General features: G+C 41.7%; 3 protein-coding genes, 1 long non-coding RNA gene and 1 other non-coding gene across 13 annotated transcripts; 4 read left to right on the forward strand and 1 right to left on the reverse strand.

Moving 5' to 3' along the window:
* The first annotated feature begins 4723 nt into the window (after window positions 1-4723).
* LOC132540191 (uncharacterized) lies at window positions 4724-23743 on the forward strand. The gene is made up of 3 exons (XR_009551411.1): window positions 4724-4891; window positions 5878-5986; window positions 23590-23743. It is a non-coding gene; the product is annotated as an uncharacterized LOC132540191 (long non-coding RNA).
* Window positions 23744-47723: 23980 nt separating this feature from the next.
* On the forward strand, window positions 47724-102722 carry FAM20B (FAM20B glycosaminoglycan xylosylkinase). Of its 2 annotated transcripts, none has more exons than XM_007536009.3 (8): window positions 47724-47895; window positions 62792-63299; window positions 76544-76630; window positions 82611-82720; window positions 88935-89106; window positions 89610-89801; window positions 95812-95871; window positions 98017-102722. In XM_007536009.3, the coding sequence occupies exons 2-8, from the start codon at window positions 62923-62925 to the stop codon at window positions 98246-98248; spliced, it is 1230 nt and encodes a 409-aa protein (XP_007536071.1). In that variant the 5' UTR covers window positions 47724-47895; window positions 62792-62922; the 3' UTR covers window positions 98249-102722. The 2 variants fall into 2 exon arrangements, with proteins under 2 accessions (XP_007536071.1, XP_060053727.1); XM_060197744.1 differs by lacking the exon at window positions 47724-47895 and adding an exon at window positions 47974-48145.
* An 8068-nt stretch (window positions 102723-110790) lies between these two features.
* On the forward strand, window positions 110791-190996 carry TOR3A (torsin family 3 member A). Of its 3 annotated transcripts, none has more exons than XR_009551572.1 (6): window positions 110791-111201; window positions 111705-111818; window positions 112309-112574; window positions 114219-114397; window positions 123347-123632; window positions 190783-190996. XR_009551572.1 is itself a non-coding variant. In XM_060197752.1 (6 exons), exons 1-6 carry the CDS (start codon window positions 111009-111011, stop codon window positions 124502-124504), a joined length of 1131 nt encoding a protein of 376 aa, XP_060053735.1. In that variant the 5' UTR covers window positions 110835-111008; the 3' UTR covers window positions 124505-124926. The 3 variants fall into 3 exon arrangements, 2 of the variants coding, with proteins under 2 accessions (XP_060053736.1, XP_060053735.1); XM_060197752.1 differs by lacking the exons at window positions 123347-123632; window positions 190783-190996 and adding exons at window positions 123805-123929; window positions 124251-124926 and having other exon boundaries at window positions 110835-111201; XM_060197753.1 differs by lacking the exon at window positions 190783-190996 and having other exon boundaries at window positions 123347-123798.
* Window positions 133840-243406, reverse strand: ABL2 (ABL proto-oncogene 2, non-receptor tyrosine kinase). 6 transcript variants are annotated; one of them, XM_060197749.1, is made up of 13 exons: window positions 242679-243405; window positions 177793-177855; window positions 176320-176490; window positions 167127-167422; window positions 160446-160718; window positions 155610-155694; window positions 152315-152492; window positions 151544-151728; window positions 147899-148051; window positions 143513-143602; window positions 136672-136845; window positions 135912-136145; window positions 133840-135602 (listed from the first exon to the last, which is right to left on the reverse strand). In XM_060197749.1, exons 1-13 carry the CDS (start codon window positions 242833-242835, stop codon window positions 134419-134421), a joined length of 3243 nt encoding a protein of 1080 aa, XP_060053732.1. In that variant the 5' UTR covers window positions 242836-243405; the 3' UTR covers window positions 133840-134418. The 6 variants fall into 6 exon arrangements, with proteins under 6 accessions (XP_060053732.1, XP_060053733.1, XP_060053728.1 ...); XM_060197750.1 differs by lacking the exon at window positions 242679-243405 and adding an exon at window positions 182893-183145; XM_060197745.1 differs by having other exon boundaries at window positions 133840-136145; window positions 242679-243406.
* Window positions 243407-246376: 2970 nt separating this feature from the next.
* On the forward strand, window positions 246377-246476 carry LOC132540656 (small nucleolar RNA U13). The gene has a single exon (XR_009551843.1). It is a non-coding gene; the product is annotated as a small nucleolar RNA U13 (small nucleolar RNA).
* Window positions 246477-264323: the final 17847 nt, after the last annotated feature.

Here is a 264323-nt window from a genome sequence, read left to right on the forward strand (position 1 = left end):
ACCAGGTTCTGTCTCCCAACCAGAGCTTCTGCCATCCTCCCTTTCTGGATTACCCTCCAAATTTCATTATACCAACTGGTATGTCACTCATCCTTATAATGGAGTTCAGGGCTGGTATAACAGTTCACTTGAATAATGTGCTGCTTTGCCAAGTGAGTGACCCAAGTTTAAACCTGGCCCTCACAATAATGAAGGAATTTGGTGCTATGACCTCTCTCACTCCCTCTCTGCCTTTCTGTCTGTATCTAAAATAAAAGTACAGGGGGATGGGGAGCATGTGGTTGCACACCCAGTTAAGTGAACAGTGTGCTATGCACAAGGACCTGAGCAAGGATCCGGGTTCAAGCCCACCTACAGTGGAGACGCTTCAGAAGCAGTGAAGAAGGTCTGCAGGTGTCTTTCTCTCTCCCTCTTTACCTTCCCCTCCTCTCTCAATTTCTCTCTGTTCTTTCTAATAAAATGGAAGAAATGGCCACGAGGAGCAATGGATTCATAGTGCTGGCATCAAGCCCCAGCGATAACCCTGGAGGCAAAATAAAATAAAATAATAACATGGATAATATTAATGGGATGGAACTCAACCTCTATCTCATAGCAGTGAGAATCCTTCTGAGCTGTAAGTAGAGAGTGGCCCAGACCCTGCAATCCTACAACTTCTTACACTGGTGAAGCCTCAGCATAGATGTTAGAGGTGACAGCTTCACTGGACTGGATAAGAAAGTTTCCTGAGTATTTCAAGGAAAGCCAGGTAGACTTAGCCCTTTGCCTTTCTCTATCCACTGAGGAGACTTCAGCAGTTAGCCTGTTGTCACCACCCTGCCACCCAGGACTCCTTCAAGCCTGGGTTAGGTTAGGGTGTTCCTAGGAGGAACACCCGAGTTCCAGCTGCTTCCTGCTGATGAGAAGTGACAGCTTTTGTGATGCTGTGCTAAGACTTCTTGCTGGGGCTGGGGGCCAGGGTGTGAGGGGATTGGATATCTGATGGACTTGGACTTGAACCTGATGGTCTTTCATCTGTAAATGGGACACATCCTTCCTGAACCTTGGTCCTCATCTGTCAGATATGTACCTTGTAAGTGAGGATGCAATTGGATCACCTCTGTAAAGCTTTAACTAAGGATAAGGGGGGGAAGGAGTTAAAAAAAAATCAGTCCAAGGGGGTTGGGCAGTAGTGCAGCAGGTTAGGCTGACGTGGCACAAGGATCCCAGTTCGAGGCCCCGGCTCCCCACCTTTGGGAGGGGGCGGTCACTTCACAGGTGGTGAAGCACGTCTGAAGCTGTCTGTCTTTCTCTCTCTCTCTCTGTCTTCTCCTCCTCTCTTTATTTCTCTCTGTCCTATCCAGCAACAGTGACAGCAATAACAATAATAATAGTAACAACGATAACTATAAACAACAAGGGCAACAAAAGGGGAAAAAAATAGCCTCCAGGAGCAGTGGATTCGTAGTGCAGGCACCAAGCTCCAGCAAAAACCCTGGAGACAGAAAAAGAAAAAAAAATGACTATCTATTGTCTTCTTAAACCCTAAGACAGCAGGAACCTCCCACTTCCCCTATAGAGTCTATATTTCCCTCAGTCCTTGAACCTTGAGGGTGGAGCTCATTTTCCTGCATGCTTCTCCCAATTCATACCAAATGATACTGCATCTGCTGATCCCAACCTAATCAACACAACCAGTACCACCTCAGCATGCTTCACTTCAGACTGTGTCCAGAGACGTCAGGCATGGAATGCCAACCCTTCACCCTCATTACTCAGGTGAGACCTTTCCTTTCATAGGATTCTCTAATTCCATTCCAGGAGGTTCACTTCCTAACAAAGTCCCAAAATGTAGATATAGGCCAGGTCCTATGAGATAGAGAATATGTTCACATGTATCCATAAATTAGGGCAAAATATATACCTGAAAGCAAAAATACACAATAGTCTGCAGTGAGTCAGTATAAAGTTCATAATGAAATCGTATCTACTTAGACTTAGATACCCTCCTCACCTACTTCCTATTACAGTTCTCTCACTCACTTCAAAGCTAACCTCATCAAAGCAAGGACTGCAAAAGCTGAAGAAGGGCAAGAGACTGGAGTACTTTAATGATGACTCTTTAGTCACTATCAGGCCACCCCATTAGCTGGGGCCCTAACTGGGGAGTCCTGAGATTCCCAAACAGACATGATGGGCCTAGACCTCGAATAAATCCCTCTCTCCATTGTTACTGGTCATTTCTATCAGGAACAACACAATAAACCCTCTTGTGGGCCCCCATAGGACCTTGCCCTCAACTTGGATCAACAACAGTAGAGAATGTTCCATCCTCCGAAGGGAGGCTGGACAATATACTCTATGCTACACCTGAGGAAGAAAGGTCCTGATATTGGGGCAGCTTAGAACATTCCGACTTATGACCACAGGTTGTGAGCTCAGATCTACAGGGATGCAGAGGTCACATAGGCTCCTTAGCTGAATGTGAGCCCCAGATCACATCAAATCGATGGGGTTTACAATCAACAATATTTATACCCCTTTCCCATATTTGGGAGCTACTCTCTTCCCTGATGCAGCTTTCTGGTCCTTCTTCCAGCCATGACATCAACTCCCCAGACAATAATTAGGATCCACCTGCATATCAGATTTCAGGCTCAGTCAAAACACACACACACACACACACACACACACACACAATAGTTTAGCCATAGGCCCTTTGGAATATAACTAAAATATGCCTATTAGCTATCTACAAAATGGAGACCCCCCCCCCAACTTTTCATCTGCACTATTCCAGCCTTTAGGTCCATGATTGGCCAACAATTTGTTTGGCTTTGTATGTTAACTCTCTTGTCAACCACCAGGTTCCAGATGCTAGCATGATGCCAACCAGACTTCCCTGGACAGACAACCCCACCAATGTGTCCTGGAGCTCTGCTTCCCCAGAGCCCTTCCCCACTAGGAAAAGAGAGAGGCAGGCTGGGAGTATGGAGCAACCTGTCAACGCCCATGTTCAGTGGGGAAGCAATTACAGAAGCCAGACCTTCCACCTTCTGCATCCCACAATGACCTTGGGTCCATACTCCCAGAGGGATAAAGAATAGGAAAGCTATCAGGGAAGGGGATGGGATACAGAGTTCTGGTGGTGGAAACTGTATGAAGTTGTACCCCTCTTATCCTATGGTTTCGTCAGTGTTTCCTTTTTATAAATAAAACATTTTTTAAAAATCAGTCCAAGTTAGCTTTCCTGTGTTTAGAATATTCCATCCCCATGGCTTGTGTCCCCTTCCCCTCTCCAGACAGCAATAGTAGATACCATTCTGTATCTGTCAGCACCACATAAATAGATGTCAGGTTTGGCAAACACAGGCAGGGAGAGAAACAAGATTTTCTGACAGAGCTGATTCCCAGGGATTGTTTGCAAGTCTTGTGCTATCCTACCCATATAGAAGATTCTGGATGTTCAAATAGATCCACATAAAGGAAAGAGCATAGAAATAATATACAAATACGTATACATATATAATGTCATTATATAATATGAACTATATTACAACATAATATAAAACATTGTTATATATGATATCACATATAAAATAGCTCTTAAGTAAAACGATAATGCAAAAGTGCTTGTTAACACTGTGATTAGAACTAAGAAAAAATGTATTTTTTCCTCGCTAAACGTTGGGAGGAGGTACAAATGAGAACTCCTGTGTATGAGGCGTAGGACGGTGCATTAGATTCACCAGAGAGCAACCACCAGGGAGGCCACCCAGGCTCCTTGTTTATAGGGAGGGCTGGGGCTCAGGGATTTCTTTAAAGTTCCCTAATTCATCATTGCTCCAATTTGGCCTCACCTTGAATCACCTCGACCGTTTTCAGTACTGCTGTTGCTGTTCAGATGGTACTGACTCCCACCCCACACCCATGGGTCTGCCTTAGGGGAAACCCAGGAGCTGGACATTATCACAATGACCCTTGGCAAGTTTCACGGGCTGCAGATTGCATTCACCTGGAGGCAGCTCCAAGGGTGCTTTGCTTTGCACGTGTGGTTCATGCTTTGCCAGTGCTCGCTCCACTGGGCCAGATTCCATTCCTGTTCAAAGAGAGTTGGGGAAGTTCTGGTTCTGACTGCAGAGAGGCAATTTGGACACCTTCTCCCCACCTGCTCCAGCCTACTTGAGTGTGTGGCCAGACACAGGCTTCCTGGAGCTGTGATAGTCAGCCCTCCCAGCCAGCACAGAAACCCAGAGGAGAGGAGAGCCAGCTCTGAATGCAGCTGATGTTGAGACTAGGTCTGGGAATTGGTTTGAGTCCTGGGGTGGAGGTGAGTGAATGTGCTGTGTGTGGTGTGTGTGGAAGGAGGATTCCTGCATCCTTGCCGCTACTGTTTACTTTTACTAGTGCTTTCCAATATTTCTCAGGTGCTCTGCTGGGCCCTGAGAAAACACACTATTGGTGAGCACTAAGTAGAAAGGGCAGAAGAGAGCAGAGGTCAAGTTGTAAGAGGCTGGATGAGGAGGGCAGGGGCCATGGGGGCCGCCACGTCTCTTCACACTAAAGAGCAGGCTTTACCTATCTCCCTTTCCCTATCAAGGTATCTGTTTCTGAGAGCTCCCTGGAGTCCAGGGAAGGACCCCAAGTCACTATAGGTAACAGCTGGGGACAGATCTAACAATGCACTCAAGATGACAGCATCACCCCTGCCCATCTCTCTTCTTTCCAGGGCCCCTCAGAAGCCCTCAAGCCACCCCTGTTCTTCAGACAGCTGTCCCAAGTCCTCTTCTGCCCCTTTCCTTAACAGCAATTTTCCCACGGGAAGCTTCTCAGTCCTTTCCAGAAATGGACCCCAGCAGCCAGATCCTGGGACTCTCTACTTCCAGCATTGAGGAGCAACAAATATGAAAAGGTACGTCAGAGCAATGTTTCCTATTTTCTTCTGGAGAAAAAAGAAAGCTACACAATACTGTGCCACTCGTCACCAGGGCAGGTTCTTGACTTCCGACCTGTGTGTCAAGTTAGATACAGCGTTGCCTTTTAGCTACAGAACTTGCATGTGTGTTGGCCTGCATTTCCTCTTGACTCTCAGGCTAGTCTGGAAAGCAAAAGTCAGTTTGAATAAGTTCAGGCTCAGAGAGGCTGGGTGACTTACCCAAGGTTGCACAGCAGAGGCAAAGAATCACAGTCCAAGTGTTTTGACTCCCAAAAAGCTACACCCAGCTGCTGACAGCACTATTGAAACTATGAGGTGTTATGTCAGGTACTAATTGTTCTCACTCTGTCCAAGTAGAACTTGGCCAGAGGCCCAGTGCTGCCTGCACTTTCGCCTGCCACCACTGGTAGAGGGTAAAGTCATTCCTCTAGCCTCAGGGGCAAGACTCCTCCTACAAAATGGGAGACCATCTGGTATCACTGAGGGCTCTGTACCACATGGCTGTTCTGAGTCCAAGTTGGAGAATGGATCATGAGGCTCCAGGGACTGTGTCCACAGTTTGGAAAGCAAATCTCCCACCTCCTAGGTGCTGATAAAAACCACAAGGAACACATACACGCAAAAGGTACAACCTGCAGGAGTCTGGCAGGTGATAGAAGTAGGTTTGAATGCAAAAGTGACCATGGTTAAAAAAAAAATGAACATGATAAAGACAGATTTCACGAGGAGTACTTACCTGGTATGTCATCAGGAATGCCATAGAGATGATATATAAATGAAATTTGAAAACATGGGTAGATGCTTCTCAACTAAACAAAGAAACTGGGCCATTCTAGGCAGAAATCATTCAATGTCTGGACCACAAAGTCTGAGCCCAAGTCTGGTTCATAAGTTAAGCATCTTTTAGAATCCAGATATTGTGCTGGGAGTCTTTCTTCTGACACTACCCTTCCCCCACCAAGCTGCCTTCTCATTCCATGGGACTTGGGGCCAGCCAGTCTTCCTTGTGTAAGCTGCCTTCTGCTTAGCCATGCAAATCACTCATCAAATGTTCCGGCAGTCACAGTATAGGTAAGTCAAATAATTATGCTGTATGCCTTCTTTAACTATCATTAGTACAGTGCTGTAAGTTAATTCTATCTCAACAAAACTAGGGGGAGGGTGTTGAACAAGATAGGACCAGGTCTCCTGGAACATGATGGCAGAGGAGGACCTAGTGGGGGTTGAATAGTTATGTGGAAAACTTGGAAATGTTGTACATGTACAAACTATTTACTGTCAACTGTAAATCATTAATACCCCAATACAGAAATTTAAAAATTAGGACCAGGTCTGGGAGTCGTGCGGTAGCACAGCTGGTTAAGCACAGGTGGCACAAAGTGCAAGGACTTGCGTAAGGATCCCAGTTCGAGCCCCCAGCTCCTCACCTGCAGGGGAGTCACTTCACAGGCGGTGAAGCAGGTCTGCAGGTGTCTATCTTTCTCTCCCCCTCTCTGTCTTCCCCTCCTCTCTCCATTTCTCTCTGTCCTATCCAACAACTACAACAATAAAACTACAAGGGCAACAAAAGGGAATAAATGCATAAATAAAAAATAGGACCAGGTCAAAAGTCCTTTGTGTATGTCAGCATAGGTTTGACCCCTGCCACCTCATCCAGACAATCCCATTAATAGACACTCTTCAAGAACTTTTGTTGAGCCAGCTGCAGGCCCATCTGTATTAGCCAGATCAGGCTTCCTTAGCAAAATACTATAGACAGGGTGACTAACACAACAGAAGTTTTCTCTTCTCATTATTGGAGACTGGAAGTTCAAGATAGAAGTACTAGCATAGCTGGTCTGGTGAGGCCCTCTACCTGACTCCCCTTCCCACTGTTCTCATGTAGTGAAGAGACAACAGTAGTGTTTCTTTCTCTTAGGAAGGCATTCAGTTCATCACAAGCCCCACCCACTGTGGCCCATTAACTATAGTCACTCCCAAAGGCTCCATTTCCACTGCCACCGCATTGAGGATTAGGGTTTCAGCATATGAATTGGGCAGGACAAAAGATCCAGTCCCTGACATTCTCTAGCCAGGTAATTATCTGGATGATTTGTCTCCATTTGGTTTTGTGGATGTAAATGAGTCTTCATGAGAGTTCTTGTTTCAATCCAGAGTATAATCATCCACTGACCATCCTCTGGTGATTCTATCCTTAAAGGAAATGAGGCCATTTCTTCTGCTAAAAGCATACAAATCGCATGTTTAAAGGTTTCACCAAGATTCAGGTCTGTTGTTCTTAGAATCTACCTCTTTTTTCATTTCTGAGAAATTGATTCAAAGCCTGCCCATTTCTGGTACTCATGCCTGCTCCAGGATTTGTCAAAGAGGACCAAACAGAGTTCAAGAAGGCTCTATAGAGCCCTCCTACCCCCACAAGAAGGGAGGTATATGAACTCATTGAAAAGTGTCAGGCATTCCTTCCTTACAAAACAAGGTCATTCCTTCAAGGTTGTATATATATATTCTACAGAAATTGAGAGGAAGAGAAAAGATAGAGGAGAGAGAAAGACCTGCAAGACTGCTTCACTGCTCATAAAGCTTTTACCCTGCAAGTGGAGACCAGGGCTTGAACCTGAGTCCTTGCACATTGTAACATGTCTGCTCTACCAAGTGTACCACTGCCTGGCCCTTTTCTTGAGGCTTTAATGTAGGTGTTTTTTCGTCATTTAACTGTCCTTACTCCAAGATTGCTAAGAGTAACTGGCTCAATACTGTGTTTCCTTTCTCATTTGGTACAGAGACCAAAAAACAAACAAACAACAACAACAAAAAAAAAACCCTCTCAATTGGCTTTCTTCCTGGCATTGGTTGAAGATATAATATGATAATAATATGATATAATATAATAAGTATGTTTAATGGCAGCTGGAAGAGTAAGGAACAGAATTTCCTGGTAGAAAGAAAGGAGGGGGTTCTCCAATCAAAGGGGAGGAGCAGACCTGACAGCACTGAGGAAGTGGGAAGACCTGAGTAATGGCCTCAAGGGGACCCAGTTGAGGCTCAGGCACCATGGTACCCATCTTAGCAACAGTGTCCACATGTGGTGGTGAGAGAGAATCAACATCCAGGGATCCCTTTGACTTCTGACAATGAGAACATCAGCCATAGTCATCAAGGTCTAGAGCTGTACAATCTTGGGTAGTTTCCAGAATCTCTCTGGACCTTAGTTCTTCGTTTATTAATTTTTTAAAATATTTTATTTTATTTATTTTCCTTTTTGTTGCCCTTGTTGTTTTTATCATTGTTGTGGTTATTATTATTATTGTTATTGATGTTGTTGTCAGATAGGACAGAGAGAAATGGAGAAAGGTGGGGAATACAGAAAGGGGGAGAGAAAGATAGACACTTATAGACTTGCCTCACCGCTTTTGAAGCGACCCCCTGCAGGTGGGGAGCTGGGGGTCCTTATGCCAGTCTTCGAGTTTTGCGCCATGTGCGCTTAACCTGCTGCACCTACAGCCTGACCCCCAGCTCTTCATTTATAAAATGTGGACACTGTACTACTTATCTCCGGATAGTGAAGATTAAGTGAGTGCCTCTCTATAACCTCTTGGAACAGTACCTGGCTTGTACTATTTGTAATAATAATGGTGATTTACCTAAAATGTAACTCCTGATTCTGGGGAAAGGGTGCGGTGCTTGGTCATATTTTAGACTGAATTTCCTGCCAAGCTGACAGAGTTGGGATTTGGAGTTTGATTGTAGTCTATTGGATCAAAATAGAGAAATGTGGCCTTTGTTGCACACTGGCTTATTTCACTGAGTATAGGTTCATCTGATGCATGCATCAGAATTTCATTTCTTCATGTAGTAGAATAATATCCCATGGTATGAACTGAGCAGATCTTATTATCCATGCATTAGTGGAGTTGTTCTCAACCTCTGGGCCATCGCCAGAAATGCTGTTTTAAACATTCCTGGACAAGGTTTTGTTTGAGTATCTGTTTTAGATTCTTGGGGGGGGGGGTGTTGTTCACTTAGGGGTGGAATTTCTGGGACATCTGGTAATTCTATATTTAACTCTTTGGTGAACCACCAAACTGTCTTCCATGGCAGTTGCACCATGTTGAGACTCCCAGCAGCCATGGATGAGAATTTATGTTTCTCTAGAGCTTTGTCAGCACTTGTGGTTTTTCATTTTTATAATTGTAGCCATTTTCATAGGTGTGGTTTGGTAGGTATCTCACTGCAGCTTGATTTCGTATTTTCCTCATGGCAGTGAGGTTGAAGATCATTTCTTGTGCCCACTGGCCATTCAAGCATCTTTCTTAGAGATGACAAAGCCCTCCAGATTTTCCGTGCCCCCTTCCAACCTCACAACACTACTGAGAGCACAAGATGAGCCATGTTATTCATATAGATGAATGAAATTAAGTGGAAAGGTCAGATCACTCCAACTCTAATCAGTGGTAGAAACCAAGGTCTACCTGAATCTGAAATTCACAACAGACATTCAAATGCACATATACTGGTGCCATGTGGGAACTACAGTCAGAGCATTCTGGGGTGAGCACAAGACTGCAGCCCCCCCAAGGAGTCTTTGGGTGGAATGAAGAGCAAGTTCTACATGACTGGGCAGTAACAGAGATACAGGGTATAATAGAGACACTAAGGGGACCCCTCTGACCAGACCTGGCCTGCAACAGAGAAAGACACAGTGTTCAGTTGGGGTCACTGGTGTTTCCTGCTCTAGGCTCCCCATGTGTTCCAAGGGCTCTTCAGGCTTGGCCACCTTAGGTCCAGCTATGAATTCTGGGATGAACTCAGACAGGCCCAGAGTCACCCAAATGGCACATCAGTGCCCTGTCAGCTGCAGGGAACCTTGGGATGCAAGATGACATGTTTGTCCAACTATCAGCTGCGTCAGAAATCAGGGCCAGAAAATGCCTTCTGAACTCCATTCATGTCTGTATGGGCTGAGCTTGAACCACCTTTGAAAAGACTTCCTCTCCCTCTGAGAGGTGCAAAATGAGGTTTGGGGGTGGGTGGGAGGAGGGGGGTTGGAGGAGAGGGTAGGAGTCCTGAAAATGAAGGTGAAATCAGTACCAGAGACACCCTGAGAACTTGGCAGCCTACTTCAACTCTGGAAAGGATGCTGAACTCTTTTAGCCTCTCTCCTGGGGCTTCCTGTTTCCTATTTGGTCTCTGGTTTCCAGGCAATGCCTGACTATCCCCCAACTCTTGATGTGTGTGGGTCTCCAAGTGTCCCTCAGCCTCTGCTACAAACATCTGGAATGAGTTTCCCTTCAGCAAGGTCTCCTGGGGCAACCCATCAATTGGGCCTTCTCCAAAGGACAGTTGTGATTGAAGAGGCTTGTGGTTGGAGACTGTGTGTGTGTGTGTGTGTGTGTGTGTGTGTGTGTGTGTGTGTGTGTGCGTGTGCGTGCATGCGCGCGCGCGCTTCCCCTTTTGAGGTGCCTCCACTTTAATAAATCCTTCTGCAAAGTCCATTTGGCTGGCTCTGGTGTGGGGGTGGGCAGGAGATTTAGGGTTTGCTGCTTTGATTTAATAAAGCACTAGGTTTTGGCAAGAGCTCAGGAGCTGAGAGGGAAGGTAGGGAATGAATAAGCCAAGTTGGCCCCTCCGGAGAGTTGTTGGCTGGGCTGATCTCTCATGACAGAGCCACAGAGACCCCTTCTATACTGGGAACTTAGGGTTCAAAAGTATTGGGAAGCCCTTCTTTAGACTCATGGCACAATTGGTTGCCTATGCCCTGTTACAGTATAAAATGAGTGGGGGTTGGTTTTGAGCATAATGATACAGGCTACGAGATTCCCAAAGTAGCACTTCAAAAAGATAGTGGGTCTCTGGCCGCACTGTGTACCCTTCCCACCCCAACTCTGAGCCCCAAGCTGGAGGTGTCTGCTTTTATTTCCTTCAGCTACCTTTTTTGTTTGTTTTAATTGGCTCTACATTTTAAAACATCTTTCTTCATCTGGTTTTTATTTTAGACATTCTTTGTTGACTTTTATGGGCAAGATAAGAACTTACCTTTCTCATACCTCCTCCCACCTCCATTATGCTTCCCAGTGAGTAATGTGGCAGGACTTAAAGATGGGAAAGCAGGACTTGGGTTATCACTGGTGACTCTGCCCTGAGATCACCTTTTCTGCTCCCCTATCTCAACCCAGTGAAAAAGTACCTTTTAGCTGGGTTTGCTTTATCCTCCATGTATCTCCCATTCTTTTTTTTTTTTTTTCCTGCAGAGTGCTCCCTCTCACTATATAATCTGACACCAGGTGAATGATGGGTCATTCCTGTTTTCCTGTCTGAGGCCTCTTGTTTCCCCAGCCCTCCACCTCTTCTGAGTCCCCAGAGCATCAGAGCTGTGGTCCAGAGAGCATGGCCTCTGAGTTTCTTACACTCCTGCTCTTTCTTCATTTACTCCCTCACTCTGGTGGAGCTCCTGCTCCAGTAGCTTCTTGAGAAAAGGGTGCATGGGAGGTAAAAGGCTACATGACTGTGCCCCAGGGATTAAGGATTTGGCTGAAAATAGAACTGGAGTTTGGAAGGCCATTTCCCCATTATTTTGAAGTGATCCTGTCCTCATTTTCTGGGATGAACCTCAAGCCCTTGTCACAGAGATGTTTGTATGAGACTGTAATTTCTCTTCTCCACAGCAGGGTAGCATATCCACCCCCACACCCCCCCACACACACACACCCTGTTCTGACAGCTTGAGATCGGGTACCCTGGTGTGAATTTGTATTTGCTTTTCTTGCTGTTGCTCCTTTTAACCTGGATTCAAGGCTGCAATACTGAACATGTGTTTTATATTCGTTCATTGAGAATGTCTTCTCAATTTTCTCTGGTCTTTACCCACTGACAGTTCTTTAGTGTGGCATTTAACTTACTTTTTTCATCTCTGTTCTACTTCCTGAAAATTTATGTCCGTTTGAAATTATTGTGACCATCACATTTCAAATTTTCAAGAATTATATCTTATTTTCTGGGTGTGTATAGACACAGGTATAGACATATGTCATCCTCTATTTTAATGAATACCATTTCTGATTATTATAATTTTTAAAGATTTATTTATCTTTTTAAAATATTTATTTATTCTTTTTTGTTGCCCTTGTTTTATTGTTGTAGTTATTATTGTTGTTATTGATGTTGTCATTGAATAGGACAGAGAAATGGAGAGAGGAGGGGAAGACAGAGAGGGGAGAGGAAGATAGATACCTGCAGACCTGCTTCACCACCTGTGAAGTGACTCCCCTGCAGGTGGGGAGCCAGGGGCTTGAACCGGGATCCATATTCTAGTCCTTGCACTTTGCGCCACCTATCCTTAACCCACTGCGCTACCACCCGACTCCCAAGATTTATTTGTGTGTGAGAGAGAATCAAAGCACTGTAATGACTCAAACTCAGAGCTTCCCACTGACAAGTTCTGTGCTCTACTGCTGAGCCACCTCTCTAGCCATGGATCATTATTCTTTAAAATTTTTCATCTGTGTCTTATATTATATTGGCTTCCTGAGTTGCTTTTATCTTCCTTTTTGTTTTTTGTTAGCTTGTATTGAACTCCATCTTTATTAGTGGGAGGTTTCTAGTATTGTTTTAAAAAGTAATTGATAAAACCCCAAAATATAAATAATCCTTCCCTTTAGAAACAAAATATAATAAACTATATAAGCTCCTATTGGGAGCAAAAATCAATATTTTTTTTTTTAGTAAAATAATTTTACCAGGTAAAATCACTAAAATGAGTAAAATCAGATGGCATTTTGCTACACACTATATTTTCTGCTTTTAAATACTCCTGACACTCAAAGAATAAAAAGAAACTTCGAGATTCAACTTCCGGAGGCGGAGCTACGAGCAGCAGATCACTTTCTCTCCTCTCCTCTCCTCTCCTCTCCTCTCCTCTCCTCTCCTCTCCTGTCCTCTCCTGGATCAACTAGGAATACCAAAGGAGACCACCCGGGACCAAAATAAGACAGGACTAGAATGACCACAGGAACCCAGTAAATCACAGGTAAGTACAAACACGTGTGGCTGGTGACAGAGAGGAGAGAGGGGCCTAAGGAGAGATTAAGTGACTGCTAACAGTTCAGCAGTTTATCAGTTAAGACACCACCTCCAGTCTGCTCCAACAAGGGGACAGCTTAAGGGAGGAGAGGACTCCCCAGAAACTCACCAAGTGCAACTCTGAGTCTCCATTGCTACTACCCTCAGAATCTGGAGCAGCAACAGGGAGGGACACCAGGGGACAGAGATCTAACCAGGAAACTCAGGAGAAGACCTATACCTCAGTGGCATAGCTGAGTGGCTGTGAAAGTCTCTTTGCATAACCACTGGATTATCTCTGCCACACCCTGTTTTATCTCTTGGTCAGGAGTCAGTGATTAAGCTGAAGCCTATTGATAGTTTAAAAGCCCTCAGGCTCCCATAGCCTACAGGGAAGAAAAAAAAAAGAGGCTTTTAAACCACTGAGCTGCAACTCAGAGATTTAAATACTATTGAAACAACTGTTAACTTCTGCCACTGTGAAGCCTTTAATTAACTTACTTAGACACAAGTCAATCCAGGCAATAGTGATAAATAATTTGAAAAGTACTGATAAAGGGAACTCATAACATAGTATATAAAATGGTTAAAACAACAAGAAGAAATATTGGAGAATCAAACCAGGACAAGAGTCCAGCGAAAAGTCCTCCAGAGGGTGAAGCACAAAATAACGAGTTCAATATCCAAACATTAGCTAAGGAAATAATAACAGGAGTGAGTAAAGAATTTGAAAAAATTGTAATCAGAAATGCAGGAACAACAAATGAGAATATGGAAGAAAATACTAATTATCGCATGGTTATTAGAGAGCAGAAAGCTGACATCGCTGAGCTAAGAATACAACTAGCTGAACAAGCTAAAACAGTATCACAGCAGGGCAACAAAATAGATGAAATCCAGAAAACAGTAGAGGGCAGAGAGAATAGAATCTATGAGGCTGAAGACAGAATTAGCAAGATTGAGGATGAATTAGAGACAACTAAAAAAGAAGTAAGAGATGTCACAAAGAGATTAAGAGATGCTGAAAACAACAACAGAGTCCTATGGAATGACTTCAAAAGAAACAATATACACATTAATGGCATACCAGAGGAAGGAAGAGAAGGAGAGGAAGAAAGCATTCTCCAGGCCATAATAGCTGAAAATTTCTCTAGTCTAGACAACATCAAAGACATAAAGATTCAAGAAGCCCAGAGGGTCCCAAACAGAATTAACCCAGACCTAAAGACACCAAGACATATCATACTTAGAATGGAAAGGAATAAGGATAAAGAAAGGATCCTGAAGGCTGCAAGAGAAAAACAAAGAGTCACCTACAAAGGAAAACCCATAAGATTAGCAGCAGACTTCTCCATACAAACACTACAGGCCAGAAGAGAATGGCAAGATATCTATCGAGTGCTCAATGAGAAAGGCTTTCAGCCAAGAATACTATATCCTGCTAGACTGTCATTCAGACTAGATGGAGGCATCAAAACCTTCTCAGACAAGCAACAGTTGAAGGAATCAACTATCACCAAGCCTGCCCTGAAAGAAGTTCTGAAAGGTCTCCTATAAACAATCAGACCACCACAAATAGGACATATCAAAACACTCTAAAACTCTACAAGAATGGCATGAAAATATCTTCAATCTTTGATATGAATAAGTGTCAATGGCCTGAATTCACCTATTAAAAGACACAGAGTAGGAAGATGGATCAGAAAACACAACCCAACAATATGCTATCTACAGGAAACCCACCTAAACAAGACAAACACAGACTTAAAGTGAAAGGATGGAAAACTATCATACAAGCCAATGGCCCACAAAAAAGGGCAGGAACAGCAATTCTCATATCTGACATGATAGACTTTAAAAAAAGATAAGATTAAAAAAGATAGGAATGGACACTACTTAATGCTCAGAGGATCAGTCAATCAAGAGGACTTAACAATTATTAATATCTATGCACCCAATGAGAAGCCATCTAAATACATCAAACTTCTACTGAAAGAGCTACAGCAGTATATTAACAGTAACAATCATAGTAGGGGACTTCAACACCCCACTCTCTCAACTTGACAGATCATCCAGGCAGAAAATCAATAAAGACATAAGGGAGCTAAATGAAGAGATAGATAAACTAGAACTATTGGACATTTGAAGAGTCATTCATCCCAAGAAACTGGAATACACATTTTACTCAAATCCACATGGGTCATTCTCAAGGATAGACCATATATTAGGCCACAAACAGAGCATCAGCCAATTCAAGAGCATTGAAATCATCCCAAGCATCTTCTCAGACCACAGTGGAACTAAACTAACACTTAACAATCAACAAAAGATTAGTAACAGTGCCAAAATGTGGAAGCTCAACAGTACACTTCTTAACAACTTCTGTGTCAAAGAGGAAATCAAGGAAGAAATCAAAATGTTTCGAGAGTTCAATGAAAATGAAGACACAAGCTATCAAAATATTTGGGACACAGCTAAAGCAGTCCTAAGAGGGAAGTTCATAGCTATACAAGCACACATTAGGAAACAAGAAGAAGCACAAATAAACAGCCTGATTGCACATCTTAAAGACCTAGAAGAAGAACAACAAAGGAACCCTAAAGCAACCAGAAGGACAGAAATCACTAAAGTTAGGGCAGAAATAAATAACATTGAGAATAGGAAAACCATACAAAAGATCAACGAAAGTAAATGTTGGTTCTTCGAAAGAGTAAACAAATTCGACAAACCTTTAGCCAGACTCACAAAACAAAAAAGGGAGAAGACCCAAATAAATCGGATAGTAAATGAAAGAGGAGATATCACAACAGACACTGCAGAAATTCAACATATTATGCGAGGCTTCTATGAACAACTATATGCCACCAAGCTAGAGAACCTGGAAGAAATGGATGAATTTCTAGATACCTACCAACTTCCAAAACTAAGTACAGAGGAAGTGGATAACATGAACAGGCCCATCACAGCTAATGAAATTGAAACAGTTATCAAAAATCTCCCCCAAAATAAAAATTCTGGACCAGATGGTTTTACAAATGAATTCTACAAAATGTTCAAAGAAGAACTAATACCTCTACTTTTAAAAGTGTTCCAGAATATTGAAGACACTGGAATACTCCCTGCCAGCTTCTATGAAGCCAACATCACCCTGATACCAAAAGCAGACAGGGACACAACCAAAAAAGAAAACTACAGACCAATATCTCTGATGAACATAGATGCAAAAATATTGAACAAAATTCTAGCCAACCGGATACAGCAGTATATCAAAAAGATTGTTCATCATGACCAAGTGGGGTTTATCCCAGGCATGCAAGGTTGGTTTAATATATGTAAATCAATCAATGTGATCCACCACATCAACAGAAGCAAGACCAAAAACCATATGGTCACATCAGTAGATGGCAGAGAAAGCCTTTGACAAAATACAACATCCCTTTATGATCAAAACACTACAAAACATGGGAATAGATGGAAAATTCCTGAAGATAGTGGAGTCTATATATAGCAAACCTACAGCCAACATCATACTCAATGGTGAAAAACTGGCAGCATTTCCACTCAGATCAGGTACCAGACACGGATGCCCACTATCAACATTACTATTCAACATAGTGTTGGAAGTTCTTGCCATAGCAATCAGGCAGGAGCAAGGAATTAAAGGCATACAGATTGGAAGAGAAGAAGTCAAACTCTCCTTATTTGTAGATTCTTCTTCTAGCATTTGCCCTTCTTCCGTAGCCAGTCAACAGCATCAGGTTGAAAGGTGTCAGGAGCTGCTTGTAGCTGGCTTTGAAAGTGACTGGGATCCATGTGGATTCAGTCAGCTAGGAAGGATCGTCAGTTTCCCCAGTGAATGGGTACTCATGGGATGCACCACGAGAAGGTCGATCCAATGCATGATAGTATACATAAAAAAACCTAAAGAATCCAGCAAGAAGCTTTTGGAAATCATCAGGCAATACAGTAAGGTGTCAGGCTATAAAATTAACATTCAAAAGTTAGTGGCATTCTTCTATGCAAACACTAAGTTAGAAGAAATTGAAATCCAGAAATCAATCCCTTTTACTATAGCAACAAAAACAACAAAATATCTAGCCAAGGAAGTGAAAGACTTGTATACTGAAAATTATGAGTCACTACTCAAAGAAATTGAAAAAGACACAAAGAAGTGGAAAGATATTCCATGTTCATGGGTTGGAAGAATTAACATCATCAAAATGAATATATTACCTAGAGCCATCTACAAATTTAATGCTATCCCCATCAAGATCCCAAGCACATTTTTTAGGAGAATAGAAAAAAATGCTACAAATGTTTATTTGGAACCAGAAAAGACCTAGAATTGCCAAAGAATCTTGAGAAAAAAGAACAGAACCAGAGGCATCACACTCTCAGAACTCAAACTATATTATAGGGCCGCTGTCATCAAAACTGCTTGGTACTGGAACATGAATAGACACACTGACCAGTGGAATAGAATTGAGAGCCCAGAAATGAGGCCCCACACCTATGGACATCTAATCTTTGACAAAGGGGCCCAGACTATTACATGGGGAAAGCAGAGTCTCTTCAACAAATGCTGTTGAAAATAATGGGTTGAAACATGCAGAAGAATGAAACTGAATCACTGTATTTCACCAAATACAAAAGTAAATTCCAAGTGGGTCTAGGACTTGGATGTTAGACCACAAACTATCAAATACTTAGAGGAAAATATTGGCAGAACTCTTTTCCACATAAATTTTAAAGACATTTTCAATGAAACGAATCCAATTACAAAGAAGACTAAGGCAAGTATAAACCTATGGGACTACATCAAATTAAAAAGCTTCTTCACAGCAAAAGAAACCACTACCCAAACCAAGAGACCCCTCACAGAATGGGAGGAGATCTTTACATGCTGTACATCAGATAAGAGTTTAATAACCAACATATATAAGGAGCTTGCCAGACTCAACAACAAGACAACAAATAACCCCATCCAAAAATGGGGGAAGGACATGGACAGAATATTCACCACAGAAGAGATCCAAAAGGCCGAGAAACACATGAAAAAATGCTCCAAGTCTCTGATTATCAGAGAAATGCAAATAAAGACAACAATGAGATATCACTTCACTCCTGTGAGAATGTCATACATCAGAAAAGGTAACAGCAGCAAATGCTGGAGAGGCTGTGGGGTCAAAGGAACCCTCCTGCACTGCTGGTGGGAATGTCAATTGGTCCAACCTCTGTGGAGAACAGTCTGGAGAACTCTCAGAAGGCTAGAAATGGACTACCCTATGACCCTGCAATTCCTCTCCTGGGGATATATCCTAAGGAACCCAACACATCCATCCAAAAAGATCTGTGTACACATATGTTGTTGGCAGCACAATTTGTAACAGCCAAAACCTGGAAGCAACCCAAGTTGTGGTATATATACATGATGGAATACTACTCAGTTGTAAAAAATGGTGACTTCACCGTTTTCAGTCGATCTTGGATGGACCTTGAAAAAATCATGTTGAGTGAAATAAGTCAGAAACAGAAGGATGAATATGGGATGATCTCACTCTCAGGCAGAAGTTGAAAAACAAGATCAGAAAAGAAAACACATGTTGTTGTGCACGGGCCGCGGAGAAGAAAGAGAGGAGGGGTCCGGAGCGAAGAGGAAACACAAATCTTTATTTGCGCTGGCACCTCAGAGTTGGGTGCTAGAGAAGCAGGTTGGGCCACGTGGAGGTAGCGAAAATGGCCGCCTCACGCAGTAACCTTTCCTGCGTCTGAACACCAGAGTGAAGCACTGGCAAGAGAACGAGGTGCGGAAAACGAAGGGTTTTTATAGGAGTAGCTTTCACGAGAATGGGAAGGGGGAGGAGTAACCATAGCACTCCAGGATAGGATAATAACTCTCATGAGAATGGGAGGGGGGAGGAGTCACCAAAGCACTCCAAATATCGCGGGGATATAGACAATGTCTTGAGGGCATAATATGGCGTAACAGGCACTCCCAGAATGTCCCAACTCTCAAGGGAACTAGTAGCCTGAGGGGAAAACATGGCAGATGTGAATGCATCTGCACAATTTGCCAGCATCTCCCCCTTTCCTTTTATCTAATGCCCAGGGCAACAGTGTGTAAAGTCTGTGAACTACTCAAGGTCAGTCTATGAAAAACCAGCAACATGAAGGGAAGAAAGCTGCTGTAAAATTGTCTAAAGTGTCCAAAGGGTATACCAGCAAGTCCGATAAAAGTCTCAGTCCAAAGTAGGTGACTAGGGGGAGAAATGGCAGGGGATGAAATGCTGCATGAGGAAGGTCAGCCTCTGGAATTCTGCTTTTCTGTAGAAAGTGAGCTGGAACCGCCAAAACGTGACAGGTCAAAGCAGAAGCAGGAAAGGCAGACAGGCAATAAAAAGGTTCTGTCCTTGGAGTCTGTGAATCAGGTTCTTCAGATCGCGTCAGGTGACATCTAGGGTTTCGTGGAGTGTGACACTGTAGTCGTGCCATCTAGTGGGTGATGTCAGGGTGTGCAGGGGTCCAGATGGTTTTTTCTGGGATTCCTGTGGAAGAAACACAATCTGCTTCTCGTGGGTAGCAGGGCATCTGATTTGAATGTTTTATAGAAAAAGAGGTTTGGTGCCTTAGCCAACTGAGTATTGGGGGATATATCTTTCCTATTCATTTATTATTATATATTCATGGGGAAAAAGAACTTATCTTTTAACAAGACTCTAAGGTGTAGGGAAGCGGGAACTATCTTATCCCTTTTTTTTTTTTTTTGTATCTTGCCTTTTGTTGCCCTAGTTGTTTTATTGTTGTAATTATATTGTTGTTATTACTTATATTGTGGTCGTTGGATAGAACAGAGAGAAATGGAGAGAGGAGGGGAAGACAATGAGGGGGAGAGAAAGATAGACACCTGCAGACCTGCTTCACCACCTGTGAAGTGACTCCCCTGCAGGTGGGGAGCCAGGGGCTTGAACTGGGATCCTTACTCTGGTCCTTGCACTTTGCGCCACATGTACTTAACCCGCTGTGCTACCACCTGACTCCCAATACTTTTATTTTAGACTTCTAAACATTACATTACCTCCAGGCAATTATTTCTCATTCTGAGGTTATTATTATTATTTACCAGAGCACTGCTAAGCTCTGGCTTATGTTGGTGCAGGGGACTTTGGAGAGTTAGGCTTGAGAGTCTCTTTGCATAACCATTATGCTATCTACCCCTATGAGTTTTTTTTTGTTTTTTTTTTTAGTTTTCCACAGCTGGGAGGTGCTACAGTGGACAAGGCATTGGACTCAAAAGTATGAGATCCTGAGTTTTATCCCCAGCATTCAAGTAGAACCTGAAATGGAATTGGCATATTGCTCCAAAGTAAAAGACTCTGGGGTGGGTGGGTGGGGAGAATACAGGTCCATGAAGAATGATAAATGACATAGTGGGGGTTGTATTGTTAAATGGGAAACTGGGGAATATTATGCATGTACAAACTATTGTATTTACTGTTGAATGTAAAACATTAATTCCCCAATAAAGAAATAAAAAAAATTAAAAAAAAAATTCAGGGCCAGGCAGTGGCGCACCTGGTTGAGCGCACACATGACAGTGCACAAGCCCGCGTTCCAGCCCCTGGTCCTCACCTGCAAGGGGAAAGCTTTGTGAGTGGTGAAGCAGGGCTGCAGGTGTCTCTGTCTCTCTCTTCTCTATCTCTCCCTTCCCTCTCAATTTCTCTCTGTCTCTATCCAATGATAGATAAATAAAAATATTTTTTAAAAAATCTGGGGCCAGGTGGTGGTGCATCTGGTCGAGAAAAAAAAAAAGAAATTTCATTACAACTTAAAAAAAAATGGCCACTGGGCAGTAACACACCCAGTTGAGCTCACATATGATAGTGCTCAAGGACCCAGGTTCAAGGACCCAGGTTCAAACTCCTAGCCCTGGCCCCCACTTGCAAAAGCCTCACAAGCAGTGAAGCAGTGCTGCAGGTCTCTCCTTTTTCTCCCTTACTCCCCCTTCCCTCTCTGTCTCCATCCAAAATAAATACAAATCTTGGGGGTCGGGTGATAGCACACCAGGTTCAGCGCATAGTGTGAAGGGCAAGGACCTGAGCAAAATTCCAGGTTTGAGCCCCTGCTCCCCACCTGCAGGGAGGTTGCTTCACAAGCGGTGAAGCAGGTCTACAGGTGTTTATCTTTCTCTCCTCCTCTGTCTTCCCCTCCTCTCTAAATTTTTCTTTGCCCTATCCAACAACAACAGCATCAAAAACAACAACAGTGGGAAAAAGTTCACCTCTAGGAGCAGTGGATTCATGGTGAAGGAACCAAGCCCCAGTAGTAACCCTGGAAGCACACACACACAAAAAAAACACTTTTAAAAAATCCCTGTTCGGGAGTCAGGCGGTAGCGTAGCGGGTTAAGCACAGGTGGCGCAAAGCACAAGGACCGGCATAAGGATCCGGGTTCCAGCACCTAGCCCCCCACCTGCAGGGGAGTCGCTTCACAGGTGGTGAAGCAGGTCTGCAGGTGTCTATCTTTCTCTCCCCCTCTGTCTCCATTTCTCTCTGTCCTATCCAACAACAATAATAACTACAGCAATAAAACAGCAAGGACAACAAAAGGGAATGAATAAATATTTAAGAAAAAAATCTGTTTTTGAATTTGTTACGAGGCTTGTGAAACCTGACTTAAATCATTACACTAATGTAAATCTACAGCTATGGGAATAATGACTTACAGTTGTTGTAAGCCTTTTCTCATAAAAGATTGGTTTTCAAAACTCAATGCAAACTCCAAATGGTAAGAGAAATTCAATATATTCTTGAGCTGCTGCATTAAAGAGGTTGTTCTAATTAAAGTGTTTTTTGAGCATTTTCTCTAAAGCCTGAACACAAAGCAATTTTTATATTAGTTGGCTAATGACTCCCTCCCATTTGATGATCCTAAGTTGTTTGTGGGTAGTGGAGTGGGGAGAAAGTGTGAAGCCTTCTGCTTAAAAATGTAGAGATGTGTTAGGAGGCTAACATGTTATCTCCTGTCATATTTGTGGTGCTTCTCAGTTTTTTTGTTTGTTTGTTTGTTTGGTTTTGCCTGCTGAGTTATCACTGGGGCTTGGTGCCAGCACTATGAATACACTGCTCCTGGAGGCTTCCCCCCCCCCCCATTTTGTTGCCCTTGTTGTGGTTGTTATTGTTGTTATATCTTTCGTTGTTGTTGGATAGGAGAGAGAAATTGAGAGAGGAGGAGGAAAACAGGAGGAGAGAAAGATAGATACCTGCAGACGGGCTTTACTGCTTGTGAAGCGACCTCCCCGCAGTTGGGAAGCAGCGACTCCAACCCGGATCCTTCCGCGGGTCCTTGCACTTTGTGCCATGTGAGTTTAACTCACTACTCTACTACCCAGACCCCACTTCTCAGCTTTTAAGAAGTGTAATTTGGGGGCTGGAGGCGATGGCGCATTTGATTGACTGCACAAGCTGCCATGCACAAGGGCCCTGGATCAAGCCACCGGTCATCACCTGTAGGGAGAAATCTTCACCACTGATGAAGCTGTGCTGCAGGTGGATCTCTCTTTCTGTATCTGTTTACCCCCCCTCTCAATTTCTTTCTGTACTGTTAAATATAAGAAAAATAAATAGTGGTCTGGGAGGCGGTGCAGTGGATAAAGCATTAGACACTCAAGCATAAGGTCCCAAGTTCAATCCCCGGCAGCAGGTGTACCAGAGTGATGTCTGGTTATTTCTCTCTTTCCTCCTATCTTTCTCACTAATGAATAAATTAAATCTAAAAAAAAAAGAAGAAAGAAAAATAAATTTGAAAAAAAGTATAATGTGATCTATTCTCCCGTTCTGTTTACTTTCATGCTGAGTTTTATGTGTGTAGTTTTATATTCTTTTTCTTTTCTTTTCTTTTCTTTTTTTTTTTTTGCAATATAGAGGCAGGCAATGAAAGGGAGACAAAGACCACAGCACTGAAGCTTCCTTCAATGTGGTGGGACTCCAGCTTGAACCTGGGTCATGCACATGGCAAAGCAGCACACTATCCAAATGAAGTATTTTGCCAGCCATATATATAGTTTTTCCTTTTTTACCAGAGCACTTCTCAGCTCTGGCTTATGGTAGTGTGGAGGGTTGAACCTGGGACCTTGGAGCATCAGGCATAAGAGTCTCTTTGCATAATTGTTATGCTATCTATCCCCTATATTATTATTTTCTAAAGAGATATCTAAATTATATAAACTTCAGGTTCTGAAAAGTCTGAAATTGGGCCTGGACCCTGTTTGAAGTCCAGAAGCTTATGCTGTCTACTGGACTTGGACCTCAACGTTCTCTGGAGTCCTTGTAGGGAGCAGAAGGGCAGAGAAACCAGTGAAACAAGTCTTTGCTGGTCTAGACACCAGGGATCCCTCCCCCAACCCTGTCTGGATAGGTGGTTGGTCTCCAGGTGTTGGGTGTATCCCCACCACCTGCCTGAGGCCACCTACCTTCACTGCTTAAAGCTGAACCTCCTGTGGGCATTAAAAACTGGGCTGTAAAGGTGAGTTGAAGCTGATTGGAACTCCCACATGTTCCTGGAGGGCAGGAGACCACTTTTTTCTAATCATAAATGATTCTGTCTTCCTCCTTCTCTGGTAGCTGGTACTGCCCACCAGCCCAAATGAGCCCTGTTATTGAACTGGAACCCCCAGGTGCACAGAGCCTCTGGGGAACCCCCTACCACCACCCCAGGCTCCTGGAAGTGAAACCTTGTACCTGGAGGATTAATCTGCCCTTCTTCCTCACCCATCCCTTTCAGCTAAGTGGGCTAAATTGCTCCCGGTCTGGGGGGCTCTTTCAGTATAACTGGGACTCTACAGACTGAATGGCAGGGTCCAGGCTGTTCCTGTCCCAAGTACAAAAAGATACTGGCCCCGTGTGGCCACACACGGACTTGCAAGAGAGAAAAGGAAAAGAGCCTCCATACCAGTGAAGCCCTTTGTGCTCAGCCAAGCCCCACTAAGGTCTCCTCACTGTGTTCTGCTTGATGTTGAACTCTGTGGTGTTTACTCTGGAATCTTCTGTGAAAACCCCCATGTCCCAAGAAAGATTTATTGACACTTGAGAGAAGTGATTTCAATAGTGAAGAAGACTTAGATTTAGACTTGTGGTCTCTTCAGTGTATAAGGGGGAAATGTGAGTGGTGTGTGGTTCCTAACTGTTGGAGCATAAACAGTGTAGATACAGTCATTCAGTCAGACAATATTTACTCAGCATCTGAGATTTGTCTTCTAAGTTGGAATCACCTCTTTTCCAAAGTAGCTACTTGTATGAGTTTATAGGGATGGAAGCTTGTGTTTATTGGCCAAAAGAAAGAAACAGGAGTGTTTTACTAGAGGAATGAGCTATTTTAGGCTAGAAATCTAAAAAGAAAGAGTGGGTCAGTGATTGGAATGGTGGAGTATAAATATTCTTCCCAGATGGGTCAGAGGTTAAAGAACAGACTTTGGAGGCCCCTGGACTGTGTTCCTGCAGCTACAGACCACTTTGTTTTCTTTAATTTTGGTTTTTTTTTTTGTCTTTTCTTTTAGAGCACTTCTCAGCTCTGGCATAGTGTGGTGCTGGGGATAAAGTCTGGGACCTCGAAGACTTGGGCATGAAAGTCTTGCATAGCCAATGTGCTTTCTCCTTTGCCCTGAACCCACTCCACATTATTAATAATTATTATTATTATTGATTTAATAATGATCTAGGGGGGCAGGCAGTAGTGTACTGGGTTAAGCGAACATAGTACAAAGTACAAGGACCCGTGCAAGGATCCTGGTTTGAGCCCCCAGCTCCCCACCTGCAGTGGAGTTGTTTCACAAGTGGTGAAACAGGTCTGCAGGTGTCTATCTTTTTCTCCCCCTCTATATATCCCCCTCCTCTCTCAATTTCTACCTGTTCTATCCTATGATGACAACAACAGCAACAACAAAATGGAATAAATAGCCTCTAGGAGCAGTGGGTTTGTAGTGCAGGCACCAAACCCCAGCAATAATCCTGGAGGCAAAACATAATAATAATGATTGACAAGATTTTGGGATAAGAGGGGTATAATTCCATACAATTCCCACCACCAGACTTCTGTATCCCATCCTTTCCATTGGAAGATTCCCTATTCTTTATTCCTCTGGGAGTATGGACCAAAGATCTTTATAGAGTTGTTGGAGAATGGGGCCCACTGTCCCAGGAAGTCCAGGCTATTGTTTCCATGTGGTCCAAGCGGGCTGACTCCCAACTCTCCCTTCAGGTCCAGAGAGGGCAGGTTCCCCTGACCTCCTGAACTAATGATGGATGGCTTCTCTGGAATGAGAGCTACCTTTCTGCATATGACTCTCCACTCCCCTTAAAACAAAGACGATGAATTATTGTACATTGTATTTGGTCTAACTTGAAAAGCCACCACATATGTTCTTGCTCAATTGGCCCTTCCTCTTCCCCCTTCCTCTGAGGTGCCTGTAATTTACCCTGAGGTGCCTGTAATTTACCCCCAGGGAAAAATGCACTGTGAAGCTTGTAATTAAACCTTGTATGGCAATTCTTCACTTGTGATCAAATAGTTTGTAGGTCAAAATGTGGCATGCATTGTGTTGCTCTGTGCTTGGGTTAATGATTACCTTGACCTTCTACCTGAGCAGTGGGTATATGTACTTGCTTTCTCTTTCAATAAATGAGTTGCCCCACTGAGGCTCTCCCAGGGCTGACTGTTTGTCTCCCTGCATACTTCACCCTCAACACGCTGAGCTACCCCAGGACCCCCCAGGGGTTGCTTTGACCACCCTCCCAATGGCCAGGGGAGACAGGCGGACCCAGAGTGGCCTGCATGGGGTGAGAGGTCTGGTTTCTGTAATTGCTTCTCTGCTGTACTTAGGTGTTTACAGGTTAGTCCATACCTCCAGTCTGTTTCTGTCTTCCCTAGTGGGGTAGAACTCTAGGGAGGTGAAATTGCACGACACACTGGTGAGGTCATCTGCCCAAGGAAGTCAGGTTGGCATTTTGGTCACATCTGCAACTTGGTGTCTAAAACGCATTAAGATATAAAGCAGAGGTAGTTGGGCAGTAGCGCAGTGGGTTAAGTGCATGTGGCACAAAGCACAAGGACTGGCGGAAGGACCCCGGTTCGAGCCCCCGGCTCCCCACCTGTAGGGGAGTCACTTCACAGGCGGTGAAGCAGGTCTGCAGGTGTCTTATCTTTCTCTTCCCCTCTCTGTCTTCCTCTCCTCTCTTCATTTCTCTCTGTCCTATCCAACAACAATGACATCAATAACAATACTAACTACAATAATAAAAAACAAGGGCAACAAAAGGAAATAAATAAATGCTTTGAAAAAAATTTTTTAAAAAGATATAAAGCAGAACAAATTGTTTAATAATCAGGAACCTAAAGATAATAATATAGCAGATGAGATTTGGAGTTTTCATGTTGGAAATTTATTTTAGCTATATACCAAGGGGCCTATCACTTTACTAATTTTTGCCTGAGCCTGACAGCTAACATGCAGGTAGGCTAAAAGTATTGTCTGAGAAGATGGTGTCAGAGTTGGAAACAGGACTAAAAAGCTGGATCAGGGCAGAGAGTAGCTCCCAAATATAGGAAAAGTATATAAATACCATTAACTTGTAAACTCCACCGATCTGACCAAGGGTCCATGTATTCATATTTAGCACAGGAGCCGGTATAACCTCTGCATTCCTGTCAGTCTGAGTGCATATTCCATGGCCACAGCTAGGAACATTCTAGATTGAACTCATTTCAGAACCAGTTTTCCTCAAGTGACAGAGTATGTTGACCCAGCCTCCCTTCAGAGAGTGCAGCAGTCCCTACCATTGTTGATCCACACTGAGGGCAAAGTCTTATAAAGGCCCACAAGAGGGTTTATGATGTTCCTGATGGTGATGACCAGTGATGGTTGAGAGAGGAATCTGTTAGAGGTCTAGGCCCATCATATCTGTATGGGAATCCCAAATTCCCTGACTAGGGCCTCAGATGATGGAGTGGACTGGGAGTGGCCAAAAGGGCCATCATTAAAGTGTGCTGGTCCCTTGCTCTAGTCCAGCTTTTGTAGTTCTTACTTTATCTAACAAGGTTAAACTTAGAGTGATTGAGGGACATGAAACAGGAGGGTATCTAGGTCTAAGTAGAAAATATTTGATTAAGTACTTTATGGTGTCTTTTTTAGGTCTTTCTACTTGCTGCACTTACTGAGTCACAGCAGACTGTTGCATACTTTTACTTTAAGGTATGTATTTCCCCCTAACTTATGGACACATGTGTACATGTGCCCTATCCCATGGTCTTTGGTTCTGTAACTTTGTTAGGAAGTGTGCCACCGGAAATGGAACTAAGGAATCCTATAAGCTAGGGAAGGTCTCACCAGGGCAATGGAGCTAGATGGTTGACATCCCAGACCTGGGGTCTCTGGATAGAGTCTAAAGGTGAAACATGTTGAGGTGGTACTGGTTGCACTGATTTGGTTGAGATTATCAGATGCAATATCAAATGGTATGGATCAGAGAAGCATGAAGAAAGATGAGCAGAGCCCCTGATTAGGATTTACTGTACCATACAAGACCTTACCATGATTTATGTCATCCAATACTACTTACAAACAACTATATCTTATATAGTGACAAGACTGGTTGCTTCTGGTCTAAGATTATAGGTGATTTAATATTTTTAAAAAGTTATTATTATAAATGCATTGACAATTTAAATCCAGGGGGCAGGGCAGTAGTGCAGTGGGTTAAGCACACATGACATGAAGTACAAGGACCAGCATAGGGATCCCTGTTCGAGCCCCTGGCTCCCCACCTGCAGGAGGGTCGCTTCACAATCGGTAAAGCAGGGCTGCTGGTGTCGTTCTCTCCCCCTCTCTTTCTTCCCCTCCTCTCTCAATTTTTCTCCAACAATAATAACAAGGGCAACAAAAATGAGAAAATATGGCCTCCAGGAGCAGTGGGTTTGTAGTGCAGGCACTGAGCCCCAACAATAACCCTGGAGGAAAAAAAAAAAGAAGAAGAAAGAAAAGAAAAGAAAGAGAAAAACAATTTAAGCCCAGTGTTAAAATTCAATCAGTTTGCTAATTTGAAACCTTAAGTCCTTACATTGAAGGGATATATACTCAGAATTGAAGTCAATGCATTAAAAAGCTTGAGACATTCAGACTATTTTTTCCTCTCTCATATTGATTAAGTAGTGATTTATAAGACTATAAGTTAACAGGAGTATATATTAACACCAAATGTCTGTGTACCTACAGTGGAGCTGAAAATCTACCCTCCTCCCCAGAGTTTTTTTCTTTAGTGCAATACTCCAAACTTAGTCAAATTCTGCTTTGCAGTTCTCTTTCTGTTCTTCTTTCTCAATGTCTGTTTATTCCCACTCCACTTTCTACCTCTCTTTGCGAAGACCCATTGCTTCCATGACACCAAGGGCTTATGGAGACCACCAGCATTGGTCTTTTGACTGGAGCATTGGAGTGGTTGGGTATGTCATTCAAACACATGAGAATACAGTGAGGACAACAAATATGAAGGGAACATGCTAGGTTCATATAAAGAAATTTCAGCAGAGGCTCCCCCCAGAATGTGTGGGAGAGATAGGAGTTGACAAGTTGAAAGAGGGGCTCACCGGTTTCCTCCCACAGGGAGCAAGCTTCTGGGACTTCTTACCCTAATATGCAGGGTCAGAGGTTGATACTCCAAACAGACTTACAGATGAAAAATGGTTAAGAGTCCGGAAAGACAGAGCATAGAGGAGCTAGGAGGCACCATGATAAGTTCCAGAGTGGACAGAAACATAACAGAGGTAGTTTAGAGCCTTTTTTGGTTGCCTTATTTATTTGTTTTAAATTTACAGAGAGAGGGAGAGGGAGAAGGCAGAGAAACCAGAGATCCACTCTGGTACATGTTGCACAGGGAATTTCAGGCATGCAAGTCCAGTGCTTTACCAGTTATTTCTCCAACTACATACAGAGGTCTTTATTATTTTGTTGGGGGGGTGTCTTTTTTACTTCTTTTTTCTCTCTCTGATAGAGACAGAAGCTGAGAATGAACAGAGAGAGAGAGAGATGCAGTCCTGTTGTACCACTCATGTAGCTTCCCTCCTACAGGTAGGAGCTGGGGTCTTGAACCCAAATCCTTGCACATGCTAATGAGTGTGCTCTACGAGGTGCACCATCACTTGGTCCTCAGAGGTTTTTTGAAATTTTTAAAAATATTTAATTATTTATTCCCTTTTGTTTCCCTTGTTATTTTATTGTTGTGGTTATTATTATTATTGATGTCATCGTTCTTGGATAGGACAGAGAGGAATGGAGAGAGGAGGGAAAGAGAAAGATAGACACCTGCAGACTCGCTTCACCGCCTGTGAAACGACCCCCCCCCTTTCAGGTGGGGAGCCGGGTGCTGGAACCAGGATCCTTATGCCAGTCCTTGCACTTTGCGCCACGTGCACTTAACCCAATGCTGCTGCTGCTGCTGCTGTTGAATAGGACACAGAAAAATTGAGAGAGGAGGGGAAGACAGAGGAAGAGAGAAAGACAGACACCTGCACACCTGCTTCACCACTTGTGAAGTGACCACCCTGTAGGTGTGCCGGGCTAGCGTAGGGGTGCCTCTTCCAGGGCACATACTCTTTGGATTGGAGAGAGTGTGACCGGAGCCAGCCTGGGCTGCTACTCACTCAGCAACGTGAGAGAGATGACTCAGGAACAGACTCGTGGTGGTGAGGCAATTTGATTCTTTATTGATCAGGGAGCCCAGGCTTTTAAAAAGGCAGACCCAGAAGTGGCAAGTCAGAAATGGAAATGGTTAGGAAAACGGCGGAGAAAGGAAAAAGGGAGCTGGAAATGGTAGGAACTTCCTTAGCAACTGTTGTGAGGGTTTAGAATTAATAATACCCTGTAGGCAGGGAGGGTCTTGAGGGTAGAAAGAAAATAGATCAAAGGAATGGAATGGGTGGGTATCTTTCAGGCAAAACAATGATTATGTAGATAATAAGGGAGCAGGCCATAGTATCGGGAATTCAGGGTGCTTTGTGAGGCAGGGAATCTGATAAGACAAGAGGATGGGTGTCTCCTCAAGTCAAGCCCTGCCAAGCTCAACCACATCCTCACAATTTCCCGACATAGGTGGGGAGCCAGGGGCTCAAACCAAATTCCTTGCACTTCACACTATGTACATTTAACCCAGTGCACTACTGCCGGCCCCTGATATTTAATTTTATTATTATTTTTTTTTTCTCAGAGCACTGCTCAGCAATGGCTTACAGTGGTATAGGGAATTTTTTAAATATTTATTTATTTACTCCCTTTTGTTGCCCTTGTTGTTTTATTGTTGTAATTATTATTGTTGTCATCGTTCCTGGATAGGAGACAGAGAAGTGGAGAGAGGAGAGGAAGACCAAGGGAGAGAAAAAGACACCTGCATACCTGCTCCACCACCTGTGAAGTGACTCCCCTGCAGGTGGGGAGCCAGGGGCTTGAACCAGGATCCTTACACAGGTCCTCGCGCTTTGTGCCACGTGCGCTTAACCTGCTGCACTACCACCCAACTCCCGATATTTTATTTTTTAATGAGAGAGAGAAAGAGACAGAGACAAGAACACTGGTAATGGTGGTACTGGGTGTTGTACCTGCAACCTTAGAGCCTCAGACATTAAAATCTTTTTATTATTATTTTTTTAATTTCTTTATTGGGTAATTAATGTTTTATATTCGACAGCAAATACAACAGTTTGTACATGCATAACATTTCCCAGTTTTCCATATAACAATACAACCCCACTAGTATCTCTGCCATCCTTTTTGGACCTGTATTCTCCCACACACCCACCCCAGAGTCTTTTACTTTGGTGCAATACGCCAAATCCAGTTCAGGTTCTACTTGTGTTTTCTCTTCTGATCTTGTTTTTCAACTTCTGCCTGAGAGTGAGATCATTCCATATTCATCCTTCTGTTTCTGACTTACTTCACTCAACATGATTTCTTCAAGCTCCATCCAAGATCAGCTGAAAATGGTGAAGTCACCATTTTTTATAGCTGAGTAGTATTCCATTATGTATATATACCACGACTTGCTCAGCCACTCATCTGTTGTTGGACACCTGGGTTGCTTCCAGGTTTTAGCTATTACAAATTGTGCTGCCAAGAACATATGTGTACACAGATCTTTTTGGATGGGTGTGTTGGGTTCCTTAGGATATATCCCCAGGAGAGGAATTGCAGGGTCATAGGGTAGGTCCATTTCTAGCCTTCTGAGAGTTCTCCAGACTGTTCTCCACAGAGGTTGGACCAATTGACATTCCCACCAGCAGTGCAGGAGGGTTCCTTTGACCCCACAGCCTCTCCAGCATTTACTGCTGTTACCTTTTTTGATGTATGACATTCTCACAGGAATGAAGTGGTATCTCATTGTTGTCTTTATTTGCATTTCTCTGACAGTCAGAGACTTGGAGCATTTTTTTCATGTGTTTCTCAGCCTTTTGGATCTCTTCTGTGGTGAATATTCTGTCCACAGACATTAAAATCTTTTGCATAATCATTATGCTATCTCTCCAGCCCTCCCTGCCACATTTAATATTCTCTCCTTATCTCTGATCTTTGCCATTTTAATTATGTGTCTTGGTGATCTTGGGTTTGGATCTATTTTTCTTGGCTCTCTTACAGCTACAAGAATATGAAAATTCACCTCCTTCATTGGGGGGGGATTTTCAACCAATATTTCTTCAAATAAGTTCTAGTCTTTTCTCCTCCCCCTGTAATATGAATGTTCCTCCTTTTTATATTTACCCATAGTTCATTTATATTGTCCTGATATGTCCTCCTTTCTCCCTCCCTCTCTTCTTTTCTTTCTTTCTCTTTATTTTTCTTTTATGCCTTCCTCTAATTTATCTTCCTGTTCACCACTTTGACATCTGAATTCTGTCTTCTGGTAGGCCCCTCTCCTATATTTTCAACTTCACTGACTGAATTCTTTCTGCTATCATTTTATTCATATTTTCTCTCACATATTCTTTCATACTTTCTTTTTATTGGATTTTTCTTCCACTGAATTTTTCATTTCAGTGAGCATCATTAGGATCATAGATTTGAAAATTTCTTTTTGAGGCTTAAGTAGCTTTTTTGGATTTGGAGTTTTCTTCAAGCTGCTGTCTTGGTCCATCAGTGCAGGTAATTTTCTGTTCTCTCATTACTTTTTTTATTGTTGTAGTTATTGTTGTTGATATTGATGTCATCATTGTTGGATAGGACAGAGAGAAATGGACAGAGGAGGGGAAGACAGAGGGGGAGAGAAAGATAGACATCTGCAGACCTGCTTCACTGCCTAAGAAGTGACTCCCTTGCAGGTGGAGAGCTGGGGCCTTGAACTGGGATCCTTACAGCGGTCCTTGCACTCTGTGCCATGTGTGCTTAACCCGTTGCACTCTCATTATTTTTTTTTTATACTTTGTGAAGTCCAGGGCCAGTGGTCTGTGTTGCTCTGTCACATTGGAAATTTGATATTGCCGGTGTATCACAGACTGGTAGCACAGGCTTGCTGGCTATGCACAGTCAGTACAGGGCCTCTTCATAGCTCCACCCCCAACTTCCATTGTTATGAGACTGGGTTTCAATACGACTGCTTTCAGGCTAAAAGGATCCCATCAAAGGCTGTCTCAAGCCCCAAGCAGCTCTCAGCCTCTAATTTCTCTTTCACATTGTTATAAAGTTGTGGGAACAAAGTTGTAATAGTGTTGCAGTGACTGGCATGACATAGGACCTGAAAGCATGTGATGGGACCTTGGTAGCAGGCAGATTCTGTCTGGGGGCCAGAAGGTAGAGGGCCCCAGTGGGTAGAGGCAGTGAGCCTCTTGGAGCTGGGGTGCAGCAAGCTATGCTAACATCTTAATAATTTCTATACAACAAGCCCTCACACAGTGTCTAGCTCAAAGTAGGAGCTGAGTCACTGTTTAAAAATAAATGAATGAAGTGAATACACTTGAAGTGGTGTTGATTTTTGCTCTGCCTGGAAGCTAGAATGATTGAGTTCACTCTATTCCTTCTTATCCTCATCATCTTGGTGACTGTGTTTATATAGCATTTAATAACTCCCTTATTCTCAAACTTAGGGGGAATTGAAGCTTTGGTAATGAGGAGAGCTTTCGTCTGATTGTTTTCTGCAGGAAGTCACCTTCAGCTTCCATCTGGTGGCCTCCATGAAATACTCATTGCTAATGGGGTTTTGTATTTTCCTTCTGCCTGCTAGATCCAGACTTAAGAGAAATGACCCGCCTGCTCTGCCATTAAAAATTTTCAGTCCTATCTGGATAGAGGCTGTCTGGTTAGAGCAAGGATAGGGAATGTCCAGCCTCTGAGTAATATACAACCTGTGAAATAATTTGGTCTGACTTTGCCAAGGCAACCACAGGCAGGACTTGAATTTTAATAAATGTAGGAGCTTTGCTCATCACATTGAATGCTTAGTTTAAGTTCATAATTTTGTGTGACCTATATATGGTATTATACATATCAAAATGTAATATTATACATATTGTACATATAAAAAAAAAAAGATTCCCCACCCCTGGGTTAGATCCTAGTTTTTAGGTTGGCAGAGCTGACCTCAGCAAAATGAGCAGAGCAGAGCAGAGAGGTTCTTACTGTGTGGGTTAGGTTGCCCCCAGAGAGAGGAGACTCAAGCATAAGGAGGAAGGGTGAATATTCAATTTAAACTTCTCTTTGGAGACCTATCTGCAGCCTATCAGACATGGTGAGATGTCTGCTTCCCCTGCTACTTGCTCACGCACCTGCTCCCTCCAGAGTGCTCAGTTTCTTGTTGCTACCATTCTCCTACTGATTTGCCACTGTGGACACCACTAGCCCCAGTCTCTTGGCTTCCGCTCCATATCTTGGTCTACTGGCTTCAGTTTTTGGAACAGTGTCAGACTGGAGGCCCATTCAGCTGCGCTTCTATATTCCATAGACATACAATGAACCAGTAATCAGTATCAGACACTGCTCTGGGCATCGGGACTATAGCTGCAAACAGTACATATGTACTTCCTGACCTCATGCATACCTTCTCTGAGAGATAGTTAGATAGATAGATAGATAGATAGATAGATAGATAGATAGATAGATAGATAGAACTACATTATTACTGCTTGCATGCATATGCCCATGACTTTCTGAGAGAGCATTAGTTACCAACCTCTAAAGATCCAACAACAGATCTGTTTGGACCCCTGTAATAACGACCATCACTACAGTGGCTAAAAATGTGGATGGGCTTTCTGTGTGCCTTGCACTGGGGCAAGATTTTCATGTCTACTACCATCATCCTCATTGCAGTCCTGGGACACAGTCACTAGTGTTACATCTTCACAGAGAAGGCAATGGGCTCCATGAGATTGAACAGCATAGTTTGTACATACTTACCTAGGCAGGATTTAGCAGAGCTGAGATTTGAACACAAACATTTAGCAAGCAGCTCTAATGTACATGTTGTTATTCTGCTACACCCATGAGTAACAGAAAAGGCAAAACCATCTCAAGAGCTCCTTCGCAGGGCTGAGTCATGGGTGGTGCTGGTGGTGATGAGACAACCCTCTCTGCTCTGATCTTACACCTCCACAATTCCCCTGCCCCCACATGGCCCCTTTAACTCCCCCTCAGTGGGGTAGCACACCAGAACTTTTGCTGTTTTCCCCCCTCCCCCTCCCTTGCTAGACCCCCACAGGCCTAGGAAACATAACCACCTGCACCTCTCTTCCCCCATATCTGCTCACACTGATCCCTCTATCTTCCCAAAAAATTTCTCATTTTCTCTGAGACCTTAGTCCATACCACCTTCTCCATGAAGCCTGCTGTGACCACCAAGTAAACCATCCTCCCATCTGCACAGAGACACAAGTTTCCTGCACCCCTAAGTTGGGAGTTGACACAATGAGCAGGATGGGGTGAAGCCCCTGCTCTGGAAAGCTTCCAGTCTTCTGGGGTAACTGGTGACAAACCCTAATGTGCATCCTATCATTTCAGAGTAACAGGCAGGTTAGGGAGTGCTGTGGGGACTGGACTAGAAGCCTCCAGAGATGCCACTTGAGGAGGAAATGTCCTTGTTTTTGTCCTGTGTGTTTCTGAGCACTGGGGTTTCATATGGTCTGGACGGGGGAAGGCTGCAGATCAATCAAAATATTGCATGGACACATTTATGCTAAGGGCTTGTTCTTTTTCTGAAATCCAAATTAAATGTGGCATCTACTTTTTAAAAATTTATTTATTTATTTTCCTTTTTGTTGCCATTGTTGTTTTTCATTGTTATTGTAGTTATTGATGTCGTTCGTTGTTGGATAGGACAGAGAGAAATGGAGAAAGGAGGGGAAGACAGAGAGGAGGAGAGAAAGATAGACACCTGCAGCCCTACTTCATTGCTTGCGAAGCGACCTCCTGCAGGTAGGGAGCCGGGTGCTCGAACCGGGATCCTTACGCCAGCCCTTGCACTTTATGCCATGTGTGCTTAACCCGCTGCGCTACCGCCAGACTCCTAGGCATCTGCTTTTTTTAAAAAAATTATTATTTATAAAAAGGAAACAATGACAAAACCACAGGATAAGAAGGGTACAACTCCATACAATTCCCACCACCAGAACTCCATATCCCATCCCTTCCCGATAGCTTTTCTATTCTTTAACCCTCTGAGAGTATGGACCAAGGAACATTATGGGGTGCAGAAGGTAGAAGGTCTGGCTTCTGTAATGGCTCCTCCACTGAACATGGGAGTTAGCAGATCAATCCATACTCCCAGCCTGTCTCTCTCTTTCCCTAGTGGGGCAGGGCTCTGGGGAAGCAGGGCTCCAGGACACATTGGTGGGGTCATCTGCCCAGGGAAGTCCGGTTGGCATCATGGTAGCATCTGGAACCTGAAAACAGTTAACATATAAAACCAAACAAATTGTTCACTAATCATGAACCTAAAGGCTGGAATATAGCAGATGAAGATTTGGGGTCTCCATTTTGAAGATAGCTAGTAGGTCTATTTTAGTTATATTCCAAAGGGCCCATGACTATACTAGTTTTTTCCTGAGCCTGACCTCTGATATGCAGGTAGACCCAAGTTATTGTCTGAGAAGGTGATGTCATGACTGGAAAAAGGGTTAGAAAACTGGATCAGGGAAGAGAGTAGCTTCCAAATATGGGAAAGGTGTATAAATATTGTTGACTGTAAATACCATTGAATTGATCTGGGGCCCATATTCAGCTTAGGAGCTTGTGTAACCCCTGCATCCCTGTAGATCTGAGCTCACATTCTGTGGTCATGTGTAGGAATGTTCCAAGCTGCCTCAATTTCAGGACCCATCTTCCTCAGGTGGTAAATGGAATATGTTATCCAGCCTCCCTTCAGAGGATGGAACATTCTTTACTGTTGTTGATCCACATTGAGGGCAGGGTCCTATGGGGGCCCACAAAAGGGTCCATTGTGTTGTTCCTGATGGAGATGACCAGTGAAAATGGAGAGAGGGATGGATCTATTCAAGGTCTAGGCCCATCATGTCTGTCTGGGAATCTCAGGACTCCCCAACTAGGGCCCCAGCTGATGGGGTGACCTGACAGTGACTGAAGAGTCATTATTAAAGTATGCCAGTCTCTTGCCTTTATTCAGCTTTTGTAGTCCTTACTTTGATACGGTTAGCTTTAGAGTGACTGAGGGAAGTATAATAGCAAGTAGGTAAGGATGGTATCTAGGTCTAAGTAGAAACTATTTCATTAGGAACTTTAAGGTGTCTTTTTGGGTCTTTCTACTTGCTTGCTTCATTTATTGACTCACTGCAGACTATTATGCACTTTTGCTTTCAGGTATATATTTTGCCCTAATTTATGGATGCATGTGAACAACATATGCCCTATCTCATGGGACCTGGTCTATATCTAGGTTTTGGGGCTTTGTTAGGAAGTGAACCACCTGAAATGGAATTAGAGATCCCTATGAGAAAGGAAAGTTCTCACCTGAGTAATGAGGCTGAAGGGTTAACATTCCACGCCTGATGTCTCTGGACACAATCTGAAATGAAGCATGCCAAGGTGGTATGCGTTGCATTGATTAGGTTGGGATCAGCAGATGCAATATCATTTGGTATGAATTGAGAGAGGCATGCAGGAAAGTGAGCCCCACCCTAGAGGTTCCAGGACTGGGGAAAATATGGGCTTTATAGAGGAAGCAGGAGGTTCCTGCTAGCTTAGGGTTTAAGAGGGCAATAGATCATTTTTGCTGTAATCAAATTATTTGGCAATTGGGTTAACTTTGAAAATCCCATTGTTAGGATTTGCTGTATCATAGAAGACTTCACCATAATTTATATCCTTTGACATTATTTGTATATAGCTGTGTCTTATAAAGTAATGCCACCAGTTGCTTCTGTTCTCCCTGGTCTAAGCTTTTAGGAGAGTCAACATTTCAAAGAACAAGTCATTATTAGAAATATATTAACAGTGGGGAGTTGGGCGGTAGTGCAGCAGGCTAAGCGCACATGGCATGAAGCGCAAGGACAGGCGTAAGGATCCTGGTTCAAGCCCCCGGCTCCCCACCTGCAGGGAGGCCATTTCACAAGCGGTGAAGCAGGTTGCAGGTGTCTTTCTCTCCCCCTCTCTGTCTTCCCCTCCTCTCTCCATTTCTCTCTGTCCTATCCAACAAAGATGACATCAAGAACAACAATAATCACTACAATAAAGCAAGGGCAACAAAAGGGAAAATAAATAAGTATTTTTAAAACGTAGTCTATCTGGGGTGGGGGTGGGGGGGTGGGGAGAATACAGGTCCAAGAAGGATGACAGAGGACCTAGTGGGGGTTGTATTGTTATGTGGAAAACTGGGAAATGTTATGCATGTACAAACTATTGTATTTACTGTTGAATGTATAACATTAATTCCCCAATAAAGAAATTTAAAAAAAAAAAAGAAAAAAAATGTAGTCTCAGAAAAAAGGAATCAGCAGAGGAACTCGTGAGCAGAGCTACTTAGCCTGTGTGGTATTTTCTGTTTGCAACACCTGGTCTAGGTGTTGGGTGCCAACTTTGTGCCCAACTAACCTGTAGCCTAGTGACCAGCCTAAGAGTGACTGTGTGGTAGGGGGAGTTCAGCTACCTCCAGAGATTCTTGTGAATCTCTCCTTAATAAGCAAATAAGAAAAGCATTTATAGGGCAGGGGTAGATAGCATAATGGTCATGCCTGAGGCTCCAAAGTCCCAGGTTCAATAAACTGCCCCGCCATAAGCCAGAGCTGAGCAGTACTCTGGTAAAATACAAAAGAGAAGGCAGTCGGGTGGTAGCGCATGGGTTAAGCGCACGTGGCGCAAAGCGCAAGGACTGGTTTAAGGATGCTGCCCGGTTCAAGCCCCCGCTCCCCTCTTGCAGAGGAGTCGCTTCACAAGCGGTGAAGCAGGTCTGCAGATGTCTTTCTCTCCCCCTCTGTCTTCCCCGCCTCTCTCTATTTCTCTCTGTCCTATCCAACAACGATATCAATAACAACAACAATAATAACTACAACAAGGGCAACAAAAGGGAATAAATAAATAAATATTTTTAAAAGAATGAAAGGGATTCAGGCTGTAGCGCAGCGGGTTAAGCGCATGTGGCACAAAGCGCAAGGACTAGTGTAAGGATCCCGGTTCCAGCAAGGGGAGTCGCTTCACAAGTGGTGAAGCAGGTCTGCAAGTGTCTATCTTTCTCTTCCCCTCTCTGTCTTCCCCTCCTCTCTCCATTTCTCGCTGTCCTATCCAACAACGACGACAACAGTAATAACTACAACAATAAAACAACAAGGGCAACAAAGGGAATAAATAAATAAATATTAAAAAAAGAATGAAAAAATTTTAAAAATACAAAAGAGAAAAGAAAAGGGAAAAAAAGGGAAGGAAAGAAAATCACTTATGAATACAGTAAAATATTAGATAGATAAATGTGACTTTGGGAAAGTTTGCCATATTTATTTGTGCATGATGTATGATCTAAGAAAAAAAATTCCCTTTAGTCCCTGACTACTGATCCAAATGCCCTAAACCTCTGTGAAACTGAGGCTGTCAGAGCTAGCAGAAAGGTGTTTGCTCTGCAAGTGAATCACAGAAGGCTGCCCTTTGTCCTGTGAAGGCTAGAACAGGGTCTTCAGAGGTAAAATGCATGGAGTATTTGCAGATTTTTTTTTATATTTATACATGTATATTCGGTTTTCAAATAACAGTGAACTTTTCACAAACCCCTTACAAACCTGTAAAAGAACAATAACAAGAAATACAGGACTGTAAAAAAGCAGAGAACTGGTGCACTGCACCAAAGTAAAATCATCTGGGGGTGAAGGGTAAGGTAAGAGAGAGAGTTCAGGACCTGAAACATGATGGCAGAGAAGGACCTAGTGGGTGTTGTATTGTTATGTGGAAAACTGGGAAATGTTAAGCATGTACAAGCTATTGTATTTTACTCTCACAGTATTTGCAGATTTTGATTTAGACTGATGCACAATTGAAACTTACATCTTAGCATAATTTAACACTACTTCATTAAAAGATGACTAAAATCATTAAGTACTGGGGAGGGGAACAGGTGATTCTGAGTATATATGTCTGCCCCCTGACTTATACCAGAAAGATGCCCAGTTCCTTCCTAGACCCCCCCTATACAATTGGTACTAGTTCAGGGGAATTGTGGGTTCAAAGTATCACAGTCAGCAGTTCACACTTGACATTAAAGCTGCCACACAGGAAGACCACTTCACAGGAGGACCCCAGATTGCCCTCTGAGTTCAGAGAATCCCTCAAGGCAGCAGCAGCAACGGCAGTGGCAGCTAGAGAAGGAATACTGGAAGCCCCAGAAAGTTCCCTGAATAAGCCCAGTGTTCACAAAAGGGGCCCTGCCCCAGGGTGGCCACAGCCCCTATGGGTTTCCACTCAGAAGGAGAATGTTGTTGCTTGAGCCTCTTCTGAGTTTTATAAAAAGGACAAGGAAAGGCACTGTATATAATGTTTTTACTTCTGACCCTTCCCCCCCACCCTTCTTCATTACTCCAAATTGTTGGCTGTTGAAATCTTGCCTGGACCTGTGAATTGCCCATCTGTGCTCATGTGTAGGGGAGGGGAAGACTGAGGGTCACAGAGATTTTCACATTCCTTGTGTGCTTCCTCAGAACATTACCGTCCTTGAGCATCCCTCTTTTATTTCTGTGTGATGATGGTGTCCTTTTGGGTGCACTTTTGAATTGGGAGATGCTGACCATTGACTTCCCACACTGTGCCGAGGTGACAGGAGCCAAGCCAGCAGCTGCTTACCAGTCTCTAGAAGTCACAAAGGGCCTGGTTCTGCTACTGGGAAGTTTTATATGAGTTCTTGGCATTGCTGTGAGAAGGAATTTATGAGCATGCCAGAAGATTTAGCAAAGGGGTCAAAACTTGTGTAGACAGGGGAAGGGAACATACATATGTACACACACACACACACACCACACCACACCACACACACATACACATACACATACACACACACACACACACACACACACACACACACACAAGCACACACACACACACACACACACACACACACAGTAAGAGCTTCACCATGAGCTAGAAAGCACTCCAGCTGCATACTCACTTGTATGGAGCTGGGTTTGGAGAGAGGAATACTTAAGTGCAGATTGGGAAAACAAAAGAGATAAGAATTGATCTTTAGAGACAGAAATTAGGCACTTCAGTTGTTCCATCCTGGAAATAAACACTAGTAAATTCAGGGAGCAAAGAATTTATGTTCAAATTAGAGAAATAATGTGTTATGAGATGGCAACCTGTGGGCAGATATATGGAGAAGAGAGGAGATTACTTGCATGTGAACTTTAATAGGGAGGGAGACAGCTCACTCAGTAGGGCACATGCCTTGCCCCAGTTCTTCACGGGAGTGCCACTACATTAGGGGGAGTTCTGGAGCTCTGGTGTTTCTTTATGTGAAATAAAAAGAATGAAAAAGTTATCCTAGTTACCATGCATAAGGACCTGGGTTTGAGTGCTCACTCCCTTCCTGCAGGGTGAAAGCTTCACGAGTAGTGAAGCAAGTACTGCAGGTGCCTCTCTTTCTTTCTTCCTCTCTAACACCCCTTCCCTCTCATATTCTTTCTATTTTATCAAATAAAGAAAAAATAAGTGGAAAAGTTGCCACCAAGAGCATCATGCAAGAACCCAATGATAACCTTGGTGGCAATAGGGCCTGGTGGTGGTACACCTGGTTGAATGCACAAGGACCCAGGTTCGAGCCCCTGGCCCCCCACCTGCAGGGGGAAAGCTACATACGTGGTGAAGGAAGGCTGCAGGTGTCTTGTCTCTCTCCCTTTCGATTTCTGTCTGTATCTATCCAACAAAGATAATAAATAAATAAATAGTTGACCTGGAAGCAGTGAAATCATGCATATGTGAGATCCCACTATCTGACAAAAAATAATGGAGAAGTAGTAGTTTGCTTATGTGTCCTGTGTGCACTCAAAACAACATAGTTCTAGCATTCAGGATATAACATTACTTGAAACTAGTTACTTGAGAAAGAGCTTTGTAAAAAACCTAAACCAAGCCCAACAATTATTAGTTATTGGGTCTTCTCTCAGAAATGTGACCCCAAGGCACTGGTGGAGTTTTTTCAGGAATGAAAATGGGGAGGGTCCAAGATGCTTAGGTGGCATTTAAAACATTTAAAAATTGATTTTATTTTCCCAGCGGGGTGTTAGGGCTTCATGCCTGCATGGTTGTCACAGCTGGAAGACTCTATTTTTCTTTTTTCCAAATAGGGGGTGAGAAACAGGGAGAGAGGAGAGAGATACCATAGCACTACTCCACTGATTATGAATTTTCCCTCTTATGTGATGCTCCCACTCCAACCTGGGTCCTTGCTCATGGTAAACTGTATTCTTTGGGATGAGCTATCTCCCAGCACCCAGGAGACTATTTTTAAAAATTATTATTATTTATTATTGGATAGAGACAGAAATTTAGAAGGGAGGGGGGAGATAGAGAGGGAGAAAGACAGAGACATCTGTAACTCTGCTTCACCACTCATGAAACTCCCCCACTCTCTTGGTGGTGGCTTGAACCTGGGTCCTTGTACACTGTAATGTGGGCACTTAACCAGGTATATCACCACCTGGCCCTGGGGCAATTTTTTAAGTACAGATCTTTCTTTCAATTTCTTCTAAATTGTTCTGGTGATTTCTTTTTTTTTTTTTTTTTAATTTTCTTTATTGTTTAGAGAGATGCAGAGAGAGAGAGAGAGAGAGAGAGAGGGACACAGGGAGAAACAGCAGAGTACTGCTCAGCCCTGGCTTATGGTAGTGCAGGGGACTGAACCTAGGACTTTGGAGCCTCAGGCATGAGAGTCTGTTTGCATAATCATTATGCTATCACCCCCACCCATGATTTATTTTTCACAACAGGATAGTAATGCAGGCATTTTCCACAATTTCCATTCTTTCCAACTAGCCTGCCTCCGTTTACCCATGGAGGATGCTCCTGGATGAGCACACAGCCTAGATAAAGGACCAGAGACATTTCAGGGAACTGTGTCCAGGACAAACTCAATGGCATCAAATTAGTGATCAGTATGCTCTTTACTTGGATGCAAACGAAACCTATAGTAAATAAATCTCACATATCAAAGACAGATTTAGGAGTTAAATGAAAAGTGGATAAGGGAGGTGAAAGTACGATAATGCACTGGGCTTTTCCTTAGGTAAGCTGCTGGCTCAGGAGGCAGTGGAGGGGCTCTGTCCTTAGCAACTGGAGGGTCAGCAAAGAGAACTCCCATTGTTTATATGTTCTGCAGAGCCCCTGGGAGAAGGATATGACAGACAGCCACAGAGTTATGTCTCTGAGGGGCCTGGGTGAGCCCCTCCATCTCCATTATCAACTCTTATTTAAAAATCTCAATAGCAAAACTGAATGTCCCATAGAAGAAAGCCTGCAAACAACATTACAAGATGTCCTCACCATAGAATATCAATGATTTGCAATTGCTGTAGTGATTTAAGAAAATGTGGTAGCAAAATAATATGTAACAATGAAGGGGGTTGTTCATGTTAAAATTAAAAAGATTTCAAAGCAATGCTCTGGGTGGAACCAGATTTGAAGTTATAAAGAAAGATTTCTCAAAGGAGCTGAAATTGCTAGAATAACTCATATGTTTGAGTTTAGAGAGAGGAAATTGAGTTAACTGGCAAGGATTTTTTTGGGATTGAAATCACAGTAGAGAAAACTAAAGAAAAATAATTATTAGCTCAACAAAGTTTGTAGAGGTCTATACCCACCAGCAGGGACCAATTCAGAAATAGAAACAAGGGGAGTTGGGCGGTAGCGCAGCGGGTTAAGCACACGTGGTGCAAAGCACAAGGATCCCAGTTCGAGCCCCCAGTTCCCCACCTGCAGGGGAGTCGATTCACAGGCGGTGAAGCAGGTCTGCAGGTGTCTATCTTTCTCTCCCCCTCTCTGTCTTCCCCTCCTCTCTCCATTTCTCTCTGTCCTATTCAGCAATGATGACATCAACAAAAAACAACTACAACAATAAAAAAAATAGAAACAAGATAGTAATTTGAATAGAGAAATTTTAATACAAAAATATATATTTAGCTGTAACAATGGATTGGAGTCAAAAAGGACTGAATAGAAAGAACAGAACTCCACCTGGACTGAGATAGAGCACCACGGAAGGTCTTTGCCCTATAGGTCTAAGGCTCAGACCCTACCTGCAAAGGGTGGGGTGTGATGAGCTGAGCAGCAAGAAATGACCCTAATGCACATTAAGGGGCTTGTAAGGAAACTCTAAATCTGCTCAAACCCCACCTTCTAGGATGTCAGGGAATGCTTTTATTTGTTTACTTACTTTCTTTTATTTTTAATTTATTTTTAGCGTCCAGAGTTATCACTGGGGTTTGGTACCTGATATGAATTCACTGCTCACGGAGGCTATTTTTTCTGTTTTGTTATTATTAGTGTTGGATAGGACAGAGAGAAATAGAGAGAGATGGGGAAGACAGACAAGAGGGAAGAGAAAGATAGACTGCAGACCTGCTTCACTGCTTGTGAGGTGACCCCTCTGCAGGTGGGGAGCCGAGGGCTCAAACCAAACGAGGATCCTTTAGCCAGTCCTTGTGCTTTGCACCATGTGTGTTTAACCCACTGCACTACAGCCTGGCTCCCAGGAATACTACTTCTCGAGAGGAGTGTCACCAGAGACGTCAGGATGGTGTGCTGAGGAAGCAACCAATCTCTGTGCTCTAAAGGAACCCCACCACAGGAGAAAGGCAACCCAGAAGCCAGGACATTCACTTCCTCCAGTAGAAGCCAGGACATTCACTTCCTCTCCAGTGACCTCTACTGACGAAGCTAAGCACCGTGCACCCAGAAAAGGGGAACTTTTGAGAAAGATTCAGAGCTAGCCATCAAAGGTTGATTTGATGCTGAGAGATCATGAATCAATAGCTGGCACAAAAGTCTTAAGACTATTTTTAGATGAAAATGGGACCATATATGTGATGCCGTAAGATAAGGCTGAACAAAATGAGTTCTCAATCAGTGGTAGTTACTATACTGTGTGATTTTTTGATCACTAACAATGGGGCCTTAGGGAGCTGCATGGGTTAACAAAGAAAACAATTTTGGGGGCCAAGGGAATATCTCAGGGGTAGAGCATAGGACTTGCATGAATGACTCCTAAAAGCTTGATTCTTGGCATCACAAATGCCAGGACTGAGTAGTACTCTGATCTTTCTTTCTTTCTCTCTCTCTATATATCTCTCTCTTTCTTCCCTGCCTCCTCTCTCCTAGCCATTGACTTGGTCTTCTATTCCAAAATCTTATTTGTATTGAACTTAGTTTTTATTTTGTTTTGTTTCTTTATGTACCATATATGAGTGAAATCATACAGTATATCTTTCATCTATTTTAGTGAATATAATGCCTCCTATATTTAGCTTTATTGTTCCAAGTGGTAGATTTTCATCTTTCTCTTCAGTGTAAAAGACTTCTGAGAAATATTCCACTGTGTGTGTGTGTGTGTGGTGTGTGTGTATCAATATTGTCTTTATCAAACCATCTGCCATAGGCATTCAAGTTACCTCCAGATCTTGAATGTTGCTTTTATTTATTTATTTATTGTAGAACTGGGGTCTTGTTCATACATTATCTCACCAATTTCAACCACTTTTTCCATTTGAATGGAACCTAGGCTGCATGCATGGCAATGCAGGTGTCCTACCCAGTGAGCTATCCTCTTTAGACTCTAAAGGTGCCCTTTCTTTTCTTTCTTTCTTTGCCTCTGGGGTTATCACTGGTGCTCAGTGCCTGCACACAAATCCACTGCTCCTGGCAACTGTTGTTGTGTGTTTTTTTTTTCTATTGTTGCTGCTGCTGTTGTTATTGGATAGGACAGAAAGAAATTGAGAAAGATGGGGAAAATAGAGTGGGGGAGAGAAAGATAAACACTTGCAGACTTGCCTCACCTCTTGAGAAGCAACCACCCTGCAGGCAGGGAGCTGATGGCTCCAACTGGGATCCTTGTGTGGGTCTTAGTGCTTTGCCATACTATGTGTGCTTAACCTGATGTGCCACCACCAGGCCCCTAAAGTCGCTCTTTCAAAAGCCTGTATAACTAACTAACTAACTAATGGCTAGAGAAAAGGCTCAGTGGTAAGCACAGGGCTTGCATATGTGAAGTCCTGAGTTCTACTCCTGGCACCACCACATCTGGGAATGCTTTCAGTCTTTCATTATATATGGTAATTTTTTAAAGCACATTTAACTAGGGTAGGAATAAAATCACTGCTTTCAGAAGATCCATCCAGAATACTTGGCAGATAAACTGTGTCTGTGTTATTTTTTTTTTGGGGGGGGGGTGTATCATGCTGGCTCTGGGACATGGGAGGTTTGCTCAGACCCCAGATATTTCATGTGTACCATTATGTGAGTGCTGTGCATACAGTCACAGAGAACCGGGGGAACGAGGTGGGGGAGGTATGGGGCCGGGGGGGTGAGGGTGAGTGGGTAGAGCAATGTTTGTCAGTACAGCTCATCTTTTCTGAGGAGAGAAGAACAATAAATATATGTCTACCCTTCAGCACCTGGGTGAGAGGAAAGGACTGACAAATGTGAAATATTGAAGTGAATTGTCCAGAGAGATCATGAGTGGACCTTTGCTAAAGCTTGGGTGGGGGATAGTCTCTAGGAAGCTGAGAATGCAAGATGAGAGCTGGCTTTCTCCTGCATGGTGACTGTTGGGCAGTCCTCCACGTCCTTCTCAGGGCTGAGGGAACTCCTTTGGGGTGAAATGTCTTAGAAGGATTCTTGATTTGACCTGATTAGTGAAGGAGATGCAGGGGGATTGGCTAACTGCCGGCAGAGAAATAAAGTGTATGCTCATCACCTCCTAGCTCATTTCCTGCCAGTCATGTATCCTGAGGTTTAACACACCTTCTCCCCCACCTCCAATTTTTATTTTCCCAAAGACCTCCACTCTAGGGATTCGTTTTCTGTCTCCTGGACTAGATTGTTTGGGATAGTGGACAGGTCTCTAAGACCTGGAGAAATGATTTCTCTAGGATTTCCTGACAGGAAGAGCTCAATCAATACATACATAAAATAATAACTTACATTACATGACAGTTTGCAAGCACTGTTCCCCCCACATGTTGACTTGTCCAATAACCCTGTGAGCTAGGTGGTGAGATTAAATGCCCATTTTCCAAATAAGGAAAGAGATCCTGGGTCAGGATGGCCGAGCCAGCTAAGGAAAGAGATCCTGGGCTGCGATGTGGCACAGCCCTGCGCTACATTCTGCTCCTTTAATGAACTGTCTCCTGAAAACACTGTCAACTGTGTTTCCACCACTCTTCTCCCACCCCCCTCACATCCCTTCACTAGTCTTATCCCAGGAAGCAATGTGCGTTATATATAAGATTTCAGGGTTGGTCACATTTCTGTCCAAGCTTAGTACATGATGAATGAATGAATGAATGAATGAATGAATGAATGATACTGTAGATGCTCTGTGTGGGTCCAGTGGATAGCAGCAGGTAACTTTGGAGGGAGAATCTTTAATTCAGATTCCTAGGGATTCTACTGGGTGCCTGGCTTTGGAGACCCAGACTGCCCTGAATGGCAGCTGTGCTAAATGCTGAAGGCGGCTGGGAACTTTGGTGTCAGCACCTCCATCTTCCCTTGGTGCCTCGGAGTCCCCTCTAGCTCTGTAGTAGCCTCAGGGTCCGAAGCAACTCACTATAAGTAGGTTGGCTTCTTTGGGCCTCTGGGGATGCGATTATTTTTAAAGTATCTTTGCATGATAACATTATATAGGTTTCAGGTGTGCATCAAGAGGGGGCGTATTTAGATCGGCACGATCTCCAGGCAGAAGTGCAGGCAAATTAAAAGAGCAGTAAAAGAAGGAGGGAAATTGCTTCTCAGAGACTGCACTAGACCTAGGGGATCCCTAACTCCCACGCCTGCAGCCTCCCGGCCTACGCCAATAGAAAGGGGAGTCTGGGCCTGGGCTGCAGCGAAGACGAGAGGCAGAGCTTAGAGCACAGCGGCCGCTTTAGGACCCAAAGGGTTAAGAGGGCCGACCGCCGGCGGCGCGTGGTACCGCCCACCGGGAGTCGGGGCGTGGCTTCAAGGACTCAGCGCTCCGATTGGCCACGGGGAAGGCGTGACGCCCGGACGGTACCAACGGCCGGGGCAACTGCGGCGGGCGCGGGGCGAGCGGCCACGGGGCGAGCGGCCACGGAATGGCCGGGCGGGGGGCGGGAGCGTGCGGCGGCGGCAGGGGCGGGGGGCGCTGAGCGCGGCGGGGCAGCCCCTCCCCGAGGCGGTGGGGGCGGCCGGGCCGCGCGGCACCGCAGCGCGCGGGCGGCCATGGAGCGAGCCTAGGGCCCGGCAGGTGAGCGGTGACCCCTGTGCGGCGGGCGGCGGGCGGCCTTCTCGGATCCCGGGTGGGTCCCGTCGCCTCCGACGCCGGCGGGGGGAAGCGGCCTCACCTGGCGCCTCGCGGCGCTGGGCAGTGAGCCACTCCGGCGGCCGGACGCGGCCCTGAGGCCCCGGGGTCCGCGTCGCCTCGGCCCCCGGAGTCTCGCGGGCCGCCTCGTGAAAAGCGAGTGGCCCCCGGGCCCGGCGCGGGGCGGAGCTGCGGGGTAGGGCTCCGGGGGGTCCCCGACGGCCCTGCGTTCCCCTGGGGCCCGGGCTCCCCGCGCTGAGCATTCCCTGAAGGAGCCCCTCTGGCTCTCAGCACCCCGGGGCCCCGTGGGCGCTGCAGTCTCCTCCGGACCGGGCCCCCCAACTTGCGGACCTGCGCCGAGTGCCGGGAGGGTTTTGCGCTGGCGACGCTCATTTCCGGGTGCGCGGCCGACCGAGCCGAACGCGAGCGGCTGTCAGACGCCGCCCTTGAATCCAGACGCTGCCGAGAGTTCGGGGCTCCACCGCGGGAGAAAGGGGCGGCGGGAGAGCCGAGCCAACGGGCAGGATCGGCCCCGGGGGAATTGTCAGCTCTTTAAATGGCCACGTCCTCAGCTCTCAGCTGCATGGCCGCGGCCCGGGAGCTTCTCGTTTGGGGGCCAGAGCTGCTTGAGTTGAGGACCCGTGTGGGCATCCCTCCTGCCCGGCAGGTTTCCCCTGGAGGTGTGATTGCTCACCATGACAAGTAGTAGGAATGGAGGGGTCTTTGCACTTTACATGGTCGGGCTTTACCGTTCTGTAATTTGATGATTAAATGTCTGTTCACTGACATGCCTTTTCCTCCTTGTAAAATAATCTGTACTTTTCATTGATTCCGATTAAAAAACATGGGTTCAAGATCTCTGTGTTGTTTTTTGAGTTTACACGGGACCTTGAGATAAGCTTCAAAGCACTTGCACTTGTGTTGTTTCTCTTCAAGATACAGGTGTTGAAGATACTAGGTCTTCTTCTAGCGTTTGCCCTTCTTCCGTAGCCAGTCAACAGCGTCAGGTTGAGCCTGATGTAAAGTTTCGAGACCTCCTTTGAATCTGGAGAGGTGGCAGTCGTTGACTATGTGGGTCATAGTCTGTCTGTAGCCGCAGGGGCAGTTCGGGTCGTCTCTGGCTCCCCAGCGATGGAACATAGCGGCGCACCGGCCATGGCCTGTTATTTGGCTAGACAGAGCTAATCTAAGGTGGATTTGGAATTAGTGTTTTGTGTTAAGTTACTAACTTCTCTGAAATTTGGAAGATATTGAACTTTGGCTCCATAAATCAGTCAACAGGATGCACTTCATGATTAGAAGTGCTTATCAAAGGAGATTAAAAAGGCACAAGGAAGTAATTGAGACTCCGCTTTCTCTCAGGATAAAATGCAGTGAGGGAAATTCAGTGAGGTAAAAGTTGATCGTGAGTTCTTGGGGCTCAGCTGTAAATTGACTGTGGCTGATGAAAAATGGACAATAATTTCTTAGGTTTATCGGGAACTAGTAAAAAGACAGCTACATTTTGACCGAAGAATAGAAATGTGAACATACATGCCCTGCTTTTCTTTCTGGCTACTTTGAATTTGGGGAACAAACTTAAAAGTTGCTGTCTCCCAATCCTTTATGTCAGAGTTTTGTTATGTTGATAATTCCTTGACTTTGGGTTCACTCTCTAGTTCGTGTGCACTCTCCAGCTCTGCCACACAGCCTGAAAGTTGTGGCTTTTTGCCTCTCTCTCCCTTTTTTTTTTTCCTTTCTTCGGGGTGAATTTCAGCTGCCTACACTTTATGTGATTGTCCTTCAGTGGTGTAAATGCAGAAGCCAAGTACTTCAGCTTCTTGAATTAATATCCCTTTTAAATAACGACCACAGTGATAGTCTGTTGGTGATTACTACCACTTCATCCCAGGAGGCTGCTATTTGTATTCTGAGGCTGCACTTGTAAACAATAAAAAGGAGGCAGATTTCTAAAGTTGATGTGAGGTCACAGGACTAAGGGCCAGGTGCATTTTTACATCGGGGTGGAGGCACGCTTACGATGGGCTCTGCACAGCTTGCAGTTGTGATAATGATGTGTTGCTCTCCACACCTAACAGTGCCTGTTGCATACTAGTTGTGCAGGAAATACTGGCAATTGAATGAACAGATGAAAAGCAGTATGAGAAAAGGGAAAATATTCTATGCATACTAAATTGCTTTTTCCCTTTTTGTCTTAAGAAAGGCAACAACAGTGGTTCGGGAGGTGGCACAGTGGATAAAGCATTGGATTCTCAACCATGAGATCCTGAGTTTGATCCCCGGCAGCACATGTACCAGAGTGATGTCTGGTTCTTTCTCTCCTCCTATCTTTCTCATGAATAAATAAATAAATTCTTTAAAAAAAAAAAAAGACATCAGCATGTATTTTAGATTCTTGGTAAAAATACACTGTTAAGATGAATATCTGCAAAGATTATTACTTTCCTGTAGAGCTGCTGGAGATTGTCATATGTAATTTATTGCACTCTGGTCCAGTACAACTGCGAAAGCCATCTCTACAGAGAGCAACTGAGCAGTTGGTAGTTGATCATTTTTATATTAATTGAAGAACTAAAGCTCCTGCAAAAGGCTACACCAGTGTCGCTGACCTTGACTTTCAGTCACTTATAACATGGATGAAAGGAGTTAATCCTCCTTGAAGTGCTTCTCTAGTAACTAACTCCTGTTTTCACACTGGCATCTCTGTCTCTTTTCCTTGCTTAGCCTGGCTTCTCTCATTAGTGAATTCATTAGCACAGACCTGGAGTGCAGAGGCCTTTATTTTTATTTTTATTGAAGCCAGTTTCTGATCAATTTAGAACTTGAACATGAATGCTATAGAGCCATGGAGAAGAGAATCTAAAGCTCTCGCTTGTGATTCTGTCTTATCTAAAAGCAAAAAAGGAAAAGCCCAGTCCTGGATCTGTTGAATCTTGAGGGTACAACTGTGTATAAGCCCAGTAGGAGGCAGAAGCTGGAGGTTGATGCCTAAAAGAGGCATTGAACTTTCGGTGGGTGTGATGGGTGTTGGGCATCTGTACTGTGTGTCAGGATTGAGGCTACAACCGTCTGGTGGGGAGGAGCTACTTTGGGCACATTATGAAAGGAGGTCAAGGACTATGAAATCATGTGCAGCAGAACCAAGTGCAGGGTGGGGCAGTGCAGCCTCATCCCCTTTTCTCAGCTGCTCACTTTTGTTTTATATATATAACAAAGTCTCTAACAGTGTTAGAGAATAACGCAAAAACTGTTTTCGCTCTGCCTTTTGTGTGCCTTTTGTGTGGCTTGGGGTGGGGGGATGGACTATACTTGACTTTTAAGCATATAGCTCAGTCTTTTATTGACTTGAGGCTATATTGACAGCATCATAGACTTGGAGGAGAGGAAAGTGTGTAGGTTATTTGCCCCCTGTGCTTTTTGAGTTCCTGAATCCACTTTTTATTTTCCTTTTTGTTGCCCTTGTTGTTTTTTGTTGTGGTGGTTATTGTTATTGATGTGATCATTGTTGGACAGGAGAGAGAGAAATGGAGAGAGGAGGGGAAGACAGAGGGGGAGAGAAAGATAGACACTTGCAGACCTGCTTCACTGCCTGTGAAGTGACTCCCGCAGGTGGGCAGCTGGGGGCTTGAACCAGGATCCTTCCTGGTCCTTGTGCTTCGTGCCACATGTGCTTAACCTGCTGCACTACCACCCGACTTCCTGAATCCACTTTTAATAGCACTCTACTGTTCCTTTCAAAGGTAGAAAATTGTACTTTTGTTGTTGCTGGTGTCCCTGCTGCCCTCTTAAATTTGCAGCTTCTGCTCTGTGGAGTAGCAACCCAGATCATCTGGTCTCCTGAAACTGCATGTAAAGCAGCAAAATAACCTCAGTAAGGATCTTTCTGGCTCTTTATTAGTAGATGAACATTGTAACCACTGTTTGAATGCTCAAAGACCCTTTATTCATTCTTGTCTTGGCTGTGATGAACTTGCATTGCATAGATAGATGTGTTGATAGTCCTGTCGATTTTTTCTTTAGAGAACCAATAAGTGATAAAGAACTTAACTAGGGATAGTTCTTGGTTCAGAAAGCACTGCTAGTAATACTTGAAGATCTGGCTCCAGCCCTGTCTTCTCTCATTCTTGGGCAGGGTATTGGATCATCTCCAGTCTTCCTCTTAGCATTTCCAAACATCTTTATTCCCAGTGCCAACCAAAATTGGGAACTTCATTGGCAACAGAAGTGGCCTTGAAAAGTGGAATTAAGGTAATACAGAGCAAAGAAGCTTAAGATCAAGTGTAAAAAGCTGATATTTGCTCTGTCTACTTTTTTTCTTCATTGTACTGTACATCTAAATTCATTACAGGGCTTAGTTTCCCTATGTCTATGAAAAGGAGCCATCGTTAACCCAAAGAATTGACAGTTCAGAAGAAATTTTTATAACCACTTATTGAGTACCATTTGTGTGTTTTGTGCTCCACTTCTAGTACAAGAGAGTAAAACAATGCCTTTGTTCAAGAAACTAAAAATATACTAGTAAGATATATATCAGAAGTGTGTGTGTGTGTGTGTCTCATGGGTGGGGGTCATAATATATAAGAAATCATGCCTGGAACCACTCAACCATAATTCTGCACAGAGTTGCTTGGGATCCTGCTATTTCTGAACTGTCTGCGGCTTATCACCTTGACTTTAAATGAGATGTTATTGTTATATAAAGCGTATATACCTTTCCAAGAACTATAATAAACTGAATAGTAAGGATTAAGAATTTGAAGGAAACTTTCATATCACTTGAAATCCCATAGTTTATGTTAACTCTTAGGAATCATGACAACTGAGCAGTGAATTATCAGGAGTTTAGGAAGCTTCTTCAGGCCTGGTCCATTTAAGACAGAGTATAATGTTTAGGCATTTAAGTAGCACATGAGTGAACTTTTTTTTTTCTTTGTTTTGTTTTTAACAAATCTAACTAGCTTTATGAGCTAAAGTTTTTTTCTTTTAATTTTTTGAGGAGGGTAGTTAAGTTATCCTAAATCAAGGGCTAAATGGAGTAGGTTATAGAAACTGAGATATTTGTTGGTTTGTTTTTCCAGAAGCAATTTTCCTCCCTGCCCATTTCTTTACCCCCTCACACCAGTGAAGATGACCTTAGTGCCTCACTAAAGCCTTGTGATCCTCTTGGCGTCTTCCACAGAGTAATAGTTCCAAGAGTATTTTGAGTGAGGGGTTCTGTATTTACAGATCTGAATAAATGTCTAGATGGAAATGATAACCATGGACATCTCATATCGATTTAGACTATGTGGGGATTGTATTTTTTATACCTCTAATTTTATATTACATTGACCTTAAGTTTTATCTTAAGAGCCTTAGGACTTGCTGTCATCTTTAAAACACAGCAAATTTTCAAAACTGAAGAAGTGTTATAAAAGGACATTCTGTTTCAGGCGCTTTTTTTTTGGGGGGGGGGGGAATAGAATAAGTCCATATTTCCCATCTGTTTCAATTACATCAAATGGAAATTTAGAGAAGAGAAGCAGGTCAGATTAGTGACAGAAGCACCCAGTTTTCTGTTTCTTGTGGTACCCACCCTGAGATGCCAATTTGCTCACAGCTGTTCCTTAGACTTGGGAATGTGCTTGGTTCAGGCAGAGGATGCCTTCAACTCAGTAATGCAGTGTGTGTAGTCAGGCCCTGATGATGAGTCTAGAACACAACATAACCAGTGAAGGTTCTTTTCTTTGTCATCCTTCTTCCTCTATTGAAGTGGATTGATATGGTAATATGATCAGTCACCAACAAGTGAGTGCTGCAGGTATCCCAGGTGCTCTTTTCAGCACCACACATGTGGCAATGTCATTCATTCATCTTAAACAACTCTGAGTAAGGTAGCAGAGTTTTTTTGTTTGTTTGTTTTTATCTGAGGATACTGAATTCCAGAGAGGTCAGTGGTTAAATCACTTTCCTGAGTCCCATGGTAGGTGATAAAGCAGGTATAGGCTTTTAGCCCCTCTGCCTCCAGAGAACTTAGAATATGAATGGAAATTTAGAAGTTGTTTCTTTTATTTGTTTATTTTTTATTTCTTTATTAGGGAATTAATGTTTTACATTCAACAGTAAATACAATAGTTTGTACATGCATAACATTCCCCAGTTTCCCATATAACAATACAACACCCACTAGGTGCTCTGTCATCCTTCTTGGACCTGTATTCTCCCCACCCACCCACCCTGGAGTCTTTTACTTTGGTGCAATACGCCAATTCCATTTCAGGTTCAGAAGTTGTTTCTTAGTGGAAACTTAGCAGGGAAAGGAAAACTACATGTAGATTGGACTAATGGTATTATTTGATGTTCATTTTTGTGTTTAGTTTAATGTCTCATTTAGATGAAAATGAACTTGCTCCTTGGTGGGCAGTGTGTGGCAGAGCAGCAGTGAGCTGGTTTGCTGGAGGTACTCAAGTGGTTCAGATACCACTTAGTGCCTTTTGCATGAGAGTCTTTGACCTCCTGGATAGAAGCCCATAATGCTAAGTGGAAGGATTTCTGAATGCTCTCGATTTTGCTTTTTCATTTATAGTAAGGGTGCTGATTTTGCTATTTATGCTTTGGCTGAAGTCAAGCTTTATAAACTGGGAATATGTAATTATGTAAGTTTTTTCAATGTGTGAGATTAATCATTGTACAGAATTTTAAAAAATATTTTATTCCCTTTTATTGCCCTTGTTGTTTAATTGTTGTAGTTATTATTGTCAGTGTTGTTGGATAGGACAGAGAGAAATGGAGAGAGGAGGGGGAAGACAGACAGGGGGAGAGAAAGATAGACACCTGCAGACCTGCTTCACCACTTGTGAAGTGACTCCCCTGCAGGTGGGGAGCCAGGGCTCGAACCAGGATCCTTACGCTGGTCCTTGTGCTTTGCGCCACTTGCGCTTAACCCGCTGCGCTACAGCCCAACTCCCCATTGTACAGAATTTTATAAATAATTTTGGTAAGTGATCCATGTAGTTTAATTTTTCTTGTATTGCCTTTAGTCATGTATTTTTCTAAGCATCTGATGATGACGAAAATACAAGTGACATACTTCCATAATGAGTTTATTGCTCCATAGAAAGTAGTGCCCCTTACACATATGACCCAGCAATATATTAACTCAGTCTTTACTTACATTTAATGATTAATATTTCTCCTCTCCCTGAAAAAAATTTGTTATATAATTTATTTCCATAAGTCTTCTCTTCACTATTTTTAATGCCCCCCAAGTAGAGAGAGGGTTGTTGGAAAAGTCATAATGTATTTTTCTTTTTTTAAAACATATTTTTATTATATTTATTTATTGGATAGAGACAGTCAGATTGAAAGGAGGGGGAGAGACAGAGACACCTGCAGCCATGCTTCCCCACTTGTGAAGCTTTCCCCCTGCAGGTGGGGACCGGGGGCTCGAACCTGGGTCCTTGTGCACTGTAACATGCGCTCAACCAAGTGCACCACCACCCAGCCCCCCCATGACGTGTTTTTTATGCAAAAATGCGTCAAGACTTTTCTGACAACCCAGTAGTTGATATGGACACAATAGATGTGAACATGTTGTGTTCCATAGACCACACCGAAATGTGATGGCTCACAGTGTAAAGTCCTCCTTTTGTCTCACCTCTGAGACAGATGGCTCCTTTTTCAGTGTTCACCCCTCTCTTAGTGACTGTTTCTTATTTATTCCAATGAAATTTATAAAGCCTTAAAAAAAGAATGATGATTTATTATTTTTTAAAATAAGTATGTCACCTGATTTGTTCTCTGCACTTGATATAGGTCAAGGGCACATGTGACTCTTTTCAACTGGGATCTCAACTGTAGTCTAAATACCTTTGATAGCTTTGCTTTCATGTGTGGCACCTCCAGCTGGGTTGAGTTGAATAGCCTGGGGTTGGTCAGACATCTTTCTCCATGTAATTCTCTCATTATTCTCTAGTTTAGACTGAGCTGCTCTGTATAGAGCTGGATCCCAGGTAAAAGATGCCAGATTTTATAAGGTCTCAAACCAGCTGTCACTTTTAACAGTATTCACAAGGCATGGAACCAATCAAATTCAGGAAGAGGGAAATTAGATCCCACCTCTGCACTCAATGTCCACACTGATTATTTCCTCGTGCAGCATTATATTCACAAGGCTTGTGTGGTAATAACCTTACTTAGCCAATGATTTGAAAACACAAGAGTTACTACTGAGACTTATATATCACCACCACCACCACCATCATCATTATTGTTTAATATAGGATAAAAGGGGTACAATTGCATACAGTTCCCATCACTAGAGTTCTGTATCCTGTCCCCTCCCCTGAAAGCTTTCCTATTCCTTATTCCTCTGGGAGCATGGATCCAGGATTATTATAGGGTGCAGAAGGTGGAAGGTCTGGCTTCTGTAATTGCTTCTCTGCTGACCATGGGTGTTGACAGGTCGATCCATACTCCCAGCCTGTTTCTGTTTTTCCCTAGTGGAGCAGGGGTCTAGGGAGGTGGGGTTTCAGGGTATATTGGTGGGGTCATGGAAGTCAGGTTGGTGTCATGGTAACATCTGCAACTTGGTGGTTGAAAAAGCATTAAGATACAAGAAACTTGTACTTTTCATTGCTATGACCGAGGCTGGGATTCTTTGTAATATGAGATGTAGTATTTGTCACTTGATTAGAAGAGAGATATTATGCATTGTTACTTGAGCAAAGAGAGATTCAAGAAACTACTGCTACTACTGAGGCTTAGAGCCTTCCAAATGACTTGTGGAAGGCCCTAGGAAAGTTGTGTTAGGACTAAGTAGTTTCATAGTCCTTAGCTGCATAAGTTATTGCATAACATGACCACTTAACAGACTTCTTCCTGATTGAGGTTTCTTGGATGTTTGTTCAGGCATCAGGCAGATTCTGATAAAAAAAAAACAACTTCATATTAAGACTTTACGTGTGTGTGTGTGTGTTCAATATCATGTCACCCTAAACAGCATTGTAGTCATAAATTAGTGTTAGAAAACAATCAGACTTTCTGTGTGTATGCATGTATGTATGTGAAGAACAAAAGTAAATGAGGCCCCATGGCAAGTCCTACTGAGTGAAAATAGTGATATGAGAGTTCAGAAGGAAAATGACTTTTAAGGGCCTGCCTTCTAGATTTCCAGAAATCTAGAATTCTGGGAGCTTATGCTAGCTTTTAGTTTGAAGACTACCACTTACATTGCTTTAATTTTTAACATTTTCGGGGGGCCAGCCAATGGTGCACCCAGGTAATACGCATAGTACTAAATACAAGGACTGGTGCAAACATCTGGGTCTGAGCCCTGGCCCCTTACCTGTAGGGGGGATGCTTCACAAGCAGTGAAGCAGGTCTGCAAGTGACTTTCTCCCTCTATACTTCCCCCTCCCCTCTCAATTTCTGTCTGTTCTATCCAGTAAAATGGGAAAAAAGTGGCCACTAGAAGCATTGGCTTCATAATGCCTGCACAAAACCCCAGTGATAACCATGCAGGCTAATAATAATAAATTTAATTAAGTTATTACTGAGTTTGTCCTTTGATAGTCTGCTCCCCATAACTAACTGCACATCAGATAAATGAACATGATACAACGGGACCGTGTCACACCTTTAGAGGACACTAGGGTATGCAGTAAAGCAGGCAGACTACTTTGGGGAGCCAAAGTATGTTTGCACTCCAGCAAAGTATGTAATGCACCCCAGTTATTTCACTTTAATTTCCTTAGTTGTTGAACCAGAGTATCCTCTTCGAAACCTATTTTTCAGTATGCTTCTGTCTTAAATAAAGTTACATTTACACCTGCCCACATAGCTGTACAGGAATGAAGAAGGCCACCATTCCTCAAGTGTAAGAGGGATGCCACCTTTACAGGATATAATTAGCCCATACCATGCTTCTCAGACAGTTTTCCAGAATATGGGTCTTCCAAATTCCTAGACTTTTCCCCTCCAGTGGAAATTCTACTTCTGTGGCTGGGTAAGTGACTCAGTATGTAGAGCACAAGACTTGCATTCCTGAGGCTTCCAGCATGTCTGAGACTTAAATTTCTGCCCCCAGCAGTGCATGCTACTAGAGTGACTCTCTGAGTTGTTTCTCTCATGTGAAATTATATGAGATATATATATTTAAATCCCCCTATGTCTTTCTTTCCTTTTTGTTGCACTTGTTGTTTTATTGTTGTAGTTATTATTGTTGTTACTGCTCTCGATGTTGTTGGAGAGGACAGAGAGAAATGGACAGTGGAGGGGAAGACGGGGAGAGAAAGACAGACACTTGCAGACCTGCTTCACCGCCTGTGAAGCAATGCTTCTGCAGGTGGGGAGCCGGGGGCTCAACGGGCTCCTTACGCTAGTCCTTGCACTTTGTGCCACCTGTGTTTAACCCACTGTGCTACTACCCGAGACTCCCCTAAATCCCCCTATTTCTATATTGTCAATTTATTAAATAGCTTTGTTCTTGTCTGTAGACTGACAGAATAACAGCTTTCTAGTTAAAATATTGTCATGAACTATATTTCCTCAGAAATACCAGGTCAGCCAAGTATAGAAGTTAAACAAATCTGGAATGGGGATTGGGAGAGTGTTAAAATCTTAATCAGTGCTAGTTGATAGACATTCATTCTCTATTGAACAACAAAGAAGGGTCTACACATCAGATATTTGCAAAAACTCATCCCTGGTAATTGAGTTGAGGTGAAGAAGGCTTCTGCCCTTCACTTAATGGGTACATAGGGAATACACAGAGGAGTACACTCAGATCACTGAGGAGCCAAAATTCTGAGAAGAATTAACAACCATATCGCGTGAAGTATTAGACAAGTCAAAATATAGATAAGTACTGGTCTAGGAGAATTAATGTGGTGTGTGATGGTCTTAAAAGAGATTAGACTTTGAATGGGAGAGAGAGGGGAATGGGTAAGGGCAGAGAGAATCTTGGGGAAGTGCCAGTGTGAGAAATAACAAGGCAAAGGTCAGCTGCATATCTGCAGAGGAGCATGGTCATGATCCATCTTGATTGAAACCAAGAAGAGGGGGGGGCTGGGCAGTGGTGCACCTGGTTGAGTGCATGTTACATTGCACAAGGATCCGGGCTCAAGCCCTCAGTTTCCACCTGCAGGGGGAGCTTCACAAGTGGTGGAGCAGTGCTACAGGTGTCTCTCTGTCTCTCTCCCTCTCTATCTTTCCCTTCCCTCTTGATTTCTGGCTGTCTCTATCTAGTAAATAAAGACAATAAAAATAAATAATTGGGGGTGGGGGAAAGAAATCAAGAAGAGGAACAGTGCCTAGCAAAGTAAATTGATTGAAGCTATTGAGGGCTGATGCCTCCTTACTAGGAAATTTTTAGGAATCAAAAGTGGTTGTATGACTAGAAAAATGATTATGTTGCATCATCAAGCCAGTATAAGAGAACCTAGAGACCCAGAGCAGTGCATGCAGTGGTCCAGTGGAAGTTGGGGAGTGTTGAACTAGGTTGTGGCAGTGGGATGAAAGTGGTTATAAATAGTGACTTCACATCTCCCTCTTCCTTTCAGCTGCAGTGACTATCATTTCCTCAACTTGTTCAGCCTCTTCTTTAACATGCCCTCATTACTATTGATAATCTCTGGGCATAAATAGTGACTATAACAGGGGAACTCTTCCAGTGATCTCATATAAATGTTTATCTCAGTTAAGTAGATTAGTTGTTTGCCATTCTGAACTGATGGGGGGGTTTATTTGAGTCCTTTTTGAAGTGCAATGAGATTTCAAACTTAAAGGCACATCAACTCAAGCTTGTTAGGTTGATGATGGCTTTTGTTTGAATTCTAGAGCTGCTAGAACTTCTTGTGTATTAGTTAAATAACATTCTGAATGTTTAGATATGGTGTATTTATATAGCCTAAAGGAAACTGCTTTTCTTTTTTTTTTTTTTGCCTGCCTGCAGGGCTGTCTCTGGGGCTATGTGCTGGCACTGCTCCTAGTGGCTATTTTTCCATTTTATTGGCTAAGACAGAGAGTAATTGAGAGGGGAGGAGGAGGTAGTGAAGAAGAGGGTTAGCTTTGCCGCTTGTGAAGTGTTGTCCCCCACCCCCGCAAGTGAGGAGCCGGGGGCTCAAACTTAGATCCTTGTGTGGGGTCCTAGCACTTTGTACTATGTGCATTTAACTGTGTGTGCCACCGCTCAGCCCCTGAAGTTTTTCTTTATTTTGGGAGAAATGAGCATTGTTAGTTTTCGGGATAACTGAGCTGAAGTTATGTAGGATGTTTCTAGGAAGTGAAAGGCTGTCCAGCTTACTTCATGGCAGAATTGAGCCATGGCTGCTGTAGTTACAGCTAGAGGTGCTGAGGAAGTGATTGCTGACATGGCTTGGCTTCCCTGCTCCATGGCAGCACAAGAGGTGTACTGTTGATCAAAGGACTGAACTATGTTGGAACAAATAAAAATCTCTGAAATCTCTCTTAGCACTGCTGTTATTAGTCATCACAGGGAGCTGTTTTACTGTTTCACACCAAACTCAATACCATCTAAATTACATCTTGGATGTCCTTGAATTGTCTTTGTTTCAACTAATAGTGTTATGTGCTTCCTCAGATGATGAAACAAAATAGGTGGCTGGAGATAATGAGACTCTGAATGGAATTTTCACTTTCCATTTCTTCAGGAAAAGGCCTGGGGGAATAGTAGTTCATCACTAAGAATACATCTCATGTCTGCAGGTTCATTACAAGGGGGGGGGTGTCTGTACAACACATCATTGTTCTAGGAGGTGGTTTTGGATATGTTTACAGTCATTGACGGGAGCAGTCGCTAGTTTGGGTGTGAGTGTCCCAGCCTGAATTGTTTGCACTGTCTCTTGTATTGGTTTTATTTGACCAAGTGACGGTTCAAGTTGTTGAATGGATTGGAGATGAAGTGATGCCCAGTTATCTTTTTTTTTATTTCTTTATGGGGGAATTAATGTTTTACATTCAACAGTAAATACAATAGTTTGTACATGCATAACATTCCCCAGTTTCCCATATAACAGTACAACACCCACTAGGTCCTCTGTCATCCTTCTTGGACCTGTATTCTCCCCAGCCACCCACCCCCACCCCAGAGTCTTTTACTTTTTATTTATTTATTTTTTCTATTTTTTTCCTCCAGAGTTATTGCTGGGCTCGGTGCCTGCACCATGAATCCACCGCTCCTGGAGGCCATTTTTTCCCCCTTTTGTTGCCCTTGTTGTAGCCTCATTGTGGTTATTATTATTACCATTGTTGATGTTGTTCGTTGTTGGATACGACAGAGAGAAATGGAGAGAGGAGGGGAAGACGGGGAGAGAAAGATAGATACCTGCAGACCCGCATCACCGCCTGTGAAGCGACTCCCCTGCAGGTGGGGAGCCGGGGGCTGGAACCTGGATCCTTAATGCGGTCCTTGCGCTTTGCGCCACATTTGCTTAACCCACTGCGCCACCGCCCGACCCCAGTCTTTTACTTTGGTGCAATAACCCTGTTATCTTTTTGTCAGCCCAACACTTCATTGTCTGTAGGCACAGAATAAGCTCATACTTATATTGAAATGACCGTGTACTAAGGAAAGCATCTTGCCAGCTTATAAATGAGTCCCCATTGTAAAAATGGTGCATTTGGAATCTAGCATGAAAACTTTGCAGAGCATAGTCTGCCCCACACAGAAATAGTACTTCTTTATGCTTGTGGCTTCTGCATCTTCACTACATGCTTGACCAGCCCACAAGTAATGTTGCTATAGTACCAGGGTCATTAGTTTTCTGACAGTATTATGCACATAACCAGGTGGTCTAAATATATGTTCCCTTTAATTTATTCCAACTCAATATTTTGCAGAGATTTTAATTTTGAAAAAGAATTAGTGGAAGACTGATTAACTAGTGCTATATATCTGAGTGATGTACTTAGATTCATGGGTATCAGGCCTGACACATCCAGAGTTGTTGGTTGTTTGGATTCAGGAAATTAATACTTTCTTCTGTGCCCTCTTGGCCATTTTATTTTATTTTATTTTATTTTTTCTCCTGGCCATTTTAAGAAGTTGGTATCTTATAGTGTGCCCTTAAACTGCCATTTGGAGAAGATAAGAACTAGAAAATTACTAGATACTGGTGACTGGATATTTATTCAAAAGTCTGGCATGGACTCTGTAAGGTAGAATTAAAGTTAATGAATTATACATATCTTTTTTTTAATTATTATTTTTTTAATTTTTTAACCAGAGCACTGTTCAGCTCTGGCTTATGGTGGTGCAGGGGATTGAACCTGGGACTTTGGCGCCTCAGGCATGAGAGTCTGTTTGCATAACCATTATGCTATCTACCCTCCGCCTTTGAATTATACATATCTTAATATTAGTTTTTGTTGTACTTTGTTTCACTGTTTAGATTATTAGGAATTATAGCCATCTATTCAATAAATGACTCTGTACCCTATTAAAACAAGTATGTTTGCTTTTAAATTTTTATTGTACCCCATTATTGACTATTGGGTTCTCCCTCAGACAAGTTAATTTTAAATTAGATTTTCTTAAGATTAAAGGATGGGGCCAGATGCTAGCACACCTGATTGAACGCACAGGTTACAGTGCACAAGGACCTAGGTTTGCACCCCCAGTCCTCACCTGTAAGGGGAAAGCTTTGCAAATGGTAAAGCAGTGTTACAGGTGTCTCCATCTATTACCCCTTCCCTCTATTTCTGGCTATCTCTGTCCAATAAATAAATAAAGATAATAACATTTTTTAAGGATAAGTACTATTATTTGAGACTTACAAAAAACATTTCAAGGGTAGAAGGACAGAATTTCTGATTGGATTTTGCTTTGCACTTGGGCTTACAGGAACTGTGGGAGGAGCTTCAGTGAAGAATGGACCAATGTATACAGTGATGGGAAATTTCCGCTGACCGTCACCACTTGATCTCCTGGATAAGCAGAGTGAGTGGGTCAGAACAGAAGGAAAAGAGGCCAACATGAAGCTAAAACAGCGTGTCGTGCTGTTAGCAATTCTCCTTGTCATCTTTATCTTCACCAAAGTTTTCCTGATCGATAACTTAGATACATCAGCTACCAACCGGGAGGACCAGAGGGCCTTTCACCGGATGATGGCGGGCTTGCGGGTGGAGCTGGCCCCCAAACTGGAACACACCTTGCAGTCTCCCTGGGAGATTGCAGCCCAATGGGTAGTCCCTCGGGAAGTGTACCCTGAAGAGACACCCGAGCTGGGGGCAGTCATGCATGCCATGGCCACCAAAAAAATCATTAAAGCTGATGTGGGGTATAAAGGGACACAATTGAAAGCCTTACTGATACTTGAAGGAGGACAGAAAGTGGTCTTCAAACCTAAGCGGTAAGTCTTCATCTTGGAAGTCCTGGTGCTGGCTGGTGGGTGGGTTCATGTAATTACAGTTTCTACAAGTATTCATCCCATTCTGTTGCTGCTCCCTTTAGTAAACGAGAAGGCTTGATTAGAACTGTTCCAGAGCTGTGTGTTTATATTTGTGTTTTTTTCTCTTAACATTGTTTATTTCTTTGAGTTAGAGAAATAAGTGTATGTGCAGTACATTTGGGTTCATATAAAGTTGATTTTTTTTTTTTTTGTTAGAACCACTCTTGATTTTTATCTTCTGTGTGCCGGATGGCAGATACACAAAATGTATTATGAAATAACTGGCCACTGCAGGTTTGCAGTGTAAGTTTGGGTAACTGCCTATCAGGAATGTGGTAGCATAGGGGTTGTCCAGAACTGGAGTACATTTTGGATGGACAGTTAGAGACCTTTTAGCATCAAAGCTATGGTTCTTTCCCTATGGTATTATTTTTGTCTTAATTGATTTTTCTTTGTGAACAGTTTTAGGATGATGGAAAGATCAAGAACTACAGAGAGTTTCAACATATTCTGTTCCCCAAGTTTCCCTTATTAACTGTTGGGAAATTATACAGATGCAGTCTTTGCCCTCAGGTTTTGCCACTCCCTGCGATATCCTCACAGTTCCATTTTCAACCAATCCTGTCCGGACACGTCACTCCTCGTTGTTGCCCAATAAAGCCCTCCCATTTCCATGCTCTATCTCTCTCCCAGGTGGTGAGGTAGCGGGGGACGGCCATTTTCTCAGCTGACTCCACGTGGCCTGAGCCACCCTGTTTGATCCGTAATAAAGATTTGTGTACCCCATTTGCTCCGGATCTCCTCTCTCTCTTCTCCACGGCAGCCCAACAATTAACCATCTTCCTTTGGTGCAGTATATTTGCCCAAATTGATGAGCCAGTTTATTTATTTATTTATTTATTTAGTAGTAGTATTATTTGCCTCCAGGGTTACAGCCGGGGCTCAGTGCCTGCACTATGAATCCAATGCTCCTGGCAGCCATTTTTTCCATTTTTTCTTTTTTTTATTGGATAAGAAAGAGAAAAATTGAGAAAGATTGGGGAGATAGAGAGAGGCTGAGAAAGATAAGACACCTACAGACCTGCTTCACTGCTTGTGAAGTGACCCCCCCTACAGTTTGGGAACTAGGGGGCTCCAACTATGATTCTTGGGCGGGCCCTTGTGCTTTGTACTATGTGCACTTAGCCTGGTGCGCCACCACCAGGCCCCAGATGACTCATTTATTAACTAAAAGTCTGTAGTTAAATTAAAATCACCCTATGTTGTATGTTTTATGGATTTTAATGATAAGTATCCATAGTTACACTATCAAACAAAAGCTTCCCTGCCGTAAACATTGCCTATATTCTACCTGCTTTTCCCACCTCAGATTTTTGGTTCACCTGCCTCCCCCCCCAGCCTTTTTACTGTTTTTAATAGTGTCATATGGTGTGTAGCCTTAGATAGATTGGCTTCTCACTTAGTAATGTGCATTTAAGATTCCTCTGTCTTTTTGTGACTTAATAGCTTATTTCTATTTTAATCACTGAATAAATCCTGTTGTATGGATAGACTAGTTGTTTTTCTTTGGTTTGTTTTTGTTTATTTGTTTATTATGGCACTATTAAGCTCTGGTTTATGTTGGTGCTGGGGATTGACCTGGTGCCTCAGGCATGAAAGCCTGTTGCATCTATCTCTGTTACCACCCTCAGCCCAAGACCACATTTTATTCATTCATCTACTGAAAAACAGTTTGATTGCTTCTAAGTTTGGGTAATTATAAAGTTGCTATAAACTTCATATATAGGTTTTTGTTTGAAGGTTAGTTTTTAGCCATTTGGGTTAATTCCGAGTAGCATACTTTTGTGGCTATATGGTGAGAGTATGTTTAATTTTGCAAGCAACTGTCAGGTTTGTCTTTTCAAAGTGGACATGTCATTTTATATTACCATCAGTAGTGAATTTGTTACTCCATATCTTCACTGGCAAATGGTGTTGTGTTTTAGCTATCTCAATGTTATTTCTTTTGCCTGTTTTAAATAGAGAACTGGGCTATCTGGGTCATTTCAGTCCAACAGCTAGGTTAGAGAGTGAGATGACTTGAACTTTTGCAACCTTTAGATTTCTCTAAAGATATACAGTGACTGTTTGGCAAATAGTTTTATATATATATTTTGTATTTGAAACTGAGGTTAATGTGACACTGACTTATACTTTTTTCTTGTTTGTTTTAGGCCAGGAATTAAAAAAATTTTATAGTGTCTAAAATTTTCTGTGTACCAGATAGTTTTTTCATTTCTCAGTGAGGTTTTAAGAGAATTATAACACATATTTTTGAGTTTCTTGCCAGAATAGAAGAAATGCAAGGTAAAGATGCACAAAATGCATCTGTGACCTGCCTTGGTCACAGACTTGGTTAACCATTGATTGGTAGATTAAAGGTAGCCACAGGTTCCCAAAGTAGAAGGGATACCTGAAGCTGGGGGATGGCATCTGTGGCAGAGGTTGAAGTTAAAAAATGTAGTAGACTAGCAAGAGAAAAGTCTGAGTGGCAGGGAATGTGGGATAAGTGGATCTATTGAGCTTTGACTCTAACTTCTGCTAAATACACACCATTTCCCATACTTGATACTGAATATCTGTTACATTAATATTTTTCACCATGGTTGTGGGTATTTGCAGTTATATGTGAAATAAAAAACTAAGACTTGGCATGACTAACAGACATGGTCTCTCTGTAGCCACAAGTAGAGCTGACCTGACCTCTGGGTGTGACTGTGAGTGATAGAGACTTTGCCACACACACCCTTTTAGCCATGTCTGTGTACTGTCCTGTGAGTGTGCCCACATGGAGAGCCCACTCTCAAAATTCAAAGGTCAGTTCTGAAATGTGTTCCTTGCCCTTTGTCTGGGGTTGTAGCCTCAGAACCAGCAGCAGAAACAGAGAGGGAGGGAGTCAGGCGGTAGTGCAGAGTGTTAAGCACACGTGGCACAAAGCACAAAGACTGGCATAAGGATCCCGGTTCAAGCCCCTGGTTCCCCACCTGCAGGGGAGTCACTTCACAGGCGGTGAAGCGGGTCTGCAGGTGTCTGTCTTTCTCTCCCCTCTCTGTCTTCCCCTCCTCTCTCCATTTCTCTCTGTCCTATGTAACAATGACGACATCAATAACAACAACAATAACTATAAAAACAATAAAAAATAATAAAAAAAAGAAACAGAGGGAGAAAGAAGACAAATTGAAAACAAAAATCAGAGTCGGGGATAGTACCATCAGTAGTGCAACAGCCTGAGAGGCACCAGAGGCCTCAGGTTCAATCCCTAGCACCACCATAAATCAGACTTGGTTAGTGCTGTAATAAAAATAAATAAAATAAAATAAAATAAAAAATCAACTTTGTGTCAAAAGAGATGAGATTTAAGCGTTTTCTATTGGAATAAGAGAGTATCTTCTCCACATTCCTAGTTTGTGCACTAGAGAATTGAAGGGAGGATGTAATTTTGTAAATCAATACTGAGTTGCTAATAAAATAAAAGAGAGAATTGAAGGGAGGCAGAGTAGAAGGAAGTATTGGAAACAGCTTTTTCTTAGTTTAGATAGAGTTAATCTTGGACTAAGTACTTTGAAAGAGAACCAGAGTGTTGAGAAATGGTCTATGGAAGGAGGAGATGGCAGCCGATAAGTCATAAACCCACCTCAGTCATATTGGCACATCAACTTCTCACTACCACTCAGCCTTCCCATCAACAGCCACCTTCTTTCTTACTCAAATACTCCAATTATCACTGTTCCCAACTCAAGAAACATCCAGAATTTCCCACTGCTTCCCAGAGGAAAACCTGGCTATTCTGGGTCTTCCTTGTCAGTCATCCCCTTGTCTCCCCATCCTACAAGCTGTGGGGCTCCCTGCAGTGTTAAGAACACCCAGTCATACACCCCTGATGCTGAATACAGCTGGCTGGCTGCATTGTAGGCTTTGCAGTGGCTGTAGGTTACACTGTTCAAGTAAATGAACTCTGATCCCAAACACCCAGAAAAGTGTTACTCTGACATGGAAGCTCAGTCTATGCGGTCCTGAAGGTAAAATTAATGTCCTTGGTCAGGCTCTGCTGTTCTTCCCCAGAGAGATGGGAATGGTTTATTGGCAGTTGCCTCTGAATTTACTGCTCTGTTGGGGTCTTAGGATGGCTCAGTCTCTGCTGAGAGGAGGATCTCAATCCTTTTGCTAATTGGAGATACACACACCTTTCCTTAGCAACACTTTACTTGTTATTCATGTCCTGCTCTCTGAGACAGAAGAAATGTACAGCAGATGAAATTTATCAGAAGACAGTGCATTTGTGTGTGTGTGTGTGTGTGTGTGTGTGTTTGCATTTTACCTTAACTTGTAATATTGTCAGTGTAAGCCTATCTGTTCTGGAAGGACATTGATTTTCATAGAAACTACTTTTGTGAGGAAAGAGCAGGATAGAGGAAAAGGGAGTGTTCTCAGGAAGTGCTCAGTGAAGCATGGCAGTGGGCTAGTCTGACAATGAGATCCTCAGAGTTCTGATAATGTGTATTCATGAATTCAGAACATGAACTTATATTCAGATCTTTGGAGTCCCAGCACAGCGCTTTGATTTACTTTTACCAGCTTTTCTTTTCCTTTTTCCCTCTCCAGTCTACCCAAAAAGTTCCTGGAATTGCAAGGTTTTACATTTCACTCCCTTCCATATGTACTGAGAGGAATATCCTGGATGCCCCCACATCTTCCCTAGCTCCACTGGAGTGTGAAAGAGGTGTTCAAGGACTGTGATGGAGAGAGAAGTACTGGGATAGTGTCAGCCTGACTGTTACGCTGTGTACAAGCTGGAGCTTGTAGAGAGAGCCGGTGTAGTCCCAGATAGCCCAGATAGTGCTTTGGCACTAGAAACAAACAAACTTGAGTATGTGGGCCAGGCTGAGAAGAATCTGGTGTCCCATCCGGGGCCGATGTGTGGCTGCCTTCTAACATAAGTGTTGCCTCACTTTGTCTCCAACTGTGTTTTGTGGACTTGGTTTAACTTTTATATTTAAGCGTCACTTATGTTGAAGATCACTGCCTTATATGGCATGGCATGTTTCCCACTTTCTCCTGGTATTTTCAGCATTGAAGACCCACGTCCTCAGTGAAGCATGTTCTCTCTGCTTCAGTCTCGGTTCATTTCTAACTTGCTTTTCCCTTGTAAAGCCTGTAAGTAGGTCATTTCACTCAGGAAGTGAGGATGAGCAGTAGACATTATGGGTGACTTCTTTTTTTAACCTTTACCAATTTATCTTTTTATTTATTTATTTATTTGCTTTTTTTATTTTTAATTCTGGCACTTTTATTTTTTTATTTTTTTAAAATTTATTTCTTTATTGGGGAATTAATATTTTACATTCAACAGTAAATACAATAGTTTCTACATGCATAGCATTCCCCAGTTTCCCATTTAACAATACAACCCCCACTATGTCATTTATCATCCTTCATGGACCTGTATTCTCCCCACCCACCCACCCCAGAGTCTTTTACTTGGGGGCAATATGCCAATTCCATTTCAGGTTCTATTTGTGTTTTCTTTTCTGATCTTGTTTTTCAACTTCTGCCTGAGAGTGAGATCATCCCATATTCATCCTTCTGTTTCTGACTTATTTCACTCAACATGATTTTTTCTTTTCTTTTCTTTTTTTCATTTCATTTATTTATTTTTTTTAATTTTTTTTTTATTTAAGAAAGGATTAATTAACAAAACCATAGGGTAAGAGGGGTACAACTCCACACAGTTCCCACCACCCAATCTCCATTTCCCACCCCCTCCCCTGATAGCTTTCCCATTCTCTATCCCTCTGGGAGCATGGACCCAGGGTCATTGTGGGTTGCAGAAGGTAGAAGGTCTGGCTTCTGTAATTGCTTCCCCGCTGAACATGGGCATTGACAGGTCGGTCCATACTCCCAGTCTGCCTCTCTCTTTCCCTAGTAGGGTGGGTCTCTGGGGAAGCTGAGCTCCAGGACATATTGGTGGGGTCTTCAATCCAGGGAAGTCTGGCCAGCATCCTGATGACACCTGGAACCTGGTGACTGAAAAGAGAGTTAACATACAAAGCCAAACAAATTGTTGAGCAATCATGGGCCCAAAGCTTGGAAAAGTGGAGAGGAAGTATTAGGGAGGTACTCACTGCAAACTCTAGTGTACTTCTGCTTTCTTACTTTGGTGCCATACTCCAAACTCAGTCAATTTCTGCTTTGCGTTTCTACTTCTTTTTTTTACATGCATAACATTCCCCAGATTCCCATTTAACAATACAACCCCCACTATTTCATTCATCATTTTTCATGGACCTGTATTACTCCAGAGTCTTTTACTTTGGTGTAATACTCCAATTCCATTTCAGGTTCGACTTGTGTTTTCTTTTCTAATCTTGTTTTTCAACTTCGGCCTGAGAGTGAGATCATCCCGTATTCATCCTTCTGTTTCTGACTTATTTCACTCAACATGATTTTTTCAAGGTCCATCCAAGATCGGCTGAAAATGGTGAAGTCACCATTTTTTACAGCTGAGTAGTATTCCACTGTGTATATATACCACAACTTACTTGCTCAGCCACTCATCTGTTGTTGGACACCTGGGTTGCTTCCAGGTTTTGGCTATTACAAATTGTGCTGCCAAGAACATATGTGTACACAGATCTTTTTGGATGGATGTGTTGAGTTCCTTAGGATATATCCCCAGGAGGGGAATTGCAGGGTCATAGGGTAGGTCCATTTCTAGCCTTCTGAGAGTTCTCCAGACTGTTCTCCACAGAGGTTGGACCAATTGACATTCCCACCAGCAGTGCAGGAGGGTTCCTTTGACCCCACACCCTCTCCAGCATTTGCTGCTGTTACCTTTTCTGATGTATGACATTCTCACAGGAGTGAAGTGGTATCTCGTTGTTGTCTTTATTTGCATTTCTCTGACAGAGACTTGGAGCATTTTTTTCATGTGTTTCTTGGCCTTTTGGATCTCTTCTGTGGTGAATATTCTGTCCAAGTCCTCCCCCCATTGTTGGATGGGGTTATTTGTTGTCTTGTTGTTGAGTCTGGCAAGCTGTTTATATATGTTGGTTATTAAACTCTTATCTGATGTATGGCATGTAAAGATCTTCTCCCATTCTGTGAGGGGTCTCTTGGTTTGGGTAGTGGTTTCTTTTGCTGTGAAGAAGCTTTTTAATTTGATGTAGTCCCATAGGTTTATACTTGCCTTAGTCTTCTTTGTAATTGGATTCATTTCATTGAAAATGTCTTTAAAATTTATGCAGAAAAGAGTTCTGCCAATATTTTCCTCTAAGTATTTGATAGTTTGTGGTCTAACATCCAAGTCCTTGATTCACTTGGAATTTACTTTTGTATTTGGTGAAATACGGTGATTCAGTTTCATTCTTCTGCATGTTTCAACCCATTGTTTCCAACACCATTTGTTGAAGAGACTCTGCTTTCCCCATGTAATAGTCTGGGCCCCTTTGTCAAAGATTAGATGTTCATAGGTGTGGGGCCTCATTTCTGGGCTCTCAATTCTATTCCACTGGTCAGTGTGTCTATTCATGTTCCAGTACCAAGCAGTTTTGATGACAATGGCCCTATAATACAGTTTGAGATCTGGGAGTGTGATGCCTCCAGTTCTGTTCTTTTTTCTCAAGGTTGTTTTGGCAATTCTAGGTCTTTTCTGGTTCCAAATAAACATTTGTAGCATTTTTTCTATTCTCCTAAAAAGTGTGCTTGGGATCTTCATGGGGATAGCATTAAATTTGTAGATGGCTCTGGGTAGTATATTCATTTTGATGATGTTAATTCTTCCAACCCATGAACATGGAATATATTTCCACTTCTTTGTGTCTTTTTCAATTTCTTTGAGTAGTGACTCATAATTTTCAGTATACAAGTCTTTCACTTCTTTGGTTAGGTTTACTCCTAGATATTTTATTGTTTTTGTTGCTATAGAAAAAGGAATTGATTTCTGAATTTCAATTTCTTCTAACTTAGTGTTTGCATAGAGGAATGCCACTGACTTTTGAATGTTAATTTTGTAGCCTGACACCTTACTGTATTGCCTGATGATTTCCAAAAGCTTCTTGCTGGATTCCTTAGGTTTTTCCATGTATACTAACATGTCATCTGCAAATAAGAGAGTTTGACTTCTTCTCTTCCAATCTGTATGCCTTTAATTCCTTGCTCCTGCCTGATTGCTTTGGCAAGAACTTCCAACACTATGTTGAATAGTAATGGTGATAGTGGGCAGCCCTGATCTGAGTGGAAATGCTGCCAGTTTTTCACCATTGAGTATGATGTTGGCTGTAGGCTTGCTATATATAGACTCCACTATCTTCAGAAATTTTCCATCTATTCCCATTTTTGTAGTGTTTTGATCATAAAGGGATGTTGTATTTTGTCAAAGGCTTTCTCTGTATCTATTGACATGACCATGTGGTTTTTGGTCTTGCTTTTGTTGATGTGGTGGATCACATTGATTGATTTACGTATATTAAACTAACCTTGCATGCCTGGGATAAACCCCTACTAATCTTTTGTTGATTGTTAAGTGTCAGTTTAATTCCACTGTGGTCTGAGAAGATGCTTGGGATGATTTCAATGCTCTTGAATTGGCTGATGCTCTGTTGTGGCCTAATATATGGTGAACAATCTTTTTGATATACTGCTGTATCCGGTTGGCTAGAATTTTGTTCAGTATTTTAGCATCTATGTTCATCAGAGATATTGGTCTGTAGTTTTCATTTTTGGTTTTGTCCCTGTCTGCTTTTAATATCAGGGTGATGTTGGCTTCATAGAAGCTGGCAGGGACTATTCCAGTGTCTTCAATCTTCTGGAAGACTTTTAAAAATAGAGGTATTAGTTCTTCTTTGAACTTTTTGTAGAATTCATTTGTAAAACCATCTGGTCCAGGACTTTTTTTCGGGGGAGATTTTTGATAACTGTTTCAATTTCATTAGCTGTGATGGGCCTGTTCATGTTATCCACTTCCTCTTTACTTAGTTTTGGGAGTTGGTAGGTATCTAGGAAATCGTCCATTTCTTCCAGGTTCTTTAGCTTGGTGGCATATAGTTGTTCATAGAAGCCTCGCAAGATATGTTGAATTTCTGTGATGTCTGTTGTGATATCTCCTCTTTCATTTACTATCCGATTTATTTGGGTCTTCTCCCTTTTTTGTTTTGTGAGTCTGGCTAAAGGTTTGTCGATTTTGTTTACTCTTTCGAAGAACCAACATTTACTTTCGTTGATCTTTTGTATGGTTTTCCTATTCTCAATGTTATTTATTTCTGCCCTAACTTTAGTGATTTCTGTCCTTCTGGTTGCTTTAGGATTCCTTTGTTGTTCTTCTTCTAGGTCTTTAATCAGGCTGTTTATTTGTGCTTCTTCTTGTTTCCTAACATGTGCTTGTATAGCTATGAACTTCCCTCTTAGGACTGCGTTAGCTGTGTCCCAAATATTTTGATAGCTTGTGTCTTCATTTTCATTGAACTCTTGAAACATTTTGATTTCTTCCTTGATTTCCTCTTTGACACAGAAGTTGTTAAGAAGTGTACTGTTGAGCATCCACATTTTGGCACTGTTACTAATCTTTTGTTGATTGTTAAGTGTTAGTTTAATTCCACTGTGGTCTGAGAAGATGCTTGGGATGATTTCAATGCTCTTGAATTGGCTGATGCTCTGTTTGTGGCCTAATATATGGTCTATCCTTGAGAATGACCCATGTGGATTTGAGTAAAATGTGTATTCCATTTTCTTGGGATGAATGACTCTGAAAATGTCCAATAGTTCTAGTTTATCTATCTCTTCATTTAGCTCCCTTATGTCTTTATTGATTTTCTGCCTGGATGATCTGTCAAGTTGAGAGAGTGGGGTGTTGAAGTCCCCTACTATGATTGTTACTGTTAATATACTGCTGTAGCTCTTTCAGTAGAAGTTTGATGTATTTAGATGGCTTCTCATTGGGTGCATAGATATTAATAATTGTTAAGTCCTCTTGATTGACTGATCCTCTGAGCATTAAGTAGTGTCCATTCCTATCTTTTTAAATCTTATCTATTTTAAAGTCTATCATGTCAGATATGAGAATAGCTGCTCCTGCCCTTTTTTGTGGGACATTGGCTTGTATGATAGTTTTCCATCCTTTCACTTTAAGTCTTTGTTTGTCTTGTTGAGTTAGGTGGGTTTCCTGTAGACAACATATTGTTGGGTTGTGTGTTCTGATCCATCTTCCTACTCTGTGTCTTTTAATAGGTGAATTCAGGCCATTGACATTTATTGATATCAAAGATTGAAGATATTTTCATGCCATTCTTGTAGAGTTTTAGAGTGTTTTGATATATGTCCTATTTGTGGTGGTCTGGTTGTTTATAGGAGACCTTTCAGATCTTCTTTCAGGGCAGGCTTGGTGATAGTTGATTCCTTCAACTGTTGCTTGTCTGAGAAGGTTTTGATGCCTCCATCTAGTCTGAATGACAGTCTAGCAGGATATAGTATTCTTGGCTGAAAGCCTTTCTCATTGAGCACTTGATAGATATCTTGCCATTCTCTTCTGGCCTGTAGTGTTTGTATGGAGAAGTCTGCTGCTAATCTTATGGGTTTTCCTTTGTAGGTGACTCTTTGTTTTTTCTCTTGCAGCCTTCAGGATCCTTTCTTTATCCTTATTCCTTTCCATTCTAAGTATGACATGTCTTGGTGTCTTTAGGTCTGGGTTAATTCTGTTTGGGACCCTCTGGGCTTCTTGAATCTTTATGTCTTTGGTGTTGTCTAGACTAGAGAAGTTTTCAGCTACTCTGGCCTGGAAAATGCTTTCTTCCTGTCCTTCTCTTTCTTCCTCTGGTATGCCAATAATGCGTATATTGTTTCTTTTGAAGTCATCCCATAGGACTCTGTTGTTGTTTTCAGCAACTATTAATCTCTTTTTAAAATCTCGTACTTCTTTTTTAGTTGTCACTAATTCATCCTCAATCTTGCTAATTCAGTCTTCAGCCTCATAGATTCTATTCTCTCTGCCCTCTACTGTTTTCTGGAGTTCATCTATTTTGTTGCCCTGCTCTGATACTGTTTTAGCTTGTTCAGCTAGTTGCATTCTTAGCTCAGCGATTTCAGCTTTCAGCTCTAATAACCATGAGATAATTAGTATTTTCTTCCATATTGTCATTTGTTGTTCCTGCATTTCTGATTACAATTTTTTCAAATTCTTTACTCACTCCTGTTATTATTTCCTTAGCTAATGTTTGGATGTTGAACTCGTTATTTTGTGCTTCACCCTCTGGAGGACTTTTAGCTGGACTCTTGTCCTGGTTCGATTCTCCATAATTTTTTGTTGTTGTTTTAACCATTTTATATATTATGTTATGAGTTCCCTTTATCTGTACTTTTCAAATTGTTGATCACTATTGCCTGGATTGACTTGTGTCTAAGTAAGTTAATTAAAGGCTTCACAGTGGCGGAAGTTAACAGTTGTTTCAATAGTATTTAAATCTCTGAGTTGGAGCTCAGTGGCTTAAAAGCCCCCTTTTTTTTTCCTTCCCTGTAGGCTATGGGAGCCTGAGGGCTTTTAAACTATCAATAGGCTTCTTAGCTTAATCACTGACTCCTGACCAAGAGATAAAGCAGGGTGTGGCAGAGATAATCCAGTGGTTATGCAAAGAGACTTTCACAGCCCCTCAGCTATGCCACTGAGGTATAGGTCTTCTGAGTTTCCTGGTTAGATCTCTGTCCCCTGGTGTCCCTTCCTGTCGCTGCTCCAGATTGAGGGTAGTAGCAATGGAGACTCAGAGTTGCACTTGGTGAGTCTCTGGGGAGTCCTCTCCTCCCTTAAGCTGTCCCCTTGTTGGTGGAGCAGACTGGAGGTGGTCACTTAATCTCTCCTTAGGCTCCTCTCTCCTCTCTGTCACCAGCCACTTGTGTTTGTACTCACCAGTGATTTACTGTTTTCCTGTGGTCATTCTAGTCCTGTCTTGTTTCGGTCCCAGGTGGTCTCCTTTGGTATTCCTAGTTGATCCGGGAGAGGAGAGGAGAGGAGAGGGGAGGGGAGGGGAGGGGAGGGGAGGGGAGGGGAGGGGAGGCGAGGCGAGGCGAGGCGAGGCGAGGCGAGGCGAGGCGAGGCGAGGCGAGGAGAGGAGAGAAAGCGATCTGCTGCTCGGAAGTCCGACTCCAATTCTCAATTTATCTTTTTATAATGATTACGAGAGATAAATGTGCCTTTTTTCATTATCCTGTAAGTTGTAGGGATGATTTAGAAGTATCTAGATGAAATTTGAGATGAAAGAAGCCTTAGAAAGTGACTCTGAGTGGTCTGGGAGGTGGCACAGTGGATAAAGCAGCAGACTCTCAAGCATGAGGTCCTGAGTTCAGTCCCTGGCAGCAGATGTACCAGAGTGATGTCTGGCTCTTTCTCTCTCCTCCTATGTTTCTCATTAATAAATAAATAAAATGTTAAAAAAAAGAAAGAAAGTGCCTCAGAGTCCAGCAGTCCCTTGTATTAAAGATGAAAAGCATACAGCTAAGAGAAAGAATCTGCTCTAGATTATGGTGACAGGTAACGACAATCTGGTTTATTCTCAGCCCAGAATTCCTTCTAGAACATCATATACTCACAAAGAAAAAAAGAATGGCTAGTCAGCTTTTTGTTTAAATAATAATGTATCTTTGCCTATTAATTGGCAAATACTGAGATGTATCAGGACCAATTTTTTCCAAAGAATTAAGTCTTCCAAGCTTTACCATAGCTGATAAGCAAACATTCTCACTGTTTCAAGATCCAATACCCATCACCACCATATGTCATATTCCTTCGTTTCTTCAGTCATCTAGTGTCTGGTGTTTGCTAGATGTCTAGTAAATATCTATAAAGCACCCATGAGCTTATTAACACTGTTCAGAGATATAAAAATGGCTTCTAAAAAAATTTTTTTTTTTTTATAAAGCTCCTTGATAGTTTCAGCCAACATTGTGTTTTAGAACGATTTTTAAAAAGTTTTATCAATAGAATGATGCTGCTAGAATTCTAATTTCCTTCTCCACTTCATCCTCACCCATATACCAGTGATTTATGAAGCTTGTTCTCAGGATTGACAGAGAAGGTGTTGCTAGAGAAGAACCAGGCTTACTAAAGTGTCTGTTCTGCCTCTTGTGCTGTCATAGCTGGTGCTTCTTTAACTCATGGCCCGTGTGTGCTTCTGTTCACTCTGCAGGTATAACCGAGACTATGTGGTAGAAGGGGAACCATATGCTGGCTACGACAGACACAATGCGGAGGTGGCAGCCTTTCACTTGGACAGGTATGTGTCATCACAGTGACTCAGCTGTGCTGTTAGTTCTTTCCAAATATTGGGCTGTTGGAAAAGTCATGACACATTGTTTGCATAGAGAAATATGCCGTGTTGTCCCCACCTGCAGGAGGAAAGTTTCACAAGTAGTGAAGCAAGTGCTGTAGGTATCTCTCTGTCTCTCTCCCACTATTTCTTTCCTCTCTCAATACATCATGACTTTCCAACAGCCTAATAACTTGGAGAGAACTTGTGGACCCTTTCTTATTGTTTCTTTTTATTACCACCACGGTTATTGCTGGGGCTCAGTGCCAGCACTATGAATCTACCACTTGGTGCCTCCCACCCCACCCTTTTTTTTTTTTTGCTAGGACAGAAATTAAGAGTAGAGAGGGAGAGGGAGAAAAAGATACCTGCAGGCCCGCTTCACCACTCATGAAGCTTCCCTGCTGCAGGTGGGGAGTAGGGCTTGAACCTGTATACTCATGCATGGTAATCTGTAGTGTGTCACCACCTGGGCCCCTGTAGACCCTTTGTTAAAGATACAGTGCTAGTAACATTGACTTGCTATCTACTTTAGATAGCTAAAGATTTAATGATAGATTAGATTAATTCACTTCAGTTGTATTAGTCCCTTGTAATCATGGTTGAAAGTAACTCCAAACTTTGTTTTTTTGGTTTCTTTTTTGCCTCCCTTGTTGCCTGCACTATGAATCCACTGCTCCTGGAGGCCATTTTTCCCTTTTGTTGCTCTTGTTGTTGTCATTATTTTTGTTGTTATTGCTGTTGTTGTTGGATAGGACAGAGAGGAGGGGAAGACAGGGGAGAGAGAAAGATAGACACCTGCAGTCCTGCTTCACTGCTTGTGAAGTGACCCTCCTGCAGGTGGGGAGCCGGGGTCTCGAACTGGGATCCTTATGCTGGTCCTTGTGCTTCACACCATGTGCGCTTAACCTGCTGCACTACTGCCCGACACCACCACCCCCATCCTCACCCCCACAACTTCAAACTTTGAGGTATACCCTCTGTCATTATCATGAATGGAGGTGTTCTTGATTAAATAAAATAGGGTGAATACCAAAGTTCAAGCTCAAATCCTTCAATTAAAGCAGTTATTTATTGGGTCTGATAGTCCTGCTTTTTTGTTCTGTTTTTGAGAGTACTAACTTACTGCCTTTTGCTAGAAACATACAGTGTGAGATACATAGTGATTTTTTTTATTTCTTTATTGGATAATTAATGGTTTACATTTGACAGATTAAAAAATCATATTTATTTACCCGTTTGTTGTCCTTGTTTTTTATTGTTGTTGTAGTTATTGTTGTTATTGATGTTGTCGTTGTTAGGACAGAGAGAAATGGAGAGAGGAGGGGAAGACAGGGGCAGAGAAAGATAGACACCTGCAAATTTGCTTCACAGCCTGTGAAGCAACTCCCCTGCAGGTGGGGGGCCGGGGACTTGAACCTGGATCCTTAGGCCGGTCTCCTTATGCCGGTCTTCTTGTGCTTTGCACCACCACCTGTGCTTAACCAGCTGTGCTACTCCCACATAGTGATTTTGCTTTAATTTTTTTTCATATTTTTATTTATTTATTCCCTTTTTTGTTGCCTTTGTTGTTTTATTGTTGTAGTTATTATTGATGTTATTGTTGTTGGATAGGACAGAGAAAAATGGAGAGAGGAGGGGAAGACAGAGAGAAGAAGAGAAAGATAGACACCTGCAGACCTGCTTCACTGCCTGTGAAGTGACTCCCCTGCAAGTGGGGAGCCGGGGGCTCGAACTGGGATCCTTAAGCCTGTCCTTGCGCTTTGCGCCACCTGCGTTTAACCTGCTGCGCTACTGCCTGACTCCCCCACATAATGATTTTTATCTTTCTTCATACAAAATAAGCACAGCTTTAGTAACCTGAAAAAAAGCAAGCTGGGAAGATAATGGTTGTTGCACAAAAAGACTTTTTCATGCCTGAGACTTCAGAAGGCTCCCAACTTCACTTCCTAGCACAATCATAAGCCATTCCTGAGTAGAGCTGGGGAGGGATGGTGGTGGGGAGGAGGGAAGGAGAGAGAGTAAAGCAGACATGAATTCTAAGTTTACACTAAGTAATAGGGATATCTCCAATGAGAGGACATCAGGCTTACATACCTAAGGCCCCAGAAGTCAAAGGTTCAGTCCCATTGCTACTATATGCAGGAACTAAACAGTGCTCTGGTGTATCTCTTTCTGTTTCTAATTAAATAAATTTTGTGGCTTAGAGGTGCTGCTACAGTAGAGCTCTGAATTTTTGCAAGCATGAGGTCCCAAGTTCAATCCCTTGTCCTATATGTGTGCGAGTGGTACTGTGGTGTGTTTGTGCTCTTTCTCTCATGAAACATTAATAAATGAATCCTAAAAGATAAAAGTAAATGTTTATGTTAACAAGAAAACACTTTCTCAGTAGGCTGTTCAGGAATCTTGCAGCTGAACTGTCTCCTATCCCAGTGACTGTCAGATTAGGTCTTTTTATCAGGGCAGACTGAAACTTTAAAAGGAATTATTCATAATATTTTTTATATTTACTTATTTATTCCCTTTTTTGCCTTTGTTTTATTATTGTAGTTATTATTGTTGTTATTGATGCTGTTAGATAGGACAGAGAGAAATGGAGAGAGGAGGGGGAGACGGGGAGGGAAAGATGAACACCTGCAGAACTGCTTCACCACCTGTGAAGTGACTCACTCCCCTGCAGGTGGGGAGCTGGGGGCTTGAACTGGGTTCCTTACTCCAGTGCTTGTTCTTTGCGCCACATGCGCTTAACTCGCTGTGCTAACGCCTGAGTCCCTCACAATAGTTTTAATTAATTTAAAACAAAACTAGAAGAAATGTGAATTGTCTTTTCCTGGATTAGAAAGAATTTTCTAAGTGTAAAAGCAGTCATTAATTAGACAAAAAAAAAAAAAAAGCTCAGACTTGACTAAAGATGAACTTGCATGTCAGAAAACACCGAACTATTTCAAAGCAAACTAGAAGAAAATTGTTGAGTCTGGGAGTTGGGCGGTAGTGCAGCGGGTTAAGCGCACATGGCGCAAAGCGCAAGGACTGGAGTAACGATCCGGGTTCGAGCCCCCGCCTCCCCACCTGCAGGGGAGTCCCTTCACAGGTGGTGAAGCAGGTCTAAAGGTGTCTGTCTTTTTCTCACCTTCTCGGTGATCCCCTCCTCTCTCCATTTCTCTCTGTCCTATCCAACAACAACGACATCAATAACAATAAAAATAGTTGATTCTAGTGTTAGTTTAAACATTAATGGCCTTTACATATAAATGCTTTTGCAAATCTATATATGCAAAAATTATATTAGTAGAAAATGGTTACAGATACAGCTGACTAAATAGTAATTACTGATTGTTAATTATGGTAGAGGCAGTTCATCACTAGCAATTTTAAAAATTCACTTGAAACAATAAGAATATTTTCACCTATTGAAAATAGCAGGTAGTGCAGCGGGTTAAGCACACGTGGCACGAAGCGCAAGGACTGGCTTAAGGATCCCAGTTTGAGCCCCTGACTCCCCACCTGCAGAGGCGTTACTTCATAGGCGGTGAAGGAGGTCTGCAGGTGTCTATCTTTCTCTCCCCTCTCTGTCTTCTCCTCTCTCCAATTCTCTCTGTCCTATCCAACAACAATGACATCAATAACTACAACAATAAAATAAGGGCAACAAAAGGGAATAAATAAATATTAAAAAAAGAAAGAAAGAAAAGGTAACGGGGCCAGGTGGTAGCGCAGCAGGTTAAGCTGTACATGGCACAAAGCGCAAGGACCAGCATAAGGATCCTGGTTCGAGCCCCCGGCTCCCCACCTGCAGAGGGGTTGCTTCACAAGCGGTGAAGCAGGTCTGTAGGTGTCTATCTTTCTTTCCCCCTTTCTCCATTTCCTCTGTCCTATCCAACAACAATGACAGTAATAAAAACAACAACAACAATAAACAAGGGCAACAAAAGGGAAAAAATAGCCTCCAGGAGCAGTGGATTCGTAGTGCAGGCACGGAGCCCTAGCAATAACCCTGGAGACAAAAAAAAAAAAAAAAGGTAATAGTCCTAAGCATCTAACGATAAGGAAAAGATTTTACTTGTCTCTCTTAAGGCCTGTTGGGAAAGAGTTGGATAAATGCTTGCCCTCAGTGCCACACTGGGATCAGTCTTTCTTTTTTTTTTTTCTTTTGGAATCAGTCTTTCAAAGATCTCATTTGTTCTATTTTCTTCATCCCCTGGTGCCTTCCTGTGTCCTGGCACAGGAAGATTAACAGTGCATGAAGGTCATTTTCCATTTCCAAACCAGTATTTTCATATTGCCCAATATAGTAATTCATGTTAATTCAGCATATCTAAAGTAGAATCTCATTGTTATTTTGTAAATACTTCCCACTTATTGACAGAGCTTAATTATCGCCTTCTTTAAACATAGAGAAACTTCCTTGTTACCTTAGAGTGGAGTAGGCTTTGTATAGAAACCATTTTTTATGTTAATGAAATATAACAATGCTTCAGCGTATGACTTGTACCTTGAATGTCTTGTTTAAGTCCTTTCCTCCCTCAAATCAGAGAGATGTTCACTAGCCAGTGTTCCCTCCCCTATTGCTGACTACTACCTCTGCCAGGTTCATATGCCTTAGTCCTGCTGAGTCTTGCATCTTGACCTGGAAATGGCAGTGGAGATGAAAATACTTCCCAATTCTCTTTCCCATCCAGGGATCCTGAAATGCCTCTGTTCTGAGTGACTGTTTCTGCATTACATTAGCATTTAACCATCTTCTCTGACCACAGGAGAGTCTCTTGGTTTTCATGTAACTTTGACAATCTGTTGCTTTTTTAATACTGAATTTGGGACAGAGTCAGCCCTGAAGAATGGATTATTTATTACACAGCCTTTTTTTTTTTTTTCTTTGTCATGGAGCTTCACTGTTTCAGATAGAGATAAACAGAGAAAAAAGACACCACCTTCCCTCAAAGCAGTGGAGGCTGGGCTTGAGCCTGGATCACACACTTGGCTAAGCAAACACACTATCCAGTACACGATATAACCATATTTAAGAGCTTTCTCATTACATAAAAAAGTCTTATGTAGGGAGCTAGGTGGTGGCACACCTGGTTGAGCGCACATGTTACAGTGCGCAAGGACCCAGGTTCAAGTCCCTGGTCTCCACCTGCAGGGCGAAAGCTTCACAAGTGGTGAAGCAGGGCTGCTGGTGTCTCTCTGCCTCTCTCCTTCTCTTATCAACCCCTTCCCTAAACAAATAAAGACAATTACAAAAAAGGCTCATGTAAAAAAAAATGGAAAAGCTGCATGCAGTATAGTGTCAGTCGTGTGTATATACATACCAACAAGTGTGTTTACAGATACATACAAAGGAAACACATGTCAAAATATCAGCAGTTCTTTCTGGTTATGGAATTATGGATGAATTTTATTTTCTTCATTATAAATTTTATGTATGTTCCAAAACCTCTGTTTCTCCAACTTAAGTTTTATTTATTTTAGCAGGGCTGTTTCATTATTTATAAGATGATTGTGTTCAGCCATAAGGTTGTGCTTTTTGATCATCAGAGAGAAAAATTATCTTCAGATGTATCCATATTTGAATTCTAAAGAATTATCATTTTAATATGTGTAGGTTTCTGTCAGTGTACTATTTAGTCAAAACCTTGAACCATTTATGGGTTTAGGTTCAATTTCTTTCAAATACTTTGTAAAAATTTACATAAACTTTTCAGTTATTTAAATTTTGCCAGATCTAGCTCATTCTTTTTATTGAAATGTATATTAAATTCTTGGTAATTACACATCTAGATGTTAAGCTCATAACTATTTGTACCTTTGGAACTAACATTGAGAATACTTAAAATAATATCTAGAAAGATCTTCCATATCTAACATGATTAACCATAATTTTTTAAAACTACTAGTTAAACCATACCCCAAAGATTTTCCTATTCTGTTCTCTAACCTCCCAAACCAGGATACTGGGTTTCCGCCGAGCCCCCTTAGTGGTTGGCAGATTTGTTAATCTGAGGACAGAGGTCAAGCCTGTTGCCACGGAGCAGCTCCTGAGCACCTTTCTAACTGTAGGTAAGGAGATCCCACAGGAAGGTAAGCAGATTCCAGGGGAAAGTAAAATGATTCTCAGGGAAGTTGAGCTAGAGGAAGAGTTAAGCTAAACAGGACGCTGTGGAACATGCTGGTGACTTTCAGGAATTGAGGAATTCAGGACTATGCAAAAGCAAGTCATCCAGCTTGTTCTCAGTTTGCTGGAGAGTAAATGGATCTAAAGGATCATCTGATAGGAAATAAAGTTATCACTAATGCGCCCTAGTGTGTGAAGTAGAAAGCGAGGTTATTTACCAGTAGTGTAAGTAGGTGACTATTTCAATTCCTTCTGCTTGACCATAATATTGTCTGGATCTGTGATGGTATCTGCACCATTGACATAATGATTTTTTTTTTTTTCTCTCATACATGTACTTTCTTGGGAACTGTCTCTTTAGAACTGAGGAAGCCTTGAGAGTTAGACATTCCCTTGCAAGGAAGTGTTTGGGCATGGCAGATCACCACTGCCTGCTGATATCTACAGGTTTAGCTTAAACTCATTGCATAGAAAATTGATCCCTGTTCTCTTTTGTCTAACTCTGAACTCTAAGGGACCTGAGCTACAACTGTCACTGCTGTTCTCCTGTGGGCACACTGAATGCAGAGGGTCAAAGGCTCTGTTGACTTCTGTCTCAGCCACATAGTCACATTGTAGTGGCATTGTGCCTGCATTTTAATATCGAATTGCTCAAAAAGTCATGATGCTTTTTTGCATAGAAAAAACCAGAAAAGTGTGGTCCGGGAAGTGGCACAGTGTTGAACTCTCAAGCTTGGGGTCCTCAGTCCAACAATCCCTGGCAGAACACATGCCAGAAAGATGTCTGGTTCTTTCTCTCTCTCCTCCTGTCTTTCTCATTAATAATTAAATATATATTTTTTTAAAAGTCACATCATGACTTTTCTTTTTAAAATATTTTTATTTTTTTATTTTACTATTGATATATATACATGTATTTTATTTATTTATTTTTTTTACCAGAGCACTGCTCAGCTCTGGCTTATGGTGGTGTGGGGGATTGAACCTGGGGCTTTAGAGCCTCAGGCATGAGAGTCTCTTTACAGAACCATTATGCTATCTACCCCCCCACCCTGTCATGACCTTTTGAACAAACCAGTGACTGTTGAAACAGATACTGAAAGATGAACTTTACATACTCTGCTAGAGTGAATGGATTTACATTGATAATGATATGAAACAATATTTAAAGGCACTGTGAGAGCTTCATTCAGAATTTAAATCTGCAAGATTAGGGATATCCTCTTTTTTAAAAAAAAATATTTATTATTGGATAAAGACAGAAATTGAGAGAGGAGAAGGAGATAGACACCTGCAGCCCTGCTCTACCACGTATTAAGCTTTTCCCCAGCAGGTAGGGAGCAGGGGCTTGAACCTAGGGTCCTTGTGCCCTCAACCAGGTGCGCCACCACCTGGTCCCAGAGCTATGCTGTTATTATTCTTTAAATATATTTTTATATTTATTTATTTTCCCTTTTGTTGCCCTTGTTTTTTATTGTTGTTGTAGTTATTGTTGTTACTGATTTCATCGTTGTTAGATAGGACAGAGAGAAATGGAGAGAGATGGGGAAGACAGAGGGGGAGAGAAAGACAGACACCTGCAGACCTGCTTCACCGCTTGTGAAGCTACCCCCCTGCAGGTGGGGAGCTGGGGGCTCGAATCGGGATCCTTACGCCGGTCCTTGCGCTTTGTGCCACATGCGCTTAACCTGCTGTACTATCACCCAACTCCCGGCTATGCTGTTCTTATAAGTATCCCCAAAAACAGTGCCACTAGGTTTGTCTCACTAATTACTTTTGGTTGTCCATTTTATGCTCAGGCAAACAATTCCTAATGAGTAAGAGGAGGTCAAGTAGAATGGGCCAGAGTCTTTGCTCTTGAGAGACTGGCAGAAGGTTAACTCTCCTATGTTGTGCAAGGTATGAGGAAAGGATAAAGGCTTGTAGAGGCGGTGACTCACACTTGGGCTTTAATAGCAAAAAAGGAAGGACATTGGAGAAAACAGTGGGAACAATATGTAGTATTTTATTTAAGAGCCATTGTGTTTTGTGTCTTTACATATCCTTTGCTCATTTTCAAGTCTTGATTTCACTGATTTTAGGCTCATACATATGGAACATAACCCCCCCCTTTTTTAAAGGAATTTATTTATTCATGAGAAAGTTAGGGGAGAAAGAATCAGGCATCACTCTGGTACATGTGCTGCTGGGGATCGAACTCAGGACCTCATAGTTGAGAATCCAATGCTTTATCCACTGCGCCACCTCCCGGATGACAGAATAACATATTTTAAATGCTGCGGTAATGAGCTCTCCATCACGGGAGGCATGTAAGCAGGGGCAGATGGCCAACATCTAGGCAAGCCATTCCAGAGTTCCTGGGTGCTGAGGATCCTTTGGTTCTCTCAAAGGCTGCATTTCTACCTGGTCTATGTGGGTGAGGGGTGGAGGAGGGATGGGATACAGCCAGACCAAATGCAAATGTGAGTCTCCATTGATACTGCCCTCAGAAGCTGCAGCAGCCAGTGGGGAGGCCCTGTGCTGACACCAGGGAACAGAGAACTGGGAAGATACCCCTTTGTGATACAACATAGAAATATTTTTTTTCTGAGGTCTGGCAGTGGTGCACCCATTTGAGTGTACACATTACTATGCACAGAGACCTGACTTCAAGCCCTAGGTCTTCATGAGTGGTGAAGCAGTGCTGCAGGTATCTTTCTTTCTCCCTCCCTATCACCCCCACCCCTCCCAATTTCTCTGTGTCCTATCAAATAAGAAAGAAAAAAAGGCTGCCAGGAGTGGTGGATTTTTGTGCAGGCACCAAGCCCTAGCTATAACCCTAGTGGCAATTAAAAATAAATTCCCTCAATTTTTAAATTTCCTTTGACTTTGAGTATCGGATTTCTTTTCTTTCTTTCTTTTTTTTTTTTTTTTTTTGCCTTATAGAAATATTTGCTTTTAATGTAATCAGTTCTTTTCTGATAGATTATGAATAATAGTCTTGGTTAGTCAGAGTTATAAAAGAACTCTGCCTAATTTAAGTTTTCTATAGTTTTGTTTTTCACATTTCAGTTTTTGGTATAGTAGAATTTTTCATGGTCTATAGTGAACTGTAACTCCCACTGATTTTTTTTTTTAATCCAGATGGCTATCAATTATCTCAAAGTTTTTTTTTTTTTAATTGCCATAAGAATTATTGCTACGACTCCTAGTGGCCTTTTTCTTTTTCTTCTTCTTTCTTCTTTGGCAGGACAGAAATGGAGAAGAGGGGGGAGATAGAGAGGAAGAGAAAGAGAAACACCTGCAGATTATTTCATCATTTGTGAAGCTTACTCATCTGCAGGTGGAGACCAGAGACTTAAACCCAGGTACTTGCACATGGTTCTGTGTGCACTGAACTTGGTGCAGCAGTGCCCACTCCCACCCCAAAGTCTGTCTTTTTCTCACTAATGAAATGTCATTTATGTGTACTTAAGTTTCTGGACTTTATATTCTGCACAATCACAAGTTAAGTCTATGTTTAGTAAGACATTATTTTCATACCTGTTAAGATGAATTTCTATCATTTGCTATTACTGAGCTTTTAGCAGTTCTCATTTTTCCTTATGACCTTTAAAATTGTCATATTAAGCCAGGGAGACAGCATAATGTTTATGCAAAAGACTTTCATGCCTGAGGCTCTGAGGTCCCAGGTTCAATTCCTAGCACCACCATAAGCCAGAGCTGAGCAGTACTGTGGTCTCTTTCTCTGCTCCCTTCTCTATATCTCTCTCATTCAGATAAATAAATGTCAATAAAAATAAGTCATATCTACTTAGTCACTAAAGTATCTACTGTTGGTATTTTTTATGGGATCAGGTTAAATTTATGTTTTTAGTTTGTCAAATATAAATGTGGTATATCTTCCAACTAGTTTAAATCTTCTTTACCTAGTAAAGTTTTTAAGCTATGCGCCACGTGCACTTAACCCACTGCACTACCGCTGGACTCGCCTACCTAGTAAAGTTTTTAAAGGAGAGTGATAATACTCATCTTTTTAGGTGGTTATATAGTGAATTTGTTTCTACTTAGCATGTACCATATTATTGAGGGGATGAAGTTGGAAATGCTGAAAAGCTGGGTTGCTGTTTGTCTCTTCAGACCTAAGATCATAAACAGTAGAGGAGTAGTTCCTTTTGTGTGTGTGTGTGTGTGTATAAAGGATTAGCTATTTGATGGCCATATTTCATAGAAAGGGGTAATGCAGGGGAAACATTGCTTACATTTTTTTTTCTAAGTTTTTTATAAAAATAATTTTAGGTTTACATACATTTTGAATTGCAGAAATCATCAACAGATTTCCCCAGGTTCCTCATTTGTTCACCTTTCTGGGCCATTTGAGGTTAGGTTGCAGACAGGAATGCCTGTCACAGCATCTACCATTTTCTTAAGATTTCCATGAGTGTTTTCTACCAGGAATTTTGACTACTCAACCATCAAGGTCGGGATGTTAACATTGTCTAGTATCATAGTGAAATCCACAGACACTATTCAGATCTTTCTATATGTCCTTGGAATGTCCTGTGTAAATCCAGACTTCAACGACCAGGATCACATGTCATCTTCCATTGTTATGTCTTTTTTTAAAAAGATTTATTTATTTATTTTCCCTTTTGTTGCCCTTGTTGTTTTATTGTTGTAGTTATTGATGTTGTTGGATAGGACAGAGAGAAATGGAGAGAGGAGGAGAAAACGGGGAGAGAAAGATAAGACACCTGCAGACGTGAAGCGACTCCCCTGCACGTGGGGAGGCTCGAACCGGGATCCTTATGCTGGTCCTTGCACTTTGCACCATGTGCGCTTAACCCGCTGCGCTACCGCCAGACTCCGTTATGTCTTTTTAGCCTCCATCAGTCTGGTTTTTTATGACTGACATTTCTAAAGCATGCATGCTAGTTCCTTGTTATTTGACATTTTTGGTAGGAGTTCTAGAGAAGCACTGTTGCTTTTTTTCTATATTAGATTGTATTGGGAGGCAGGTGATGGAGATTTGTTATGTCCCATACCCCACTACTGGTGATGTTAACTTTCACTACTTATTTAAGATAGTATGAGCCCACAAGGTGTTTCTAGTATAAAGCTAATCAGTATTTTACACTTGTTATAATGAAATTACTAAGTACTTTGTAAAGAGTTACTCTGGGACTATATAAATAGTTGTCAAACTTTAAGCATTCATTGATAATTTCCTCACTGATTCTTGTAATTTATTGATGACCCATTATCACTGTCATTCATTAATAATCCTAAATCACTTTGTGCTGTGATAGTTGCTAGCTGGTGATGGCTAATTCTGTTACTTTTCTATACTTATTCAACCATGTGGAAGGGTGGAACTCCCCACCCACTATTCCCCATATTTATTTAATCCTATCACCTTGAGCTCTTTTTTTTTAATTTTTTAAAAAAATTATTTTCCCTTTTGTTGCCCTTGATGTTTTTCATTGTTCTTATAGTTATTATTGTTATTATTGATGTCATCATTGTTAGATAGGACAGAGAGAAATGGAAAGAGAGGGAGAGAGACTCCCCTACAGGTGGGGAGCCAAGGGCTTGAACCAGGATCCTTACGCCGGTCCTTGTGCTTTGCGCCACATGTGCTTAACCCACTGTGCTACCGCCCTCCCCTCCACACACACACACACACACACACAGGTGGGGGAGACCAGGGGCTCAAACCCGATTCCTTGTGCTTAACCAAGTGCACCACCGCCCACCCCCTCAATTTTTCTTTTTTCCATCTGTGAGGAACCATACTCCTTGGGTCTGTTAATGTATTTCTTTCTTTTCTTCCTCTTTTTTTTGGTAATGTATTTCTTTAACATACTCACGTCATAAGTAACCCACACACGACTGGCCCACACATACACCACTTCCTTCTCTACACTTTGGCTGAATTCTCAGTTCTGATGAGAGAGAGGAGCACAGGACTTCATAAAGCTACTTAGGATGTTCTTGCTTCCTGGGAGGAAAGGTTGGGTAGAAGGTTTATAGAGTTCATGTCCTCAGTGTCCTGAAAATGAGTGGGTGTTATAACTGCAGTTTGGGATCGTTATCTTCATAATGACTTCTTAACTTGCATTCTTGGGAAGGATTTGAAGTCTCCTCCTTCCATGTGTTTGATTCCTTTCTTTCCTTCAGGCAATAACACGTGTTTCTATGGGAAGTGCTATTACTGCCGGGAAACAGAGCCAGCTTGTGCTGACGGAGACACAATGGAAGGGTCTGTTACACTCTGGCTTCCAGATGTGTGGCCTCTGCAGAAACACCGACACCCTTGGGGCAGGACTTACCGGGAGGGCAAATTGGCCAGGTGAGTACAACTGCCAAGAGCCACTGCTTTTCTCTCCCTGCCTGCCATGTGTCATCCCTGACTGATAGGGCCTGGAGCATCTCGGGACAGGGACTCTCTTCTCTGTTGAAACAGTGTCAGTGGGAGTTGGGTGGTAGCACAGTGGGTTAAGCACACGTGGTGCAAAGCACAAGGACCTGCGTAAGGATCCCTGTTCAAGCCCCCGGCTCCCCACGTGCAGGGGAGTTGCTTCACAGGTGGTGAAGCAGGTCTAAAGGTGTCTTTCTCTCCCCCTCTCTGTCTTCCCCTCCTCTCTCCATTTCTCTCTGTCCTATCTTAACAATGACAACATCAATAACAACGGTAATAACTACAACATTAAAAAAATAAGGGCAACAAAATGGAAAATAAATAAATAGAAATTAAAAAAAGATTAAAATAGTTTAAAAAAAAAAAGAAAAGAAAAACAGTGTCAACACCATACTAGGGCTCCATACTCACTCTGGATTATTGCTTGCCTCTAGGTGGGAGTATGATGAGAGCTACTGTGATGCTGTGAAGAAAACATCCCCATATGACTCAGGCCCTCGACTTCTAGACATCATTGACACAGCTGTCTTCGATTACTTGATTGGCAATGCTGACCGACACCACTATGAGAGCTTTCAGGATGACGAGGGCGCTAGCATGCTCATCCTGCTTGATAATGCCAAAAGGTAGGGGCTCTGGTAAGCAAGCACATTTTCTAGGAACTACTAGAAACACCTGGAGCACAGCTGTCAGAAAGCTCCTTCTGGTCTCTGCTCAGTACCTTCACTGGTGGCACCTCTCCTTTTATTACTTTTGGGTTTGTACCCTCTCCTCCTTCAAACCAGAAAACTTAAATTAAGTAATTAATTTTGTCAGGGAAGTGCTCAATTCTGGCTTATGGTGGTCCCGGGGATTGAACCTCAGACTTCTGGTACTTTAGGCTTGAGAATCTGTCTTGTAAACTTTTGTGCTAATTTCTCCTGGCCCTCAGAGAACTTTAAAACACAGAAACATGGAGTTTTCCTCGGAGCTAGGGCTCTGATCCTATTCATAGATAACTGGACACCAGGATCTTAAATTTTTGATCACTTGTGTCTTTCTTCTCTATGATGTTTAGTATCTGGAGAAATAATGTATTCACTAGAACATGAACTACATTTATTTTTCATTTATTCCACCCAAAGTTTCATTCAATGAACATACTGACTTGTTTGATTACTTTTAAAAGTTTTTTTTGTTGCCCCGGGCGGTTGATGGTTTACAATATGGTTGTTGACATGTGGATACAATTCTTCATCTCGCCATGGTAAGTGTCTGCAAACCACTCTCTCCCTCAACTTTGGTCCTTTCCACGATTATGCACCAGAACCCCAAAATTCTCTCCACCCGTTCCCTTCCTCTCCTTCCTAAGAGTCCTTTTCTCTGGTGCAGTACACCACAGTCCAGGTTTCACTTTGTGTTTTCCCTTTCTGTCCTTGTTTACTATAAGTCAGATCCTTCAGTATTCATCTTTCTCTATTTCGCTTAATTTCTTTTAACATGATTCCTTCAAGTTCCATCCAAGATGAAGCAAAGGAAATTACTTTAAGTGTGTGTGTGTGTGTGTGTGTGTGTGTGTGTGTGTGTGTGTGTGTGTGTATGTATATGTATGTGTATATATATAGTACCACAGTTTTCTTGGCTGTTCATTTGTCATTGGACTCTGGTATGCTTCCAAGTTTGGAATATTATGAATTGTTCTGTTAAGAACAAGGATATAGGGGGCTGGCCGGTGGTGCATTCGGTATACTCATATAGCAAGGATCCTGATTCAAACCCTTGGCTCCCCACCTGCAGGGGGGCGGGGGGCATCACTTCACAAGTGGTGAAGCAGGTCTGCAGGTGTCTTATCTTTCTCCCTTTCTATCTTCCCCTCCTCCCTCAGTTTCTCTCTGTTCTATCCAAAAAATGAAGAAAAAAAAAGGCCTCCAGAAACAGTGAATTCATAATGTAGGCACCGAGCCCCAGTGATAAGCCTAGAGGCAAAAAACAAAAGCAAAAACCAAACAAGCAAACCAACAACAACAAAAACAAGGGTATACACATATCTTTGGATAGGTGCTTTGTTTCATTTAGATAAATATGTAGGAGAAAAATTACTGGGCCATAGGGTAGGTCCATTTCTTGTGTTCTGAAGAATCTCCAGACTAGTTTCCACAAGGATTGGGCCAACTTACATTCTCACCAGCAGATATTGAAGGGTTCCTTTCCACCCACATCCTCACCAACATTTGTTGTTTCTGTTCTTATTAATGTGTGACATTCTCACAGATGTAAAGTGGTATCTTATCCTTCTCTTTATTTACAATTACTCTTGATAATCAGTGAATTTGAGCATTTTCTCATTTATCTGTTGGCCCTCTGGATATCTTCTTTGGTGAAGATTCTGTCCATATCCTTTGCCCTGTTTTTTTTTTTTTTTGCCTCCAAGGTTATTGCTGGGGCTTGGTGTCTGCACTATGAATCCACTGCTCCTGGAGGCCATTTTTTTTCCATTTTGTTGCCCTTGTTGTTATTGTTGTTATTACTGCTGTTGTTGTTGGTTAGGTCAGAGAGAAATCAAGGGGAGAGAAAGGTAAACACCTGTGGACTTCACAGATTGCTTCACTTCTTGCTTCACAGATTGTAAATCGATCCCACTGCGGGGGGGGGGGGGTGGGGGGGGTTGAACCAGGATCCTTATGCCAGTCTTTGCACTTTGTGCTATGTGCACTTAACCCACTGTGCTACCACCCAGCCCCCCTTGCCCTGTTTTTTTTAATGGGGTTGTCTTTTTGTTGCAGAGTTTGGTGATCTCTGTATATTTTGGTTGCTAGCCCTTTATCTGTGTATGTTGTGTAAAGATTTCCCATTCTGCAGTGTGTCTTCCTGTTGCAATGGTTCTCTTTGCTGTGCAGCTGTTCAGTTTTATGTAGTCCCATTGATTTATTTTTCTTTTGTTTTCCTTGAGTATTCAAGTCCGAAGCATAGATTGTGCAGTGTTCTGTCAATGTTTCCTTTTGTATATTTATTTGGTAGTTTCTTGTCTAATGTCCATGTCTTTTATTCACTTGGACTGGACTTTTGCAGTGATATGTGGCTGAGTTTTATTTGTCTGCACCTTTCAGTGCAATTTTCCCCAACACCATTTGTTGAAAAGATTCTCCTCTCTCCACTAAATTTTTGGCCTCTTTGTCAAAAATTAGTTTCCCGTAGGTGTGGTGTGTTTTATAACTTTCATGGTGGTCTGGTACCAGACTTTTTGCTATCATGCTTATTGTATATGAAGATCAATTATTTTGATCTCAAATGAGGCAAGTTTATTAATTTTGAATAGAATGTATGTATATATATTATCCCTGGACTATATGTTTCTTTTCTTTCTTTCTTTTTTTTTTTACTATGAATCCACTGCTCCTGGCAGCCATATTTTTTTCCATTGTCATCATTGTTGCTGCTGTTGTTGTGTTGGATAGGACAGAAATTGAGAGAGGAGGGGAAGACAGAGATGGGGAGAGAAAGATAGACCCTGCAGACCTGCTTTACCGCTTGTGAAGTGATCCCCCTGCAAGTAGGGAGCTGGAGGCTCAAACCAAGATCTTTGTACAGATCCTTGCCCTTCATGCCATATGCACTTAACCCAGTTAACTGCCCACCCCCCTATATTTTTCTTAAGATTTGTTTATGTACGTTAAAGAGAGTAGAATATTGCTCAGTTGTCACAGTGTTGAGGATTTTATTTGTACCCTTTCTGGCTTGAATGTCTGGTACACTACCCATGGGCTGTCTCCCCAGCCAAAACCTGAGCTATGTGAACTTGGTTTCTGTCTTGTTCCTGCTCTCCAGCTTAGTACCACACTTACAGGGATTTTTTTGTTTGTTTGTTTGTTTGTTTGTTTTTTGGCCTCTAGGGTTATTGCTGGGGCTCAGTGCCAGCACTATGAATCTGCTGCTCCTGGTGGCCATTATTTCTGTTTTATTGGGTAGAACAGAGAGAAAAGGTGGGGGAGAGAAAGACACCTGCAGCACTGCTTCATCACTTGTGAAGCAACCCCCCTGCAGGTAGGGAGCCAGAGGCTCAAATTGAGATCTTTGCCCAGGTCCTTGTGTTTCTTATAATGTGTGCTTAACCCAGTGTACCACTGCTCTAGCCCCTACAGATACTTTTTAAGTGTTTACTAAATAGAAGCTTCTCCTTTGAAGGCCAGGTTTGTCTATTTGAGGTCACTGGTGTTAGTGCTGGTTGCTGAGACTAAGCTGACATGTGAGTGCTTGGACTGCACTTGTTAGTGATGCATCTCCTCACAGTGCTGCCACTGCCCTGTGAGCGTGGAGACAACTGTGCAGAGCACACATCACCTTCTCGCAGCCCTCTTGCAACAGAGTAGAGTGGACACTGACCAGCTCTGTTTAACCCTGAGAATCTTCATCCTAAGTCATAAAAGCCATCTTCTTTTCTCTTCCTCTTCCCTCCTCTTGCTGTTTTTTTTTTTTTTTTTTTGCATGAGGGCTTTGTGCCTGCACAGTTCCACTGCGCACAGCAGATGCTCTCTTTTTTTAAATAAGAGACAGAGAGGGAGAGGAGAGACACCACAGCATCACTCCACTCATGAAGCTCTTCTGTTATGTACAGTGCTCCCACATGGTGTGGGCCAAATGAGTCCAGGTCCTCATGCATGTTATAGTGTGTGCTCTACCAGATGAACTAACTCCTGTCCTTTGTTTAGAGAAGGTATGTATGATAACACATACATAGAACTAACTGCTTTCACCATTGGTGTTAACAGGTTTGCTGTGTGTTCATGGCTCCTGGGCCCTCCATATTGAATTGAGCTTCCTGAAAGAATGAAAAAAAAAAAAATTCAGATGTGTAGTCTGGGAGGTGACACAGTGGATAAAGCACTGGACTCTCAAGCATGAGGTCCTAAGTTTGATCCCTGGCAGCACATGTACCAGAATGACGTCTAGTTCTTTCTCTCTCTTCTACCTTTCTCATTAATAAATAAAATGTTCTAAAAAAAAATTCAGACCCTGTTCTCTTCTAGCTTTATTGACAGTTGATGTCATTTTCCCTTCTGCTTTGAATCCATTTTTTCAATCTCTCTGAGCAGATTTTTTCAGTTTGATTGTATCTATATACTTTCTTGCAGAGAATAGGATAATGCAAATCTTTTCATTTTTTGAAATATTTATATTATTGGATAGAGACAAATTTAGAGAAGGGGACAACAGAGAGACAAAGAGAAACCTGCAGCCCTGCTTTATCACTCCTGAAGCTTTCCTCCTGCAGTTGGGGACCACAGACTTGAATCTGGGCCCCTTGCACATTGTAATGTGTGCACTTAACCAAGTGCACCACCACCGGGCCCCTCCAAATCTTTTCTGACTGGTAAGTTTAGGTGTAGAACATGTTTAACCTCTTTTTGCACATGATTATCTGCTTGTTTGTGGGATCCTGATACGAAGAGCCTTTACTTCTGTAACCACTCTTAAGACCATTCTAGGTTTGGGGAATTCAGGTTCTCCCATTGGCCAGGTTACCATGATTATGCTTCAGTACAAGACAATGTCTTAATAGGAGGAAGGACTCTTTTAAATGACATATATGGTAAACCAGGAAGTGGCACAGCAGATAGAACTGACTTCCTGTATTAAAGCAACAGTGTTTCCCCAGCATCGAATATGTCAGAGCAATGCTCTGGTTCTTTCTCTCACCCTCATTAAGAATAAATTTTCCAGGGAGTCGGGCTGTAGCGCAGCAGGTTAAGCACAGGTGGCGCAAAAGCAGGACTGGTGTAAAGATTCTGGTTTGAGCTCCCTGCGCCCCACCTGCAGGGGAGTCACAAGCAGTGAAGCAGGTCTGCAGGTGTCTTTCTCTCCCTCTCTGTGTCTTCCCCTCCTCTCTCCATTTCTCTCTGTCCTATCCAACAACAACGACATCAATAATGACTACAACAATAAAACAGCAAGGGCAACAAAAGGGAATAAATAAATATTAAAAAAAAGAAAAAATAACTTTTTCAGAATTGCTGTGACCCGGGTTCATTTCCCAGCTAGACAAAAAGAGAGAGAAAAAAAGAATAAATTTGAAAATATTCTCAAGAAAGTAGATTTATTGTTTTGTATGATAAGTACAAACTATTAGGGATTGTGCATTGCTTTTATTTTTAATTTATTAGTGCCATGGTGGTATAAAATCACCTAGAATCAATCACATTTGAGTTTCTGAAATATTGTGCTGTTTCTTTGATGTTAAGAAAAGAATTATTGGGGGTCGGGCGGTGGCACAGTGGGTTAAGCGCATGTGGCGCAAAGTGCAGGGACCGGCGTAAGGATCCCGGTTCGAGCCCCCGGCTCCCCACCTGCAGGGGAGTTGCTTCACAGGCGGTGAAGCAGGTCTGCAGGTGTCTATCTTTCTCTCCCCTTCTCTGTCTTCCCCCTCCTCTCTCCATTTCTCTCTGTCCTATCCAACAACGAATTGCGTCAACAAGGGCAATAATAATAACCACAACGAAGCTACAACAAGGGCAACAAAAGGGGGGGGGGGAAATGGCCTCCAGGAGCGGTGGATTCATGGTGCAGGCACTGAGCCCAGCAATAACCCTGAAGGAGGAAAAAAAGAAAAAGAAAAGAAAAGAATTATTCACGTAGTTTGTTATGTTTCTGCTTGACTTTCAGCTTTGGCAACCCCTCACTGGATGAGAGAAGCATCCTTGCCCCCCTCTATCAGTGCTGCATGTAAGTCACACAACAGACTCATATTCTTGTGTTGCTCATCTTTTTGTTTGTTTAATTGATCACTTTATTTTTCAGTATTTTTTCATATTTATTTTTTAATAATCATTTATTATTGGATAAAGACAGAAATTGAGAGAGAAGGGGAAATAGAGAAGAGACACCTGCAGCTCTGCTTCACCACTCATGAAGCTTTCCTCCTGCAAGTGAGGACCAGGGGTTTGCACCTGGGTCCTTGAGCACTGTAATGCATGTGTACTTAACTAGGTGCACGACAACCTGGTCCCTTACTTATTTATTATTGGATAGAGACAGAAATTGAGAGGAGAAGGGGAGATAGGGAAAGAGAGAGACACTTGCAGCCCTGCTTCACCACTTGTGAAGCTTTCCCCCTGCAGGTGGGATAAGGGACTTGAACCTGCATCCTTGTGCACTGTAATGTGTGCACTTAGCCAGGTGCACCCCCGTGTTGCTCATCTGTACTAGTACTAGCACAGTACATCACTGAACCTGTTAGTGCAGCACCTGCTGAGCTGCTTTCTCCAACAGAGTACCTCCAGCACCCTCTACTGGGAAAGGAGAGAAATGTTGTATAAAGGAATTCTGCCAGGAAAGTCATGAGGAATTTTTGCATAGAAGAATATGTCGTGACTTTTCCGACAACCCAATAGCAAAAAGCAGATGGAGAAAGAATTTGAATCTGATACTTTTACATTTAGATTGTTTATTTTTGGATGTATTGCCTGCGCATTTGTTGGATATTTCAGAAAGCAGAACCCCACTGCCTTTGTAGTTAGTACCTCCTTTATTTAGAGACCAATTTTCCTTTTCTGCATAGGTAACAATTTCCACACTGCCTACAGGGAAACAAGTGATTTTCTTCTAAGATAGGCAAAAATCCTCCTTAGGTGATAGAATTATAAGAAAATTAAAGCATTCTAGGAGGTGATAGGATGGATAAAATGTTGGACTCTCAAGCATGAAGTTCTCAGTTTCATCCCCGCCATCACATGTGATGGAATGGTACTCCACTTATCATTCTCTCTCTTTAATAAAGGTTTTTAATGTTTATTTTTTATTATTATTCATTTACTTTGAATAGAGACAGAAATTGAGAGGGAAGGGGAAGACAGAGAGATCTCTGCAGCACAGCTTCACAAGTACACAGGTAGGGATCAGGCGCTTTGACATCGGTCCTTGCCTGTGGTAATGTGTGTGCTCTCCTGAGCCTGCCACTGCCTGGCCCCAGTAAATACATGTTTTTTAAAAGGAAGATTAAAATTATATTTCAATAGCTAAGGATAACTTGTTAATGTTGTGGTGATAACAGTTTTTTTCTCTCTTAAGTCTTTACCCCAACCCCAACATCCTGTCATGGGCATTTCCCCATGCCACTGAATTTTCAGAGTTTTTTTTTTTTTTTTTTTTTTTTAAGATTTATCTACTTTGATACGACAGAGAAATTGAGATGGAAAAGGAGAATAGGGAGAGAGACACACACACACCTACAGCACTGCTTCTGAGGTTTCACCCCTGTGACTGGAGGCTGGATGCCAGGACCTTTGCACAGGATTAAGTATGTGCTCAACTTGGTGTGCCACCACCCAGCCCCTCAGAACTCTTTTTAGTAGCTGCCTGGTATTTTATGTAGATGAGCCACCATCAAGCTGGCCTTCTATGGCACAGAATAGCCTGCTCTTTTGGATTGGAGAGCAATTGTTTTTTTTAACTTTTTCTGAGTGTTGGACAGTGTCTGAATATTGAGCATTCTTTTGATTTCACATTTTTCTATAACATATGGCACTTTAGTGAACATAGGTATATTTTTTTCATATATATTTATTTATTTTGCCTCCAGGGTTATTTTATTTATTTATTTATATTTTATTTATTTATTTATTTATATTTATTTATTTTGCCTCCACTGAGCTGGGGCTCAGTGCCTGCACTATGAATCCACTGCTCCTATGGCCATTTTTTTTTTTCCAATTTACTTTTTTTTTGTGCTGAGGACCCAACCCTGGGCCTCACAAATGTACTCTACCACTGAGTTCATCCCTGGCATACATCATCATTACTTTTGTTTGCCAAGCAGGTTCCATTTGTTAATGAGAGGGTTTATATAACCTATCCTAAACCTTCTTTCAGCATTCGAGTTTCTACTTGGAACAGACTGAACTACCTAAAGAATGGTGTGCTGAAGTCTGCCTTAAAATCTGCCATGGCCCCTGACCCCATCTTCCCAGTGCTCTCCGACCCCCACCTGGATGCCATGGACCAGCGGCTTCTGAGCATCCTGGCCACCGTGAAGCAGTGCACTGACCAATTTGGAATGGACACTGTGCTGGTGGAAGACAGGATGCCTCTCTCCCACTTGTAATTTGCAATACAAACCAAGTGAAACTTATTTTTTACAAAGGTAGAGAAACAGCACAATTGATTCTAAATGATATGAAATAGACTCAAAATGTCAGCAGTGAGTTCTGGTGAGGGGACAGTGGCCTTGGATTTCCTTGATATTTTCTGTAATCAGAGCTAAAGCAAAGACCACAGGTTTCGGACAACAGAGCTCTTCTTGCTGGATCACCTCCTGACTTCTTCACCAGTGGGCACCAACGTCAGTTGGTCTTACTCTCATGCCAAAGGACCCTGGACCCTGAGGTGTTTGAATAGGCTAATTCTGGAACTAGTTCTGGAGTGTGCTTTGGGTTCAACCTAACAATCCTTTCCCCACACCTGCAGATTTTTCTGAAATGCCTTTGCAATATTTTGAGTCCCTTTTTAAACAAGATTAGTCAAATGGAAAAGTTTGCTGCCTCCTCGGGAATGGCGGCCAGTCAAAGCTAACCTTCTCTGGAACCAGAATAGCAGCCTGCTCTGTTGGAGGGGAGATGTTTTTAAGATAGAATTGGAAAGATAAGTGCAGGAAAGATGTCTGGGTTTTTAACTTACTGGATGGTCATGCTTTTGATAGTTGTTTGAAAGAGAAGGGAGAGAAGCCCATTTGGTAGAACCAGGATCAGAGAAGATTGAATGAGTGGAAAAGTTTCCCCTGCATTGTAGTTCCTAAAGCAAGTTAAAGCAAACATGATTTATACCTATATGAAATCTGCTTTATGACAGCTGTGCCCCAGATCAACAAAAAAAAACTGTCTCAAGATCATTGTTACAATCCAAGCATGAGTCTCCTGTAGAGATCCCCACCCCCTTTTGCCTAAAGCAGACACATCCTTTGCAAATTAACAAACTTATTGAAGGTATTAAAGATAATACTGAATGAGAGGTTACCCTGTGATCTCTGCCATCCTCATTTCTCTTGTGAAATGAATGTCCACCTCTGCTTTAAGGCTTTTGGTCATTGAAGCTACTGTTCCCATGAGATGGCTGTCCTGCTTGTGCCTTTCTTGTGAGAGAAGCCAGCAAACTCAGTAAATGCTGGTGTACAACTTGCTGTTGGCTGGACTAGTCTTGTGCTAGAGGCCCCACAGAGGACTAGAAACAAGAATTTTCAGCCTTCTGAGCCTTAAAATTAAGGAGGTTACCAGGAAGAGCCTTAAGATTCTGATTTATGTCAAACACTGATTTCCTTGTTGAATAACTTTGTTGGTGTTTTGAACCCGTATGTAGTAGTAGCCTTCCATTTCTCTTGGCTGTTTCACTTGCAGGTAACTGAACTATAGGTTTGTTCTGGACTCTGGATCATGGAGAAAATGAGGGAAGGTGCAGGCCTGGTTGATGACACCCAGTCTGTGTGACTCAGCTCTGTGTCTTATTCTTTTTCTTTTTTCTTATTTCTTTATTGGGGAATTAATGTTTTACATTCAACATCTGTGTCTTTTTCTTTCATCTTTTCTGGATGCCTGCATTTGTCAAATAGAGTCTTAAGAGTTAAACAGTGTAGTTGAACATATTTAATGCTAGCTTTGGAAACCAGTTTTAGGCAGCTACCCATTCAAAAATTGCTTCAAATTTATGCCCCAATTTTCTTGCACCGAAGATAACAAGCTGAAAGATATGGCTCAGTGGTAGAGTATATGCCTCACCTGTGTGAGCCCTAAGGTTCCATCAATGGCATCTCAGCCAAAAAAGAAAAAAAACAGAACTGGGAAGTCAGGCGGTAGCGCAGCGGGTCAAACGCACATGGCGTGAAGTGCAAGGACCGGCGGAAGGATCCCGGATCGAGCCCTCTGGCTCCCCACTTGCAGGGGAGTCGCTTCACAGGCGGTGAAGCAGGTCTGCAGTTATCTGTCTTTCTCTCCCCCTCTGTCTTCCCCTGCTTTCTCCATTTCTCTCTGTCCTATCCAACAACAACAACAACATCAATAACTACAACAATAACAACAAGGGCAACAAAAGGGGATTAAAAAAAAACATCAGAACTGAATCAGCTGTGACTACTTCAAAATAGCATGAAGTTAGGATATTGTATTTTATATTCATTTTGAAATATAATGAATACAAGGATGGACTGAATTATATTTTTTAAAAGGTGTTGAATTTAAGAAGATAGATATTGGTACAAAACACTGAAAAGTGTCAACAAAAAAGGCATTGATTCCAGGTTAAAAATCATTTATAGGGGAGTCGGGCTGTAGCGCAGCGGGTTACGCGCAGGTGGCGCAAAGCACAAGGATCGGCATAAGGATCCCGGTTTGAACCCCGGCTCCCCACCTGTAGGGGAATCGCTTCACAGGCGGTGAAGCAGGTCTGCAGGTGTCTATCTTTCTCTCCTCCTCTCTGTCTTCCCCTTCTCTCTCCATTTCTCTCTGTCCTATCCAACAACGACAACAACAATAATAACTACAATAATAAAACAACAAGGGCAACAAAAGGGAATAAATAAATTAAATAAATATTTTTTTAAAAAATCATTTATAGGCGGTATGTCCAGTAGATTCACAGCTAAGCATGAACACACCCTGACCAGTGCATGCCCCAAGGCTGAGTGGAAGGAAGGTATGAGGAAGGACATTTCCTGGCAGCACTGTTCCCCTGGAAATGTCAGTCAGTTGAGCTGATTCATGGACTCATGGGGCTTTTTTTTTTTTTTTTTGGAGGTGGGACATGTGGTACCTCTGCTTGGCCACAATGGAACAAACAAGAGTTGTTCTCAAACAGGGAAAGTTATTACTAATGCTGTCTGCTAAGGAAAAATGTAAGAAAACTGATTTGAAAACACCTCACCCATTTTTCAAAACATTGCCCAAAATGTATAATTCCATGCATTTCCCCTTGTATGTGAAACTTCTTGATCTTAAAAGTTGTTTAGATCCATAGTGGTTAGAGATAGAACTATGCTGACAGAGATGTGACAAGGAGCTGAGAATATGAGTGTAAACCTCAGTGGGATTGGACTGAGCTAGAAGATGATACCTGGGTGAATCTTGGAGAAAACTAGGTGGGGGAGATAGCATAATGGTTATGCAAACAGACTCTCATGCCTGAGATTCCAAGTTCCCAGATTCAAACCCCCACACCACCATAAGTCAGAGTTGAGCAGTGCTCTGGTTAAAAGAGAGAAAGAAACTAGCCACAAACTTTTAGTCCTAAATAAGTCAAACACTAAATCCAGTTTGGAGAAAAGGAAGAGTAGATAACCTTTCTTAGGGTTGTAACTCTGTTCTCTGTATGGTTTATTTGTTAGAATCCAAAAAATCGTTGGAAGGTTCTTGCTCTGCCCTAAGCTGGGTTTTCCTGCCTCCACTAACAGTCGAGATGGAAACATCTTCATAAAACCCAGGAGAATCAGAACTCCCTGCCTGTTCCAGTCCTTCTCCTACTTCTTAAACATCTTCATAAAACCCAGGAGAATCAGAACTCCCTGCCTGTTCCGGTCCTCCTCCTTCTTAAATATGTTTATTCCAAAGTTTGGGGAAATAGGGGAATAGAAGTTTCATTCTAAAATTATTCTTTAATATAAGGCTGTATTGTGAGTTGTAAATAATTTTCTGTGCAGAACAAAGTAATAGGCTCTGATTTGCTCAGAGCATTGTTCAGTAATATATTAAGGCACTTTCCCTGTTTGCACTCAGGATTAATGTGTCGAATGAAATTTAAGGAGGAAATGGAAGACTTCAGGTGTAACCTTGCATATTATTTTGGGAAAGATGAATCCTTTACACTGCAGTTTTTCAATGTCACCTGAAGGCAACATGTTACTTCATAGAGATCCATCTTTAACAAAAAAATTTTTTAAGCCTTTTTTTTTTTTTTTTACTGTAGCCTCTCTTCTCAGAGGTCCAGTAGATGATCTGACTTTTGGTGGTGAAATAGCATCTGTCATTGTCCTGCGCACTTCACCCTGTAAGCTTGGGCTTGTGGAAACAGGAGTGGAGGTATATGTTTGTATGTAGTTGTGTATGTATTCTAGCAAAAGAAAACTATTTATTTTGACTGAGAAACACTTGTATGATTCCCTTAGTCCCTGAGAGTGGGCCCAAAGTGACAGAACAATTCAGCAGAGACCTAGGAGCAACCCTGCAGTGCAGGCTCAGATGAGGCACTTGCCAGACACACCTGGCTACATGAAACTTGTTTATACAGGGAAGACCAGCTCTCCCTTTGATTCCTCTAATCTGGTTCTAGATAGCCACGGGCTTTTAAAGAACCAAAGTGTAAGCAAATACAAAATGGTTGGGGGAGCAAGGACAAACTTGCTGGAAGGTAATTTTTTTGTCCAAAGAGAGGTTTCCCTTCTCCTCTTCTGATCTGCCGAGGACTTCCTCTCGGAACTGTTGCACAAATGGAGGGTGTGCTTGGTAAGACACAAAACAAGACAAATGCACTCCTCAATTTCTAATGTGTTCTTTAAGTTCTGGTTCTGAAAAAAAAATGAATAAAGATTTTAATAAGTATTGGTGTATCATCTCTGTTCTTTTTCTCCTCCTTTTGGGGTCTTCACAATGTTTCCTGCTCCAGTTTATTTTAGGAAACAGACTATTCACCCACTTCAATTCCACAGGGATTGTTTCCAGTATCTAATGGGTAAGACATTTATGCTTCCTCTCTAGTCTTCAAAAGACCAGGTTGTGACCATGCCATAATATTATTTATTTATTTTTTTTAACCATAGCACTGATAAGCTCTAACTTATGGGGGTGCAGGGGATTGGACTTGTGACTTCAGAGCCTTAGGCATAACCATTATGGTATCTACCCCTGCCCCCATAATATTTTTATTTAAAAAATTTATTATCTTTATGAGATTAGAGGTAGCCAGAAATTGAGAGGAAGGGGGAGATAAATACCTGCAGCCTTGCTTCACCACTTGGGAAGCTTTATCCCTGCAGGTGGGGACCAGGGGCTTGAACCTGGGTCCTTGCACATTTTAACATGTGCGCTCAACCAGGTGTGCCACCACCTGGCCCCAGTTCCAGAATTTTCCATAGGATAATTCTTTGGTGACCTTTGTATATTTTGCATCTTATTTCTACTTTCTTAGTGTCTTTAAAGAATTATGAACCATGGGGGGGGTAGGTAGCATAATGGTTATGCAAAGAGATTCTCATGCCTAAGGCTCTGAAGCAAAAAAAAAAAAAGGTATGAATAGGGTGGAGGGTAGATAGCATAATGGTTCTTCTTCTAGCGTTTGCCCTTCTTCCGTAGCCAGTCAACAGCGTCAGGTTGAGCCTGATGTAAAGTTTCGAGACCTCCTTTGAATCTGGAGAGGTGGCAGTCGTTGACTATGTGGGTCATAGTCTGTCTGGAGCCGCAGGGGCAGTTCGGGTCGTCTCTGGCTCCCCAGCGATGGAACATAGCGGTGCACCGGCCATGGCCTGTTGGATAGCGATTGAGGAGGGCCCAATCATAACGCGTGCTAGGTCAAAGCTGGGTTGACGCTTGCAGGGGTCTGTGATGAGGTGTTTGTTCTTTACCTCAGCTGACTGCCAACTCTGTTTCCAAGAGTCTGGAACAGAGAAGTTCAGTGTAGGCATAGGGGACCAGATTGGGTGACGAGACGTCAAGCGTTGGACAGGGTGGGCGAAGATATCCGTGTATATTGGCAGGTCCGGTCGAGCGTAGACGTGGGAAATGAACTTAGATGATGCCGCATCCCGACGAATATCTGGCGGGGCGATGTTGCTAAGAACTGGCAGCCATGGAACCGGGGTGGAACGGATGGTTCCAGAAATTATCCTCATGGAGGAATATAATTTGGAATCGACCAAGTGGACATGGGGGCTACGGAACCATACTGGGGCACAGTATTCTACAGTGGAATAGCATAATGCCAGAGATGATGATCTGATGATCGTAGTGTGGAAGCGCTCGCGCCCCATGAGGAGCTGGCCAGTCTTGCAATGATGTTATTCCTCGCGCCCACCTTTGCTGCAGTTTTTATGAGATGTTCGTGAAATGACAGAGTGCGATCGAGAGTAACGCCAAGATAGACTGGCTGGGCTTCATGCCGGATTCTCGTATCGTCAAGCTGCACATTAAGCTCACGCGAGGCCGAGGCATGGTGTAGACGGAAAACAGATGATACCATTTTTGCTGTGCTAGGGATTAGTCACCATTTTTTACAGTAATCAGATATCAGAGACATGTCTTTCGTGTTTCCTCGAGGATGTCAAACTTGGATGCCTGAGTTGCACAGCAGATGTCATCGGCGTAGATGAACTTCCTTGAAGAAGTTTCTGGGAGGTCATTGATGTAAATATTAAATAGCGTAGGAGCCAGAACAGAGCCCTGGGGGAGGCCACTTGAGACAAGTCTCCATCTGCTAGACTTGTCACCCAGATGCACCTGGAATCTTCTGTTTTGGAGAAGAAACGATATAGTGTTGGCCACCCATGGAGGCAGGCATCTTGAGATCTTGACTAGGAGACCAGACCGTGTCATAGGCTGCTGTGAGATCAACAAAGACAGCACCCGTCTTTAAATTCTTCTGGAATCCATTTTCAATGTAAGTTGAGAGGGCCAGGGCTTGTTCGCAGGTAGATCTTCCTGGGCGGAAACCAGCTTGGGCGGGTGATAGGAATTTCTCTGTAAGAGGAGAAATACGTAACAGAAGCAGCCTCTCAAGGAGTTTGTAACACATGGAGAGGAGAGAAATTGGTCTATAGCTGGCGGCCAGTGTTGGGTCTTTCTTTGGTTTCAAAACTGCTATTATCTTCGCACGACGCCAAATTTTGGGCATAGATTCGGATTCCAAGATGTGGGACAGGAATGAAGCGAGCCACTTCTTTGCCACAGGGCCCAAGTTAAGAATGAGTTCTGGGGTGATGTTATCATAGCCAGCAGCCGTTCCCGGTTTAACCCTCTTCAAAGCGTCTTCCAGTTCAGACAGTGTAAAGGGAGAGAGTTTTGGAGATGGACAAGATAACCAGAAGTGGGATGACCACTCATGGGAAATTTCTCTTTTCCAGAGTGGGTCGATCTTAGCACGGCCAACTTGAGTTAGGTGACTGGCCACTGAGTTTGGAGATACGGGAGGATGGGAGACGGGAGGGGGTTGGCTACCGGCACCCAGACTATGAAGAAGCTTCCAGGACTTCCTACTTGAGTGGGTGAAGTTCAGACTTTCCGTGAGTTGTTGCCAGCAGGCTTGGCGTGCTGCATCCAGGGAGGCAATGAGATGGTCGGCCACATCTGGGTTGCCCGACTCATCATACTGCTTTAGTAGTTGCTCGCATTCAGCATCAAGACAAGGCGTATAGTTAGCACGTCTCCCACGAGGAATGGCTTGGGAAGCTGCTTTGAAGATGGCTTGGCAGAAGCGCCTGTAGGAATCTTCAGAGGGGATAGAGTTAATTGGAATTGCAGGAATAGATTTGTTGGTAAGATCACTGAACAGACGCCAGTTTGCTTTCCGAAAGTTCCATCTTAGCAGTTTCTCGGAGCACAGAATCAGTGGGAGCTGGAGACCAATGTGGATGATAGCTGGGTGGTAATGACTGTGCAGGAAGACCTTGAGAACTTGTCTCATAGCGGGAAAGGCTTGGCCATTGACTGTGCTAATCCAGCACAGGTCGGGTGCTGGATTAGCACAGTCTTTATTCCATCTAGCACTGTGAAAAGAGCCTGGCTGTTTGGGATCGTATAATAGGGAGAGGTCATTCGCTGAAGCCCAGTCGGCTAAGATAGAGCCGTCAGCACGAGTGGAGGAATATCCCCAGTCTTGGTGATGACTATTAAAGTCTCCAACGTAAACGGCTGGGTGATTCGGGCTAGGCAGGACCTCATTATCCCATGAGGCACTGGGAGGCTTATATATGTTGACGAGCTGAATAGTTCCAATAGTAATGGAGTCATAGAAGGTCGAAGAGGCCGTATGGTAAACGTCCGCAAGATACGATTTGGCGTAGAAGGCTCGGCCGTGTTTAGGATGGAGATTATAGCATATTAAATCGAATCCACTGATGATTAATCAAGCAGCTTCATCGACTGCTATATGTGTTTCTTGTAGGCAAATAGCATCTGCCTGATGCTGTATCGCCAATTGACCAATAAGAACGCGTTTGGCAAAGGACAGCCCCTCAACATTAAGCATAATGGTTATGCAAACAGACTCTCATGCCTGAGGCTTTGAAGTCCCAGGTTCAATCCCTCGCACCACCATAAGCCAGAGCTGAATAGTGCTCTGGTTAAAAAAAGAAAAAAAAAGTATGAATCATGAAGAGCTTGTCAGCATTGTATGCCCTGCTGGCCTAAGACATTATAATCTTAGGATACCCACATTTTTTTAATTGACTTACTGAGAAAGAAAACAAATGTTACTCTGGCATATAAGTGATGGAGACCAAACTCAGAGCCCCACATATTCACTACTGATCCACCTCCCAGCCACCAGAGTTTTAACTTTAGAAATAGAAATCCAGCATCATAAGCCTCAGTCAATTAAGCACATTTCTTAAGATTTTTAAAAAATTATTTATTGAATATATATATATGTGTGTATATATATATGTATATATGTATATATATATATATATATATATATGTAGTTACTTACAGCTTTTTGTTTTTGCCAGCTTTTGTCCATTTGTATTTGAATGCTGATGGAGCCTGAATCCAGTACAGTGACTTAATACCACCACCCTGTTCTAGGTGAGAGTTCAGCCTTCCTTGGCTTCTGAAGTGGATCTAGGAGAATGGTGTTAGGTCTTGGACTGGTAATCTGGGAGCAGGGAGAGCGAGGTCCTGTTTCCATTATGTTTGCCTACAAAAGCTGATATAAAAATCTCAGCTTCATTTCATAGATACCGGGAAGGTTTTACATGGGTGAGTTTTGTAAGAGAGTGACAGTCTGGAGTTGTAGTTTGTAAAGTATGTGATCTTTTTAAAGTAGATTATCTGGGCATTATATTGGGAGCTGTGACTGCCAAGTAGACGTTCACTGCCCCTTTGTCTGAGTTTGCCATTCTAGCATGCAAGAGAACTGCCTCTGAAGCACCTGTTGCCTTGGGATGATATATTCATTACAGTGAAGGAACTGAGGGGTTGAGGTGGGGAGAGACAGGCAGGATCTATACTGATGGGGAAATGGATCCAGGTGTTACTTGTAGAACTGAGTCCAGAAATACCAAGTCTCCTAGGCATGGATTGTTTTCAGTCCCTAGGTCCCCAGAAACTTGCCAAGTTTTCTGTGTTTTTTGTCATTATGTTCCATCTTGGGAAGAATCCTCTGTAATGCCTGAATCGCTCTGTGGCCTGGATGTCAAAGCCAGGATCCACTGAGTCTAGCTGTGAGAAGTTTTATTTATTTAAAATTTTTTTTTGTTTTTTTTTCCCTTTTGTTTCCCTTGGTTTTTTTTTTATTGTTGTAGTTACTGTTATTGATGCCATTGTTGTTGGATAGGACAGAGAGAAATGGAGAGAAGAGGGATAGACAGAGGGGGAGGGACCTGCTTCACTGACTCCCCTGCAGGTGGGGAGCCCGGGGGGCTCAAACCAGGATCCTTAAGCTGGACCTTGTGCTTCGCAGGCACATGTGCTTAACCCACTGCACTACCTCCCAGCTCCCATTTATTTATTTTTAGAATGTATTATTTTTTTATTAATTTATTTCCTTTTTTTCATTGTTGTAGTTGTTGTTGTTGAATAGGACAGAGAGAAATGGAGAGAGGAGGGGAAGACATAGAAGGAGAGAGAAAGATAGACACCTGCAGACCTGCTTCACTGCCTGTGAAGTGACTCCCCTGCAGGTGGGGAGCCGGGGCTCAAACCGGGATCCTTACACTGGTCCTTGCGCTTAACCCGCTGCTACCGCCCGACTCCTTTTTTTTTTTTTTTTTTAACCAGAGCACTGCTCAGCTCTGACTTATGGTGGTGCAGGGGATTGAAACTGGGACTTTGGAGCCTCAGGCTAGAGACTCTCTTTGCATAACCATTATGCTATCTACCCCTGCCCAGAAGGCAGATGTTCTGACTACCTTCTGGGTTGGGCAGGTTTTTTTCTTATAAGGCCTATTTAAAATGAAGGCTTTTATTATATAACCCACAGCCTCCAGGCCCTGTGAGTAAAACATGGGTAGTTTGTTTTGATATGAGATTAACTGGTAGAAGAGTATAGCGGCCAGGTGGTGGTGTACTTGGCTGAGTACACACACTGTGCGCTTAACTCTACAAGGACCGGGTTCAAACCCCAGGTCCCCACCTTCAGGGGGAAGCTTCATGAGTAGTGAAGTAGAGCTACAGGAGTCTTTTTCTCTTTTTCTCTTCCTTTCTATCTTCCCTTCCTCTCAATTTCTGTCTATCCAATAATAACTAAAACAAGACTATTTAAAAAAAAAAAAGGAAAATTACTTTGTAAATTTTTTATTGGGAAAATGTTTTATAAGGGAAGTATTACCTCAGGAGCACACTTTCCCATTTCCCCAGAAAGTGTGCTGGCACAGCTCACCTCTACCAGATTGTTAAATCTACACTGTAGGCACAGCGGCCCCACCCCCTTACCTCTGCTTTTTTGTGAAAGGTCTCTGAAATCAAGTAGTTTGTCCAAGAGCTTCCCAGCTACCCGCTTTTTTTTTTTTTTTTTTTTGCCTCCAGGGTTATCACTGGCTATCACTCAGCCATGAGGTCCCGACTTCAGTCCCTGGTAGCACATGTACCAGAGTGATGTCTGGTTCTTTCCTCCTATCTTTCTCATGAATAAATTTTTTTTAAAGCTAGAACTGCCTCCAGGTGGAATACTGATAGTAACAAAAATTTAACAAATTAGCTCCCAATTATCAGTATTCCTTTAATACTTTAAAAAAGTCACTTTAAGGGGCCAGTCGGTAGTGCAGTGGGTTAAGTGCACATGGCGCGAAGTGCAAGGACCGGCATAAGGATCCTGGTTCCAGCCCCTGGCTCCCCAATTGTAGGAAGGTCACTTCACAGGCAGTGAGGTAGCTCCGCAGGTATCTTATCTTTTTTTTTTTTTTTTTTTTTTTTTTACCAGAGCACTGTTCAGCTCTGGCTTATGGTGGTGCAGGGAATTGAACCTGGAACTCTGGAGCCTCAGGCATGAGAGTCTCTGCATAACCATTATGCTATCTACCCTCCACCCAGTATTGGTATCTTTCTGTCTTCCCCTCCTCTCTTGATTTCTGTCCTATCCAACAACAGCAGCAATGGCAACAATAACAGTAACAACAAGGACAATAAAAAATGGGAAAAATGGCCTCCCGGAGCAGTGGATTCATAGTGCATGCACTGAGCCCCAGCAATAACCCTGGATGCAAAAGTCACTTCATTTCATTCTTTGCTACCAGGATTCCGCCATTTCTACTGGACATTCTCCCTTTTTTTCCCCCCCTTTTTTTACAGAACTTGAGACAGAAGGGGAGAGAAGGAGAGATGCCAAAGACTGCTCATGAAGCTCCCCCCCTCTGCGTGGTAGGGACCTCCCACCCAGGCCCAAGTGCATGGCTAAGTGTGCATCCTACTGGGTAAACTGTTGCCCAGTTCCCTTAAGGTAGCATTTTATCATGCCTACTTTATAGGTGTAACTGAGGCTCAGGCAATTAAGATATATATAATTTTTTTTAATTGAGAGAACCAGAATACAGGCCTGGCATGAACTCAAGATCTCATGCTTCCAAATCCTGTGCTCTTCCATTGCTACTCTTCCCAAGTCATTAGGGCTGTTAATGGAACACCCAAGTTCTCACAGAATATGGGGGCAGTCTTTGCATCAGTCACTATGTTAAACTGCTAGTTATACTCATTTGCTGAAGGTTTTGGTGTTTTCATTTCAGATAATCATGATGACATTTCTTTAACAAGTGTTTCCTGGGTTTAGTAAACTGAATGCCGCATTTGATTTAACAGCCCTGCTCCTTGGGAGGTTTCAATCTGGGCTTTAATCTGAGTGGCTAAGACACACTTTGTACATAAGTTACTTGTCATTTTTGCTCTCATGCTACTGTAGGTATTTATGTGACCATAGCTGTTTGGATGGAAGGCAGGAACAAACTTGGTGAGTTGTGGAAGAGGAGGCAGACCTAGGGCTTAATGTCAGGCAGCGATGGGACTGGAGTCTAGGCCCCAGGTCTCAGCAACAGCCCAGTCTCACAGCCAGTCAGTCAGTCCCAGGGCCCTTAGACAGCAGTCACTTCCCACTACTAGCTCACAGTGACTTGAGTAACTCAAGTGTTTCTGAAAACTGCATTGACTTCCTCTGAAATTCCCCCCTCCCCCAAAGTTCAAGTCAGGAGAGACTTCAGGGCTGTACTCCACACTTGAAAGCTGTCAGTTCAACCAAGGAAAGGCTAATGGGACTCAGTTTGGGCTGTTCACAAGAAAGCTGTTCTCATGACTGGGGGGGGGGGGTTTCAAAACTCTAATCTCTTATAGATTGGGACTCACCAACTTTTTTCCTGCACCTGGAGGGACGGGACTCTCAGCTCTGGGAAGAGCTCTGTTTCCTGGGGTTTCACTTCCTTTCGTTGGGGGGAGTGGAGGGTTGGGGAGGGGCCCTGGTCCCCAGACCTGCACTCGGGCACTTAGCAGCCTTGGGGTCCCCATAGCCTCCAGGCAGCTCAGAGCAGAGGTGGGCTGTCAGAGCTTGATGTTGTCTCTGCAGCCACTTGGCCCCAGACGGGCCCTGTCGGAAGCTAGGGGGCGTCCGCACCTCCAGTTTCGGTTGGGGAAGAGCAAGCTCCACCCCTGGCATCTGGGCCTGAGGGCCCCGAGCTGCTGCGGGACGGGGGCGCCATGCTCGGCCCTTGGCGCCCGCTCCTCCTGCTGCTCCTGCTCCCGCTGCATTGCGCGGGGGACGCCGAGGACCCGGGGGGCGCCGGGGTCCTGCGGGATCAGTTGCGGGCAGCCGCCGCCCTCTGCCGGCGCTACTGGGCTTTGCTTGGCTGCCAAGTGGGGAGCAGGCCCTGTGATGAAGACCAGACGCAGGGTGAGTCATGGGGCCCCTCTCCTCCAGGGCTCTGACTCCTGTCCCCCAGATCACGAGCTACTCTTCTGACTTGTATGTGATGGAAGTTCTCCGGTGGAACCCCCGGGTCACTGTCACCGACAAGCTGTGGTGGGTTACATTCACATCATTGTCCCTGTCCCCGACCAGCGGTTCTCTGAGCCCCTTCTGCTCTTAATCCTGTGCTGTGAGGGTGCTGTCAACATCCACCTTTAAAGCTAAGGAGCTGGAAGGTGATTGTGTAGCTCGGTTTTGCTTTACCGGTGATTCTGGCACTAAGGTTTGTCAGGCGGATTCAGGACCCAGAGAACTCCCGGAGGGCTTTGGGACCAATACCTCCTAGGGGTCCGTCCCCTCTCTAGCACCTCCCCCCCCCCCAAATCCTGGCAAAGTGGGACTTGCTCTGCAGGGCAGACTACAGAACCAGATGGAGAGGGGACAGACCTGTGCTGGGGTAGCGCCTGCACTCAGGCTCTTGTTTGCAGGCTGGAGTCTTCCGTTGCTGGGCCAGCAGTACCTGGACATCCTAAGCACTTGGTACTGCAGATTCGGGGACTGCTGTGACACTGGGGACTGCAGGATCTCCAATGACCTCTCAGGTGAGACCTGGCCTGACCTCAGGCTGGGGAGGGGAAAGTGTCTCCCCATCCACAACTGGCAGCATCTGTCTCAGCCTTATCTCCACGTGGTGCCACCACATGGCTGAGGACAAAGGTCTTAACAGAGTTCTGCTTACACCAGCTGTCCTCAAAGGGTGGTAACTGAGTTAACATGAGTAAAATGAGTGTGTCACCCACAGTATTTGCAAGGTCCCCGGACTAACCCTAATGGATACGGCGGTGGGGGCTCAGGTCTGAGGTTCTTCTCCAGAAACTGTGCAAGACATTCTGAGACATCTTTAGAGCTCAGGGAAATTCCTTCTCTCAGAAATGCAGCTTGGATTCTTCAAGACTTCAGTAAGGAGCTCTTGGGTCCTGGCATCTGAAGCTTCTAAGGTTGAACTGGCTGGTTGAAAGATCCCAGCTTAGAGGTGCTGGGAGGTGTGGGGATGTTGGCAGCTGCTCACTGGCCCCTCACTCCTACCTTCAGGTCTCGAGTCAGACCTGCAGGGACAGGTGCATGGCCAGCCCCTGGCCCGGGATCTGGTCCTGAGGTCAGTGAAGAGCTTCTTGGAGCTAGACCAGCCAGACAAGGCCCTGGGACTCTCCTTTCATGGCGGCTCAGGCACAGGCAAGAACTTTGTGGCACGGATAATGGCGGACAATCTCTTCCGGGATGGGCTGAGGAGTGACTGTGTCCAGATGTTCATTGCCACACTCCACTTCCCCCACCCCAAATACGTGGACCAGTACCAGGTGAGGCCTCCAAACCTGGGGAGCCCCTGACACTAGCCCTCCCTTACAAGAATCTGGGCACTAGAGAAACCAGGGGGAGGGATGTCAAAGGAGGGGAGGGATGTCAAAGGAGGGCAGGTGGCTGTGGTGACAGAACCTGTAGTCATAGGGACATACACCTTGTGCAGATGAGGTTCTAGACAGATGATGATGTTCCAAACCCCACAGATCCTTGGGACTGGGACTGTAACAGACCAAGTTTCATGTTTCAGTTGTAGAAGTAGTAGAGCCAATAGCAACTTTATCATGATGTCTTCACATGAAAATGGGGAGCATTTCTGCTGTCCTTTCAGGTATTTTCTCTGCACTATCATAATTTGTTGTTATTTTGGTGCCAGGGTCTTGAACCTGAACTTCACACATAAACAATCTATACTAGTGAGTTCCACCCTAACCTGCCCTGCACTATATTATCTCCTCTTTGGACAGGAAGTGACATTTGCCCCTTTTAAAATCTTTAATTTTTTATTATTGGATACAGAGAAATTGAGAGGGGTGAGATAGACACCTCTAGCCCTGCTTCACCACTCATGAAGCTTTCCCCCTGCAAGTGGGGACCAAAGGCTTGAACCCAGGTCCCTGTGCACTGTAATATGTAAGCTTAACCAGATGTGCTGTCATCTGCCCCCCCCTTAAAGAGGCCTACTAACAAGTTACTTTCTGTGTCATCCCCAAACTGTCGATTATATGCCAATAAGTGGAAGTGGATGGGTACAAACTGTCTTTGTTGTGCTACATTAGTTTCCATTCCAATAACTTACTGTTGAAAATAGCCCACATGGGCAGGGGTAGATAGCATAATGGTTATGCAAAGAGACTCTCATGCCTGAGGCTCCAAAGTCCCAGGTTCAATCCCCTGTACCACCATAAGCCAGAGCTGAGCAGTGCTCTGGTAAAAAATAAATAAATAAAATAAAAATTAAAAAAAAAAAAAGAAAAGAAAATAGCCCACATGACAACCAGAACTAAGATGTGTCTTTGGCTTTCAGCTCCACTAGATCTAAGGAGGTGATAGAAGCCTTGAGGCTGGAGACTTCTCCATCACATACAGTGTCTGTGTGGCCAGCCAGCCCTGTCTTCCCACAAGCATCTAGCTGGCTTTTGTGGCAAAATTGTGAGGATTTTAGCCTCCTTATTATGAGAGCTGACATGGACACACACACTCACTCTCACCCCACACAACTTTTAGGTGGCAGGTGCTGCAGCCAGAGATGGACAGTGTGGGTTCTGCGAAAACACTCGGGGGCTCATGGGGGTGGGGGTGGGCAGAGCTAACCTTGTGCTCCCCAAAGGCCTCTTTTTAACTGAAAACCTATTTCTTCCTGGGGTGTTGGCTATATGTTGGCTGAGTCTAAATCTGGGTGCTGATGGCATTCTGCTCCTAGGAGTGTGTGCCAGGGACTGGCAGCCTGTCTGCCCGATTCCTACCTAGAGAGGGTGAGCTGATGGTTACTTCTGGAATGGGTCCTGGAAGGGAAGTAGCTGAGCTGAGGTTGCTTGCCTGGGCAGACACACCTTTCCCCTCCCCCAGGGTGCTTGAGGATTGCCTGGAAGCCTGAGCCTGAAGGGTGGGTATATTAGGTGTGTCCCCCATCTTTTGAGCAGGAGAGGCTGACAGATCAGATCCAGAAGACACAGGATCGCTGCCCCCAAACTCTGTTCATTTTCGATGAGGCTGAGAAGCTACATCCAGACCTGCTGGAGGTCCTCCAGCCACAGCTGAAGCGCCGGGTGCCGGAGACTCAGAGGACAAAGCCCTGGAGAACCTTCTATCTTTTCCTCAGGTGAGGTGTGAGGAAGGAAGGAAGTCTTCAGGGCTGAGTAGGGAAGTCTCAGTCCAGGTAGGTACTACAGAGGCTTGGGAGCTGATCCTGCATGGTAATGGGGTGGGTTGCCACACTCCCAGGGCAGCCTCTTCTCTATACCAGAACACCAGTAGCGAAGACAGAAGCCTCCTCCTGGCCTGTTGAGGTAGGCTGCCTCTCCATTCTATTTGCTGCTATCTTTTCTGTGCAGATTTTGTTTGATACCCCCTTGCTGATTTTGCTTTTTCTAATGAATGAACTTTTTGTCTTTGTTTTCTTAATCTTTATTATTTGTGAGGTGCCAGAACATGGCTCTGGCACATATAATGCAGAGAATTAAATATAAAAAAAGCACTGTAGGGCCAGGTGGTAATGCACGTGACAATGTGCAAGGACCCAGGTTCAAGCCCCCTGGTCCCCGCCTTCAGGGGGAAGCTTTGTGAGTAGTGAAGCAGTATTGCAGGTGTGTCTATCCAATAAGTAAAACAGTTTAAAATAGTTTTTAAAAAAGCAGTAAGACCCATGTCAGAGCCCACTACTTGGGTTCTCTTCTAAATTTAGTCTCATAGTAATGTTTTTAATTCATTTTGAGTTAATTTTTGTATGTAAACAACAGTCCAGTTTCATCTTTTTGCATGTGGCTGCCTCAGTTTTCCAGCATCCCCCCTCCACACTGTATATTATCTTGCCAAATTCCATAGCTTTATAATGTGGTTTGAATGGTATACTCAGAATCCCCTTTTAGGAAGGTGACTTAGGGGTGGGGGTGTAGCATAATGGTTATGCAAAGAGACTTTCATGCCTGAGGCTCTCAAGTCCCAGGTTCAGTCCCCCACACTGCCATAAGCCAGAGCTGAGTGCTCTGGTAAAGAAAGGAAGGTGGCAGCTGGGAAAGTCCTGCCTAAGGTCAAGCCATTACAAACAGCTTCTTGCAGACTCAGAGCAGAAGCCAAGGCAGTGGCTTTCTCTGCTTTAGGAGTTCAGCCTATGAGGGTAGAGGAGGAAATAAAGGGGGACAGTTTGCTGTGGACCCTAAACACAAAACAGAAGCAATTAAGTTGGTGGTTTAGGATGTGTTGTGTATGAATGGCAAGTCTTTTCTGGTCTGTAAGTAAAGGGTAGGGGACACCTTTCCATTGTGAAAGGAGGGCAGGGGCCTCCAAGGTGGTTTTGAGGATCAAAGCAAAGAAAAAGTGATGGGAAGATACCACAGAACCTAGAGAAAGTAAAAATTCCTTTTCTGTGTCACAAAATTGAATGTTCAGTATTGGGGGAGGACAGTAGTTCTTCAAATGAACTTTCCTCCAAGGTCTACTGGGTGACCCAAAGTGCAGGTCTCCTCCTGTGGTAGTGAATTCGGTTGAAGTGACAAAATAACGATCGCCTTTGTCCCCCTGAAGTCTTCAAGGGTGGAGTCCCCTCCACCGACCCCTGTGACTCAAGTGAATGGAGGAGGCCAGGTGTCCATTCTGGGCTCCCTTTTCTTTTGCAGGAATCCTGACTGATAATTTCTTCCCCTCCCTCAGCCAGGAAAAACCTGGCTTGCACCAGTGGCAGCAGTTCCCCATGTAACCTAAATGATCCTGATCTCTTGACACACTGGTGTGTGGTCATTGAACTGGTGGGTGTCCTTTCCTGGCTGTCTACAACTAGGTGCAGGTGTGGACGGAGTGTCCAACAGTGGCCCTGGTGTTGACAGAAAAAGCCCTTGAAGCTGTTTGCTCCTCCCAGAAAGTGACACCTCTAAATCCCAAAGGTCTCTAGGAATCCTAGAGACCTAGGGAGGGAGTGGAAGACAGTGTGTCCCCAGCCTTGATTCCTGCTGTGATCTCCCTGTAGGATAAGGAGTCTTGTTTCAAAGCAGAGCATAGTAATTGGAGCTGCTAGTCTGAACAGGTGGCAGACACTGCAGTGAAGCCAGTGTTTTAATCCTGAAAGCTGCTGTTTGAAGGAAGGTGCTGTGGTTTTGCTAGCTTGCCTTGTGATGGTACCTGGTGGCAGTGGGCATAGCATTCCTCATCTGGGGTGGAGGAATGCAGAGCTCAATGCTAGCTGCCAAAAGCTGACACTGGTGGCCCATTTCTGCCAAGTACAGGATGATGTAGGATGAATCACAGGCCACATGAGGAACTCCAGAGGTGAGAGCTATTGTGTTCTCAGTGAAGCTGGTAAGTGAGGAGGGTTCCTCATGCCAGTTCTCTGAACAAAGTGATGAATTAGGTTTCCCTTTGGTTCTTTAGGAAAGCATTTGCAGTTAGAGTGGGTTTGTCAGTAGAGCTTTGAGATGGCTTTTTTGGGCCGATTTGACATGGAAAAGAATTAAGGTGCTCAAGAAATACCAGTCAAAAGGTGGCCTGTGGCTGGCGATGTAGCGCTTGCAGGACATGTGCACACATGCCTGTTTCATTAACAGTAATGGTCCACCTGACATATGCCAAGAGCCTCTCTGGGCACTGAGGTTAAGCAAGTAGCTAAGCTGCTGCTTTCTAAATGGGGTCTGGTGGCATTCTGGATAGAAGAGGGGAGAGGGGAAAGCACTGAAGTTCATGCTTCTAGGGCTGCTTAGTGAATCCCTCTGCCTGGGGAAGTTTGGCTGAGGAGTTGAAAACTGTGCCTCTTTTTTTTTTTTTTTTTTTGCCTCCAGGGTTATTGCTGGGGCTCAATGTCTGCACCATGAATTCACTGCTCCTGGAGGCCATCCCCCCCCCCCCCCCCCGTTTTGTTGCCCTTGTTGTGGTATAGGACAGAGAGAAATCGAGAGAGGGGGAGAGAAAGATACCTGCAGACCTGCTTTACTACCTGTGAAGCTGACTCCCCCGCAGGTGGAGAGCCAGAGGCTCGAACTGGGATCCTTACTCTGGTCCTTGCGCTTTGCACCACGTGACCCCCGAAAACTGTACCTCTTAAGTGAACTTGTTTTCAAATTTTAATTGAAGTAAAATTGCATTATATATAAGCTTCAGGTGGATATCATTAGAAATCAGCAGCTGTACTTTATACCTTAACTTACCACTGCTTTGGTTATTTCATTCAGCATAAATTCCCTTGTGCTTCATCCATGTTACAAATTTCAGATTTCATGTTTTTAAAAGGATAGTATTCAGGGGGCTGGGTGGTGGTGTACCTGGTTAAGTGCACTAGTATCTGAGTTCAAGCCCCTGATCCCCAGCCATAACTCTGAAGGCAAAGAGTGTATTCAGACCATCTTTAGTTGACAGCTGATTTCAGGATCTTGGGTATTATATATTATGCTGCAATACATACATCTTTTCAAATTAGTCTTGCTTTTTTCCATTGGGTAAATACACAGAGAATTGGTTTTCAATTTTTGAGAACTCATAGTGGCTACACAAACTGAATTCCCAACTACAGGATGTAAGGGCCCGTTTTTTTTTTTCTTAATCAGAGCACTGATCAGCTCTAGTGTGTGTGTGTGGGGGGGGTGGGGCAGGGGGGGATTGGACTTTGGAGCCTCAGGTATGAATGAGTCTCTACATAGCATTATGCTGTCTCCCCCTGCCCAAGTTCAATTCTCAATACCACATATGTTAGAGTGATGCTTTGATAGTCTCTCTCCAATAAGTTTGCATATATAGATATTCACAGAAGTAACTTTATATTTTTAATCAGGGATTTCCCTTTGTTTCTTAGAGTAGCTATGGGGTTTATTTAAAAGAGCCAGCTCTTCCAAATAAATAAATTAAATAAATATTTAAAAAATTAAAAAAAAAAAAAAGGGAGTCGGGCTGTAGCACAGCGGGATAAGCGCAGGTGGTGCAAAGCACAAGGATGGGCATAAGGATCCCAGTTCAAACCCCGGCTCCCCACCTGCAGGGGAGTCGCTTCACAGGCGGTGAAGCAGGTCTGCAGGTGTCTATCTTTCTCTCCTCCTCTCTGTCTTCCCCTCCTCTCTCCATTTCTCTCTGTCCTATCCAACAACGACAACAACAATGATAACTACAACAATAAAACAACAAGAGCAACAAAAGGGAATATTTAAAAATAAAAGAATTAAAAAAAAAGAGCCAGCTCTTCTATTCATTTATCTCCATTCTAAATTTTATTATTTCAGTCCTTTTTGTAGTTTCTGAAGATATAATAGCATATTTACACCTTTTTTCATCCCTGGGAGGTACATGCCTGAGGGCATTTCCTACCAGCTTTAGTCTCTTGGGAAGGTCACATTTTTGCCTGACTTTAGTTTCTTCATAGGCTGTGTTTACAAAAAGACCTTCCCTTGCTCCTTCTACCCTGGGGGAAGTTTGCCTCTTTAGTTAATTGCTGAGAGCCACACCTCTCCTTGCTACTTCTCTTTATTTATTGTTAACATTTTTCTTTTACACTAATATAAACCTGCTTTGATTTTCTTCTTCTTCCTCTTCTTCCTCTTCTTCCCCCTCCTCCTCTTCTTCCTCTTCCTCCTCCTCTTCCCCCCTTCCCCTTCCCCCTTCTCCCCTTCCCCTTCTTCTTCCCCTTACCCTTCTTCTTCTTCCCCTTTCCCTTCTTCCTCCTCCTCCTCCTTCTCTTCCTCCTCCTCCTCTTCTTCTCCTCCTCCTTCTCTTCCTCCTCCTCCTCCTTCTTCTCCTCCTCCTCCTTCTTCTTCTCCTTTTTCTCCTCCTCCTCCTTCTTCTTCTTCTCCTCCTCCTCCTCCTTCTTCTTCTCCTCCTCCTCCTCCTTCTTCTTCTCCTCCTTCTTCTCCTTCTTCTTCTCCTTCTCCTTCTTCCTCTTCTTCATTACACAGGATCTTTGTCATTGATCTCCAGGTAACTTTTATTCTAAGAGTTATTCAAAAGCATGTTGTTTGGGAGTGAGGAGATAGACATGCAGGATGAGCTAAGCTACCAGTGCTCTGATACTGTTTCAGTAAATCTTGAACAAACAAAAAACAAAACATAGAAGTGGGGGCTAGGTGGTGGCACACATAGTACTATGTATAAGGGGGTTGAGCCCCCGCAGTGGGGAACGCTTCACAAGTCGTGAAGCAGGTGTCTCTCTGTCCTGTTGAATGAAAAAAACAATGGCCACCAGAAGCGATGGACTCCTAGTGCAGGCACCTACCTAACCCCAGCCATAACACTGAAGACATATTTATCTTTATTTTCCTTTTCACTCATTTCTAGCACTGTTGTAGTTAGAAAAGATGCATGATTTTTGGTTTAAATCCACCACTTCCAGCGGCCATTCTTTTTCTACTACACGGATGGGAGAGAGACCCCTGCAGACCTGCTTAACCACTCATGAGGCGTTACCCCTGAAGATGGGGAGATGGGGCTAGAACCTGGGTGTGCTACTGCCCAGACTCCCATGATTTCATTTTTCCTATCACACTTGATCGTCATGGAAGGGGAATTTCTGCATATACATTAACATTTTAGGCTCAATGTCTACCTTACAAGAGATAGTAGTAACATATTTTCTCCATTACTGGCTCATTGCAACTCTTGTATACATAGTATAAGGGAAAGCCATAAATTGTGATGAACAAATACTGAGTCAATGAGAAAATTCACCTTTGGGAAAATTCTTCTGGCTTTAAAAAAGATTTACCAATAATAGAGAGTAAGGGCAGCACTATGCATCATGCTTTTAAGTCCAGCACTCTAGCCACTGGGCTACTAACAGCTTACAAATGCCTGGAGACAGACTAATGCCCGATAAGCCATTTCTTTAAGGCTGGAGCAAAAGTGGTATAAGACTTACCTCAGCTTAAGTTTTTCTGATTCCTATTGCCCAACTTATGTCTATGATGTTATTCTCACCAATTAATTGGGTCTATTAGCATTTGATCGAGAACTTTTGCACTTCTGTTTACCAGAGACCATGTTACCATTTTCATGATATCCTTGGCTTTATAAAATGGAGGTGTTTTCTGCTGCTTTCTTTTTTCTTTTCTTTTTTTTAACCAGAACACTGTTCGCTCTGGTTTATGGTGGTGCGGGGGATAGAACCTGGGACTTTGGAGCCTCAGCCATGAGAGTCTCTTTGCATAACCATTATGCTATCTACCCTCCGCCCTCTGCTGCTTTATTTATTTACTATTTTTTAATTTTTTAATATATTTGTGAACCTTTTCCCTGAAAGTGTGTCCACGTGCTTAACCTACCTGGTGCACTACCTACCACCTAGCCCCCAGTGGTCCTGGAATTTTGTTTCAAGAATTTGTTGGGAGTTGGGTGGTAGTGCAGGGCATTAAGCATAAGGATCCCAGTTCGATCCCCTGGCTCCCCACCTGCAGGGGAGTCACTTCACAGGTGGTGAAGCAGATCCGCAGGTGTCTATCTTTCTCTCCCCCTCTTTGTCCTGTCCAATAACAAAGGCAACAAAAGTGAATAAATCAATATTTAAGAAAAAAAATTTTGTTGTGGGGGCAGGTGGTGGCACACACAGTACAAAGTGCAGGGGTCTATCTCCCTCTCTGTCTTTTCCTCCTGTCAAAAATGGCCACTCTGTGCTCTTTAGATGGAGACTGAGACTTGAATGCAGGTTGGATAGAATTCTTATAAGGGCAGTCTAGTTGCTGTATGTCTAGGGAAGCCTTTAAATTAGTGTCTTTCTTATTTTTTTCATTTTTTTTAATTGGGGAATTAATGTTTTACATTCAACAGTAAGTACAATAGTTTGTACATGCATAACATCCCCCAGTTCCCCATATAACAATACAACACCCACTAGGTCCTCTGAATCCTTCTTGGACCTGTATTCTCCCCACCCACCCAACCCAGAGTCTTTTACTTTGGTGCGATACGCCAATTCCATTTCAGGTTCTACTTGTGTTTTCTTTTCTGATCTTATTTTTCAACTTCTGCCTGAGAGTGAGGTCATCCCATATTCATCCTTCTGTTTCTGACTTATTTCACTCAACATGATTTTTTCAAGGTCCATCTAAGATCGGCTGAAAACAGTGAAGTCACCATTTTTAATAGCTGAGTAGTATTCCATTGTGTATATATACCACAACTTGCTCAGCCACTCATCTGTTGTTGGACACCTGGGTTGCTTCCAGGTTTTGGCTATTACAAATTGTGCTGCCAAGAACATATGTGTACACAGATCTTGTTGGATGGATATGTTGGGTTCCTTAGGATATATCCTCAGGAGAGGAATTGCAGGATCATAGGGTAGGTCCATGTCTAGCCTTCTGAGAGTTCTCCAGACTGTTCTCCACAGAGGCTGGACCAATTGACATTCCCATCAGCAGTGTAGGAGGGTTCCTTTGACCCCACACCCTCTCCAGCATTTTTTGCTGTTACCTTTTCTGATGTATGACATTGTCACAGGAGTGAAGTGGTATCTCATTGTTGTCTTGATTTGCATTTCTCTGACAATCAGAGACTTGGAGCATTTTTTCATGTGTTTCTCGGCCTTTTGGATCTCTTCTGTGGTGAATATTCTGTCCATGTCCTCCCCCCATTTTTGGATGGGGTTATTTGTTGTCTTGTTGTTGAGTTTGGCAAGCTCTTTATATATGTTGGTACATAGATCTTTTTGGATGGATGTGTTGGGTTCCTTAGGATATATCCCCAGGAGAGGAATTGCAGGATCATAGGGTAGGTCCATTTCTAGCCTTCTGAGAGTTCTCCAGACTGCTCCCCACAGAGGTTGGTCCAATTGACATTCCCACCAGCAGTGTACGAGGGTTCCTTTGACCCCACAGCCTCTCCAGCATTTGCTGCTGTTACCTTTTCTGATGTATGACATTCTCACAGGAGTGAAGTGGTATCTCATTGTTGTCTTTATTTGCATTTCTCTGACAATCAGAGACTTGGAGCATTTTTTCATGTGTTTCTCGGCCTTTTGGATCTCTTCTGTGGTGAATATTCTGTCCATGTTCTCCCCCCATTTTTGGATGGGGTTATTTGTTGTCTTGTTGAGTCTGGCAAGCTCTTTATATATGTTGGTTATTACACTCTTATCTGATGTATGGCATGTAAAGATCTTCTCCCATTCTGTGAGGGGTCTCTTGGTTTGGGTAGTGGTTTCTTTTGCTGTGAAGAAGCTTTTTAATTTGATGTAGTCCCATAGGTTTATACTTGCCTTAGTTTTCTTTGTAATTGGATTCGTTTCCTTGAAGATGCCTTTAAAATTTATGCGGAAAAGAGTTCTGCCAATATTTTCTTCTAAGTATCTGATAGTTTGTGGTCTAACATCCAAGTCCTTGATCCACTTGGAATTGACTTTTGTATTTGGTGAAATACAGTGGTTCAGTTTCATTCTTCTGCATGTTTCAACCCATTGTTTCCGACACCATTTGTTGAAGAGACTCTGCTTTCCCTATTTTAAGAGTCTGAGCCCCTTTGTCAAAGATTAGATGTCCATAGGTGTGGGGGCTCAAATTAGTATCTTTCATAATAACTTGGGCTGGTGAGAAAGCTCACCTGCAAGGATATCCATTTTGCCATGCACTCAAGCCCTTGAGAGAATATTTGGTGCTGGGGGATGTCTATCAGCATTTCTTCTAATGTAATGTTGGTGTCCCACTGCTAGTTTAACTGTTCCTCTTGGCAGAGAAGGGTCATCCTCTGTCACTATCTTACATTACCCTTCTCTTATATCTCACCTTCATCACCTCTAGTGAACTACAAAGAGCTCACAGCTTCTTCAACTACTACAGCCCTAAAATGATACTCTGTGCCCTCTGATGTCAAGGGAAAGCATAACCATGAGGCTGAGGTCCCAGATTCAATCCCCAGCAGTGCTCTGGTCTCAGTCTCCCTATTGGGTTGTCTTCTATCTGTGATCTTGCAAGAACTACTGTAGTTTCCAATGGAGGGAACATAGATCTCTGGTGGTGGGAAAGGTGTGGAATTTTGATGTTATCTTATAATTTTGTAAATCAAAATTAAATCACTAAAGTATATATACTGGGTTGTCAGATGAATCATGATGTATCTATCCTTTTTTTTTTTTTTTTTTTTTTACTGCCACCAGGGTTTCACTGGAGCTTGTTGCCTACATAATCCACTCCTCCAGCCACTCTTCATTTGATAGGACAGAGAATTTTGAGAGACACCTGCAGTACTTGTTTCAGCACTCGTCAAGCTTCAACCCAGATCTGTGTGCACCAATGCCCAGCTCTTTCCTATGCAAAAATGTCATTTTTTTTTGACAGCCTAAAAAAAAAAATACTACAAAAAGAAACATCAAGGGGAGAATCACATCTTTCCTACACAAACCTTTGGGGTATCCAGGCCCCCAAAGACTTCATTGTGAAAAAGTGAAAGCTAAATCGAGAAAGAAGGAAATCTGTTAATAAGCTCGTCTCCGGGCTAAGCAGTGGAGCACCTGGTCCTCATCTACAGAAGGGAAGCTTTATGAGTGCTGCAGGTGTCTTTCCCTCCACCTTAATCAAATATAAGAAAAATGAAATAAAGCCTTTGCTCTTTCAGTAACCTTGGGGGCAGTGCCATCAATGAAGTGGTTCTGAACCTGCTTAAGGCTGGAAAGTCCCGGGAAGACATCACAGCAGATCAGCTGGAGCACCCCCTCAAGGCAGAGATCATGGAGTCGACAGGTAACAAGTCTCTGGTGGGAGCCATAGTTGGGGGCAGAGGGACTATTCAGGGAGACACAAGTGAACTTTTCTGAAAATGATTTTAAAGATAAGAAATCCTTGCCTCTATCTCCAGACAAAGTACTAAAAGTCTTCTGTGAAAATCTCAATTCAGCCTCCAGATGGAGGTAGGATGGTCCTTTCTGTCATCAAACAAAACTAACCTTTACCACACAGGAGGACCCAGCATACTGGTTACACAAGACTTTCTTGACAGAGGCTTCAATCCGTAGCACTGCCACAAGCCACAGCCATTCTGGAGTTGGTCTTTCTCTCTTTCAGAAAGCAGTTTCGGCCACAGCAGCATTGTGAAGGAAAACCTGATCGACTGCTTCGTCCCCTTCCTGCCACTGGAGTATCATCATGTGAGGCTGTGTGCACGTGATGTTTTCCTGAGCCAGGAGCTCCCCTATACAGAAGCAGCACTGGATGAAATAGCTAAGATGATGGTATATGTCCCTAAAGAGGAAAAACTCTTCTCTTCTCAGGGATGCAAATCCATTTCCCAGAGAATCACCTATTTCATAGAATCTTGAGAGCTAGACAGGCTGCCTTCTACAGCAGCCTGTATGCGACAAGAGCACCACCATCTAACAGTCACTAATGTAAGTGGTGTGTAATAGGAAGTCGGGGCCAATTTTTAAAGTCATGTAGTGCCTTACAGAGAGGGGACTGTAATTAGAGAAAGCCACGAGGGAGAGAAATCCAGGGCTTGCGAGAACCTCGTCTTCAGATGCTAAAGGCCCGTTACTGACAGGGAAGAATGAAGACCTGCTAACAGCTCAGCTTCTACCTGTGAGGAGGAATTTTTTAGAGAAGATTTGTGTCGGTATAGGTTAAGACTTGCTCTGTAGATTAAAGGAATGTGGTATGGGTGGCTGCAATCAAACTTCACACAAGAACATTTTTAAGTGAGGGCCTTGACTGTCATAAAGATTAAAATGTTCTATTTTTCTAAGCCTCTCATGACTACTTTCTTACTGAGAGACCAGACTTAACCCCCTTTTGCTGTGGGATCACACCAGCTGGGTTATTCCTTCATTAATAAAGAGGACTCCAGTGTTGGGCTCTTCTATATGAAAATGTTGCCACCAGCTCTCTGTCACCACCTTTCCTTTTGCCTAGTAAAGTGGAGCACTTCTGCCTCAGGGTTAAGGAGTGGTAGTGAGTCACACTGAGGAATCAAGCTAAGTGCTCGGGTGGGGGCTGGCTCTGTCTGCTCTGCATCTACATTTTTTTTTTTTTCTTTTGAAAGGGAAACACTTGCAAGTAGGCAAGTATACATTCTTACCTTTAGGTTTCAGAAACATTGGTCTTTTAGTACTGGATAGCTATGCATGATGTCAAAAATAGAATTTAGGGGGTAGATAGCATAATGGTCATACAAATAGACTCTCATGCCTGAGGCTGCAACATCCCACATTTAATTCCCTGCACCACCATAAACCAGAACTGAGTAGTGCTCTGGTAAAAAAAAAAAAAATGGGGGGTGGCACCTGACTGAGCGTACATATTACAGTGCACAAGGACCTAGGCTTGAGTCCCCAGCCCCCACCTGCAAGGGGAAAGCCTCATGAGTGGTGAAGCAGGGCTGCAGGTGTCTCTCTCCATCTCTCTCAATTTCTGGCCGTTTCTATCCAATCAATAAAGATTTAAAAAAATAAAAAACTCCGAGAAAAAAAAAGAAACAGGGTTTGAACCTCTTATACCTCAGCAACCAAGACAAGCAGCACATCTCTTTCTCAAAAGCCAGGCTCAGCCTCACAGAGTAATGCCACATGAGAGCTTATAAGTTCCATCTCATTCACAGTAAGTAATGGGCAGCTAGCTGGACAAGTGCTCTGAAGATTTTCATCTCTGCCAACTGCTCAAGATAGAGAGCTTCTAAGAGTTTTAAGAACAATAAAACCTAGTGACTAAACTGCTGTCAATTTTCACAGCATAGCTTGAGCCTGTCCATTCTTATTCTCTGAACCCTCACTGGTTGAAGTTTATTTTAGGTAGCTAACGTTTGAGAACTTATCTCATGTCACTTATGATCTAGGTACCAGTTAATTTGAAAAATGGCTCTGTGAGGTGACATACCTTGCGTGAAGTGTGTGTGTGTGTGTGTGTGTGTGTGTGTGTGTGCGCACGCGCCAACCCAGGCCTGACTCCCACTCCTCTGCTTTCATGAGGATTTCTACAGCAAATGCTATCACCTTATGAAACCTTATGGGTATGAAAGATGTTACAAGTCAAAAAGGGTGAGCACAAAGATAAGTTCTTAGATCCTAAAATAAGACTTCCTGAACCAAACTGAAAAGGACTGGTAGGGTAATAAGATCTTAGATGTTCAGCAGGCCACTAGTACACACTAGTGGTTGGTTCTTGTTCAGCCTAAATTAATTATTTTGAAGATTAAGTCAAACTAAAATGTCCCATGAGAGTTTACACGTATTCTATTAGTGCTAATTTTGGCTCAAAATATTTTTAAAAGTTTACCTGAAGCTGACTTCATATTGCAGGACATACAAACATTACCCACCTTGTGTAGCAGAGGGGCTACAGGTGGTACCTTTGGCTGTTTGAGAATGGTGTCCGTCAAAGGATGAGGATCTCCTCCCAGTGTGCGATTCCAGCAGTGTGCCAGTGGGATGCTTGCTAAAATCCTAACCTCGAAGACAAACATCTGTGTTACACAGCTTAGAATCCCTGTCAGTTAAAATTAGAGAAACACTCCAGTCATAAACCAACTTTGCCAATAAAATATTGCAACTTTTATTTAGAATAAAACACAAGTTGGCAAACCTTGTGAGACAACAGGCAGACAGCATTCCCATTACAAGGGCATCATTTATTTACATCAAGTTTAACACTGTTAGCAGTTCACAGTCAGACAACAGGGTGAGAATTAAATTAGAAAAACAAAACTGAAAATATATTACAATAACAATCAAGAACAAATACCTGACAACACTGTAGTGTGGCCCATGACTGCTGTGTTCTCAGCTAGGTCCATTGTCTCAGTCCCCTTAGTGACACACACAACCAGACCCTCCCGACCTCCCTTCTGTGCACCCTCCACACACACCTGCAGAGTGGTGACCTTTGGTATAACATTCAATGAGTTTTAAAGGAATCTGAACTATGTTTTCGGACAAAGTCCTGTCCAACTTTTGAAGGGCGCTCACACCGAGGGAGCTTCTCCACTGATACTCATTACAGAATCAGACTGCAAGGAAAGAAAAGTGATGTCTGTCCAAGAGATGTGCTCCGTCAGCCTCTTCATGGAAAACACACAAACCTGGGCACAGCTTCTTTGCTGCTGGGAAGTTCTGCTCTATCCTTTCCTCCTTTATTTAGCACAATGGTGTACAATGTGACCCCCCCACCACACACACACACACACACACACACACACACACACACACACACACACACACACACACACATCTGAGCTCAGACGTATGTCCCCAAAGAACTGTAGGATGAGAACTAGGTTCTGAATACTGACTTCTCTGAGGGATGGTCATTCTATTCAAGATACTTCAAAGGATCTCAGGTTTTTCCTTCATGTCTAAGAACAATGACTACCAAGAAAAACAACTTGTCAGAATGGAAGAAAGCTGGTTTTGCTAGCTCACATCTGCCAGAAACATCTTTGTCTACTGGCATTCTTGCTTCTCACAACTTGGTTGGAACTGCAGAATAGTACTGGGATTCACCACACATGACCTGAGAGCATCAGAAGATCCTAAACTACCTTCTCAACCAACAAATTTGGTCTATCTGTGTTAACAAATGCTGAAAATTAACTAACCAGAAGTCACAATCTGCAAATATTTATGATTATTACGTTATTTAGAACTATCAGGATCAGAAACAAATCTATGCAAACTATAATGATACAAACTCCCTGTCTTTCTTACGGGCTATTTAGCAGCTGACAACTCATCCCCAGGCTTATTTAAGAGCTAGCTAGAATGCTTACAGACCTCAAGTCCTATTGTACAGCTCAGTAGTCAGGAGAGAGACACAGGACCCAAAAACTTGCTGCTTTGAGTGCAATGATGAACAGAGATTCTCAGAGGAGGGACGCAGAGGGTAAGTTAAGGTCTGAAGGTTTGCAGATACACTCTCTGTGACCATGACTTCAGGCTGAGTTAGCAGAGCTTTGCTACCAGTGTCCAGGCTAATTAGCAATTGAGGAGGTCAGAGAATACTGTTTTTCTAGAGAAGCAAGCAATTTTAAGTGCTTAATGGTATACAGGAGTAAGAAATATGAGGAAATATTTGGAGAGGGAAAGGGTTCAATTAGTGTCCTCCAGTTCACCACACAGGATAGATATGAGAGCATTCATCAGCCAAGTCATCACCCCACACAAGGAGAACCTCTTCAGTGAGGACCGCTTACTTACAGGGTCTCTCAACCACTGCTACCCATACACATCATTTATACCAGCTTGTGTTCAGTATCATACAAAATCACCTCAGCCAACCAAGAATTTTCCTCTGCAAAACTCAAGATACCCATCTCCAAAGGCACAATTCTGTAGGAGAGCTCTCTGCCACTCTTATGTCAGGTTGCAGCCAAGAAGTTCTGCCTCATCTGGGTAGCAGTGGTGCGGTCTTCTACCCTGAAATTCACACAGGGGAGTCTTCCTCAATTGTGTCATTTGGGTCAGGAATATTGAGTAAGAAACAATCAGGAACAGACATTTCAGATACGTAGATGAAAAACAGCATTCCCGGGGCAGAAACTTGTCGTCTTTTAGGCTATTGCAATAAATTTCACAGACAGACCAGAGCTGCAATGGTTATATGGGAGAAGGGCCTGGAGCAGCCCTTTCTGGCTCTGAAATCCACCTTCCTTGGCAATGCAGGAGGCAGGGCCCAGAAAGGAGACTGTAAAAGAGCTGTTAACAGCGACTGCTCCTTTAGGCTTGCCAAAAAATGCCAACCTTGCATTTTGTTTTTTTTTAAAGTCTAGAAATTGGAAAGCTGGAGCTTTATTCAAAAGATGTAAATCCCCTGGACTGTTTGGAGGGGGGGTTTAGAAGTAACTCAAGGCATCTCCTCTCTGACCAGGAAGGCTATAGCAAGGAACATACTTTTCTGGGTTGGACAGGGAGGTACAGGGACTTGGGGCTTCCTTTGCCCAGTTCCTTCCTTTCCCTGCTCCCACGCATCCCAAAATGAAGTAGTCGTTTACAGGGGAATGAAATCAAGGTTGGCAGAAACACAGATACAGACAGCTGCTATGTATTTCTATGTAAGAGGAAACTTACAACCCTGATTTGAACCTGATTCATACCTCAATGAAGGAAACTGGTGCTATGGTATCTTTCTGTCTGTCTTTCTAACTGGAAAAGTCAGCCTGGAGCAGTAATGACAAAAGAAAGAAAAAAGAAAATAGAAGAACATTACATCCAGTGGCTCACTTACGTAAGAGTTCTGGTCCAAACATATACTCAGGGCACACAGATTTCTAAGTAGAACAAGTCAACCCAAGAAAGACTATGAGCCCCTCAAATCTGTAACAACAAAACAGCCAATGCCACCAGACTCACATCAACTCCTGTGGGGGCAGAGCTGAAAAGAAACCACGATACTGGCAGAGGGAAGGAGTGAGAGAGGTCAGGATAAAAATATAGCTGTAACTCACAAGCGGTCAATGCAATCTATTTACTCTTAGGTATTATATAGTCTAATCAGCAAGTTAATGATCAGTTACTCTTCTGGGGGGGGGGGGAAGCATCAATGATGAATTTTAAACTCACATCACATTAACAGCTGGTGGAAACCCCAGAAAAGTAATTACCAGAACTGGGTTAGAGCTATCCAATAATCTCCTTACCTCCAGCCCACCTCACCTTTTAGAAACACAACAAAACCAAGCAGGACATAGGTTAAGAAAGACACTGTCAACATCAACAGTTAATGAGTCAGCTCCCACCATATTTAGGATATGAAACAGCTGAACACACAGTGGACAAATGTTCAGGGGTAAGAGGGCCTCATTCTTGAGTCCAAGGTCCTTGGATGAGCTTCTAATTAAACTCTTTTTAAAGACTGCAATTAAGCCAGAAGGTTGGTCCATAGTTTTCTGAAGTTATTTAGCACTGAGCTATAATTTTAACAAAATACTTAGTCTATCTGCACATATTCATTTAGCATTTTTATAAGTGATTGATAGTTTACATATTTGCATTTTCAGGTGCCCCACAGGTAAGAGCTTTTAAATCAATCAGCATCTAATTAACCATTTTATGTTCTAAATAAACATTACCAATACACCTTTAGATTTATATTACAAATGATAATACTTTTCTCAATGTTTTCACAGCCATTGTTTCAATCACTGAAATTATATGGAACAAAAAAAAATTTAAAGGAATGTAAGACTTGATTAAAAATTTTTTGGTGATATATTTTTTTTAAGTTGGTATTTCTTACAAGTGCAGACTGCTGTGCTGTTGAGGCCTATGCCATGTAATTTCTTAAACTACTGTGTTTCATGAATATCTGCTGTTAGTGTTGCTGTTTATTCTCCAACATTCAAGTTCCTCGAGATTCAAGAATGCCAGGAACATGTGCTTTAGAAAGTGTGCAGCTACTTGCAGACTGATGGTCTATTAGAGTCACTCTTTTGGCAAGGCAGCAGAAAGGGTGGTGGGTGGGAAGACCCTCCCCCCACAACCAGAAAATCAACAGACCTAACCTTGTCTCTGACACTAATTCATTGCTTGAGGTCACAGACAAGTTATTTAATAATATTTTCTTCCAGTCTCTGCTGGAAAGAACAGTGTTGGGTGTCCGAAACACCTGGAGTGATTTTTTTACTAGCTGAGACCAATGACTCAGCTTATTTTAACCCCTACAGAATTCTGCTGCACATCCTTGGCTAAGACTCACTGGACCAAGTGTTAATGTGAATAGAACAGTAGTAGCTGACATATCTGGAGAGTTCTCATTATAGGCCAGACACTCAAGCTCAGTTATCTTACAATAACGCATTCCTTACAACAACCCTGAGGTAGTTACTATTATTATCCCTGTTTTCCACCAGGAAACTAAGGCTCAGGAAGGTTAAATGGCTTGCCTTTTAGACAAGCTTTAGCATCAGAACTCTGTATCCAAGCTATACTGACTACATCCTTTAAATGCAAATGCCCTATCACTAAATAACTGTGGGCCATGCCTTTGCAAAGTCAGTATGGCTTACTAACTGGATATTACTTTACTAGTCTACTTTCAATTGAATTTGAAGAAAATTCTAACTTCAACCAAAAAATGCAACTGTGAAAGAATCTTCATGATTATAACCTCAATGTACAGAGATTATCTGGAAAAAATTCCAAATGAATGTCTTAGGGCTAATTTCATTTAGAGTTGAGTTTCTGAAAACTGTGATGTAAGTCAGCAGGAAAGTACATTTTAATTTAATCCAAGATCTTTAAGGAAATAGTCCATGCTATGTAAAGCACAATCATGATGCATTCTACACAAAACACTGCATTTTAAGATATCTAAATTGAAATATCTCTACATGAAAGGATTCAAGGCAATGGTAGCCCAGAGAGACACACATATATAATTATGTTAGGAGATGTTTTTGTTTTTGCCCTTGCTACCTGCCGTGCTTTCAAACAAGATAGAATCATAATATATATATTGCTTATTTCTTTCTAGAAGCAGTTTTATGTGCTTTGAATTAAAAATTTTAAATTCACATAAAATTATTTTTTGGAATCTTGATGTTTTATGAGTAGTAAAGCATAGTAAGTTGACAGTGTCTCTTTAACTGAAGCCCTGGGCCTGCAACTCCTGAAGTTGTGCAGCTCAAGCATACGGAACGCGGGGTGTGCTGCAACAGTTAATGTTACCCTTAGTGTTGAGAAAAATCAACTCAATGCATGAACTCGCCATATACTCTAGGCAATACAGAGCCTGGTGCTGCCCCTGAGCAAGACAGCTCCCCACCCAACCCCACCCTCAAGACTGGTCTTCGGTGAGAAAACCGGGGAGCTTTAATACACTCAGTAGTGTTTCTCCAAGGCTTTGTTTCAGAGTTCTTACAAACAGATCCCTTATTTTAAAAAAAAACAAACCTAAAAAAAAAAAATTAGAATCCCTTAACTTGCATCCCACAGTGACAGGGATAAACTAAGAAAGCAGCATGATGATTTTTGGAAGTTTTAGCTTACCCTGCCCCATCAAAAGGTTGATTTCTAAAAAACTGACTTCAAGTTTATAGAAGTGTAAGATGAAGGGGACTAGCAAAAGAGAGCAGGACTGTTGGTTTTCAAATCCAAGTTCAAGGAGTTCAACCTTTTCTCCAACCACTTCTTAACCAGGTCAGAGTTCATCTCTAGTTAAGATACAGAAGGGCTTCTGTAAGAAAAGCCCAAGACAGTCTCCTCCCTCTTCTACTTTTGGTCTGGGATTCCTTCGAGCAGCCATGATAAAAATCAAGGTTTTTCTAATAAAAACTGTATTTCCTCCATGGTTACAGATGGCAGGCTCTGTCCAAAGCATCATTTCCCCCACTCTCACTGGGTATTATAGCCCAATTAATATCATCCCATTATCTGCAACTGAGCCAAGAGTGAAAAATCATTCAATGTAACAATACTGTAGGAAGTATTGTCCAGAGGGGCTCTCAAAAGTATTCTCTAATCACTTACTTGCAAAAACACCCTTGAGAACATGTATTTTAACCTTCATTTAATAGGTTAAGAAAAAGGACTGTAGCTTGACAATGGATCGATAATAGTCAGGGGATGCATTGGATCGACCTTCCCGTGGTGCATCTCGTGAGTACCCATTCATTGGGGAAACTGACGATCCTTCCTAGCCGGGCAAACGCTAGAAGAAGAAGAATAGTCAGAAAGAACCCACTTCCACCAATGTTCAACTCCTTTCTCCCTAAGTTACTATCCCTTTGGGAGGGAAAAAATAATATGTTTATTTTTGTATGTGGGTTCTCCTGAGGGTGGGGGTGGGAGAATGGAATGACAATGTAACTAGACCTGAAATCAAGAACGTAAGGATGCTTCACCAATTGGATTTGTTTCCATGTGGTATTATAATTAGTGTCCATAACTGCAACTAAATAGGAAGTCATTTCTTTCAAGGTTAAGTCATTACATTTCCATGATCTAATTGTGTTCCCTAAAAATGACCTGCTCCTTCAGTTATGCATTCTTATAACAGGTGACATGACAAAATAAATATTCAAGAATATTCCCAGTATGAACTTTACAAACTAGCACAATGATGGCAGAAAGGGGAAATGTGTGAATTTGGGGTAATTAATTTGAATTCACAATGAGTGAGAATGCTTCTCCTACTCTACCTGCACTAAGTCTAAGTGATGAGAGTAGAGAAGACAGAGAAACATCCATTATGACCAAGACAGCTTCTCTTCTGGGCCTAGCCATAGGTTTCAAGAAGAGATTTTCTTCCTGGTATTGTAGTGATAAAGAAATATACAGCAGCAAAGTCCTTGGCCCATGTATCAGTAAGCAGGTGCACCTATATCTGAGAAGGATTCCCTGTGGGAACCTGTGCATCACCATTATTTTCAAGACGAATGCTGGTTAATGCCCTGAAGACTGCCTGGAGTCCAGGAAGTCAGCCTGCCCACCTAGCATGGAGCAGAGAAGACCCATGAAGATCCTTATGCCTGTGGTTCACAGACCTGCACAACAGGCAGAAAGCTGGGTCTGGTCCATGAGTAAACAGACTGGACCGGGAGATGTTAACTTCTTCCAATCGGTGGGCTTTTAGGAGATGGTTTTGATCTCCCTTCCTAGATTTCCTAATGTTCGTTACTTCCTGTACCAATGAAAAGGACAAGAATCAACAAAGCAGGCCAATGTTTCCCTTCTTTTTTTTTGTCTTAGCGGTTAGATGTGCAATTCCTAGGGCAGCAGCAGGGACCTCTGGAAGCAAGGCTGTTTACAGTGCTTCCAGTGCCTTGAAGGAAACTTCCCTTAGCACAGTCCCAGCTCTCTTTCCCTATCTCCCATCAAATCCAGTAGTTGAGTTGGACAAAACCACACTGTACTTGCTGAAGCCTGAATGGTAGAGGATGAGGCTGCAACCCACTCACTACAGGCATATTCCCCAGACTGGCTGGGAGCTCAGCCCTGTGTCCCCACCTCCCACCAGTCCAGGTGACAGTGTGCCTTTGGCTCTGTAAGGTGTGCCACACATTCCCTGATTTTCCAGTGCAGCTCCCATCTTGTGCACACCTGCCTTGCCCCCTTCCCCTCCAAAGTGTTACTTTTTTGCTGCTTTTGAGATGAACCTGTAAATGTGAGATCTCAGGGCTCTGAGGTACTTCACAGAAACACACTCAAGTATCTTGTCTTTCAATTTTTGAGAACAAGAACACAGGAAAACAAGTCCCTTTCCCGCTCCCCGCAGAAATGTGTGCCTCTTCCTGGTAGGCTGGCTGTGGCTACCTCTGTACCACATCACTGATTTCCTGCACACATGACAGTAAGTTATTGAGGACAGGGTTTGCGCCAGGGACAGTAGCTGTGGCCGAAGATACCTGCAGTTCCTGCAGGCTGATCTCCAGTTTGCTCACAGCCTCACGGAAGGCAAATTTGTTGCGAGTCTGAGGGATGCAGTCCACATAGCCTGAGCAGTAGTCCAGCAACTGGTGCCCAGTGTCCACCAGCTGGCTGTTGGGCATGGGCTCAGCAATGGCACTGGACAGTAGGTCTGCACATTCCAGCAGGGCCTCCTTGCTGATTTTGTCCGATGAGATCCTCTCAGTTGCCTGTCTGGTTTTCCTCAAGGCCACCTTAGTACCTGCTGTGCCATTGGCAATTTTGGCAGGAGAGATGGACGAAGTAGACTGAGGCACTTGAGGTGGAGGCACCCCGGGTCTCCCAGCTTTCCCACTGGTGGACAATACCCCTGCAACTCCCTTTTTCCCTCCATTCTGGGCCTCCCCTGATATGAGCTGTGCTGTGGGGGGAGCTGGCGACTCCTCTGCAGGGTCTGAGCACGTGGACGAATGCTGCAGCAGTCTCATCACCGGAGGAGGTGGAGGAGCACATTTTGGTTTCACCCGTCGAGGCCGGTCCTTGTCCCCAGAGGATATGACCTGATGCTCAGACAAGAGCTTGAACTTGTTCCCCTGAGAGTCAGTGCCAATGAGCTGCACGTCGGCTGGAGTGTGCTTCAGTGTAGGTGAGATAAGGACGGGCACTTTGTGGTTGTGAGTGGTCGGAAGGGCAGCTGCTGTCTTGCCTGGTGAGGACCAGCCTGCCTGTTCACCATCCTCAGGAACCCCCGCCATGCCCAGGCGTGACCCACCATTCCTCTCCTTGCTCTTTGGAGTGGCTGCCACTCCAGCCACCCCAGGCCCAGGAGAGTCCTTCTCTGTAATGGCTGGATCCCCAGAGGTTGTTCTGACAGGAAGAGCTGTGGCTCCTCTGGGCAAAAGTTTGGCTTTTGATCTCTCCCTGGCTGGAGCAGCACCTTCCTCAGTTTGAGGGGGGAGCATGTCGCTGGCCCTGTCTACATTCTCTTCTGGCTGGGAAGAGGTGGATACTGTCCTTTCCAGTTGGAGTTTGGACCTCTGGCAGTTCCTCGGCAGAGTCATTGCCATCCTATCCTGCTCGGGAAGCCCTGAGGACATGGAAGATGTAGAGTTTGACCTTGGGAAAGGCTTGCAAGTGTCATCACTGGCTGTGGGTTTACCCGCTCGTAAGCCCAGTGTCTTTTTGATTAAGCGAGGTGTAAAGAAGCCTGTGATGCCAGACCAGCCCCCCCCAGCAGAGCCACTGCCCCCGCCCCCACCACCATCGTCATTACAGAGGATCCTCTGTGCAAAGCTCCCCCCATAGCACTTGGGTGGCACCATATTCGTCTCTTGCTGGGCAGGAGTGAAAGAGAACCCATCTGCATGCTGTAGAGAAGCAGCAGATGAGAAGTTACCCGTGAGTTCATATTTCTTGTGGGGCTGGTTCTCCATTTCTCGGAAGGAGCTGCTGCGTTTAGGGGGTGTGGGAGCATTTCTCTTTTTCATGAAGGAACTGAAAAAGCCTCCCTTCCTATCCCTGGTGAAGCATGTCTCTTTGGCATCTTCCAGTAAGCTGCTGGGTGACTTGTCTCTCTGCTTTCGAGGCAGTGCTGGGGATCCACTGGGGGCCTGGGCACTTCTAATGAACCCTGATGAGAAACAGTCAATCAGTGATGTGCAATGACAAGAGTGAACCCATTACACCCAAGACACTAAGGCTGAATCCGTCTCTGTTAAATGTCAGGTGCTGACAGAATTCAGAGAAAATTAGTAAAGACAAAATCATTTTGTCAACTAATTGCAATGGCTTATCAATGAGAAAAATAACCTTGTTGTTACCTCAGCATTTATCTTTGCTCTAAAAATGACAGCATAATCTGGCTTCTATCAAGTTCAGAGAAAAGGTGTTTTATGGTTTTGTTCGTTTGTTTGTTTGGCCAGAATTATAGGTGGCAATATTTGGGAATCAGGCATTTAGCCAAGAGAGACAGAATTGAGTTTTAGGTGGGTCAATTAGGATGACAACACTAGCAGAATATCAGGGTTGGTGTAGCATGTAAAAAGACACCACTGGGAAGGTGGGCAAAAATGGAAATGAAAGTATTTTATCCCAGCATCGTTTAATCAAGGCAGGTTCTAGTGCTATCTTGATTCTACCTGCCAAGAGGTCCCTACCTGGTGCTGAACTGGAAGCAGAATTTTCTGTGGTATCTTGTGCCCCTTCAATATTCTCCTTATTCTCCACTTGTTTCTTCAGAGTCCGTGTCTTGGAAGGAAGAAGAGGTAACCGGGGTAGGTATGGAACGACAGACGAGGAGGAGGCAGCTCTCCCAAGCTCCTCGGCTACCTCTGTAAGAACAAGAGAACAGATGAAAAGAGTAATTTCATGATACAGGAAGGAATTTTTACTTTCTGTAGGAATTCTGTTCAAATCCTGTCTGCAGGTTCACATTACTCCACAGTGTTATTTTTAGTTGATTGTTTTCCTTACTGCTGTGTGCTTGTGGTTCATGAACAAAAACATACTAAAATTCAGCTACTCTCTTGATAGATATTAGAGTTGCTTCCAATTTTAGGCTACTATATAAATATAAACATGTTGCTAGAAATATTGTGTGTGTGTGTCTTTTGTTTTACCATGTCTGCTGAGTAAGTTATCTAGAAGCAGGACTGATAGGTCTCAGGAAGAGTTTTGCTGGGTTCTATAAGTTGCTTCCCAAAGTGTCTATGCCAATTTATACTCCCACTAACACTGTACAAAGAAATGTGACTATTTGCCAAATTTTGACATAACAGGAGCTTCAGTTTGACTTGAATATTAGCTGTACTGATAGGTATGCAGCCGCAGTTTACTATTTAACTGTGTACTATCATGATAAGGAGAGAATACCACACATTTTCATATGCATATTATGGGCTGGACATCTTCATTTCATAAGTGCTTATTCAGAGGCTAAATAGAACAGACAGGCATCTAAGATATTTTCATTTTAGGTTGTACCTGGCAATAAAAAGGAGATTAAATGCAATTCACTTCATTCTTTGTTAATGAAAAGTCAATGAGAATCCTGAAAAAGTGTCCACCCCATCAGTAAGTCTTCGCTAACTAAACTTGACCACAAATTTTGCTTGAGGCAAGACATACTTTGCTATTTGTTACTGAACAAAAATGAAGCACATAGAACTGAGCACTAAAAAATTAACAATCAGAGAAACTTCCAGAGGTGGGGTTATGGAGCAGCAGCAGTTATGTTTCTCTTCTCTCTCCTGGGTCAACTAGAAATACCAAAGGAGATCATCTGGGACCACAACAAGGCAGGACTAGAACGACTTCAGGAACCCATCAAAGCACCGGTGAGTACAAACACATGTGGCTTTTGGACAGAGAGGAGCCTAAGGAAAGACTGAGTGGCTGGTAATAATCTGGCAGTTTACCAGTTGAGGCACCACCTCCAGTCTGTTTTACCAACAAAAAGAATGCTGGGAGTCAGGCGGTAGCGCAGTGGGTTAAGCGCACATGGTGCGAAGCGCAGGGACCGGCACAAAGATCCTGGTTCGAGCCCCCAGCTCCCCACCTGCAAGGGAGTCGTTTCACAGGTGGTAAAGCAGGTCTGCAGGTGTCTATCTTTCTCTCCCCCCTCTCTATCTTCCCCTCCTCTCTCCATTTCTCTCTGTCCTAACAATGACGACAATAATAACTACAACAACAATAAAAACATCAAGGGCAACAAAAGGGAAAATAAAAAAAAAATAATTAAAAAATAAAAAAGAGAGAGGACTTAAGAGAGAGGACTCCCTTAACATTCACCAAATACACCTGTGAGTCTCCACTGCTACTACCCTCAGAGGCTGGCACAACAGGGGGGAGGCCCTGTGCTAACATCTGGGAACAGAGAACTGACCAGGAAACTCAGGAGAAGAGCTACATCCCAGTGGCCTAGCAGTGGGGCTGTATAGTGGGAGACTTTCCACATTGTTCTCCTGATGAGAACATGGTGAATAGTTGCCTCAGAACCTACAGACTATAAACGGACTTGTTTAGAAATTCACAGGGCCCAGTAGTGTTGCCCGACTTGGCAGAGAAGCTGAATTGTGCCTGGAGCTATGGATCCTTGGGTGTGAGAGTCTCTTTGCATAATCACTGTGCTATCTCTCCCCCACCCTGCTTTATCTCCTGGTCAGGATTAAGCTAAAAAGCCTACTTATAGTTTTAAAAGCCCTCAGGCTCCCATAGCCTACAGGAAAGAAAAAGAACAAGAGGGTTTTAAGCCACTGTGCTCCAACTCAGGGATTGAAATAATATTGAAACATCTGTCAATTTCCACAAAAGTGAACCCTTTAACTATCTTACTTAGACACAAGTCAATCCAGGCAAGAGTGGTCAGTAATTTGAAAAGAACTGAGAAAAGGACCTCATATATATATATACTATATAGAATGGTTAAACTAACAAGAAGAAATACTGGAAAAATGAACCAGGACAAGAGTCCAGCTAAAAGCACCCCCCTTCTCCCAAAGATTGAAGCACAAAATAATGAGGTCAACATCCAAACACTAGTTAAGGAAATAATCACAGGAGTGAGTAAAGAGTTTGAAAGAACTGTCATCAGAAATGCAGAAACAACAAATGAGACCCTGGAAGAAAACACTAATTATCTCAAGGTTACTAGAGAGCTGAAAGCTGAAATAGCTGAGCTATTTCACAACTAGCTGAACAAGCTAAAACAGTATCAGAACAGGGTAACAAAACAGATGAATTCCAGAAAACAGTAGAGGAAGAGAGAATAGAATCAATGAGGCTGAAGACAGAATTAGCAAGATCGAGGACAAATTAGAGACAACTAAAAAGGAAGTAAGAGATCTCAAAAAAGACATTAAGAGATACTGAAAACAACAACAGAGACCTATGAAATGACTTCAAAAGAAATAATATACACATTATTGAGTTACCAGAGGAAGAAAGAGAGGGAGGGAAAACCCATAAGATTAGCAGGACACTTCCTCACACAAACACTACAGGCCAGAAGAGAATGGCAAGATATCTACTGAGTGCTCAATGAGAAAGGCTTTCAACCAAGACTACTGTATCCTGCTAGACTGTCATTCAGACTAGCTGGAGGCATAAAAAACCTTCTCAGACAAGCAACAGTTGAAAGAATCAACTATCACTAAGCCTGCCCTGAAAGAAGTTCAGAAAGGTCTCCTATAAACAGTCAGACCACCATAAATATGCCATGTATCAGAACACTCTAAAAATCTACAATAATGCTTTAAAATATACACAACTCAACAATATGCTGTCTATAGGAAACCCACCTAACTCAACAAGACAAACACAGACTCAAAGTGAAAGGATGGAAAACTATCATAAAAGTCAATAGCCCACAAAAAAGAACATTTTCATTATTCTCATATCTGACATGACAGACTTTAAAATAAATAAAAGTAAAAAAAGATAGTGATGGGGAGTCAGGCAGTAGTGCAGTGGGTTAAGCACAGGTGGCACAAAGTGCAAGGACCGGCATAAGAATCCTGGTTCAAGTCCCGGTTCGAGTCCCCATCTCCCCACCTGCAGGGGAATCACTTCACAAGTGGTGAAGCAGGTCTGTAGGTGTCTGTCTTTCTCTCCCCCTTTGTCTTCTTCTCCTCTCTTCATTTTTCTCTGTCCTATCTCCAACAACAATGATATCAATAACAACAATAACTACAATAATAAAACAACAAGGGCAACAAAAGGGAATAAATAAATAAATATAAAAATTTTAAAAAATATATAGGGATAGACATTACCTTAATGCTCAGAGGATCAGTCAGCCAAGAAGACTTAACAATTATTAACATCTATGCACCAAAGCCATCTAAATACATCAACATCTACTGAAAGAGCTACAGCAATATATTAACAGCAACACAGTCATAGTAGGGGACTTCAACACCCCACTCTCTCAACTTGACAGATCATCCAGGCAGAAAATCAATAAAGACATGAGGGAGCTAAATGAAGAGACAGATAAACTAAAACTATTGGACATTTTCAGAGTCATTCACCCCAAGAAACTGGAAGACACATTCTACTCAAGCCCACATGGGTTATTCTCAAGGACAGACCATATGTTAGGCCACAAAGACAGCATCAGCAAATTTAAGAGCATTGAAATGATCCCAAGCATCTTCTCAGACCACAGTGGAATTAAACTAACACTTAACAATCAACAAAAGATTAGTAATAGTCCCAAAATGTGGAAGCTCAACAGTACACTCCTTAACAACTACTGGGTCAAAGAGGATATAAAGGAAGAAATCAAAATATTTCAAGAGTTCAATGAAAATGAAGATACAAGCTATCAAAATATTTGGGACACAGCTAAGGCAGTACTGAGAGGGAAGTTCATTGTCATACAAACACACACTAGGAAACAAGAAAAAGCACAAATAAACAACCTAATTGCACACCTTAAAGACCTAGAAGAAGAGCAAAGAAACTCTAAAGCAATCAGAAGGACAGAAATAGCTAGAGTCAGGGCAGAAATAAATAACATTAAAAATAAGAAGACTATACAAAAGATCAACGAAAGTAAAATGTCGGTTCTTTGAAAGAGTGAACAAAATTGACAAACCTTTAGCCAGACTCACAGAACAAAAAAGGAAGAAGACCCAAATAAATCGGATTGTTAATGAAAGAGGAGATATTGGGGAGTCGGGCTGTAGCGCAGTGGGTTAAGCACAGGTGGCGCAAAGCACAAGGAACAGCATAAGGATCCCGGTTCGAACCCCGGCTCCCCACCTACAGGGGAGTCGCTTCACAGGCGGTGAAGCAGGTCTGCAGGTGTCTAGCTTTCTCTCCTCCTCTCTGTCCTCCCCTCCTCTCTCCATTTCTCTCTGTCCTATCCAACAATGACACTAACAATAATAACTACAACAATAAAACAAGGGCAACAAAAGGGAATAAATAAATAAAATAAATATTAAAAAAAAAAGAAAAAAGAAAGAGGAGATATCACAAACAAAGACAACAATGAGATATTACTTTACTCCTTTGAGAATGTCATACATCAGAAAAGGTAACAGCAGCAAATGCTGGAGGGGTTGTGGGGTCAAAGGAACCCTCCTGCATTGCTGGTGAGAATGTAGATTCGTCCAACCTCTGTAGAGAGCAGTCTGGAGAACTCTCAGAAGGCTAGTCATGGACCTACCTTATGATCCTGCAATTCCTCTCCTGGGGATATATCTTAAGGAACCCAAAACACCCACCCAAAAAGTTCTGTGTACACGTATGTTCTTAGCAGCACAGTTTGTGATAGCCAAAACCTAGAAGCAACCCAGGTGTCCAACAACAGATGAGTGGCTGAGCAAGTTGTGGTCTACATACACAATGGAGTACTACTTAGCTATTCAGCCCATCTTGGATGGAGCTTGAAGAAATCATGTTAAGTGAAATAAGTCAGAAACAGAAGGATGAATATGGGATGATCTCACTCTCAGACAGAAGTTGAAAAACAAGATCAAAAGAGAAAACACAGGTAGAACCTGAACTGGATTTGGTGTATTGCACCAAAGTAAAAGACTCATTACAGGTCCAAAAAAGATGACAGAGGACCTAGTGGGGATTGTATTGTTATGTGGAAAACTGAGAAATGTTATGCATGTACAAACTATATTGTATTTACTTTCAAATGTAAAATATTAATCCCCCAATAAAGAAAAAAAAAAGGCTGAGGAGATAGCATAATGGTTCTGCAAATGCCTTTTATGCCTAAAATTCTGTAGTCTCAGGTTCAATCCCTAGCACCATCATAAGGCAGAGTTTAGCAGTGCTCTGGTTTCTCTCTGTGTGTATCATTCTCTCTATCCTTTGTCATTAAAATAAATATTAAAAAAATTAACACCCCACAAAAGTGGGTGCATGGCATGCGGTTCTAGCCATGTCAGTTCCTTCTTCATGCTGCCCTGTTCCGCCACTGGAGGCAGACAGAAGTTATGAAGATACAACCTTAAGGATGTGTACAATTGTGTTTAATGTCATTTGGAGTGTCTGGGGATGAGATCAACATAAAAGTGAAAGTCAAGAGGCACTGGATGCAGGTAGGAAAAGGAGAAAGTCCTGAAGCCACTTGTTTTGAGACAAGATTTCAATAAGCCTAAGGTCAGTACCATCCCTGTTTTTCTGAGGTTTGGCTAAGAGTCAACAACATCTCATTTTATTGCCTAAGAAAGCCTGAGTTAGGATTCTCTCACTCACCGTTGATTAGTAGGTACATCCTTTGAAGGTAAAAAGTCTGTCTTATCTCTGTCCTCAAACTTAGGACAGAGCTTGCTATAGACTAACTGCTTACTAAACTGTTGGTTGCATACATGTTAAATACTTGTTCAGTAATTTTAAATTGAATATAATTTTGAAAATAGGTAAGGGTTGGCTTCCTAAGAAGGTACAACATTTTCCTGAAAGATGAGTTAACTAAAGATTCAACTGGAGGAAAGAGAGAGAGACTCTCTCAAAAGAAGTTAAAAGCTGGCACAGGGTCAAGAAAGTAGCTCAGCATATTAAGATAACAAGGCTTCAAAAACAGAGGGTCCAAGGTTCAACCCCAGCATGGCCATATGCCACTGGTTGAGCAATGGCTAAATAAATAAACAAAATACATCTCTGCAGTTCAGGAGGTGATGCAGCATGTAGAGCACCAGACCTGCATGCAAGAGGTACTGGGTTCAATTCCTGGCATCATGTAAGTGAGAGTGATGCTCTGTCTTTTTTTTTTTTTCTCTTCTAATTAAGTGCTTTTTTGCTTGTTTAAAAATATTTGTTATGAGAAAGAGAAAAGAGGAGAAAAGATGAGAGCACTGGTGAGTTCTGGTATGAAGTGCTTTCTGGGACTGAACCTGCAGCCTTTGAACTTTCAGGTACACAAACTGGCACTCTTGTAAGCTGAGCTATCTCTCAGCCCAGAAATTATTTTTGAGATATTATTATCACCACTGATACATAGAATTAGCCACCAATAAATCATTGAATTCTCACCTTCAGAAATGCTAGAGTCATGGAACATGGTTTCAAAAGCTTGATGTGTTTCAGCAAAAGAGGGTCTATCAGCAGGGCTCCACTTCCAGCCTATGTGACACAAGAAGGAAATTTAAACACTCCTTGCAGAAGGTATCCATAGAACATTGATGAGACAGATTCAAACCAATAATACTCTATCCTCCTAGACTTTTGGTCAAATTGAATGGAGAGATAAAGAGCTTCTTAGACAATCAACAGCTGGAGGAATTTACCACTAATAGATCAACTCGACAAGAAATTCTAAACAAAAAAGACAAAAAACCACCTCAAAGAGGAACATTCAATATACACATAAAATAATAGTAATAAATCTCTTAAATCCCTAATTTCAGTAAATGTCAACAGCCTCACCCACCAAAAGGCAGAGTAGCAAGATTGATTAGGTAACAACCAAGCGATATGCTGTTTACAAGAGTCCCAACTAAGAGCAGGACAACATATGCTCAAAATGAAAGGTTGAGGAGTTAAGCACATGTGGTGCAAAGCGCAAGGACCGGCGTAAGGATCCCGGTTTGAGCCCCCGGCTCCCCACCTGCAGGGGAGTCGCTTCACAGGTGGTGAAGCAGGTCTACAGGTGTCTTTCTCTAACCCTCTGTCTTCCCCTCCTCTCTCCATTTCTCTCTGTCCTATCCAACAACAACGACATCAATAATCACAATAATGTTCAACAACAAGGGCAACAAAAGGGAAAATAAGTAAGTAATTTAAAAAAAAAGTGAAAGGTTGAAAAGCAATCATATAAGTTAAAGGGCCTCAAAAGAAGGCAGAAACAATCATACTTATATAACTTTAAGACAAACTAATAAAAGACAGGGATGGATATTACATAATGATCAAGAGGTCAATCAACTGAAAGAATCTAACACTCATTAGTATTTATGTATCAAATGAAGGGGCATTAACACATGTAAAGTGATTAATAGAAGAACTGAAGAGATACACTGACAACACCACAATAATAGGGGATTTTAACATCCTATTCTCACAAATTAACAGATCAACAGAAAATTAATATAAAAACAAGAGCCTTAAGTGAAGAGACTGATAGGTTGGACTTATTAAACATCTTCAGAGTTCCTTATTCCAAGAAAACACAATACATATTCTCCACTACCCCACATGGAACATCCACAAGGACAGACCATATGTTGGGCGACAAAGACAGTATCAAGAATTCAAGAGCATTGGGATCAATTCTTTTTTTTTTTTATATGTACATGCTATTTTATTTTAATAACAGAGATACAGAGAAAATGAGAGAGAGACAGAAACACAGACAGACACATACCAGAGCACTGCTCAGCTCTAGCTTATAGTGGTGCTGGGTACTGAACCTGCAACTAAGAGCCTTAAGCATGAGAAAGTCTTTTTGTATAATCACTATGCTATCTCACCAGCCCTGGAATAAATTCCGAGCATCTTTTTATACTTCAGTAGAATTAAACAATTATTCAACCACAAAAATTAAGTTGGAAAAGCCTCCAAATATGGATTCAACAACATGATTCTTAACAACATCTGGGTCAAGGAGAAAATTGAAAAATTTCTGCAAACAAAAATTATGACATGAAATATCAGAACATTATGGGACACAGCAAAAAATAGTACAAGAGTAACTCATAGGAGTAACTCATAAGAATAACTCATAGGAGCCCAGATAAAGAAACAGGGAAAAAAAAAAAAAGCACAATAAATAGCCTCATTTTTGAAGGATCAAGAAAAATAACAAAAGAAAACCAAAGTACATAGGGGGATATATAATTTTTTTTAAATGGGCAGAAATCAGTAATATTGAATATAGCAACATGGTGGTTGGCATGAGGTGAAACTATACCTCCAATCTTATAATCCTGCAGATTATTAATAATTAATATAAATTAAAGCTAATTAAAATAAATAGCAACCAAAAAAGCCAATAAAGTTTTTTTTGTTTTTTTTTTAACTGGAGCACTGCTCAGCTCTGGTTTATGGTGGTGCAGAGGACTGAACCTGCGACTTTGGAGCCTCAGGCATGAGAATCTCTTTGCATAACCATTATGCTATCTATCCCTACCCTTATATGAAACCCAATACCACCCTAATAACAAAACATGGCAGACATTGCAAAATTAGAAAACTGCAAGCCAAATATCTCTGGTGAACACAGATGCTAAGATTCTGAACAAAATCTCAGCAATCCAGATTAAATGGCACATCAAAAAGGTGTGATCAGTGGGATTCAGCCTAGAGATGGCAAGGATAGTTCAACACATATAAGTCAATTAATGCAAGCCACCACATCAATAGTAGGAGAAGCAAAAATCACGATTATTACAAAAGTTGTAGAGAAAGCTTTCAGCAAATTCAACATCCTTTCAAGATTAAAATGTTTTTCCTTTGTAGTAGAAGCAGAGAGGCAGAGGCAGACTGACTCTGAGACGATAGTACTGAAGCTTCCTTCAACACCGTGGGGGCCAGATTCAAATATGGACTGCACACATGGCAAAGCAGCACACAAACCAAGTGAACTATTTTACTAAGCCAGAGATTACGTTTTGTTTTTGTTTTTTAGATTTTTAAAAATTTATTTATTTTCCCTTCTGTTGCCCTTATTGTTGTAGTTATTACTATTATTACTGATGATGTTGTTGTTAGGACAGAGAGAAATGGAGAGAGGAGGGGAAGACAGAGAGGGGAGAGAAAGATAGACACCTCTGTGCAGACCTGCTTCACTGCCTGTGAAGTGACTCCCTTGAAGGTGAGGAGCCGGGGGCTCAAACTGGGATGCTTACGCCGGTCCTTGCACTTCACACCACCTGCACTTAGCCTGCTGTGGTACCACCCCACTCCCTATTTTTTTTTTTTTTTTTTAAGTGATGAGGCTTGAAGGAACATTCTTCACTTAATAAAGTAACAAACCCACAACCAACATCATACTCAATTGGTGGAAACTGAAAACTTTCACTCCAGGATAAGGAACAAGAAATGGTTGTCTATTATCTGAGAGGTCTATACTATGACCACCTATGTTCATCGCTTTGCTATTGTAATGTCCAGTGACAGCAGAGTGGCTGAGGAAATTGTGGTACATATACACAATGGAATTATTACTCAACTCTAAGAAATGATGAAATCTTTTGCTACAACTTGAATGGAACTTGAAATCATGTTAAATGAAATAAGCCAGAAAGATAATGATCTCACTCATAGGCAGGACTTAAAGAAAGGGAAAATAAAAGGTGAAACTTTAATCAGATATTGTCTATTACAGCAGATTCAGGAATTCTAAAAGGGAGAGGTGGTAGGGGACTGAAGGTAGAGGAAGATGACAGGTTGGTGGGGTGTGTGGTATGTTGACACTTACGGAGGAGAGGTAAAGTTGTACACATATGACAACAGACCTGTAAACTATCATTTCCCAATAATGATAAAACAAGAAAGAATTGAAAGCAAGTTTCCTTAAGAAATCAAGTTTCAAATGGCATCTCTGGCAGTGAACTCCAGGCATCATGATATACTGTTGTTAAAACAGAGCTACAGTATGACTACATGATGGTTAGGCAGCTGATTTTTAGTTCCAGACTCAGACATGTAATGAATATACTCCCTGGGGCTGGTCCTTCTTATTAGCCTCAACTCCTATACCTTCCACTATAGGGATGAAGAAGGCGAGAAGATGGTTTAGAAAATGTTAACAAAAAAAAAAGGAGAAGGAGGAGAAGGAGAAGGAGAAAGAGGAGGGGAGGAAGAAGAAATAAATAAAGAATATGTTAGTTTTTTTTTATTCCAGAGGGAAAAAAATGAAAGAATACCTGCCTTTAGACTCAGCTGCACTATGCAGAAAGAGAGCAGATTATCAGAAAAGAGAAGCCTAGAATTTGTATTTGTTAACAATAGAGCTGTAAGCAAAGCCAGTGCTTAGTTAGAAAACAGCAAGACTTGTGCTCAAACATAGCCACAAACTAATTCACTACTTTCTTATCTTCAAGAATCCAAGTGCTTTTGTTTCTTTATTGAAGGCTACTTTGATGTATTCTCCATAGTCTTTGGTCATTGTTTTTAATCTGCTTATAAGCAGCATTCCCCTATTTAATCTCCAAACTCAATTTTTATTAGCCTATTAAATATTCAAATGTTTTTTTTTTTTAAGGAAACTGGGTCATTATATGAACCGTGGGCTTCTATTCTATGTATCCCAGTAAGAATCAATCATTTATTATACAATATGCCAACTGGCTGATTAAAAATTAACTCTGTCATGATTTGGTTTCAATTATACACTGAGAGAGAACATGGTCCCAATTTTGTTAATCATCCTGACTGTTCACTTAACCCTTCCATATTAAAATATGCAAAAATACTCACATGCTCTCATAAGTTCATAAACCTTAGGGGGGCAACCTTCAGGCTGTTCCATTCGATATCCTTTTTCCAGTAGGTCATAGACCTGAGACAGGTCAATACCTGGGTATGGTGACATTCCATATGTAGCAATTTCCCATAGTAGTACCCCAAAAGCTGTAAAAGAGATGAAAAATAGTTTAATATTTATTTTCTGGTAAATATTTTATACTACAGATAGCTTTTTTTTTTAAATTTCTCTATTGGGGGATTAATGGTTTACAGTTAAGAGTACAAGACAATAGTTTGGGAGGAGGAGCCAAGATGGCAGCTTGAAGACAACTCCTGGCTTTCTCTCTGCAAAGCAGCTGCTTACAACCCAGGAACTCCGAGTGAGGGCAAGATTTCCAGGCAGAGAATCACAAGTCACATGTAGGCTGGCAATAGGCTGCTGGAAAAGGACAATGCAGATACCAAATATGGAGCTGCTCCACCAACTTCTAGATGCTACCATGACACCAACCTGACTGCCCTGGGCAGAAGACCTCAACCAATGTGTCCTGGAACCCCACCTCTCCAGATGCCTGTCCGTAAAAAAAATAGACAGGAAAAAGATAGACAGGTTGGGAGTACGGATCAACCTGCCAATTCCCATGTTCAGTGGGGAAGCAATTACAGAAGCCAGACCTCCTACCTTCTGCACCCCATAATGACCCTGGGTCCATACTCCCAGAGGGATAAAAAATAGGAAAGCTATCAGGGGAGGGGATGGGATACAGAGTTCTGGTGGTGGGCACTGTGTAGAAATGTACCCCTCTCTTATCCTATGGTCTTGTCTCAATATTTCCATTTTATAAATAAATTTTTTAAAATAATAAAATTTAAAAAATACAATAGCTTGTACATGTGTAACATTTATCAGTTTTCCACATAACAATTCAACCCAGTGACTTGTCTTTTACTATTGCTTCAGTATAGTCTCCTTATTTGTTGTTATAGAATTCCTTTTTTTTTAAATTCCCACTATGGTTATTGATGTGGCCCAATGACTTCATGAAGAATCACCAGCCACTCCTGGTGGCCATTATTTTTTTTCCTTTTATTTACTTATTTCATGTTTTTTTCTTTTCTTTTTACTTGACAGGGCAGAGACAGGTAGAAGTAGAGAAAAAGACATTTGCAAGTCCTGCTTCACCACTTGTGACGCTTCCCCCTGCAAGTGGGGAGTGGAGCTTGACTCCCGGTCTTTGCACACTGTAAAGTGTGCTTAATAAGGTGTGCCACTGCCCAATCCCCAAATTGCTATTCTTGAAGAATAACTTGTCCAAGATGTCTTGCAAAGGTATATATCTGCCTCAGCTATAACCTTATGATGATTTTCTTTCTATTTTCCAATTTTCATTTAAACTTCAAGAAATGGGAAGAATAAACTACAACTACCTAAGTATACTGGGGCACAATCAAATAATTCTTAGAAAAATCTATGATCTATTTAATGAGTTCTACTGCTTTAAAACCACATGACTTTAAAGGAGAACAAAAAAACTCAAATAAAACTCACACTAGAAATCAAGTCACTGGATTTGAAACAAAGACAGAAAGACCTAAGTTTATTCCAGACATCGAGACACCTATTATGGGGAGAAAAAGAGTTGTACCTATGTGTCAACAGCAACCTATGTGTCAACAATTGTAAACCATTAACAACCACCCCCCATAAAAAACTAGAAAAAGGGGCCAGGTGGTGGTGCATCTGGTTGAGTGCACATGTTACAATGCGTAAGGACCCGGGGTTTGAGCCCCAGGTCTCCTCCTGCAGGGGGAAAGCTTTACAAATGGTGAAGCAGCAGATGTCTCTCTGTCTCGTCTCTCTTCCTCTCTATCTCCCCTTTCCTTCTTAATTTTTTTTTTTTTATTGTAGTTACTGTTGTTGTAATTGATGTCATTGTTGTTAGGACAGTGAGAAATGGAGAGAGGAGGGGAAGATAGGGAGAGAAAGATAGACACCAGCAGACCTTCTTCACCGCTTGTGAAGTGACTCCCCTGCAGGTGGGGAGCTGGGGGCTTGAACCAGGACCTTACGCCGGTCCTTGCACTTCGTGCCACATGTGCTTAACCTGCTGTGCTATCGCCCGACTACCCTTCTTTTATAATTGCTTGTTCTCTCCAATAAAGATAATAAAAATTTAAATAAAAAGAATTTATAACTAGCTACGGTTGAGATATCTTATAGACAGTGAACTAAAATCCTAGTATTGTCTCTACCCACAACCCAGACTCAGTCCTCTACTAAGCCTCTATTGGGTCATATTACTTTTGAGGGCAGGAGTAGCCAACCTCAGGACAAGGACAAATTCTAGACAAAGCTTTATCATGCTTTCTTTAAAAAGTCTACTCAGCTATTAACAATGGTGAATTCACCTTCTTCACCTCATCTTGGATAGAGCTTGAAAGAATCATGTTCAGTGAGTAAGCCAGAAAGAGAAGGATAAATATGGGGTGATCCCACTAATAGAAGTTGAAAGAATAAGAACAGAAGGGAAAACACAAAGCAGAATCAGGATGGACTTCGTGTATAGCACCAAAGTAAAGTACTCTAGGGCAGGGGTGGTGGTGTTTAGGTCATGGAACATGATGGCAGAGAAGGACCTAGGTGGAGGTTTAGTGTTAAGTGGAAAACTGAGAAATGTTACACATGTTCCAACTACTATATTTTACTGTTGACTGTAAACTAGTAATCTCTCCAAATAAAGAAAAATAAAATAGAAAAAAAATCACAAATTCAGAAACACCAAAAAAAAAGGGGGGGGGGGGGAGTCGGGCGGTAGCGCAGCGGGTTAAGCGCACATGGTGCAAAGCACAGGGACCAGAGAAGGATCCTGGTTTGAGCCCCTGGCTCCCCACCTGCAGGGGAGTTGCTTCAAAAGCAGTGAAGCAGGTCTGCAGATGTCTGTCTTTCTCTCCCACTGTCTTTCCCTCCTCTCTTCATTTCTCTCTGTACTATCCAACAATGATATCAACAGCAATAAGAACTACAACAATAAAACAAGAAGGGCAACAAAAGGAAATAAATAAATATAAAAAAAAATAGCAGTTCCCAGGCATGGGGTGGGATAGGAGTGGCAGGAGAGGGCAGGACTTGTAAGCCTGAGGTTCTGGAATTCAGTTCCCAGAATCGAAAGAAGAAAAAGAGGATGTGCTCTAAAACAACAAACCTAATGTGGAATGTAGAGAGCTTAACAAAGAGGATATTAAGAACATCAACGCAATATGAAATACAGAATAAGTTCTTTGAGGATAGAGGATTGTTCTGTTTTACTTCAAATTTCCTTTTTGTTTTTTTTAAGAATCTATTTATTTATTCATGAGAAAGATAGGAGGAGAAAGAACCAGACATCATTCTGGTACGTGTATTGCCGGGGACTAAACTTAAGACCTCATGCTTGAGAGCCCAGTGCTTTATCCACTGTGCCACCTCCTAGACCACTGCTTCAAATTTCCTTACAGCCTGGAAAATAGCTGGTGTTTAATAAATACTTGCTGACTTATTGACAAGGAGAGAAGTAAAGGCAGAAGTTATCAATCATGTGAAAGAAGTTCTGAAGAACGAAGAGCATTTATAAGAAAACGTTAAGGACACCCAGAGAAAACAGTCCCTTCCAATCTTACCCCAGACATCAGATTTAATTGAAAAGGTATTGTACGCGAGACTCTCTGGTGCTGTCCACTTAATAGGAAACTTGGCTCCAGCATGAGCAGTGTAGGTGTCTCCAGTCATCAATCTACTTAACCCAAAGTCTGCCACTTTCACCACATGGTTTTCTCCCACTAGGCAGTTTCGAGCTGCGAGATCTCTGTGGGAAAGAAAATTTAACGTGATTCCATTCTAACAGTGAGGAAAATGGTCATGAATGTTTCTTTCTTGGTTCTTTGTGTTGCAAGCAAAGTTAACAAGTCAGTCCTGACAGATATGGTCACATTTCATGTTAACTGCTGACACGGTAGAAAGTCACTGATTATGTATCACTAGTAGCATACCAATCAAGTGGTAGTTATATAATTCTAGAATAAAGCTGGCTCCAGCAAATGAGTATCTATTAGTATGTACACTGGGAGAGGTTTTGTAGATGTTCTTCTATTAAGACTTTCAGTTCTTTACTAAGACAGAGAGCTAAGTTTAAAATTAAGCCACCAGATGGAGCAAAATAATCTGGGATAGTCTTAGGCACAAAAAGACCTTTCTGTTGTGAAAATGGCAAAGGCCCTTCAATAATCAGAGTTCAGGAGGTCCACAAGTTGGAAGTGATGTTAAAGTGGGCCTTCTAAAGAAAAAATTACTGTCATGAATCACCCAAAAATTTTTGGGAAGGTTCTTTCATTTGCTTTCCTAGACTAAAAAAAAGATGTTTCCAGATTGGTAGTGAGCAGTCATCTACACACCTGTGGATGAAATTCTTCTTCTCCAAGTACTCCATTGCAGAAGAGATCTGAGTGGCCATGTAAAGTAGCACAACTGCTGTCACCTCTTCTCGATTGCATTCCCGGAGATAATCAAGCAAGTTCCCATATGGCATGTACTCAGTTACAATGTAAAAGGGTGGTTCCAAAGTACACACACCTGATGGTTCAAGAATAGAACTTTTCTTAGTATATATTCACACACTCCAAACCACTCTGGCAAGAACTGATAATTTGTAGTTTAATTCAGTAATATTTTCTTGCTTTCTTGCCATCACATCCTCTGAATACAATAAGCAAAATTAAAAAGTTGGTTAAGTCTCTATTACCAACTCTATTATATCATTCTCCAGAAACTAATGTACACTTTAGTATTTGCCTGTGGACAAAAGCTGTTAGAAGCTTCTAGAATTTTGTATGTGCTATGGTTGCAATCTTCAACTTCATACTAACAAAGCTTATCTCAAAGTCCCAGCAACAGTACACACGTTAATTCTATGTGAGTCCAGGCTGTACTGGGATTTTGTAAAAAGAAGGGAGCATTTCAAACTAAAGTAATTCATTAATATATGGCAGATTCCTTATAAAAAGCCAACAAGAAAGTATTTTCTTCTGGACAATTTGCCTTAATTTGAACACCCAAAGAACATGACCCTATTTCAGAACAGCAAAGGACTCAAAGGTTTCTTTGTGATCTTATGGCTGAAGGTCAAACCATTCCAGCACAGCAGTTCCTGCTGGTAAAGATAGGTTGATGTTATGGTCACAATGTTAAATTTACTTCTTCTCAACAGTTCTTTGGTTGATAGCTCTTTATTTTATAAAAAGTATTTTGTGCAATTCTAGGTTTGTTATCATAGAGGATGATTCTGAACTTCAAATCCGTAACTACATGCTGGCCACCCATATATATGTATACTGGAATCTTCATATTCTTGATAGGCGTGCGTGTGCACGTGTGTTTTAAGAGACCACAGCAACAATGCTTCCTTCAGTGAGTGGGATCCAGGCTCGACCTGGGTCACACATATAGCAAAGCAGCACACCACCCAAGAAAGCTACTTTGCTGGTTTCTTTTCCCCTTTCCCTCTCCCCTCCCTGTTTCTACAGAGGTGGAGTCAGGAACTTTTACATTCAGGACTGCATGCTGCCTAGGCCACTTTTTCATTCAGGTAGATAAATACCGAGAGCAGGAGAGATAACACAGCACAGGAACTGACCCTGGTATCACAGTACCTTCCCATGTGGTACTGGACTCAAACTTGGGCTACATGCATGGCAAGGTACAAGCCCCACCAAGTGAGCTATCTTTCCAGACCTATATACTGCCATATTTTAAAGTTTTTATTTATTGAAAAAATGTATTTATTGGTCTAACAAAATAACTCACCTGGATAGTGTGCTTGTTTCCCCATGAGTGCAGCCTAGCCAGCCCCCACCACTTTGAAGGAAGCTTAGGTGCTGTGGTATCTTTCCATCATTTTCTCTCTTTGAATTTGAAAAAGTCAGTCTGGAATAGTGGAGTACCAACGATGACAAAAATGAAAAAAAAAAAATCACTTATTTTAATGATAGACACGACCAGAGCACTGCTCAGCTGATTTATGGTGGCTGCAGGAATAAAGCGTAGGACCTCTAGATCCTATATGCACTAGACATGTTATGTCTGGTGCATAAATCTGTCTTATACATTGAATTTTTTTTGTTTGTTTTTTTTATCTTGATAACAGCTTCTGTTTTTTTTTTCTTTTTTTTATTGGGGAATTAATGTTTTACATTCAACAGTAAGTACAATAGTTTGTACATGCATAACATTCCCCAGTTTCCCATTGAACAATACAACCCCCACTAGGTCCTCTGAATCCTTCTTGGACCTGTATTCTCCCCACCCACCCAACCCAGAGTCTTTTACTTTGGTGCAATACGCCAATTCCATTTCAGGTTCTACTTGTGTTTTCTTTTCTGATCTTGTTTTTCAACTTCTGCCTGAGAGTGAGATCATCCCATATTCATCCTTCTGTTTCTGACTTATTTCACTTAACATGAATTTTTCAAGGTCCATCCAAGATCGGCTGAAAATGGTGAAGTCACCATTTTTTACAGCTGAGTAGTATTCCATTGTGTATATATACACCACAACTTGCTCAGCCACTCATCTGTTGTTGGACACCTGGGTTGCTTCCAGGTTTTGGCTATTACAAATTGTGCTGCCAAGAACATATGTGTACACAGATCATTTTGGGTGGATGTGTTGGGTTCCTTAGGACATATTCCCAGGAGAGGAATTGCAGGGTCATAGGGTAGGTCTATTTCTAGCCTTCTGAGAGTTCTCCAGACTGTTCCCCACAGAGGTTGGACCAATTGATATTCCCACCAGCAGTGTAGGAGGGGGGTTCCTTTGACCCCACACCCTCTCCAGCATTTGCTGCTGTTACCTTTTCTGATGTATGACATTCTCACAGGAGTGAAGTGGTATCTCATTGTTGTCTTTATTTGCATTTCTCTGACAATCAGAGACTTGGAGCATTTTTTCATGTGTTTCTCGGCCTTTTGGATCTCTTCTGTGGTGAATATTCTGTCCATGTCCTCTCCTCATTTTTGGATGGGGTTATTTGTTGTCTAGTTGTTGAGTCTGGCAAGCTCTTTATATATTTTGGTTATTAAACTCTTGTCTGATGTATGGCATGTAAAGATCTTCTCCCATTCTGTGAGGGGTCTCTTGGTTTGGGTAGTGGTTTCTTTTGCTGTGAAGAAGCTTTTTAATTTTATGTAATCCCATAGGTTTATATTTGCCTTAGTCTTCTTTGTAATTGCATTCGTTTCATTGAAGATGTTTTTAAAATGTATGCGGAAAAGAGTTCTGCCAATATTTTCTTCTAAGTATCTGATAGTTTGTGGCCTAACATCCAAGTCCTTGATCCACTTGGAATTGACTTTTGTATTTGGTGAAATACAGTGGTTCAGTTTCATTCTTCTGCGTGTTTCAACCCATTGTTTCCAACACCATTTGTTGAAGAGACTCTGCTTTCCCCATTTAATAGTCTGAGCCCCTTTGTCAAAGATTAGATGTCCATAGGTGTGGGGGCTCAGTATAGATTGAAATTTTTAAACATCGTCTTTTGGATGATTTTAAAATATGTTAAATAGGGTGAAAGTGACAACCATTTTAAAAGATATTCGTAATTGGGGCTTTCACCCTGAAAGATTTAGAAATAACAAGGGATTGGTCGATGGTCAAGCATCTCTGAGGCAACATGGTTCATACAAACTTTCTCACCTAATAGTTGAACCAGATTAGGATGTTTGATTTCCTTCATCACTGCAGCTTCTTTCAGGAACTCTTCTACCTCCATGGTATCTTCCTGGAAATGGAGAAAGACGAAAATAAAAGAAGGAAAACCACCATCCTAATCACTGAAATCAGTTCAGTAATCCTAAATGGTCAGTTTTCAAAGAGGGTATTTTAGCATATTCCAGAAATTCTGTTACACCTAATATGGTCTAAAATAATCCAACTAAGAAAAACAGAGACACGGGGCTGCGGAGCAGCAGCAGCTGTGTTTCTCTCCTATCCCCTCCCAGGCCAACAAGGAATAACAAAGGAGATCATCTGGGACCTCAACAAGGCACCACTAGAATGACCTCAGGAAGCAAATCACTGGAGTGAGTGATTAAGCTAAGAAGCCTACTTATAGTTTAAAAGACCTCAGGCTCCCAGAGCCTACAGGAAAGAAAAAGAACAAAAGAGGCTTTTAAGTCACTGTGCTCCAACTCAGGGATTAATCAAAATGTTTTGAGAGTTCAATGAAAATGAAGACACAAGCTATCAAAATATTAGGGACACAGCTAAGGCAGTACTGAGAGGGAAGTTCATAGCTATACAAACACACATTAGGAAACAAGAAAAAGCACAAATAAACAACCTGATTGCACACCTTAAAGACAAAGAAGAAGGAGAAGGAGGAGGAGGAGAAGGAGAAGGAGGAGAGGAAGGAGAAGAAGCAGGAGAAAGAGGAGGAGAAGGACCAAGAGGAGGAGGAGGAGGAGGAGGAGGAGAAGAAGAAGAAGAAGAAGAAGAACAACAACAACAACAACAACAACAGCAAAGGAACCCTAAAGCAACCAGAAGGACAGAAATAACTAAAGTTAGGGCAGAAATAAATAACACTGAAAATAAGAAAACCATACAAAAGATCAACAAAAGTAAATGTTGGTTCTTTGAAAGAGTGAAAAAAAACCGACAAACCTTTAGCCAGACTCACAAAATAAAAAAGGGGAAAAAACCCCAAATAAATCAGATCGTAAATGAAAGACGAGATATCACCACAAACACCGTAGAAATTCAATATATTATGCGAGGCTTCTATGAAACACTATATGCAACCAAGCTAGAGAACCTGGAGGAAATGGACAATTTCCTAGATACCTATGAACTTCCAAAATTAAATAAAGAGGAACTAGATAATATGAACAGGCCCATCACAGCTAATGAAATTGAAACAGGTATCAAAAAGGTTCCCAAGAATAAAGTCCTGGACCAGATGGTTTTACAAATGAATTCTACAAAACCTTCAAAGAAGAACTAATACCTCTCCTTTAAAAAGTCTTCCAGAAGATTGAAGACACTCGAATACTCCCTCTTCCAGCTTCTATGAAGCCAACATCACTCTGATACCAAAAGCAGACAGGGACATAAAAAAAAAAAAAATACAGACCAATATCTCTGATGAACATAGATGCGAAAATCTTGAACAAAATATTAGCCAACTGAATACACCAGTCTATTAAAAAGATTGTTCATCATGACCAAATGGGGATTATCCCAGGCATGCAAGGTTGGTTTAATATACGTAAATCAATCAATATGATACACCACATCAACAAAAGCAAGACCAAAAACCACATGGTCATATCAATAGATGCAGAGAAAGCCTTTGACAAAATACAACATCCCTTTATGATCAGAACACTACAAAAAATGTGACTAGATAGAAAATTCCTGAAGATAGTGGAGTCTATATATAGCAAACCTACAGCCAACATCATATTCAATGGTGAAAAACTGGAAGCATTTCTCCTCAGATCAGGTACTAGACAGGGCTGCCCATTATAAACATTATTATTCAACATAGTGTTGGAAATTCTTACCATAGCAATCAGGCAGGAGCAAGGAATTAAAGGGACACAGATTGGAAGAGAAGTCAAACTCTCCGTATTTGCAGATGACATGATAGTATACATAGACAAATCTAAGGAATCCAGCAAGAAGCTTTTGGAAATCCATCAGGCAACACAGTAAGGTGATCAGGCTACAAAATTAACATTTAAAAGTCAGTGGTATTCATCTATGCAAACAATAAGTTAGAAGAAGATGAAATCCAGAAATCAATTCCTTTTACTATAGCAACTAAAACAATAAAATATCTAGGAAGAAACCTAACCAAAGAAGTGAAAGATTTGTATACTGAAAATTATGAGTCCCCTACTCACGGAAACTGAAAAAGACACAAAGAAGTGGAAAGATATTCCATGTTGGAATTAACATGGAATTATTCCATGGTTGGTAGAATTAACATCATCAAAATGAATATACTACCCAGAGCCATCTACAAATTTAATGCTATCCCCATCAAGATCCCAAGCACATTTTTTAGGAGAATAGAAAAAAATGCTACAAATGTTCATCTGGAACCAGAAAAGACCTAGAATTGCCAAAACAATTTTGAGAAAAAATATATGAACCAGAGGCATCACACTCCCAGATCTCAAAATGTATTATAGGGCCGTTGTCATCAAAACTGCTTGGTACGGGAACATGAATAGACACACTGACAATGGAATAGAATTGAGAGCCCAGAAGTAAGCCCCTACACCTATGAACATCTAATCTTTGACAAAGGTGCCCAGACTATTAAATGGGGAAAACAGTCTCTTCAACAAACGGTGTTGGAAAAAATGGTGTTGAAACATGCAGAAGAATGAAACTAAACCACTATATTTCACCAAATACAAAAGTAAATTCCAAGTGGATTAAGGACTTGGAAGTTAGACTAGAAACTATCAGATACTTAGAGGAAAATACTGACAGACCTCTTTTCTGCATAAATTTTAAAGACATCTTCAATGAAACGAATGGAATTACAAAGAAGACTAAGGCAAGCATAAACCTATGGGACTTCATAAAATTAAAAATCTTCTGCACAGCAAAAGAAACCACTACCCCAACCAAGGGAAGAGACCCCTCCCAGAATGAGAAGATCTTTACATGCCATCAGATAAGAGTGTAATAACCAAAATATATAAAGAGCTTGCCAAACTCAACCACAAGAAAACAAATGACCCCATCCAAAAATGGTGAGAGGACATGAACAGAATATTCACCATAGAAGAGAAACACATGAGAAAAACGCTCCAAATCTCTGCTTGTCAGAGAAATGCAAATAAAGACAACAATGAGATACCACTTCACTCCTATGAGAATGTCATACATCAGAAAAGGTAACACCAACAAATGCTGAAGAAGTTATGCGGTCAAAGGAACCCTCCTACACTGCTGGTGGAACTGTCAATTGGTCCAGCCTCTGTGGAGAATAATCTGGAGAACTCTCAGAAGGCTAGAAATAGACCTACCCTATGATCCTGCAATTCCTCTCCTGGGGATATGTCCTAAGGAACCCCAAACACCCATCCAAAAAGATCTGTGTACACAGATGTTCTTAGCAGCACAGTTTGTGATAGCCAAAACCTGGAAGCAACCCAGGTGTCCAACAACAGATGAGTGGCTGAGCAAGTTGTGGTATATATACACAATGGAATACTACTCAGCTATTAAAATGGTGATTTCACTATTTTCAGCCCATCTTGGATGGAGCTTGAAGAAATCATGTTAAGTGAAATAAGTCAGAAATAGAAGGATGAATATGGAATGATCTCACTCTCAGACAGAAGTTGAAAAACAAAGATCAGAAAACACAAGTTGAACCAGAACTGGAGTTGGCGTATTGCACCAAAGTAAAAGACTTTGGGGTGAGTGGGGGAGAATACAGGTCCAAAAAGGATGACAGAGGACCTAGTGGTGGTTATATTGTTATATGGAAAACTGGGAAATGTTATACATGTACAAACTATTGTATTTCCTGTCGAATGTAAAATATTAATTCCCCAATAAAGAAATTAAAAAAAAGAAAACGCTCCTAAACTTACTCTGCATTTGAAATGAGTAAAAATTAGTAGGATAAACAAAATTTAACAGCTGTATCAGAGCACAGCTGAAGTACAAGAGAACTGGGTGTATAAGTTGCTTCTCTAATAGTGTACCTCTAGATAGGGCAGCCTTTGAAAGAGGAGATAGAACAGTTAGCTCTTTACATGTTTGTCTTCCTGCTTAAAAATAAAATCCTGAAGGATCAGTGCAGATGTGCAAGGTCTGGCATACTATTTTTCACTCAAGACAAGCTTACTAAATGAATGTTCACTAAAAAGAACTACCTCTCTTAGCCTATGGTTTTGTCAGTATTTCCTTTTTATAAATAAAAATTTTGCAAAAAAAGCAGTTAACCAAAAAAAAAAAAAAAAAAAAAAAATGTAGTACCACCCAGCAATATACCAGACTCACTAAAGCATCCAGGAGAATCTTAAGAGAATAAAATGAATGACAACATATTTTTGAACTAGGAGGTTTAAAAAAGACCAAATGACATCAGGAGAAAGCTTTCTGTAACTAGTAAGAAATAATTGATCTTCCCAGAGGTGGAGGAACAAGAGGCAGGGAGGTAAATGACAGAAGAGACCAACAATAATAAATAATTCTGTCCTGAGGAAGCAAACAGCTTGCTTTTGTAACTTATAATTTTCTTCTAGCCTTCCACTAAGAGCTGCATCAAATGTCTCCAGAGACAAGCCTCTTCCCCACATGTGGGTTCCACCACACTGTGATGAGTAATTTGCCCCTGCACTGTCAGCAATGGTATCTGGATTAATCATCACAATTTGGTCATGTGCTTGGCACCAGTGGGTGGAAAATGTTCCAAAGTTAAAGAAGGGCACAGCAATATTGTCATATGATTCAGCAAGAAAGGAAAAATCCCCCAAATTGTGATTCTCAGTAACCTACCTTCAATGTTTTCACAGCAACGGTAAGGCTGTATTTCTTCCAGACACCAACGTAAACTTCTCCATACTGGCCACCCCCAAGTTTGTGCTTCATGGTGATATCTGTTCGTTCCATTTCCCATTTGTCATGGATGGGGGACACTCCATAGACCGTAGGCTTATTGCACTTGGGTGCAGGATAGTGCAATGTTGTCACCAGCCCATCAGCCACTGTGGAGTGATGGTGAACCAGCTCAGCCAACGTGCTAAAACGGCTCTCTGCAGTTACATACACCTGAGGAGAAACACAGAAGAAGAAAGTTAAGTCAAATGAGGAGAATTAAAAAAAAAAAAAGTGGGTGGAGGGGGGCTGGCAGTAGAGCAGCAGTTAAGCACACATGGTGTAAAGCACAAGGACCGGCCTAAGGATCCTGGTTGGAGCCCCCAGCTCCTACCTGCTGGGGGGGGGGGGTCTCTTCACAAACAGTGAAGCAGGTTTGCAGGTGTCTTTCTCTCCACCTGACTTACTCTCCTCTCTCAATCTCTCTCTGCCCTACCCAACAACGACAGTAATAACAACAATAGTAACTACAACAACAATAAATAACAAGGGCAACAAAAGGGAAAAAATGGCCTCCAGGAGCAGTGGATTCGTAGTTCAGGACCCAAGCCCTAGTGATAACCCTGGAGGAGGCCAAAAAAAAAAAAAAAGAAAAAGAAAAAAGATTCTTAAAGCCCATTATTTAAGTGAAGATAGATGATATTGTGAGGTAAATGAAACAATAATGATTTAAAGGGAAACTGCACGGGAGCTGGACAAAAACTCAGAGCGGAGCAGTACTCTGCTACTAAAAACTTTTATTGTACATATTGTATACAATTAGAAAACAATTTCAGGCAGACAGAAGTAGATAACATAATAGTTATGCAAAGAGACTCTCATGCCTAAAGCTGCAAAGTCTCAAGTTCAGCTGCCCACACCACTATAAGCTAAAGCTGAGCAGCGCTCTAGGAAAAAAAAAAAAAAAAAAAGAATCTACAAAATAAACTCACCTATTATAAACATCTCCCACATGGAAGATACATTAACTTTACCAACACCCAAATTTCCCTGTGTCTTCTCAAATATCCTCACGCAATTTTCAACATCCCTGGGGCAAAGGTGGCCACTCTGTTGACAGCCAAGACTTCCCATTATCTCTGTATGCTTTCTGAACTACAAATACATGGAATCATACAATACAGATTGTTCTGGGTCTTGTTTTCTTTTATCCAACTTTTTTGTTTTTCTAATATAGTTCACAAACCATAAGTTTCACCATTTCAAGTATTCAAATCAGTGGTTTCAGAATATTCACCAAACTATACAGCATCACTACCATCTAACTCCAGAACATTTTCACCACCCAACTCCAGAACATTTTCACCATCCCCCAAAGAAATCCATACATATAAGCAATCTTTCTCAGCCCTTGGCAACCAATCTCATTCACTCAGTTTTATGTGTATGAGAAATATCTACAATAGGAGTAACCAAACTTTTCTGTACATGATTTAGGTTTGTGGCCTTAGTGTCTGCCACAAGTGGCCAACTCTGCTACCATAAAATGACAGCAGACAGGGAGTCCGGCTGTAGCGCAACGGGGTTAATTGCACGTGGTGTAAAGTGCAAGGACTGGCGTAAGGATCCCGGTTTGATCCCTTGACTCCCCACCTGCAGGAAAGTTGCTTTACAATCAGTGAAGCAGGACTGCAGGTGTCTATCTTTCTCTCCCCGTCTGCCCCTCCTCTTTCCATTTCTCTCTGTCCTATCTAACAATGACATCAATAACAACAACAATTACAACAATAATAAAACAGGGCAAAAAAAGGGAAAATAAATTAACATTTAAAAAATGACAGCAGACATGACAATACATAAACAAATGTATGGCTTTGTTTCAATAAAACATTATTTGCAAAAGCAGCTTCTAGAAAGCCACAGTTTTCCCTAATGGTATGTGCACCAGTGTTTTGGTAACTTTGTAGTGCATGAAACACTATTTTATTTATATTTTATATATTATATATTATTTATATTCCAATTTTTTTTTTTTTTCCACCAGGGTTACTGCTGGGGCTCGGTGCCTGCACTACAAATCCACTGCTCCTGGAGGCCATTTTTTTCTTTTTTGTTGTGCTTATTATAGTTACTACTGTTGTTGTTATTGATGTCATTGTTGTTGGATAGGACAGAGAGAAATGGAGAGAGGAGGGCAAGACAGAGAGGGGTAGAGAAAGACAGATACCTGCAGACCCGCTTCACTGCCTGTGAAGCAACTCCCCTGCAGGTAGGCAGCCTGGGGCTCAAACCAGGATCCTCATGCTCATCCTTGAAATTTGGGCCACCTGCGCTTAACCCGCTGCGCTACCACTTCACTCCCGTATTTTTACTTATCTATTAGAGACAGAAACTGAGAAGAGGGAGATAGAGAAGGAGAAAGGATACCTGCAATACTGCTTCCCCATATGTGAAGCTTCTCTTGTAAAGCAGTCTAACTGCCTGACTCCCAATTTACTAATTTTCTTAACTCAGCCACTACATTTCACATGAATTATTTTTAATTTACTTCTTACAGTGATCCTACTGTAATGGAGAATTGAGGTTCCATGGTGAATAAATAAATGGCAGAGTTACAAATCAAATCAGGTCTGTTTGCTCCAAGACTGGGCTTTTCCTACAGTGCAGTCATATGGTAGGAAGAGAATAAATTATTCACTCTGAATAAACTATCCTATAGAAGAACTGATGGAAGCTAGCAGTTTGCAAACAGCTTTATTATAACATGGCTGGTCTTTCTAATGTTCAAATTGCTAAATAACTAAGGGATCAGATATAACTCACCTAGTAGGGAACATCATGCCTTGTCAAACATATGGCCCAGGTTCAAGCCATGAAACCACATGGGAGGGCATGCCCCTAAGAAACCTCCAGTGCTGTGATGGCTCTCCATCCCCACCCCTGTATATATGTATGTATGTATGTATGTATGTATGTATGTATGTATCTGAAAAAAATGGTCCCACATCAACAAAAGCAAGACCAAAAACCACATGGTCACATCAGTAGATGCAGAGAAAGCCTTTGACAAAATACAACATCCCTTTATGATCAAAACACTACAAAAAAATGGGAATAGATGGAAAATTCCTGAAGATGGTGGAGTCTATATATAGCAAACCTACAGCCAACAACATACTCAATGGTGAAAAACTGGAAGCATTTCCACTCAGATCAGGTACTAGACAGGGCTGCCCACTGTCACCATTACAATTCAACATAGTGTTGGAAGTTCTTGCCATAGCAATCAGGCAGGAGCAAGGAATTAAAGGGATACAGATTGGAAGAGAAGAAATCAAACTCTCCTTTTTTACAGATGACATGATAGTATACATGGAAAAACCTAAGGAATCCAGCAAGAGGCTTTTGGAAATCATTAGGCAATACAGTAAGGTGTCAGGCTACAAAATTAACATTCAAAAGTCAGTGGCATTCCTCTATGCAAACACTAAGTTAGAAGAAATTGAAATCCAGAAATCAATTCCTTTTTCCTTTTCTATAGCAACAAAAACAATAAAATATCTAGGAGTAAACCTAACCAAAGAAGTGAAAGACTTGTATACTGAAAATTATGAGTCACTACTCAAAAGAAATTGAAGAAGACACAAAGAAGTGGAAAGATATTCCATGTTCATGGGTTGGAAGAATTAACATCATCAAAATGAATATACTACCCAGAGCCATCTACAAATTTAATGCTATCCCCATCAAGATCCCAAGCACATTTTTTAGGAGAATAGAAAAAATGCTACAAATGTTCATCTGGAACCAGAAAAGACCTAGAATTGCCAAAACAATCTTGAGAAAAAAATATATGAACCAGAGGCATCACACTCCCAGATTTCAAACTGCATTATAGGGCCATTGTCATCAAAACTGCTTGGTACTGGAACATGAATAGACACACTGACCAGTGGAATAGAATTGAGAACCCAGAAGTAAGCCCCTATGGACATCTAATCTTTGACAAAGGTGCCCAGACTATTCAATGGGGAAAACAGAGTCTCTTCAACAAATGGTGTTGGAAAAAATGGGTTGAAACATACAGAAGAATGAAACTGAATCACTGTATTTCACCAAATACAAAAGTAAATTCCAAGTGGATCAAGAACTTGGATGTTAGACCACAAGCTATCAGATACTTAGAGGAAAATATTGGCAGAACTTATTTCCGCATAAATTTTAAAGACATCTTCAATGAAACAAATGCAATTACAAAGAAGACTAAGGCAAGTATAAACCTGTGGGACTACATCAAATTAAAAAGCTTCTGCACAGCAAAAGAAACCACTACCCAAACCAAGAGACCCCTCACAGAATGGGAGAATGGGAGAAAATCTTTACATGCCATACATCAGATAAGAGTTTAATAACCAAAATATATAAAGAGCTTGCCAAACTCAACAACAAGACAAACAATAACCCCATCCAAAAATGGGGAGAGGACATGGACAGAATATTCACCACAGAAGAGATCCAAAAGGCCGAGAAACACATGAAAAAATGCTCCAAGTCTCTGATTGTCAGAGAAATGCAAATAAAGACAATAATGAGATACCACTTCACTCCTGTGAGAATGTCATACATCAGAAAAGGTAACAGCAGCAAATGCTGGAGAGGGTGTGGGGTCAAAGGAACCCTCCTACACTGCTGGTGGGAATGTCAATTGGTCCAGCCTCTGTGGGGAACAGTCTGGAGAACTCTCAGAAGGCTAGAAATAGACCTACCCTATGACCCTGCAATTCCTCTCCTGGGAATATGTCCTAAGGAACCCAACACATCCACCCAAAATGATCTGTGTACACATATGTTCTTGGCAGCACAATTTGTAATAGCCAAAACCTGGAAGCAACCCAGGTGTCCAACAACAGATGAGTGGCTGAGCAAGTTGTGGTGTATATATACACAATGGAATACTACTCAGCTGTAAAAAATGGTGACTTCACCGTTTTCAGCCGATCTTGGATGGACCTTGAAAAATTCATGTTAAGTGAAATAAGTCAGAAACAGAAGGATGAATATGGGATGATCTCACTCTCAGGCAGAAGTTGAAAGACAAGATCAGAAAAGAAAACAGTCTGGAGAACTCTCAGAAGGCTAGAAATGGACCTACCCTATGACCTTGCAATTCCTCTCCTGGGGTTATATCCTAAGGAACCCAACACATCCACCCAAAAAGATCTGTGTACATATGTTCTTGGCAGCACAATTTGTAATAGCCAAAACCTGGAAGCAACCCAGGTGTCCAACAACAGATGAGTGGCTGAGCAAGTTGTGGTATATATACAGAATGGAATACTACTCAGCTGTAAAAAAAAATGGTGACTTCACCGTTTTTAGCCGATCTTGGATGGACCTTGAAAAAATCATGTTGAGTGAAATAAGTCAGAAACAGAAGGATGAATATGGGATGATCTCACTCTCAGGCAGAAATTGAAAAACAAGATCAGAAAAGAAAACACAAGTAGAACCTGAACTGGAATTGGCGTATTACACCAAAGTAAAAGACTCTGGGGTGGGTGGGTGGGGAGAATACAGGTCCAAGAAGGATTCAGAGGACCTAGTGGGGGTTGTATTGTTCAATGGGAAACTAGGGAATGTTATGACTGTACAAACTATTGTATTTACTGTTGAATGTAAAACATTAATTCCCCAATAAAGAAACAAATTAAAAAAAAAAACTGGTCCCAGGTGATGACATTATGTATGCAAAAGGCCCCAGAAACACACACACACACACACACACACACACACCAGCTGAACTGATCCATCATATTGACACAAATGGTCAATACCAATCTCTGAATACTAAGTTCACACTCTATAAACTTTCCGGTAGAGATTAGTAAAACCTTCAAGGTTTATTAAGGCTTAGGTAAATTCTATAGTATATTAGAGGCATAAGTCTACATTGAGGATGTTAAGAACAACTAATTGTTAATAATCTCTGATGAGATTATTAAAAAATTCCATTACTCTATTTTTTTAAGACAAAATACTATGTATTATAAGAAGAATAAGAATCTCTAATATGTGAAAATAAACTACAAAAAAAGGTGGGGTAGATAGCATAATGTTTATGTGAAGAGACTTTCAAGACTGAGGCTCCAAAGCCCCAGGTTCAGTCCCCCGCATCACCATAAACCAGAACTCAACAGTGCTCTGGTAAAAAGAAAAGAAGAAGAAGAAGGAGGAGAAGAAGAAGAAGAAAAAAATAAAATAATAAAAACTAGAGAAAATGACATCACTTAAGAAGGTGTGGGGGACAATGTATGTGTTCCCATATTCTCTTGTAGTCTAACATGCCTGCTAGCTTTATTATGTCAGCTAGTATTTTATTTCATGCCAGACATAAAAACTATGCCCTTTAGTTATTCTGAGAACTGTTTCTAAAGTATAGTCAGGTAGTCTGGGAAGTGGCACAGTGGATAAAGCACTGGACTCTCAAGCTTGAGGTCCTGACTTCAATCCCTGGTAGCACATATACCAGAATAATATCTGGTTCTTTCTCTTTCTCTCTCTCTCTCTCCTCCTATCTCTCTCATTAATAAATAAATAAAATCTTTTTAAAAATAAAGTGCAGCCAGTCACACCCAATCTTACCTTGCCATCTGTGGTGGTATTGATCCTGTAGTGATACACACGCCCCTCATACCTGAGGGAGATGGACAGCTGCCCAGGGCTGCTCTCACTTTCTCGCACCAGGAAGCTGCCATTGATCAGGCTGCTCAGGAGATACTCAGCCGCACTACGAGACACAGGCCCATGGTACCAGGAATGCTTTTCCAGGCTGTTTACTGGGGTGATGTAGTTGCTGGGCACCCAACCTTGTCCATTCTTAGATCGAACTTCACTCCACTCACCATTTTGGTTGTAACCAAGCACTCGGAGTTTTTCACCTAGCCATGAGGTCATCACAGAATAAATGAGAAATTGTTAAAAGTTTTACTTCAAACTTAGAAGTCATTTAAAAATGAGTCAGGATCTTTGATATCAACAAGATTTTTTTAGTTGTTGCTCTTGGGAGTTGCATCTCAATGGGTCAACCTTTTTTTTTTTTCCTCTCACCAAAGCACTGCTCAACTCTGGCTTATGGTGGTGTGGGGGACTGAACCTGGGACTCTGGAGCCTCAGGCATGAAAGACTCTTTGTATTACCATTATGCTATCTACCCTGGCCCTGCTAGGGCAACCTTTTCTTTTCTTTTCTTTTCTTTTCTTTGTATTTTATTTATTTTATTTTTGAGAGAGATGCAGAGAAAGACACAGAGAGAAACACCAGAGCACTGCTCAGCTCTAGCTTATGGTGGTGTGGGGGATTGAACCTGCGACGTTGGAGCCTCAGGCATGAGAGTCTCTTTGCATAACCATTATGCTATCTACCCCCACCCTAGGGCAACCTTTTCAAGTAGAAGGAGACAGAGGGGAAAAGAGAAGGAAAGATACCACAGCACCAAAGTTTCCTTCTATGTGGTGGAGGCTGGTCCCAAACTTGGGTGGCATGAATGACAAAGATGGTATATTATCAGGGTAAGTTCTTGCTGGTTCTCAGCAAGATATTTTAAAATAATGATAAGCTTTGGGCACAGCAGTGACACACTTGGTTTAGCACACACACGCCCTTGGTAGCGACCTGCAGTTAAGTCTGTGGGGAGGATGCTTCATAAGTGGTGGAGCAGTACTGTAGGTATCTCTCAGCTGGCTGAATGCATATACTACCATGCACAAGAACCCAGGTTCAAGTCCCTTCTGCCCCCACCTGCAGGAAGAAAGCTTCAGAAGTAATGAATCAGTGCTGCAGGTCTCTCTCATGCTTCTCCTTTACCTTTTCCCCTCCGCTCTCAATTTCTTTTTTTTTTCCTCCTCCAGGGTTATTGCTGGGCTCGGTGCCTGCACCATGAATCCACCGCTCCTGGAGGCCATTTTTTTTTCCTCCCTTTTGTTGCCCTTGTTGTAGCTTCGTTGTGGTTATTATTATTGCCCTTGTTGACACAATTCGTTGTTGGATAGGACAGAGAGAAATGGAGAGAGGAAGGGAAGACAGAGATGGGGAGAGAAAGACAGACACCTACAGACCTGCTTCACCGCCTGTGAAGCAACTCCTCTGCAGGTGGGAAGCCGGGGGCTCGAACCGGGATCCTTACGCCGGTCCCTGCACTTTGCGCCACATGCGCTTAACCCACTGCGCCACCGCCCGACCCCCTCCCCTCTCAATTTCTCTGTCGCTTATCCAATAAGTAAATACAGAGTCTTTAAGAAAACTCAGAGATAGGGGGCTGGGTGGTGGTGCACCTGGTTGAGCTCACATGTTACAGTGCACAAGGACCCAGGTTTGAGCCCCTTGTCCCCAAATGCAGGGGGAAAGCTTTGCAAATGGTGAAGCAGGCCTGCAGGTGTCTTTGTCTCTCATTTTCTCTATCTCCCCCTCCCTTCTTGATTTCTGACTGTCTCTATTCAACAAATAAATAATTAAAAAAATAAAAAGAAAACTCAATAGTGATTAGTAGACTGGTGACACATACAGAAAGGTTATTCAAAATATTTGAAAAATGATAGTCTCATCCTTCACAGTTACTCTTCAAAACAGTTCGTAAAGAAATGTATCATAAACGCAGCAGTTATGCGAAGATTCTCATGTTTATGGCTCTGAAGTTCCAGGTCCAATCCTGTGCACCACCATAAGCCAGAGTTGAGCAGTGCTCTGGTGAGAAGGGGTGGGAGGGAGAGAGAGGAAGTATATTGCCCAATCATGGGCCAGGCGGTGGTGTACTGGGTTAAGCGCACACAGTGCAAAGTGCAAGGACTTGCACAAGGATCCCGGTTCAAGCCCTCCACTCCCCACTCCCCACTTGCAGGGAGTCACTTCACAAGTGGTGAAGCAGGTCTGCAGGTGTCTATCTTCCCTCCCCTCTCGGTTTTTCTCTGTCTTATCAAAAAAAAAAAAAAGCAAACAAACAAAAAATGGCCACAGGAGCAGTGGATTCTTAGTGCAGGCACCGAGCCCCATTGATGACCCTGCAGGTAAAAAAAAAGAAAGAAAAACAGTTAAGCATCTTCATATGGTGGCCTGTTGACCACCTAGTTAATTAGCACAACTGTTACCATAAGAACATGGGTTCAAGACCTCACATCCCACCTGCAGGGGGGTTAAGCTTCATGAGAAGTGAAACAAGTGCTGCCAATGTCTCTCTCCCTTCTCTATCTCCCACTTCCCTCTTGATCTCTCTGTGTCCATCAGATAAAGGAGAAAAGAAAAAAGAGAAAAATGGCTGCCAGGAGCAGTGGATTCATCATGTAGGCAAACAGCCCCAACCCAATGATAACCCTGGTAGCAAAAAGAAAAAAAAAATCAATATACATGTTAAATATAACATTATTTCTAAACTGTACTTAGCATCAACACAACTGAACAATCAAAGTGGGGGGAAAAAAAAAGGGTGACAGCGAGCTTAGCAGGTAAGGCACAGCCCAGGTTCAAACCGCACAGGAGTGCCCTAGGTATCATGGTTTTGTGTCTCTCCTTCTCTATCTGAATGGGAAAAAAAGAGAACGAGAGAGAGAGAGGAAGCATCCAAGGAATAGTGAAATTGTGCATGCAAGAGGCCTGAACTGATCAAAAAATAAACTCAGAGACAACAAACCTTTGAGCAATGTTTTCAGAAAACCAACTGTTTGGGGGAGGCGGCCGGGGAAGACACTGAAAGCACAATCTTTAAAGCAGTTATAGTTCCCCAATATGCCACCTCTAACTCCTTATAAAGAATGAATCACTCCTACCTAGTCCTCTAAAATTAGTGTGCAGGAAGAGGAAATGGAGGCTGAAGTTGGAGCCCAAGATCACGTTGCTCAGTATCTGCTGCCAGCTTTATTGTCCTTAACTTTTCTATTAGAGCTGTGAATATCAAACCTAGATTCCCTCAACAAACTTTGTGGCCCTAAACTTGTAGTGCAGATAAGAAACTCCTCTGGCAAGATAGGGACTATGAAATAAGTGTCACCAGTAATAGCCAACAAGCTAAAGAATACTGATAAAGTCTTGGGCCCCAATCTCAAAGATGTGAGGCTCCTACAGAGTTCACAACTACTCCCTCAATTATCAGAAAGTCAAACTGATTGAACACATGGCTCATTAGTTACCAGGAAAAGACTACTGAAGAAAACTAAAAATTATTATTCTGGTAGCTATCTCTTTTCAATGGTAGGCAGAAATGTTAGAGTAATTGTCTTTTTCTTTTTTAAAAAATTAATTTATTGGATAGAGACAGAGAGATTGAGAGGGGAGAGGCAGATAGTGAGGGAGAACAGCAGAGAGCGGCAGCACTGATTCACTGCTTGTGATGCATCCCCCTGCAGGTAGGGACCAGGGCTTTGAACCTAGGTCTATGCACATGTAACATTTGTGCCTGGGTGTAAGACACTGAAAAGAAGAAAAAAAAACAAAAAACATTTGTGCCTGGGTGCAAAACATTGAAAAGAAGAAAAAAAAAAAAAGACAAGAGCGTGTGATCACTCCTCACATACATATACATACATGTGTATAAAACATAAAACATACCTAGTCTCTCTCTCTTTCTTCTACTTCTTTTTTTTCTTCTTTTGCCTCCAGGGTTTGGTGTTGACACTATGAGTCCACTACTCCTAGTGCTCATATTTTCCATTTTATTGGATAGGAGAGGTAGAAATTGAAAGGGGGGGGCGCAGAGAGGAAGAGAGAAAGACAGATAGTGGAAGACCCGCTTCACTGCTTGTAAAGTATCCCTCCTGCAGGTGGGAAGCCAGGGAGCTTGATCCCAGATCCTTGTGCATAGTGCTATGTGTACTTAACCCCAGGTGTGCCACCACCTGGCTTGTTTTGATCTTTCTTTTGAGCATTTAGGAGGATAACTTTCTACTTGGCAAGCTTTAAGCACCAGGAAACTCATAGCAGCAGGGATATAAAACAGTTATCCTATTGACAAAGGAGTTCCAGAACTACTTTTAAACTCAAGCAAAAGAGCATGCCCAAAGAAGGAATTAAAATAACAAGTACTGCTGTCTTATTTTTTAAGTATATATCTATGTCTTTTGAAACAACAAACAGGGGTCAGGCAGTGGCACATCTTGCTAAATGCACATATTACCAAGTTAAAGCCCCCCCAGTCCCCTCCTGCAAAAGGGAAGCTACATGAATGGTGAGGCACTGCTGCAGATATTCTCTCCCTCTCTAATCCCTTTCCCTCTCAATGTCTCTCTATTAAAATAAAAGTGAAAAAAATAAAGTAACAGGAAGTTTTAGCATAAACTCTTTTACTGATCTAAAAAATAACTCTATGAGACAGTTCAGCAGAGAAGGTGCCTGTTTTGCCATGTGTGTGACCCAGTTTCAAGTTGGGTCCCCATAGCACTAGAGGAAGCTTCAGTGTTGTGCGAGTCTCCCTCTTGTACATTCTATCTGAAAAAAAATCTGCCAAGAGTGGTGAAGTCTCAGCGACAAAAAAAGAAAGAAAATTTGGCAATGGCACACATGGTAGAGTGTACATGCTGTAATGCTGAAGAACCCATGGTACAAGCCCCTGCTCCCCACCACAAGTGGTGAAACAGTTCTATGGGTGTCTATCTCTACTTCCACTCTCAATTTCTCTATCAAATAAAACAGAAAGGAAGGGAAAATAAAGAGGAGAAGGAGGAAAAGGAGAGAAAGAGAAGAGAAGAGAAGAGGGGAGGGGAGGGGAGGGAAGAAGAGAGGAGAAGAGAGGAGAAGAGAGGAGAAGAGAGGAGAAGAGAGGAGAAGAGAGGAGAAGAGAGGAGAAGGAAGGAAGGAAGGAAGGAAGGAAGGAAGGAAGGAAGGAAGGAAGGAGGAAGGAAGGAAGGAAGGAAAATGACCACTGGGAGCAGTGGATTCAGCATCAGCACCAAGCTCCCCTGATAACCCTGGTGGGAAAGAGAGTGAGAGAGCAAGAAAGGAAAGAAAGGAAAAGGAAGGAAGGAAAGGAGGGAGGGAGGGAGGGAGGAAGAAGGAAAGAGGGGGGAGGGTAAGGGAAAGGTTGAAAAAGGGAGAGGGAGAGAAGGGAAGGAAAAAACAGTGAGAACAAGAGTGAAGAAATAAAGAGAACTCTCAAATAACTGGAAGAGACAGGAGCTCTCACTCTGAATTGCACACTGGTAGTGGTCATAACAGGTAATTGAGTTATCAGATATTTTTTAATCAGTGCTTCCTTGATAACTAACTTGGACAATACTATATAAAATTATATCTAGGAGGGCAAGGGTAGATAGCATAATGACTCTCATGGCTGAGGTTCCAGATTCAATTCCTGCTACCACCACAATCTAGAGCTGATAAATGCTTTGGTACTTAAAAAAAAAACAACAACAAAAACACTGAGATTGGGAATCGGGAGGTGGTGCAGTGGGTTAGGCGCATGTGGTGCAGGGCGCAAGGCCCAGCGTAGGGATTCCAGTTCGAGCCCCAGGATCCCCACCTGCAAGGGAGTCGCTTCTGCAGGTGTTTGTCTTTCTCTCCCCCTGTCTTTCCCTCCTCTCTCCATTTCTCTCTGTTCTATCCACCAATGAACTGACATCAACAATAGCAATAATAACCATAACAAGGCTACAACAACAAGGACAACAAAAGGAGGAAAAATGGCCTCCAGGAGCAGTAGATTCATGGTGGTGGCACTGAACCTCAACAATAACCCTTTTACTGAAGAAAAAAAAACTGAGATTACTGCACAGAATATAATGTCTTTGAAGGTGTTTATTTAATGCTAAAACTTTGTGAAACTATTTCTTTCCAATACCAAAACATACATTCTTTTTTTTTTTTCCCCCCTCCAGGGTTATTGCTGGGCTAGGTGCCTGCACCATGAATCCACCGCTCCTGGAGGCCACTTTTCCCCCCCTTTTGTTGCCCTAGTTGTAGCCTCATTGTGGCCATTATTATTGCCATTGTTGATACTGTTTGTTGTTGGACAGGACAGAAAGAAATGGAGAGAGGAGGGGAAGACATAGAGGGGGAGAGAAAGACAGACACCTGCAGACCTGCTTCACCGCCTGTGAAGCGACTCCCCTGTAGGTAGGGAGTCGGGGGCTCGAACCGGGATCCTTACGCCGGTCCTTGCACTTTGCTCCACATGCACTTAACCCACTGTGCCACCACCCAACCCCCCAAAACATACATTCTTACACACATAAACACTATCACTATCAAGCAACCAAACCACAATCTTAAGTAAAAATAGCAGTAGTAGATAATCCACTGATTTTGGCATGTTTGTGCTTTCAATAGGGAAACTACTAAGACCACCAGTACAAATATTCCGGTATATATGACTTTATACTTACTCTGGGGTAAATGTATAACCCAGTTTGAGAAATTTTATTATAAACATTTCTGCTTTTGATTAACCTGGCTAGATTTTAAAAACTGAGGTATACAAGAAGTTTATATAAACATAGCATTACTTGAATGAAGACATTTATTTATTTATTTTTAATCAAAACACTGCCCAGCTCTGGCACATGGTGGTATGGGGGATTGAACCTATGAAATTGGAGTTTCAGGCATGAACATTTTGTGTAACCACTATGCTATCTCCCCAGCCACTATGCTATCTCCTCTGCCTTTTTAATTTGGTATACCCATTCCCACTTAATACCACATTCTGCACCTTACAATTAAGGGCACATCTGACAAGTTATCCTGAAATAAAACATTTCCCAGTAAGATACTTTTGTAAGTTTCAAAGCCAAGAAACAGCTTAGGCAGATCAGCAATCCAATTTATGTGTATAATGAAAATGTTCCATCCTATTTCTTTCTCATAAAAGTTGTACATTTTGGGGGCCAGGCAGTAGCACAGCAGGTTAAATGTACATGGTGCAAAGCACAAGGACCGGCCTAAGGATCCCAGTTCGAGTCCCTGGCTACCCACCTGCAGGGAAGTCACTCCACAAGCAGTGAAGCAAGTCTGCAGGTGTCTGTCTTTCTCTCCCCCTCTGGTCTTCCCCTCCTCTCTCCATTTCTCTCTGTCCTATCCAGCAACAATGACAGCAATAACAACAATAACAACGATAAGGGCAACAAAAAAGGGAAAAAAACAGCCTCCAGGAGCAATGGATGCATAGTGCAGCCAACGTGTTGTAGCAATAACCCTGGAGGCAAAAAAAAAAAAAAATCTACATTTTGTGTCCTTTTTTTTTTTTTTTAATCTGTAATGGATGATTTCATTTGGGCATATTTTTAGTGTTCATGTTTATAAGAATTTACTGCTGGGAGTTGGGTGGTAGTGCAACCAGTTAAGTGCATATGGTGCAAAACGCAAGGACCGGTGTAAGGATCCTGGTTTGAACCCCCAGATTCCCACCTGCAGGGGAGTCGTTTCACAGGCGGTGAAGCAGGTCTGCAGGTGTCCTCTCCCCCTCTGTCTTCCCCTCCTCTCTCCATTTCAACGACAACATCAACAACAACAACAATAATAACTACAATAATAAAAAACAACAAGGGCAACAAAAGGGAAAATAATAATTTTTTTTTTAAAAAAGAATTTACTGCTGAGGTAAACTATTGTTCTTAAGAGATATACTACAACAAATACCCTTCCTGCTATTCCTTTCAGTCACTCACACAAAAAATGGTAAAGTGTCTGTGCTAGTGCTACTCAAAGCACATTTTCCCCAGAATGTGAATCTCTAGATTACTTTTCTTCACACTTAAAGTCTTTCTCCAAAAATAAGAAAATGGTATCTAAACTGAATAATGAATATACTTAGTGAAGGAGGTGGGTGGTTTATTTTTTTAATTTTTTTTACCAGAACACTGTTCAGCTTTGGCTTATGATGGTGCGGGGGATTGAACCTGGGACTTTGGAGCCTCAGGCATGAGAGTTTGTTTGCATAACCATTATGCTATCTACCCTCCGCCCTAGGAGGTGGTTTATGTATTGGGTCAAAGTTCTTTTTTTTTTTTTTCTGATTTTTTTTTTATTGGGGAATTAATGTTTTACATTCAACAGTAAGTACAATAGTTTGTACATGCATAATATTCCCCAGTTTCCCATATAACAGTACAACCCCCATTAGGTCCTCTGGGGTCAAAGTTCTAATCTAGTTGCTGACTGATAATGACTCTCAAATGGGCAATCTGGGAACAAACACCAGTGCACAGGAGTCTGGCAAAGTGACTTATTTGAGTCAGCCACAGTTTGGTGAAAAGAGATGCATTCTGAACCTAAGCTTTCTAGCAAATAATACTGGCATATTATATATAATATCAAATTGTGAGAATGAGAAAACTTTATGTATATGTTGTATGGTGGCTTTTCCTTAAAGTGCTTTATCTCATTTTATCCTTAAGAAGTCCTATAAAGTTAACAAAATGGCACTGATCCATATACAAGTTTTTAAGAAGAGAGATGGGGCTAGGTGGTGGCACATCTGGTTGAGTGCACGTTACAATGCATAAGGACCCAGGTTCAAGTCCCCAGCCCTCACCTGCAGGGGGAAATCTTTGTGAGTGGTGAAGCAGTGCTGAAGGTGCCTCTCATCCTATCTTCCCCCCCCTTCCCCCTTGATTTCTGACTATCTCTATCCAATAAATAAATAAAGATTAAAAAATTTAAAAAAAGAAGAAGAAAAGGAAGAAGAGAGGAGGAGAAAGAAGAAAGAGGAGGAGAAGGAGGAGGAGGAGGAGGGACAATTGACTGAAAATACTGGGCCTGACTCACCTAGTTTAAGTCAGAAGCAGAATCTAGAACAGAATTCTTCATTTCCTGTTCACTAATGAAAACTGAAACATGAGAGGCTTTTACAGACACTTACCTTTAGTGATGCTCAGAGTGTTATCTCCACTGGCTACAAAATCATAAAGTGCAACGAAAAGATTAGGATCGCTCTCAGTGGCTCCAAGCAGGTTTTCCTTTGAGCTCCACCTGATGGCCTCATTCAGTGCCTGGGATTCAACATCACAGCCATAGGGGCGGTGCAAGGCTTCTGAAAGACAAACAGGAAATCACAACAAATTCAACAGCTGGAAATCACTTGTACTTGGTAAAGACACAGAGCTGTCATATTCTGGAAGATCCAGGGTGAAACAGAACCGTGTGACTAAGTAGTCAAAGAATGGGCAAAGAAGTGGCACACCTGGTTAAGTGCACACATTATAGTGTGTAAGCCCTTGGTCCCCACAAATGGTGAAGCAGGCCTGCAGGTATCTATCTCTCTCCTTCCTCTAAATTTCTCTCTGTCCTATCAAATAAAGTTAAAAATAAAATATTTTTTAAAAGAATGGGCAAATTTACATTATGTGCTAAAACATGAGTATATCTGTTGAAAATATAACAAGACAGAGAAAAATACCCCAAACAAACATTCAGCCATGACTGAAATATATTCACCAAAGTCGGGGGGGGGGGACGACCCAAAAAGGAAAATAATCATAATTTTCTCAAAAAGAAAAAAAGTATCCATTTTATAAAACATACAAGACTATTTTGTTTTGATAGAAGTGGTTTTAAGGAGGAGCAGTTACATTTTCTAAGTATTCCCCAAATACTCTTTCCTTAAAGCTCCATACAAAGGAAATAGTGGGAAAACCACAGATATTTCATGTGTGCATACTGAATAAATGCAGACCCACATTCGCATATTACAAAATTATAGAAATAGCATTTCTAGTGAAAATATCCTAATATCCATTAAGCAGCAGGGAATGTTCCTGGTTTAATACAAAATATTCTTGGCATTTCAAAATACCTTCAAATTACCATCATTGTCCATAACATAGTAGCTTGCAATTTTTGTTTTATTCAACGAAAAAAACATTTCTTAAAGATTCTATGATATGTTGCCAAGAATGGACATGTGTAATGACTGAAATATTACAAAGACTTGGTTCCTTCTTCAAGGCTTTATAGCTCCTCAATTTAGGCATTCTGTACAAACAGGAAGCCCGTTTATTATGTAAATACCCACCTTAAGTAAGTACAACCTGCTCACAGCCCAAGTCATTTTTACAAAAATAGTATTGTTCTCCCAATAGCAATTTTTTTGATCAATGGAACAGTTTTTAGCAGCTTTCTACCACTATCTAAATGCTCGTTATCATCTAGCACTTTTCTATTGCTTCTCCCCCGCACCACATACTAATTTTAGATTTTCAATTGACTTTGTCATATGGAAGAAGAAAATTCCTTATATTTCTTTCTTTGTATGTGATTTCTTTCTTTTCAGGTCCATTCCCTCCTCTCCATTTCTAATGTTAACACTTTAATTGGCATCCCCATCATCTCTCACCTGGACTACTGCCTCCAGTCTTGTCTCCCTCAAATCCATCCTCCACACAGCTGGCAAAGTGATCTATTCAAAACAAAAAATTTAACCATGTCACTCTCCTTACGTCCCTTCAATAGTTCACCAACCAGCCTACAAAATCTCTTTCATGAGGCCTTCAAAATTGTTCATTATTAGAGCTCCTCCTATTTCTCTCTAGCTTTACCTCTACCTACTCCTCATCTGGAAATTTCCACTTTATGCCGCTACTAGTCTTGACTTATGTTCAAATAGTTCTGTCTACATGTAGTGGGTCTGATCCCACCCTATTTGACTGGTTAGTTTCTACTTTGTAACACTTGGCATCAATCTAGAAGTTATATACCACCTCAACCTACTAGGAAGCCTTACACACTCCTCACCCCTGTGCTTTCAAAAGCATTGTACAGACTGCATTTATCTTTTCATCTTTATATTTACAATATCCCCAATTTAGGACTGTCTCGCAAATTTCATAATGTGCTCCAAGGCATAAGAATGATATCTTTTTTCAAGCAAGAATTACATAACTTGTGTTCAGTAACTGTTGAATAGATGAATGACCAAATTACACAAACATGAGAGATGGAAAACAATGAAATAAAGTTTAATCTTGAAATCACATTAGCCAAGATTTAAAAGATAGTTTCATCACTGTCTACATGATACAAATAGAAATTCCTAGTGCAGGCTGAATGTGTAAATATAACAATTTTATAGTATATTTCACTTCTTTCTCTTAAGAGTACTATGGTTCTAAATTTTCACATCTAGTTAAATTTTTATTATATTAAGACTATTATAGCAGCCTAGGAAGTGGTGTAGTGGAATAAGCATTGAACTCTCAAAAATGAGGTTCTCAGTTTGAACCCCAGCACCACATGTATCAGAGAGATGCTCTAGTTTTCTCTCTCTCTCTCTCTCTCTCTCTCTCTCTCTCTCTCACACACACACACACACACACACACACACACACACACACAATTAAAGAGGATTACAGAAAAACTGAAGATATGTCCAAATGTCCTGAAATATTTATTTAAAACAGATGTGTTGCTCTTTATTTAAACACAGTGTCATAATGAAGGGGAACATCTACATCATAGATGTTTAGATAATCAGGATTACACAAAAACTGAATTACATAAAACATATTCAAACTGGCCACATGCACTCTTTCTTTTTTCTAACAAAACATTATCTACTCAAACAGAATTTCCAGTGAACTACAAAATATTAATTCTTTTTAATAATGACTTGTTTTTTTAAAGTATTTTTATTTTTTTTATTATTGGATACAGAGAGAGAAATTGAGATGGGGAGGTAGAGAGGGAAAGAGACAGAGAGACCCCTGCAGTCCTGCTTCAGCATTCACAAAGTTTTCCCATTGGAGGTGGGGACCATGGGCTTGAACCTGGGTGCACTGTAATGTGTGTACTTAACCAAGTGCACCACTACCTGGTCACCCAAAATGTTAATTCTTTAATCATTTTAAAAAAATTTTAATTATCTTTATTTATTGTATAGAGAAGTAAAAGCCAAAGCCCTTTACAACTTGTCTTATTCAATTCATCTTCCTACTACTCTCCCTGGGTTTTTCTCATTCTGGCCACTGGTCTCCTTGCTCTGACTTGAACATGTCAAGTACTCTCCTGCCTTAGGAAGTCTGTATTATTTGTTTGCTTTTCTTTTTTATTTTCTTTTGTCTTCTCTTAAGCAGAGCACTGTTCAGCTTTGACTTATGGTGGCACCAGGGATTATGGTGGCACCAGGCAAGAAAATATTTTTCATAGTCATTATGCTATCTTCCCAACCTGTACTGGTTTTCTTTCTGCCCAAAACATTCTCCCAAGATATTCATGTAATATCTCACTTAGTGTCACTTCTCTGACACCTCCATTTTCTTTTTATTTATTTTTAAATTGATTTAATAATGACTGACAAGATTGTGGGATAAGAGGGATACAATTCCACACAATTCAGTTCCCACCACCAGAGTTCCATATTCCCTCTCCTCCATTAGAAGTTTCCCTATTCTTTATCCCAAGGATCTTTATGGGAAGGAAAAGGTGGAAGGTCTGGCTTCAGTAATTGCTTCTCCACTGGACATGGGCGTTGACAGGTCAATCCATACTCCCAGCAAGTTTCTACCTTCCCCTAGTGGGGCACGGATCTGAGGAGGTGGGGCACTAGGACACATTGGTGAGGTCGTCTATTCAGTGAAGTCAGGTTGGTGTCACGGAAGCATGACACCTCTATTTCTATTTTAAAATGCTTTTCTTCCTGATAATATCCTCATACTTCCTGTGTTTCCTTTCCTAATCTATTTCTCCTCATAGCTCTTACTACCATAAAATAAGCTAATTTAATCCTTTATTATTTTATGTATATTATCTAACTCCTCCACACACTAGAATATCAGTTTTATAAGGGCAGGATTTTTATCTGCTTTATTCACTGACAAATTCCAAGTACTCAGAATAGACCACTTACATAAAGACTCTCAAAAAAGATTTGTTAACTACATGAATCACATGTACTGCTATCCCCAGAAAAGATGCTTTAAGAGAATAGAAAATGGAAAAAAAAAATCCTCTGGAGTCAGAAAGGGTTTTCAGAAAAAGCATTTAAACTGGATGAACAGGATTCTGCACTGGTGACAGCAGACTGACAGCAAAGTTATAGGTGTCAATACTGTGGTTCTTTTATTAGTGCTGGGGACAAACTGATACATACAGTTCAAAAGAGGATTAAAGGGTGTAAAACATTAATTCCCCAATAAAGAAAAAAAATAATAATAAAAGGATTAAAGGAAAGTTAAATTTTGCTTTTAAAAAAAGTTAACTAGGGGCCAGGCGGTGGCACATCTGGTTAAGCACACACATTACAGTGCCTCTTTTCTCTTCCTTCCTTCCTTCCTTCCTTCCTTCCTTTCTTTCTTTCTTTCTTTCTTTCTTTCTTTCTTTCTTTCTTTCTTTCTTTCTTTCTTTCTTTCTCTTTTTTCTTTTTTACCAGAGCACTGATCAGCTCTGGTTTACAGTGGTACAGGGGATTGAACCTGGGACTTCAAAGGTATGACAGTCTGTTTGCATAACCATTATGCAATCTAGTCCTGCCCGCAGTGCCAATTTCTAAAGTGTATGTCAGACTCAGGTAAGCAAGGACCCAGGTTCAAGCCCCTATTCCCCACTTGCAGGGGGAAAGCTTCACAAGTAGTGAAGCAGAGCTACTGGTGTCTCTCTGTCTTTTTCTCTCCCCTCTCAATTTCTCTTTCTCTATCCAATAATAATAAAATAAAAATATTTTTAAAAAACATGCTGACAAGAGAAAAAGAGAATAAGCTCTTTAATATAAAATGAAAAGAAATATACAAGGTAAACAATAATGTAATTCCTTAAATATACAAAATAATAAATACAGGATAAAGTCATTTTTGAGGAAATAGTACTAAAAGAAACACAACTTGGAAAACAACCCTCATTCCCCTTCTCACAGCTAACATTATGGCCTTTTCGGTCAAGTCAAAAGATCTCATTTCCTTACTTTTGTCTTCCCACTCGTTATTTTGTTCTCAGAGAACTAGTAAGGGTCAGTTTCCTGAGCAGTCTGTCTACACAGGATGTCCACTCAAACACTATCCTACCTACTAACACCAAACAAAAGGAAAAATATTTCAAAGACAATAAACATCCTCATCTTTTCCTGAGGACAAAAATGGACATGTATTAAATCACAAACAACTAAGGAACTAAATGGAGAACAAACTAAGGAATGGGGTGGGGAGTTATAGGAAGAATAAGTAAATGTCACTCCTTGGGTTTGGTGTGTGCCATTTTCCTTCTTCAATTTAAGACAGACATGTCTGGATGACTCAGACATAACACACATCCAAATGCAGTACACAGGCTAGGAATGTTTTATTTTTAAACAATGTGAAATGAAAACTTAGATACCTTAGGTAGTAAGTTAAGCTTTTACCAATCACTGCTACAGAGGTAAATATCATGGTCTTAAGACAACAGAATACTAACAGAGCATAGGCCTCCCACAACACCACCCTAAGCCAGAGCTAAGCAGAGCCAGTGAGGGGTAAAAGGGGAATATAGGACTAGGGAGGAGAAATACATTATGATAACTATTAACAAAAAGCAGTTTGGGATGTGAAGATGATCTGGCTGGCCAGGCAGGTGTCCTCTCCCTCCCTCATCATTCCATGTACGTCCCTCCCTAAGCGCTGTGCTGGGTAGACAGCCTTCCCTGAATAGACGTGTAGCTGCACTTCCCTGCTAGAACCTTCAAGTTCTTTAAAAAAAAGGTAGTTTTATTATTTTCCTATCATTACACTTGCAGGACATAATAAAAATGAGGTAAAACAAAAATAACAGCAAATGCAAAGTAAATTATCAGGGTTAAACCAGCTAAAATCCAAAAAAACTAAAATTCAGAGATAATTCTTAAGTTTAGCATATAGTTTTATTTAAAACCAGTTTTTACCAATTAGTCAACGACTAACATAGCATTTAATTAGAAATCTAATGTATGTGATCTTGGCTTGAGTCTGCACTTACCACACTGAAAGAAACTTTAATACTGTGTGGTCTCTTTCACTTTTTCTCTGTCATATATATATATATATATATATATATATATATATAAAACCTACCAGGTAGTAGTAATTACGTAAGTTAAAAGGCAACACTTTTAGTTTAAGCATTTTCATATATTTTATTAACACCCTCTTGCCAGAATTATACTTATGCTAACTGCATATTTTCAAAGAAGCTAATACTTAATACTTTTTTTAAAAACTGAAGTATTCAGATAAATCAGTCAACAGTTCTAAATATAGTATTTTTAGTATTAAGGAATACTTATCTCAAGCCCAGAAAATATTAAATATTACTCATCTTTATTTCAATAAGTATTTATTCAAGCCCTAAAATAAATACCAGGGAAAAAAAGGCTCATGACATGTCACTGACCAACACTGAATCTGTAACAGTAAATATTCATTTTTTGAAACCTCCATTCACATTGTTCATGTGGCTACCTACCATTCCAGAGACTACCAATTCTGAACCATACCTGTCAAATTGGATAGAGAAGTTCCTGAAAGCTCACCACACACGCAGCAGGAGGCCAAGTCCTCATCTCTCCCATAACCATGGAGTGGAAGCAGAACTGTACCAAGGATCATCCTCTGTCCAGAGCACACAAGTTAAACTGTGCTTTGTAAAGAGGAAGTGTTGGAATTCCACTCTCTGACCAGCAATACCACAGGCCTGTGACATTTACTCATGTATGCAGTGGCCAGAGTGAACCAATGGAAGGGTAGAAAGTAATCGAAAGGAAAATGTTTAGTAATTAGCAAAAGACTACGTCAATGTGGAGTTATTTTAAAATCTGGGAGTAGGTCAAGAAAGTAAGCAAAGAAAAAGCCAACAAATACACAGGTTGTGAATAATATGTAGGAATCAGTACAGAAGGATGAAATTTCATTCAATAATGAATGAAATTGCAGAGAAGTTTCCATGGAGAAAGCCTATTTACAATAAAAACAGCAAATACACTTTTAAGAGAGGAAACGCCTAAAGAGACTCATCTTTTGCATCATTTAAATTCGTTCAAAACCACAAATCCAAACATAGTTACTATCTGATTCATAAGCAAGCACAGAGCCAAGAAATGACTACCCTCACTTAAAATTTGGTTCTATAGCCTTGATATACAATATGGAAATACATTAAAAAAAATCTTCACTCTCTATCGCATTAAAATTTGTTGGTTTATAATTGATTGGATCCCTGGCACCAGCAATAAGTAGCTGGTGCTCTTGTCAAAAAAAAGTTTTGGCTTGTCTTTGAAATGGATCTATCTTGTACTTTGGTTTATCTTGTTTGAATTTTTAATAATCATAATTATTATTAATTTTTTAAAAAATTTAAATATTTATTTTCCCTTTTGTTGCCCTTGTTTACAACACTGTTGTTGTAGTTATTACTGTTGTTGTTATTGATGTCGTCGTTGTTAAGATAGGACAGTGAGAAATGGAGAGAGGAGGGGAAGACAGAGGGGGGAGAGAGAGGCACCTGCACACCTGGCTCACCACTTGTGAAGGGACTCCCCTGTAGGTGGGGAGTCGGGCTTGAACTGGGATCCTTACTCCAGTTCTTGTGCTTCACACCACGTGCACTTAACCCGCTGCGCTACTGCCCAACTCCCTATTATTAATTTGGTCATCACCAAAACTTTACCATTTGGGGCCAAGTTTTTCAGACAGAAAAGAGAGATGGAAGGAAACATACCACAGCACCAAGGTTTCTTCCCATGTGAAGAGGGCCAGGCTCAAAACTGAGTAGCAGGCATGACAAAGCAGGCCTCTTCCTAGGTGAGCTCTTTTCTCAGCCCTCTGAATTAAAAACAAACAAAAAAACTTATTTGGATATTTTGAATAGAGACAGAGAAATTGAGAGGAAGGGAGAGAGAGAGAGAGAGAGAGACCGAGACCTATAGCACTGCTTCATTGTTCATGAAGCATTCTCCCTAGAGGTGGGGGCTTAATGGCTTGAATCCTGGTCCTTGCACATGGTAACATGTGTTCTCTACCAATGCACCACAGCTTAGTCCCTTGAATTTTTAACATTATGTATTAATCATGTGACATAGCAGTTCACTAAATATTGATAAATTTCATTACTGCAATATTAATAATCATATTCATTACTTGTACCACCAATCTCTAACTTCTGAGTGAAAAAAATATGAATTAAATGGGAAAAAATTACAAACAGAGAGTCGAGTGGTAGTGCAGCGGGTTAAGTGCACGTGGCACAAAGCACAAGGACTGGCATAAGGATCCCGGTTCGAGCCCCCAGCTCCTCACCTGCAGGGGAGTTGCTTCACAGGTGGTTAAGCAGGTCTGCAGGTGTCTTTCTCTCCCTGTCTTCCCCATCTCTCTCCATTTGTCTCTGTCCTATCCAACAACATCAATAACAACAACTAATACAACAATAAAGCTACAAGAGCAACAAAAGGGGATAAATAAATATTTTTTAAATTACAAACAGTAAAATATACAACAGAGCATACAGAACCATCACAAAAGATGAAGGAAATTGGAAACAAATATTTATCAATAGGTAAATAAAATTATTCCACACTAGAAGGAAATTAATGCTGTATCACTGATGAATCTTGAAAATAAGCCAAGTGAAAGAGGCCAAACAATATAAATTGTGTGATTCCATTTAGATAGTGTCTAAAGTAAGTTAAGGACTAGGAAGATAGGATAATGGCTATTCAAAAATGAGAGACATCCAGAGGCGGGGCTACAGAGCAGCAGTAGCTGTGTCCCTCCCCTCCCCTCCCCTCCCCTCCCCTTCCCTCCTCTCCTGGGTCTACTAGGAATACCAAAGGAGTACATCTGGGACCACAACAATACAGGACTAGAACGACATCAGGAACCCACTAAATCACCCGTGAGTGCAAATACATGTGGCTAGCAGACAGAGAGGAGCCTAGGGACATATTAAGTGGCTGGTAACAATCCGGCAGTTTACCAGTCGAGACACCACCTCCAGTCTGTTTCACCAACAAAAAGACAGCTGAAGGGAGGAGAGGACTCTCCTAAGACTCACCAAATGCAACTGTGAGTCTCCATTGCTACTGCCTTCAGAAGCTGCAACAGCAGGGAACAAAGAACTAATGAGGAAACTCAGGAGAAGATCTATACCTTTTGGTGGCCTAGCAGTGGGGCTGTGAGAGTCTCTTTGCATAACCACTGGATTATCTCTGCCCCATACTGCTTTATCTATTGGTCAGGAGTGAGGGATTAAGCTAAGAAAGCTACTTATAGTTTAAAAGCCCTCAGGCTCCCATAGCCTACAGTTAAGAAAAAGAACAAAAGAGGCTTTTAAGCTCCAACTCAGGGATTAAAATAATATTGAAACATCTGTCAATTTCCACAACAGTGAACCCTTTAACTATCTTACTTAGACACAAGTCAATCCAGGCAAGAGTGGTCAGTAATTTGAAAAGTACTGAGAGGGACCTCATAACATACTATATAAAATGGTTAAACCAACAAGAAGAAATATTGGAAAAATGAACCAGGACAAGAATCCAGCTAACCCCCCCCCCCCCAAAGATTGAAGCACAAAATAATGAGGTCAACATCCAAACACTAGTTAAGGAAATAATCACAGGAGTGAGTAAAGAGTTTGAAAGAACTGTCATCAGAAATGCAGAAACAACAAATGAGACCCTGGAAGAAAACACTAATTATCTCAAGGTTACTAGAGAGCTGAAAGCTGAAATAGCTGAGCTAAGAACACAACTAGCTGAACAAGCTAAAATATTATCAGAACAGGGTAACAAAATAGATGAAATCCAGAAAACAGTAGAGGGGAGAGAGAATAGAATCAATGAGGCTGAAGACAGAATTAGCAAGATCGAGGACGAATTAGAGACAACTAAAAAGGAAGTAAGAGATCTCAAAAAAGAGATTAAGAGATACTGAAAACAACAACAGAGACCTATGGAATGACTTCAAAAGAAATAATATATACATTATTGGCTTACCAGAGGAAGAAAGAGAGGGAGGGGAAGAAAGCATTCTTCAGGACAAAATAGCTGAAAAATCTCTATTCTAGACAACATCAAAGACATAAAGGTTCAAGAAGCCCAGAGGGTCCCAAACAGAATTAACCCAGACTTAAAGACAACAAGACACATCATATTTAGAATGGAAAGCAATAAGGATAAAGAAAAGATCCTGAAGGCTGCAAGAGAAAAACAAAGAGTCACCTACAAAGGAAAACCCATAAGATTAGCAGGACACTTCCCCACACAAACACTATAGGACAGAAGAGAATGGCAAGATATCTACTGAGTGCTCAATGAGAAAGGCTTTCAACCAAGACTACTGTATCCTGCTAGACTGTCATTCAGACTAGCTGAAGGCATAAAAAGCCTTCTCAGACAAGCAACAGTTGAAAGAATCAACTATCACCAAGCCTGCCCTGAAAGAAGTTCTGAAAGGTCTCCTATAAACAGTTAGACCACCATAAATAGGCCATATATCAGAACACTCTAAAACTCTACAAGAATGGTGTTAAAATATCTTCAATCTTTGACATCAACAACAACAACAATAACAACAAAAAACTTTTATGTCTGAGGCAGCAAAGGTCCCAGGTTCAATCCCCAGTACCACCATAAGGCAGAGCTGAGCAGTGTTCTGGTTAAAACAAAAATAAAACTAGAATAAGTTAAATTCAGAGAAAAGTCAGTGTGAGAGGAGAAATCTGGAATGATTGCTGATTGAAATGAGTTTTCTTTGGGGGGTAATGAAAACATTCTAAGATTAGAATTTGCTGATAGTTGAAGAAGTCTATGAGTATACTAAAACCACTGAACTATATAGTTTAAAAAAAATTTTATTGCCACCAGGGTTATCACTGGAGTTTGATATAAAACCTATCACACCCCCCCCACCCTTTCTACTTTATTTGCTAGGACAGAGAGAAATAGAGAGGGGTGAGGCAGATAGCAAAAAAGGCACCTGCAGACTAGACCTGCTTCACTGCTCATGAAGCATCCCCTCTGCAGGTAGGGAGTGAGGTCTCACACCCAGTCCCTTGCACATGATAATGTGTCCATTAAACTGAGTGTGTGACACCGGTGGACCCCTAGATTATGTTTTAAACGGGTGATTTTTATGATTTATATCTTGATAAAGCATTAATAGTATATAAAAGAAATCACATTTACTATTTACATACTGCATGGTTCCAGTCATATGAAGTACAAAAAGAAGAGAGAAAGCAGATTAGTAGTTACTTAGGATTTGGAGTAGAAATGTAGTAACTGCCCCACAGATAACTGAGTAAGAGAATAATTCTTTCATATGATAGTTATTTTTTTTAACTGACTTTTCCTGTTTTAGACCTGCTAAGCTAGTTCTCCAGTATCTATGAAGAGGCATGCCTGTGTGTGCATATACTCCCTATACTCAGATTCTGGCTGCAAGCTATTTCCTGCTAGCTTGAATTGCCTAGACCAAGAGAAACAAAGGCCTCATTCACTGCCCTTATTTCAGCACCCACTGGATGTCAAGAGCAGTCGAATCTTCCCTTAGGATGAGTCTGAAGCATGAGAAGGAAAGCTGTATTTCAAACTTAGCATGTAGCCTAGAAATCCCACTGCTGGGTATTCTGGAAAAATGAAAACTTGTATTCATGCAAACTCTTGCACAGAAATGTAGGACTGGGGAGACTGTAGAAGTAGTGTACTTGATTTTCATATGCAAGGACCAAAAGTCTTGGGTTCAATTCCTGACACCATAGTATGGCAGAGTTTAGCAATGTTCTGCCTTCTGTCTCCTTACCTCTAACTCATGAAATAGTTATATATATATATGATATAAATCAAAAGAGAAGAGGGGAACAACTAGGGGGGGAAGAAATAGACACCTGCAGCACTGCTTCACCACTCCTGAAGCCCCTGCTTTCCACAGGTGGAAACTGGGGCTTGAACCTGGGTCCTTGTGTATTGTAACTTGTTTATGCATACTCTATGAGGTGCCCCACTGCCTGACCCCAATAAATATTATTTTAATAATTCAGAAATGGTTATGGTGACTCTATCCAAATTTGCCCCCAAATGAAAGTAAATCAAAATGCCCCTCAGCAGGCGACTCGATAGACAAACTATGTTACATTCATGTCATGGAATACTTGTCATCAATCAAAAGGAATGACTGAAAACAACTTGGATGGGTCTCAAAGACATCATGTTGAATTTCTTTTCTTTCTTTTTCATCATGTTGAATTTCTAAAAGAAGTCAGTTGCAAAGACTAATTACAATATGGTCTATTTCTGATATTCTTCAAAACACAAAACTACAAGGATAAAGAATAGCTAAGTGTTTGTCTGATGCTAGGTTATGATGTGACCATAGAAGATTTGAACAAAGGGGCTGGATGGTGGCGTACCTGGTTGAGCACACGTATGACAGTGCGCAAGGACCCGGGTTTGAGCCCCTGCAGGGGGTAAGCTTCATGAGTGGTGAAGCAGAGCTGCAGGTGTCTCTCTGTCTCTCTTCTTCTCTATCACTCCCTTCCCTCTTGATTTCTGGCTGTCTCTACCCAATAAATAAAGATAAAAAAAATTTAAAGAGGATTTGAACAATAATTTTTGGGATGATATAATTAATCTGCTTCCCACAGAACTACACAAGATCACAAGTATTAAAAATGCTTAGAATCCCCCACAACTATGGACATCTAATTTTTGACAAGAGGGCCCAAACTATGGAGAATGAAGAGTCTTCAACAAATGGTGTTGGGAAAAGTGAGTTGAAACATGCAGCAAAAGGAAACTGAACCACTTCATTTCACCACACACAAAAGTAAACTCCAAATGGATATGGACTTGGAATGTTAGACCAGAAACTATCAAATACTTAGAGGAAAATATTGGCAGAACTCTTTTCCACCTAAAGTTTAGAGGCATCTTCAATGATACAAACCCAATTGCATGAGAGACTAAAAATAAACCAACAGAACTATATCAAATTGAAAGGCTTCTGCACAGCAAAAGAAACCACCACCCAAAGAGAATCCTTACAAAATAGGAGATCTTTATATGCTATACAACAGACAAAAGGCTAGTAGCCAAAACATATGAAGAGCTCACCAAACTAAGCAACTTTTTAAAAAACCAAATGACCCCATCCAAAAGTAGGGAGAGAATGTGAACAGAATATTCACCACAGAAGAGATCCTAAAGGCCAACAGATATATGAAAAAAATGCTCCAAATCACTGTCAGAGAAATGCAAATTAAGACAACAATGAGACGACACTTCACTGTGAGAATGTTATACATCAGAAATGACAGCAACAACAAATGCTGGAGAGGTTGTGGGGGCAAAGGAACCCTCCTGCACTGCTGGTGGGAATGTGATTGGTCCAACCTCTGTGGAGAGCAGTCTGAAGAACTCTCAGAAGGCTAGAAATGGACCTACCCTATGACCCCACAATTCCTCTCCTGGGGATATATCCTAAGGAACCAAATAAACCCATCCAAAAAGATCTGTGTGCACCTATGTTCATAACAGCACAACTTGTAATAGCCAAAACTTGGAAGCAACCTAGGTGTCCAACAACAGATGAGTGATTGGGAAAGTTGTGACTGACACACACACAGGAATAATACTCAGCTATTAAAAACGATGAATTCACCTTCTTCATCTTGGATGGAGCTTGAAGGAGTGATGTTAAGTGAGATATGCCAGAAAGAGGATGAGTATGGAATGATCTCACTCACAGACAGAAGTTGAACAATAAGAACAGAAGGAGAAACACAAAGCAGAATATGGACTATGTTTGGTGTACTGCACCAAAATAAAGGAAGGGGGGTGGGTAAGGGGGGCGGGCTTTCGGGTTCTGGTACATCATGGTGGAGGACCTAGGTTGGGGGTGAGAATGTTTTGCAGAAAGCTCAGAAATTTTACACTTGTACCAACAACAGTATTTAGTTTACTGTAAACCATGTTAGCTGTCAGGCTCAGGCTAAAACTAGTCAAGTCATGGGCCTCTTGGAATATACCTAAAATAGACCTACTACTAGCTTTTTCCAAAACAGAGACCCCAAATCTTCATCTGCAATATTCTTGCCTTTAGGTTCTTGATTAGTCAACAATTCGTTCTGCTTTATATCTTAACTGTTTTTCAGCTACCAGGTTTCAGATGCTACCGTGATGCCAACCTGACTCCCTGGGCAGAGAACCCCACCACTGTGTCCTAGAGCCCCACCTCCCTGCCCCACTAGGGAAAGAGAGAGATAGGCTGGGAGTATGGATCGATCTGCCAATGCCCATGTTCAGTGGGGAAGCAATTACAGAAGCCAGACCTTCCACCTTCTGCACCCCATAATGATCCTGGGTCCATACTCCCAGAGGGATAAAGAATAGGAAAGCTTTCGGGAGTCGGGCTGTAGCGCAGCGGGTTAAGCGCAGGTGGCGCAAAGCACAAGGACCGGCATAAGGATCCCGGTTCGAACCCCGGCTCCCCACCTGCAGGGGAGTCGCTTCACAGGCGGTGAAGCAGGTCTGCAGGTGTCTATCTTTCTCTCCTCCTCTCTGTCTTCCCCTCCTCTCTCCATTTCTCTCTGTCCTATCCAACAACAATAATAACTACAACAATAAAACAACAAGGGCAACAAAAGGGAATAAATAAAATAAATATTAAAAAAAAAGAATAGGAAAGCTTTCATGGGAGGGGATGGGATACGGAGTTCTGGTGGTGGGAACTGTGTAGAATTGTATCCCTCTTATCCTATGGTCTTGTCAATATTTCCATTTTATAAATAAAATTTTAGTACTTAGGAAGCAGGAAGAGAGCATAAAAGTTGTTATTCAAACAACTTTTGTACCTGAAGTTCTGAGCTCCCAGGTTCAAATCCCTGGCACTACCAAAAATGAAAGCTGAGCAGTGGAAAAGAGAGAGCAGAGAAAGGAAGAGAGAGACAGGAAGATGGGAGGTAGGGAGAGAAAAAGGGAGGCTAGTTCTTAAGACTTGTACAGTCATTTTTACTGTGTGATAATCTTTAATGAAATAAAGAGGAAAAAGCAATCACACTTCCACTGCTACTGTGGTGGTGCCCCGGCTTCTTGTCTCTCCCCCTGCCTCTCTGAGATAGAAATAAATACTTTTTAAATATAAAGAGAGGAAAAGAACACAGTGCAGAGAGTTGCACAGGAGGTACCTAGGATCCGAGGAGAATACCATGTTTATGATTTAAGAGATTCCACTGAGTCACCACTCAGACTCTGCCTCAAAGTTACATACATGCCAATTGTTCTTGGGGGCAGATTGAGGGCAGGGCAGGGAGTGTCAGCCCATCTGAGGGATCCACTATCAGCACATTAACTGCCAGACATTTACTATCTGTCACTCTCATAAAAATTACATTGGAATCTGGTATATCAATGTTTCAAATGGGGGAAAAAATAGGTTGAAGCACATTTCAAATGAGTTATATGACAACAAAAAAAGTCATGTCATAAGAGCATATTACCAGACACTAATCTTAGCAATACCTACAGATGAAAGTTGGCAACTAAAATTTCTAAACTTATTTTAGATATAAATATCCTGCTCAGAACCGGAACATAAGTTTAAAGGAAAGCAATATCCTTCCTAAACACATAAAATTTGTGGAATTCCACATTCCAAGATCTCTGATTCTTAGCAGAAGCACATCAGTGCCTGTGTTGTTTAGTCAAAAGATAATGAAATATCTAAGGGATGAGAGGAATGTGTCAATCCTCCCTCACTCAGAATTCCCAAAGTCAGTGGAGCTAGCACCTGGTACAATGACTTCAATACAAGCTTAGAGCTGACATTCCTAGGGAGAAACGTGCAAAGAAACCTAGATCATGCCTAAAGATCTATGATACAATCCTCTGTAATCCATATAGTCAGCTGTTGCACTGAGACTACAGAAGCACGTAACAACTGCATACACACACAAACACAAATACATGCTATAGTTTTGTGCATGGAATGTACATGCATATATCTGCAGACAAAAGAAATAAATTCAACCCACAGAAAATTCTTAAGTGCCTATCAATAATAATTCATCAGCATTAATTACCCAAATATCTATTGAACATTCACTTTCTTCCAGGCACTATAATAAGTACCAGAGATACAGGAGTAAAATGAGAAGATGCAGTATGCGTCCTTGCGTATCACTCCCAGATTAAAAATACACAAAGTGTTTTTATGTCAACCATCTAGAGTAAAGTAATTAAAGATGACAACATTCCAAATGGCATGCTCTAGAGTGAACAATGGTTTTGATGTAATATGACTAGGAATATGACTCTAAACCACTGACTTTCTGTGTAGTATCAGAGATAATTTTACTAATCTCTTAATAACTACCATACACTGGCAGAGTTTTATTATTTACTAGCTATTATCAGGAGCTACAAAGATGAAAGATACAGAGACTCTGTCTTGAAGGAGAATTAAGTTCTAACCAAATTTCCTTACCTGTCACGAAATAAATAGCAATTGTAACAATTCTTGGTACAAGAAAAAAGGCTAAATTTGTGAAACTTCAAAAAAAAAAAGTTCGTGGGGGCTAGAGGGTAGTGCAGGTTAAGCACACATGGTGAGAAGTGCAAAAACTGGTTTAAGGATCCTGGTTCGGGTCCCACCTCCCCACCTGCAGGAGGGTCTCTTCACAAGTGGTGAAGCAGGTCTGCAGGTGCCTATCTTTCTCTCCCCACCTCTGTCTTCTCGTCCTCTCTCAATTTCTCTCTGTCCTGTCCAACAGAAATAACAGCAATAACAACAATAACAAGAAGGGCAACAAATTTTTAAAACTCTGAAGTCTTTATTGATTTTTTTTTTTTTTGCCTCCAGGGTTATCAATAGGGCTCAGTGCCTGCACTAAGAATCCACTGCTCCTAGAGGCCATTTTTCCACATTTTTGTTGCCCTTGTTATTATTGTTATTGCTGTTGTGAGACAAAACAGAGGGAAATCCAGAAAATAGGGGAAGACGGAGAGGGGGAGAGAAAGACACCGGCAGACTTGCTTCACCGCTTGTGAAGCGACTCCCCTGCAGGTGGGGAGCCAGGGTCTTGAACCGGATCCTTACGCCAGTCCTCGCGCTTTGCGCCACCTGAGCTTAACCCACTGCATTACGGCCTGACTTCCTTGCCACCAGTATTGTTGGAGCTTGATGCCTGCACAAAATCCACTGCTACTGGCAATCATTTTTTTCCTCCCCCTCCCCACTCTTTTTATTTCATAGGACAGAAGAGAAACTGAGAGGGGAGGAAGAGACAGGGAATCAGAAAGTGAGATACAACCTTGTTTCACCCATCATGAAACTTCCCCCTGCATGTGGGAAGCACGGGCTTGAAACCTGGGCCCTGTGCATGGCACAAGCGGTAAGTCAGTGCTATAATTCTATCTCCCTCTTTCTCTCATTTTCTCTCTCCCTCCCTTAAATTTTTTTATTATTTAAATTTTTTTTTGAATAGAGACAGTCAGAAATTGATAGGAAAGGGGAGACAGAAAGGAAGAGAGACAGAGGCACCTGCAGCACTGCTTCACCACCTGTGAAGCTTTCCCTCTTCAGTTGGGGGCTGAGGGCTTGAACCCTGGTATGTGCACATGTGTGCTCAACCAGGTACACTGCCACCTGGCCCCCTCAATTTCTATCTATCCTAAATAAATAAATAAATACATACATACATATTAAAAAATTAAAAAGGTCTACAGCTTTTTTTGATACCCAACTTTTCTATTGGTTTTAAGCAGAAAGGAGAAAGTAGGAAATATAAAGGGGAGGTTTGTCCTCTGACCACTTGTTATTATTGTTTTTCCTTTTGTTAATTCTCTGTCAAGTTTCTTAGGACTTTTTGTTTTTGTTTTTGTTTTCAAGAACAGAAGAAACATGAGACAGTTGCATAAGACTCAATTTTCTGGTGGATTTGTTTGTTTGTTTTGCTTTGTTTTTTCTTGTGTGTGGTGGGAGAAACAAGGAAGAAAACATACGTGACCCACAGCACCAATAGAAGTTAGGGATGCCAAAGCCAAAGAAAAAAACAAAAGCAAAGAATGGTAGAATATTAAACCAGATCAGTAGATATTCAACTAGCTCCTTTATCCCTACCCTCTGGGTCCCTTTAATAGGACTTCTGTTTCTTCTCCAGACTCAGAACGGAAAAATCACCACTTGTCATTTAGAAGTGATAGAGAACAGACATTCACTGCCAAGAATGTTTCACATCAGTAAAAGCTGAGTGAATACCTGGTGGCTTACTTAGAATATTAGGGCAGACAAGACTGAAGCTCCTGACAGAAAATAAATGATCTATCTGAAGAATGAGATGGGAAGGAGAAGGAACTATTCTCTTTAAATGGATGTCCTTAAGGAATAAATATCTAGCTCTTAATTTTAGTCTCCTAGCAGACAGATATCCTAGGAAGTTTTACTAGTGTCTGGCATGCCACTGTGTCGTAAGCCTAATAAATGGAAACGTGAGCTCATCCTAAAGATATAAAGGCTGATGAAAGGGAATGATCAACAATAAAGAAGATTACAGGCTAGACAACATCTTATACCACAGCCTCTGCAATCAAAGGAGGCTTTAAGAGATTGGTGAGAATCCGGCTGGAGAATTAGCTCTACCTGTTAGAGCACCAACTTACAAACCTAAGGCACCAGAGGCCAGAGGTTCAATCCCTGAAGCCTTCTTATGTCAGAGCTGAACAGTGGTTCATATTCTCCCTCTCTCTCTCTCTCTCTCTCTCTCTCTCTCTCTCTCAAGAGATTGGTGAGAATCCGGCTGGAGAGTTAGCTCTACCTGTTAGAGCACCAACTTACATACCTAAGGCACCAGAGGCCAGAGGTTCAATCCCTGAAGCCTTCTGATTTACCGTTTATGTGACCCAGGTTTAAGCCTGGCCTCTACCACATTAAAGGAAGCTTTGCTGCTGTTTCGTTTTTTATTAAATCACTCTGTCTCTACCATTAATAGTAATAGTAATAATAATAATAATAGCCTGAAAAAAAATAGAAATTCTGTGTAATTATTTTTCTGATGGTACATATATACACACATAAGTAATTTGCATAGGACCTCACTTACGGGGAAGATAATAAACATGCAATGAGTAGGGAGGCTAGAAGTCTTGATTAGTACATTATAGGTGTTTTATTTGAAGGCTATGACATGCCCAATAAGCCTTAGTGAACTATGGAAAAGGAGATATACTTTTCTGAAAATAAGTTCTAGTAAGGATGGTTTCCCTTGGTTACTTATGACTAGACAGGGAGAACATTATGGGTAATCTTTATTACCTGAGCAAAGTGCTACTTTTAAATTGGTCGTATTTGGTCCTGTATCCTGTTAACATATAGCTTGTCCCAACTTTGAGGAAAATGTTTTACATTTCATACTTAAATACTATAAAAGTCGATTTAGCACTTTTTTCAGATAGCCTCTGAAAATAAATTTCATAATAGCTAATAATTTTAGCCTATCCTTGCTGTTCCCTCTTGAATTACACTGATTAAGTGCTATTAAGTTGAATAAATTAATTACTATTAGACAAGGCTCCTTAGTGTCCTATTTATAAGGTTGAGTAGCTAAGAAGGGAACAGTGATAATAACTGCCCTCCTGAATTCTGCCACTACTCCCAGGGCAAGCTGCTCCTAAAGTCTGACAATCTCCTGAGAATGACTGTAGTTGGAAGGGAATGGTATGCCATGACTATTCTTGGAACTTGACTTGGCTCTTTCTGTGCTTCTGTGTCAGAAGCCAGAAGGGTTGGGTTGTTTCTCGGGGCATCTTTGGAATAATCAAGATGCTTACTGAAGCAGTTCAACTTGTAAGGCTCGGTCCTTTTACAACATGTTCTTATATTTTGTTTTAATTTCTTACAGTATTTTAAACCTTTATTCTTAGCATTAGCAGAAACATGTTCCTTCCTTAGCTCTTCTAGGTTAGGATGATAAAGTTGATATATACTTATTCTTAAATTTGACTCATTAGAGTCAGGGTTTTCCAAAAAAATATTCACCAGTTTGTTTCTTAGGGTAAAATAATAACAAAAATCTAAAACTGTTGCTGCTAATAATAGCCTTATTACTTTTATTTTCTTGAGTACTTAAGTAATACTTAGGTGTATTTGTTTCCTTTAGCTCCCAAAGTGAACATTTCTTAGATCTTTTAAGAATTAATATATTTATTTATACAAGATTATAAGGTTGTAGAGTATGGTCCCACACCATAGTCACCACCAAACTGTGTCCCCCACCCCTATTGGCAACCACCATAAAAGCAGGACCTGACCAAATTGTAAGTAGGCCACCAAAGTAAAAATCCTGTGGTGAGGGGTAGACATGCAGCTTCCTGGGACAGTGGGGAGTGGGAGTTGGTGGGAGGGATGGGTCACAGTCTTTCGGTGGTGGGAATGGTGTTTATGCACACTCCTAGTAAAATGTAGTCATATAAATCACTAGTTAATTAATATGAGAGGGGGAAATTTAATTGTATGTCTCAAAGTTGTTTAAAACACAGACTTAGTCTTTTTAATATATAGGATGTGTATTTGATATGCAGACTCTCTCAAAAGCCTAGACCAAGTAGATCAGAAGCAACCAATAGCACAGCTATATACAAGATACTGGATACTGTACAGCAAACCCTAACAAAAGAACTTTTCAAAGTTAACCCAATTACCAAATAATGTGATGATAACATTAACTATCGATTGTCTTTTAGAACAGTAAGACAGCAGGAACCTCACATCTCCACTATAGAGCCTATATTTCCCCCAGTCCTGGAACCTTAGGATAGGGCCCACTTTCCCGCATGCCTCTCCCAATCCATATCAAATAATGTTGTATCTGCTGATCGCAACCTAATCAATGCAATGATCGCCACCTCAACATGCTTCACTTCAGACTGTGTCCAGAGACTTCACGTGTGGAGTGACAACCCTTCAGCTTCATTACCCAGGTGAGACCTTTCCTTTCATAGTATACTCTAATTCCATCCCAGGTGGTTCATTTTCTAACAAAGTCCCAAAACCTAGATATACACCAGGTTCTGTGAGAGAGAGCATATGTTCACACGTATCCATAAACTAGTGCAAAATATATACCTGAAAGCAGAAGTACACTAGAGTTTGCAGTGAGTACCCCCCTAACACTTCCTCTCCACTATTGCAACCTTTGGGTCCATGATTGCTCAACAATTTGTTTGGCTTTGTATGTTAACTCTCTTTTCAGCCACCAGGTTCCAGATGCCATCAGGATGTCGGCCAGGCTTCCCTGGACTGAAGACCCCACCAATGTGTTCTGGAGCTCTGCTTCCCCAGAGACCCACCCTACCAGGGAAAGAGAGAGGCAGACTGGGAGTATGGACCGACCAGTCAACGTCCCATGTTCAGCGGGGAAGCAATTACAGAAGCCAGACCTTCCACCTTCTGCAACCCACAATGACCCTGGGTCCATGCTCCCAGAGGGATAGAGAATGAGAAAGCTATCAGGGGAGGGGATGGGATATGGAGATTGGGTGGTGGGAATTGTGTGGAGTTGTACCCCTCCTACCCTATGGTTTTGTTAATTAATCCTTTCTTAAATAAAAAAAATAAAAATAAAAAAATCTTTTGCATAACTACAAGGCTATCTCCTAGCCCTCAGGTTTTAAATTTGCAGTTACCTTTGATTCCTTTTTCACCTTTATTTAAAGCCTTCATTAAGCATCAAGAGGTTTATGTAAATGGTGGTACATTTTTTAAAAAATAACACAGTTTCCTGTGAATTAATTGTGCCAGTGCCATGTCCCAGCAATAATTCTGGTGACAATAATAAAATAAAATAAATTTCCAGCCATAAAAGAAATGAAGTTCTAATATAACATAGTTGAAACTTTAAAAAATTAAGATGAATTAAATAAACTGCATATAAAAAGACAAATAGTGTATAGCTCACATTGAACTATCAAGAATAGGCAAATTCATAGGCAGAAAGCAGGCTACAATGGACTGTGAGAAAAAAGAAATGGAAGTTACTACTTGCTTACTGGAGACATTTGTTTGGGTTCTTGAAAAGGCACTGAAAATAGTTGTAATGGTTATATAATATTGTGAATGTAGGGGCTGGGAGATAGGTCACCCTGGTAAATTGCTTACTTTAAAGTTATCATTCAGGAAGCCCTATGTATGAATGCCAACACCACAGCACCAAGGGAAGGGCTACAAAGATAGAACAGTGCTTAGAGTTTCTCCCTCTCCTCTGTATAGAATCCATCCAGTAGACCACACACTTTACCATGCAAATGAGGACTAGATTTAAGTGCCTGACATGACATGGAAGCACCAAGCTCAACTTCCATGAATGCAAGAATGGTAAAGCAATGCTGGGGCAGGAAGGGCATCTCTCTCTCTCTGTCTCTATTCCCTCTCCCTCTACTTCTCCCCCCTTTTCCCTCCCCCTCCTTCTCTCTCTCCCTCTCCTTCTCCCTCCCTGAAATTAGAAGGAGAAAAAAGTGCAGTTGCAAAACTCAAGACCCCACTAAAATCTTAGGTATATTTACTCCCTAACTTGAGGCCAGATCCCATAGACATAATAGCAGTTTAGATACAACAAATGACACTCAACCCTTTAATAGCTGAGAGAAAAGTCTAAGCTCATCAGATAAAGAAGGGACTACAAAAGGTGGAAAAAGGTAAGAAACTGGCTAATTTACTGGTGGCCTTTTTGGTCAATACCAGGCTACCCCATCGCCTGGGGGCCTAGTCAGGGAATCCTTGGATTCCCCAATAGAAATGATGGGCCTAAAACTCTAATAGACTATTTATTCTCTGCACCATCACTGGCCACTTCCATCAGGAACATCAGCAGAAGCCCTTTTGATGGACTCTCCATGACCTTGCCCCCACTATAAAGCAGCAATGGTAGGGACTGCCCTGCTTTCCAGAGAGGCTAGGCCAGCCTACTCTTATACTCAAGAAAGACTGGTCCTGAAATGAGTGCAGCCTAGAATGTTCCCAGTTGTGACCATGGACTGTGAGCTCAGACTGAGAGGGACTCAGAGGTTACTCAAGCTCATGTGCTAAATATGAATATACATGGGCCTTGGATCAGATTGATGTGGTAAACAGTTAACTGTATTTATATATTTTCTTCAAATTTGGGAGCTACTCTCTGCCCTAATCCAGCTTTCTAGTTCTTTTTTTTTCCCCTTTTTTTTTTATTGAGGAATTAATGTTTTACATTCAACAGTAAGTACAATAGTTTGTACATGCATAACATTCCCCAGTTTCCCATATAACAATATAACCCCCACTAGGTCCTCTGTCATCCTTTTTGGACCTGTATTCTCCCCACCCACCCACCCCAGTCTTTTACTTTGGTGCAATACGCCAACTCCAATTCTGGTTTAACTTGTGTTTTCTTTTCTGATCTTGGTTTTCAACTTCTGCCTGAGAGTAAGATCATCTCATATTCATCCTTCTGTTTCTGACTTATTTCACTCAACATGATTTTTTCAAGGTCCATCCAAGATCAGCTGAAAACGGTGAAGTCACCATTTTTTTTTACAGGTGAATAGTATTCCATTGTGTATATATACCACAACTTGCTCAGCCACTTATCTGTTGTTGGACACCTGGGTTGCTTCCAGGTTTTGGCTATTACAAATTGTGCTGCCAAGAACATAGGTCTACACAGATCTTTTTGGATGGATATGTTGGGTTCCTTAGGATATATCCCCAGGAGAGGAATTGCAGGATCATAGGGTAGGTCCATTTCTAGCCTTCTGAGAGTTCTCCAGACTGTTTCCCACAGAGGTTGGACCAACTGACATTCCCACCAGCAGTGTAGGAGGGTTCCTTTGACCCTACACCCTCTCCCCAGCTTTCTAATTCTATTCTCAACTCTGACTACATCTTTCCAGACAGTATTTTTAGTACACCTACCTGTTAGCTATCAAGCTCAAGGAAAAATTTTAACTCATGGACCCCTAGGAACACACCTAAAATAGACTTCTTTTTAAAATATTTATTTTCTCTTCTGCTGCCCTTTTTTTTTGTAGTTATTATTGTTGTTATTGATGTTGTCGTTGTATAAGGCAGAGGAAAATGCAGAGAGGAGGGGAAGACAGAGGGGGGAGAGAAAGATATGATACCTGCATGTAGGGAAATTTTGAGGATGTGGTTCAGCTTGGCAGGGCTTGACTTGAAGGGACATCCATCCTGTGAGTCTCTTTCAATTGAGAGGTCGAGATCTCAACTAAGAGGTCGAGAGAGGAGGGACACAACCCCCCAAGGTTTGCCTCATCTTATCAGACTCCCTGCCTCACAAAGCACCCTGCATTCCTGATACTATGACCTGCTCCTTTATTATCTACATAATCACTGTTTTGCCTGAAAGATCCCCACCCATTCTATTCCTTTGATCTGTCTTCTTTCTGTCCTCAAGACCCTCCCTGCCTGCAGGATATTATTAATCCTAACACTTAAAACCCTTGCAACAGTTGCTAAGGAAGTTCTTACCTTTCCCAGCCCCTTTGCCTTTCTTCGCCCCTTTCCAAACCATGTCAAACCATTTCCCGTTTCTGACTTGCCACTTCCGGGTCCAACTCTTAAAAGCCTTGGCTCTCTGATCAATAAAGAATTGAGTCACTTTGCCACCACCAGCTCTGTTCCTGGGTCATCTCTCTTGTGTCGCTAAGTGAGTAATAGCCCAGGCTGACTCCATCGAGATCTCTCCAACCCAGAGAGTACGTGCTCGAGAAGAGGCACCCCCATGCTAGCCTGGCACCTCTGGTCTTTGCGCTCTGTGCCACCTGCGCTTAACCCGCTGCGCTACTGCCCAACCCCCACTTATTTTTTTTTATATTTATTTTTTCCCTTTTGTTGTCCCTTCAATAGCTCAGCTGGTAGAGTGGAGGACTGTAGTTGGCTCTCACCCTTTAGTTGCCCTTAATTTTATTGTAGTTATTATTGTTGTTGTTATTGTTGGATAGGACAGACAGAAATGGAGAGAGGAGGGGAAGACAGAGGGGGGGAGAGAAAGATGGGAAGCTACGGGCTCAAACCAGTATCCTTACTCCGGTCCTTACACTTCGTGCCACGTGTGCTTAACTTGCTGCATTACCGCCCAACTCCCCCTAAAATAGACTTCTTTCCACCCTAGAATCCCTATTCTCACCTGCTCTATGCCCACCTTTTGATTCCTGTTTATTAAACATTTTGTCCTGCCCTATAAATTACTGCCTTTCATACTAAGTTCCAAGTGCTACTATAATTCCATCCTGAACTCCCTGGGCAGATGACCTCACCAATGTGTCCCAGAACCTCACCTTTCCAGAGCCCTACTCCACTAAGGGGAGATATAAACAGGCTGGGGGTATGGATCCACCTGCCAATGCCCATGTCCAGCAGAGAAGTGATTAGAGTAGACAGAACTCCCAACTTCTGCACCCCAAAAAGAAACTTGGTCTATACTCTCGGACAGGGAGAATTGTTAGGAGAAGATAACTGGAGAGCTCTAAACCCCAATTCCATCAGAAAAGAGGAAAAAAAGGAAGCTCAAGGACCCACACAAAGATCCTGGTTTGAGCCCCTAGCTCCCACCTGCAGGGGGGTCGCTTTACAAGTGGTGAAGCAGGTCTACAGGTGTCTATCTTTCTCCCTATCTCTCCCCTCCTCTCTCAATTTCTCTCTGTCCTACCCAATAAAACAGAAAAATGGCCACCAGGAGCAGCAAATTCATAGTGCAGGCACCAAGCCCCTGCAATAACCCTGGAAGGAAAAGAAAACTAATAAACGAACGATTATTACAAGTGATTATTTAACATTATAAGTGTTTTGAGCCTTTATTTAGAATTTCATTAATTTCTGTAACCAGAAATATAACATAGGATTTTTAACTCCTGTGTATATCAATTAGCCTACAGTAAAGCTGGTTTTGTTAAATGTTATTTCACTTAAAGTCACAGTTTCCAGAAACTTATCTACAGCAGCCAGTCAGAATTTCCTGTATACTCTGACTCAGATTTTCCCAAATATCCTCTCCAAGGAATTGGCATAAAGGTTCCATAGAGAAGGGAAGGGAAGAAGTTGATATGAATCATGTTTCACAGGTAATATGTGAGGGTACATCAACTGTCTGCCACTTCTCTATGCTATTATTATGTAATCAGATTCCACTCTGGTAGGTAAAAAAAAAAAAAAAAAAGCTTCAAAACTCATACCAATTTGTAGATAGAAGAGTGGTAATAGGGGCCAGGTGGTAGTGCAGTGGGTTAAGCGCAGGTGGGCAAAGCACAAAGGATGGGTGTACGGATCCCGGTTCGAGTCCCCAGCTCCCCGCCTGCAGGTGTCTGTCTTTCTCTCCCCTGCCTCTATCTTCCCCTCCTCTCTCCATTTCTCTCTGTCCTGTCTAACAACAATGACATCAATAACTACAACAATAAAACAACAAGGGCAACAAAAGGGAAAATAAATAAGCAAACAAATAAATAAAAAAGAAGAGTGGCAATAGATAAGGAGTTAGGGTTGGGGAGACAGCATGATGGTTATGCAAAGAGAATCTCATGCCTGAGGTTTCAAAGTCCCAGGTTCAATCTCCCACACCACCATAAACCAGAACTGAGTAATGCTCTGGTGTTTCTCTTTGTGTCTTTCTCTCTGTATCTCTCGTTAAAAGAAATAAAATATTTTGGAGTCAGGCTGTGGTGTACCTGATTAAGTGCACATATTGCAGTACACAAGGATGCAGATTCAAGCCCCTCTAGGGGGAAAGCTTCATGAGTGGTGAAGCAGGGCTGCAGGTGTCTCTATCTCCTCATCCCTTCTCAGTTTCTCTCTGTCTCTATCCAATAATAAATGAATAAAAATATTTTTAAAAGGAAAAATAGAACTATTGACCCAGCTGGCTGTTTACAGGTGGGGTGGAGAAAAAAAAAAAAAGGAAAAATAGATAAGGATCCATCTGATTAAATTTAGTAATCCACAGAGAACTACTACTACTTAAACAGAAGATTAATCAACACAATAGAACCAGACTATACTAAAACATTTGATTTGATGGTAAGTCTTATTTTATGCATATTTTGCCACAATTAAAATAATTTTTAGAAAAAGAAAAAATAATGTTTAAGCATTAATTATTTTTTCTTCTTTTTAATCAGAACTTTTCAGCTCTGGCTTATCATGGTGTGGGGTATTAAACCTGGGACTTTGAAGCCTCATACATGAGAGTCTCTTTCCATAACCATTTGCTATTTCTCCTGCCTAGGCATACTTATTTTTCTACTTTTCTACTCTGGCAAACATTAAACCTGATAAATATTGTAACCTAGCAGGTGGCTTTGGGCTTCCAGGAATGAGGTCCCAAGTTCAATACCTGGTACCACACTTACGTCAGAGTATTGCTCGGGCCTCTTGCTCTCCCTATCTCTATCACATGAAATTAAAAAATAAATTTGAAAATACTAGATACTAGATACTTCACATTACTAGATAGTTCACATTAAATTTTTTTATAGCTGTCTCATCTTCCTTCATATTTAAAGATCTCTTCAAAGTATATTCCTACTACAAGGATAAGTGTATAAGAACACAAAGAAAATCATGATTACTACCTTAGTAGTAGAAAAAAGAGAATTATAACCCAAATGGAGAGCATCCAATAGTCAATCTCATTTCCTAGAGATTCTCAGTGATGCAAACTACCACCATAAAGAATGTCCATGGATTTAGGTAAACACATGCTTGCAGGACAGCTGTCTGTCCAGGCATGCTACTGAAAGAATTGTACATTCCTATTTGTCCTGTCTCCCACCCACCTTAAGCCTCCTTATAAGAAAATTGAAACAAACTCATATTTAAACTTCACAATAAATTACTAACTTTCAGGAAATTGGCATAGTCAACAGTGAGCCCTATAAATTATTACCTCTGCAATCTTGGGAGAAATATTCCAATCTCTTGAAAGTTCAATGTTTTTATGTAGTACTGCACCCAGACAACATCGTAAACCAGAATTTAGCAGTGCTCTGGCTAAAAGTGACATACCCTCTCCTCTTCTCAAAGTTCTGATACAATTTTCATTTCTCTCTCATTCTCAGTTGATGGCCAAGCTTAGAAAATGTAAGCAAACAAACACTTTCTAGAAATCAACATTGTATCATTATCAGTAATGCTACAATATATGGACCTATATACACTGTCTTCCTACCTGCTTGTATAATCAGCAAGCAGCTAGCTATCTGTCCTCTCTTCTCCAGCCAATTCTTTCTCTTATACCAGCTCTAATCCTCACCACCAATGTTATTACTTCCAGCAATTCCCGTATCTTCTGTACTAATTTCTTTCTCAATCTCTAGGGGCTTGGTGTCTGCACTACAAATCCACTACTCCTGGAGGTCATTTTTTTCCATTTTTGTTGCCCTTGTTGTCATTGCTGTTGGATAAGACAGAGAGAAATCGATAGAGGAAGGGAAGCCAGAGAAGGGGAGAGAAAGACCCGCTGTGCTACTGCCCAACCCCCTGTTGTACTATTTTTATGATGAAAGTTACATTATTTTCAGGGGCTGGCAGTAGCGCAGTGGGCTAAGCACACATGGCATGAAGCACAAGGACTGGCCTAAGGATCCTGGTTTGAGCCCCCAGCTCCCCACCTGCAAGAGCTCCCCACTTCACAAGCTGTGAAGCAGGTCTGCAGGTGTCTTTCTCTCCCCGTCTCTCCTCCTTTCAACTTCTCTCTGTCCTATCCAATAACATCAATGGCAACAACAAGGGCAATAAAATGGGGGGGGAAAATGGGCTCCAGGAGCAGTGGATTCGTAGTGTAGGCACCGAGCCCCAGCAATAACCTTGGAGGCAAAATAATAATAGTAATAATAATAGTACAACAGATTTCTTTGTGTCTTCCTCTGTATATCTTTCTTTGATTAAAATAAAATAACTAGAATATTTTTCAAAAGAAAAATAGTACAACAAATCCTCAAATGTCCTATCATTATACTGTTATTGAGGAAAAAAAAATCCTGGCCAAGATATATATATGACACTGAACAAAGTTTTTCCTAAAACTGGAGTTTCCAAGAACCTATTGAGGATGTTAAGAACTTACCGTATTAGCATAAACACTGCCAAGCCAAACTAAAAATAACAAAGACAATACAAAATGACAACAGGCCTTTGGATTATAACATTTCTATGAACTGAACAGGAAGTAGGCTGGGAAATCGATTCAGTCACAAACAGAGACTACATTTCACAGAAAGGAAGACTCAAGAAGGTAGGACCAACAGGCTAAGAAGGGTTGTGTGATACTTACAAGGTCATACAGCTAAGTGGTAGAGTTAGTATCTGAACTCAGAAAAGTCTGCCTTCAAAAGTATCTACTAAGTACCAACTAGTTTACACATTATCTCATTAAATTTTACAATCCTACAAATTAAGTTCTAGTATTATCCTCATTTTACAAATAAGGAAACTGAAATTCAGCTAGATTAAGTAACTTAAGACACATCTACAAAGAAATTTGCATTTTAAAAACATCTATACTATATTCAGAACTGAGGAGATAACATTTATAAATCAAAAAGTTTAAAAGCATACATACTATAGTGAATTACTAGACCACTATTTCTAAGGGGCAAAAAAGATATTTCAAAAGTAAGATAGCAGAATATGTAAATTCTCAGGCCAGCAGACATAGTAGGGCACATGCCTTCCATGTGTGACACTCTGGGAATACCACAGCAACACAAGGAAGCTCCACAGGTGATGGAGCAGTGCTGTGTGGCTCTCCCTTAGCAGCCTTTCTTTCTGTCTTTTTCCAAAATGAAAAGAATAAAAATAGTGGCCTGGGAGCACTGGACTTGCACATGTTGTGCATGTGCACTTGGTAGTCCTACTGCTGTCAAAAGAAAAAATAAAAACCTAAACCATTAAAACAACAGACCATACTGATGAGAATAGGACCACTCTTTCATAATATCTATCATACAACTAACAAGCTACGCTTTATCAGTTCCAGGAAAAACTGACTGCTCATTTGTTGTATGTTATTTTCACTATATACTAGCTATTGTGCACCATTTTAGTGTACCTATTAATGACTGAAAAATGCCATTAGCCCCCCAAATAAAATGATAAAATTTAAAAATTACAAGATTTTTTTTGTTTTGAACTTTCCAGTTAAAATTTCTCTTCTGAGCAAAAAGGCACAGGTGTTTCAACAAGTTTTCAAAACTAAAATTAGGTGTGACTAATCAATGAACACATACAATGCTACTGATGAAAGTCCTGATGAAACAAAATGCTATGCCTACATCAGATGGTGGTTGTGAGGTTTTGTTCACAGTTGTGACAATCATTTATTTTATGATCAAATGTCAGGATAGTTGGTTACCTTTGTCTCTATTAGTATCAAATAATGTCCAAGGGTGGGCCTAGATAGCATAATGGTTATGCAAAAACACCCTCATGCCTAAAACTCCAACGTCCCAGGTTCAGTGCCCCACAGCACCACAATCCAAAACTGATCCATGCTCTGGTAAAAAAATTACTCAATGTCCAAGAACTAGGTTTCTTTTACAAGTCATTTTCTACAATGAGCACATTCCAGTTAATAGCATCCCCCCCAGCTGCAATAATTATACATATTCATTTATACATAAGCAGGTCTCTTTATAGTTTAATACTTACTGATTCTCATGAACTCACAGCTTTGAAAATTGTACTTTTTTTTTTTTGCCTCCAGGGTTATTGCTGGGGCTCAGAGCCTGCACTACAAATTCACTGCTCCTCGAGGCTATGTTTTCTCCTTGTGGCCCTTGTTTATTATTATTATTATTATTATTGCTGTTATTGGATAGGAAAGAGAAATCAAGAGAGGCAGGGAAGATGGGGGGAGAAAGATAGACACCTGCAGACTTGCTTCATAGCTTGTGAGAACACCCCCCCTGCAGGTGTGGAGCCGGAGGCTCGAACCGGGATCCTTATGCTAGTCCTTATGCTTTGTGTCATACGTACTTAACCCACTAAGCTACCGTCCGGCCCCCTGGAAATTATACTTTGTGTAAAGTTCGTGTCTACAAGTCCAATAAAAAACAACGACAAGATTTTATGGGAAAGTTATTTAAAATTTAAAACTTGGGGGTTGGGCAGTAGCGCAGCGGGTGAGGCGCACTTGGCGCAAAGCACACAAACTGGTGTTAAGGATCCCGGTTCAAGATCCCAGCTCCCCACCTGCAGGGGGGGTGGCTTCACAAGTGGTGAAGCAGGTCTGCAGGTATCTATCTTTCTCTCCCTCTGTCTTCCCCATCTCTCTCGATTTCTATCTGTCCTACCCAACAACAGCAACAATAACAGTAACAACAATGGCAACAAAAAATGGCCTCCAGGAGCAGTGAATTTGTAGTGTAGGCACCCAGCCCCAGCAATAAGCCTGGAGGCAAAAAAAGGGGGGGTTAACGTGGTACTTATATCCATAGTTACTTTTTAAAATTTATTTACTTATTTAGTTTTAATGAGATACACACAGAGAAAAAGGGTACATAGAGAGATAGAGACCATAGCACTGCTCAGCTTAAGGTGTTGATGAGAAATGAACCTGGGACCTTGGAGTCTCAGGCATGAAAGTCTTTGCAGACACATTATGCTAACTCACCAGCCCTATAGCTATTTTTCAGATCAGCTGTACCAATGATTCCCACACACAAAACAGTGACAATCTTCTTTCAGTTAACTATATCTAAAAGTTAAGTAAGGTTCTATGAACGCTTAACTGAAAAAGTTCCATTTACATTTTATTTATTCATTTGATAGATCAGAGAGAAATTGAGAGGGGAAAAGGAGACAGGGAGAGGGAAAGAGACCTGTGAAGTATTGCTGCTTAACTGCTTGTGACGCTTCTTCCCTGCAAGTGGGCGCCAGAGACTCGAACCTGAGTCTTTGTGTATGGCAATGTGTGCATTCAAATGGGTGTTCAATGGCCAGCCCCACACTTTACATTCTTAACTCATTCAAATAAATAGTAAGTATACAAAATGCTATAACTCAAAATAAGCACAACATAAAGATGATAAATTAAATGGAAAGGGTTTTACTTTATATTGTTACTAGGGCTTTACTATTCCAGTTGACTTTTTTTCTTGGTAGTGACAGAGAGGGAAAAATTTTCTCAGCATACAAGCAGCCACAAGTTCTACTGGGAAAAAGTGCTGTAGTATCTTTCCTTCTCACCCTCTGTCTCTTATCTGAATAAAGATGGCTCAACTGCATTTAATGTCCATTATATCTTGGACAGTACTGTACAGTCCGTGGACATTTTAGACTCATAATTAGTCTATGCTTACCTCTGCAGTCAAAAGTTTATTCTCGGGAGTCGGGCTGTAGTGCAGCGGGTTAAGCATAGGTGGCGCAAAGCGCAAGGACAGGGGAAGGATCCCGGTTCGAGCCCTGGCTCACCTGCAGGGGAGTTGCTTCACAAGCAGTGAAGCAAGTCTGCAGGTGTCTTTCTCTCCCCTCCTCTGTCTTCCCCCTCCTCTCTCCATTTCTCTCTGTCCTGTCCAACAATGATGACAACAATAATAACTACAACAATAAAATAAGGGCAGCAAAAGGGAATAAATATTTAAAAAAAATTTTTAAGTTTATGCTCCACAAAGTAGCCAAACTAAACCCTTTAAATCTAACTTCAATTGATTTCTACCCTTGCATCTTAAAGAAATGTAGTATTTCCAAAAGTGCTATATAGCTTTAACAGATACTAGAGTTTCTTTTGGAAATATTACATTTCTTTAAGATGCAAGTGATACTTTGGGAGATGTATATTAACTTAAATCAAAGTTATCAAAAATTACAACTGCATTTAATAATGTCCATTATATCTTGCACAGTATTGTATAGTCCGTGGACATTTTACACTCAGAATCAGTCTATGCTTACCTCTGCAGTCAAAAGTTTATTCTCCACAAAGTAGCCAAACTAAACTCTTTAAATCTAACTTCCTCAATTGATTCCTACCCAATTCAGAAGAAAATCTTAATTCCTCATGATAGTACACAAGCCTTCTGTGAACTGGCCCTCAGTCAATCGCCTTCATCACACACATAAGCTCTCCTTACTTTCTTTTTCTTTCCATACTAGCACTCTCCTCCTGGGTCAGTCCTTCCTCATTAATCTAGCCTCCTTCACCATCTGTAAGGAGAAACTCCTCTGTTTTAAAAATGTTCTCTAGAATTTAGCTCTTGATGATCCTTTTCCTGGGATGCTTTTCTCCTGAAAGTCATCTTACTCCCTCCAACCCAGTCAGTCCTCCAACATAATACACCCTTTCTCTGACCACCATATCTAAAAATAGCACCTCTCCTATCACTCTGTCCTTTCATCCAGATTTATTTTTCTTCTAGAACTCATTACATAATATTTTAAATAGATAAATATTTAGGGCTTGTCTATCACTAACAAATTAATCCTCCATGAAAGCAGGCTGTTTCACTGGTTCATGTTTGTTCACTGTTTGGACAAGCACACAGAACTTAACAGTTTTAATGCCAATAGTCAGAGTCAAGCTGTGGTCTGCTCATAAACAAATGTACAGCTCTTTAATCTTGAACTGTAACAATGTATGAACTTTTCAAAGTTAAATTTAAGAGTATGGTATTAGTATCGATGTTTGGATTATATAAACTTTCTAGTTTAATGCTGCAGTTCCAAGATAGTGAACACAAATGAGGAAAAAATATATTTTTTCATGTTATTCTTGCATGGCTTAAGTAAGATTTGGAAGAAATTTCTCACTCTAAGTCATGTATTCCTTTCCTAAATGTCCTCCTAATTTTACATCATATTAATCAGCAATCAATCAACTAGTCATTAAGACACTATTGGTTTTATTCTCAAATTCATTCATAGAGAGTGAAACCGCCATCAAACAGCAAGAAGGATAATGCCTTTACTAATTGATAGGACTGTGTGCCAAGAACATACCTATCAGAAACTTTGACAGTAGTAACAAGAAATGTTATAGGACATATATCTGGAATTTAAAGTCCTATTCCTAGTTATGGGGCTGGGTGAGAAGAAGATGAGAAGGAGAAAGTGTAAGCAGTTATCCAAATACTCTAGTCACAGTAAATACCCTTTACTGGGAAGGAAGTCACTCCTGTTGCCATATTCCTTCCACCTGACATGAAGATCAGCACAAAGAGAACACTGAAATCCTACACTGACCAAAAACACTTAACTTCAAGGCCTTTGCAGTATTTTGTGCTTGCATTATATCACAAAGGACCTAAACTATAAAACACAACTTGGAAGAATAACCAAAGTTTCCTCAAATATAGTGGCAGCCAGGCTCAAATCTGGTTTGTGCACTTAGCAAAGTAGGCATACTACCTAAGTGAGCTATTTGCCATCCTGAATGATTTCTAATTTCTCCTAACCTGCTAACATACCCCTGCACTCAATTTCCAAGTCCTGATCAATGTTGCATACTTTTCCAACTTCTACATATTGTCACATGTTGGTATGACAAGCTTAACTTTTCTGTAGAAAATCATTTTAATGCAAATTAGGCAGCTGCTCACCCAGCTGAGAGGACACATTATCATGAGCAAGAACCGGAGTTCAAGTCTCCGCTCCCCACCTACAGGAGGGTTTGTTTGTCAAGCGGTGAAGCAGGTCTGCAGGTGTCTAACTTTCTCTCTCCCTCTCTGTCTTCCCCCTCCCCTCTCAATTTCTTTCTGTCCTATCAAAAATAAAATAGAAAAAAAAAAAAAGGTCATCAGGAGTGGTAGATTTGTAGAGCCAACACCAAGATCTAGTAATAATTCTTATGGCAAACATATATATATATATATATATATATATATATATATATATATATATATATATATATATATATATATTCAACTAGAACACATGTGTGGGCCCCCCCCCCCCATCATTTAACTTCTTAATTAAGACGCAAAAACCTAGCTAACAAGATAGCTTATATGAGAAGGTGTCTGCTCTGCCATGGGTGCAAATTTCAAACCCAGCCCCCAACACACTGGAGAGGGCATGGAGCTGTGTGGTAGCTTTCCTTCTGCTGACTCTGTCTTTACCTGAAACAGTCTGCCTGGAGCATTGAAGCCCTGGCAACAACAACAACAACAAAAAGACATAAAATCACAAAAGGATTTCCCATCCAATTTACTAACAATCTATGTGATTATTACACTGAAGATGAAATGATAAATTACTTTGTTAACTGCAACTAGAAAGAAAATCCAATAATCAATTGGAACTTGTCATATAAAAATTTAGTTTGGACCAAACAAAATCACCATAAATAATCTTTTGTTTCCATTCTAAACCAGGTGTCGAACTTTCTCTCTCCCTCTCTGTTTTCACCCTCCCCTCTCAATTTCTTTCTGTCCTATCAAAAATAAAATAGAAAAAAAAAAAAAAAAAAAAAAAAAGGTCATTAGGAGTGGTAGATTTGTAGACCAAAAACATAGAAGCAAAGGAATAGCATATAGCCTTTAACAGTTTGTCTCTCCTCTTTACTCAAGATACAACAAAACATGAACCAGTCACATTGCTTTTTGTTGTTGTAGTTGTGTGTCAACATAATTCCACTATAACTGGAAAGCTTTTTTTTTTTTTTTTTGTAGAGAGAGACACACACCGAGCACTACTTACGAAGCTTCTCCATGCAGGTGTTTCATGTGTTGGCAGAGGGCTCAAGCTTGAGTCCGTGAACATGACGAAGTGTGAACTCAACCAGGTGAGCTATCTCCTGGGACTTGAACCATTTGTATTTCATCTACTGGCCTATCATTGTGTACTGCAAAGAATTTTGTCATACTACTATGACTAGTTATAGAAAATAGTTCAGGGCTGAGGAGATGCCAACTGAGGCATGAGAGGTCCTAAGTTCAATACCCACCCAGCACCACCATAAGCCAGAGTTGAACAGTATTCTTGTCTCTCTGTATCTTGCCCTCTGTATATCACTCATTAAAATAAATAGGAGCACACTATGTAGAGCATACATGTAAGAGTGTGTAAAGACCAGAATTCAAGCTCCTGGTCCTCAACTTCAGGGGAGATATTTCAAAGGTGGTGAAGCAGGTCTGCAGGTGTATTTCTCCCTATCTTCCCATCTCTATCCAATAAATAAATTTAATTTAAGAGAATAAAATAAACAAATAAGCATTATGGGCTAGGGAGAAAGCATAATAGCTATGCAAAAGACTTTACTACCTGAGGCTCTGAGGTCCCAGGTTCAATCCTCACCACCACCATAAACCAGAGTTGAACAGTGCTCTCTGTGTGTATCTCATCTCTGCATCTCATTAAAATAAAGTATTAAGTAAATAAATAAATATCATTTAAAAATAGTTTCTGGGAAAACTGTGGCTCAAATACAAACAAATGTTTGGGTCATGCTGGTAAACTTATCCAAGCTAGAGTTCCAGTTACCTCTGCACTCCCTCTTTCTTGTATCACTACGGAGAAAAAATGCAATATGAGGATGTCAGAACATACTAACCAAGGTTGTTATCTGTATAGTATTCCATAAAACTATCACCTAGACCAATGCTCAGTGATTTCTATAGCACCTTTACAAATCATACATGTTACAAAAAATATTAAATATACATTCTGGAGCTTATATTAAACATTTACAATTGCTATACATTTAAACTTAGATATAATACTGAAAAAAGGCCACCAAATTCTTCCACAGATGAATATTATTAACAAATAGTCCAAACCAGCTCCAAAAGTATTTTCTCATTTAAGCAGTTATGAAAATAATAATTTATTGAATGGGAGAAAAAATCTTAACTACATGATAACTTGATTCTGAGGTAAGTACTGGAGTATCCCCTAGTGGACTAATAAGGAAGTTTTTATTAAATTGAAGTTTTTAAGTCTTTGATCTTCTTAAATTAACTTAAGGTCCTACCTTAAATGAATCTTCTTACATGGTCAATGCAAAAATAAATAAATAAATAAACAAAACAACACTGATTCTTGTAAATTTCATAAATGTTAATTTAACAGAAACCTAAAAAAAAAATTTGTGTCTTGATAAAATGCTGTCTGCAATGTGTCAAATATTATCTTGGGGGGGATCTCTAAGATTTAGCGGCAGTAAAAAAAAATAATCTTAGAACTAGAGCTAAATGTAATTTGGAGCAAAATTAGTGATCATCTTACATTATAACAGAATCAATAAACTGTTAATGCTTTATTAAAAGAAAGCTTTAGTCCCACTAGATCCCTACATATTACCAGTTAAAATGTACATTTATAAATTAGCTGTTAACACTATAGGAGTGCAAGTCTTTTATAAATCACCACCTAAAAACAAGACAGTAAACCCACGCTTCCTTCTTGAAAGAAATGAAACAACTTGTGACATTTTAAAAGGAATAGACTATAACCTTGCTGTCCTCCTCCACATTTTTATTCTTTAAAGATTAATGCCTCAGACTAAGTATGCTCTGTTCAAAGGGTCACATAAAAAATTAACACCATAGGAAATTTTCACTTCAGTTTTTTTTTATAAGGTTGAGACTTGCAGAAATACATATACAGTATTATTTTTAAGTTTTCATTTATATCATCAAATTAAATAATGCAGAACTCTACGTAAGTTAATGATTGATCTAAGCCCTGAAATAATTGCTGAAATATCTACAGTTTCTTCCATTAATGTATGCCTTTTCCTTAAATAAATGTAATATAAGCTCAGGAGAATGAAGAATACAAAAAAATCTTTAAGAAATTCACTCTACAGCTGGGAGATAAATAGCAGTTAGAAGCACAAAAGATATGTGTGTCTGAAGTCCCAGAGATTCCAAGTTTAATCCCAGCCACCATCATAAACCAGAGTTGAGCAACACTTGGGCGAGTGTGTGTGTGTGTGTGTGTGTGTGTGTGTGTGTGTGTGTGTGTGTGTGTGTGTGTGTGTGTGTCTTTTCCTTTCATTGAAAATAAATGATAATGAGAAAGAGGGAAGAAGGGAAAGAAAAGGAAGACAGAGAGGGAGAGACAGAGAGAGAGGAAGGAGAGGGGAAAAAGAAGAGGAAGGAGGGAGAGGAGAAGAGGAAGGAGGGAGAGGAGGAGAGGAAGGAGGGAGAGGAGGAGAGGAGAAAAGAGGGGAAGGTGAGTGAAGGAAGAGGTAACGGAGAGGGGAAGGAGAGGAGAAGAAGGGGAGGGGAGAAGAGGGGGAAATGAGAGAGTAGAGAGGGAAGAAGGAAGAGGAGAAAGGAGAGAGGGGGGATACAACTCTTTACTATGTTGGATCCAGGTTCAGCACAACACACACTATAGGAAGTGTGGTCTCCTGTCTCTTCTCTCCGCACCACACACCCCCCATACATATTTTTGCTATTCTGTTTATTTTCAAAGAGAGGGAAAGAGAGATATGATGCACAGATAGAGACCAGAGTATTGCTCAGCTCTACCTTATGGTGGTTCTGGGGAATGAGCCTGGGAGCTCAAGAATCTCAGGCATGAAATACATTTGCATAATCATCATGCTCTCTCCCTAGCACTAAAATATTTTTATATTTTATTTATTGGATAGAAATAGAAAATTAAATGAATGGGAAACAGGCACACCACACAGATGAGAGAGAGGGAGGGAGGAAGAGAGAGAGAGAGGGAGAGAGAGAGGGAGAGGGAGAGGGAGAGGGGAAGAGAGGGACAGGGGGAGAGAAGAGAGAAAGAGAAAGCACTGCTTCACTGTTCAGGTGGGGACTGGGACTGGGGGCTTGAACCTGGGTCCTTGGTCATGGTAATATGAGTGCTCAACTAGGTGCACCACCAGTCCACCAGCAGATAATTGGATAAAGAAGTTATGAGACATATACCACTCAGTAATTTAAAAAGACAATGACTGTGTCCTTCAGAGCAAAATGGATGGAACTGGAGGTGATTATGCTCGTGAAATAAGTAACTAAGTGAAAGGCAACTACTGGATGGTTTCATTGATATGTGGGAAAAAAGAGAATCAAGACACATGAACGTGAAGAAAGACAGAGAAAAAAGACAAAGAATGAAGAGACAATCAGCTGGGGCCCTAATCGGGAAGTCCTGAGATTCCCAAACAGACATGATGGGCCTAGACCTTGAATAAATCCCTCTCTCCATTGTTACCAGTCATCTATCAGGAACAACAAAGCAGACCCCTTTGTGGGCCCCCATAGGACCTTGCCCTCAACTTGGATCAACAATGGTAGAGAATGTTCCATCCTCCGAAGGGAGGCTGGACAATATACTCTATGCTACACCTGAGAAAAATGGGTCAATATCGGGGCAGCTTGGAACGTTCTTACTTATGACCACAGAATGTGAGCTCAGATCTACAGGGATGCAGAGGTCACATAGGCTCCTAAGCTGAATATGGGACCCACATCAAATTGACGGGGTTTACAGTCAACAATATTTACACACCTTTCACATATTTGGGAGCTACTCTCTTCCCTGATCCAGCTTTCTGGTCCTTCTTCCAGCCATGATATCATCTCCCCAGACAATAATTAGGATCCACCTACATATCTCTAAGACTTTTGGAGAAGTATGGTAGTCATCCTTGGGGTTAGGGGAGAGGAGAGAGAGGACACAGAACTCTGGTGATGAGTGGCATGGAATACCCTATTATCTCTATAATCTCCTAAGTCACTATAAAACTGTTAATAAAATACATTTTAAAAATTATGGTAAAATTCTAAAATTAGAGGGGAGAGAAAGAAAATCTACCAGAAGTGGGGGAATCGTATAGGCATAAAGCCCCAGTGTAAAACGAAGAAAAAGAGGAAACAAATTAATGAATTTTATTTATTTATGAGACAAAGGGAAAGAAAGCAGCATTCTGGCATATATGATGCCAGGATCAAAACTGAGATCTCATGCTTTAAAGCACCCACTGTGCCACTTCCCAAGCAGGTAAAATAAAATTTTAAGAGAAACTAACTCTGAGGAGAAAGGAATAATAAAAAATTGAGAGATGTGTTGGACATTAAATAGTCTGAAGGGGGCTAAATACAAAATAAGTTCTAACAGGTTTCCGTAGTGTAGTGGTTATCACGTTCACCTCACAAAATAAATTCTAAAAGGAAAGTCAAGGGAAAAAAAAAATCCTTTTCCCTTAAGATTTATGATGCTTAAAACATGTAAGGTTAAAAAAAAAATTTACAAAAATAATTGTATGTTTATATATATTCTGGGTAACATGACCACTTAGTGCATCAAAGTGGGTTTAAATTGAAACTTCAATGACCGTTACCTCTAAATAGGAAGATGACTTTGGGAACTTGTGCTGTTTTACTTTTAAGAGAATTATTTATGGGCGCCAGGTAGTGGCATACCCGATTAAGTGCACATAGTACTAGGCGCAAGGACCTGTGCAAGGATCTGGTTGGAGCCCCCAGCTCCCCACCTGCAGGGAGATTGCTTCTCAAGCAGTGAAGCAGGTCTGCAGCTATCTATTTTTCTCTCTCCCTCTCCTCTCTCAATTTCTGTCTTATATAATAAAATGGGGGGGGGGAAATGGCCGCTCGGAGCAGTGAATTCATTATGCCAGCACTAAGTCTCAGCAATGATTCTAGAGGCAATTTTTTATTTATTAAGGGGGTTGGGGAGTCAGAGAGAGTGAGCAAAGGAAAGAAGGAAAAAGAGAAAACCAGAGTAACACTTTGGCATATGTTTTGCCAGGGAGTGAAATCAAGATTTCCTGCTTGGCAATTCAACACTATCCATTGCACCAGCTCCCAGTACTATGTTTTACTTATGTTCTGTTCTTTTTCTTTTTAATATTTATTATATTTATTTATTCTTTTTTGTTGCCCTTGTTGTTTTATTGTTGTTGTAGTTATTGATGTTGTCGTTGTTGGATAGGACAGAGAGAAATGGAGAGAGATGGGAAAGACAGAGAGGGGGAGAGAAAGATAGACACCTGCAGACCTGCTTCACCACTTGTGAAGTGACTCCCCTACAGGTGGGGAGCCGGGGACTCGAACCGGGATCCTTCCACCAGTTCTTGCACTTTGCGCCATGTGCACTTAATCCACTGCACCCGATTCCACTAAGGTTTACTTTTTTTTTTTTTTAAGATTTTATTTATTTATTAATGAGAAACATAGGAGAAGAAAGAGCCAGGCATCACTCTGGTACATGTGCAGCCAGGGACTGAACTGAGGACCTCATGCTTAAGAGTCCGATGCTTTATCCACTGCACCACCTCCAGGACCACCCTTATGTTCTTTTAAGTACTGAATTACATTGAACTATAGTAAGGGGAAATTAATTTCCTTTTCCTTTTTAGAAATGAAGAAAGCTGTGAACAAATGACTTGTCTTCTTTTTTTTTTTTCCTAGTTCAAAGACTAAGCACACTCTCTGTATTTGTTTGGCTTGTAGTGCCAAGGATTAAACCTGGGACCCCAGACCCTCAATTATGAAAATCTTTTATATAACCATTGTGTTATCTCCCTGCCCTGCATTTGGACAAGCTATAATATAAATAACCAATATTTTATATTTAGCCATTCATCTGTGACTTTAGAAGCTATCACTTTAAAGCTCAACGATAAATATATGTGATATAAAGCTAAACTACCAAAAAAAAAAACCTACTACAAGCTAAAAGTCAATTAAAATGTATCATCACCCTCTTTGTTAGTAAAGACTCTTACTTTCTCTCAAGGTAACTTTCTGAGATCATCTTCACTTATATTATTTACCTAAAGTTGACTTTCCTCACAGTAGGCAGCTTTGTTCTTTCATTGCAAACAACATACAAAAGCACTGCACTTTCACTACTATTAGAATATTAACAGAATTCTATGTGTGGAAAGAAGCAGCTTGCTACACTGGAAAGTACAGTGAATTAGATTATGTTACATTCCAATTCTGACTGTGCCACTTATTAACCACTGTTTAGTATGGAGAGGAGATAAAGATTATTTGTGTTTCTATAAGGTTTTTTTTTCTTTACATAATACCTGCTTTCAATGTTTAAAACTGTTTTCAGGGTCAGGCAGTGACACACCTGGTAGAGCAAAGGACCCAAATTCAACTCCCTGGTTCCCACTTATAAGGGAGAAGCTCCACGAACAATGGGGCGGAGCTGCCATGTCTCTCCCTCTCCCATCTTTTTTAAAAAAATATTTATTTATTTATTTATTTATTTATTCCCTTTTGCTGTTTTACTGTTGTTGATATTGATGTTGTTGTTGGACAGAGAGAAATGGAGAGGAGGGGAAGACAGAGAGGGGGAGAGAAAGATAGACACCTGCAGTCTTGCTTCACCACCTGTGAAGCGACTCCCCCGTGTTGTTAAAATTCGGAGGCTCTTGCCGGGCGGGCTAGCTTCACGGGCGGGTAACAGAGACGCGGAGACAACGGCTGGGCAGGGAAGCTGTATTTCTTTATTCAGGAACAACGATTCATAAACTAAGACAAACTAATCACCAAACAGAACTCTGCTGTCTCTTTGCGGCGGCGCAAGCACTCTCTCTTACTCTGCAACTCTCCAACTCTGGAACTCTGACACTCTCCCACTTTGGAACCCTCTCTCGGGGTTCCTAGGGGCGGGGCCAAGTGGCCCGCGAAAACTAACTGGACTGATCCAATTCTCTTGGCGGGGGAGAACTAGAACCCAATGTAAAGCATACAACAATTCCCCCTTTTCTTTTAACTAAATGTTAAAAGTATCAAGGGTGTGGGGTGAACAGAAACCTATATCGATAGTACAGGCATTTTTATAAAAAGAAACTGGCACAAACATGGAGAAACATGCAAGCAAGTAACATAGCAACAACGTCTTTTAACCTCTTGTTACACCCATTCAAGATGGAGTCAGGAAAGGAAACCTCAGGCATGAGAATAATTAGCATAGCCATTGTGCGATCTACCATTTCTAATAGAGAAGGTAATGGAGAGTTTTACACATCAACAAGTCTATTTAACCTTTTGTTTGGCCCAACTTAGTTAAAATATATTGATTGTTAACTAATTTTTACCTCAGACTTTAAAAGTTAATTTTATCTTTATGAGAATTACGTTGAAAACCTTTTTCATTTAACTTTGACTAGTAAGAATTTAGCCTTAAAGTTACTGTTTACCAAACTTTAAACATACACATAAACATGGTCATTAATACACAAGGAGAGAAACCTTTGTTACGAAGACATGTCATTTTAAACATGAATTTAAATCTGTACTGTCTTAGTTGTTGGGGGGGGGGTTCACCATCTGGAGGTGGCTTCCCACGCAGCTTCACTTCTAGGAATTGCAGTTTGCGATCTCTGCACAAATCTCTGCGTACTCCAGCTTGTTTGCCTTCAGACCGGACCGGCAGCTGGAGATCTCGTGTGTCCAGTTTCGGCAGGGAGCCCAGGGGTCCGGGAGGTCTGGGATCGTTCCAGAATTCATAGCAAGAGGGCAGGCGGGCCAGTTTTGTAGAAGGCGTGGGCCTAGGTGCCCAGGGGTGGCGGCCATGATAGGCCGCTGCGGCCCTGCCCCATGGCCCTGCCATGTCTGCTGCCCTGCTCGCAGTGGCCGAGCAGCGTGGAGGGATCACACGTCCAGTGCCCTGCGCCACACGGTGGAGAGCCGGCTCCTGTGGGCTGGCCTGCATGCTGGCATCGGGCTCCTGCGTGGTGGAATCGGGCTCCAGCGTGTTGGCATCGGGCTCCAGCGTGCTGGCATCAGGCTCCTGCGTGCTGGCATTGGGCTCTTGTGTGCTGGCGTCAGCCTCCTGCGTGCTGGCATTGGGCTCTTGGGGCTCTTGTGTGCTGGCGTAGGCCTCCTGCGGGCTGCGGGGCTGCAGGGCTGCGGGTGCGGTGGGCGCAGCTATTCCCGCTGGCTGTTCTGAGTTCGCCCGAGTGAGTGGAAACCACAGAGTGGTCCAGAGATAAATGTTCCAGAAACAGCAAAACAGTCTCGTGAAGAAAGAGCAGAGGCCTTTGGAGATCTCTTCACAAGCAGAAGAGAAGGCCATAGTGCATAGGTAGCCAAAATATCTTTACTTATCTGAGAGATGCGCAGGTCAGGTCCACGTGGGCGCCATTTGTTGTTAAAATTTCGGAGGCTCTAGCTGGCCCGGCTAGCTTCACGGTGGGTAACAGACGACCAGGGACTCACGGTTGAGCTGTAGGCAGTATCTCTTTATTCATGCAGGACGCAGCACAATCTAAGCAGAGCTAAGCTACCATACTGTAGTAATTTTAGTTAAAAAGAAAAGGGGGAATTGTTGTATGCTTTACATTGGGTTCTAGTTCTCCCCCGCCAAGAGAATTGGATCAGTCCAGTTAGTTTTCGCGGGCCACTTGGCCCCGCCCCTAGGAACCCCAAGAGAGGGTTCCAAAGTGGGAGAGTGTCAGAGTTCCAGAGTTGGAGAGTTGCAGAGTAAGAGAGAGTGCTTGCGCCGCCGCAAAGAGACAGCAGAGTTCTGTTTGGTGATTAGTTTGTCTTAGTTTATGAATCGTTGTTCCTGAATAAAAAAATACAGCTTCCCTGCCCAGCCGTTGTCTCCGCATCTCTGTTACCTGCCCGTGAAGCTAACCTGGCCAGCTAGAGCTTCCGAAATTTTAACAACACCCCTGTAGGTGGGGAGCTGGGGGCTTCAACCGAGATCCTTAAGCTGGTCGTTGAGCTTCGCGCCGCATGCGCTTAACCCGCTGTGCTACCGCCCGACTCCCCATCTCCATCTTTTATTCCCTCTCAATTTTTCTGTCAGAGAGAGAGAGAGGAAAAAAAAAAAAAGAAACACGGGAGGGATGAGGGAGGGGAAAGATGAGAGAGGAGGGAAAGAAGGTAAGGACCACCAAAAGCAGTAGATTTGTTAGACACGCACCAAGCCCCAGAAATAATCTTGGTGGTAATAAAAATATATTTCCAGGGACCAGATGGTGGTGCACCTGGTTAAGCGCACATGTTACAATACACAAGGACCCAGATTCAAGCCTCCAGTCCCCACCTGCAGGGGAAAAGCTTCAGGAGTGGTTAAGCAGGGCTGCAGGTGTCTCTCTGTCTCTTCCTCTCTATCTTCCCCTTTCCTCTCAATTTCTGGCTGTCTCTATCAATTAATTTTTTTAAAAGAGTAAATTTCCAATAATGAAGATGTATGTAGTTAAAATTGGAAGTTTTGTATTCCTACTCTCACCAATCAACAAAGAGTTTCAAGAAAATACTAATAAGATGCTTTTGAATAGAGCAGCTAATAACTTAAATGTTTCATTAACAGGAGTCTGGGCTAAAATGAACTTTCTCTCAATCTGAGCTGGACACAGTTACCAGAAAGAAATTTGGGCTCTTCTCTCAAATGGAACAGGTTAATGTGTTGCTATAACACAAAGAGCAACCCAATAGTTATTAACCAACAAAATAACTAGAGTAGTTGTTACTAGTATCAAGTATTTCCAGTTATCATCCCAAGCAGAGAGTAAAGCTGTACCTTCCTTTTTTTTTTTTTAACTTTTTAGTATCTTTATTTATTTATTCGATAGAGACAGCCAGGGCCCATGAGATAGGGCATATCTACATGTATCCATAAGCTAGAGCAAAATATATACCTTAAAGCAAAAGCGCACAATAGTTTACACTGAGTCTATAAACGAAGCAAGCAAGCACAAAGACCTAAAAAGACACCTTAAAGTACCTAATGAAACAGTTTCTACTTAGACCCAGATACTCTCCTCACCTACCTCCTATTACATGCCCTCAACCACTCCAAAGCTAACCTCATCAGACAAAGTAAAGACTTCAAAAGCTGAATAAGAGCAATGATGACTCCACTACCAGGCCACCCATCACCTGGGGCTCTGGTCAGAAGTCCTGGGATTCCCACACAGACATGTCCTCTAACAGACCCCTGTAATCACTGTCACTAGTAATGTCCATCAAGAACAACATAATGGACCCCTTTGGGGGCCCCTATAGGACCTTGCCCTCAATGTGGATCAATAATGGTAGGGAAAGCTCCATTCTCTGAAAGGAGGGTAGAAACATACTCTACCTACTAGGTAGGTGGGTCCTGAAATTAGTGCAGCCTGGTACGTTCCTAGCTGTAACCAAAGAATACGAGCTCAGACCTACAGGGATGCAGAGGTTACATAGGCTCCTGTAATTAATATGGGCCCCAGACCAAATCAATGGGGTTTACAGTTAAATATTTATATACTTTTCCCGTATTTGGGAGCTACTTTCTTCTCTGATCTAGTTTTCTAGTCCTATATCCAACTATGACACCATCTCCCCAGACAATGGCCTGGGTCCACCTGCATATCAGCTGTCAGGCTCGGGGAAAAACTAGTAAAGTCATGGACCTCTTGGAATATACCTAAAATAGACCTACTACTAGCTTTTTCCAAAACAGAGGCTCCAAATCTGAAAGAGAGACAGAGACAGGGTGCTGCAAAAGACTCTGGGGAGAAAGGGACTGTGGGAAAGTATGAAAAGGATCTTGGGGTACTGATGTACCCATATGCCAACAACCATATTGTAAACCACTAATCCCTTAATAAAATGAAAAGAGGAGGAATAGTAACAGGAGCAGGAGAAAGAGATAGAGAAAAAGACCACAGCACTAGTGCTGAGGCACTTCCATGTGGTGCTGGGACACAAACCTAGGTCTTGTGCATGTCAAGGCGTGTGCCCTACCAAGTGAACTTTATCTCCAGCCCTGTTCTGCATTTTTAGATGAACAGGAAACACTCCCTATCATGGAGCTGCATCCTTTTCCACCATTGGTGTTGTTCACGGTGCTCCCACGTGGTACCAGCATATCACACTGAGCCACATCTAGAGTCTCTAGCATGCCTAATTTTGAGACTCATTTTTCCTCATGTACTATGGATTAACTGTGATGATTAAAACAGTACAGTGTTTGGCACATAAATGCTCAATAAACATTAGTATATAAATAACACCAGAAGTTCTGGCACAACAGAAGATAATTTAAATAAAATGTGTGTTCTACTATGAAGCTATGTGTCCATGATCAACTTGTTTCACCTATGCATGAGTTTATTCATCTGTAAATCAAGTGTGTTAGAATATATGAATATATGATTTCTAAAGTCTCTTCCATTCCTTTTTTTTTTTTTTTTTTTTATAGAGCACTGTTCATTTCTGGCTTATGATGGTGTGGAGGATTGAACCTGGGACTTTGGAGACCCAGGCTTTTTTTTTTTCTTCTTCTTTTTTTAAACAGAGCTTTTTTCCATTTTTTATTCAACAGGACAGAGAGAAATTATGAAGGGAGGGAAAAACAGAAAAGAAAGATGCCTGCAGACCTGCTCCACCAATTATGAAGCATCCTTGCTGCAGGTGGGGAGTGGGGGCTCGAACCTGGGTTCCTTGTGCTTAGTACTATGTGTGCTTACCTGGTGCACCACCACCAGGCTCCCCATTCTAATTACTTGTAACATTTATTTATTTGGGATAGAAATAGAGAGAAATTGAGAGGGGAAGGGGAGCTAGAGAGGGAGAGAAAAGAGAGACACCTACGGCACTGTAATGTGTATGCTCAGCCACATATACCACCACTTGGCCTCCAGTTCTGATTTTATTTTTAAAACTGTCTGGTTACCAAAAGCACAAGAAACAACTCATACTCTCAGACATGAAAACAGAAACTTATAAGGGGGGGAAAGAGGAGATCCTGAGAAATTACCAAAAACTGTAATCTTAAATACAGAGGATGGGGAAACAGCATAGTGGCTTTATAAAAGACTTTCATACGGAGCTGGGAAGTAGTGCAGCCAGTTAAGCACACATGGCATGAAGGACAAAGACTGGTGTAAGGCTCCAGGATCAAGCCCCAGGATCCCCATCTGCAGGGGGGTCGCTTCACAAATGGTAAAGCAGGTCTGCAGGTGTCTTTCTCTCCGTCTTCCCCTCCTCTCTCATTTCTCTCTGCCCTATCCAACATCAATAACCACAACAATGATAAAAAACAACTAGGGGAACAAAAGGAAAAAAAATAGCCTCCAGGAGCAATGGACACTGAGCCCCAGCAATAACCCTAGGGGCAAAAAAAAAAAAAGACTTTCATGACTGAGGTTCTGGGACCCTATGTTCAATAACCAGCACCACCATAAGACACAGTTGAACCATGTTATGGTCCCTTTCTGTCTGTATCTCTTTCATTAAAAATAAAAAAAGGGGGGCAGGGGCGTGAGGATGGGATAGGGCACAGTCTTTCGATGGTGGGAATGGTATTCATGCACACTCCTATTAATTTGTAGTCATATAAATAACTATTTAATTAATATGAGAGGGGAAAAATTGAATGTCTCAAACTTTTTAATGCACAGATCATAGGCTGAGTCTTGATATGCTGACTCTCTTAAAAGCTTAGACCAGGGAGAACAGAAGCAACCGGTGGCATAGCTATATATAAATAATGTCAAAAGACATAAATTGTGGTGTTGTGTATGATACAACAAATATTAACAAAGAGATATTTCATAGTTAACCCAATTGCCAAATAATATGATTATAGGAATAACTACCTATTGCCTTATTAAGCCCTAAGACAGCAGGAAGCTTCCAATTCTTCTAGAGCCTATATTTCCCCAGTCCTGAAACCTCGAGAGTGGGGCTCACTTTCCTGCATGCTTCTCTCAATTCATACCAAATGATATTGCATGTGCTGATCCCAACCTAATCAACACGAGTACCACCTCGGTATGCTTCACTTCAGACTGTGTCCAGAAATGTCAGGCATGGAATATCAACCCTTCAGCCTCATTACTCAGGTGAGACCTTTCCTTTCATAGGATTCTCTAATTCCATTTTGGGTGGTTCACTTCCTAGCAAAGTCCCAGAACCTAGGTATAGACCAGGTCCCATGAGATAGGGCATATGTACACATGTATCCATAAGTTAGGGCAAAATATATACCTGAATGCAAAAGTACACAACAGACTGCAGTGAATCAGTATAAAGTTCATAATGATAGTTGTCTATTTAGACTTAGATACCCTCTTCACCTATTATACTTCCCAAACTCACTCCCAAGCTATCCTTATCAAAGCAAGGAATGCAAAACATGAATAAGGGCAAGAAACTGCTATACTTTAATGATGAATCTTTAGTCACTATCAGGCCACCCCATCAGCTGGGACCCTATTCAGGGAGTCTGGAGATTCCCAAACAGACATGATGGGCCTAGACCTCGAATAAATCCCTCTCTCCTTTGTTACTGGTTATTTCTATCAGGAACAACAAAGCAAACCCGTTTGTGGGCCCCCATAGGACCTTGCCCTCAACTTGGATCAACAATGGTAGAGAATGTTGCTCTGTGTCTATCTTTCTCTCCCTCTCTGTCTTCCCCCTCCTCTCTCCATTTCTCTTCATCTGCACTACTCCAGCCTCCCCAGAACCTCAACCCACTAGGGAAAGAGAGAGACAGGCTGGGAGCATGGATCGACCTGTCAGTGTCCATGTTCAGTTGTGAAGCAATTACAGAAGCCAGACCTTCCACCTTCTGCATCCCACAATGACCTTGGGTCCATACTCCAGAGGGATAAAGAATAGGAATGCTATCAAGGGAGGGGATAAGATACAGAGATCTGATGGTGGGAACTGTGTGGAGTTATACCACTCTTATCGTATGGTTTTATCAGTGTTTCCTTTTATAAATAAATTAAAAATTAAAAAAAAAAGGCAGGGACTTGGAGCAGGCCACTATCTTTGGCTGCTGCTCTTCCTGGACAGAAGCATCTCGGTGGAAATGCACCTCTGCCGAGATGCTCCAGGTATCCGCCATGGCTACTTCTCCTGGGAACTGAACACGTGTGACTCAGCTAGTGGGTAAACTTTTAGACCCCTCTACGGTCATGAGCAACCTTTACCTCAGCTGATAATTGTTTATCTTATGGGACTAAACTTTTGATAACTATACTCAGACTTTATGGACCTAGTGTACTCTTAACCCTTGACAATTGCTTATTTTTGTGCATCTAAATATATGTCCCATGCTTTTGTAATGTCCTAATAAACCTTGTATTGTTCAGACCCGTAAAAAAAAAATAATTAAAAAAAATTAAACTTCATTTGGGGGTTTCAACATGAAACATGGTAATGACAAATTTGTTAAATAAATTAATGGAAAATAATAATTTCAAAAATCTGTTTAATTAATCAGGCTCTGAATACCTGCCTATCTCACAAAATATAATTCTTCAAAGGTCCTTTTCACAAAGACATAGGTACACAGCAGCTAAATGTTTTAGGTCAATGGTTCTCAACCAGGAGAGAACTTACTCCAAAAAGAATGTAGTAATATCTGGATAAACTTTTGTGATTTAATAAAATAAGTCTCAATGACATTTAGTAGGTAGTCAGTCAGTAATTCTGACAAACATACTAAAATGCACAGGACAGCTCTCTCAACAAGGAATCATTCACCCAAAATGTCAATCCAACAAACTTTGAGAAATCTGTTATAGGTGATCTGATATCAATCACAGCAACTTCTCTGGGAATCCAAAAGAGACTAAGAAATTAAAGTTTTATACAGATCATCATCTTGATCAGATCAGAGGTTAAAAAACAGAAAAGTGGGTGTCAGGTGGTAGCGCAGCGGGTTAAGCACACATGGTGCAAAGCGCAAGGACCTGCGTAAGGATCCTAGTCCAAGCCCCCGGCTCCTCACCTGCAGGGGAGTCACTTCACAGGCGGTGAAGCAGGTCTGTAGGTGTCTATCTTTCTCTCCCTCTCTGTCTTCCCCCTCCTCTCTCCATTTCTCTCTGTCCTATCTAACAGCAACAACAGCACTAACAATAACTACAACAATAAAAAACAAGGGCAACAAAAGGGAAAATAAATAAATAAATATTAAAAAAAGAAAAGTATGGTAAGAACTGAATGTTTAATAGAAAAGAATGAAGTGAATAAACAGAAGTCAAGCAACAGTAAATATTACCTGAATTTCTTTTATTTGTTTATTAAATTTTTATTATCTTTATTTGTTGGATAGAGACAGCCAGAAATCAAGAGGGTAAGGATAGAGAGGGAGACAGAAAGAGAGACACCTGCAGCATTGCTTCACCACTTGCAAACTTTCTCCCTGCAGGTGGGAACTGGAGGCTCAAATCCGAGTCCTTGAGCACTATAACATGTGGCTCAACCAGGTGCACCACCACCCAGCCCCTTGCCTGAGTTTCTAGAGCCTTCCACTGTTCCTACTTCTGGCATAGCCTACTAGACCCCTCTCTTCCCTTACTGTCTTCAGGTAGGCTCTCCTTGTAGTACATAACCTGCAGCTGATTTTTTATTACTTGCAACCAAGAGTCCTATCCTCACATACTACCAACAGAAAACTGCTAAAGTAGAAAAAGCAACTACAGGGGGTCGGGCGGTAGTGCAGCGAGTTAAGGGCATGTGGTGCAAAGTGCAAGGACCTGAGTAAGAATCCCGGTTCGAGCCCCCGGCTCCCCACCTGCAGGGGAGTCACTTCACAGGCAGTAAAGCAGGTCTGCAGGTGTCTTTCTCTCCCCCTCTCTGTCTTCCCCTCCTCTTTCCATTTCTCTCTGTCCTATCCAACAATTATGACATCAATAATAACTACAACAATACAACAAGGGCACAACAAAAGGGAAAAATAAATATTAAAAAAAAAAATTAAAACCAGAAATTTTCTAATTAAGTGTGGTAGAATATACAAAGAAATATTGAACTTCATTATTTCCACATGTATATATTTGAAAAAGACATAATATAGAAAACAGAAAGCTGTAAGAAGGGGGCAGGTGGTAGCACACCTGGTTGAGCACATGTCACAGTGCAAAACGACCCAGGTTCGAGCCCCCGGTTCCCACCTGCAGGGGGAGAGCTTCACGAGTGGTGAGGCAAGGCTGCAGGTGTCTGTCTCTTTCCCTCTCTATCACCCCCTTCCCTCTCAATTTCTGACTGTCTCTATTCAATAAATAAAGATAATAAAAAAATTTTAAAAAGCTGCAAAATACATCTGCTATGTAATTATATAAATCCTTCAAACATAAAAAAACTAGAAACTATAGCACAATGACAGGCAGCACACAGTACAGATAATTATAGGTAGGATAAAATGAAACTGTGGAAAGATAAACACATCATAGTAGAGTTAATCTCAGGGTAAAAAGGGAGAATGGGTTTGAGGAAATCTGTAACGGGTATTCAACTATCTCTACGTTATACACCTTTTTTAATATGACAAAACATTAATATTTGCTAAATCTTAATAGGTATGTACATTGGTTGTCTTTTTTCTCCTATTCTTCCTCTTCTTCTTTTTGATAGAGGGGGAGAGAAAGAGAAAGGGAAACCCTTCTGTTCTAACACTTGCAGTTTGATGTTAATGAACTATCAGCAGATTTTTAAGGAAATACTGATTCAAATGCAAAATATGAGTCCAGATGCAATCTGGAAAGAATCTAGAACTCTACACCTACAGAATACATATTTTTTATGGGCTGGGTAGTAGCATGCCTGATTAAGTGCACATGTTACAATATATATATATTTTTTGTCAACATATATTTAATCAACATGTTTATATCATTCTTTTTAAAAATTTTTTATTTATAAATAGGAAACTGAGAAATCCATAGGATAAGAGGGGTGCCGTTTTGCACAATTCCCAAAACCAGACCTCCGTATACCATCCTTCCACTGATAGCTTTCCTATTCTTTAACCCTCTGGGAGTATGGACCCAAGATCATTGTGGGATGCAGAAGGTTGAAGGTCTGGCTTCTGTAATTGCTTCCCCACTGAACATGGGCGTTGACACTGATTGTCAGAGAAATGCAAATTAAGACATTGAGATACCACCTCACTCCTGTGAGAATGGCATACATCAAAAAGGACAGCAGCAACAAATGTTGGAGAGGCTGTGGGGAGAGGAACCCTTCTGCACTGCTGGTGGGAATGTAAATTGGTCCAGCCTCTCTGGAGAGCAGTCTGGAGAACTCTCACAAGGCTAGACATGGACCTTCCATATGACCCAGTAATTCTCCTCCTGGGGATATACCCCAAGGACTCCATAATACCCAACCAAAAAGATATTTGTACACCTATGTTCATAGCAGAACAATTCGTAATAACTAAAACATGGAAGCAACCCAGGTGCCCAACAACAGATGAGTGGCTGAGAAAGCTGTAGTATATACTATGCAGCTATTAAGAACAATGAACCCACCTTCTCTGACCCATCCCGGATGGAGCTAGAAGGAATTATGTTAAGTGAGCTAAGTCAGAAAGATAAAGATGAGTATGGGATGATCCCACTCATCAACAGAAGTTGAGAAAGAATAACAGAAAGGGAAACTCAAAGCAAGATCTGACTAAATTTGTAGTAGGGCACCAAAGTAAAAACTCTGGGAGGAGGGTGAGGGTGAATGTTCAGCTTCATGGGGTGGGGGAGGGGGGTGAGCCACAGTCTTTTGGTGGTGGGAATGGTGTTTATGTACACTCCTATTAATTTGTAGTCATATAAATCACTAATTAATAGGAGGGTAAAATTGATTGAATGTCTCAAACTTTCTAAAAGCACAGACTTAGTCTTTTTAATACATAGGCTGAGTCTTTGATGTGTTGACTCTCTTACAAGCTTAGTCCAGGGAGAACAAAAGCAACTGGTGGCATAGCTATATGCAAACAATGTCAAAGGACATAAAATATGATGAGGTGTGTATGAGACAGCAAATTCTAACAAAAGGATTTTTCAAAGTTAGCTCAACTGTAATAACTATCTATTGTCTTCTTAAACCCTAAGACAACAGGAATCTCCTGCTTCCTCTATAGAACAAAATACATATTTTTATAGATAAAAGGTTTACATTCACCAGTCGATGCTGTTTTCTAACTAAATTATCTCAACTGCTGATGTAACACTGTAACTATTAACTGTCAGCATAAGAAATGTATTTATAAAAATTTACATTTCCTTCAATGCAAAAAAAAAAAATTCTGGGGGCCAGGCAGTAGTGTAGAGGGTTAAGCGCACATGGCTAAAAGCGCAATGACCCACTCAAGAATCCCGCCCCTGGCTCCCCATCTGCAGAGGGGTCACTTCACAAGCAGTGAAGCAAGTCTGCAGGTGTCTTTCTCTCCCCATCTGCCCCTCCTCTCTCAATTTCTCTATGTCTTATCCAACAACAATGACACAATAACAACAATAACAACAACGATAAAAAATGGCAACAAAAGGGAAAAAAATACCCTGAAAAAAAAGATCAGCAATTGTATGCCTTACTCAAGATGCCACCAGTAGTCACATTCCCTTATGCAGAGTAGAGAAATAACAATTTCTCTAAATGTCTTATTAAAATAAAATACATCACTAAATTTCCCTGAGATAGTTATATTAGACACTTTGTATATATGTTTTACATATGATATATGCATTTTATGTTTCAGATATTTTATACAGAATAGGCAAATCATGATCTTGCCATGGAGTAGAAAAAAATAAATGAGTAAGAACACAGGCCAGGTGATGGTAAGCAAGTTGAACACACAAGTTATCATGCAAAGGGATCCAGTTTCAAAAGGAACTTGTAAGTCTATGTGCTTCTGTATTAATTTTTGTATCACGATATATATAATTTATGCTATGAAAAATCCAATTTTCAAATTTAACAAGAGAGCTACTGTAACAAAAACCTTCACATGTCAACTGTACTTTGCTATAAGAAACAGATGGGTGATACAAACTGTGCCTGTTAGCACTGCACTGCTAGTTTTAGGAAAATGTTTTCTTAGTATTTATCTGGAACCACAAAATGCTAAGTACTAATCACCAGTCTTAACTCAGTATTGTTATTTTAATTTGCTAGAATTAGCAAAGAGGAACATGGTAACAAAGTTGTATGTGTACATACTATATACTAAAGTAACCCACAGAGCATTTTCTTTGACCTTGACTGCATCAAGTGAAAGGTTTCTAAACCCCAACTCTCCTTGGAAAGCAAACCAGGAAATGTAAATTGCCTGAACCTGCTGAGCTTTGTGTTCTGCTACATAAAAAGCCAACACCAGCAGCATTCACTATGGAGGAGCCAGCAGGCAGACTCCACATTCACAGCACAAAACAAAGGGGAGGGGGGCAATATAATTCTCATTTTTAAGAAGTAACCAAAATTAAAATGCTCACTGCATAAGGCATATGCCTTGCCAAGTACACAATACCACACAGTGCCATAGCACTAGGAGATGCTCTAGTGTTGCTGTGCTTCTCCATCTCTTTCTGGCTCCCTACATATATAAATGAAATGAAAAGAATTTAAAAGGAGGCACTGTAATAGTGAAATTACACATATGCAAAGCCCTGGCACCACTTAAAAAATTATATTTAATTGTATGTATTTGAGTGAAATTCCACTCAAAAGCTATACTGAAAATTTCTTCTAATTAATATAATGACCACAAATATTTAAAGATTTATGATATGTGAGAGTTTCACATGAGACAGAGAGAAAGGGTGAGAAACCAGAGCACCATTCTAGTGCAAGCAATACTGGGGGTTCAACCAGGAACTACAGGCTTCAAAAGTCTGGTGCTCTACCAGTTGAGCTATTTCTCTAACCACAATGCCCACAAATTTACAACTGAAATTATACACTCAGTCCAAAAATAGTAGATTAGCAACAAAAATTTATTGTATAAAATATATACTTTCATCCCCATTCGAGCCCCCGGTTCCCCACCTGCAGGGGAGTCACTTCACAGGCGGTGAAGCAGGTCTATAGGTGTCTATCTTTTTCTCCCCCCCTGTCTTCCCCTCCTCTCTCCATTTCTCTCTGTCCTATCCAACGATGACAACAATAACAACAACAATAACTACAACAATAAAACAACAAGGGCAACAAAAGGAAATAAATATTTTTTAAAAAAATACATACTTTCATTCATAGTTGTTTTAGATGCTTCATGGGGATATTTACCAACATCCGTTTAAGCAATATTATTTTACACAGTAGTTCTATCTAAATTATATCTGAAAATTCTCTCAGAGCTGGAAGGTAGCTGATGTTGGAGGGCGCCTGCCTCACCATGCACACAGTCCAAGTTTGAGTCTGGGACTGTCTCCCTTCCTATCTAAAAATCAGCCTGAGGCAGTAAAACCCTACAGACAAACACCAAAATTCTCTGAGATGTTAACATAGGCAACTAGTGTATAATAACTCAATAAAGACAGAAGATATTCTAGCAGCATTAAGCTACTATTTTAATTCTACATTAACTTAAAGATACACAGCTAGAAGTTTAGGAGGGGGATCTTAAGTTGCACATTCCAATAATAAACTAAATGTATCTCAAGTAGTTACTTAGATTCCAATACATCACTGGAGTACTTTTAACATTAACTTTTTGTTGTTGTTTTTGTCTCCATTTTTGTTGTTGTTGTTGTTATTGCTGGGGCTCGATGCCTGTACCACGAATCCACTGCTCCTGGAGTTTTTTGGTTTTTCTGTTTGTTTTTGTTTTCTCCCTTTTGTTGCCTTTTTTTTTTAATAAAAAGAAAACATTGACAAAACTATAGGATAAGAGGGGTACAGCTATGCACAATTCCCATCAACAGACCTCCATATAGCATCCCCTCCACTGACAGCTTTTCTATTCTTTAACCCTCGGGGAGTATGGATCCAAGGTCATTGTGGGATGCAGAAGGTTGGAGGTTGGCTTCTGTAATTGCTTCCCCACTGAACATGGGCGTTGACAGGTTGATCTATACTCCCAGCCTGTCTCTCTCTTTCCCTAGTGGGGAAGGGCTCTGGGGAGGCAGAGCTCCAAGGCACATTGGTGGGGTTGTCTGTCTAGGGAAGTCTGGTTGGCATCATGCTGGCATCTGGAACCTGGTGGCTGAAAAGAGAGTTAACATACAAAGACAAACTGTTTTACCATTATGGACCTGAAGGCTGGAATAGTGCACATGAAGTGTTGGAGGGTCCTCCATTTTGTAGATAGCTAGTAACCATATTTTAGTTATATTTCAAAGGGCCTATAGCTATACTAGTGTTTGTTTGTTGTTGTTGTTTTGCCTAAGCCTGAAATCTGATATGCAGGTGGATCCTAATTATTGTTTGGAGAGACGATGTCACGGCTGGAAAAAGGACCAGAAAGCTGGATCAGGGAAGAGAGTAGCTCCCAAATATGGGGAAGGGGTATAAATATTGTTGACTGTAAACCCCATCGATTTGATGTGATCTGGGGCCCATAATTAGCTTAGGAGCCTGTGTGACCTCTGCATCCCTGTAGATCTGAGCTCACATTCTGTGGTCATGAGTAGGAACATTCCATGCTGTCCCAGTATCGACCCATCTTCCTCAGGTGTAGCATAGAGTATGTTGTCCAGCCTCCCTTCAGAGGATAGAACATTCTCTACCATTGTTGATCCAAGTTGAGGGCAAGGTCCTATGGGGGCCAACAAAAGGGTCTATTTTGTTGTTCCTGATAGAAATGACCGGTAACAATGGGGAGAAGGATTTAGGCCCATCAAGTCTGTTTGGGAATCTCAGGACTCCCTGATTAGAGCCCCTGTTGCCCTTGTTTTGTCGTTGTTGTGGTTACTATTATTATTGTTGTCATTGATGTCATTGTTGTTGGATAGGACAGAGAAATGGAGAGAGGAGGGGAAAACAGAGGGAGAGAGAAAAACAGACACCTGCAAACCTGCTTCACCGCTTGTGAGGTGACCCCCCCCCCCCGGCAGGTGGGGATTGGGGGTGGGGGGTTAGAACCGGGATCCTTACTCGGGGTCCTTGCACTTTCTACCATGTGGAAGCCCAACCCCCAACATTAACATTCTATAAGTCCCCCTAAAAATTATTTACTACCTCATAACACCCTAGCATATAAACTACATTTGGATTGCTCTGATAAAGGAAAAAAGCAGCTACGCATACAGTCTTATCAAGTAAAATTGTTACTAATCAGAGTCATTTAAAATGTTTTTAACTGCCAATGACCATTATAGAAAATATATGAGGGCAGGGATAGATAGCATAATAGTTATGCAAAGAGATTCTCATGCCTGAGCCTCCTAAATCCAGGGCTCAGTCCCCACACCAACATAAACCAGAGCTGAGCAGTGCTCTGGTAGAAAAGGGGGGAAAAAAAAAAGAAAATATAAAATATATAATGAGCAAAATGATTCCACAAGTATTCATGTGCATTTAACTATGTAAAAGGTACTATGTGCTCAACTACACAAAAGAAAAGTAACATATATCTCCTAATCTTTTTTTTTTTCCTCCAGGGTTATCATTGGAGCTCAGTGCCTACACCATGAATCCACTGCTCCTGGAGGTCATTCCCCACCCCCTTTTGTTGCCCTTGTTGTTGTAGCCTTGTGGTTATTATTGTTATTGTTGATGTCGTTCGTTGTTGGATAGGACAGAGAGAAATGGAGAGAGGAGGGGAAGACAGAGGTGGAGAGAAAGATAGACACCTGCAGACCTGCTTCACCGCCTGTGAAGCATCTCCCCTGCAGGTAGGGAGCCGGGGGCTCAAACTGGGATCCTTACTCCGGTCCTTGCGCTTGGCGCCACGTGTGCTTAACCTGCTGCGCTACTGCCCGAACCCCCTCCTAATCTCTTCTGACAGCATCAGCATTGTTGGCTATACAAATGGCCAAAAGATTGGGAATGAACTTTTTAGTTCCAAGAAAGAAAACCCACTATGTTTTTCTGATACAAATGGTAATATGAATGCTACATTCTTCTTAATCTCACTTGATCAGTGGTTCTCAAAGTGTGGCTTCCAATCAAAAGCATCAGCAACACCTGGAAATTCATCAGGTAGGTAGATTCTTACATCCCATCTCAAATCTGAACCAAAAACTTTTCAGGTGGATGGAACTTTGTTAAATATGCTTTAGCCAAGTTCTCCAAGATACAGTTTTAAGAACAGCTGTTATATATGATTTAGTAACTTATAAACAGCAAGACTCTAAATTTACCCACTCTACAAAAAAAAAATCTGGGGGCCGGGCGCAAAGCACAAGGACCTGCGGAAGGATTCTGGTTCGAGCCCTCGGCTCCCCACCTGCAGGGAATTGCTTCACAGGCAAAGCAGGTCTGTAGGTGTTTATCTTTCTCTCCCCCTCTCTCCATTTCTCTCTGTCCTATCCAACAACAATAACCGCAACAATGATTAAAAACAACAAGGGCAACAAAAGTGGAAAGGTGGCCTCCAGGAGCAGTGGATTCATAGTGCAGGCACCGAGGCCCCCCCCCCCCAATAACCCTGGAGGCAAAAAAAATCTGTTAAGTATTCTGAAGCCCTGTATATGTGAGAGGTGAGCAAGAAGCTGGATTTGATTCACAAAATCAATATTAAAGTCCTACTAAAACATGTTTTTAAAGAAGAAACATTGTAAATAGAGACAGAAATAATATAGAAAAGGTCTTTAAGGATATGAGGTAGAGAAGGTTACAATATAAAATGGCATTAAATATTAACTACTAAACAAATGGTCCAGTTTAGAATGAGGTCTCTATCAATCTTACATTCGAATTGAGCTGTGTTTATGGTTCAACCCCCACTCCCCACCCCAAAAAATCCTTGAGTGAGTACTGGAGAAATAAGTTATAGAGCACAGAAGTTGCATGCCTGAGGCTCTCCATTTGATCCCCAATGTCACATATACCGGAGCAGTCTCTGACTTAAAACTCTGTCTTAAAACTTCCTTTACCTTAGATGAAATAAATAAATAAATCTAATAAGTAAATAAAGAAGACGCACCCCCTAAGGCAGAACATACTTAGAAGATAATATTTATCTTCTAAGGAAAGTAGGCATCAGGTAATTTCAGACCTTCCTATGATATAACTACAGGTCCTCAAATGTGTCCTACTTTTTGCTCCTGTTCAGAAGTTCTTTAATCACCCAGTCACTTGACAAAGAGAAAATAGAGACTTAAAATGTAAATGCTAGGAATTCGACACTACAGTCATCTTGAGTAACCAACAATGAGACACAAACCGCTATTTTGAGTACTTCATGCCTAGGACTTCAGGTAAGTGCTTTACATAATTTTATTATTTAATCAACAGCTTGCTGAGATCAGAGTGGCAATTCACTAGTGTCAGACACAAGCAAGGTTTTAATCCAATTTGAAACTCTAGCTCTAAAATTTCTGTCTTCTCCATCTTTGTCTATTGCAAGATTTTGAGACGAAAGCTTAAGTTTTAGCCCCAGCTCTATCACTTAACAATTATGTGACCTTGGCATATCACTAAATTCTCTTAACTCTTCATCTATAAAACAGGACAATTCCTACTTCACTTCAAAGTTGTAAGATGAAATTCGAACAGTCTTAAATTCTGCAAACCTACACAACTATAAATTGTCATCATTCCAATACTGATAAAGAGCAAACAAAAACCCAACAATGAATGGGGGAAAGAGGTGCTGGTTTCTGTTTGGCTTTTTAACTTTTTAATAAGCTGAAAACCTTGTGGGCTTCATAATTTACCTGTCAATTGGGCTATAACAACACAATCTGCACCACAGTTGGTTTTTCCTTTAAGATTTTATATATGTAATAGCATTTCACAGGAGAGGGAGAAATGCCAAATCACTGCTCCCAGCACCAGCGACTCAAGCAGGAGCTCCAGGCATACAAGTCCTGTGTTCTCTACCAGTTTAGCTATTTCCCCACTTGCAGCTGATTTTTTTTTTTAAGGTTAGTTCTCATAAAAAATAGTGACCAGGGGGTCAGGCGGTAGCACAGTTGAGTTAAGCGCACGTGGCGCAAAGCGCAAGCACCTGGCATAAGGATCCTGGTTCCTCCCCCCCCCCCCCAGGCTCCCCACCTGTGTGTGTGGGGAAGGGTCCCTTCACAGGAGGTGAAACAAGTCTGCAGGTGTCTGTTTTTCTCTCCCCGTCTCCCCTCCTCTCTCAATTTCTCTCTGTCCTATCCAGCAACAACAGCAGCAATGACAACAATAATAATGACAACAAGAAGGGTAACAACAATGGCAACTAAATGGGAAAAATGGCCTCCAGGAGCAGTGGATTTGTAATGCAGGCACCGAGCCCCAGCAATAACCTTGGAGGCAAAAAAAAAAAAAAAAAAAAAGTGACCAGTTGGTACTCCTAATTAAGATTCCCTGCAGCAGCTTTTTCCTATTATTTTCTACAGTATCATTTTCAACCTAAGATGCCAGGTCCCTGGCTCTGATGTCTTCTGCTTGTCTCTGTCTCTCTAAGTTAAAAAAAAAAAAAAAAAAAAAAAAAGTTCACTGGGAACAGTGGAATCATACATATGTGAAGTCCTAGCAAAAATAGATAAATCATCACAATTTTTAATTTTTAAAAGTATCTTCAAAAATGAAGGAAGTTGAAATGACAACTGTTGTGAGGTATGTTAGATAATAAAAAGACAAGCATTCAACTCTAGACTATTAATTACAAAACTAAAATTCACCAAAAACAGTTTAATAGTTCAGAAAAATCATACAGCTCTTACCTCTGTTACCAAAAACAGTCCTATTATTATTTTTTAAATATTTATTATTCCCTTTTGTTGCCCTTGTTGTTTTATTGTTGTAGTTATTATTGTTGTAGCTGTAGGATAGGACAGAGAGAAATGGAGAGAGGAGGGGAAGACAGAGAGGGGGAGAGAAAGACACCTGCAGACCTGCTTCACCGCCTGTGAAGCGACTCCCCTGAAGGTGGGGAGCCGGGGGCTTGAACCGGGATCCTTATGCTGGCCCTTGGTCTTGCACCATGTGCACTTAACTCGATGCACTATGCCCAACTCCCCCGGTCCTATTATTTTTATTCCTTCTAAGTTACATTCACAAAATCACTCTGACAATGTAACCTATTCTAACTGCTTACTCAGTTTTCAATGTACATATATTTTTACTGACTACATACATTTAACTACACTTAAACTCAAAGATCTAGCTTTCATATATGAAATTGTGTATTAATACCACAACACTGAAACTCAATACAGTGATTTGTACACTTGTTCAAGGATCCAGATTTTTGTTGTACAAGTCAAATGGCAGGTCTACTTAATCACTTTTTCAAAAATATAACTTATTTATTCATTCAAATCAAAATCAACATGTTTCTTTGTAGTAGTTCTTAGTGAGGCGCAATCTTGCTCCCATATCCAAATGTTTCCAGTTTCCACAAAGGGGTAGTAGGGCTGAGTGTTTGGGAATAGGAAGGCGTGCAACTAGCACCTAATGAGGCCAGGGACATTGCTAAATAACCTACAAAGCACAGGACAGTCCCCCTATCAAAGGATTATCCAGCCCAAAATGTCTATACTGCCAGTGATGAAAAACTCTGATACACAGAATAATTTCTAAACACCCATCTGCCTAAAAACAGAATAATTTCTAAACAACCATCTGCCTAAAAACGCCTATGTTACTTGCTAGCTGCTCTCTTCATACTAGTCTGAAGCAACATTTTGACCCCATTTCCTATTCTTTCAATTCTTTTCAATCATAATAATATGGTAGAGGAAGAGGATCACCATTGCCTACTGGGCCAAAGTTAAAGCATACTAGCACCTCCCACAAAGGGAAGCTATGTGGATAGTTTCTTCTATGAACTACTCATCCATCCTTTCCCCTTGTCTTTTAGGAAGTGATTTTAATAAAGATACTCACATACCATGTCCAAAAAATGTTCACATACCTGGAAGAGAAGCTTACTACTACTACTACTACTAGCGTTTGCCCTTCTTCCATAGCCAGTCAACAGCGTCAGGTTGAGCCTGATGTAAAGTTTTGAGACCTCCTTTGAATCCGGAGAGGTGGCAGTCGTTGACTATGTGGGTCATTGTCTGTAGCCGCAGGGGCAGAAGCTTACTTATCACCAACCTCTCCTCCATTAATAAACTCAACTTAATAAAGTACAAATTCAGAAATCTGATACAACTCACCTAGTAGCCACACCTCTGATTTCTTTGCCTTAATTTCTCTAATACTCAACTTTTAATAGTTCAGCCTTTTCCTTCCTTCTCCTCTGTAAATTACACAATACAGAACACTGCCTTTTTTTTCTTTTACTATTTCCATCTGCCTCTTCAGTGAAACTCCAGTGGACTACCTCTCATCCAGTCTCAACTATCCAGTCTTTTATATACAAATTACATGTATCTCTTCAGTCTCTTGGGTCATAGGATATCTGAGTCCCATGAAAGTCATTTGTGTTTTTTCCCATGTCCATCCATCCTTTCTCTAGAAAAGTGGCCTCATGAGCCAGAAGATAACTCTGAACAGAAATGTGCATCTTGTCATGAGCAAGGCCATGGGTTCAAACTCAGCATCATATACAAGCACCATGGACAGCAATGCAGAGAGCACCATGGAGTGGAGCAATGCTGTCTACCCTCCTTTCTCTCAAATAAGGAAAAACTCGAACCATGCCATTACACATTAAAGAGGCTCTGGGTTCATTTACCAGCACTACATTAAATAAAAAATAAAGTGACCTCATAGTAAGATAAATAGATCAACTGGTAGAGTACAGGACCTGCATGTGTGATGTGAGGCTCCCAGATTGATCCCTGGCAAAGCACATACTAGAGTGTTTCTATGGCTCCTTTCTCTCTCTCATGAAATTATTTCTCATATAAAAAAAATCTTTTTTTTAAAAAAGGTCATCTCTAGGGCACCAAAGTACCCCTGTGGTGAGGGGTAGACATGCAGCTTCCTGGGCCGGTGGGGGGTGGAGGTGGGTGGGTGGGATTGGGACATAGTCTTTTGGTGGTGGGAATGGTGTTTATGTACACTCCTAGTAAAATGTAGTCATATAAATCACTAGTTAATACGAGAGGGGGGAAATTAATTGTATGTCTCAAAGTTTTTAAAACACAGACTGAGTCTTTTTAATATATAGGCTGTGTATTTGATATGCAGACTCTCTCAAAAGCCTAGACCAAGTAGATCAGAAGCAACCAATAGCACAACTATATACAAGATACTGGGTACTGTACAGCAAACCCTAACAAAAGGACTTTTCAAAGTTAACCCAATTACCAATTAATGTGATGATAACATTAACTATCGATTGTCTTTTGGAACCCTAAGACAGCAGGAACCTCACATCTCCACTATAGAGCCCCTACTTCCCCCAGTCCTGGAACCCTTGGATAGGGCCCACTTTCCCGCATGCCTCTCCCAATCCATATCAAATAATATTGCATCTGCCGATTGCAACCTAATCAACGCAACAATTGCCACCTCAACTTGCTTCAGCTCAGACTGTGTCCAGAGACTTCACGTGTGGAATGACAACCCTTCAGCTTCATTACTCGGGTGAGACCTTTCCTTTCATAGTATACTCTAATTCCATCCCTGGTGGTTCACTTTCTAACAAAGTCCCAAAACCTAGATATACACCAGGTTCTGTGAGAGAGAGCATATGTTCACATGTATCCATAAACTAGTGCAAAATATATACCTGAAAGCAGAAGTACACTAGAGTTTGCAGTGAGTACCCCCCTAACACTTCCTCTCCACTATTCCAAGCTTTAGGTCCATGATTGCTCAACAATTTGTTTGGCTTTGTATGTTAACTCTCTTTTCAGCCACCAGGTTCCAGATGCCATCAGGATGCCGGCCAGGCTTCCCTGGACTGAAGACCCCACCAATGTGTCCTGGAGCTCTGCTTCCCCAGAGACCCACCCTACTAGGAAAAGAGAGAGGCAGACTGGGAGTATGGACCGACCAGTCAACGTCCCATGTTCAGTGGGGAAGCAATTACAGAAGCCAGACCTTCCACCTTCTACAACCCACAATGACCTTGGGTCTATGCTCCCAGAGGGATAGAGAATGGGAAAGCTATCAGGGGAGGGGATGGGATATGGAGATTGGGTGGTGGGAATTGTGTGGAGCTGTACCCCTCCTGCCCTATGGTTTTGTTAATTTATCCTTTCTTAAATAAAAAATAAATTTAAAAAAAAGATTTTAAAAAGTCATCTCAAAAGTAGTACTAGTGTACCTCAGAGATAGTGCAAAAGGCCTGTAGTTCACTGTACTGAAGGGGGAAAAACTATAACTTGCTATACTGACATTTTCATCTCATCCTTTCTTAAATTGCATTTTTGTGAACATTAATAAGTTATGCATTAGTACAGTGGCACACACATCTAATTAAGAAAGCTACATAAACCCCTAGAATATACACACTTTCACTTATAAGAATGCCTGATTTCCCACCTGCAGCGGAGTCGCTTCACAGGCGGTGAAGCAGGTCTGCAGGTGTCTCTCTCCCCGTCTTCCCCTTCTCTCTCCATTTCTCTCTGTCCTATCTAACAACGATGACATCAATAACTACAACAATTAAAAAACAAGGGCAACAAAAGGGAAAATAAGTAAAATAAAATAAAATATTTTTAAAATGCCTGATTAAAAAAAAGTCTGGTGATGGGGAGATAGTTCAGCAGTAGAACACAGTACACAAAACTGGGATTCCAAGTTCAGTATCAGCATGTCAGAGCTGAGTGGTACTTCCGTCAGCCTCCCATAAAAACGGGGAGGAGGAATTCGGATACAACTATTCTATAAAATACATTGATAATAAGGCCTACTAACAGGTTCCAGACAACAGAGAGATGGGAAGAGAACTGCACACAAACACCGTAGGGAACACACACTTTCCACCTCCAAACCCAAGTCCTAACCGTCCCCATGAATCCAGTCCCTGGTCCCTGCCAGCCATCTCCGAATGCCATCCTATCGAAAGAGCAGAATGGCTTGGCAGAGCCCTTCATTTTTTTTTTTTTTGGGGGGGGGGTGTCTGAAGAGCCGAGACTGAGACCCTTTCCTCTTCCACAGAAGCGTGTTCCAAACACTGCTCCCATTCCGTCCCCACTGCACATCGCCTGACTTGCGCACATGCTTCCTACCCACAGTCTCCTGGGGCTCAGTTCCTGCGTCCCGGTCCCTTGAGGCACAACCCACGTTCCCTCCGCTAGCCACGGATTTATACTTAACATCCCCGGGACAGAGCCCACGCCTCCCTCCACCCCTTGCTGCCCCCGCCTCGGGATGCCACCCAACGTCCTCCCCAAGCTTCCCGGCGCCGCCGCAGGGCAGGGGGACACCCAGCCAGTGTCCCCACGACCACTTCTCCTTCCTCCGCCCCCGGGAGCTGCCAGCCAGGCTGGAGACGCGAGGGGGAGGGGTGTGACTCGCCTCCGTGACGGGCCCAGATGGCAGCCGGCTCCGCGCCCCCGGAGCGCACCCCTCCACCCCGACCCCCCGGGCTGCCCGACAGGCCCCCGGCCCGGCCTCCCCCGCGCCCTCCCACTGACCCGGGTCCTACTCACCGTGTTGGGTGAAGATATTGAAGCCGGCCTCGGTGGTGCGCCCCGCCAGGTCCCGCCGGCGGCCTGAGGGCCTGGCCGAGCTGCTGCCCCGGATCCCGCGGGGGGGCGGCGGCTGCAGCCCCGGAGCCTCCCCGACGCGGCCCACCTGCTGCCCCATCCCCGCGCTCGCGTACTCCCCCTGCCGACCCCCGGTCACATTCCTCCTCGGCTCCGGCCTCGAGCTCCCGGCGCCGCTCCCGCTTCTCGCCAGGCCTGGCCCGGGGCGACTCGGCACTCAGACGCCTCACAGCAGCCGCTGCGCAGCCTCTCGCCGACTCACAGAGTCTCCTTCTCCCGCCCCCGCCCGCGGCTCCGATCCCCCAACGCCGCCGGCGCTGCCGCCGCCGCCATCTTTCAACCACCGAGCGCCGGGAGAGCGTGAAGCAGAGCGTCGCCCGCCCCTCCAACCAGTCACCTACCTCCGCTACTCCAGGCTGGGGTGGGTTTTCTACAGGCCACGCCCCAGCCGGGTATCACCACGCCCCCGCCGCTTAGGCCACACCTCGCGCCGCCGCGGCTGCTTCGCCCTCCTTCCGCCCCCGCGCCCCTACTCCAGCACTGCCCACCTGATTGGACTGAAGACAGCTGTTTCGTGTGTCTTGGCTGCCTAGTTATTTCGTTGCATCCCGGCCTCCCACGCTTGAGGCCACCCTAGCCGACTTCTGCTGCATTTGGCTCTACCCCCCGCCTTAGTGGGTCGGCCGGTCTAAAGCCTCCCCTTTCACACCTCCACCTGTCAAGTCTACCCCGAGATCACTAGGGGGCATACATGGGAGAGAAGAGCTCCAAGGTTTTTGATCTTGCTGTCCAGGTGGGAGCTCCTAACAAGCCCAGGAGAATCCCTTTAAACTGACTTAACAGCATTAGGGTCAAGTCAGAACTAAATTTATGCAAAATACTTATGAAGAGAAGGGGAAAGTGTTAATTACTATGTCGGAATTTATAAAAAATTATTTCGTCGTATTTGATTGCATTTGACTCGATTATCTGCCTTTTACAGTCTCCTTGGCAAAGCAGCTCTGGCCACATTACATGATCATTAATTCCTCTTGAACTTCTTAACTAACTAGCATGGGAGTTCCTACTACCCATATAATGCTGGCAGTACAGCTAATCTTCCCACAGACTTTATATACTGTACGCATGGTAAGGCTTTCTTTTGATGACAGAGGAGGGTAAAAAATACATCTTTGATCCTGTTTCTGAGTCAGAACTTATTCATCTTTAATTCATATGGTCTAAAGAGAGTGACTCAAGCAGAAGAGATTTTTATACACATAAACACATGTATATAGACGTACAAATATTCCCATAAGTCCCCCTCTGTGCATTCTTGCATCTTAATAGCCATCATTTTTTTACTTGTAAAAAAACTTGATAATTATTATTCTTCTAGTCCTTTGATTTCCCTTATAAAAAGTATCAGTTATTGGAAGTACAGCACTGAAAAAATGCTTAAAATTAAAACAATGAGGCCCCACACCTATGGACATCTAATCTTTGACAAAAGGGCCCAGACTATTACATGGGGAAAGCAGAGTCTCTTCAACAAATGGTGTTGGAAACAATGGGTTGAAACATGCAGAAGAATGAAACTGAACCACTGTATTTCACCAAATACAAAAGTAAATTCCAAGTGGATCAAGGACTTGGATGTTAGACCACAAACTATCAGATACTTAGAGGAAAATATTGGAAGAACTTTTTTCCGCATAAATTTTAAAGACATTTTCAATGAAACAAATCCAATTACAAGGAAGACTAAGGCAAGTATAAACCTATGGGACTACATCAAATTAAAAAGCTTCTGCACAGCAAAAGAAACCACTACCCAAATCAAGAGACCCCTCACAGAATGGGAGAAGATCTTTACATGCCATACATCAGATAAGAGTTTAACAACCAACATATATAAAGAGCTTACCAGACTCAACAACAAGACAACAAATAACCCCATCCAAAAATGGGGGGAGGAATTGGACAGAATATTCACCACAGAAGAGATCCAAAAGGCCGAGAAACACATGAAAAAATGCTCCAAGTCTCTGATTGTCAGAGAAATGCAAATCAAGACAACAATGAGATATCACTTCACTCCTGTGAGAATGTCACACATCAGAAAAGGTAACAGCAGCAAATGCTGGAGAGGGTGTGGGGTCAAAGGAACCCTCCTGCACTGCTGGTGGGAATGTCAATTGGTCCAACCTTTGTGGAGAACAGTCTGGAGAACTCTCAGAAGGCTAGAAATGGACCTACCCTATGACCCTGCAATTCCCCTCCTGGGGATATATCCTAAGGAACCCAACACATCCATCCAAAAAGATCTGTGTACACATATGTTCTTGGCAGCACAATTTGTAATAGCCAAAACCTGGAAGCAACCCAGGTGTCCAACAACAGATGAGTGGCTGAGCAAGTTGTGGTATATATACACAATGGAATACTACTCAGCTGTAAAAAATGGTGACTTCACTGTTTTCAGCCGATCTTGGATGGACCTTGAAAAAATCATGTTGAGTGAAATAAGTCAGAAACAGAAGGATGAATATGGGATGACCTCACTCTCAGGCCGAAGTTGAAAAACAAGATTAGAAAAGAAAACACAAGTCGAACCTGAAATGGAATTGGAGTATTACACCAAAGTAAAAGACTCTGGGGTGGGTGGGTGGGTGGGGAGAATACAGGTCCATGAAAAATGATGAATGAAATAGTGGGGGTTGTATTGCTAAATGGGAATCTGGGGAATGTTATGCATGTAAAAAAAAAAAAAGAAGTAGAAACGCAAAGCAGAAATTGACTGAGTTTGGAGTATGGCACCAAAGTAAGAAAGCAGAAGTATACTAGAGTTTGCAGTGAGTACCTCCCTAATACTTCCTCTCCACTTTTCCAAGCTTTGGGTCCATGATTGCTCAACAATTTGTTTGGCTTTGTATGTTAACTCTCTTTTCAGTCACCAGGTTCCAGGTGTCATCAGGATGCCGGCCAGACTTCCCTGGATTGAAGACACCACCAATGTGTCCTGGAGCTCAGCTTCCCCAGAGACCCACCCTACTAGGGAAAGAGAGAGGCAGACTGGGAGTATGGACCGACCAGTCAACGCCCATGTTCAGCGAGGAAGCAATTACAGAAACCAGACCTTCTACCTTCTGCAACCCTCAATGACCCTGGGTCCATGCTCCCAGAGGGATAGAGTGGGAAAGCTATCGGGGGAGGGGGTGGGATATGGAGATTGGGCGGTGGGAATTGTGTGGAGTTGTACCCCTCCTACCCTATGGTTTTGTTAATTAATCCTTTCTTAAATAAAAAATAAATAAATAAAAATAAATAAAATAAAAAAAAACAAAAAAAAAATTAAAACAGAGATGGTGGGAGCCACTGCAAAGAAACACTGGGGAGGGATTAGCTCTCCTTTACTCTGGTCTTAGATAAACCATCCTCTAACATATGTACTACTATAATAGCAGTATTAAATTGCCCCACTGTCACACAATGGGTGAGCAATAAATGAAGCTGGGCAGAGGTAGATAGCATGATGGTTATGCAAAGAGACTCTCAGGCCTAAGGCTCCAATATCCCAGGTTCAATACCCTTGACCACCATAAACCAGAGCTGAGCAATGCTCTCATAAAAGAAAGAAACAAAGAAAGAAAGAAAAAGAGATCCTTTTGCAGTTCATAAGCGTGATGATTGGGTTATCATGCGACTGCGTGAGGTGTGCCACCCACAAACCTTGTTACGAGGTGCATTACCCGTCTGACATAAAAAATTTAAAAAAAAAGAGAGAGAAAGAAAGAAAAATATATTTCTCCTAGTCTTGGAAACTCAGCAGTGGGGCTCATTTTTCAGCAGGCTTCTCTCAACCCCTACCAATTGATACTGCATCTGCTGATCTCAAGCTAATCAATACAACCAGTACCACCTTGACATGCTTCACTGCAGACTGTGTCCAAAGAGGACAGGCCTGCAATGTCAACCCAGTTGCAGTACCAGTTGCAATTCAGTTCCAGTACTCTGGTGAAACCATTCCTAGCTCACAGGACTTCTTAATTCCATATCCAGTGGTGCAATTCCAAAAGACAACATAAAATACTTGATCAAATAGTTTCTACTTAGACTTAGATACTCTCCTCGCCTACTGCGTATTTTTTTAAAGAATTTATTTATTTATTCATGATAGAGATAGGAGAGAAAGAACCAGACATCACTCTGGTACATATGCTCCCGCGGACCAAACTCAGGACCTCATGGTTGAGGATTCAATGCTTTATCCACTGTGCCACCTACCAGACCACACACTTACTGCCTATTTCACTTCCCTCAATCACTCCAAGGTTAACCTTGTCAGACAAAGTAAGGACTACAGAGGCTGGATAAGGGCAAGAAACTAGCATACTGTATTGATGACTTTTGGTTACTACCAGGATACGTCATCTCCTGGGGCCCTAGTCAGGGAATCCTGGGATTCCCAAACAGACATGATGGAACTAGAGCTTTAACAGATCCCTCTCTCCACTGTTACTGATCATCTCCACAGGAACAACATAATGGACCCTTTTGTGGGCCCCTTTAGGACCTTGTCCTCAATGTGTATCAACAATGGTAGGGACTGCCCCATTCTCTGAAGAGAGGTTGGGCCAAAATACTCTATCACTTGAAGAAGATGGGTCCTGAAATTAGTGCAGCCTAAAATGTTCCTAGCTATGGCCACAGAAAGTGAGCTCAGACCTATAGGGTTACACAGGCTCCTGCACTGAATATAGGCCCCAGATCAAATAAATGGGGTTTACAGCTAATGGTATTTATATGCTTTTCCCATATTTGGAAGCTGCTCTCTTCCCTGATAGTCCTATTTCCAACTCTGACATCATCTCCCCCAAACAATACCTTTAGTCCACCTGCATGTTAGCTGTCAGGCTCAGGCAAAAATTAGTAAAGTCATGGGCCCCTTGGAATATACCTAAAGTAGAACTACTAGCTTTTTCCATAATGGAGACCCCAAATCTCATCTGCTACATTTTTGCCTTTAGGTTCCTGATTTTTTTTTTTTTGCCTCCAGGGTTATTGCTGGGGCTCCCTGCCTGCACTACAAATACACTGCTCCTGGAGGCTATTTTTCCCATTTTGTTGCCCTTGTTGTTGTGCTCGTTGTAGTTGTTATTATTGTCATAGCTGTTGTTGTTGGATAGGTCAGAGAGAAATGGAAAGAGGAGGGGAAGACAGAAAGGAGGAGAGAAAGATAGACACCTGCAGACCTGCTTCACCGCTTGCGAAGCAACCTCCTGCAGGTGGGGAGCTGGGGGCTCGAACCAGGATTCTTACTCCGGCCCTTGCACTTTGTGCCATGTGCGCTTAACCTGCTGCGCTACCACCCGACTCCCAGGTTCCTGATTATTAAACAATTTATTCTTCTTTATAACTTAATGCTTTTTTTTTTTTTTTTAACCAGAGCACTGCTCAGCTCTGGTTTATGGTGGTGCGGGGAACTGAACTTGGAATTTTGTTTTTTGCTTTTATTTTAAATAACTTTTAATTTATTTTCCTTTTTGTGGCCCTTGTTTTTTTTTTTTATCATTGTGGTGGTTATTATTATTGTTGTTATTGATGTTGTTGTTGGATAGGACAGAGAGAAATGGAGAAAGGAAGGGAGGACAGGGGGAAAGAAAGATAGACTCCTGCAGACCTGCTTCACTGCTTGTGAAGTGACCCCCCTGTAGGTGGTGAGCAGGGGGCTCGAACTGGGATCCTTACACCGGTCCTCAAGTTTCTCCACATGTGCGCTTAATCTGCTGCTCTACAGTCTGACCCCCGAACTTGGGACTTTGAAGCCTCAGGAATGAGAGTCTCTTTGCATAACCATTATGCTATCTATCCCCACCCTCTTAATGCTTTTTTCAGACACCACGTACCATTATGCCACCCTGACTTCCCTGGGTAGATGACTTCACGAATGTATCCTGGAACCCCACCTCTCCAGAACCCTGCCCCACTAGGGAAACATAGGAATAGGCTGGGAGTATGGATCTACCTGCTAACACCCATTTCCAGCAGAAAAGCAATTATAGAAGCCAGACCTTCCACCTTCTGCACCCCATAGTGATCCTTGGGTCCATGATCCCAGAGAGATGAAGAATAGGAAAGCTTTTAATGGAGGGGATGGGATACAGAACTCTGGTAGTGGGAGTTGTGTGGAATTGTACCCCTCTTATCCTATGATCTTGAAAACAATTTTGATTTTATAGATAAATAAATAAAATTGAAGCTGCTCCTCAAATGGGAACAGAAACATTATGCTTGAGCACCAAATAGAATATGAGTTTTTCCCCTGGGAGCAAATATTTCCTGTTTCAAATACTTATCCTCCACTCCTCAATTCTCAGATTTTCAGACTGAAGCACTGTCTACTACAGTAAGAGGACACTCCCACTTCTCCCAAGTCTCAAAGTGTTTGTAATCACTGGGGCAAAATTCACTCACAAAAGATAAAGACAGTCATTGGGTCATAATTTGAGCTTTTGTGTTGATTTTTTTATTATATGAGAGAATTTTAATTTGGGAATACCAGGCTGGCTACTCTAATAACTTACACAGATGACGTATAGCTAATGAATATTAAGTTTAGTGCCATGGTTAAAGGCAGGTTTAAAGTCTGAAACCAGACTTGCTTGGATTCTAAACTGGATTCTAATACTTATTACCTTTTTTCTCTTGGGGCCAGATGGTGATGCACCTAGTTGGGCACACATTACAGTGCACAAGGACCCAGGTTCAAGTCCCTGGTCCCCACCTGCAGGGGGAAAGCTTCACGAGTGGTGAAGCAGTGCTGCAGGTGTTTCTCTGTCTCTCTTCCTCTCTGCCTTCCTCTTCACTCTTGATTTCTAACTGTCTCTATCAAATAAAGATAATTTTTTAAAAAAACTTTGGGGGCCAGGCAGTAGCACAGCAGGTTAAGTGCACATGGTGTCAAGCACAAGGACCGGGTCAAGGATCCCTGTTTGAGACACACACTACCCCCCTGCAGGAGGGTCACTCCATGGGCGGTGAATCAGGTCTGCAAGTGTCTTTCTCACCCACTCTCTGTGTTCTTCTCCTCTCTAGATTTCTCTCTGTCCTATCCAACAACAACAGCAATGGCAACAATAACAACAAGGGCAACAAAATGGGAAAAAATGGCCTCCAGGAGCAGTGGATTTATAGTGCAAACACCAAGACCTAGTGATAACCCTGGAGGCAAAAAAAAAAAAAAAAAAAAAAACCTCACTTTTTTTCTTGGACAAAATACCTAAACTTTCTGGGTAGATTCAGTGAGCCCTTTTAGCATCAATTTTTTGTTTTTGTAGTAACAATGACAATAAGAGTCTACTTCCTTTTTTTTTTTTACTTTTGTTTTACTTTATTTTTTAAAATTTTTTGTACTTATTTATTTTCCCTTTTGTTGCCCTTGTTGTTTTTTATTGTTGTTGTTAATGATGTCATCATTGTTGGATAGGACAGAGAGAAATGGAGAGAGGAGGGGAAGACAGAGAGGGGGAGAGAAAGACAGATACTTGCAGACCTGCTTCACCACTTGTGAAGTGACTCCCCTGCAGGTGGGGAGCCAGAGGCTCGAACCAGGATCTTTATTCTGGTCCTTGAGCTTTGTGCCATGTGTGTTTAACCTGTTGTGCTACCGCCTGACTCCCAACTGTATCTACTTTCTAAAGTTATTGTAATAATGCAGCAAGCTAGTGAAAAGGCCTAAAAAAAAAAGACACCAACAACTATATGCCATAAAGCTAGAGAACCTGGAAGAAATGGAAAATTTCCTAGATACATACCAACTTCCAAAACTAAGTAAAGAGGAAGTAGATAACATGAACAAGCCATCACAGCTAATGAAATTGAAACAGTTATCAAAAATCTTCCCAAAAATTAAAGTCCTGGACCAGGTGATTTTGCAAATGAATTCTATAAAACCTTCAAAGAAGAACTAATACCTCTCATTTTAAAAGTCTTCCAGAAGATTGAAGACACTCGAATACTCCCTGCCAGCTTCTATGAAGCCAACATCACTCTGATACCAAAGCAGACAGGCACACAACCAAAAAAGAAAACTACAGACCAATATCTCTGATGAACATAGATGCGAAAATATTGAACAAAATTCTAGCCAACCGGATACAGCAGTATATTAAAAAGATTGTTCACCATGACCAAGTGGGGTTTATCCCAGGCATGCAAGGTTGGTTTAATATATGTAAATCAGTCAACGTGATCCACCACACCAACAAAAGCAAGACCAAAAACCACATGGTCATATCAATAGATGCAGAGAAAGCCTCTGACAAAATACAACATCCCTTTATGATCAAAACACTACAAAACATGGGAATAGATGGAAAATTCCTGAAGATAGTGGAGTCTATATATAGCAAACCTACAGCCAACATCATACTCAATGGTGAAAAACTGGCAGCATTTCCAATCAGATCAGGTACTAGGCAGGGCTGCCCACTATCACCATTACAATTCAACATAGTGTTGGAAGTTCTTGCCATAGCAATCAGGCAGGAGCAAGGAATTAAAGGGATACAGATTGGAAGAGAAGAAGTCAAACTCTCCCTATTTGCAGATGACATGATAGTATACATAGACAAACCTAAGGAATCCAGCAAGAAGCTTTTGGAAATCATCAGGCAATACAGTAAGATGTCAGGCTATAAAATTAACATTCAAAAGTCAGTGGCATTCCTCTATGCAAACACTAAGTTAGAAGAAATTGAAATCCAGAAATCAATTCCTTTTACTATAGCAACTAAAACAATAAAATATCTAGGAATAAACCTAATCAAAGAAGTGAAAGATTTGTATACTGAAAATTATGAGTCCCTACTCAAGGAAATTGAAAAAGACACAAAGAAGTGAAAAGATATTCCCTGTTCATGGGTTGGAAGAATTAACATCATCAAAATGAATATACTACCCACAGCCATCTACAATTTTTTTTTTTTTACATGCATAACATTCCCCAGATTCCCATTTAGCAATACAACCCCCACTATTTCATTCATCATTTTTCATGGACCTGTATTCTCCCCACCCACCCACCCACCCCAGAGTCTTTTGCTTTGGTGTAATACTCCAATTCCATTTCAGGTTCGACTTGTGTTTTCTTTTCTAATCTTGTTTTTCAACTTCGGCCTGAGAGTGAGATCATCCCATATTCATCCTTCTGTTTCTGACTTATTTCACTCAACATGATTTTTTCAAGGTCCATCCAAGATCGGCTGAAAACGGTGAAGTCACCATTTTTTACAGCTGAGTAGTATTCCATTGTGTATATATACCACAACTTGCTCTGAATGACTCTGAAAATGTCCAATAGTTCTAGGTTATCTATCTCTTCATTTAGCTCCCTTATGTCTTTACTGATTTTCTTCCTGGATGATCTGTCAAGTTGAGATAGTGGGGTGTTGAAGTCCCCTACTATGATTGTGTTACTGTTAATATATTGCTGTAGCTCTTTCAGTAGAAGTTTGATGTATTTAGATGGCTTCTCATTGGGTGCATAGATGTTAATAATTGTTAAGTCCTCTTGATTGACTGATCCTCTGAGCATTAAGTAGTGTCCATTCCTATCTTTTTTAATCTTACCTATTTTAAAGTCTATCATGTCAGATATGAGAATAGCTGTTCCTGCCCTTTTTTTTGTGGGCCATTGGCTTGAATGATAGTTTTCCATCCTTTCACTTTAAGTCTGTGTTTGTCTTGTTGCGTTAGGTGAGTTTCCTGTAGACAACATATTGTTGGGTTGTGTTTTCTGATCCATCTTCCTACTCTGTGTCTTTTAATAGGTGAATTCAGGCCATTCACATTTATTGATATCAAAGATTGAAGATATTTTAACGCCATTCTTGTAGAGTTTTAGAGTGTTTTGATATATGTTCTATTTGTGGTGGTCTGGTTGTTTATAGGAAACCTTTCAGAACTTCTTTCAAGGCAGGCTTGGTGATGGTTGCTTCCTTCAACTGTTGCTTGTCTGAGAAGGTTTTGATGCTTCCATCTAGTCTGAATGACAGTCTAGCAGGATATAGTATTCTTGGCTGAAAGCCTTTCTCATTGAGCACTCGATAGATATCTTGCTATTCTCTTCTGGCCTGTAGTGTTTGTATGGAGAAGTCTGCTGCTAATCTTATGGGTTTTCCTTTGTAGGTGACTCTTTGTTTTTCTCTTGCAGCCTTGAGGATCCTTTCTTTATCCTTATTCCTTTCCAATCTAAGTATGACATGTCTTGGTGTCTTTAGGTCTGGGTTAATTCTGTTTGGGACCCTCTGGGCTTCTTGAATCTTTATGTCTTTGGTGTTGTCTAGACTAGAGAAATTTTCAGCTATTATGGCCTGGAGAACGATTTCTTCCTCCCCTTCTCTTTCTTCCTCTGGTAAGCCAATAATGCGTATATTGTTTCTTTTGAAGTCATCCCATAGGACTCTGTTGTTGTTTTCAGCATCTCTTAATCTCTTTTTGAGATCTCTTACTTCTTCTTTAGTTGTCTCTAATTCATCCTCAATCTTGCTAATTCTGTCTTCAGCCTCATTGATTCTATTCTCTCTGCCCTCTACTGCTTTCTGGAGTTCATCTATTTTGTTGCCCTGCTCTGATACTGTTTTAGCTTGTTCAGCTAGTTGCCTTCTTAGCTCAGCAATTTCAGCTTTCAGCTCTCTAATAACCATGAGATAATTAGAATTTTCTTCCATATTCTCATTTGTTGTTCCTGCAGTTCTGATTACAATTTTTTCAAATTCTTTACTCACTCCTGTTATTATTTCCTTAGCTAATGTTTGGATGTTGAACTCGTTGTTTTGTGCTTTGCCCTCTGGAGGACTTTTAGCTGGACTCTTGTCCTGGTTCGAGTCTCCATTATTTTTTCTTGTTGTTTTAACCATTTTATATAAGTTAAGAGGTTTTTCAATCCCTGAGTTGGAGTTCAGTGGTGTAAAAGCCTTTTTTTTTTTCCCCTGTAGGCTATGGTAGCCTGAGGGCTTTTAAACTATCAATAGGCTTCTTGGCTTAATCAATGACTCCTGACCAAGAGATAAAGCAGGGTGTGGCAGAGATAATCCAGTGGTTATGCAAAGAGACTTTCACAGCCCTTCAGCTATGCCACCGAGGTATAGGTCTTCTTCTGAGTTTCCCGGTTAGATCTCTGTGCCCTGGTGTCCCTCCCTGTTGCTGCTCCAGATTCTGAGGGTAGTAGCAAAGGAGACTCAGAGTTGTACTTGGTGAGTCTCTGGGGAGTCCTTTCCTCCCTTCAGCTGTCCCCTTGTTGGTGGAGCAGACTGGAGGTGTTGTCTCCACTGACAAACTGTCGAACTGTTAGCAGTCACTTAATCTCTCCTTAGGCCCCTCTCTCCTCTCTGTCACCAGCCACGCGTGTTTGTACTCACGGGTGATTTACTGGGTTTCTGTGGTCATTCTAGTCCTGTCTTGTTTCGGTCCGGGTGGTCTCCTTTGGTATTCCTAGTTGATCCGGGAGAGGAGAGGAGAGGAGAGAAAACAGCCATCTACAATTTTAATGCTATCCCCATCAAGATCCTAAGCACATTTTTAGGAGAATAGAAAAAATGCTACAGATGTTTATCTGGAAACAGAAAAGACTTAGAATTGCCAAAACAGTCTTGAGAAAAAAGAACAGAACTGGAGGCATCACACTCCCAGATCTCAAACTGTATTATAGGGCCATTGTCATCAAAACTGCTTGGTACTGGAACATGAATAGACACACTGACTAGTGGAATAGAATTGAGAGCCCAGAAGTAAGCCCCTACCCTATGGACATCTAATCTTTGACAAAGGTGCCCAGACTCTTAAGTGGAGAAAGCAGAGTCTCTTCGACAAATGGTGTTGGAAAAAATGGGTTGAAACATACAGAAGAATGAAACTGAACCGCTATATTTCACCAAATACAAAAGTAAATTCCAAGTGGATCAAGGATTTGGATGTTAGACCACAAACTATCAGATAGATACTTAGAAGAAAATATTGGCAGAACTCTTTTCCGCATAAATTTTAAAGGCATCTTCAATGAAACGAATCCAATTACAAAGAAGACTAAGACAAGCATAAACCTATGGGACTACATAAAATTAAAAAGCTTCTGCACAGCTAAAGAAACTACTACCCAAACCAAGAGACCCCTCACAGAATGGGAGAAGATCTTTACATGCCATATATCAGACAAGAGGCTAATAATCAGAATATATAAAGAACTTGAAAATCTCAACAACAAGTCAACAAATAATCCCATCCAAAAATGGGGAGAGGGCATAGACAGAAAATTCACCATAGAAGAGATCCAAAAGGCCAAGAAACACATGAAAAAATGCTCCAACTCTCTGTCAGAGAAATGCAAATAAAGACAACAATGAGATACCACTTTACTCCTGTGAGAATGTCATACATCAGAAAAGGTAACGGCAGTAAATGCTGGAGAGGGTGTGGGGTCAAAGGAACCCTTCTACACTGCTGGTAGGAATGTCAATTGGTCCAACCTCTGTGAAGAACAGTCTGGAGAACTCTCAGAAGGCTAGAAATGGACCTACCCTATGACCCTGCAATTCCTCTCCTGGGGATATATCCTAAGGAACGCAAAACACCCATCCAAAAAGATCTGTGTACACATATGTTCTCGGCAGCACAATTTGTAATAGCCAAAACCTGGAAGCAACCCAGGTGTCCAACAACAGATGAGTGGCTAAGCAAGTTGTGGTATATATATGAATATTACTCAGCTGTAAAAAATGGTGACTTCACTGTTTTCAGCCGATCTTGGATGGACCTGGAAAAATTCATGTTGAGTGAAATAAGTCAGAAACAGAAGGATGAGTATGGGATGATCTCACTCTCAGGCAGAAGTTGAAAAACAAGATCAGACAAAAACACAAGTAAAACCTGAACTGGAATTGGCGTATTGCACCAAAGTAAAAGACTCTGGGCTGGGTGGGTGGGGAGAATACAGATCCAAGAAGGGTGACAGAGGACCTAGTGGGGGTTGTATTGTTATATGGAAAACTGGGAAATGTTATGCATGTACAAACTGTTGTACTTACTGTTGAATGTAAAACATTAATTTCCCAATACAGAAATTTAAAAAAGACACCATAAAGTACTTAATCAAATAGTTTCTACTTAGGTCTAAATACCCTCCTCTCCAACCACCTACTTCACTTCCCTCAATCACTCTTAAGTCTAACCTTCTCAGGTAAAGTAAGGACTACAAAAGATAAAGGGGAAAAGACTGGCACCCTTTTGGTTATTACCAGGCCACCCCATCATCTGGGACTCTAGTTAGGGAATCCTGGGATTCTCACAGAGATATGATGGGCTTAGACCTCTAACAGATCTCTTTCTCTACCATCGCAGGTCACTTCCATCAGGAACATCATCATAAGCCCTTTTGTGGGCCTCCCAGGACCTTGCCTTCAATGTAGAACAACAGTAGAAGGACTGCTCCACTTTCTGAAGAGAGGCTGGGTCAACATACTCTGCCACTTGAAGAAGAGTAGTCCTGAAATGAGTGTAGCCTAGAATGTTCCTAGCTATAACCATGGAATATGAGCTCAGACTGACAGCGATGCAGCAGTTACACAGGCTCCTGGGGTAAATATGAATAGATATGAGTCCTAGATTAGATTAATGGTGTTTAAGTTAAATATATATACTTTCCTTATATTTGGGGGCTACTCTCTGCCGTGATCCAGCTTTCTAATTCTATTCTCAACTCTGACATCATCTTCCCAGACAACACTTTTAGCCCACCTGCATGTTAGCTATCAGGCTTAGGCAAAAACTACTAAAGTCATGGGCCCCTTGGAATATACCTAAAATAGACTTCCTAGCTTCTTCCCATATGAAAACCTGTAGTTCTGTCTGTTCTATTCTTAGGTTTTTAGGTTTCTCTTTATTAAACAATTTGTCCTGCTTTCTATCTTACCACTTTTCAGCCACCAAGTTGCAGACACTCTCATGATGCCAACCTGATTTCTCTGGGCAGATGACCTCACCTCCCCAGAGCCCTAACCCACTATGGAAAGATAGAAACAGGCTGGGGGTATGGATCAACCTGCTAACGATCATGTTCAGCAGAAAAGCAATTATAGAAGCCAGATCTTCCACTTTATGTACCCAATAAAATTTTTTAGTTCATACTACTTCCAGAGGGATAAAGAATAGGGAACCTTGCAATAGGATCCAGAACTCTGGTGGGAATTATATGGAATTGTACCCCTCTTGTCCTACAATCTTGTTAATAATTATTAAATCAGTGTGTGTGTGTGTGTGTGTGTTTATTGTGGCCTGGAAAGTGACACAATGGGGCCAGGAAGTGGTGAACTTGGTTGAACACATATGTTACAGTGTGCAAGGACCTGAATTTGAGCCTCCCATCTCCATCTGCAGGGGGGAAAGCTTTGCAAGTAGTGAAGCAGTGCTGCAGGTGTCTTTGTCTGTCTCCCTCTCTATCTCCCCCTACCCTTTCGATTTCTAACTGTCTCTGTTCAATAGATAAAGATAATAAAAAATTTTAAGTGACATAATGGATAAAGTATTGGACCCTCAAGCATTGAATGTGCCAGAGTAATGCTCTGGTATTCTTTTTTCTTTCTCTTTCCCTCTCCCCCTCCTTCCCTCTCTCCTTTGTTTCAACAATAAATAAATATTTTAAGTACATACATTTATTTTGTGAGGAAAAAAAGTGAGTGACCAGAGTACTGCTTTGGTATATACAACACTAGGAATCAAACATGGGACCTCAAGTTTGCAAAGCATATATTCTACTCTCTGAGTCACCTCTCCGCCAACTAACTTCTTACTTTATTTTATTTTTTTTTACCAACTAACTTCTGCTAGTAGCATATACTTAAAACTTGAAGATAATTCTACAGTATGTATTCAAGTGATCTACCCTCCACTTGCCCACCTGCATTTAATCATAGACAAAAAAAACTCCAAACCATTAATAGCATGTAGAACTATATTTCACTTTTATTACACTTTTATTATATTATTGTGTATATATACCACAACTTGCTCAGCCACTCATCTGTTGTTGGACACCTGGGTTGCAACTTTTAGTTTTTTTTAATTTTAATTTTAAATTTTTTTTTTTTGCCTCTAGGGGTATCCTGGAGCTCTCTGCTAGCACCATGAATCCATTGCTCCTGGCAGCCATTTTTTCCTTCCTTCTTTCTTTCTCGATAGGACAGAGAGAAATTGAGAGGAGAGGGAAAGATAGAGGAGAATAGAAAGATAGACACTTGGGGCCGGGTGGTGGCGCACCTGGTTGAGCGCATGTATTACCATGCACAAGGACCTGGGTTCGAGCCCCTGGTCCCCACCTGCAGGAGGAAAGCTTTGCAAGTGGTAAAGCAGTGCTGCAGGTGTCTCTCTGTCTCTTTCCCTCTCTTATCACCCCCTTCCCACTTGATTTCTGGCTGTCTATCCAATAAATAAAGATTTAAAGGGGAGTCGGGCTGTAGTGCAGCGGGTTAAGCGCAGGTGGCACAAAGCACAAGGACCGGCAGAAGGATCCCGGTTCGAACCCCGGCTCCCCACCTGCAGGGGAGTTGCTTCACAGGCGGTGAAGCAGGTCTGCAGGTGTCTATCTTTCTCTCCTCCTCTCTGTCTTCCCCTCCTCTCTCCATTTCTCTCTGTCCTATCCAACAAGGACAACAACAATAATAACTACAACAATAAAAAACAACAAGGGCAACAAAAGGGAATAAATAAATAAAACAAATATTTTTAAAAATATTTTTAAAAAAAGATAGATAGACACTTGCAGACCTGCAGGTGGGGAGCTGGGGGCTCAAGACAGGATCCTAGTGCAGGTCCTTGCACTTCATATTATGTGCACTAAACACAGTGTGCCACCACCAGGTCCCCTGAAACTTTTTTTTGTATTCTCAATGTACATAGGTTTATTTTTTAAGTGTCGCTTGGGAAATAGCATATGGTTGTTTGCAGATTTAAAAAATAGTGGTTTAATATTGGTTTACAAAATTATAAAATAACAGGGGTATAATTCCATTCTGTTCCCATCACCAGAGTTCTGTGTCCCCATTCCCTCCCTTGGAAACTGCAGTAGTTCTCCCAAGATCACATATGGTTTGACTATTATTTCTTTTTTTTTAAATATTTATTTATTTATTCCCTTTTGTTGCCCTTGTTGTTTTATTGTTATAGTTATTATTGTTGTTGTCCTTGTTGGATAGGACAGAGTGAAATGGAGAGAGGCGGGGAAGACAGAGAGGAGGAGAGAAAGATAGACACCTGCAGACCTGCTTCACCGCCTGTGAAGCGACTCCCCTGCAGGTGGGGAGCCGGGGTTCCAACCAGGATCCTTATGCCGGTCCTTGTGCTTTGCGCCACCTGCGCTTATCCCGCTGCGCTACAGCCCGACTCCCTGACTATTATTTCTATAACTATCTATCTATATTTATATATATTTGCCCATTTCCCCCTATAGTCCTACCTTCTCTTTCTTTCTAAGTCATACCTATCTACTACTTCTGAGTGCCCTTATTCTTCTTTCTCCTCCTCCTCCCTTTCTTCTTATTCTTCTCCTTCTTCTCCTTCCTTCCTTCCTTCCTTTTCTTCTTCTTCTTCTACTACTTCTTCTTCTCCTCCTCCTCCTCCTCCTCCTCCTCCTCCTCCTCCTTCTTCTTCTTCTTCTTCTTCTTCTTCTTCTTCTTCTTCTCCACCTCCTCCTCCTCCTCCTCCTCCTCCTCCTCCTTCTCCTTCTTCTCCTTCCTTCTTTTTCTCATTCCTGAAATTGGACTTCAGAGCCCTCTATTCAGTCATCTTCCCCTAACATTTACCTCTCTGGGAGTATGGACCAATATTCTTAATGGGGTGCAGAAGGTGAAGGTCTGGCTTCTGTAATTGCTTCTCCACTGGATGTGGGCATTAATAGGTTGATCCATACCCCCAACCTGTTTCCATCTTTCATTTATTTTATTTTATTTTATTTTTCATTTTTTTCCTTACATTCCCCAGTTTCACATATAACAATACAACCCCTACTAGGTCCTCTGAATCCTTCTTGGACCTGTATTCTCCCCACCCACCCAACCCAGAGTCTTTTACTTGGGTGCAGAGTCTTTTACTTGGGTGCAATATGCCAATTCCTTTTCAGGTTCTACTTGTGTTTTCTTTTCTGATCTTGTTTTTCAACTTCCGCCTGAGAATGAGATCATCCCATATTCATCCTTCTGTTTCTGACTTATTTCACTCAACATGATTTTTTCAAGGTCCATCCAAGATCGGCTGAAAACGGTGAAATTGTCATTTTGCTAAGTAGTATTCCATTGTGTATATATACCACAACTTGCTCAGCCACTCATCTGTTGTTGGACACCTGGGTTGCTTCCAGGTTTTGGCTATTACAAATTGTGCTGCCGAGAACATATGTGTACACAGATCTTTTTGGTAGGATATGTTGGGTTCCTTAGGATATATCCCCAGGAGAGGAATTGCAGGATCATAGGGTAGGTCCATTTCTAGTCTTCTGAGAGTTCTCCAGACTGTTCTCCACAAAGGTTGGACCAATTGACATTCCCACCAGCAGTGTAGGAGGGTTCCTTTGACACCCTCTCCAGCATTTGCTGCTGTTACCTTTTCTGATGTATGACATTCTCACAGGAGTGAAGTGATATCTCATTGTTGTCTTTATTTGCATTTCTCTGACAGAGAGTTGGAGCATCTTTTCATGTGTTTCTTGTCCTTTTGGATCTCTTCTGTGGTGACTATTCTGTCCAAGTCCTCCCCCCATTTTTGGATGGGGTTATTTGTTGTCTCGTTGTTGAGTTTGGCAAGCTCTTTATATATGTTGGCTATTAGCCTCTTGTCTGATGTATGGCATGTAAAGATCTTCTCCCATTCTCCCATTCTGTGAGGGGTCTCTTGGTTTGGGTAGTGGTTTCTTTTGCTGTGCAGAAGCTTTTTAATTTGATGTAGTCCCATAGGTTTATACTTGCCTTAGTCTTCTTTGTAATTGGATTCGTTTCATTGAAAATGTCTTTAAAATTTATGCGGAAAAGAGTTCTGCCAATATTTTCTTCTAAGTATCTGATAGTTTGTGGTCTAACATCCAAGTCCTTGATCCACTTGGAATTTACTTTTGTATTTGGTGAAATACAATGATTCAGTTTCATTCTTCTGCATGTTTCAACCCATTGTTTCCAACACCATTTGTGGAAGAGACTCTGCTTTCCCTATTTAATAGTCTTAGCCCCTTTGTCAAAGATTAGATGTCCATAGGTGTTGGGGCTCTGTTTCCATCTTTCCTTAGTGAAATATTGAAACTTTTAGAGTTGGGGTGGAATAGTGGACTAGGGAGAAGCACAGTTAATTGAATGTAGGAAACTATTTCACTTCAGTATAGCCAAGTCAACTAACCTCAGATAATATTTAAATCAATTACAAAAGACAGTGGCACACCCAGTTGAGATGTCTGCAGGTGTCTCTTCCTCTCTACACCCCTCTCCTCTCAATCTCTCTCTGTCCTATCAAATAAAAAAGGAGGAAGGAAATAAATCCACTGCTCCCAGTGGATTTATCGTGCAGGCACTGAACCCCAGAAAAAAAACTTGGTGGGGAAAAAAAAAGCTGCAATTTATACCACCCACAAACTAATTGAGTACAACCACAAATCCCAGTTGGAGAAGTAGCCAAAAAAATAAAGTAGCAGATCCTCACTGAAGTCATGGCCGGGGTAGGAGAGGGGTAGAGGGTGGTGGTGATGGTAGTGATAGGAGAGATTAGACACATTACCAGCAGTAACAAGATACACTGAAGACGTAGATGTTTACCATCTTCACTTTCTCTATCATGGGATCAATACCACTATTTCAAGAAGTAAAGAGCGTGTAAGCAATACCTCACTGGTCCTTGCATTTCCAGGTTAAGTATGCTGTGTACATTTCACATTCTTTAAACAAGCAAATGCAGAGGTAAGATTGATTGATTGATTGATTGATCATTTTGGAGAATGGAGACAATAAAAAGAGAAAGACCTGAATATTGCTCAGTTCTGGCATAAGGTGGTGCTGGAGATTGAACCTGGAATCTCTGGGGCTTCTAGCATACAAGTTCTGTGCTTATAATAGACTGAGCTGGGGGGAAGGCAGTTGTGCACTGGGTTAAGCATACATATAGTATGAAGTGCAAGGATCATGGTTCCAGTCCTCCCTCCTCCCCACTTGCATGGGGGATATTTCACAAGCTGTGAAGCAGTTTTGAAGATGTTTATCTTTCCTCCCCCTATCTATCTATCTATCTATCTATCTATCTATCTATCTATCATCTCCCCTTCCTCTCTCAATTTCTCTCTGTCCTATAAAAAAAAAAAAAAAAAGACTGTCTACCCAGCGCTAGATTTCTCATTCTTACATGATCCCATTGACTGACTTCCTTCTCTACATCTGCATGGATACCATGTTCACTGAGACCCAGGCCATCTTTCTGCTGGATCCCCCTGCTTCAAGTCTTCTTCCTAGATGCCACAACATTAACACCAAATAAAATATATAGTTTCTAGAAATAAAATATATTTTTCCTCTCATTGCTTTGACTGTGCTTCTCTACCCCTTCATTATGAATGAAGTCTAAAGTTTTTACTTAATGTTTCAAAATTATTTTCCAGGATACTCTAAATTATAAATTGTCAATGTTTATCTTTGCTCTTCAACCCACTGCCACTCAACATGCTCACAAGGCAGCCATGGATATTTTATCTAGCTAGTTTATTTATGAGATATCTATGAGATATCTTCATTTCTAACTATGGCTTCTGTATTAATCACTTTCTCCTCAAAAAGGTTCCCAAGTGACTGCCATTATAATGTTTAGTTCCAATTGCTGATTCTGCCTTTTCTGAAGAAGACTCAGACTCATCAGTAGAGACCTTAGGGGAGCTAGGTGGTGGTGCAGATGGTTGAACACACATGTTACAATGGACAAGGACCCAGGATCAAGGCCCCAATCCTTACCTGCAAGAGGAATCTTCCCACGTGGTGAAGCAGTGCTATAGGTGTTTCTCTGTCTCTCTCACTACCTCCCCCTTCCTTCTTTATTTCTTTCTCTATCCAGTAAATAAATGAAAAATTAAAAATAGAGACCGGTTTTATTTAATGATACTGGGGTGAGAGCTAAAAGAACCACAGCTGACAATACTTTCTCTATGAAATTCGACAGCCATTTTGACACATGGCTCAGTGTCATAGGGTTAGAAAGAACCTTATATCACTTTTATTAATCTAGACCAATTATTAAAATCTTCCTAAAGATAAACTGAAACATGCTTCCTTCAACTTCCACATCTTTCACCCATGGTCCTAGTATCCATAAAATACAACTGGAATATCTGAAATAGCACTCAGTGTTACAAAATATAAATTTAACCTTTCTTCTATACCACTGCCCATCAAATCTTTGAGAACTTTCTTATTTCCCCAAATTGTTTTTTACTTATATACATGCATATGCTTATATAGTTGTGTTAGCCTATAATTAATACCCACATGACCACAAATATTTATATAAATAAGTTGGAAGATGTTATTTTTATCACTAATGCCTTTTTTTTTTTTTTGCTACCAGAATTACCACTGGGGCTAAGTGCCTGCATGATGAATGTGTCAACCTCATTCTATAGAGATACAAAGAAATTCAGAGATAGGGAGTTGGGCAGTAGTGCAGCAAGTTAAGCGCAGGTAGTGCAAGGTGCAAGAACTGGTGTAAGGATCCCGGTTTGAGACCCCAGCTCCCCACCTGCAGGGAAGTCACTTCACAAGCAGTGAAGCAGGTCTGCAGGTGTCTATCTTTCTCTCTCCCTCTCTGTCTTCCCCTCCTCTCTCCATTTCTCTTTGTCCTATCCAACAACAACGACATCAGTAACAACAATAATAACTACAACAATAAAACAACAAGGGCAACAAAAGGGAATAAATAAGTGAACAAAAAAGAAATTTAGGGATAGTATAATGGTTATGCAAAAAAAATCTCATGCTTGAGGCTTCAAAGTCCTAGGTTTAATTTGCCACACTACCATAAACCAGATCTGAGCAGTGCACTCTGGTAAAGTAAAAATAAATAAATAAATAAAAATACAAAGAAATTGAGAAGGAGGGGGAAGATAGATAAGAGGAGAGAAAGAGACACATGCAGCACTGCTTCACTGTTAGTGGGGCTTCCCCCTGCAGATGGAGATTGAGTGCTTGAACAAGGATCCAGTAACATACATTCTACCACGTGTGCCACTGCTTGACCCTCTCGTTATGTTTTCTTTCTCTATTTCCCAACTCTATTGCACTATGATTCATAAATAATACTATGTAAGTTTAAGATATACAACTATTACTGATTTGATACAATTAGTGCAAAACTGCTGACAACATAGCATTAGCTAATACCTTAACTGCATTAAATAACACTTTTTGTGTATGTGGTGAGAACTTTGTATGTATCCTTTTTTTCCACCAAAGTTTTCACTGGGGCTTCAAGCCTGAATGATTTTACAGCTCCTGACACACATTCTCCCTCTCTCTCTTTTATATAGATAGTAACAAACAGAAG

The sequence above is a fragment of the Erinaceus europaeus genome, chromosome 9 (genome assembly GCF_950295315.1).
Source record: "Erinaceus europaeus chromosome 9, mEriEur2.1, whole genome shotgun sequence".
In the NCBI taxonomy this organism is placed as follows: Eukaryota; Metazoa; Chordata; class Mammalia; order Eulipotyphla; family Erinaceidae; genus Erinaceus; species Erinaceus europaeus.

What these genes read in the sequence shown, in the direction of transcription:
- ABL2 (XM_060197745.1), bottom strand. Translation starts at nt 242,835, where the DNA reads ATGGGGCAGCAGGTGGGCCGCGTCGGGGAGGCTCCGGGGCTGCAGCCG. An exon ending in TAATCTGGTTCAACTATTAG is followed by an intron (nt 152,493 to 155,609) that starts GTGAGAAAGTTT and finishes TTGAACCATCAG; the next exon opens with GTGTGTGTACTTTGGAACCA. An exon ending in AAGAAGAATTTCATCCACAG is followed by an intron (nt 151,729 to 152,314) that starts GTGTGTAGATGA and finishes TCTTTCCCACAG; the next exon opens with AGATCTCGCAGCTCGAAACT.
- TOR3A (XM_060197752.1), top strand. Translation starts at nt 111,009, where the DNA reads ATGCTCGGCCCTTGGCGCCCGCTCCTCCTGCTGCTCCTGCTCCCGCTG. An exon ending in TGATGAAGACCAGACGCAGG is followed by an intron (nt 111,202 to 111,704) that starts GTGAGTCATGGG and finishes TCTTGTTTGCAG; the next exon opens with GCTGGAGTCTTCCGTTGCTG. An exon ending in ACCTTCTATCTTTTCCTCAG is followed by an intron (nt 114,398 to 123,804) that starts GTGAGGTGTGAG and finishes TTGCTCTTTCAG; the next exon opens with TAACCTTGGGGGCAGTGCCA.
- FAM20B (XM_007536009.3), top strand. Translation starts at nt 62,923, where the DNA reads ATGAAGCTAAAACAGCGTGTCGTGCTGTTAGCAATTCTCCTTGTCATC. An exon ending in GTGGTCTTCAAACCTAAGCG is followed by an intron (nt 63,300 to 76,543) that starts GTAAGTCTTCAT and finishes TTCACTCTGCAG; the next exon opens with GTATAACCGAGACTATGTGG. An exon ending in CTGCTTGATAATGCCAAAAG is followed by an intron (nt 89,802 to 95,811) that starts GTAGGGGCTCTG and finishes CTTGACTTTCAG; the next exon opens with CTTTGGCAACCCCTCACTGG.